General features: G+C 35.7%; 7 protein-coding genes across 7 annotated transcripts; 2 read left to right on the top strand and 5 right to left on the bottom strand.

Moving 5' to 3' along the window:
* Positions 1-8,774: 8,774 nt before the first annotated feature.
* On the bottom strand, positions 8,775-11,022 carry LOC123523951 (toll-like receptor 2 type-2). Its single transcript, XM_053539369.1, has one exon. The coding sequence runs from the start codon at positions 10,887-10,889 to the stop codon at positions 8,787-8,789; it is 2,103 nt and encodes a 700-aa protein (XP_053395344.1). The 5' UTR covers positions 10,890-11,022; the 3' UTR covers positions 8,775-8,786.
* Positions 11,023-38,607: 27,585 nt separating this feature from the next.
* Positions 38,608-41,133, bottom strand: LOC123523953 (toll-like receptor 2). Its single transcript, XM_045301751.2, has one exon. It carries the CDS (start codon positions 40,887-40,889, stop codon positions 38,811-38,813), a length of 2,079 nt encoding a protein of 692 aa, XP_045157686.2. The 5' UTR covers positions 40,890-41,133; the 3' UTR covers positions 38,608-38,810.
* A 6,387-nt stretch (positions 41,134-47,520) lies between these two features.
* On the bottom strand, positions 47,521-67,642 carry LOC123523954 (probable dimethyladenosine transferase). The gene is made up of 12 exons (XM_053539370.1): positions 67,487-67,642; positions 63,864-63,937; positions 63,450-63,536; positions 59,849-59,910; positions 59,468-59,561; positions 58,557-58,606; positions 57,853-57,976; positions 56,810-56,902; positions 56,403-56,467; positions 53,980-54,043; positions 50,903-51,009; positions 47,521-49,031 (listed from the first exon to the last, which is right to left on the bottom strand). The coding sequence occupies exons 1-12, from the start codon at positions 67,542-67,544 to the stop codon at positions 48,989-48,991; spliced, it is 921 nt and encodes a 306-aa protein (XP_053395345.1). The 5' UTR covers positions 67,545-67,642; the 3' UTR covers positions 47,521-48,988.
* A 23-nt stretch (positions 67,643-67,665) lies between these two features.
* On the top strand, positions 67,666-81,439 carry LOC123523957 (small integral membrane protein 7-like). The gene is made up of 5 exons (XM_045301755.2): positions 67,666-67,823; positions 70,762-70,803; positions 73,077-73,126; positions 75,660-75,750; positions 78,232-81,439. The coding sequence occupies exons 1-5, from the start codon at positions 67,798-67,800 to the stop codon at positions 78,245-78,247; spliced, it is 225 nt and encodes a 74-aa protein (XP_045157690.1). The 5' UTR covers positions 67,666-67,797; the 3' UTR covers positions 78,248-81,439.
* A 6,036-nt stretch (positions 81,440-87,475) lies between these two features.
* On the top strand, positions 87,476-92,973 carry LOC128555799 (A disintegrin and metalloproteinase with thrombospondin motifs 10-like). Its single transcript, XM_053539371.1, has 3 exons — positions 87,476-87,648; positions 87,848-88,001; positions 92,156-92,973. Exons 1-3 carry the CDS (start codon positions 87,499-87,501, stop codon positions 92,281-92,283), a joined length of 432 nt encoding a protein of 143 aa, XP_053395346.1. The 5' UTR covers positions 87,476-87,498; the 3' UTR covers positions 92,284-92,973.
* A 15,436-nt stretch (positions 92,974-108,409) lies between these two features.
* LOC128556074 (uncharacterized) lies at positions 108,410-128,773 on the bottom strand. Its single transcript, XM_053539991.1, has 4 exons — positions 128,381-128,773; positions 110,402-110,496; positions 109,599-109,785; positions 108,410-108,830 (listed from the first exon to the last, which is right to left on the bottom strand). The coding sequence occupies exons 1-4, from the start codon at positions 128,519-128,521 to the stop codon at positions 108,696-108,698; spliced, it is 558 nt and encodes a 185-aa protein (XP_053395966.1). The 5' UTR covers positions 128,522-128,773; the 3' UTR covers positions 108,410-108,695.
* Positions 128,774-153,540: 24,767 nt separating this feature from the next.
* On the bottom strand, positions 153,541-159,777 carry LOC123536824 (uncharacterized). The gene is made up of 2 exons (XM_045320288.2): positions 159,082-159,777; positions 153,541-154,696 (listed from the first exon to the last, which is right to left on the bottom strand). Exons 1-2 carry the CDS (start codon positions 159,711-159,713, stop codon positions 154,024-154,026), a joined length of 1,305 nt encoding a protein of 434 aa, XP_045176223.2. The 5' UTR covers positions 159,714-159,777; the 3' UTR covers positions 153,541-154,023.
* Between the last annotated feature and the right edge of the window lie 128,581 nt (positions 159,778-288,358).

Consider the following 288,358-nt stretch of genomic DNA (forward strand, 5'->3'; position numbering starts at 1 on the left):
ACTCCGGTGGCCGGTAGCGTCCATGGTTTTACTCTAAATATTATCCCTCGTCTGTCTATAAAAAGTCGAGGTTCAGAAGGAAATCCGCGACATTTTTTTGCAATTGTTGTAGAAATTCTACAAAAGTCGAGGGTAAAAATTAAAAGCCGCGACTTTTTGTTCCTCAACAACGGTCTCACAAAATGTCGCGGCGAATAATAGCGAGTTTTATAGCCGCGACATTTTATGCAGACGGAGTGAATACACCTGTTCTTTTTACATTAACAATTGATATGAAGTTGGCTGTAGCAGTAGCAGCAGTAGCAAAAACGTGAAATAGGCAGTAGCAGTAATAGCAGTGATAGCCGCAGGAGCAGTAGCAGCAGTAGCAGCAGTACCAGAAGCAGAAGTAGATGCAATAGCATTAGTAGCAGCAGTAGCAGCAGAAGCAGAAATAACAAGAACAGTAGCAGTAGCAGCAGTAGCAGTAGCAGCGGTTGCAGTAGTACCAATAGCAGCAGTAGCAATAGTAGAAGAAGAGCCGTAGGATAAACAGCATCAGCAGAAGCAGTAGTAGCAGAAGCAGCAGTAGAATTAGTAGTTGTAGCAGCAGCAGCAGTAGCAGTAGTACGAATAGCAGCAGTGACCATAGTAGCAGAAGCAGCAGTATCATAAGCAGTAGTAGCAGTAGTAGCAGAAGCAACGTAGGATTAGCAGGCGTAGCAGCAGTAGCAGCAGCAGTAGCAGTAGCAGCAGCTGCAGCAGTAGCAGTAACAAGAGTAGCAGTAAAAGCAGTAGTAATAAATGCAGTAATAGAAGTAGCTATATTATCATTAGCAGCAGTAGCAATAGCCGAAATGCAGTAACATAGAGACCGTACCATAGCTCTTCGCATACTTTGATTTTTCAAACTAAAGTGATTTTTACAAGTGCACCGGTTACGATAAAAATGTAAACAACGGACTCTCTCTATGAAACTTTGAAATGAATGAATGACAGTCGATCTCAGTCATAATACTGATTGACAGTGAATGCTAATGACTCCATGTGTTGCAGAAAGGTATTTAGTTTGTAACTGTAATTTCCCATCAATTGAAATCCTCTCAAAACTGGTAAAATAATTACTTATATTTGGACAAATCTCATCGTCTTTGCCGTTCGGCAGCTGCAAAAAGGGCAAATATAAAAGATTCAGTGTAAGTAATATTTCACTGGTACTGCCAGTTAGTAAGTTCATACTCTGAACAACACGTCAGAGAAATTTGGGCAGATTAGACCAATTATGACGTTGGCAGCATTAGATTATATTTTTTCTTTACACAAAAATTGCCGTTAGGTAGCAAAGCGAATACGCCGATAATCCGGAGCTAACCGATTATTGTTCCAGTTCACGCAATGTAATCCAGCAATTAAACTGCATAGCTATTAGCTACTGCTGTTATAGGGAAGTGGTAGAGTGTCTGCCTTAGGGGTGAGAGGTCCTGGGTTCGAGTCCCAGTTAGAGCTTAACTATTTAGATTCTGCTAAAGCATAGTTTTGCTGTTAATAGACTGTTCCAGATGTTCTAAATTTTTAGCACACAGTATCATGGATCAGTATTTAGCAATCCAGATCAAAGTTGAACGTTAAATCAAATGCACCCAATTAGAAAATATTGACTATATTATGTCCCTTTGATGTTTATGCTCTCCATGTTCAAGAAGAGTTACATTTCCTTGATCACAAAATTTTCGTTATCATGAAAATATTAAATGCTCATAACTCCGCACTTCTGGTTAAAATATTGTCTATATTTCTGTTTTTGAGAAATATGTGGACATTTCTCTTCATTTCAAAGCTTTTTAACTCTAAACCTATGATTTGAAAAACTTAGGTACTATCTCTAAGTAACAGGGTAGTAATAGCAGCAGTAAGTAGATAAGTACTTTAAGAGTGACAGTGCATCAAAATTTTAACCTGAAATTCTAAGTAAAAAGGGGGGATAATTCATGAAATATTGGTGTGAGAGTTATGGCCCTTGTGCCATATGATGTGGGTGATGATGAGGAATAACTATTTTAACTTTGAAACAAATCCATCAAGTAATTACAGAGATAAGAAGAAAGGAGAAAAAAGAGAAAGTGTAAAAAAACTAAGGTGGGGACGCGGAAGGACGCCGACGCCGGGTTGAGTAGGATAGCTCTCCATATACTTCGTATAGTCGAGCAAAAATGATTAACAAGGCGTACATCAATGTATAAATGTATCGGCTTTAACCAGTCGCATTGCTTTAATTAACAAGTATTGAAATTATATCAGCATTAACAGAAAATAACATCACAGTTCAAAATATTCTGAGATACTGTTACACTATTACAGTTTATATTTGTTTTATGTTCAGGCCAGAACAGATGACTTTAGGTTAACATTATTTAAAGGTAAGTATTTCCACTTGCCTTGCAGCCATTTGTACTGTAATAATCAGAGCGTCCGTTTCGAGTGCGGAAGGTCGTAGATTCAAATAATATGTCAACCTTTTCATTCATGTTTTAGTAGATTTATTTGCCTTTGAAGTACATATTTACTAATATATTTTACGATAAACGTGCCCATGAACTAATCAGCACATTCTATAAGACCATTTTTGCGTTGTACACAATGACATCACAGATATTTGCATATGTATTGATAGATCTGGCCAATGAAAGAAGAAATGGAAATAGTGTTTGTTTATTTATACCATTAAAGGGACTGGCCTCCAGATCGTTCGAATATAATTGTTTTAGATATCTGGAAATAAATGCTATATTTCTTAAGAAGGCTTTAAAACTTAATTACTGACACACTATATGTTACGGAAACACATGAGAATTTGCTGTTTTTACTACAACTTTTTACGATGAAAAGACGAAAAGCGTTTGTAACGCTTTTACTCCAGGTAGACTGTCTCCATTATAAATATCTATACTTTGAAGTCATAATTCACTACTTCCGTTATAGCGCTATTGGTTACGACGACTGGAAAATGTCTTTATTTTCTTGATTTGGAATTTTTAAAATATTTTAGAAACAAAAACTCATATTCTAATGTTCATAATATGACCAAACTTCATTTTGAAAGAAAGATTATTTTTAGCCAGATCTGGAGGTCAGTGCCTTTAAATCTAACAGACTATACACAATGGATGGTGGAACAACTCACTAATGGGGTTAAGAGAAGTCCACTGAGATATAAACAAACTGTACAAATATCAATCGGGGTTGATTTTATGACCAGACAATAAAAATGTCCACTTAACTGCACAAAGCAATGTATAATTTTATTTATAAATACAAATCTGTACAAAATAAATTGTGAAACATTTGCAACGAGACTTGCAAAATTTCCATTACAACAGAAAATAGACGTGATGGCCCTAAACGCTATGCAAGTTTGGCCATAGAAGCTCAAGCAAGAGTATAACATATGTCACTACTGTATCACTAAGTTATTACGGACATTAATAGAGCAAATAATATAACAAATCTATTTTTGTAGCTATCAAAATTAAATTTAAAATAATGCCTCTTTCAATTGCAAGGCATCAGATTGCTCGCTACGAATGTGTGACATAAATTTAGTGCCGAAAAGTCAATAACAATAACATTCTGACTAGCAAACGCTCGTTTTATTTATTAGATTCAACATATTTTTTTTTCAGTTTCAGACCCTCGAGAATGATTCGATAATCTGATACAAGGAAAAAAAATAATATGCATCATAAGACAGCCGGAATATATTGTATTGTGAATAAGATATACCTTCCGTTACAAAAATAATAATTTCCTTGTCGATTGTTTCTTAGGGTTTTTAACACCTACTTTGGTCATTTTTATTTAATAAAAACATTCTTGTAAAGTATATAAAAATACAACTGTTGTTTTATTTCCAAATGAATTAATATAAATAAGCCAATATTTAACAATAAATTGTCGCGAGGGTAACGGGTATACACTTCATTACCCATCAAGCTGGACAGTGCTATTATTTTGCGTGATTGTGTTCCATATCTCCAACGGGTCTCCTTATAGATAAAATCAGTATTTTCAAGGATTATGTACATGCACGTTAGTCATTTTTCACTGGATGATTAAGTCACTGTTGTTGTCGTTGTAACATGATAAAAATAATTTCAGTGAAAATCATACTTCAAACAATATCTCGACATATTCACAATGCTTGTATGAAGAAAAAGAAGAAGAAGAAGAAGTTTTATTCAGATTTCTACATATACAAATACATACTGAACTGTATTTGAACTAGGCCCTAATGGCCCATGGTCAAACGTTATATACACTATACCTAAATATCATTCAACATGACGGACAAAAGATTTAGACAAAATAACCTTTAGTTCAATATAAGCAAATGGAGAGACATGTGGTACTATGACAATTTGGAGATTTAATAATAAGTATTATATACTATGGGGTTAATTATCTAAATTAAACTATGATCATTCTGAGTAGAAGAAGAACACTATATCTCCAGTTACTTATATTAAATATATATATATATCAACTATATTAATCTATACACATACGCATAAGATATTATATACTGCACTTACTAAATGTATATACAAACCACATATTCATAAATACAAGCACATGATCTAAGTTTTTCTGTAGTTTTGATTGCATAAAGTATGTTTGTAGTCATAAACTTGCGTATGTCCTTACTCACACGTAAACAAGACAATTTCACGAAACCACGCATGTATTTATAAGCAAATATTACATTAGTGTTTAGTGGTGTATAAACATTTATATATACATGTACATATACTAGTTTCCATTTGCAGCTCAGGCGTTCCATACTGCTTAACATAAATAAAGCATCGACTCTATCAGTTTCTTATTGTATTATATTGGTGCCTTATCTCAAAGGGTTTAAAGATATACAAGGCAAGATTTCTAATAGTAGCAGTGTTTTTGTTATTCATCAGTTCGACATTCTTATACATATTAGGCCTAACGCGATAGTATTTCTGTATGTAGTTTTGCCTAATTTGGTTATACAGTTGACATTCGAAAAGGAAATGAAACTCGTCTTCTAGCATATTACATACAACGCATCGTTTCTGATTACGTTCAATATTCCTCCATCTGCCTGTTTCAACATTAAGCCTATGGGCAGACAATCGTAATTTCGATAACGCTATTCTATACTTTTGTATATTAAATTGCTTAATATATGAATGTAATTCGAAAGAACTAAAAGATGTGTAAAACACGGCTCTTGACGATTCATTAATTCTATTTTGCCAATCTTGTACAAACACATCTCTAACTCTCAATTTAAATAAACTTAGATACTGGTTGTTATCACCAACACATTGCGTCAACCAAACATGGTAAAATCCTAATTTACTTAACATTTCCTTAACTAGTGACGCCCAGTTTGTTTTTCCTGGATAAGTTTCAATGTCATTTAACACTGTCTGATATACCAAACATACATATTTACGATCATTACATCCTACAACTTTCAACCAAAATTTTACAATAGATACTAATCTCTGACTGTGAAGGTCAGTTCTTCCAACTTCACCATATATCAAGTCGTTTGGGTCGTTGTTCTTACACCAAGTACAGTAAACTTCGCTTATAACGAACAGCTTGGGACCTCTAAAAATTGTTCTTTATAACCGAGGTGCCTTGTATCCGTATAGCGAACTAGTTCCTTGTAACCGAGGTTTGTATTACGAACACAATTTGCATAGAGAACATTATTTGACTGACGTTTGAAAAGACCTATGTATTCACTTTATGTGCCGAAAATGAATCTTTATATGAGAAAGTTGCGAGATGGTAAGGTAAACACTGACTGCATGTATATGACTGAAATAGTGTTGAAACACGACGTTAAACCTCAAAGCCAAAATGTACGTCGGTGAGAATGACCGTAATTTGTGTTTATTTTTGACGGTTATTTCTATCTTCTTTTTAGAGAGGGTTACATTATGACATGTTGCAGTTACTCCCCTTACCTTGCTCGACTGCATGCCGTGTGAATGCATCAATACTAATATAAAATAAGTCTCCACTACCGTCCATGAACAGGCTCAAACAAACCAAGCCTGCAACGTTTTCGTTTTTGTCGTGTTGAGCGACCTGTGAAGTTTCCACTTTCCGCTATTTTCAAATTGCTAAATTAGACTACCCATTAAAATTTAAAATAAGGTGTTTATGACATACAGTGTATTACGACTAGACAATGGTACCATACATACGGTTAAAGTGTTAATCATATGAATAGCTTTGCTATTGTTCATTTTAGCACCTGCTACATTTTTTACAATAATTTAATTGAAAATTTGGTAAATTGGACTGTTTGCCATTGTTAATCACGCGTAATTTACACATTTATTTAGGATAAAATTATCATGACCGTGACCGAGACTGATTTTCGATCACTGTTGTTAACATGAAATACCTAATACATGTAGCTCTCGAACATAATCTTGAGTAAATATAAGTCTACTATCGTCTAGTAGGTAAATTTGGCAAATTTGGTTAATGCTGAAATTATATAGATCTATTTTCTTTTTATCGTGAATATCATAGCAGAGACTTTATGTGCACGAATGCGCGTAAAAGTGCCGACGTTACTCTGACGTCATCAGCGATTCTCCGGTTTATTTCCGATTTTCAATCATTTTCATTCTTTATGTCTGTCCGCTATAACCGAGGTGTTTTCAATAGTATTTTGTACTTTGGGACTGGAAAATGTGTTCCTTATAACCGAGTGTTCCTTATAACCGAGTTCCCTATAACCGAGGATTTTTACATTGAATAAAGAAGGAATTAGATCGGGGAATTGAAAACTGTTCCTTATAACCGAGTGTTCCTTATATCCGAGTTCCTTATAAGTGAGGTTTACTGTACAGATTTACAATACATAGTATGAGTTCTTTCAACTGATTTGGCATGTGCAAAACCTCAGACTTCTGATCCATAAAATAAAATTGGCTTAACCAGTTTATCAAATAAATCTAACCTATGTTCAACTGAAATGTGTACAAAACTATATAGACAACGCTTAAGCTTAAAAATTGCCTTTAGAGCTTGGCCTGACAATGTTTTATGTGCTTCAGCAAAGGATCCACCAGAGTAAACACAATTCCCAGATATGAATATTTTGATGCAATTTCTATTGGATTACCGTCATAGTAAAACTTTAGGTTATTAGGCAATCGTCCACATTTTCTAAAAATAACGACTTTGGTTTTTGTTCTATTTACACTTAATTTCCACCTGTTACAATAATCTCTTAAAACATTTAAGTTATTCTGTAATTCTTCAGCTGTATTAGCAAAAATCACAATATCATCAGCATACATGAGTAAAAATAGTTTAAGACTTCTAAGATCTATTCCATCTGCACCTTTAATATACTTCTTCTAAATCATTAAGGTACATTGCAAAGATAAAAGGACTGAGACATTCGCCTTGTCTCACGCCAAGAAAACTCTCAAAAATGTCACCAGTTTCATTGTTTAGCTTAACTCTAGAACAAACTTGACGATACATAGATTTGATTACCTCAAAAAGCTTTCCTCTTATACCTGGCTTATACAACTTGTACCAAATATTGGGTCGTACTAAATAATCAAACGCCTTAGAATAATCAACAAATAAGCAGAACAGTTGTTTATTTTGGTTAATTGCATGGTTTATAATACCATGTAAAACAAAAATATTATCAGTTGTGCTCATCTTGGCCCTGAATCCGGCTTGGGCTTCAACATATATGTAATAATGTTCAGCCCATTGTGTAAGCCTTGTATTAATAATTCTGGTAAATAGTTTACCTATAACACTTAACAAAGTAATTCCTCTAAAGTTAGAAACATCAGATATACTGCCATTTTTATTAATCGGGATTATGTACCCTTCACACCATTCAACCGGAAAGTAACCAGTTTGCAATAACTTATTAAACAACTTTAAAAGATAGGTTGCTAAAACATCCTTTCCATATACCAAAAACTCATTAGGCATGCAATCAGGTCCTGCGCTCCGGCCCATGTTGAGTTCCGAAATACCCCTTAATACATCTTTCATAGTGAAAGGCAATTCCAGTTCCTCAAACATTATTTTTAACTCAGAGTCTATTAAATTGGAGTTAAATTTAACAACATATTCATCAGCTTGAAAAAATCTGTCATCTGGATTATTTAATGCTTTAAAATAGCGTGTAAAACTATCTAAAGAAAACCCTTTTGGACTCTTTATACTACTGCTCTCCTTTAACATTTCCAATAAAGCTTTGCATTTTTGAAACGTGCAGAAATCAACTTTTCCGTTCGTATCTTATCTTTCTGAAAATTGAATGCTCGAACATTTTTCTTACATATGCTTCTAGCTTCTACCATTTTTCTTCTACTATCATCGCTCGGATTCTTTCTGAACTCATTCAAGTGTCTATAAAATTCTACCCTACTAGTCTCACACATATCATTAAACAGGATTGGCTCGGACTTAACTCTATGCTGCAGATCTGATTGTGCGCTATTTTGGGCAATTAATCTATTACCAAATATGTCAATGTCTACATAAGGATCGGACATACATACCGACTAAAGATCTGCAGGTTAACATTGTATTGTACAGGAATTGTTTAATGTGAATTATACCTACATAATACACTATAACATTATATGTATTGGTTCTAATATAACAGAATTTCATTTTGCCATTCTATGATCTTGACACTTCAATGGCCCTGACACTTCTTTGGCCTTGACACTTCCAAAAATAAATGGAAGTTTTCTCTCTAGTTTCTATATTGCCACTGCGTCTTTTAACTTGTTCCAGAAAAGATCTTGTCCAGCATGATTTTCAGTCCATTCGATATAGGTCGTTGTTTCTATGAGAACTTTAAGCGACTTACTCATGTTTCGGTTTTGTATTTTCTCTAGTATAATAACAATGACTTTTGTCCCGTCTTCAATATGTTTTGAGAGGGCAACTTTCAACTCAAACATACACCATCCGCTTGTGGCAAATGCATTAGACATGACCAATATAATCTTTTTACTTTCACCAATACAGTTTACAATGTTATCATTGATGAAAGCACCAATCTGGAAGTCTCTCTCATGTATACATAGTTTCAAATTGTGTCCTTCTTCCAAGGCTGGAATAAGATGTTCCCGAATCCACAATGAGTCGTCTTGGTTATATGCAACAAATGCGTCATACGCGTAAATATCTCCTTCCACTTGTATATAGTTCCGCCTTTTTCTCATAAGATATACGTAATGCTTTATATTCCATCTATTGCGATATATGACAACGGACGTAATTACTATTACAATAATAACTGGTCCACCTATCATACAGAACCATTCCACAGTACTAAATGGGTGACATTGTCTGTAGCTAAATTTGATATTTGCCACTCGCTTTCCTGCCAATTTTGATGGAGAAGAACATGTGTATTTGTTAGGGTGAGAAATCCTTGTATGATGATTACTCTGAAACCATGATATTAACCATTGCAACTCGCAGTCACACACAAAAGGATTCATTGAAAGATCTACAACCTCTAAACTATTTAAGAACTCTTTTGATTGCTTCATGTGTCCAATTTTGTTCTCATTTAAATATAATTGTTTTAAAGAAGGGTTATTTCTAAACGTGTCACCGCTAATTGTTTTAATCTCATTCATTTCTAGATTTATTTTGGTTAAATAGTGTTTGTTTTCAAGAAAGATTAATAGATCATGTTTAATCCGACACGTATAACATCTAAAGTATCTCAGATTTGTCAGAGGCGAAAGGAGTTTTGACAAAGATGTATCTGACAAATTAAACATATTGATATAACTAATATCTAATGTTGTTAGGTTAGGTAAATGCTTAAATGTTTCTGAAACAGAAATGAATATCGACTGTGCGGGACCGTCAAACCCGATTTCAAGAGTTTGTAACGTCTGTGATATAAATGCCCTAGGCTCAATGAGTGCTTTATGTCCATTGTTTTGGTTTGCATTGAAAACGATAATATTAGGCGTTCGTGACAGAACACCGTTTGGAATCAGCGACAGCAAATTTCCTTCTATACCAAAATGTGTAAGATTTCTTAAACACTGAAACGTATTGTTGGTGATACTTAAAATATTGTTATAATTGAGTTGTAAACGACCTAGATTAGGCACTAAAGACAAAGAGTCTGTGAGCGTCGAACAGAAATTTGGAACACGGAGAAGCCTATTATAGTTCATTCTAAGTTCATACAGATTCACCATTTCCGGAAATTCCCAATCCTTTATTAGATTCCTATTAAGGGAAAGTTTCCTGATATTAAGCATCCTTTGCAATATGCTCTTAGAAAAGTTTCTTATATTGTTGCCCATAAGATAGATAGCAGTAAGCTGGGTTTCATTCATCAATGAAAACGTATCCTCTTGAATTAACAAATTCATCATCGAGTTCAACTTTAAGGTTTTTAGATGTTTGTTTGAGGTGGTACTCCCGAGAAGTATCTTAATGTCATCGTTCTGTACTTTATTTCCAGATAAATCCAGGTATTCCAAATGGGTAAATCCAGCGAAGGCATATTCTGACAGAAAGGTGATGCCATTATGCCAAAGATGTAATTTCAACATGTTTTCAGGTTTACTCACGTTACTGAATGTTCCTTGCGTAACATTTGGTAATGTGTTGTTTTCAAATATCAGGCATTCTGTGTTTTCAGGTAGTTTCGGAATGTATGAAAGATTCCGGTCGCTACAGTTCATACATGTCCCAGACAAGCGGCAAACTTGATTACCTCGTATAGCTTTAACATTCGTTTCCTGTGACAGGAGGATAAAGACTAAAATCCGGCACTTTATCACAAATATGTTCACATCCATACTGCTCTTATATTTGTAACACATCACCTAAAACGATTTTAATATCATTGTTAAATGCAAACATCGCCTTCTGGTCACACAAAGAAGTTCAGCTACATAAATTGTAATGTATTACTTATTGTGAATCACATTTCTCATGACTAGACTTAAAAGTAAACTAAAACATACTTTCAAGTGTTAATCATTTAGTACACTCGGGCAGTTGATAGAGTCATACCCGGAAAAAATAGACTTAGCTGACATACCTAGTTATATCTTCTCAAATGAATCAATATGACGCAGAGCTTTACAACACTGGCTGAATTAAAGAAATGATTGACCAACATGTTAGTGTCCATAAAGCATAGATTGTTTTGATCACTGCAGTAGTATGTCGAAAGGAGACGATTCACTTTTTCGATCTGGTTTTACATTTGTATATTTTACTGTTATTGAAAAAATTCAATCATAGGATACGGTGAGACCTGAGCTTTTTACATGTTATTTTAACTTGTTTTAGTACTTTCCGTTGTTTAGGACAGGAAACATTAAAAATACGAAAACAAAGAGATAGATTTTTGGATCCCAGTGTCTGGTCATTTTCTCAATACATTCTCGCATTTCATGGTTTTATAGAACATTTTCAGTATGCAATATATCAATACACTTGTAAGATTACATATATTATATATAATTGATAAACGCATTATATCGAATCATGTCAATGTTCTTATCCTTGGTCATTCTTTCACGGGACGTTTGAGAGACTGGACAGCTAGAAATGGTAGATTAACATGAATTTAGATGAGAACAGACTGAAAATTTATATGCATGGCATTGGCGGAGCAACAGTTTGTTGGAAAAACAAACCTAATTTGCATCCATTATGGGAATAATTGTACTTGGTCTCACCCTTCGAATCAAGCATGGTATATATTGATATAGGCAGCAATGACTTTACACATTCTTTCAGTTACACCCGAGGGGCTCTCAAGAATTATTTTCAGATTTGCAGAAAAATGTATCACAGGGGCTGCTAAAATCGTTGTCATTTCAGCGATTCTACCTAGGCTTGGAATCGCAGAGTTCAACGAAAAACAAGCCAAAACGAATGAACTGTTATCCAGCTACTCATTTATAGCTGTTTATTTTTATAGTTTTGGTCTCACAAAAGGGGCAACTTTAATTTGCGTTTCCTTACAGAATTTGTATCCGGAGATGGCGCCCATATAAAACAGCAACGTGGATTGTATCATTATTTCAGTTATGTGCGAGGAGCTGTTCTGTTCGCAGAACAATTAATTGTATGCTTAATTAATATAATCACTAGGGTATTTAACACTGAAGTTTTGCATTTCAGTTCTGTTGCTGAACAACCCCTCCATTTGTCAAAAAAGGTTAGTAAACGGTACTAAACCAACTTCTCATTCCGTAATTATATTCAACATGATACCAGTTGAATGACATTTAAACATCAACTATCTTTGAGCTGGTGTATACTTGAGATAAATAAATAAATAAAATAAATATTATTATTAGAAATTATATTTCATGATACAAGAAGAGTAAATATTGACTGTGGACTGCAACAATTCCCTACTGAAATGTGTAAGTTACCATAATGCCCCTGTTGAGTATTTTACATACATGTAAGTACTTTCATGTATGATATACTTACTAATTGGTTGCAACACTTCTAAGGCAGATAATACAGTCATTTTAGACATATTTATTTGGCTTTCCAGATAGAGCTATACATGGGGCATATTCCTATGGTTTTGGTTATTCGGTCGAGATGTCTCATTTTTACCCAAAACATATCTGAAGCTGTGTCTGACAGAATTCTTGGCCTGTTGTCTTTGGGCCCCGGTCATTTGTATAGTGCATGGACTTTGGTCTATGTATTCATTGTGTCTTACATAATCCTTTGGTTCAGACACAATACGAATCGTACAGATAGTATATGTAGATTCATTGATATTATTACGGCTTTGCCAGAGTTTATATACACATTTTATTGTCTTCAGACAATGTATTTACACTTTTTGTAACTGTGATATCTCGCACCTTAATATTTCTGCTACATAAATAGCCAACAATGCTATGGCAGAATGTTATAACATGTGGTTATTGGTTTCTTTCTATATATTTGCTGTATCCATAGTCATCTTTATTGCCTTTGGCACTGACTTGCAATTCGGTTAAAACATAGATCTCAACCTGTAAATATTGCACATGCTGTACTGTCTGTTGTATACCACTGATTTGACATTCTTTTTGTCTATTTTCGTATTTAAACACTTTTGCCTATGGAGCCATTATTCTTTCATATTTGTGATTGTAATGTCAGATAAAACTAAATGACCACAAAACATTTTGTTTAGCAACCACATTTACCTGTTCTGTTGTCTTGATGATACAATTTCAGGTATAGGAATGTCTAGTTTTAAACATTATATACTTGTTGTTGCATTTTATTTTTCAGCATGGCTCATGAAACGCCAAAATCATCAACCAAGGATACCAAAATTAAACCACAAGACGAAACATTACAGCAACACAAACACACAAATAAAAGACTTTATTGCAGAAAAGGAGTGTGTGTAATTTTCTACCTCCAAACCATAACATTTATGTTAATTTCAGTGAAGTCATCTCAGTCTGGTGATGACTCAGAAGTTTCTAATTCTGATGACGGTTATTCTGGCAGTCGACCAATTACCAGCACACATGAGTCGTCAGAATTAAGAATTTTCTCACCACAAGCTGTATCCACTAAAATAAAGGAAAACTTCTGGTCAAGGAAGTACATTGACTTAGCAAAACTTTATTACGGGGAAGATATCAAAAATTTCCATAAAACAGTACAAACCTTTAAGTCAACTACGGTCACGTCAGGTCATAAGCCGACACAAAAACAAATTTCAAACATCCTTACATGGTCACGGGCTTTTCAACTATACGCCAGTATCTATACCTCAAATTAAACGAAAGAAGGGTCAGAAAAGATTGCGTATATGTTGCTGGTGCAAACAATGGCACAACACACTGATAACTGGGTCTTGTATGACACTAAGTTTAGGTCACTTAAAGCCTCAAAACAGGACTTGCCTTGGAGTACAGTCCATGTTGAAACATACCTTTTCTGCATGATGCAAACAACAAAACAGTCAGTTCGATCCCATGTTCCCAAAAGTGATACTGTTGGGACTACCAGCAATACAATAACTGCACAAGACCCACTTGCGCAACCTTTAACAAGTTGCCTGCGAAGGGCCACATTGGGCAAGCAGATGCAAAAAAAAAACCTGCCAAAAAGACATTCTAGTCAAAAGCAAAGTCCTACTGGCACTAGAACCCCTGACCTACACCAAAGAATAGGATCATCATTTGCTAAATCCCAAGTACAACCTCGTCCTACCAACACCAGTTAAGGTTAAAGCATTGTCCCATTTTTACAAGGTTATGACCAATCCAAGCGAATTATCTGTTACATGGTTTTACGGTAGGATTTTCGGTAGGAACAATGGGAACGGTTTTAGGTTCATTTTCTCAAAACAACAAGTCAGTTTCACAACATACAGAATTTGTGGCAACAAATATTTTAAAAGAGGTACAATGTGAAAGAGTTAAAGGACCGCACCAGAGACCTCCTCTCAAAGACTTTGTCTCCAGCCCTTTAGGAGAACTCCCGAAACAATCTCCAAATACTTACCGTATAATACATGATCTGTCATATAGTGCAAATGGCTTGTCTGTCAATAACCGTATTCCTAAGAAAACCTCAGCAGTTGTGTTAGAAACTTTTGATGGTGTTGCATTCCTAGTTTTAGATCTGGGTCCAGGATGTTACTTGGCTAAAGCAGATATAGAGGAATGTTTTCGAATAATCCCTATTAGTCCTCCCCATAGGTGCATCTAGCTCAGTTAGAATTTTTGAAGCCTTCACTAAAGCAATCCAGTGGATTCCGCAGATCAAATTTATAGAGAATATTAGATTACTGTCTTTCTTAACTTAAGTTTATCCGCCGAGTTGGAGAAAGGTTTATCCACCCCGAGGATTGCCGATATAGTAACCTAATGTTCTATTTATCCTGCTGTGTATAACATATACGGAAAGGAGAAAGAAACGCAAAACTAAATTCATTTAAGAATATTTCATGAAGAATAGTGTTTTAATTAAAACTGCTGACTTCATTTTATTCCAAATTCATTTTTAAAGAAATTCTCAAAATTTCAATATCACATAATGCAAAACCAGTGCACAATGCCTGTTTAATTGTTTCAGGGTATGATGTGTCGAAATCAAAATTACAGTTCAAAGTCAGTGTCGTGTATGCCCGCCGTTTGCGCGCGTTGCTTCAAGTATCCTGTTAGCCATAGAGTTGACGAGGGTTTTGATCTTTCTCAGAGGCATGTGGATCCACTCCTGCTGTAAAACAGCAGTCAGTTCCTGGACGTTATTGGGAATGTGACGTCCGTGACCGAACCCGTCTGTCAATTTCGTACCATAGGTGTTCTATGGGGGAAAGGTCAGGGCTGTAAGGTGGTCAATCAAGCGGAACCACGTTGTTCTGGGCTAAGAAGTCGCTGCAAACTCGGCATTATCTTGTTGAAATGTCAGATTGTGCTGCTGCACAAACGGAACCACGCACTGACGGCGAATTCTGTCTATGTACTGAATGGCGTTTAAGTTTCCGTTTACCACAATTAGAGGCGTTTTGAGTCAATGGGCAATGCCGCCCAACTACATTACCGAACCACCACCAAATCTGTCATTTTCCAGGACGACAGCGTCCGTGAATCGTTCGCCCCGACGTCGATAAACGCGTTTACGTCTGTCAGCACTTGTAAAGGGTGAACCGCGACTCGTCACTAAACAGGACTGCGCCCCACCCCCCTCATTGCTGATTAATTCTTATACTGTTATGAACTAAATTTCATGCTTAGTTTATCCACTGAGACACAATTGAAATTACTGAAGCTTTTAATGGAACCTCCAGGTATCTTGATGATATTTTAAATAAGAACAACTAATATTTTTCAGAAATGGTGTAATATATTTACCCTAAAGCGTTACAGCTTAACAAGGCTAATACTTCAGATTTAGAAGCGTTATTTCTGGATCTAAATTGAAGAATTGTGAATAATAATCCAGATACGAAAATATGTGATAAAAGGGATGATTTTAAATTTGAAATTGTCAACTATCCCCATCTTGATGGAGATGTCCCTCGAACAACATCATACGGTGTCTATATTTCACAGCTTATTCGTTTTGCAAGAGTTTGCTCAAAGATAGATGATTTTAATGACATAAATCATTATATCACTAAGAAATTGTTACAACAGGGTTACCGTTATTATAGTCTACGGAAAGTTTTTAGTAAATTTTACTACAGATCGCCTGAACTGTTAGAAAAATACAATACTACCCTTAAAACACTTTTAAAACGTGAACTTACACACCCGGAATACTAAAGAGATGTAGTTTATAAAATTCGGAAAATTAAACATACCCTTTATTTTAATCAAATTTTTGTAAAAGTGGTTAAAACGTTATCAAAAGATGTCACTATGCGAAAATCGTAGGCACAGTGCATGTTTAGTGATTGATCCCTACTATATAGTTAATTGCTACGCTTTCCTATTTAATGGTGCGATGATTAATAAAGTGTAGGACTCCATGATGCTTTTCTCCTAAATTCTTTATACAACGGACGGAGTTAATTTTTTGTCTTATAGTTTTCTTAGTCGTGCCCTTAAAAGTTAGGCTCTTGTTGCTCTGACTTCAGACAAGTTGTTGAGTACATTGGTGTAATTGTACCTTATATTTACCTTAATTTTATGTTTTGCTTTATTTATCTGTTACTTTTGCACTAATGTTAGAGCCCTTTCTCAGCGGGGATTTTATTTACATTGTGTTGTTTAACTTGTTGAAAACAGGGTGAGTGCGAGGTTGGCATGCCCTAAACGCGTTTAAACCCCCCCCCCCCACCCCCAGTTTCCTTTATTTAGGTTACTGACCGTTCCAAGGCGGTGTCCCTATTTTCAACAGGTTGTTTTGTCTGTCTTGCATTGTCTGTTGCATATGTTTTCTTGTTTGTTGTAAGCGTTTTTCCTCCGCCCCACTCCCCTTTTGCCCTTTCCTTTCTCTTGCATTTACGCTACTTTTGCATCCCCTCCCCCTTTACTTTTAGTAAGTTTTCGTGGCAGCCGAATCCCAGGACGGTACTTGATTGTTTTCTCCTACTTGTGTGGGTGCGTTTGTATGCTTGTGAGTCTATAACGGTGTCCTACTGTTTTCTTATGTGTTGCTTGTTAGTTTTCTATGTTATTCAGTTGATCTTCGTTGTGTGTTTATCTTTGGTACATGAGTGTCTGCGCTATTGTGGTTTACATTGTAGTGCGACTGTTTTAAAAGAAACCCTTGTATATTCGTCCTTGTTCAACTTTCCCCTTCGGATTCTTCCCCCCACCCCTGATCCCATTTCGCTCCTTACCATTTCCTTCCCCTTTATCAATATTTAGCTTATATTTACTTCCCGCAGGATATTGAAACACTTGAAATGTGGGTGTTCGGGGTTGATGTGGTGTGCATCTCACTATATCAAACCAGATGTAGAACCATGTAGCCGGCTAGACATATTCTTCTTCGAACTAAACAGTCAACATAGCTTCAGAAAACGTATCTGTTAGACGAAAATATCTATTTCGTACAACTCTCCAAGGTAACTTTTCCAGTTGAGAGGACAAATGAACTGAAATAATCGTTTCTTCAGATAAAACATATTTGTTTTTATTTCGCTCATTTCACTGAACTACAGGGATATATGTAAAACAAGCCAAATTACGATACACAGTATATTTGCTCAAATACAACAAAAGCAAACAACATCTCCAGTATAATTATACATATTATCAGGAAATAAAAGCTTTACTAGATTTGAATGGCTTTGTACAAACATTATTGAGATAGATGACTTTAAAACCAACACTATTGAAAATGAAAATGAAAAAATATCGGCGAAAACAACAACAACAAAGAACAATAACAATTCAAATGTTCTGACTAGTTCAATAAGTGTGATCACTCTTGCTTGACTGGTGCAATCTTGTCCATTATCAAAACAGATCTTGTAGCCATTATATTTCGTAAAGTTCATATAAATTGCACGAGGAAAGAATTTTTGTGACGAATAATTTGAATGTGAATGGTTGAACAAAAATTTTGCTCTATATTCAACAGATAAATTCATGATGCATGTTTTTATAATTCCACTTCAATCACACATGTATACTGAGAAAGTCACGTGCGATCAGATGCGTTATCAATCAGTATAGATGTTGCTATCAAGCAGATAAGACGAGAATTTGCTGCTTAGAGGTTTTACAGTAGATGATTTAATTTAGGGACTACGTGTAATATAAAAGTAGGAATTATTATAACTAATTTGGAGAATGGATACATTGATTAGTTAGACCTTAATTGTGATTTTGTTATCAAAACATTTTTGGATTATTTTATACTGTGATTAGACTTTGGTTTTCAAGGAGTGTTTATTACATGCAGTGCCAGTGTGATGAAGATTTAGTTATGGATGAAACATCAGAACAATCCTATTCAACAAATCTTGTAGTTATGGATGAAACATCAGAGCAATCCTGTTCAACAAAGCTTGTGGGCCATAGTATGCCCAATATTTCGGGTCAAAGTATACCCATTCATGCGGACCAAAGTATTCCAAATCTGCGGACCAAAGCATGTCTGCAAATGAACCAATGCAAGCAATGTTGCAACAGTAGGATTTACTTATGAATACGTTGAAAACTCTGCAGAGTTCAAGTTCAAATGACCAAGAAAAAGTGATTTTATCAGACTACGATAAAGTCTGGTTAGAAAGTGTGTGGTTAGAAAAAATGTAGGTACAATGTGAATGACACTATCCCTGCATGCTACGACCTTGAGGAAGTGCCATCAGAAAGTGAAAAGGATAGTGCAGATGAGTCTGAAGGGCTTGCTGACATGAAACAATTGTATGATGAAAGTGACACTGTTGGTGAAAAAATTCATGATAAAATTTCAATGTGAACTTGTCATTTAGAAAACGGTTGTCGAAAGAACAAACAAAGTCAAGGGAATCCATTTTATCAACTGTATAACTCCCTAGGTGGACCCCACAGTGCGAGGTTTACATAGCTAGGAGAAAGTCATGTTTTTGATTGTGCTAATACAATACTTCAACTTTTATTGAATCTGATACAAATGTTACTTTTTAGGGATACTGTTCCTATTACAAGGATAAGTTTTCTTTATTACATATATTTTGCAATAATTTCACAATGCATACATGTAGTACAATTAAAATCTATGGAAGAAGATTGTCTGAATGGCATTTCGTTCTATTTGAAAGAGGGGGAATATTAATAAGCCAAAATGGCATAGACCTGATAGGGTGGTGATGAGGCCGAAATAGACCCGATGGGTTGTGATGAGGCCGAAATGGCATATACCTGATAGGGTTGAAAAAAGGCCGAAATGGCATAGACCCGATAGGGTTGTGATGAGGCCGAAATTCCATAGAACCGATAGGGTTGTGATGAGGCGAAACGGCATAGACCGATAGGGTTGAGATGAAGCCGAAATGGCATAGAACCGAAAGGGTTGAGATAAAGCCAAAACGGCAATTAGGACCCGAAAGGGTCATATTTATCAAGCCAAAATAGTAGATTCCCACAGGGTATCATACCACGTATAAAAGATTAAAAATAAATACATGGTCAAGACACCTGTAAATAAAAACTTCAAGGGTTATTAGGGACATACAGTGCAACCTCTCCAGAGCGGCCCTCTCTATAGCAAAAACCTCCCCACAACAGCATCATCAAAATTTCCCACAGCTGAAATTTACTATCAATTTAACCTCTATGGAGCAACAACCTCTCAACAGAGATCAATATCTGCATCTCCCAAAGGGTGTTGCTCTGCAGAGGTTGCACTGTATGTCCATATTACATGCTTTTAGCTCACCATTTCATGAAAAGGTCATGGTTTTCAATGAGCTTCATTGTTTTAATTAAAAGCAATTTAAATACTAATATGGTAATCCAAAAATGGATGTTAAAAGTAACATTTTACAATAGTTATTTATTGATACTGACTCAATAGGATTACAGTTTGACCTTTTTTCTGAAAAAGAAACTGTCAGTTAGATCATAGTGATAAATATAATAGAGCAATACATCTTAGCTCTACACTGCTCTTTAGATGGGGTCTTAGATAAGATCTTAAGATAAAACTGGTTCAGCAATTTACTGCTCTGCTTTTCAGACATTTTCTCATGGATTCTGAGAGTGGAAGTGGGTCACTTAAATTCCTGCTTAAGTGACCACAGAGGCACTTGTAGGGCAAAACAGCATGTCAAGATTTATGGATAAAGGAGAGATTAACTATATAGTAGGGATCAATCACTAAACATGCACTGAATTTGACCGAAACAGCTGTATATGTAGACAGTCATCAAAGTGGTCAGAACTTCAAAATTCTATGAGAAAGTTGCAACAAGACGTTAATAACTTGAAAAGGAAAAACGAAACAGAGCCTTATGCAAAGTAAAGCAGAAAACTGTCTGAGGGGGGAGTACTAGTAAATCTTCAGACCAGACTGATATTGATGAAATAATTGATCAGTACCTGTAAGAAAATGAATTCTCCAATAATGGATTCGATGAGGATTTTCTCCAAGGACTTGAGGAGTTTTATTCAATCTTAAGCAGAAACAGGAGAGAAGGTATCTGATAGTCTTGCAACACTGGCAGATGACTGTTTGAAAGCACCCATAGATAAGGACAAGCTTCAAAAATTGCATTTAAAATATTTGAGACCAGAAAACATTGAATACCTTCAGACCCCTCTGGTGGACAATAATTTATGGAGACAGTTAGATGCGGAGGCAAAGTCCATCGATGCTCAATATAAAAAACCATTTCCCAGTTGTCAACAGTTCTTGTGCCAATAATTCATGCACTTGACTCCATAAAATCAAAAGATCCAGCAGCACAACAAAAGATAAAGAAATATGTTGGGGACGCCACTGTTATGAATAAGAAATCAATAGGTGGTCAGTGAGATATACAACCATATTAACTACCTACAGCTTAAGGCTGTTTTATTAGCACTGCAGTCTTTTTGTAAAGATTGCAGGATATTCACATCAGAATGGGATCAGATAATACAGTCACAGTTATTTGCATAAACAAACAAGGGTCAAGTAAATCAAAGCTTAATGACATAACCTGGGAAATATGGCTGTCTGCCATAGAGAGGAAGATATGGTTATCTGCGGAACATGTAAAGGGCTCTGACAATGTGCAGGCAGACCAGGAATCACGAAAGTTTAACTTAGACACAGAATGGAAGTTAAATGAACAAATCTATTTGTAATGTTTTCAGTACACAAAGATACTGATCTTTTTGCAAATAGACTGAATTGTCAAGTGTCTAGATATTATTCATGGAGGGCATACCCAAATGCTGTTGCAGTAGATGCATTTTTGCAGTCTTGGTCAAAATGAACTTAACTATCTTTTTCCTCCTTTCAACGTGATAGGGCAGGTATTACAAAAATACAACAAAACCAAGCGGAAGCAATAATTGTTGCACCAGCATGGCAAACACAAGTCTGGTTCCCGCAAATGATAAAAATGTGCATAACATGCCCGCTTCTGTTACCAGTCAGAGAAAACCTACTCATGTTACCGGACAAAATATGCAATCATCCATTAACGAAACTACATTTAGCAGTTTTTCGAGCCTTGTGGGAAGCTGAAAACTAAAGGCTTATCAAACAATCAATGTTACTGACATCATTTTGCAATCGTGGAAAAGTACCACAAAAACTCAGTATGGGGATTATTTTTGTTGTGAACGGAATACCATCCATTTTCACCACATGTGAACAATGTCTTAGAATTCCTAGCTTGTTTGAATCATTGTGGATTAAGTTATAGTGCCAATAATACTGCAAGATCAGCCATCAGTTCATTTGTCATGACAGATGGTCTAAATTACCCTGTGGGTCAACATAATTTGGGGAAAAGATTTATGAGTTTTCTTGTAACGACCTGCCTTGCCCAGGTATAATGTTACATGGGATGTAAATAGAGTTCTTAGTTACCTTGACAATGTAAATATTGAGAATAATTTGAAACAGCTTACAATGAATGTTGTTATGTTATTATGTTTATTGTCTGGACAAAGACTGCAATCTTTGTACTTAATTGATATTAGGAATAATGAAATTTCAGATTCATATGTAAAAATAAGGTACGGAGATCCTTTAAAACAATCCAGGCCAAATTATTATCATTACAAGCGAATTAATGTTTAAGGAATATCCAGTCAAAACATTGTGTATTCAACGGTTTTCTCTTCTTCGGCAGTATCTCAACAAGACAATATCGCTTAGAGGGAATAAAGAATAACTGTTAATAAGTTTTTTTTTTGCAAACTGCATAAAAAAGTATCTAAGGATACTTTTAAGGACGATGGGTGAAAGAAATTTTAAAACACGCATGGATAGACGGTTCTATATTCAGGCTGCACAGCTGTAGATTAGCATCAGTTTCTCAGGCGAATAGAACAAGATTGCTATTGGCAACAATATTGAGAACACAAGGGTGGTCAAGGGAGTGCATAATTAGGAAGTTTTATGACAGGCCAGTTACTAACGGCACTTCATTTGCTGAAGCTGTGTTATCTAGAACTCAGATCTGTTTACCTTCAACTTGATAAATTGCTTATCCAGGATTTATTACCAAGGTGGCAGTCAGTAACTGTGGGAAATTTTACAGATCTTCCTAATAGGTCACAGTACAGATATATGCATGTAAGAGGCATTATGCTTCACTGATAACAGTATAATGAGGTAATAAACTTGATTATTCCAAGTATATGTCAATTATTTCTAAGTTATAATTGTAGTCCCATAAATAGCAGATGTAGCTGGATGGTCTCTAAAATTCTCACGTGACTTTCTCAGTATACATGTGTGATTGAAGTGGAATTAATGAATTATACGAAATTTATTGAAGTATGATTATGATTCCATGAAATCACACATGATACTGTGATTTCATGGAATCATAATCATACTTCAATAAATTTCGTATAATTTATTAATTATGTTATAGCTATTAAAACAAAGTAAATGTTACGGACCATATCCGTATTATCGAAGATGATGATGATTATTATCACTTGATAGCAATTTATTGTAATAACCATTTCTTTTTCTACAACTCGAAATTCGAAATGAGTCATCTATTCAGACTTCCCTTATTGTTGTCGTCCAATTTAAATATTTACATCACTTTTGCAGTTTAAACGATTACTTTTGCTAGCACGTACTACTATTATCAATAGTTACAGCAGTTAACTGCTACTATTGCCAGCAGTTGCTACTTTTGTCAGCATTTATGAAAGTTTAATTCTATTACTAGTATTGCCACTATATGCTACAATTGACAGCAGATACAATATTTGAGTTATTATATTGCCATCAGTTGCAGCAGTTAACGGCTATTATTGCAGTTACAATAGTTCAATGCTTCTATTGCCAACAGTTATAGCAGTTAACGTCTACTATTGGTAGCTGTTGATACGATCGCTAGCAGTCATGCGACAGCAGTCCATTGCTACAATTGCCAGCAGTTGCAACAGTTCTATGCTTCTATTGCCAGAAGTTACAGCAGTTAGGTTCTACAATTACCATCTGTTACTTCTATTGCCAGTTTTTGCAGCAGTTAACCGCTACTATTGCCAACATTTTCTACTACTGCCTGTAGTTACAGCTGTTAGCAGCTACTTTTGTAGGCAGTTGGCACTATTGCTAGAAGTAACAATAGTTAAAGGCTACAACTGCCAGCAGTTACAGCAATTAACAACTACTGCTGCTAGTTACAACTGGTAATTACAACTGTTGGCAGTAGGAACAGCAGTTAACGGCTACTATTCCCAGCAGTTCCGTACCAGCAATTACCTGCTACCATTGCCAGTAGTTGACACTATTGCAAGAAGTAACAGCAGTTAACAGCTACAACTGCCAACAATTACAGCAATTAACGACTTAATGTGACCAAATGACGTTATTGAAAAGCAATCATAGTATACAATGTTTGCGGAAGGTTACTTTATCAATGTCTAAATTGAATTGCTACATTTTTTTATATTGAAATTACAATTCAGTAAAGCAGGAATAAGTGGAATAAGTGGAAATCGCACAACTTATTTTAATTTATGACAAGTAGATAATTGATTTGGAAGCTAGCTACCAACGCGAACACAATGTCAGTAAGTCAACGAATGTCGTGATGAATCGTATTGGAGATCTATCCACTCCATCCGGCCCAATGCTTAGATTAGGAGCAGAACTGGGGGGCGTCCAAATTGAAAAAAGGAATAATTAAAAAAACAGCTTCGAGCCAAATTTAAGTCCCTCTGTTTAGTAGATAAAAGATTTTAGGGGTAAACAGCATAGACCGTCACAGTCTTTATCGATCTCCTAATCCGGTCCGTATGGCCTGCCATCTACGGCTATAAGACTTGAAGAGCATCCCCGCTTCAGCCCTTAGATATTGTACAGATGCACAATGCATATTTAAAGCCTGTGATACATGGATCATTATGAAACTAAAAAGAAAATGAAGTTCGATATTTCGCAATATGAAACTGCAAACTCAAAAACATTCATCAAATTACTGACATTAATAACGGTATATAATTGTTTTTGTCCGTGGGCATTTGTTATAAAAACAAAAGGCTCTAAAATGTCTTTACCTTGTCTTGTTTCAACGTTCATAATTCTTGTTTCCACCAGTTTCTCACCAATAGCTTCATTCAAAGTTTTCGTGTTATGGTTCGATTCTTTATCCATTTTTTCTTCGAGCTTCTCTAAAAATAAACACGAAATTCATTTCACAATGGATTCAGTGTTGTTATATTTTCTGGTCCTTTGGGATCATGGAGTCCATTCAACATATGTGTAATAGAGTTCCGCTTAAGCCGGTGCTAGGGGGCGTGAGAGGTGTTGCACATTTCATTACCTGTCATGAACAGACTCAATCAAACCGAGTCTGCTATTACTTTTCTTGGTTGCATTCTTTGCTTCCAAAGGATCTTTTTACAGATTTTATTAACTATCACAACTGCAATCTTTAAGTGCCGTGTGGCGGCTGTAAAAAGTCTCCCAGTACTTGGATTCAGTGTTGTTATATTTTCTGGTCCTTTGGGATCATGTAGTCCATTCAACATATGTGTAATAGAGTTCGCTTAAGCCGGTGCTAGGGGGCGTGAGAGGTGTTGCACATTTCATTACCTCTCATGAACAGACTCAATCAAACCGAGTCTGCTATTACTTTTCTTGGTTGCACTCTTTGCTTCCAAAGGATCTTTTTACAGATTTTATTGATTATCTATTTAAAGAGAATTACACCGTTTGAAATGAAAGACAATAATGTTTAAGTATTAACATGCGGACGGGTATTTTGTGTATTTCATGGAATTATGCCCCTTGGTATATCTTCCTTTTAAAGTAAAGATCTCTTATTCAGACATATATTCATTTTACTGTCAAATCCCCGAATAGTGGAGCGCGCTGTCTTACGGACAGCTCTTGTTATGCAGGCTATTACTTACGATTCAAAACGTCAAATGTAGTAATTTCGTTTAAGTGGCTAAATCTATAAATGCGATATAAATTGTATTTGAACGCTTAGGTTTTTGATTTCTACTGCTAGAAAATTGTCTTGGCTGTACAAATATCTATACATATATAGGTTATTAGATTTGTATCGAGAAATATGCCGAGTTCTACAGCGGAAATATTGCGCGACTTTAGGAGCGCAATATTATTCCGCGAAAGAACGACAGTGCATATTTCTTGATGCAAATTTAATAATCTTTTTATTACAAACGCATCTACACTTAAAATTATTGTATAAATGATAAATTTGTTATCACGCTTGAGTAAAATTGAAAATATCATCCTTAAAGAACTTTTAAACGCGGCGACATACATGAAACTGGCGTCACAAATAGCGTTACACACCCGACATGAAATTTGTACATCAATATGGAAAAATATTGACGTTTCAGGTTCCATTGAAACTTAACGGAGTTATTTAATGAGTATGTAATAAACCCTATTATAGGGCATCAACTAGAGTCGGCTGCTTTCTTGGAATGCGGCATTTCATTTTGTTTATTAATCTAGGATCTAGGTTAAACATTAACGAATAGAGAAGCAGAGGACGGAGCTCTGTATAATTAATATATAAGGCTCCAAATCTCTATTGAACCTTAAGGAAAAACAACAACAAAAACGAACCAAAACAAAATAAAGAAAACGAAGAAAAAACAAGCACGCCCAACCAGACCTGAAAGCCACATTCAAAGAAAACAGCCAGCGATATGATTACATAAAATACTTCACGATACCATATGACCATATCTCGACTGTAGGACTAGATTATAATATTCTTTCACCTGTTGTATGTGCAGATGAAAATTTCCGGCCTTGAGAGTATTTTAAGAAAAATAAAATAAAAATTGCCATGGCAAAATCACGAATTTTCTTCCATGGCAAGACATTTTGCCATGGCAAAAGACCGATTTGCCATGGCAAAACCGCTTTTGCCATGGCAAATGTAATTTTCTCGTACTGATTAACAAAAAACTAGTAATGATATCATATCAAAACATACTAACTTTAAAATAGGTGGGTTAATGTAACAATTTAAGGCAATTTTCATTTTTGTAAAGCGCGTATAAATATGGGCTGAATTTGCCAAATACCGGCGTGGCAAAAAGAAACCGGCGGCTATTAACTGTTTAGTCTCTGCCGAGTTACCGCATAAACAGTTACAAGAGAGGCGGATATTCCCATCTGCAGATAGAATCTATTTCGTGCATACCATATTCAAAAAACAAAGCAATCGAACGGCTTTCTCTTAAAGCAGTGTATTAAAAAAAGCGCGGAAGATCAATGTCTGTAAACAGGAAAGACGTCATGACGTTTCAAAAACAAATAACAATGATTACTTCCGTTTTTGTTTTATCAGTTGCAGGGTAGAGTTATAAAGTTTTGATAATGTAACGTTTTCTGAATCGAGAAATATACTACCAACATAAAAGAGTAACTGTCAAGGAATTGGAGTTTTGTTCCATTTTTTGAAATAAAATGAAATACATTACTACATAAATGTTCTACATATATGTAGTTCGTATAACGTCATTCACAGCACGAGAGTCATCTTACAACCCGAGGTGTAAGATGGAGTTTTCAAGCATCGGTAGAAATACTGTAAATCCCCGTATAGATGGTTGTTAACATAGGGTAAAGTAGTTATTCAAAGAAGTATGTAATTGAATCTTGTTTTTTCAACGAATTTCTCTTATGCAACGGCGGCCCCTTAATTACCTTACCAACTTAATCAGTGTTAGTTACTAGTAATCGATTCCGACAAGTACAGACGGGCTCTCTGTTCCTTGATTGTGAACAAGTACCGACTTGCTCTCTGTTCCTGGGTTGTGAACAAGTACCGACTTGCTCTCTGTTCCTGGATTCAGAACCAGAACTGACTTGCTCTCTGTTCCTGGATTCTGAACAATTACCGACTTGCTCTCTGTTACTGGATTCAGAACCTGAACTGGCTTGTTCTCTGTTCCTGGATTCTGAACAAGTACTGACTTGCTCCCTGTTCCTGGACTTGCTCTATGTTCCCGACATAATTCTGAACGAGTGCCGACTTGCTCTCTGTTCCTGGGTTGATTCTGAACCAGAACTGATTTGCTCTCTGTTCCTGGACTCCGAACCAAAACTGACTTGCTCTATGTTTCTGGATTCTGACCAGAACTGACTTTTTCTATATTCTTGGATTCTGACAAGAACTGACTTTCTCTATGTTCCTGGATTCTGACCAGAACTGACTTTCTCTATACTTGAGTCTGGGTCAGTACTGATTCGCTCTCCACAAGTATCAGACAACTTCCCAACATGAATGAGAGGGCATCGCACTGATAAACTGTGAAAAACGAGCCAAAGCCGCGTCCGCTGGTCGGACGCGCGGCCTTTCGATTACCTCTCCTGAGAGATTTAAAACCACCGTTTGCAGTTTAAAATGGTCTGTTTTAAGAGAACTGGCTGAGGACACTTCCCTAATCTAGATAATTCTTTTCATTGTTGATAACAGGGACGGGTTCTAAACACATTTTATCAAAATCGCTACAGTTGTTGAACGAAGGAAAGCAAAGCTCACCATAGTCAGTATTTTTCAGCAATATCATAACGTTGATCATATGATGAAGGCTAATTGCTTATTTAGATATTTATAAGTGCTTTTTTGTAGCTCTGCTCAGGGGCGTAGAAGGAAAATTAGTATTGAAGTGATTCATTTGTGTATGTATTGGTTAAATGAACGATTTCGCATGCAGTTGTAAATAACTGAAATAAGAATATCCTAATGTATTTCATTATACATATTACTTCATCTTATAATATTTTCAGTCAGCCAATTAAATCGTATATAATATTATGACGAACACGGGATATTATAGGAAACTAAAGTTTTGAAATTAAATGGCCCAAATAGCCCACATATTGATATCACTGTGTTTAATCTGCAAATGACCTTCTTGCCATTTGACAGAGTCTGAACTAAAATTTGCCCACATCGTACCATATTCCGCACCGTATTCATACCATTAGCATCGCTAAGCAGTATACGTATTGTATTTGGGAATTGTTTACGTATTATTTGCAAGTATTTGGGAAAAAACTTTTTCCCAGACCTTATTTATATTTTCAACGGTATAAGAACAGAAAGATTTTTTGCCAAAATCCATTTAAGTCAATGCTGAAGATAATGTTAACGGTCAACCATTTGAAACTTTTGTCGTCTCCTCTTGGCCGTAAAGCGGGTCTATCAGGTAATGTGCCCAAACCACGTGATCACGGACAATATGCAATAAAACTAGAACCTAACTGCTTTAATTTCAAATAAAATTTAGATATACAACGTCTATACGGCATAAGAACAACTTTTATTATTATTACTATATTTATAGTCCTTCCCATTGGTCTAGTTGATTTACTGTTAGAGTTATCTAATTATGATTTGTTTAGGAGTGTTTGTTCTATAGAAGATGCTGCCCTACGATGGTAATTTTGTCTATGAAGCTTATCTAATAACGCCCCAGTTTATGAGTGTTTGATCTACCGAAGTGACTGCTTAGCAATGATTAATTATCTAAGTATGATTTGGGGCATTTGTTCTATAGAAGCTGCTGTTGTGCAAAGGTTTATTTTCTTTGGCGATTATCTTATAATGTGCACCTTTTTAAAAGTGTTTGCTCTACCGAATTTGATGTACTGCATCAGGTTATATGAACTATTCTTATCCACTTCACACACACTTGTAACTAAAGGCTTTTATATGAGGTTTTACGAACTTCTCTTATTCTAAGTATACATGAAATATTTAATTGTTACTAAGCCGGCTAATTGCTAAATTCATACATGCTGTGCTTAGCTTGAAGACGTGTTTCCTGTTTTGGGAATAAAGTAACAATTAAGAGGAAAATATATCGTGGGATAAAATGTATACTTAGAATGAATAATAAAAGAAGAGACTTTATTTCCTTTTCTAAGTTTGAACAATAGGCATTAAGAGTTTTGTATAAACATAATAGATTATTAATACCATACCGACAATATTGGCACAGTCTATTATAAAGACCCTTTTAGAATTATAACTTTATATCAAATAAGTATATTACTTATGGCTTTGGCCCATGTAACGCTAGAGTGATACGCACATGAATATTACCTGGAGAAATCCGATCAAGGCTGGAAGCGTGTTTCCCAGGTGAATAATGTTGCGTCTAAATACGTCTTTCTCCCGGATCTAGAAGAAGTATGATATTCAGTCAGGAGGATATTCTTGCACATGTAATTATGGAACGCCGCACCTGTCATATGTCGGAAAATTTCATGCTATCATGTCAAAACGCGATGATACCTTGTCAAAACAGTGTCTTGTTATGTTAAAAAGTTCAGTTATTATGTAAAACTGTGGTATTATCTTGTCGAAACTGTGTTTTATTTTGTTAGCTAGCCTTGTTATCTTGTTAGTGTGTGGTGATAATTTGTTGAAATAGCGCTTATTATGTTAAAAAGCTATGTTATCATGTAAAATGATGACCTTGTTTGCAGTGTGCATTATTTGGCTATGCTATCTTGTATCGCACTGTCTCGTCTACAGAGCGTGTATTTATTAAGTAAAAATAAGTAAGTTATCTTGTTAAAGTACTGTGTGATTTTGTCAATTGAGCGTGCTAATATGTTATAAAGCTATGTTTTCTTGTCAAAGTTCTGTTGTTAACTTGTCAAAATAGTGTCTTATTATATTAAATTGCTATATTATTATGTCAAAGTGCAATGTTATCATGGCGAAATGTAGTATTAACTTGTCGAAACGGTGTGTTATTATGTTTATTGCTATGTTATTACGTCAAAGTGCGGTGTAAACTTGTCAAAAAGAGTTTATCATGTTATATACGTTATTTTTTTATTTTATTTTATTGTGTTTTTTTTTTTTTGTGTGTGTGTGTGTGTGGTGGGTTGTGGGGGGGGGGGGGGGGAGTTAATGTCGCACCGACACAATTATAGGTCATATGGCGACTTTCCAGCTTTTGATGGTGGAGGAAGAACCCAGGTGCCCCTTCGTGCCTTATTTCATCACGAGCGGGCACCTGGGTAGAACCACCGACATTCCGTAAGCCAGCTTGATGGCTTCCACATGAAGAATTCAAAGCCCCGAGTCAGGCTCGAATCCACATCGATGAGGGGCAAGTGATTTGAAGTCAGCGACCTTAACCACTCGGCCCCTAAGGCGTTATATTATGTGAAAAAAAGTTATCTTGTCCAAATAGTGTCTTATAATGTAAACTAGGCATGATATCTTGTCAAAATGTCTTATTGTGTTAAATGATCTGATGTATTGTCAAACATTCCATGTGATATTAACTACCGAGCATGCTTTTATGTTAAAAGCTATGTTATCTTGTCAGTGTGGTGTTAAACTGTCAAAATGTTGTATTATGTTAAATGATCTGTTACATTGTCAAAATACCATGTGATCTTAACTACCGAACGTGCTATTATGTTAAAAGCTATGTTATCTTGTCAAAGTGTGGTGTTACATTGTCAAAACACTTGAAAACAGTGACAAATTATGTTAATATGATGTGTTATTTTGTCAAGGAGTAATGTTATAATGTTAACTAGTCATGTTAGCATGTACAAGTGTGCTGTTTACTTGTCAAGACAGTGTATTACCATATCATAAAGCCAAATTTTGCTAAAGTATCATTTGATCTTGTCTAGCTTTCTTAAGAAAACAACACGCTCTATAGACAAGATCACATTGTACTCTAACATATTAACATAGTCTTTAATATAATAGGACACTATTTGGACAAGTTGACACCTCACTTTGACATGATATCATAGCTTTATAACTATAGAATACTTTTTTGATATGTTAAGATCACACTCTAACATAAAAACATGTAATGTCCCGACATAAGACAGTTACGGCGTTCCATATGTAAATAATTCGGACAGAGGTGCAGACAGATTTAGTTAATTAACTGCGCACGATAAGAGTGATTCAGAGAAAGCACACTTTTATGAATATTATAAACAATATGCAATGATGTTGATTTGAAGTAGATTTATAAAAAATCATAACACGTTAATCATTTTTCATAATAAGGAAATGATAAACTGCAGCTATTATTTACAACTACAAATTAACAAAATTCAATGCAATCAAACGTTATACCATAGCTGGTATCAATATAATATTAAATGCCATACAACAATCAGAGTTTTTATTTGTTTTAAGTTCAGGCCAGAACAGATGATTTCAGGTTTACGTTATTTAAAGGTAAGTATTTTCACTTGCCTTGCAGCCATATGTACTTTAACAATCAGAGCGTCCGTTTCGAGTGCGGAAGGTCGTAGATTCAAATAATATGTCAATCTTTTCATTCATGTTTTAGTAGATTTGTTTGCCTTTGAAGTACATATTTACCTTTTATAACATGAAGGGTTGGGGTAGCGACTGACATGTTACCCACCCCTGAAGTTTGCAGTAGGAAATATTGGTAAACTGTTGATATTATCATACTTGAAAAACATTAACTGGTATGAAACAAACTAAAAAAGAAAACATTTAATTATATAGAAAAGACATTAACAACAACAAAAGAACTGAAACAAGAACATAGTTGCTAATACATGTAGGCGTTTATTGTGCACAGTGTGGACACAGGAAGGTGCTGTATCGTCTAACAACTCTGATGCTTGTGCAGAAAGCCAGATGCACACAGTGCATGCACTAGTCACATTGAGCCCAGTTTACGATTTTAAGTGTTGGGAGGTCGTGGATAGCTGGTGGGAAAATCTTCTTGCAGACACTGCAGACGTCACTTTCTGTGGTTTCTTCCTCATCTGTGTCAGGATCGAGATCGAGATCAGCATTAACTGGTGACAACTTCTTTAAGTTAACCCCACTTGTCGATGGCTTAGGACTTTTACTTGGTTGTTTCTTCTCTGCTACCTTGTTATTTCTGTTCTTCTCGTACTTTAGCTCTTGTACGAACTTTTCTCCAGTTATCTCTGTGCCTCCTGCATTTGGCTTCTGTATGGCTGTTTCTTTATACATTGTACATGTGCATGATGAGCATATTACCTGCTGCTGGTGTTCTTCTTTTACCCTCAGAAATTCAACCACGGCATCTTTTCCAGCTTTTAGTGCCTTCACTTTGTCTATTGGCTTTTCTTCTCTAAACCTCTCGCAAGGAATCAACTTTTCTGGAGAAACAGCCTCCTTATGCAAAGGGAAAATGCCTGTTTTCCGTAATCCTGACTTGATATTTAAAGGGGTCATAGCTTTCAAGTATGCCCTGCAAGCGATAGAACATAATTCATATTTGGTAATGGTTTGACCCAGGTGTTGATACAGGAATGAAGAGCACTCAGAGTAATAATAATTCTTAAATGGACCAAAGATAGATACGTCCAAAGGCTGCAACAAGTGGGATGAATGAGCTGGCAAAACAAATAACACAAGACCCTGCTCTTTTGCCCAGTTTATCAGCTGTGGTGTTTTGTGGGAGCTGTGACCATCGTATATCAAAAGTATAGGCTGGCGACTTGTTGATGTAGGTGTAACATATGGGATGAAGTGGTTCTTCAGATGTTCCTGGAAGATCTCACTATTTGACCAACCAGACTCTGACATCACGCCTTTGGCACCGGTTGTTGTCCCTTTCATAAGGTCAGGATTCCACCGTTTGCCCTTAAAAACGAAATATGGCGGTATAGAATTGCCCAATGCATTTGCACAAGCGTTGTGGTCGTGCTTCTTGGCGAAGTAATGATCTCAGGCTTCGACTTAGGGTTGGCAATAACGTTGGGTGGTCGGTGCTCTGGTTGCAGTCCGGTTTCATCAAGATTGTAAATGAACTGCGGCTTGTCTAGTAAGTCATGTTCTGTCAAAACCTCCTTCTAGTTACCGAAGTACTTCTCTAAAGCCTCGGGGGTTGCGCTCTTTGCTCGAGTACTTTCAAGTCTATGTGGGTTAAGAGAGGTCAAGCGATCATTCCAACGTCTAAGAAATCCTGCTAACCAATTGTTACTCATTGCCTTGTTTAGCTTTTTTTGTCCAATTCAAAGGCCAATTCCGCTGCAAGCTGCTGTAATCTTACATTGCTGTAAAAATAACCTAGCTCTGCTAAGGTCTCCATGTGCTCAACCAGCTGTTGTTCCTCTTCACGTGTAAACAATGTCTCGCCACAAATGCAATAACTTTCAGCATTAATGTGCCCTAATACACGATCCCTTAATATCTGCGACGGAACAACAAACATTCTAGCAGCTTTCTGAACTTTTACTCCCTTTTCTTTAACGAGATGATAGGCTTTTAATAGAGCCTCTGGGGTGTACCTACGATATTTTTTTCTCAACTCTTGGCGGATTATTCTGCAACGATACGTGTAAGGGCATCCATATGCACACTTATTCATAAAAAAATTACACCAATTCTTGATATTTTAACTTAGTTTTATTTATTGCAGTATTATTCACTCCAGTTAATTAAAATTATCAACTATGAAAAACAGTATAATATGATCCTTTTTAACTAGGCAGTGGCTACCCAGACCTTTAGTCCACGTAGCCGGTTCCGGCGGTTCTATACATATACATAGCATATATGAACACGGAAGTCAAGGTAGCCGGCTTTAATAAACTTTGTTATAAAGGATCATTATATAAGTTAAATAAATTGCATTTTTGTGACTTATTATTTACTAAAAATTTGTGATTTACCTGTTTATTTCGCCGTATTTAAACACTCATATCATATCGGCCGATATTATGTTATGTTATCAACAAATGATCAAAGTATCGTTATCGTCGTCGTTACTAATGTTTATAAATTAAAAGTAAAATTTTAATGAATTTTTGTAGTTTGTTATAAATTGGGGAAAACAACGCCTACCTAGCCACTTACCCTAATTAAAGCCACTTTTTAATAGGCAAAGTTTTATAAAAACGTAGATTCTAATTGAATGTTAATTGGATTTTCTGATGAAATAACCGAAAGTAAATTTAGGACGACCCTGTACATGTTCGTAAATCACCCCGATGATCAAGATTAAGGAGGCAGTAAACAGTTTTCTCGGCCTAGAGTCGCCTACCTAACTTTCAAACCTCACACAAAAGTCTGTAACCACACACCTGAAATAAAAATATTGCAACATTAACATCACTGTATGTCTATCGTTACAAACCATCTACAATACATCTCTAATATCTAGTTTTCTGTTTACAAGACCTGAATTTTGTGCTCTCCCAGTCGCGAAAACTGATGACGAAAAACCTAAATTTGCCAATTCCCACATCGCTGCAGAAAATTCCCTAAAAATGATAGCCCCAACTGCTACACTGTTCCATACTCCAGTAACACTGTAAAATCAAAGGGGTCCGACACGTGTGGGTCACCTTAATATGGCATAATAAATAGTCCTAAGGCACTTGAGACAAAAACATTGGTCAATAGATATATAACTGTGACCAGGGAAATTGCTCTCTATGGGCCCTTCAACTACCTCACTCTACAAAACCCCCAAAAATTTTAACACGCTTCGTTGCATCCATTGTTTCTCTCTGTGAATTACAGGGCTATGCATTGCCACTCATGAAAACACACAACTTTAATCCATGCCTTAAACGATGTTCATTTTGTCTAGCTTTGTATGTCACAATAACGAATAAATTTCGATCCATTTACACGTGTTTGACACACGGAATTCATCAGTAAAATGAATCTTAAATTCAAATTATCGGCGAGTAATTGCTACAGATCGATAAACAAACATATTTTACTAACACTCACCACTGTTGAAATGTTCCTGTTTCACTTAACATAGACAAAAATCGATTCCAAGTAAATTTCAAAACATTTTCGCCAACATACTCCATTTTCCATGTCGCGTGCTATTGACAGAACCGGTGATGTAACAAATGATTTGATTGGCTAAGCGCTTTAAAATCACTTGTTACATCACCCGTTCTGTCAAATAGCACGCGCCAGTAGGGATGGAGGATGGTGGGGGAAATATTATTAAAATTTAGATCTACTTGGAACTGATTTTCGTCTGTGTTAAGTGAAAAATAAATATAACATTAGTGGTGAGTGAGTGTTAGTAAATATGTTTGTTTATCGGACTGTAGCACTTTTTTACCGACAATTTGCGTTCAAGAGTCATTTTACTGATGCATTCCGTGTGTAGAACGCGTGTAAATGGATCCAAATTTATTCGTTGTTGTGACATACAAAGCTTGACAAAATGAACATCGTTTAAGGCATGGATTAAAGTTGTGTGTTTTCATGAGTGGCAATGCATAGCCCTGTAATTCACAGAGAGAAACAATGGATGCAACGAAGCGTGTTAAAACTTTTGGGGGTTTTGTAGAGTGAGGTAGTTGAAGGGTCCATAGAGAGCAATTTCCCTGGTCACAGTTATATATCTATTGACCAATGTTTTTGCCCCCAGTTCCTTAGGACTATTTATTATGCCATATTAAGGTGACCCACACGTGTCGGACTCCTTTGTGTAAAATCTGAAAATAAGCTCAAATATATGTGCCATCCGTACCGTTTTTTCACTGTTCCAGTTTTCCTGAGGCCCCTGCTAAAATGACAACCCCACTAGCTCAGAGGAAGCATGTATACGCTCCTGCAAGTCATTATGTCATACTATCAAGATCAAGGCTACTCAACTGATTTTCTTTAAATAAGTGAAACTCAATTCTAGCCGCTGAAACTTCAATTCTAGCAATTATTATTATTTAAAAGTTCAAATATGCACTTCATTCCCTAAATTGCCTCTTATTTGTAAATTTCACCCGGCCAATTCGACACTAACAACTCAAAACTGTTTACTGCCTCCTAAGGGCAGACAACTTGGGAAGGACGCTGCTGCAGAAAAATACACAAAATCTGGCAATAAAACAGAAAATTTTGGGGTAAAAGCACAGATTTATCAAATGTTTTGAAAATTTGCTACATATTAATTACAAATAGACCTTTCTAGCGTAAACGTAATTACGAAACGGAATACTGAATCCGCAAAATTTTAGGCTAATTTGTGGTCTGTGGGAGACAATTTCATCCAATAGTAATGCAATAGTGTCTCCCTTAGACCATTATTTGCAAATAACATTTACGGATTCAGTAATCAGTTTCCGACTTACGTTTACGTTAGAAATGTCTAATACTAACTGTTTACCTGCTTATTGCGCATTTTTGATAAATATATTGTTGAACTGAGTGTAGGCTATAAGTTGCGTAGTTTTCGGATGACGTACGTCGCGGCACGAGCGTCAATTCTTGACGTTTATTGACGTCACGAATCGATGGGAAATCACAAATCGATGGGATCAAGGAATAATACATTTTATGATAAACGTGCCCATCACAGATATTTGCATATGTATTGAAAGATCCGGCCAATGAAAGAAGAAATGGAAATAATGTTTATTTATATATACCATTAGAGGGACTGGCCTCCAGATCGTTCGAATACAATTTTTTTAGATATCTGGAAAAAAATGCTATATTTCATAAGAAGGTTTTAAAACTTAATAACTGACACACTATATGTTACAGAAACACATGAGAATTTGCTGTTTTACTACAACTTTTTACGATGAAAAAACGAAAAGTGTTTGTAACGCTTTTACTCCAGGTAGACGGTCTCCATTATAATTATCTATAATTTGAAGTCATAATTCTCTACTTCCGTTATAGCGCTATTGGTTACGATGACTGGAAAATGTCTTTATTTTCTTGATTTGGAATTTTTAAAATATTTTAGAAACAAAAACTCATATTGTGATGTTCATAATATGACCAAACTTCATTTTGAAAGAAAGATTATTTTTAGCCAGATCTGGAGGTCAGTGCCTTTAAATTTAACAGACGATACACAATGGATGGTGGAACAACTCACTAATGGGGATAAGAGAAGTCCACTGAGATATAAACAAACTGTACAAATATCAATCGGGGTAGATTTCATGACCAGACAATAAAAATGCCCACTTAAGTGCACAAAGCAATGTATAACTTTATTTATAAAGTCAAATCTATACAAAATAAATTGTGAAACCTTTGCAAACACAATGAGACTTTCCATAACAACAGAAAATAGACGTGATGGCCCTAAATGCTATGCAAGCTTGGCCATAGAAGCTCAAGCGAGAGTATAACATAGGTATCTACTGTATCTCTAAGTTATTACGGACATTATTTAATAGAGCAAATAATATAACAAATCTATTTTTGTAGCTATCAAAATTAAATTTAAAATAATGCATAGTATAAACCTCTTTCAATTGCAAGGCATCTGCAGATTGCCCGCTACGGTTGTGAAGCATAAATTTAGTGCCGGAAAGTCAATAACATTAATATTTCGACTAGAAAATATAGCAGTTTTATCAATAATATTCATCATATTTTTTCAGTTTCAGTACCAGAAAATGATTGGAACGCTGATACAAGGAAGAAAAAAAGAAAGCGTCATTTTTCATCGTAAGTCAGCCTGAAATATCTTACATTGTGCGTAAGATGCACGTTCCGTTACAAAAATAATAACTTCCTTATCGGTTTTGGTTTTTAAATCCCACTTTGGTCAGGTTTCATTTGATAAAAACGTACTTGTGAAGTATTTAAATATATAACTGCTGTTTTCATTTCGCAATGCATTGCTAAAGATACTCCAAAATTTCACAGTAAAAGAGATGAAAGTCTATGCTCGCGAGGGAAACAGGGGTATACTTAATAATTACTCGTCAAAATGGACTGTGCCATTATTTCGTCTGCTTCCAAGGATCTTCTTTTGGATAAAATCAGTATTTACAAGGATTATGTATTTGCATGATAGTCACTATTTAGTGGATGATGAAGTCACTGATATTGTGGTGGTTACATAATGTAAATAATATCAGTGAGATATCATACTTCAAACAATATCTCAACATATTAAAAATGCATGCATGTCAATATCTGTATAAGAGTGGGATATATATACCGAAAAGAGATATGCAGGTTAGCATTGTATTATACAGGAATTGTTAAGTTTAAAAAGTATTTTTATTCAAATATGCATAACATGATACAACATTTCTACAGATAAAATAAAGATTAGGAAAATTGTTGGAAAATCAGGATTTAAATCTATATAATACAATATAATATTATATATACATAATGGTTTAAATATAACATGAAATTTCATTTTGCTGTTATATGGCCCTGACACTTCCAGATGTTTCTAAATTCCTAAAGCGTCTTTTAACTTGTTCCAGAAAAGGTCTTGCCCAGCATGATCTTCAGTCCATTCAATATAGGTCGTTGTTTCCATGAGAATTTTCAACGACTTACTCATGTTTCGGTTTTGTATTTTCTCTAGTATAATAAGGATGACTTTTGTTCCGTCTTCAATATGTTTTGAGAGAGCAACTTTCAATTCAAACATACACCAACCGCTTGTGGCAAATGCATTAGACATAATCAGTATAATCTGTTTACTTTCACCAATACAGTTTACAATGTTATCATTGATAAAAGCGCCAACATGGAAGTCTCTCTCATGTACACATAGTTTCAAATTGTGTCCTTCTTCCAAGACTGGAATAAGATGTACCCGAATCCACAATGAGTCGTCTTGGTTATAAGCAACAAATGCGTCATACGCGTAAATATCTCCGCCCACTGGCATATAGTTCCGTCTTTTTCTCATAAGATATATGTAATGTTTTATATTCCATCTATTGCGATATATGACAACGGACGTAATTACTATTACAAGAAATATTGGTCCACCTATCATACCGAACCATTCCATAGTACTAAATGGATGACATTGCCTGTAGGTAAATTTGATATTTGCCATATGCGTCCCTGCCAGTTTTGATGGAGAAGAACATGTGTATCTGTTAGGGTGAGAAATCCTTGTATGGCGATTACTCTGAAACCATGATATCAACCATTGCAACTCGCAATCACACACAAAAGGATTCATTGAAAGATCTACAACCTCTAACTTATCTAAGAACTCCTTTGATTCTTTCATGTGACTAATTTTGTTCCGACTTAAGTATAACTTTTTTAAGAAAATGTTATTTCTAAATGTGTCACCGCTGACTGTTTTAATCTCATTCGATTTTAGATCTATCTTGGTTAAATAGTGCTTGTTTTCAAGGAAGACTATTGGATCATGTTTAATCTGACACATATAACATTTAAAGTATCTCAAATTTGTCAGAGGCAAAAGGAGTTTAGACAAAGATGTATCTGACAAATTAAACATATCGATATAATTAATTTCTAATGTTGTTAGGTTAGGTGAATGCTTAAACGTCTCTGAAATAGAAACGAATATCGATTGCGCAGCACCGTCAAAGCCAATTTCAAGAATTTGTAACGTTTGTGATATAAAAGCCCTAGGCTCAATATGTGCTTTATGTCCGGTGTTTTGGTCTGCATTGAAAAGAATAATATTAGGAGTTCGTGACAGAACACCGTTTGGAATCAGAGATAAAAAATTTCCTTCTATACCAAAATGCGTTAGATTTCTTAAACACTGAAACGTACTGTCGGTGATACTAGATATTTTGTTATAATTGAGTTGTAAATGGCCTAAATTAGGCACTAAAGACGAAGAATCTGTGTCTGTCGAACAAAAATTTGGAACACGGTAAAACCTATTACGGTTCAGTCTCAGTTCAAACAGATTAACCATTTCCGGAAATTGCAAATCCTGTAGTAAATTGATATCCAGAACAAGAGTCCTGATGTTAAGCAGCTTTTTCAATATGCTCTGAGAAAAATTTCTTATATTGTTGTCCATAAGATGAATAGCAGTAAGCTGGGTTTCATTCATCAGTGAAAACGTATCCTCTTGAATCAACAAATTCATCATCGAGTTTAACTTTAAGGTTTTTAGATGATTGTTTGAGGAAGTACTCCCAAGAAGTAGCTTAATTTCATCATTCTTAACTTTATTTCCAGATAAATCCAAGTATTTCAGATGGGTAAATCCAGCGAAGGCATATTTTGATAGAAAGGTGATGCCATTATGCCAAAGATGTAATTGCAACATGTTTTCAGGTTTACTCACGTTACTAAATGTTCCTTGCGTAACATTTGGTAATGTGTTATTTTCAAATATCAGGCATTCTGTGTTTTCAGGTAGTGTCGGAACGTACGAAAGATTCCGGTTGCTACAGTTCACACACGTCCCAGACTCGTGACAAACGTGATTATCTCGTATAGCTTTAACATAAGTTTCCTGTGACAAGATGATAAAGACTAAAACCCAACACATTATCACAATACCGTTCACATCCATACTAATTACATCACCTTAAATAATTTTAATGTCAGCGTTGAATGCAAACATCGCCTTCTGGTCACACAAAGAAATTAAGCTACATAAATCCTAATGTATCACTTATTTTGAATCACGTTTTTCATTACTAAAGCTAAAATAAAATGTACTTTCAAGTGTTCTCCATTTAGCATACTTAGACAGATGATAGAGTCATATCCGGAAAAAAAGACTTAGCTTACATAGCTAGATACATCTTTTATGTCGCGCCTCACACAACTACAGATGTCATTAAACGAATAATACACCCATACGCCACTTCGATATAGAGCAAGTAAAAATGACAATGAAATTTGACATTCAGAGTGTGATCGTGACCTCTGACCTATATTGTGTGCTGTAAGAGGTCAACATTGGCACGATTTTTATAAAATCCTTCCAGTGGTTAAGAGATATGCGTCTGACACAAATGTAAGCTGCTTGATCTCCGACCTGTAAAGATTACCTTGACCTTGGGAGTTAGTAATCCGGGTCATGTGTTCTCTAAGAAGTTATTATGCGGTAAGCAACTGATGCTTGTCTTGTGAGCATCTTCCAAGGGGTTACAGCGATATGAAGTAGGCAAGAAGATGTTTTAAAGAAGCCATTTAATGATCCAAAACTTTTGACCCAAAGTGAGATCTTAACCTTGGACCTACCTGTGTTCTGCAAGTTACCTTGCTAAAATGATGGATACTAATTCTATGTGTCTTTCCAGTAGTTTTGACGGTATGGAGCAGAAACAAATTTAAGCTGTTTGACCTTCGAGTTTGACTTTGACCTAGGCTTTAGTGATGTATCTGTATGTTGCCTTGATGAAATAAACGATTGACGCAAGTTTTATGATCAGCTTTAATGAGGTTATTAACTGTTGTGGTTAAGTGGATTATTGCGGGGGCACAATTTACGGACGTATTAACATACATAAGTTTACTCTTTATTTCATGGAGACAAACATTCTGCTAAATATTAATGATAATCAATTAGAAAAGGTTGCCTCTAGAGTGTTTTTGGATAATTTGACAGTGATCTAGTTCAAGACTTCAGGTAACCCAGTTTCAAAATATGACACAGATTCATAGATTAAAGACAAATATTCTGATAAAGCTCAAGTGAGTTAAAAAGCAGCAGACAGGACAAGACAATTTAACTAAAATATTTCACAGTCTAGACAGGAAATGTTTTGAAATCAAAGTGACCTTGACCTTTAAGTTAGGGCTCTGGATATTGCGGGTGACAAGTCGTATCATTATGATTATGGGAACATATGTGCTAAAAATAGACAGACAGAATAATTGAATGAACATGATTAGCATCGTCTCATTAGGCGTTAAATATGTACATGTACTTGATTCTGGTATATCGATCTATCCTTATTTTTTGCCAGACACTGAATGTTTTTATAGCCTAGGAGATTCTTTTTAACTTCTTGTAGCACAACACTTTATATGCTTTAAACATGGTCAGTGATGTTAGAAATCAACATATTGATGCTCTAAATGCATAATCCCCTTATCTTTATTCATTTTTTGATACTAAAATAATTTCCGAAAAAGTCCCACTTACTAAAACAAGAGGACCATGATGGGCCTGAATCGCTCACCTGTCCCCACATGACCCAGTTTTGAGTATGACATCGTTTTTTCTATTATTTGACATAGTGACCTTGTTTTTGAGCTCATGTGACCAAGTTTTGAACTTGAACTAGATATCATCAAAATAAAAACTATGACCAATTTTCATGAAGATCCATTGAAAAATATGGCCTCTAGAGAGGTCACAAGGTTTTTTATTATTTGACCTACTGACCTAGTTATTGATGGCACGTGACCCAGTTTCGAATTTGACCTAGATATCATCAAGGTGAACATTCTGACCGACTCTTGAAGATCCATTCATAATTATGGCCTCTAGAGAGGTCACAAGGTTTTTTCTATTTTTAGACATATTGACCTAGTTTATGACCGCAGTTGACCCAGTCTCGAATTTAACTTAGATATCATGAAGATGAATATTCAGACCAACTTTCATAAAGATCCTATGAAAAATATGGCCTCTAGAGAGGTCACAAGGTTTTTTTATTATTTGACCTACTTACCTAGTTATTAACGGCAAGTGACCCAGTTTCAAACCTGACCTAGATATCATCAAGGTGAACATTCTGACCAATTTTCATGAAGATCCATTCAAAAGTATGGCCTCTATAGAGGTCAAAATGTTTTTCTATTTTAGAGCTACTGACCTAGTTTTGACCGCAGTTGACCAAGTTTCAAACTTGACTTAGATATCATCAAGATGAACATTCAGACCAACTTTCATATAGATCCCATGAAAGATATGGCCTCTAGAGAGGTCACAATGTTTTTATATTATTTGACCTACTGACCTAGATTTTAACGGCATGCTACCCACTTTAGAATTTGACCTAGATATCATCAAGTTGAACATTCTGACCAACTTTTATGAAGATCCATTCACAAGTATGGCCTCTAGAGAGGTCACAAGATTTTTCTATTTTAGACCTACTGACCTAGTTTTTGATCACAGTTGACCCAGTTTCAAACTTGACCTAGATATCATCAAGATAAACATTCAGATCAACTTTCATACAGATCTCATGAAAAATATGGCCTCCAGAGAGGTCATAAGGTTTTTATATTATTTGACCTACTGACCTAGTTTTTAACGGCACGTGACCCATTTCCAAACTTGACCTAGATATCATTAAGGAGAAGATTCTGATCAATTTTCATAAAGGTCTTGTGAAAAATATGGCCTCTAGGGAGGTCACAAGGTTTTTCTTTTTTAGACCTACTGACCTAGTTTTTGACCGCACGTGACCCAGTTTCGAAGTTGACCTAGATATCATCAAGGTGAACATTCTGACCAATTTTCATAAAGACCCCATGACAAAATTTTACGCACGGACGGACGACGGACTCTGCGGGATCACAAAAGCTCACTTTGTGACAGGTGAGCTAAAAACACCCCCACCGACATACCTACCCTAATTATTTTAGCATGTTACCGGAAACGAGCCTTATAGGAAACATTTGTGCCAAGTCGAGTTGCAGACCAGGCAGGAAAAAAAACCTATTGACTTTTAACCTCCAGTTGTGACCTTGACCTATGAGCTATCTTGGTATTGCACAAGACAAGCGGTCTTTTTACGGGGAACGTTTTTTCCAGGTTGTATTAGAATTCTTTATGAACAACAGAGTTATGGACCGGAGACGAATGTGGACTGAAAGTCGGACGGATGGATGGAAAAGCACAATCCTGTTGCCCCTGGAATTGGTTTTCAACCAGTAGGGGACTAACAAGGAAGCTTGTATAGAAGGAAATTCTGTATTTCACCATTTTTTAAATTAAACCAAACTTGGTATAGTCTCCATGTATTTTAAATTAACTGGGCTGAGGTACGATCTGATAGGCATAAAGACAAAAGCAGGTTAATATACTGTTAGTTAACAGCAGTCAGATAGTAAATTAGGTTTCAGTTTATATTGTGTGAAAACTGCTACGGAAAATGTTTTTGTGCTTTTTATTACATCTTTTGTAGATCGTACAAAACCATTTAAAGTCATATACCAAATGGTCATTCCTTTAAAAGTTATGTAACACTGCTATCTAAACACAAAAATCTTAGGATTTGGTTGTTCCTATGTTTTTACGTGTAGTCTCTCATGTTTCTTCATGAAATGTTTGCACGAAGATGTAAATATATAATACTATGTCATGAAAAGTAAGACTTACTTTATTGTATTAGAATGCATTGGGTAGAAAGAAATACAGACATTACTGATTACCTAAGCTATGCCTGGTGGCTGCCTCAAGCTACAGAATTGCACACAACCAGCTAGGTTTTGAACCAACAGCGGTGAGGGGCAAGTGGTTGAAAGTCGGTGACATTGGCGTTAAAACATCTAATGAACACCGAGAATCATCGTTTGAAAATGAGGAGTCAAACCAACTCTACACTCATAGACATTTTATAATCTGTCACCTAGATTCTATAATTTTCAAATATGTTTTAAGAATTCGTTGAAAATAAAACAATACTGTATACCATCAATTCAATATCTTAATAACAATATTGGTGGTTTCATTTCATTAGAACATGTGAGATTTGGTAACAATAACAGTTTAAATAACAACACCCACACTTTCGACATGTCCGCTGTTCGCATTACTAACTGCCTGAAAACGGCTACGCATAGAAATGATATATCTCTGATTGACGCTTTGTGCGATATTCTGTCACTTGTTAATGGTGTCATTTTCAAGCACATGTAGACTAAATTGCTGTGGCAAATGCCAAATCCTTCTTCTGAGCAACTCTTAAATGATATTAATTTGACAAAGAGAAAGTGCGACTTTGAAGTGTGGATGTTTTGTTATTAAAACTGTTGTTCTTGCCAAATCTCATATGTTCTAATGAAATGAAACTGCTCATATTGTTAAGATTTTGAAACAAGAGGGTCATGATGAATCGCTCACATGAGTAAAATGAGCCATATGTTTCAAATGACAAACTGATGCTAAAATATTGAGAAAGTAGGTCATTAGGTCACATTCATGGTCACTGAAGTTCCGTTTTTAAGATCTGTATGCAAAACTGTACATATCATCCAAATTTCAAGGCTGTATCTTACAAAAACAAGAACGTAGGTCAGTAGGTCAAGGTCACAGTAAGGTGACCCGTAATCACTTTAGTACATCAAGTAAATATAATTAAACTGTCTTGAAACAGAAGTCATTGATGACCGTGAATCTTTCAAATGGCAAACTGATGCTAAAATATTAGAAAGTAGATCAGTAGGTCACATTTATGGTCTCTGAAAGACCGTTTAAAATTGGTGTGCAAAACTGTACATGTCATACAAATTTCAAGGCTGGATCTCAAACTACAGTGGTCACAAGCAAATGTTAACCGACAGACGACGTAGACCTACTGACCTAGCTTTTGACCGCAGTTGACCCCATTCGTTCTTGACCTAGATATCATCAAGATGAATATTCAGACCAACTTCCATACAGATCCCATGAAAAATATCGTCTCTAGAGAGGTCAAAGATTTTTCTATTATTTGACCTACCGACCTAGTTTTTAAAGGCACGTGACCCAGTTTCAAACTTGAACTAAATATCATCAAAGTGAACATTCTGACCAATTTTCATAAAGATCCATCGAAAAGTATGGACTCTAGTGGGGTCACAAGGTTTTTTCTATTTTAAGACCTACTGACCTAGTTTTTGACCGCAAGTGACCCAGTTTCAAACCTGACCTAGAATAAGATATCATCAAGTTAAACATTCTGACAATTTTCATGGAGATCTATTGAAAAATATGGCTTCTAGGGAGGTCACAATGTTATTCTATTTTTAGACCTACTAACCTAGTTTTTGACCGCAGTTGACCCAGTTTCGTTCCTGACATACACAACATCAAGATGAACATTCTGACCAACTTTCATACAGATCCCATGTTAAATATAGCCTCTAGAGAGGTCACAAAGTTTTTCTATTATTTGACCTAATGATCTAGTTTTTGATGGCAGGTGACCCATTTTCAAACCTGAACTAGATATCATTAAGGTGAACATTCTGAACAATTTACATGAAGATCCATTGAAAAGTATGATCTCTAGAGAGGTCACAAGGTTTCTGTATTTTTAGACCAGCTGACCTAATTTTTGACCGCACATAACCCAATTTCAAACCTGGTCTAGATAACACCAAGATGAACATTCTGACCAATTTTCATGCAGACCCATCGAAAAATATGGCCTCTAGGGAGTTCAAAATGATTTTCTATTTTTAGACCTACTGACCTAGTTTTGGACCGCACGTGACCCAGTTTCGAACTTGACCTAGATATTATCAAGGTAAACATTCTGACCAATTTTCATGAAGATCCATTGAAAAATATGGCCTCTAGGGAGGTCACAAGGATTTTCTATTTTTAGATCCACTGACATAGTTTTGGACCGCACATGACCCAGTTTCAAACTTGACCCAGATATCATCAAGATGAACATTCTGACCAATTTTCATAAAGATCCCCTGAAAACTGTGACCACACGCACAGACGGACTGACGCACGGATGACTGATGCTGCGATCACAAAAGCTCACCATGAGCCTTTGGCTCAGGTGAGCTAAAAATCGACTGTATACTTTATTGTTTTATTTTCAGCATATTCTCAAAGAAATAAATGAAATCATAGGTGACCAATTATAAATGTCTATGAGTGTATACGTATGTGTGACTTTTCATCACCGACCTTAGACCAGTAAAACCATTTGTGGTTACTACTTCAACACTGACCTACTAACTCCAAACTAATAAGGGTAAAGTAATTACCAAAGGAAATCATTCTATGAAGTTTGACTTCTATAGACTATAGGTCGAAACGTTCTTCAGCTATTTATCAGAAACAAATAGTGTACTGATGGACTGGCAGACTGGATTGATGAATGGATCAATATGAGCAAATCAACATACCTTCTTCTTCAAAGGGGACCATCATAATAGTCAAAGTGATAAAATCAAAGTGATAAAGACACAGAGTACTTTCAATTTACAGAGGGAAAATAGAAAGATGAAATATATTTGCATCTTTTACCTTTTATTCTTAATAATTTAAACTTATTAATTGGTGTTATTCATTTTAAGTTTTACTAAAATATATGCACTGCTATTCAATTTACTGAGCACAAGGACTTGAATGAAATGGGAAATCAAAGTTAAAGTGACACTGAACTTGACTGCGAAGTGTCCAAAAGGTCTGTCATTCCTAATTTCAGCCATGTGCACATGAACACTAATTTAACATAAATATCTAACATGTAACTGAAGTAATGGAACAGAAATTCAACTTCTAATTTTTAGAAACAGTGACCAAATTTTTACCACAAACAGTTCAAAATTAGTTTGAAAATTCATTTAAATGATTAAAATCTAAAATACTTCTACTGTAAGAGATGCTTTTGAATAAAACTTTAATAGTAGTAATAATAATCTTGATTGCAGAGACCAATAAATAGAAACATTCCTCTTATACATTGTTGTACAAGCTCTGTTAAATAGTCAAAACTGAACGTGAAACCAAAGTGTTCAAAACCAATAAAAGATGGAAAATTTTGGATTTTCATACACATTTTATTATATTAACTGTTTAAAATACTAATCAGCCTTCTGCACAGTAGTAATAAATCTAATAAAACTATCAAATTTATCAACATCAGTGATTTACGCCGAGAATTTTATTTCATTCCAGCAAAGTGAATACCTTTTGTTTCTGGTTAAGTGCCATTTTTCAACAGTACTTCAGTTATGTAAAGACTGGCAGTTAACCTAGCCAGTGTTCCAGGATATTATGTCTTGACATGAAAACTCAATATATTAATATGCCGTCAACAGAATTTCATTAATGTACAGAAACTGAAGGGCCTTAAAGACTTTAGAACAAATGACATCGTCAACATCTTATTAAGTGTATATTATTGTGCCTCTATAATGCACTCATTTCATTTTATTGAGGACTGTTTGTTTTTCGTTTTCGTTGGGTTAAATGTCACAAAAATGCAATTATATGTCATATGGTGACTTTACAGCTGTTTATGAGGGAGTAAGACACAATGAGCATAATTTCAGGCATATGTGCGCACCTGGGTAGCACTATTGAGCCAGCTGGACGGTTTCTGGATATGAAAGAATTCTACACTACAAGTATGGTATCGAACCCGCACCAGAGACGGGCAATTGATTTAAAGTCAGTGATCTTAGCCACTCAGTCATGGAGGTCCCATGGACAGATTTTCATCAATGAGATTTTGACTTGTGCAAGTAGAAAGTCCTTTAACTGATTGTGAGGCTGGCAAACTGTACATTTACACACAGTAAATGGTAATGTATATATCATATACTATCACTCAGGGTTGGTCTATGTAATCTTTGCTACACTAAGGCATGATTCCACTTCCAATTTCAAGAAAATTTAAGATGATATAATTTCCAGCCATTCATATCACAGTGTTTTTTTCTTTTTTCTCAGCAGAGATTGTCAATTTTGTCTTTTCACGAGAAGTGGAAGCCCTCCGAGTTGAAACAGTTTAACAACCTGTAAATAAATAGAATCACATCTTATCTAGAAATAGGAATGGAAACTGCCAGCATTTTTATTCTCTTTTTCAAGTTTAGAAAATATCTGAAGTAATATGTAATATCATATGTTATATGTAAAATCATATCATGTGACAAGTTTATTATTAACAAGAGTACCGCAATGTGGAGCAATATATGCCCAAAGATATGACTTTTGACTCGTAAGTGTGACCTTGACCTTGAAGCGAGCCATCCGAAACATATGCTCTGCACGTCGTCTTGATGTGGTGAACATTAGTGTCAAGTTTATTTAAAATCCTTCAAGCAGTTCGACAGTTACAGAGCGGACACAAAACAAAGTCATATGAACTTTGACCCTGTAACCTTGACCTTGAAGTGAGCCATCCAAAACATGCGCTCTGCATGTCAACTCAATTTGGTGAACATTTGTGTCAAGTTTCTTCAAAATCCTTTAAGGGGTTCAAGAGTTACAGAGCAGCCATGAAATAGCTTACGGGCTGAAGGATCGACAGACGGACAAATGGACACCAGCATCATAACTTAATACGTCTCTTCAGGCATATAACAAAAGCACTAATAATAAATTTGAAGTTGAATACATGTCATAATATGAACTGCAATGATAGTTATAATTTCCAGGGACAGACCTTAGGTATCAAGACTTTGGCAGAATTATGAATCATACAAGAAAGGCTAACCACTAAGTGTTGTAGTTTTGTTTTTCATTTCTCATCAGCATATTTCTTTTTTCAGCAGTATTTACACAAGTAACATGATTCAGTAAACGTAAATTATTCTCAAGCTGTAAAAAGAGGGTATTTTTTTGTTTTCCGCGAATTTGGAATATCTCTTACGAAGAAATTTGACAATTTTTTTATATTTTTACCAGCTTGTATCATGATCGGCAAAATTATATATCACTCACAATGTGACTGTTATGTTTTCAGTATCTCACCAAAAATCACAAAATACTCACTACTTCCCAACATAAATCAGAGGATAGAGATGAAGATTTATCTATTATGAAATTATGTAAAAATCCGTTGTGCAAAACCTGGACTTACAAATCCTGGGACCAAGCCTCAAAAATCTAATGCTCGGTTATTGTAAATGTATAAATGCACAAGGTGGCAATATTTCGCCGTTTTCTGATATTTTTACAGCTATTATTTATGGGTGGACGGATAGCTCAGTGGTTTGCACACTGGCCTTCCAATCCTGAGGTCGGGGGTTCGATCCCCGGCAGCTACTAGGGAATTTTCAGAAACGCTTTTCAGTGTTTCCCACCCAGCTAGAGGTGTACTGGTCAGGAACCCAGGCAATCCTTGCGTGTATCAGTGCTATACACTGGGCACGTTAAAGAACCAGGCTTTCTATTCGCAATGAGCTAGGCTAAGTTAGCCGGACAAGTCTGTATCTGATTTCTGATCTCTCTGTGGGGGTTTGTCTCACTCTGTCCCTCTGGTCAGATCGCTCTGTGTCTGTACTAGTAGAGGATGATTTCGCGCCCTGTGTGGCTGCAGTTGCTGTAAAGCGCCTCTGAACGTGTCTATCATGAAAAGGGCGCTATATAAATCTGGTATAATAATTATTGTTTGCGCCTTGAAGGTGATATTATAGCATTATATTTAGCTAGCAACAATCTAGCAAAACCACTGTTCTTGTGGATTTCGCTGATTTAAAAAGAACAACATTTTTAGCTTTACAGTGGTTGCTACTGAGTAAACTCTTAGCTAATGGTGAAAATGCATGCTAAAACTGGTCTCTAAAATCAGTTTAAAATTCTCTCACATTGTGGATTCTAGAACTATTCTGTTCATGTGCCTATACTGATTGGTCGAGTAGTCATGAACTTTATCCACTTACCCTAAAAAGTCATCTATATCCATTGTTCTAGCTCGTTTTAATTCATATCCACTTTTCTCTAACATTTCTGTAACTTTGGCTTTCACATCAAAATCAGGAGGAACAGGCTGAAAAACATTACAATAGAAAACTTAATTTGATTGTGTATTCCACTTCTAACTACCAAACGGTTTGGAAGTAGAAAAAATATTGTATTTGACACCAGTATTCTGCAATACTCTTTTGACTGTAAGCATTTGCCTTAGATAACTTGTAGAGATACTTTAAGAAAATACACTACTGTCTAAACTTTTTTTTTTTTTTTTTGGTTGGGTTTAACATCGCACCGACACATTTTAGGTCATATGGCGACTTTCCAGCTTTGATGGTGGAGGAAGACCCCAGGTGCCCCTCCGTGCATTATTTCATCACGAGCGGGCACCTGGGTAGAACCACCGACCTTCCGTAAGCCAGCTGGATGGCTTCCTCACATGAAGAATTCAACGCCCCGAGTGAGGCTCGAACCCACATCGATGAGGGGCAAGTGATTTGAAGTCAGCGACCTTAACCACTCGGCCACGGAGGCCCCCACTGTCTAAACTAATCAATAACAGAGTTTTTCATGAATTGTGGTAACATTCTTCAAGATCCTGATAAAACTGATTATTATTCGAAGATCACCTGTCTTTCTGATCTTTTAAAATATTGTTTATGGGGTCAAATATTTCTCCATTGTAAAAATCAAGCAGAATCACAAATTCGAACAATAACTTTTTTAATAAATTTTACAAATTTTTTGCATGGAAGTGATTTTTTCATGCTATAAATGAAGATACTTCTAATAATTTATAAAAATCCATCAGCAACTAATGTCAACACTTCAATTTTTTTGTGTGTCATAAATGGCCAAAATTTACAATAAATACCCCTACAAATTTTTTGTTGTTGATAGATTCAATATATCTAAGGATATTTTGCACATACAATTAAGTTCCTACAACAACCCTGGGAGTTCTTGAAATGATGTAATAATATCAATAATATTGGCTTACATTTAAAGAGAAATCAAGAACAACGAGCTGCGTTCAATAAACGCTTGATGCCCCCGGTGGCATCCTTGTCGATACGAAGCAACCCAAGTCCAAAATGAGGTAAAGGTCAAACTGAGGTCAGGTGATGTTTGAAGATGAGGAATGGTCACAGGTTACATCTGTATTAGTATCAATTCATTCTTTTAAGCGGTATTAATGCTAGACGAAACGGTCCCATTTGGTTAACCAAGAGATGGCCCATATAAAGCAACCTAAGTCCAAAATAAGGTCAAGGTCAAACTGAGGTCAGGTGATGTTTGAAGATGAGGAATGTTCACAGGTTACATCTGCATTAGTATCAATTCATTCTTTTAAGCGGTATTAATGCTAGACGAAACGGTCCCATTTGATTAACCTAGAGATGGCCCATATAAAGCAACCTAAGTCCAAAATGAGGTCAAGGTCAAACTGAGGTCAGGTGATGTTTGAAGATGAGGAATGTTCACAGATTACATCTGCATTAGTATCAAGTCATTCTAGCAAGGGGTATTGATGCTAGACGAAACGGTCCCATTTGGTTAACCAAGAGATGGCCCATATAAAGCAACCCAAGTCCAAAATGAGGTCAAGGTCAAGGTCAAACTGAGGTCAGGTGATGTCTGAAGATGAGGAATGTTCACAGGTTACATCTGCTAGTATCAAGTCATTCTAGCAAGGGGTATTGATGCTAGACGAAACGGTCCCATTTGGTTAACCTCGTACGGACTGACGGACGAACGGACAGGATGATCACTATATGCCTCCCGCATCAGTAGATGCCGGGGGCATAAAAAATTTTGAAAAGGTTTATCAAACAGTGTCCTTCAATTTTTAAAGACATTAGTTCCTCATAAAACAAGAATATTTGCAAGAGGAACCTTAAGTTTATCTATAACTGAATATAAACTAGAGCTATCACTAAAGGTGATGAATGTACCCCCCCGCATGCACTGACACAGTACATTGAATTTGACACACACAAGACTGCATAATTATGTGGACTGTATGTATACAGTATAGTAACAAAAAGCAAAGTCCCATAACTATGCAGAATATTTATCTAAAAGAATGTAACATGCACCATGCACAACTAGGGTTGGTACTGACCACTTGTGTGAAGTTTCATTAAATTGTGTGCAAGGGTTTGGTAGATTAGGCACGCACAAGATTGCATATGCAGGCTGTATGTACATAGTATGTTAACAAGAAACAAAGTCCCATAACTCTGCAATTTTTGTCGCTGAAAGAACCTAACATGCCCCATGCACAACTACTGTTGTTACTGATCAGTTGTGTGAAGTTTCATTAAATTGTGTCAAGGGGATGAGGAGAGATGGTGTGCACAAGATTGTGTCTATGTATATAGTAGAGTAACAAAAAAACAAAGTCCCATAACTCTGCAAATTTCTTTTCTGAAAGAACCTAACATGCCCATGCACAACTACTGTTGTTACTGATCAGTTGTGTGAAGTTTCATTAAATTGTGTCAAGGGGATGAGGAGAGATGGTGCGCACAAGATTGTGTCTATGTATATAGTAACAAAAAAACAAAGTCCCATCACTCTGCAATTTTTTTTTCTAAAAGAACCTAACATGCCCCATGCACAACTACTGTTGGTACTGATCACTTGTGTGAAGTTTCATTAAATTGTGTCAAGGGGATGAGGAGAGATGGTGCGCACAAGATTGTGTCTATGTATATAGTATAGTAACAAAAAACAAAGTCCCATAACTCTGCAAATTTTTTTTCTTAAAGAACCTAACATGCCCCATGCACAACTACTGTTGGTACTGATCACTTGTGTGAAGTTTCATTAAATTCTGTCAAGGGGATAAGGAGAGATGGTGTGCACAAGATTGCGTCTACGGACAAACGACCAGACGACCAGACGGACAGACAGACAGACAGACAACCTGAAACCAGTATACCCCCCTTACAACTTTGTTGTCGGGGGGTACAATAAATCATTTTGATAACACAGAGCACATATAAGAATGTAATCAACGACTAGTTCACTGTATACTTACAATACTTTTCAAGGAACAATGCACTTTGTAATTCTTCTCTAATAATTCTAATACTTTTGAAAATCTGAAATAAAATGATTATAAAACTGTTAGGTAAGATTCTGGGTAGAAATATATCAATTATCATAAACACACACTATACTTACTCCCTCATCTTTAATTAATATTTGATTTTGTGGAGTAAAAAATAACTTACTCCCTATTCATACTTGAAAAACTGTCAATCTTTGTGGCATATGCAATAAACTATTCTGTGGAGTACAAAAATAAGATTGTTTGATGTCACAGTCACATTGTCAATGATCTTAAGGGGACACATATTGCTACATTCACAGTTCATACAGAAATGTGGAAGGGGTGCATATTCAAGAAATCAATGGTGGGAAAATAAAAAACATATTCCTAAACTGATATAATACTGATGGACACCTGTAATATTCATTATTTTGTGGATAAGGATGTGGTACTATGAATGTAATAGGAAAACAGAGGTCTTTGTGAAAGTACATTCAACACAATATATTAAGCTTTTTTATAAGGAAAAAACAGGTTTTTTACAATAACAGTGTTCCAAATAATGTTGAAGGGATGAGATTTTCTTTCTAACATACCAGGTTTGCTTAAACATGTAAAAATTTAACGCCACGTCATTTCAGCTCGGGATGGACGCCATATTTCTCATTGATAAAAATGTAAACAAAAAATATCAGAGTGGGATTAGCATTGCAAGGGCATAACATGACATTCTACACAATGAATACCTTAGAACAGATATCTAAGATGCTACACAGGTCAGGCGGGTTAAATGCATAATGGCGATCACTTGAAATTCATCTTGAAAAGGTGGTTAATTTTAGTTTATTTACATGGTTTTTAATTTTCCCGCGACTTCTCGGCGATTCACTGCAAATGTATTACTGCGCCGGACGAAAGGTAACTCTAATAAACAACGGGAGACAACTTAGGTGTCAGCACGTGTACGATTTCTAAAAAAACATGTCGATGATTACAATTTCTTATCAAATAATGAATCCTATTCAGATATTCGTCTTTAATATTAGAAAATTATTAATTTCTGTGGACATTTGTCAAAACATATTACTTACATTGGACTACTTTGCGCATCAAACTGGTTTCCGCTTCAGTTGTGAGGCACTTCCGTTATACTTTTTGACAACAATAACAAAACACAAAATGAATCAATAAAGTCACTTATAAACCGACTGCTACTTAAATCAGTGTAAGTAAAGTTGTTGTTATAACATTATACATGTTCGTTACGTTATGAGATAAAGTTTATCTTGAACTGCATAATCCATTAATTACGTTTAGATGATATTGCATTTACAACTTATTTGACCCCATTTTTTACGTGAATGACAGCATTCTCGTGCAACTCGTGCAAACAGAGTTATGAAAAGTATGGTGGAGAATTCAAGGACAAATTATAAATGACATTAAAGTGAGGATAACTGTATATTCGTCCAGTTTTTATCATTGACATGCCTGCTGTGTATTAGTAACTTTTGTGAACAAGATTAGAATGTTACTTTTGCACATATACACATTGATTGGACCTCTCAACCAAATTTCATACCTTATTTTAGGGATTTTTAAGACAATACATTTTCAAAAGTTTGTTGAATGTGTTTTGATATTTAAGTGTAGTTCATGAATACCAAGTTAAAAATTAATAATGGCAACATTTCTAGGCCCTTGTTATAAGCTACTAGACTTCTGTAACCATAAATGTTTAATGTATTAAGGGGAATATACTCTTTTAGTTTTGGAATGTGGCATTCCTTGACCACCGTATCTTTTCTTATGCACTACTTTGTAAACAAACTAAATAATGTGTTTTAGCTTACATATGCGAAATGAAAAGCAAGACAGTGACCATATTTCACATTCTTTCTATAAATTAGAATCTGTAGGACATTGATAAATGTTTGGACAAGGTGAAGCACTATTATTTTCGCACCAAAAAGTCTTAATTGTTGACTTTGAATGTACACAAGAAGTCTTATGTAAAACAACAATAACTTTCTTGTTTCAGTTTTCTCATTTTTATTTTAGTGAGCAATCCTTTATGTACTTATAACAGTTGAAACAGTATCCATTTCATGTACCAAAACCTTGTACTTTTTTGCATGTAAATTTTATCATACCCCACCCACTTTTTTCTAATTTCAAAGTATGCGTCCCCTTAATGTACTAGATAAAATAAATCTGTACACAAGTAAAACAAAAAACCAAAATTGGTAGCATGAACAAAGTTTTATTATGCAGAACAGTCTGTGAAAATAATACCTTAAAGCTAACCTCTCCGGAATGAGATTAAACAATATTAAGTCAAAGAAAAATTTTATAATGTATGTAGCATCCAAATCCTGAATAATTATAATTCTATTCTAAAACTTTACCTGAAAGAAGCACCAATGGTTTTATTTTTTCTTGAAAAGCATATTCGTACCAGACCATCCCACTCCTACAAATATCAACAGTCTAAAGTCAAGCTACAGTATGAATACTCATAAATGAATTTCACACGGTGAATATTACACAGAAAGTACAATGTTGTGAGACTAAGTACAATGAAATGGGACAGAACAATTTATTGGGATTGTGTAAAAAATGTGGATTATTTAAATGATTCATATAACTATATCATTTAAACTGCATTTCACGGAACAAGTAAAAGTCAAAGTAAGTTTTTATAATGTTTAAAATTTGAATCCACTTTCCATGATATAAAAGCTTTAAAGTAACAAAAACTTTCTGATTTCTACTCTTTGAAAAAACCTTAATTAAACAAAAAGAGTTAAATTACCTGAAAGTTGATGGGAGGTGGAGGGTTTCTAGGTTCTATTCTAACAACACTTGACTCTACTTTAGGTGGTGGTCTGAAATTGTTCTTACCAACCTGTAATAAGATGTAAGTAACCTGTCTAGCAAATATCAGATTGTGACTTTGATTGTTCAATTCCTGCTCTATCTTATAATACAATAGAACATTCAATCTTTAAATTTACCACATATCTATTTTACATGAATAGTAATTAATAATGTGGTACACCTTGTCATCACAGTAGTTTCAAATTTGCTGACAGGTGTACATAGTACTTTGTTTACAATCTTGATGACTGAGTGGTTAAAGTTTCTGACTTCAAATCACTTACCCCTCTATGTAGCTGGTATAAAATCTATGAGAGCTAAGAGTTCTTTCAAGCATTTATTTATTTATTTATTTGGGTTTTACAGCACACCAACACAGTATAGGTTACATGGCGCCAAACAGGACTACAAATTTTGGTTCCACATCTCATTTACATCGAAAAAAAAAAAGGAAATAAGTTGTAAAGGTTGTGATTTAACCATGTTTTCAGCCCTGCCTGAATATATGCCTGATTGGCCTCTGGGAAAGCTTTCATTTGTCAGTGTGACTTCTTAACAAACAAATAAAATCATATGAGCCGTGCCATGAGAAAACCAACATAGTGGGTATGCGACCAGCATGGATCCAGACCAGCCTGCACATCCGCGCAGTCTGGTCAGGCTCCATGCTGTTCGCATTTAAAGCCTATTGGAATTGGAGAAACTGTTAGCGAACAGCATGGAGCCTGACCAGACTGCGCGGATGCGCAGGCTGGTCTGGATCCATGCTGGTCGCATACCCACTATGTTGGTTTTCCCATGGCATGGCTCAATTATTCAGTTGAACTCGATATCTCAAACTCACTTATCTCAACATTCCGGACATCTCGAAGACATTTTCAAGTCCCATCCCGATAACACGTACATAAAAAATTATTTTAAGTTGAATTTCAGTTATCTCGAACCCGTGAAATTCAAAATATTGAGTTTCAACTTTACCTTCATTAAATGATCCACTCTGGCTAGCAGCTGTGTGTTTACAGACAATCTACAGTACAGCTTGTCACCTGGTTTTGCTACAAGTCTCTGAGCAAACTCTCGCTGAAACATCAACACAGCGCACCTACAATAAATATAATAGCTTCTATTTTTAAAAATAACACAAAACTGTTTATGTAATAATTCTGTATGAAATATGACAGCTTTCAGGCATTTTAATTGCAGTTCTTCAAAGGAATTTGTGTTTTTGCTTCTTAATGATTGTCTGTTTCCATCCCTTATATTCTATAGATCAATATTAACATGTGACATCAAACTTAAGGTGCTTACTGCTTAAACACAGTTAGCATACCAAAAAATGCTTATTGATTATGATATACAGTTGAACCTGCCTTAATGGCCACATATATTAAGCAGCCACTAGCCTTTAGCAACCAGTTTGCTAACTTCAAAATTTACATTCTGTTACAATTCTAACTAGTCTTACGTAGTTATCTGCCAAAGAGCCAGACTGTGTCACTTTCTTGGCTAGTTTGACTGTTACCAAACTGATTATACATACTTTACATAAATCCTACAAAATTTAATTCCATCAGGCCTTCAGATGACCATGGAATTATGAAACTACCAGAACTTATGTTTCTACAACCTTTAAATGCAAAAACTAGGTCATCAGAGAAATCAATTTAAACTAGAAAACTCACCTAAAGAACGGCCTGTGAAGAAGTAATTTAAACACAAAAGGTGATGAAATCTGAAAAAGACAAGACTTAGTATACAATTATTATCTTTAAATAATTTTTTATAAATAAACATCACTGACAAATATTTGTATTTGAGTCACCTTCTGCTTGGTAAAAACATGATTTTACATGAACTGTTGTTGTCTAAAAAAACAAATTAAAACGAGTTAAATTCCTCCAAATATAGAAAATATAAAGAAAAGGGTCTGTAACTACATGAATTGTTCATGTCAACCCTGGTGCTTGAGTCATTGATTCTTGAATGAGTCATGCTTTGCTCCGCCCTCATGAAATTATTTAGCAACGACATATAAGTGATATAACCGCCCATCATGTATAAATAGTGTTAAAACATGATTTTGCTATAAATTATTTCTTAATCAAATTATTTTTTATAATTATGCCTAACATACAGCGGAAGAAAAGTGCAGAAAACAAGGCTAGTCTTAGTTATGCTTCTTTGAAAGATCTCTTGACTAATTGGCTATACTCAAATGTGATGAAAAGAATACAAATGCAGATCGAAGGAATTCCAATTCTAAGTTGTCCAAATTATATAGAAAAAAAATTTTCTTTACTGACATTCTCAGGATTTCCTTAGGAGCATGTAATAATTGACCATAATTCTAATCTGGATTTAGCAATAAGAACATCTTTAATATTTCTTGAATAGATTATTATTACTCTTTTATACCAGTAACTGGTCAGAGTCGGCATCATGTATATACCATTCATTTACTTAAAATTTTTGAAACAGAAAGAATGCTGATACATTCTTAAATATAAGTTAGGCAACTTTTTCTTATTTCGTGACCATACCACTGCTGTAACATATGGCAAGTTATGGATAACACTGTCTATACTGTGTATACCTGATACGGTAGATTAGCTACACAGACATCGAAGAATGGCAGATCTGTTTTCAGAACATCACCAACCAATACATGTAACTTGGTCTGATATGGCCTGAAAACAAATCATATATATAATAAATTGTTGTAAATAAGTAATGTATTACAAAAGCACAAAGTATAAACATCAAAATTCCAAACATAGCTACAGCATGGGAACTTCAAACAACCACATTTAAATCCCTTTTAAATGAGAATCTTCACATTATAAATTCAAGAATTCCTGTAGACTCTACTCCAAATACTAAGTTTTTTAGACTCTTTTTGGAGGATGGACCATTATCAATCTAAAACTCAAGAACAGTCCATCCAACAAATTGTTTGCAATCTGTATGAACTTACGTTCCCATTACTCTCTTCTGTAATTCAGCCACTAATCTTGGATCGATCTCACAGGCATTTACCTGAAATATAACTTTTATATAACAATGTTCTCCTTAATATGACAATATAATGCACATTATATTCTGTCATTTTACTCTAAGACTTGATGCTATATATTACTGAACTGGTAAGGCAGATGTGGTGATATAAATGAACACAAATTATTATAATTCAGTCATATAAAAGAATATTAGCTTAGCTGATTATGATAGATGGAAATTCCATAAAAACCAGGCTGTTCAAATTGTTCAAATATATTTTCTAACTTTAGTAACAGTGACCTTGACCTAACTGTGATCATGACCCTAGTGGCCACTAAAACAATCCCCCCACCTTTTCTGTGCTATTAAGCTACCTGCATACCAAGTTCCACCCCAAGATCTCATTCCAAATAATACTTCATTTGAGCCAAAATCATGTTTCTATCTTTAGTAACAGCAACCCTAAATACAATCCACAGCTATTTCTTCATACAAGCCTGCTAAAACCATGTCTGGCAACAGTATGTCAATCCTAACTAAAGTTTTATACATGAAATCACCTTTCTGATGATACCAGCAAAAACATCTACTATTAGTAACTGTGACCTTGACCTTATGACATCTAACTTGAACTTCACCCACTAACCCCAAACTAGTATGCAATCCTACCCCTGGTTTTGCTATAAGCTACCTATTGGTCAAGTGTAATTTCAATACATCCATCAACAAGAGGGTCATGATGGCCCTATATCGCTCACCTGAGTACCACTGCTTTCGCCAAAAACAAAAAGAAAAAATTCTTACAAGGTACAGATATGTCAAAATACACCTAAAAATTGGCGGTACCATCCATGTTGTACCACAGAAAAGTGGTCTCAGTTTTTCCCTACGGCCAATAATAAAAAAGTTACTAAATATGCTATTTATAGTAACATAAAAGGGAAGTAATAAAAAATATATTGTAAGCAAACAAAAGAAGGATCTGCCAAATAAAAACAACAGCACCGCAAGGCAACGCAAATGCAGAGCAATATTCACATAAAACAAAGTCATATGATCTTTGATCCCTAAGTGGGACCTTGACATTGAATTTAGCCATCCGAAACATGAGCTCTGCACATCCTTTCAATGTGTGAACATTTGTGTCAGGTTTCTCTGAAATCCATCAAGGGGTTCAAAAGGTAACAGAGCGGAATGGAAATTGCTAACCAACACACAGACAGACAGACGGACACCGCGGCGATAACAAAATACATCCCTGCAGGCGTATAAAAAAGAATCGAGATCTTATGGTGATACAAGTTGTGTGCAAGTTTGGTTAAAATCAAATTATAAATGAAGCTGCTGTTGTGCAGACAAGGTCAAAATAGCCAATTCTGGCCCTTTCAGGGGCCATAACTCTGGAACCCATTAAGGGATCTGGCCGGTTCAAGAATGTAAACAAGATCTTTTGGTGACACAAGTTTTGTGCAAGTCTGATTAAATTCAAATCATAAATGAAGCTGCTATTGTGCAGACAAGCTCAAAATAGCTAATTCCGGCCCTATCAGGGGCCATAACTCTGAAGGCCATTAAGGGATCTGGCGGGTTCAAGAAAGGAACCAAGATCTTATGGTGACACAAGTTTTGTGCAAGTTTGGTTAAAATCAAATCATAAATGAAGCTGCTATTGTGCAGACAAGGTCAAAATAGCTAATTTTGACCCCTTCAGGGGTCATAACTCTGGAACCCATAATGGAATCTGGCCAGTTCCAGAAAGCAGCCAAGATCTTATGGTGATACAAGTTGTGTGCAAGTTTGGTAAAAATCAAATCATAAATAAGGCTGCTATTGTGCAGACAAACTCAAAATAGCTAATTTTGGGCCTTTCAGGGGCCATAACTCTGGAACCCATAAGAATATGGCCAGTTCCAGAAAGGAACCAAAATCTTATGGTGATACAAGTTGTGTGCAAGTTTGGTAAAAATCAAATCATAAATAAAGCTGCTATTGTGCAGACAAGCTCAAAATAGCTAATTTTGTCCCTTTCAGGGGCCATAACTCTGGAACCCGTAATGGGATCTGGCCAGTTCAAGAAAGGAACCAAGATCTTATGGTGATACAAGTCGTGTGCAAGTTTGGTTAAAATAAAATCATAAATGAAACCACTATCGTGCAGACAAGAAATTGATGACGGATGCACACACGGACGGACGCACAGACTGACGACGGACGAAGGGTGATCACAAAAGCTCACCTTGTCACTATGTGACAGGTGAGCTAAAAATAAAGTTACCTAGTGAAAATAGGTTTTCCTATTTAAAGAGACAGTGATATTACTAAAAGCTAACTATAGGCCAATTTCATTTCACTACCTCATTCCAAACTTGTTACTGAATGGATATAAAAGATGTAGAGCTTCCCTATTTCATCCAATGTATTATTTTATATAAAATACATGTTAAAATCTTAAAATAATTTAACAGAACCATGTTTTAATATATTCAAACACTCCAAAACTGCTTATATCAGGGATCATCCTACAAGGCGATTTGAGCGATATCGTCGCTTTAAAGTCGGTCACTTCGCCTAATTATCGCCTCCAGGCGAAAATCCGAATCGCCGAGTTTTTCTGAGTGTTGTAATCTGTTTATTTAAAGTTGTAAAACTTGGTGCATATTCTAGATTAAATTACCGATAAATCCATTGTCTACCCCGCCTACTCGCCTGTCAAACTTCAGCCAATCGTATCGTTAATATCCCACAGTGTTAATTAATAATATTGTAAGCCGCCGCCATTTTGAAAATTTTCAATAGGCGTGTAAAAAGCCGATAAACTTAACGAGTGCATGATCTTATGCATCAATTGTATATTATTTATTGATTTTATTAAAACTTACTTCAAAAAATATTTCAAATACGGCCAATTTCTGTAAATGAATTGCCCGGGCGCTGTTGATAAAAAAAATACGATTCCGCTGACGTCTCAACTGCCGTACAAAATTATTGTAAAAAGATCGCCAATATCTGTGAGTTTGGTATTATTTTGATGAAGATTAATAAATATATCAATTAGATGTATAAATCTGAACAAGTTGATGCAAGAATCGGGCATTATTAAAGCATGAGAATCGAAACATGAATGAAAATTTTCATGGCGTTTCGATCGTGCTCCTGATAAACTTATGAGTTTCGGACGTGTGAATTTCGGATAAAATTTTTAAGGCGACTTTTTCATATCTAAGTTAATACTTTATTTAGAAATTCATGAAAATAATAATGCAATAATCAATTTCCTTAAATAATTACTGTTTATAAATTATAGCATGACCCACAGAAAGTGGAAATATATAATTATAGGCAGGAAACTGAATACTATGTCGATCTTCTCCTTAAATTCCTTGAGTCACTTCTCCCTAAAATTTTGACCTAGGATGATCTCTGTATATGCAATGAAGATTCATTCATCTGGACTTCATCCTCATGAAATTATTTTGCAGGTTTATTATCTCTTTCTCATAACTAAATATATCTGATAAAACATGGTTCTCTTATTTCTTAATTAAAACTAACAATGAATAATTTATTTTATGTTTTACCTTTTTCACTTTCTCAAGAAGTTTGATAGTCATATTTCCTGTACCAGGTCCAACCTCGAGAACAACATCTGTAGGTCGTAGTGCCGCCTGTAAAACATATTACACATACAATTTACTTTACCCTAAAACAGTTCTTTATGTTTACTCTACCAATTAAAATTGCCAGTTTTGGCCACATCTGGTCACAATGTTTTTCTGTATAAAGCCAGGCATTTTTCTATAATGACTTGCAGAAAGAGAATTGTACAATTTGCAGCAGAATGAGTGAAATTTCTAAGAAACTCATCCTGCTGGACAACTTCCTATCAAAATATTTTGTCCAGTGAGTGATCACAATAGCTAACAAAAGGTTACAAAGCATATATGTGTTATCTCTGCAGCTCCCTGCTCTATATATAAATTGTAACTACTTACCTTCTCCACCATACTATTAACCACAAGAGGATTTTTCAGAATATGTTGGCCAAATTCTTTGTTAAAATTGATTCCTGAAAAAGAAAAATAGCAGTAAGAAACACCATAATGACGTAAATGTAAAGAGCTTTTACTCTGATCTGAAAACAGCTCTAACCACAACTTCCGTTTGGAGAAAAGTTAGACTTAGGAGAATTGATGTTTTTTAATTTCATGTTTAATAATGCCATGTTAGAAATGAATTGATTCGTGAGTTCTTAAACTTTCAACTACCATGAAATACCTAATGCGGAGAGACTGTCTAATAGTCATAAATTTATTTATTTCAAACAATTTTTTTTGGTCCAAAAACTCATCATTTGATGCAGAAAAAAGGCATCGCTTCTCGAAAACTTTCTTGATGTCTCCATGACACAACCAACTAAAAAGCTGGGCACACCTCCTGACCAGGGTACATGTAGATTACCTCATTCTGGGTAAAGCAAAAGCAATACATTTAAGTAGTAACAATTTTTTTAATTCTTTTTTATTATAATTTGTGCTACATGTATCATTAATATTTTACTACAGTACAAACATATTTACAAGTCATCAGTTTTGCATAATTTTTATTTTTTATTTGTTATAAACTGAAATATAAACTGCAAATATTCTTTAAAACTCATCAGAGTTGTCCTGAAAATATCTGTATTAGTAATTTCTCCATAATTATGAAGTTGTCAAAAGTTTGTACATTTCTATTATTCTTGGTTTAAACAATATTTATTTCCAAATATACATTTCATACAAACATATATTAATGTAATAGGATTGAGGAGTAAGATAAAAGCTTGTAACACTCTTTCCATCATACTTTAATATAGATGTATACTCTACATACAAATTAGGGTCATGCTCTGTTAAGAGTCCAATTAATTTGATGTTCAGGACAGCCAATGCAGGCTTGGCATCCAGTAAAATACTGGGCGGCCGGACACTTAGGTGGGCAAGATTCATACACCACCTGATCAGTTAACCTTACTTGTTCAGCTTAATGGGATGGCTTATTTCATAGTTTCCCATATCTGTATTTTACTGTTAATAGTGTTAGGAAAACACAGAAAAAAGCTATAAATACTGTCCAGACTTACTTGCTCCAATAAATTAATCATATATGTCGAAACTTCAAATGAATAGAATACAATATATAATTTAAAATAAGAGACTTTAAATCTGCAAACAAGTGTGAGGGGATACAATGTATGTCTACACCAGTTTAAAATATACAGCTGACCACTGTTGAAACTAAATTGACACTAAATTGCAGAAACAAAAACACAAAATATACATTCAAAAAGGTCAGAAGGGCAATTCATGTTTTGATGTTAATAATTATTTTATGATACAAATTTATTATCAGAGATATAATAGTAACAAATAAATTAAAGTATTTGTAATGATTACATCTCTGATAATGAATTTATGTTGACATTAAAGCATAAACTTGCCTCACTCACATTTTATGACCGTATATTTTTTTATGAACGTGTTTTATATATATCATTCAGTGTCATATCAGCACTCTGCTGTTATTGAAACTGGTGTCAGGGTAGATATCTCCTCGCACATGTCACATAATATTTTGAAATTCGAAGATTTAAGCCTCTTATTTAAAACTATGGATTAAATTCAACCCATATGAAGTTTCTACATGAATATTAATTAATGTTTTATTTATTAAAGCAATTTAAAGTAAGTCTGCATGACCAGTATATATATTATGACTTTTTTGGAATTTTTTAAAGTCTTTGTTTTCCTAACTGTAAAATGCAGATACCGGTCACACTTAGAGGGATGACAACTACAAAATATCAGATCATAAAATTCATAACTTTATCATGACATCACCATACATTAGGGGTTCTAACTGACCAATCAGAGAGCTGCATTTTCGAGTACCTGCCAGTTTCCACTTGGGTATAACGAAGCACAGGCACAGGTCCAGTGTAGTATATTTTTTGTTTAATTTGAAAAATCCCTTTTTTCACACAAATATTCTTTTTATATGTTAGTCAAACGGAAAAAAATCGATGACCAAAAAGCCGGTCATTGTATCATATACATTGAAAAGGTGAACAATGCGAGCATAACGCTATGGGAAGCTACTAGGCAAACTTGTAGAATATTCCAAAATCGGAGTATATACACTTGCAGCCGCTACCTGCATGATCGCACCTTCAAAACATTTAAAGCCTTCCAAAAATACTAAACTGACCCCATAAATTGCTTTGAAATGTAGGGATAACGCATGTTTTTTCGTGTTATAACGTCTGCAGAATCCCGAGGGATTCTGCAGATGTTATAACACGAAATGAACATGCGCTAACGCTATTCTAGCATAAAACGCGAAATAAATACTAATAAATGAATTCATCCTACCTCAACGTCATTAAATTTGCATGAAATGCACGGGAATGTCTGAGCTGTTTTTTACGTTGACGTCATTTGGTTTTGAATTATCCGTTTTGGGGCCGAATGACGTTTACGCTTTGCCACGGAACTCGCATGTATAAAAAGGTGTTATAACAGCATGTGAGCGGGAGAATCTCTCTGTTAACACACGTTTTCTCTTCTGTTAAAACACCCCCGAAATGTGACAATAACAGCAGTTTTATGCTAGAATACACAGTTCAAGTCTCTACGGCCAAATATTTCAGTTATCCACGTCAATTTCATTCCGGACAGCAGACGTGTTCCTGGTTTTTATTACTTTGTTTGGCTGCTGAAATCGCCAGGGATAACTGAAATATTTCGCTCGTAGAGACTTGTACACTTCACATGCCCCAGATGATGCTACAAACAACAAAACTTTGAAGTTTCATTGAAATATTATATTGATTTATAACTTGCTTTTAGTTTAAAGTTTGAGAGTTTACAAAGGGAGTCTTTGATAAAGTCTGAGTAAAATGTAATCATTAGGCGTAAAAAAAAAAAATTGTTTGTTTCCGGTATCCCGACCTACCCTAAATTTTTGGCCCGACCCTAAATGTTTTTATGGCCTTGGAGAATATTTTTTTCAACTTTTTAACAAAAAATTGCAAAACTACACTTTTATGCTTTAAACATGCTCAGTGATATTAAAAATCAACCTACTGATGCTCTAAAGGCAGAACCCCCTTGTTTGTATTCATTTTTTGACACAAGAATATTTTCTGAAAAGTCTCCCTTAATAAAAAAAAATTCAAAAAAAAAAAATTTCGACCTACCTACCCTAATTTTTATGAGCATGTTACCGGAAACAAAGAATTTTTTTTTAGGCCTTACCCAAGTGAAATAAGTATTATTCCGCAATGTTTTGGACATGTTAAAATTATGAATAAGTGGCATCCCGATAAGCCATGCATGAGTAAGGCGGTGAAGGGTACTGCAAATTGCGTCGCCATTTGGCCATGTCCTGCATGTGTACCAAAATAATGCACATGGCCTGACTGAAACGCATGCAAATCAGGGAACACAAGCCCACCTAAATCCTACTTCCTTTTTGCTGCCTTTTTTTTTTTTTTTTTTTTTTTGGAGGTGGTGTGAAAATTATGTTCTAGCTATATTTCCTATTAATTAAGTATTCAAATTACATTCAGGCTTACCTTGTTTTTGCACTTCAGCATGTTGCCTTGACTTCTTTTTAAGTCTTTCTTTAGGCATTTCTATGATCTATCAAAATTTTCACGTGTTACCCAATTTCACAACAAAGTTTAGACGCTTGCTTTTTATTGTAAAGCCTGTGCAAGTCAATTTATCACTGAGACGCTTGGAAAATATATTTGAGCTACAAAACAGTCGTTTATTTACTCAGATCAAAAATCCACATAGCAAAAAATGAAATATTTTAAGTTTTCAACTTTATAGAACAAAGTAATAATTTATTCTCCTGGAGAGTTAAGAATATTTTCACAACATGTTTTCAGACTTGATATTATTTGGGTAAGTTTCGTTGTATTTTGAGAACTCGAAAATGTTCTGACAGTAGACAGGGCACTCAGTGGACAGATCTATACTTTCCCAAATGAGTTAACCAGGCTTTTCGGCAGTACCTTCTGGATGGCTATTCAAGCATCTTGAGCTTTTCTAGTCCAAATGATAGGACGTTTCGGGACACCGTGATAACTTTTGACTGTCGTCTCCATCATGTCCAAATATATTCTGCATATTTCTGTAAGGACATCCCCAATTGAAATCCATTGGGAACGTTTTCTGGTATATGTACAAAGTATTTATAATGATTATATCTCTGAAAATGAATTTATGTTGGCATAAAAGCATAAATTTGCCTCGCTGACATTTAATGAATGTGTACATGTTATTTGTGTTTTGTTTCAGCAGTTGAATGAAATCGGCAGTCTGTTGTTTATTGAAGGAAGTGTCTAGGGGTACGGATCTGTACCTCTAGAATCTGATTCTAGAGGTATGGATCTGTACCTCTAGACAAGCCTATTGGGGGTTTTCTAGGGGTACGGACCTCCTTTTTCTAGATATGTAGGGTTATATATATATCTTTTGTTGAAAATGAAATAAAAAATAAGACTTAACCAGTATTCACTTAAAACTTGGATCTAAATGGTTTACAGATACCAGCGTTCACCCAATGGTTTACCTTCTCTTTCAAAACCTAAATAACCGAGGAACTCCAAATGAATACACTGTTCCGTGCCGATAAGTTTGTTGTAAAATAAACTGTTGATAACAGATTTATGTGAATGAGTGCTCGTAACCCTTAAATGAATTCTATTTGAAATTCAGCAGAAAAGATAAATTAAGCATAATAATATGCACCTATTTATTTTGTAATTTAACAAGATAATGATAACTGGCACGGAACTGATTGTTTAATAATCAATTAACCAACATTAAGTAAAAGAAACTATTTGTGAAAACGTCCCTTGTATCTCGTAATGGCTACCAAATGTGTGGAAAACATAAATACCTTAAGGGTTAATTATCATTAAAAATAGTTTTTTCCCCAAGATATTTAACATTTTTTTTGTTTAATCTTTATATCTTTTTTTCTGCCAGTTCGAATCCTCATGATTTATACGGTGTTCCTCAGTTATTTACGTTTCGAAAGAAAATGTAACAAATCAGGTGAACGTTGTTATGTGTAAACCATTTAGATCCAAGTTTAAGGTGAATTCATCCATTGTTATTTCATTTTCAACAGAATTTGAAATATAAATGACCCTTAATCTGTAGAAAATCGGAGGTCCGTACCCCTAGAAAACCCCTAACAGGCTTGTCTAGAGGTACGGACCCGTACCTCTAGAATCAGATTCTAGAGGTACGGATCCATACCCCTAGACACTTGGACTTCCTTTATTGAAACCGGTGTCAGGGACAGGTTAGATATCTCCTTGCACCTGTCATATCATATTTTCCAAGATTTAAGTCTCTTATTTAAAATTATGAATTAAATTCAACCCATTTCTTCATGAATATCAATGTTTAATTCATTAAAGCAAGTAAGTCTGAACCAACATTCAAGTCTGACCAGTATGACTATGTTATGACTTTTTTGGATTTTTCAATGTCTTTGTTTGCTAAACAGTAAAATGGAGATACGGGTAAGGCTTAGAGGGATGACAACTTAACTAAAAAATATCAGATCATAAAATAAGTCATCCTGATAAGCCAAAATGAGTAAGGCTAACAATAGAATATATAGGGCACCCAGTGGGAAGTCAGGTAGTTTACCAAATGAGCTAACTGGTTTTTTTGACACTACCTAACAGATGGCTAACCTGGCCTCTACAGCTTTTCTAGGTGTGTGGTAATTAACAAAGTTAAGAATTAGGAAGTGTCTAGTCTGGTAACTGGACACTAAGCCTACATTCTAAACCAGACACTGTAATGTTCTAATTATGTGAACATTTCGACCGTTAAAGGATGACTGACCCGAGACTGGATTGTGTAATACTACATTTTATTCACTGCGGATGATACAGCTAGTGTGGTGCAGGAGGGAGGAGTTACATTTCATGAATGAGTGACCATTACATCCCTCCTATCTTCAGATTTAAAATCTAATAATATTTTCTAAGAACAAAATATATCGTGAAACTTAGTTGTAACACAAACAAAAGAAGATCATTAAACTTCAAAGAAAATATCAACATTGTTGGTTAAAAGATCTCCATCTACAGTGATGAAAACTAGATGAGGTTCAAAAGCTCTTCAGAGCTTATGTTGTAATGTTGCCTTCTAGCAGGCTTTAAATAAAACTTATCTATCTACAGTATCTGTTGTATGTGTTGCAAATTCCCACTACAGACATAACAGATATATTTGAAGTTTTAGGTGAAAATTTTAAAACTAATGCCTCATTCTTTGCTTGCAACAAAAAAGTGAAGACTTTAATTGAGTTTATTAATTCACAATATACCTAAAAAAGGAGGCCTGTATTCCTAGACAATCCCTTACAGTCTTGCCTAGAGGTACCAATACATACCTCTAGACACTCCCTGCTCAGAAGCTTCAAATCTAATCACCACAGATTTTTAAAAACAACATTATTTTTAAAGATTTGATTACAGACCTTTGATAAACCTTATTTGATAGGTTCCATTTTGGAAATGTTATAGTTTGCCACTAACACTTGTCATGAATGACATGATCATCCGAAAATATAAGCAAACACATATCAGCTGTTCATTTGGTGTTCGCTTTTCTCTTGCAAATTACATTTGCCATGAAATAGTTCCTGCAAACTTCCCTGATACAAGTTACTGTGAACATCCATCAAACATATTGCTGCAATCATATTAAATACTGTGGGGTTCTTTAAACATCTACTTAATTTATTGTATGTGTACAGTCATATATAAGTGATAAAAGTACAAAATTAATAAATATATATTTATTATTTCAGGACATTACTGGTGAATGCATGTGCTGTTGTTAACTTCAAGCTGTGAGTCATTTTTATTTGTTTTTTTCTGCTTTCCCCCACTTCCCCCACCCCACCCCCATTATTTTGTTATGCATATCTCAAATAGTATTTGATCTAGAGTCACTAAACATCATTGGAACATTACAAGACCAGTTTTAGGGACTATGTGCTTTTCCATCAGTCTGTCTGTCCATAACTCTTCCATCCGACTAGGGATTTAAATATTGCCTGGTGGTACAAATGTTCAGCTGAGTGAGACACTGTATCATGCACAAGTCAGAATACCCCCTCATAGGTCAAGGTCATACTTAAAGGTAAAAAGATTTTAGGTATTTTTTTCTTGTCTGGTCATTAGCTTTGCCCTGCATGAATTAATGTTCCTCCAATATCTGGATGCAGACATTCACCATAGCAAGACAATACACCATGTGCAAACCCCAGTGAGTTGCACATGGAGGTCAAAGGTTCACAGTGTCTATTTTGTGTCTGCTCCATAAACAAGATGAATTGTTGTAAACACTCATTCATCATCACTCTGCTCTGAGTGTGTTGACATTTTCTACAAATAACAATCTCCTTTGAAACCATTTGTTAGAAATCAATGAATCTTTGCCTAGTTATTCCTTTGGTAGTCCTCTTTCATAGATACTTATTAAATGGTTTTTACATAAGGGCCATCAGGGCAAAAATTGGAAAATCTTCAAACAACATCTCACAATCCAATGGTCTAATTCTTGAAATCATTCCATAACAATATTTCTTGGGTACAAAGAGTGATTTGTCAAAAAACATGGCCACAAGGGAGTTTAGTCACTATATTCCCTGTATGTACATAATGGGAACTTTAAAGATCTGGACCTGTATCTATACTGTGGAAACTCTTGTCAGATACTGCTGACCTAATTTTAAAATAATTTCACTCAAGTAATCCTTGACATTTTTAGCTCACCTGAGCACGAAGTGCTCAAGGTGAGCTTTTGTGATCGCCCTGTGTCCGTCGTCCGTCGTCAACAATTTGACTGTTAACACTCTAGAGATCACAATTTTGGCCTAACCTTAATATAACTTGGTCAAATCAAAGGAAAAGCTTGTTAACACTCTAGAGGTCACAATTTTGGCCCAATCTTAATGAAACTTAGTCAGAATGTTATCCTCAATAAAATCTTGGATGAGTTCGATATTGGGTCATCTGGGGTCAAAAACTAGGTCACCAGGTCAAATCAAAGGAAAAGCTTGTTAACACTCGAGAGGTCACAATTTTGGCCCAATCTTAATGAAACTTGGTCAGAATGTTACCCTCAATAAAATCTTGGACGAGTTTGATATTGGGTCATCTGGGGTCAAAAACTAGGTCACCAGGTCAAATCAAAGGAAAAACTTGTTAACACTGTGGAGGCCACATTTATGACCATATCTTCATGAAACTTGGTCAGAATGTTACTCATGATGATCTCAAAGTCCAGTTTGAATCTGGGTCATGTAGGGTCAAAAACTAGGTCACCAGGTCAAATGAAAGGAAAAGCTAGTTAACACTCTAGAGGCCACATTTATGACCATATCTTAATGAAACTTGGTCAGAATGTTAATCTTGATGATCTTAGGTCAAGTTCGAATCTGGGTCATGTGGGGTCAAAAACTAGGTCACCAGGTCAAATCAAAGGAAAAGCTTGTTAACACTCTAGAGACCACATTTATGACTGTATCTTCATGAAACTTAGTCAGAATGTTAATCTTGGTGATCTTACGGTCAAGTTCAAATCTGGGTCATATGGGGTCAAAACTAGGTCACCAGGTCAAATCAAAGGAAAAGCTTGTTAACACTCTAGAGGCCACATTTATGACCATATCTTAATGAAACTATCTTGATGATCTTTAGGTCAGTAGGTCAGGTGAGCGATACAGGGCCTTCATGGCCCTCTTGTTTCTTGATGATACTACTTTTAATTTTATTGAAATGTAAGTGTTTGATATTACCATGATATTACCAGTATGTAAAGTCCTTCAATACGGATAGACTATAGGCAGCTCTGTAAGAGAAAAAAATAATAATGCAATAAAGTCTTATTAAATTTTGCTAAATGAAGCTTTTCCTTTTTCTACTGAGATAAAAGTATTTGTTGTAATTGTAATATATAACCACTGTATTCAGAACAACACTTACTTAGGTGCTAATAGCCAAAATTTGCAAAAGCAGCATTATTCAAGACACTCTGTCTTTAGGCTCAGTCACTCAGGCATTTATGCATAGAACTGAGATGCATTGATAATTTAAATCTTGATTGTTTTCTTTGTAGTAAGCGAAAGAAAGACGAAGCATTTGAGGTAGCCGTAGAACCCAGTGTAGGTAGGTATCATATTAGTATAAACAGTGATTATCTGAGGTAACCTGGGATAGAGAGGTACCACTGGTCAAGGCTTACTTATCCAGCAAGAAGATTCAGGAATATTTACCTTAATGGCCTTTTTAGCTCACCTGTCACAAAGTGACAAGGTGAGCTTTTGTGATCGCGCGGTGTCCGTCGTCCGTGCGTGCGTGCGTCCGTAAACTTTTGCTTGTGACCACTCTAGAGGTCACATTTTTCATGGGATCTTTATGAAAGTTGGTCAGAATGTTCATCTTGATGATATCTAGGTCAAGTTCGAAACTAGGTCAGTAAGGAGAGAGTTTCAAATAAGCTTGGCTTTCTACTCAATCCTTCATGCTGTAACTATGTAACGTTTCATGTTGTAAATATATATGAATAAAATATTGTTTAAACCAACTAGGTCAGTATGTCTAAAAATAGAAAAACCTTGTGACCTCTCTAGAGGCCATATATTTCACAAGATCTTCATGAAACTTGGTCAGAATGTTCACCTTGATGATATCTAGGTCAAGTTTGAAACTGGGTCACGTGCCATCAAAAACTAGGTCAGTAGGTCTAAAAATAGAAAAACCTTGTGACCTCTCTAGAGGCCATATATTTCACAAGATCTTCATGAAAATTGGTCAGAATGTTCACCTTGAAAATATCTAGATCAAGTTCGAAACTGGGTCACGTGCCATCAAAAACTAGGTCAGTAGGTCAAATAATAGAAAAACCTTGTGACCTCTCTAGAGGCCATATTTTTCATGGATTCTGTATGAAAGTTGGTCTGAATGTTCATCTTGATGATATCTAGGTCAAGTTCGAAACTGGGTCATGTGCGGTCAAAAACTAGGTCTGTAGGTCTAAAAATAGAAAAACCTTGTGACCTCTCTAGAGGCCATATATTTCATGAGATCTTCATGAAAATTGGTCAGGATGTTCACCTTGATGATATTTAGGTCAAGTTCGAAAGTGGGTCATGTGCGGTCAAAAACTAGGTCAGTAGGTCAGATAATAGAAAAACCTTGTGACCTCTCTAGAGGCCATATTTTTCATGGGATCTGTATGAAAATTGGTCTGAATGTTCATCTTGATGATATCTAGATCAAGTTTGAAAGTGGGTCACGTGCCATCAAAAACTAGGTCAGTAGGTCAAATAATAGAAAAACCTTGTGACCTCTCTAGAGGCCATATTTTTCATGGTATCTGTATGAAAATTGGTCTGAATATTCATCTTGATGATATCTAGGTCAAGTTCGAAACAGGGTCATGTGCGGTCAAAAACTAGGTCATTAGGTCTAAAAATAGAAAAACCTTGTGACCTCTCTAGAGACCATAGTTGCAAATGGATCTCCATAAAAATTGGTCAGAATGTTCACCTTGATGATATCTAGGTCAAGTTCGAAACAGGGTCATGTGCGGTCAAAAACTAGGTCAGTAGGTCAAATAATAAAAAAACCTTGTGACCTCTCTAGAGGCCATACTTTTCATGGGATCTGTATGAAAGTTGGTCTGAATGTTCATCTTGATGATATCTAAGTCAAATTTGAAACTGGGTCAACTGCGGTCAAAAACTAGGTCAGTAGGTCTAAAATTATTAAAATCTTTTGACCTCTCTAGAGACCATATTTTTCAATGGATCTTCATGAAAATTGGTCAGAATTTTTATCTTGATAATATCTAGGTCAAGTTCAAAACTGGGTCACATGAGCTCAAAAACAAGGTCACTATGTCAAATAATAGAAAAAATGACGTCATACTCAAAACTGGGTCATGTGGGAAGAGGTGAGAGATTCAGGACCATCATTGTCCTCTTGTTAAGATGAAAGATATATCATCCTTGGTATGCTGGAAATTCTGGAATATAATTTATTTTGACCAATTTTGTAATTTTTTTAAGCCAAAATATTGATAAAGTACATTGTATTAGGTTAGTAGGTAACTTTAATTTTAAGACTTAGTATAAAATAAAGACTTTGGAGTCATTAAACAGTCCAGTAACAGCTTCTGCAGCTTCCTCAGATGTGCCCAATTTCACTATCCAGCATCAAAATAGTGTAGTGCACTCTCTTGTGACAGCTCTTGTTTCTTTAGAAGATGTAGAGGGAATTGTTGACTTTTTTCATCTCAAGTCACATAGGGGTTGATTTTGTGACACAAATAGACTTTGCTTTACACCTGAAACTCAGTGTCACACTGTATTTAGCCAGAATAGTGACTGTCTTTGTCTATGAATTTTTTGATAGGCAGTGAAAAATACAATACACATCATTTTGATGATGAATATTAGCTCACTTGATCAGCGTATCAGTCATGTTCAGTATTGGGACCTTCATCTTTGTAGAAACACACATTTATGCAAATAGGCATTTCATAATTATTTTGTAAAGTATGAAGTATGAGTTACATATTATGCGATATGATTAGAAAACAAATTGAATCAAATGCAATGAGTTACTTAGAGGTTATGTTAGTGTTGCATATGTTACAGTGGTTCAGTGTATTAAAAAATAACTGAATATTTTGCAGGAGACAAAGTTAGAGAATTTTTACTCAGCTTACGGTACTTCAGGATCTTCATTGCACTTTGGAATGTCTTCATCATGTTTTGTATGCTTGTGTAAGTATCATTATTAATACTAAATATTTTTCAGTGAAATATATCTGGTAATCTATCAAATAGTTCCAAGTTTAAACCGTTCAAAACTTGAAATAGATAGAAAATTTGTTTTGTTTGCGAGATAAAATATCTTTCACTGATGGACACCAGGTCTTGTGTTTTTAGCCCACCATCATAAGATGGTGGGCTATTCAAATCACTCTGCGTCCGTGGTTCGTCGTCCTTCCGTCCGTTAACAATTTCTCGTTATCGCATCTCCTCAGAAACTGCCAGGGGGATTTTGACCAAACTTTGTCAGAATGATGTATTGGTACCCTACTTCTGTCCCTCTGAAAATCAGACTGGTTCAACAATTTTTGAGTGAGTTATGGCCCTTTGTTTATTTTTATGATTTACATAGATTTATATAGGGAAAAAGTTTAAAAATCTTCTTGTCCAAAACAACAGGGCCTAGGGCTTTGATATTTGGTATGAAGCATCATCTAGTGGTCCTCTACCAAGTCTGTTCAGATTATTTCCCTGGGGTCAAGTATGGCCCCGTCCTGGGGGTCACATGATTTACATAGACTTATATAGGGAAAAGCTTTTAAAATCTTCTTGTCAATAACCTACAACATTCAAATTTGGACCACATGTATGGTTTTGAGTGGCAAGATGAACCTTGACATGAGTTGACCTTGATTTTGACCTAGTGACCTACTTTCACATTTCTGTAGCTACAGCCTTCAAAATTTGGACCACATGCATAGTTTTGTGCACCGAAAAAAACTTTGACCTTGACATTGACCTAGTGACCTACTTTCACATTTTTGAATGTACAGGCTTCAAATTTGGACCACATGCATAGTTTCCTGTTCCGAAATGATATTTGACCTTGATTTTGACCTAGTGACCTACTTCCACATTTCTCAAGCTACAGCCTTCAAATTTGGACCACATGCATAGTTTTGTGTTCCGAAATAAAATTTGACCTTGATTTTGACGTAGTGACCTACTTTCACATTTCTCAAGCTACAGCCTTCAAATTTGGACCACTTGCATAGTTTTGTGTACCTAAATGAACTTTGACCTTAAGATTGACCTAGTGACCTACTTTCACATTTCTGTAGCTACAGGCTTCAAATTTAGACCACATGCATAGGATTGTTTACCGAAACAAACTTTGACCTTGACATTGACCTAGTGACCTACTTTCACATTTTTGAAGGTATAGGCTTCAACTTTGGACCACATGCATAGATTTGTGTTCTGAAGTGAAATTTGACCTTGATTTTGACCTAGTGACCTACTTCCACATTTCTCGAGTTACAGCCTTCAAATTTGGACCACTTGCATAGTTTTGTGTACTTAAATAAACTTTGACCTTAGGATTGACCTAGTGACCTACTTTCAAATTTCTCAAACTACAGCCTTCAAACTTGATGCACATGCATAGTTTTGTGTACAATGAACTTTGTCCTTGAAATTGATCTTGTGACCTACTTTCAAATTTCTCAAGCTACAGCTTTCAAATTTGGTCCACATGCACAGTGTTGTGTACGGAAATGAAATTTGACCTTGAGCTAGTCAATAAGTCTTGAAATTTGGAACACTCAAAAATGGCACATTGGTGGGTGCCAAGATCACTCTGTGATCTCTTGTTTCTTGGGGCTGTGCCAATAGTGAAATACTGCATCTGTGAAAAATATTTCGAGCATACACTGAAACAAACAATAATCCTCTATATAATAGTGCTGAATAGAGGGCAGCTGTTTCATAAAAAATACAAGAAACAAGTAGTTTGTAGCTTACCTGAGCTATTATATTCACTCTCCACCGGTCCGTCCACACTTTTCTTCAAATGACATCTCTGAAAATACTGGTTAGAATTACACCAAGTTTAGTCAGTGGCATTCTGGCATGGTCCACTATTAAGGTTTTTCAAATGTTTCAGCTAAAAATAGGAAAACCTTTTAAATTACTTCTTTTCATGACTCGCAGGATGGATCTTCATGAAACTTGGTCTGTCTGCTCCCAAATTTGTTCAAATGGGGGTGCTTGATTCCACTACTAAATTCCCTCAGATCATTCTGTTTTGTTAAAAGAAAAAGGATTGCTAGGGGGCAGGGCTAGTTTTCCCTATATGACTGGAAAACTTGCAAAATCGTTTCTGCTGAAACCACTGGCTCGATTTTGAAATTATTTCATAGCATTGTTCCTTGTTTTAAAGATATCCGATCCAGCTAGGAATATCAGGCTAGGGCCATCTTGGCTCTCTTATTTTTTATTTTTAAATAAATGTAGTAATAATTTAATAAATTTAAATCAATAGCCTGCTAAAGTTGCAAGTTATTCTGTTATTTGTTCAGAATGAGTACAGAAAGAGGTAGTGAGATTGTGTAATTTATGTAAAAAATGCTCAGATTGTTTAAAATCTTATTTAAGAACACTTCTGTTTACTGTTGTTGTTAGAATACATTGTAAATGCTTTTCTTATTTCAGGTTTTTTGGTCATTGAAAGTGGATAAAGAGTGAAGATGATTTTATCAGTAGAGAGTTGATATCTTGAAATTTGACATATAGCAGGCCTTGTGATCCTTGTGTCTAGAATTATTTACAAAAACATACTTAAAAAGTTCTGATGTGAATAATTTATGCTATAACGTTGATAAACATATGTATTTATAATGGTCCTGTAATATATCCAGGGTCTGTCATATTAACCCAAGGTCACAGGCCAAGGGTTGATACAACAGATCCAGGATGTATTACAGCCTCTTGTTTATTGTCAGTTTTATAACTTATTTAATACAGGATCACAGTAAAATGTTTTTACTTAAATGTATGACATTCTAACACGATCCGCAGCAATTGCTATATAAACATATAGCGAAATCGCCTATACATGAATTTACGATAAAATATGGTTGGCAGTTACATTTCACCCCCCTATGATTTTAACATAAGAGATTCTACTTCAGTTCCATTACATACGAATTATTTCAGGGCCAAACGGTTGAAAACAACATTTCAAAAACATAAATATAATAAAAAGTCATACTGACTTATGTGTAGGTCCGTAAAACACGTTCTGATCTCTACGAGCGATTCAGTTAGCTCAATTATGATTCAGCGGTGACGTCATAAATGTATGACATAAAGTATGACGTCATAATGATGTGACGTCATATAAAAGTTAAGCTCGTCACTCGTAACACAGGTTCAACTCGCCTAATTTGATGATTCTGTTCATAATTAGTTTGCGGGCTGTTAGATTACTAATTTATGAATACTTCTCAAAATTCTAATAAAAAAGAAGCAAATATCTATACGTTCCATTGGCTATGCAACACTTTCTAACCATAGGGGGTAAATTGTAACAGCATATGACCCGAATGACGTATTACGCTGAAAATGTAGTACTGTAAAATGCGAATTATTTGCGTTGTTAGAATTGAAATAATAAATATGTTCCAATGATTTTATCAATTAATAAAACATAGGCAGTCGTTTGGATGCGAATAATTAAAACACTCATGCTAAGCACTCGTGGTTTAATTATTACGCATCCAAACTCCTGCCCATATTTTATTAACTGATAAAATATAGGAACAGATTTATTATTTCTTAAATAAAGTATTTGTATAAAAACATTTCTTCAGCAATTACATTTTGATTGACATGTGTGGCTGTTCCATAGAAATCACACAGTAACAAATGAAAGACTGTCTTAGGCTGGGCAATACAAGTAACATTTGCGTGCCCCATCACTACCAAACTGTCAGTGCTTAAAATGGTATAATCATGTAATTAATTGTGTGTTCTATGCATCATTATTTTTATGGATGCTGGAGCATGGCAAGACTCAGCCGTGGCAAGTTGCCAGGTGAAACACCCAGATAGTCATACATAGCATTTTAGTGCTTACTGCCATACTGTAACTTAACTTTAAGTGTGATATAAGGCCCTTGATGAAAAACTTTGTGTTTTAGTTATTATTAAGTTAAATGTGCTTTTTATATAGTAGTATATTTTTGTACATGAAATAATGATTATATTACACGTTTTTGTTTAGGTATTTGTTTTACTGTAATTGTTTGGAATGCAAGATTAAAGCTGCAAAAAATGGAAACTTTATTTTGTTTAATTTATTTAAGTTGTTCATAGAATTTATTCCTAAGATATGTTTGCATGTGTCTAGTGTGAACTTTGAGAAAAAGTGGGAAAATGTTACAGAATTGTAAAAAAAAAAAACAAACAACTTTAATTTATTGTATGTGAGGCATTATGGGTTACGAAGACTTATAAAGTATTAAACCCTTGATATCAGGTCAGAATTATATTTCCCTGAAACATTTGCTCAGTTATAATTATTGTATCCATTTAAATTGGATTCTGCTGTTCTGGGAGTAAAATAAGAAAGACTTTGGGAAAAAGGGAAAATTAAATTTAATTTATTTGCTCTTGATTACATTTCTAAAGGTATTAACTATAAGTACATGTGAAATACAAGTAATATTTTCTTAAAACTGTGAATGTGAGTAAGGTGAACCACAAATGATATACATTTGTAATTCATTTAAGTATAAAGGACAGAGTTGTGTAGACTTGGACCTTTGATATATGTGATAAGTTAATGTGTATTATTTTCACTCATAGAATCATTAGACATTTTTATGGCTGAATGATATAGAGAATATTAGGTTACTTTCCATCTGAATTTATGTTTATCCAACAAATTGGAGAAAGTTTTATCAACCCGAAGGATAAACTGGAGTTCAGATATTGTTCCATGTTCATTTTTCATAAATATTGAATGTGATATATCACTGGAAAGTTTATTTCATCGTCTTTTTTCTCAATTTCTTTATTTCTGTTAGATTTAGTAATATTGCCTATTCATTTTTTGTTCTATCTTCATAAAGGTCATTTTTCTAAATTGGCTTGAAGTGAACCGCTCCTGTAGAAACTGGTTCATTACTTATCATTTGCTTCATCCATGTAGATTGTACCATTATTTTTCTCATTTTAAACAATTACTGTTAAAATACATGAATAATAATGTATACACAGTCATACAAGAGGGCCATTACATGACAAAACGTGCATTAGTGACAAAAGATCGAAATACTGTAATAAAATATTCATAAGTAACAGTTTTTTTACCTTTCTGAAAATTTGAAGAAATTATATTCACTATTTCAAGATTTTCAATGCTTTTAAGTTACTGAAGGCATTTAGATAAGTGACCTCAAGAACGACGATGTATATCTCATGTCAAAGTATGTATATCTTTAGCTTAACATCATACATTTGAATATTTAAGAGACAGTTTAAATTGATTTCACTGAAAAATAACTTGACCATGTATTTTTTGTTTCATCATTGATCTTTTATCTATTAGCCTCTGTATTCTCATGATGTTTTAGAATTTAGGTTGCCATGACAACACAAATAAGGTATATTTGTAAAATATGCTAGAGTAGGATTTGCCTTAGATAACTGAACTACAATACACTAGTTTTTGCGTGAACACAAATAAAGCAATGATTTTTCAGTATTTTAAACTACTTATTATGCAATCACCACAGGTTTTCTCATGGAATGGCCAAAGTATTTATATGTATATTATTGGGGGGCTTAAAGTATAAAGTATATTGTGAAATGTTTTTTTATAAAGAAGGGTATGGAAATTAAACTAAAAAACAAGTTATATCTTGGTGTATCTTTCAGCCAATTAACCCTTATCATGCCTTTGCGCATTCTGATGAAGATCTGCACTGTCTGCCATTCAGTTAAGCACCCCTTTAACAGTTAATGGCACTGTCAAAATTGAAAGATGAACAAGTTCATTATAGAAATTTAGCAGAGTAAGGGTTAGTGTTGTGTTGGTGTTAGCCTGTTATTAGCTCATCTGATTTTTAGCTCACCTGAGCACAAGTGCTCAAGGTGAGCTTTTGTGATCGCCCTGTGTCTGTTGTCCGTCCATTGTCAATAATTTGACTGTTAACACTCTAGAGGTCACAATTTTGGCCCAATCTTAATGAAACTTGGTCAGAATGTTACCCTCAATAAAATCTTGGACGAGTTCGATATTGGATTATCTGGGGTCAAAAACTAGGTCACCAGGTCAAATCAAAGAAAAAGCTTGTTAACATTCTAGAGGTCACAATTTTGGCCCAATCTTAATGAAACTTGGCCAGAATGTTACCCTCAATAAAATCTTGGACTAGTTTGATATTGGGTCATCTGGGTTCAAAAACTAGGTCACCAGATCAAACCAAAGGAAAAGCTTTTTAACACTCTAGAGGTCACAGTTTTGGCCCAATCTTAATGAAACTTGATCAGAATGTTACCCTTAATAAAATCTTGGACGAGTTCGATATTTGGTTATCTGGGATCAAAAACTAGGTCACCAGGTCAAATCAAAGGAAAAGCTTGTTATCATTGTAGAAGTCACATTTATGACTGTATCTTCACGAAACTTGGTCGGAATGTTAGTCTTGATGATCTTTAGATCCAGAATGAATCTGGGTCATGTAGGTTCAAAAACTAGGTCACCAGGTCAAATCAAAGGAAAAGCTTGTTAACACTCTAGAGGCCACATTTATGACTGTAACTTTATAAAACTTGGGCAGAATGTTAACCTTGATAACCTTTAGGTCAAGTTCGAATCTGGGTCATGTCGGGTCAAAAACTAGGTCACCAGGTCAAATCAAAGGAAAAGTTAGTTAACACTCTAGAGGCCACATTTGTGACCATATCTTAATGAAACTTGGTCAGAATTTTAATCTTGATGATCTTTATGTCAATAGGTCAGGTGAGCGATACAGGGCCTTCATGGCCCTCGTGTTTGAAAAAAAAAGATGAGCTATTGTCATCACTTGCCTGGTTAAGTTTTATGTTTACGTCAGCTTTTTAGCTCACCTGTCACATAAGTGACAAGGTGAGCTTTTGTGATCACCCTTCGTCCGTCGTCTGTGCGTCCGTGCGTGCGTCAACAATTTCTTGTCTGCACGATAGTGGTTTCATTTATGATTTTATTTTAACCAAACTTGCACACAACTTGTATCACCATAAGATCTCGGCCCCTTTCTTGAACTGGCCAGATCCCATTATGGGTTTCAGAGTTATGGCCCCTGAAAGGGCCAAAATTAGCTATTTTGACCTTGTCTGCGCAATAGCAGCTTTATTTATGATTTGATTTTTACCAAACTGGCACACAACTTGTATCACCATATGATCTTGGTTGCTTTCTTGAACTGGCCAGATTCCATTATGGGTTCCAGAGTTATGGCCGCTGAAAGAGCCAGAACTAGCTAGTTTGACCTTGTCTGCACAATAGCAGCTTCATTTATGATTTGATTTTAACCAAACTTGCACACAACTTGTATCACCATAAGATCTTGGTTCCTTTCTTGAACTGGCGAGATTCCTTTATGGGTTCTAGAGTTATGGCCCCTGAAAGAACCAAAATTAGCTATTTTGACCTTGTCTGCACAATAGCAGCTTCATTTATGATTTGAATTTAATCAAACTTGCACAAAACTTGGGTCACCATAAGATCTCAGTTCCTTTCTTGAACCGGCTAGATCCCATAATGGGTTCCAGAGTTATGGCCCCTGAAAGGGCCAAAATTAGCTATTTTGACCTTGTCTGCACAATAGCAGTTTCATTTATGATTTGATTTTAACCAAACTTGCACACAACTTGTATCACCACAAGATCTTGATTCCTTTCTTGAACTGGCCAAATTCCATCATGGGTTCCAGAGTTATGGCCCCTTAAAGGTCCAAAATTGGCTATTTTGGCTTTTGCAGCCATATAGAGACTTCATTTATGGTTTTATTTGATACAAACTTCCAAAATATCTTCAACAACAATAAATCTTAGATTCCATGACAAATCAGATCCAATCGTAGCTTCCAGAGTTATTTTATATCTGATTACCTCCCCTGATTGTAATCAAAATGGATTTATATCAGTAAGTACTTATAGGACTTATTTGAAATTTCATTATTGTCATTAGTTGGACTGAGACAATCAGGGTAGATAACTATGGACTGATTTTATGTCAAATTACCTCCCTTTATTTCAAATTAAAATGGGTATATCTCTGTAACTAATGAAGATACTGATCTGAAATTTCATTAATGTCAACAGATTTATTTGGCAGAGCCTTCTTTTGTTCACTTACAATATTATTTTTTAGCTCGACTATTCGAAGAATAGTCTAGCTATTCTACTCACCCTGGCGTCGGCGTCGGCGTCGGCGTCACACCTTGGTTAAGTTTTTGCATGCAAGTACATACAGCCATCAGTTAAAGGCATATAGCTTTGAAACTTATTTTTTCTTTTTCTAGGTCAATTACCAACCTCTCTGGGTCAAGTCCCATAACTCTGACATGTATTTTGAGCAAATTATGCCCCCTTTTGGACTTAGAAAATTTTGGTTAAAGTTTTACATGCAAGTTACTATCTCCAACACTAATGCAGATATTGATTTGAAACTACACATGTGTCTTCGGGGTTATACAACTAGTTGATAGCAGTAAGTCCCATAACTCTGACTTTCATTTTAACCAAATTATGCCCCCTTTTGGACTTAGAAAATTCTGGTTAAAGTTTTGCGTGCAAGTACATACAGCTATTTCTAAAAGGCATATAGATTTGAAACTTATTTTTTCTTTTTCTAGATCAATAACCAACCTCACTGGGTCAAGACCCATAACTCTGACATGTATTTTGAGCAAATTATGCCCCCTTTTAGACTTAGAAAATTTTGGTTAAAGTTTTACATGCAAGTTACTATCTCCAAAACTAATGCAGATATTGATTTGAAACTTCACATGTGTCTTCGGGGTTATAAATCTAGTTAATTGCAGCAAGTCCCATAACTCTGACCTTCATTTTGGCTAAATTATGCCCCCTTTTGGACTTAGAAAATTCTGGTTTAAGTTTTGCGTGCAAGTACATACAGCTATTTCTAAAAGGCATATAGATTTGAAACTTATTTTTTCTTTTTCTAGATCAATTACCAACCTCTCTGGGTCAAGTCCCATTACTCTGACATGTTTTTTGAGCAAATTATGCCCCCTTTTAGACTTAGAAAATTTTGGTTAAAGTTTTACATGCAAGTTATTATCTCCAGAACTAATGCAGATATTGAATTGAAACTTCACATGTGCCTTCGGGGTTATAAAACTAGTTGATAGCAGCAAGTCCCATAACTGATATGCATTTTGGTCAAATTATTCCCCCTTTTGAACTTAAAACTCTTTTGATATTTAACCTTTTTGGGTAATATTTTCCTGCTTCTGGGACAATATTTCGAATAGTCGAGCTTGGCTGTCTTACGGACAGCTCTTGTTTAATTACTTCCCTTTTACATTACTATAAATAGCTTATTTTTAGTAACTTTTTTATTATTGGCCGTAGGGAAAAACCGAGACCACCTTTCTGTGGTACAACATGGATGGTACCTCCAATTTTTAGGTGCATTTTGACATATCTGTACCTTGTAAGAATTGTTTTTTCTTTTTGGTTAAATTTCTTCCCTTTGTTGTTCCTGTCCTTTGGACTTAAATATTTTTACTGAGGACCTTCTTGTCCTCAAGTGCAATGATAACAGGTGAGCGATATAGGGCCAACATGGCCCTCTTTTCTCCTAAACTATCAAAGGTATTGCTTTGAAACTTGCAACACTTGTTCACCATCAATAGTTGACCCTGTACAGCAAGAAACATAACTCTATCCTGCTTTTTGCAAGAATTATGGCCCCTTTTGGACTTAGAAAATATTAGATTTCTTGGTTAAGTTTTATGTTTAGGTTAACTTTTCTCCTAAACTTTCAAAGGTATTGCTTTGAAACTTGCGGCACTTGTTCACCATCATAAGCTGACACTGTACATCAAGAATCATAACTCCATCCATCTTTTTTCAAGAATTATGGCCCCTTTTGGACTTAGAAAATCAGATTTCTTGGTTAAGTTTTGTGTTTAGATCAGCTTTTTCTTCTAAACTATCAAAGCTATTGCTTTAAAACTTGCAACACTTGTTCACCATCATAAGCTGGCCCTGCACAGCAAGAAACATAACTTTGTCCTGTATTTTAGAATTATGGCCCCGTTTGGACTTAGAACTAAGCTTTGAAACTTGCAACAGTAATTTACCATCTGACAAGCTGACTCTGTACAGCAAGAAACATAACTCCATCCTGGTTTTTGCAAGAATTATGGCCCTTTTTGGACTTAGAAAATCATGGGTAGGACAATATTTCTATTATACAGAGACAAAATAAAATCAGATGAGCGTCTGTTTTTTATGCCCCCAGGCATATAGCGATTGAACTGTCTGTCCGTTCGCCAATACAAACCACATTGCCTACAGCCTACATAAATGACACAGTTCAGGTTATACACGCTCAGCAAACCTTATGGCAAGACCTACAAGTTGACCTATATATAGATGACCTTGACCTTCATATGATCTTCACCGTTAAAATTCCCAAAATCATCTTTGGTCATACACCCAAGACATGATTTTGCGATTAGAAAATGCAGCTCCTTGTTTCCCTATCATGTCTGTTCAAAGTCAAGATATAGTCCTTGAAGCATGTAGTAAGTTCGTTTTAGCCATTGATTGTGGCCTGTCATGATGACCCTAGATTGCTCACTAGTTGTTAACAGCTCAGACAGGTATAAAAAAATTGTGGGAACTAGCCACTAGCATCCATGTTTTTGTGCCCTCCTCCCTCCCGTGTACTAGTAGAGGATGAATTTCGCGCCTTGTGTGGTTGCGTTTGCTATAGGTAAAGCGCCTTTGAACGTGTTTATCATGAAAAGAGCGCTATATAGATCTGGTGTAATAATAGTAATGATAAAAGGTCTCTCTCCACCATCAAAAACTGAAAAGATGACACGTGACGTGATCATAAGCTCAACATAAGCAAAAACGAAAATGATTTTTTTTTTAAAGTTAATAGTAGCATAGAGAAACAAACATTATTTTCAGTAATTTTTGTAATTTAAAAAAAATGTTAATGCTTCAGGTGTTCTGCACGTTTGATACACCGGAAAAGATGGCGTAACGCCATTTATCCGGAAAACTTAGAACAAAGCCTGGATTCGGCTAAAACATCCGATACGTTAAATAATTCAAGATAATGAGGTCAAAATGTTTCAAACAAGTCTAGCAAAAAATCAAGCACAAGGTCCTATCTTTTTTTATTTGCTGAATTGCCAACGTATATTCTAAAGCTTTGAAAAATCATGGTTTAAACACAGGCACGGGTCCAGTGTTTATTTTTTTATTATTATTATTTTATTTTTTTGTTTAATATAAAAAATCCCTTTTTTCACACAATTAACCTTTTATATGTTAGTCAAATGAAAAAAAAAATCGATGAACAAAAATCCGGTCACACTATCATATACATTCCATATATATGATACTCTGACCGGATTTTTTGTCACCGATTTTTTTTTTTCATTTGACTAACATATATAAAGTATATTTGTTTGAAAAAAAACATATTTTTATATCAAACAAAAAAATATACACTGGACCCGTGCCTGTGGGTTTAAACAAATTCTACATTGTGGAAAATATTTCGATCCGAACGTAAAGAACTACCCCAAATTAAGAAATCGACGTAAAGAAATTACAGGGCATAATAAAAGGTTTGAAGTGAGAAATAAGTAGTGGATATTTATGTTTCACTTTGACTAAACCTTTTTCCAGTGTTCTAAGCGATGTGGGCGTGGAGAGATGGTCCGCCATGTTTATTGCATGACAAGTGACAAGGGAATGTATCTTGATGACAGCGAATGCGAGACCAGCCGGAAACCAGCAACGATCGCCACGTGCGTCAAGATGGCGTGTCCTCAGCCACAGTGGTTCGTCCATGAATGGACAGAAGTAAGTAGATTTTATAAAACATGTAATAAGTGTAGGAATTGAACTTGAACCAAGCTCTGGATGGATGAAATATATCACAAAAGAAACTAGTTTAAATTGGATGATCAATTTTGTACATAATCTCTTATCTACAAATACGTATACATAATGAAAGGTATGAACATCAGTTCAACAGTTTGTCCTTTATCTTTACCTGTAGTGTGCAGGTCGATGCGAGGAAGGTTGGCAGCGACGTCAGGTCGAGTGTAAGACCCACGATGGTGAGATCAGTGATCAATGTGATCTCAACAGCCGTCCTATAGATGCGAGGAGGTGTGAAATGTCTTGCGAGGAAGAACTGGCTACACAGGATGGTAGGTGCTGTTGTTATATGTTACTTATAAGCTTATGACGACAAACAATGTTAGCAGTAGAAGGTCCTGACTGGAGTATGAAGTGGATATACAGAAACAAATATATTTTGACAATACGTTTTCAGAAAGAATTTGTGTCTGAGATGACAGGTTTAAATATATTTGCACTTAACAGTCTATAGACTACACCAAAAAGATTATTTTGGACAGATTTTTAAGGTAGTATGCGCCCTTTGTCGAGATTTTTAAAAAGTCGTCGGATTCCTTTCAAATTTGGATTAAATAAACGTGATACAACTGCCCTTGGTTTTATGAAGTTTTGTTTTATTCTGACGTCGGTACCATAGCAACATAATGACCTCAAAGCGCCATCTGCCGGCTCTAACTGAAATCGGGGTGTTTCTGTCTTTTTTCGTTGTATCTTTTTTATTAGTGCATCAAAGTTTAAAATTCAAAGTACACTGAAATCACGAAGAAAATATCTATGAAAACATTACTATATATTTGTCGTTAATTCTCCGAGTGGGTGTACATCAGTAAAAATGCAACGTCAAAACGTTATAAACGTACCTGTTTTTAACACACTGTTGCATCTTTGACTGCGTACAAAGAAAAAACGGCGCGGTAATTTTTTTTTTTAGAAATTTGCTGTGAATTCCTCTATCATTTCTGCACAAAATGGACTAATAAAAAATATACCTTCTTGATTTAGATTTTGCATAATTCAACTCAATTTGAAACGCGGCGCATTGAGCGTGTGACGTTATTATTGAGGATTTGTTCTGATCTCCGTGTCTTACCCGTTTGATGAGCTCATAAAATAAGGCTGTTAAATACGGGAAAAGTACATACACATTAAAGTGCACATAAAGGTATTCCTGAGAGGGCGATATGCAAAATGTTCACCGCGAGATATATGAATATCGACCGAGGCGCCATAATGATTCACACATGCACTTGCATGGACAGTCGCCGGTGTATATGAGAGACTTACTGGAGGTGTACGTGCCAACTAGAAATCTGAGGTCAGCAAATGCAGCAACAACCCTTGTGCCACAAAAAAGTCGACTGGTTACCTACGGGGATAGAAGTTTCAGGGTTGCAGCCGCAAAACTATGGAACTCTCTCCCTGACAATCTCAGAAAAGATTCATCACTTAATTCATTCAAAAGAGCTCTCAAAACACACCTTTTCAAAATTTTCTACAACACATAGATACCAACTGTGACTGTTTCTACTCATAATAAATATGCCATTGTTATTTTTGTAATACAGAACTACAGCAAGTCATTCGTCGCTGACGAAGATCTCTTAACTGTACAATTCATCATGTAATTAACTAAATTGACAATCCATCTTTTATTTCATCATGTCACATTTTAAGGGTTATGACGTTCTATGTGTGTGTTTTTCGCAAGACTTGAGTTTCACTTGAAATGTGTGGTATTTCTATCTAAAACAGTACATGATGGCACCATTTACCGGGAGGTTGAACCACTATATGCAGCCCGTCTGGGCGTACCAGATGTTTAAAGCACTGGTATTGGCAATAGGGGTAAAACGACCTCAGGGGTGGGGTGCGCGGTCATGGCTGTTTGTTACAATAAGGCTGTAAATATTATCATTGTTCATTTATGATATTGTTGTTATTTTTTATTATTATGTACAACGCCATTGAAAATATCATTTATAAAAAAGGCGTTTAATCAAATTGTTCAGTTTCAGTTTTGTGATTGCATATGTCATGTTTTGTTATTTTCCTACATATCTGCGATGTGTCACATGTTTAATTGTAAAGCGCCTTTGAACGTATATTACATATGAAAAGGGCGCTCAACAAATCTGGTATAATAATAATAATAATAATGCACAAACACCAGAAAAGTTCATTTAATCTTAAAGTATCTATAAACGCTTCGTATGAAAATGTATTATCTCAGTCTTTTTATCAATGCGAAAGTATAGATATCTCAATGGGAGATATGAAAAAATAATATCACATGCATAGAAAACCAAAATAGCGTAGTTGCGTATGTGATATGAAATTAATGCATCATATCACTTGCAAATAAATTGAAAATAACGGCTTTGCGCAGGAGTTATAAAATCACTGGTGGGTATGATATATCATTCGAGTTAAACTAATGGAAAATTTGCATTGGATATTTACGTGAGATAAAATAATATGTAAATCTTGCTCTCACGAGAGGGTGATATAAAAAAGCCGATCGTCGATGAAATGACAAAAAAAAAAAAGACAAAATAAAAACGCACAGGTATATTGAATGATTTTCAAGAAAATTTCATTTTTCCCCCTTTATTTCTCATAAAAGTGAAATAAAGGCTTGATATTCTTGTTCAGAGTGGTGAACGATTTTCATGTCACACTCTCGAGTGCAATATTTTATTATACAGACAAAAATCGTCATAAAATAATTATGGGACGAACAAAAACCCATATGGTATATAGTAGTAACTGGGTGAAAAATGTGCTTCCGTGATTCAGTCGAAAGAAGTCTCTAATAGATTAATCAGAGAATAATTCTTTAAGACTATGTGACTTTCATTCTTATCTTTTCCTACTTACCTTGTTCAAACTATGATGTATGTATTAAATTTGTACATGTATTACTGTGAATGAAATATAAACTAACAAATTGATCATAATTTTCCCATTTTTCGTGCATTTCCGCGTCAACCGGGGGCAAAATGCGCATTATTTAACTCATGAAATGAATTTTACATGAAATAAGAAACTTTTCATGCATGTTTTCGAGTTGTTTGCTTAAAAATGAAAGCAGGGTAATTATTTTACAGTTCGCGATCTTAAATGCGGCAATATGAGGGTACCATGATTTCAGTTGACTTGTATTTCATTGCAAACTATTCAACACCCCTTTTTCTTTTCGTTTTCTTGTGTGGATATCTTCTGGAAAAAATAGATCTACGACGGGGTGAAAATCTAGAAATTGTATTAAATTTGTTGAATTTTATACGAAACAAAGAAAAAATTCTTTTATTGTTATGTACCCTTTGGGCATGTTCTGTTATCAGCCAGCGCTCAATGCAAGCGACCGCTAGGATTCAGATTACTTTCATCAGTGAGTCGTAGCGCATAAAATTCGTGCATGTGATATTTAAATGTTACCCTCAAAATTGATATCACTGCGCATCGTTATACGCATGTTTGAATAAATATACGAAACTTATCCCTCTAAACTGGTTATCCTTGTGTCCCCGATACCGGGTGATTTTTTTTTTGAAAAATATTTCCTATGCCTTGTATCATCATTTTTTTTCAGTAAATCAGTTACGTACTAACTAGCATTTTATTTTTACAATAGGACGCCTAATTTAGAGGCGTTCTACTGTTCTTGCACTGTTCTACTCTCTACCGCGATGACAAATAGAAATAGCTTGTAATATTGGAATAAAGTTCTTTATTCACTTCTTAAATATGTTTGTTACCATCACAGTATTGACAATGGTCTGTTGTCTTCCTTAGATAAATCATATTACGTAAACTGACGGACAAGACCGAAGATAGCCGATATTCGTAGTATGATACATTTGAGGAAGACAACAGACCGTTGTCGAAATTGTCATGGTAACAAACATATTTTAGTAGTGAAAAAAATTATTCCAATGGATTACAACTACTAAATGAACAGCTTCAAGAATAGCTGGTTGTGGTAGATAATTACTGTTTTTTGGGTGTTTTTTTTTTCTTTCTAAATATTATAACGACAATACTGTTTTTTTGTTTGCTTGTTGTTTTTTTTTTTAAATATTATAACGACAATGAAATGTCCGTAAATTGAAGTGTATGTGTGTTGTTTTCATTGGTTTATATCCAACATAATTGAACAGTTTTCGTAAGTTTTCATTTTAAACATTTGTGTTAGTGTTTGGATATCGAAATTTTAAGAAATTAAACTGATATGAATCACTGCAAAGTGAATTGATAAATATTTGAAGTTACACAAATTCATATCGAGCTGAATTCTGAAAAATCTAAATCGAGAAGGTATGTTTTTTATTAATCCATTTAGTGCAGAAATGATAGAAGATTTCACAGCAAATTTTATAAAGTTCTCTTACAAATGTTTAGAGATGCGAACAATATGTATATGTCAAAATTTATTTTATTTCAGAGTGCATTGACAACTACAACTTTGCATATTGTCCACTGGTGCTAAAGTTTCGATTCTGTGACAGGGAGTATTTCTTGAAGATGTGCTGTAAAACCTGTCAAATTTCTGGCGCTGCAGGGTACAGCTAATGAAAACCACACTGTTAGTACAGCTAGAAAATTAATACGCAAACCCGTTAGCGATTTTACTTATATTAGTTGAGTGGTTGGAGATGAGTGTGCTTTTCTTGTATGTTTTTGGCGCAAACAAACATTATGTAAACATGTGCTACGCTTTAACTGTCATAATTATAAAACTGACATGTTACATTATTTTATATACCATTTCATAATTGTCGTCTCTTTACAAATACTTCGAGTAAAACACCTTTTTGAATTGAAGCTTTACTTGTGTTTTAAAGACTTCCAGGTATGAGGTATCAACAATGAACATGTGCTGTATTTTAGGATATTTGTGGCAGTGGCCAGTTTTGTAATATGGCCCAGGTACGTCTTTTAATAAGATTGGTATATGTAGTTAAAATGGTTATTTATGATGTTTATAGAACAATGATAATGACGATAATGATAATGTATAAGGATTCCTGCGGACTAATACTGGTGTGTAAAATGAATAAATGCCTGAATCGAGTTTTACCAGCTCCGTGTAGACGGCCGGGTCTAACATTTTATCTGAGGAAACTGAAGTCAGACGAAATTGAGACGGTCATCCATCCATCCGTCTAGATTCAGCTCAAGTTCGCAGAAAAAGTAGGCCTAAACGGTTCTGTGACACTATTTTGCCTCATAATTTAGTGTCCTGAAACGGGAGTTTTACTCGTTTTTGGTGGCTGCTGCCACCAGTGTTAAAAAGAATACTCTGTTTGAGAAATCTTGTCAGTTCTTAAGACCATCCTAACAACACAACCAAAAATAGTTCCAGGCTTTCCAGGGAAATAATTATCTACACAACGTGCAGAATATGCAATGCTACAATATATGCCTTATTACCATTTTTAATGTAAATTCGGCAACTAAAATCAATACAAACTGAAGCTAACGTTTTAATTAAAACAACCACGTGTATGAATACAAATATGCAAATTTATGATCACGTGAATAAACATTGACCTTATGTAACCTGAACTGAGCGATGATATTGATTAGCTATTGCATAGTACTGCCCTAGAGGTCACGTAGCTTATAACGTAGAAAAGGTAGAAATCTAGCCGGGAATCCAGACTGACAATTCAAACATGTTTCCTAACCGCATTGTCACATGTATAACTCTCGAAATATAAGACTGTATTTGATAAAGAACGATGACTTCTAATAGCAATATCTACAGATTATATACATCGGCTAAAAATAGAAACGGAATTTCAACGGAAAAGTTTCCGAACATTTCCGGTCCATAGACAATACCAGTTTGTACCTACTAGAGCTTTTCCAGCAAGTTGTAACAATTTTCAAGTTTGTCAGAATAAACTTATATGTTCGTCAATCATAGCTATCAAATTATAAGATATCATATTAATGCAACCCTAATGATCTAAGAATGTTACCGAATTTTAGACAGTATTGTCTCGTTGTCGTTTGAAACACTCAAAAATATGACCACATGTTAATTAGGCTATTTATAGAAAATCGATAATCAGCAGTGATACGGATTTTCTCAGGCGTTGCTACTGCCAATTAACACTAATTAGCGCTCTAATTTAGTAAGATGATTTATGAACAGAACAGAACAGAACAGGACAGTAATTTATTGATATAACTTGAACATGTACAGTTCATCGTTATATTAAAAACAAAATATAATTAAACATGCTTTGCAATACGAGAGTGAACAAAACAAAAGAATATTCAGATAAAATTCATTCAATATTTTTTGCAATGTGACCTGCCATGAGAATCAAAGACATGTATGTTTTCTAAATAATATTCCCTCACGGATAATCTTCCTTCAGCAAATGTACAACATAAGATACTATATTAATGCATAGATACACATGTATTCAGTACAATTTCGTCTAACAAAACACGAATTATCAACGGGCGCAGCGATGATATTAATACTCGCCTTTATGAAACGACAATATGTCGGACTGTATCAAGCCATCGGATAACAGATTTGACCAACTTAAAAATTGAATTGTTTTAAGACAGATTCTGCTCACTTCAGTCGCACCAAGAGTAAACCAACATAGTGCATTTGTGACCAGCTTGGACCTTCGGATCCGCACAGTCTGGTCAGAATCCATGCTGTTCGCTAACGGTTTCTCTAGTTGCAATAGGCTTTGAAAGCGAACAGCATGGATCCTGACCAGACTGCACGGATGCACAGGCTGGTCTGGACCCATGCTGGTCGCAAACGCACTATGTTGGATTTCTCATGGTGCGGCTCAAAATATCTGGATTGATACAAATATGTATAAAAACTAAAACGGTTTCGTTTCGCCAGTTACATATTTTATTTTTCGATTTTTTTCACGGTCTGACTAAAGTTGTAAGTTTGTCTAACTTAAATGTCCAACATTTTTGCGAAGCCTGCTGTTATGTCTAGCGGGCTTTTGAGTACGGTATAACAGATGGAGTAATAATTAATGCGCCTCTTAAATACACTGGCTGCAGAACTGAAATTCTGAGGGGCATTTGTGGTGCATGTTTTGTGCTGTTTTCTTCCACAAAAAATTTTCATGAAAACCAAAGTTATTCGATAAGGACTAAATCAGTGTGTATATAATTAATGACAGGCACTGTCCAAAGGCTTTAGAAAGAAATCTTAAAAGCTGAAGTTCTTCTGGTTGATATTAAGAATTCCTCAAAGGTCACTTTCTTTGTAATATTTTACACATTGATTAGCAGCCACCATCAGCGCTTTGAGCGCTTTGATTATTATAGAAACAACGGAATCGGCAGGTTGAAAATGTCACATGATGAAGTGCTAAGTATACGCAATACATCCGCTCTACACTTTCCTGGCATTTCTCAAAACTGGATTTTTTCACGTTTTTAGCGCACTGGTATCAATGCAAATGTGTGGAATTTTCTGTATCTTGCCCCCCATAAAGCCAAAAAACGAAATGAATTATGATTTAGCTAATAGACCCGTAATGACAATCGGCAATTTATGCGATATTACGTAATCTCCCGATGCTGCTTCGGCATTCATCGGCTGCTAATGTAGCTCAGTAGATCGGGCAAACAGACGGATAATGCCGAAGTCCGTTACGGAGATTACGTAAATAGCCGATCTTACCACGTTAAAAATGACTGCAATTGCGGGTTATCCATGAATTTGTTTGAATATAAAGGATACAAAGAAACACAGTTATACTTTTATAGTTCTATGCCAGAGTGAAACATGATTATTATTTTGCTGGTATTTAATGTAAAAGTATTGTTTCCTAGGGATATATCGTAAGATGCCATTTGCAAGAAACTATTCAGCATTGGTCATCCGTGATTTCAAAATTCTAATACATGTATATTATACTACCGATTATAAATAAATCCACTGTAATAAAGTCAAAATAGTATATTATGCCTATTTCTCCAGTATAGAATGAAATGGTAGCATTGAAATAATACTCTTATGACCAGACACTGTCGAAACGAGTCTGCAATTATTTTGCTTGATTGCTATCTATGCTACCAACAAACCTTAATACATATTTTGTTAACTATCACAATTGCAGTGGTGACGTACGGCGGTTGTGAAAGGTCTACCCGTCCTTTGATTCAGTGTTCTTTTACGCTAGGGAGCGTGAGGGGTGTTGCACTTTCCATTATCTCTCACGAACATTCTCATTCAAATCGAGACTGCTATTGCTTTGCTTGGTTGAATTCTATGCTTCCAAGGTATCTTCTATGTAGCTGCATCTGATCTCTGGCAACTCATGTAAATACTCGGTATATTGTATAGTTCATGTGGGTCGGTTGGTCTGTCCGCCGGGAGACCATTAAGCTCATTAAGCAAAGAAGACACTATATATATTTGTTAAAGTAGGTCATAGCATTTAGCTAAAGGTCGATGTCACATTGACCTCGAAACTGAAAAAATGCCTGCCCACTCAGCTCAGTATGGAGAGTGCAGATCTATCAATTACGGGGTCGTGAGTTCAGTCCCGGGCTAGCAATATTTTTCATCACGGTTTGATGAAAAACATAGTGTCTGAAATAATTCATCCTCCACCTCTAATTCATGCGGAGAAGTTGGCAATACATTGTGAAGAACAGGTTTGTACTAGTACAGAATCCAGTGACATTGGTTAGGTTAACAGCCCGCAGTTACATAACTAAAATACTGTTGAAAAGTGGGGATAAACCCAAAACAAACAAAGGAGACGTCATCACTGGGCTAAAATCTTTATATTTATTTAGCTTGCCTGTAGCCAGTATCCTGCTGTTTTGAGTTTTAAGGTCAAGACCACTGAAAAGTATTTACAGTCGATAGACAAACATGCATCAACGCTTGGCGATATTCTGTGGTCCTATTGTTCTTCTTGGTAAGGATATAAAACATTAGTATCAAAGTGAAGTTGAGACTAACAAGAGCTGTCGGATGACAGTGCGCTCGATTTTTCGAAGAATTGATTGAAGAATGGGGTCAAAATATTAAAACAGATTTTCAAACAAAAGAAAAAAATAGATTAGACAAACCATGTTCCTGTATTTTTGGAATTCGAGAAGTCTTGCATTAAATGGCAATGCGCGACCATGATGGTAATGAAGTGATTTAAGTTTCAAAGACAAACAGTTTAATCAAAATATGGAATGGTACAAAAAATTTAACTGAAAGGGACATAATTCAACAAAATAGTTGTCCGAATTATGTACTCTTGCCTACAAATGAAAATCATGATGATGAACAAGTGTTCAAAGTTTAAAAGCCATATGTCAAATAATTTTGACAAAACATAGGCTTGTTCGAAAACAGAACCAATTTCCAAGTCCAAAAAGGGCCATAATTCAGCCAAAGTAGATGTATTCTTGCCTACAGATAGAGACTATAATACTGAACAAGTGATAAAAGTTTCAAAGCCATATGTCAAAGACTGACAAAATATGAACTTGTAAAAACTTAACCAAGATTTCTAAATCAAAAGGGGCCGTAATTCACCCTAAATCCTTGATGGAGTTATGATATCTTGCCTAAAACAAGTGTTGAAAGTTTCAAAGCTTTATTTCAAAAGACTTTGTCGAAATATGAACTGGTACGAAAAACTTAACCAAAATTTCTAAGTCAAAAGGGGTCATAATTCAGCCAAAATCCTTGATGGACTTATGTACTCTTGTCTATAATTGGACATGGTGATAGTACACAAGTGTTGAAAGTTTCAAAGCTTTATCTCAAAAGACTTTGTCAAAATTTGAACTGGAACGAAAAACGTAACCAAGTCGACGCCGACGCCGACACCGTGGTGAGTAGGATAGCTCTAATTATTCTTCAAATAGTCGAGCTAAAATGGTGTCCTATTAATAACTTCTGGGAAGGACCCTCGATACTGTTGTAATAACTTTTGGCCCAACCCATTTGAATATATGACATGTTTGATGTATGTGATTGTTGTTTGTGTTTCTGTATATATGTACAATAAAATGTGATTAAACTAAATAACTTAAGAACACTTTGGCGTACGGCCTTCAGACACATTTGACATTGAACCTAATTGCTTTTTAGGTGGGTAGTTCAAATGATAAGGGCACACTGCGTTTGTACATAAAAACATACGCTTAAAAATGTTTTAGTCTACAGGATAATTACCAGCTAGCAAAATATCAAAATCACAGAAACCAGGGTTTCGATTAATAACTGTAAAACGCATTGCCTTCACTTTCCCCAAAACATTACACAGAACGATTTTCTTTGGCCAGTTGATATAATTATGTCGTAGGTCAAGGTTATAGTGGCCTTGGTAAACGGTTATCCAATCATAGATAGCAATTTACTCCGTTTGCTCTTAGCTCTGCAGTTTTACAAAAAACAGGATCTCTCCGTATGTATGAATTTTGATATTATGTATTGTTACATTTGTATTGTGATTCATATGCTTGTGGTTAATTTAAGTATGTTCTATGTAGTATTCTATGGGTGATAAACATATTCTTCCGACATGAGAATTGCTAATTAGTTATCTCTTTCAATTGCCTAAATACTTTTTTTTATACATTCATCAGACTTTGGGTTAGATTATACTGAAATCGGACCTTACTGACAGAAAAGGTAACTAAATTGATGGTCATACAATCTGAAGAGTTTGCCTTTAGAAGACAACTACAACAAACAACAAAAACAACACTGACTTTATTAAGCTCAAAGCACAGAAAGTTACATAAGAATATTTAGTACAAAGTACATTTCAAATTTCAGATATACTATTGAATAGTACTATAGTGTTATTAAACATTAAACTAAAAACAGAGAAAAGAGTATTAATTTCATCTGAAAAAAATATAAAGACTCGTTCAAAATCGAAAACTCATTGCCTGTTGATTCATTTAAATCAAAGATGCGTACTTTATAATTAAAACAGTCTGAGGTTAGTAGCTTCTCAAATTACACTCAGTTAAATTGTTCTGTCTTCCATTCCATGAAGCCAACACATTAGAAGTCTAATAAGTTTTAACCAATCAAAATTATAATACTTTTTAACATAAGTCAAACTCAGTCGGTGTTAAATAGTGCCAACCAAGTTAGACTAGCCTGGGAAGCCGTTGAGAATATTTGTGCTTAATTTGCTAATTAGTATTCATCGAGTTTCTGATATTATCAACACCTGGGGAAATCTGAAGGAGTTTCCATGTCAGTGCTGATTAACGATTTTCTATAATTAGCCTAATTTGTATATGATCATATCTGCGCTTGTTTAGAAACGATTTGCAGGTAGAAAAAAAGTTAGAAATTGTCAGACTTGATTCCCAGGCTAAAGTTAGACCATCAGATAGAGGAAAAGACTATCATTCAATAGCTCATAAATATTGCCAACCAAGTTAGACCAACAGATAGAGCAAAAAACTATCATTCAACAGCTCATAAATATTGCCAACCAAGTTAGACCATCAGATAGAGCAAAAGACTATCATTCAACAGCTCATAAATATTGCCAACCAAGTAAGACCAGCAGATAAATATTACCAACCAAGTTAGACTAACAGATAGAGCAAAAGACTATCATTCAACAGCTCATAAATATTACCAACGAAGTTAGACTAACAGATAGAGCTAAATACCTGTACTGAGGAATCGTGTAATTTATCTAGTCGCATTGATAAAATGAATAGTGAACATCCTGCTACCCCATGCCAAATATTGATTTACCTTCGTATTTCCATAAAAGCATTTCGGAAATAGTACTACCGGGCAACCTAGAGATAGTAATTTCAAAAAGATTCCTGTTTTACAGAAATATTTGTCGGTCATGGAATTTGGTTTTATGAAGTTTGATTTGGGTAGGTAGGAATAACTTATTTGAGACATGACTGAGCAAATCATTTTCAACGGAAAGAACTAAAAAATCTTTAGAATTGTTTTTATATCTATTGATAAAAAACTAATTCTATGGCTAAGGCTTACTGTAGGGGAACATGCTTTTCTTTTATTGAAAATGTCGAATTTTAAGGTTCCTAAACGTAGGCATGCTGACAATTCTAACTTTCGACTGGAGAAAGTTGCATCTTTAGTCCTGTCTCCAAGCTCTCTAAATCTACTAGTAGTATTTTTTTTATTTTTCCTGAATGGAGTGAAAGTCATTACCAGACGTATGCTACATGGAATTGAATTTTATATTACCTTACTTTGATATATTCGCCTGTGCTTTATATTCGAGGTAAATCACATCACGTAATAAAACATTGAATATATTGTAAAAAGCGTTTGACGAAGCCCTAAGGTATAAAATAAAAAAAACTGTTTAAATAATAAAGCACTGTACGTGTTTCAGAAATATGCTAATGCATAAAATACGACTCAAGTTCTATTCTTCCTGATAACATATACAATTCTCATAATGAATAGAATTTATAAAGCATGTACACAATGCAACACAACTCTACCTTTGGGGTTTCGTGAATGTTGGTGAAAAAACATTGCTTTTGTAGTGTAAGCAGGATTTTTTATTGTTGTATTAAGTGACCTAATTATTGACTGATCATGACCCGTTTGCAAAACCGACCACTAAGTTTCGGTATATCGAATGCAATGTATTGCATACACAAGGTTGTGCTTAAATTCAGACTTAAATTAGTTGTTCATCCGAATTAACAGAGTTTCAAACTTAGCTCAGATGTTATCAAGACCATTATCCTGATAAATGTCAGGAATATGGGCTCTATATGATTCTTTCAAGTTAAATGATGAGGAAGGACTAAGATGTACAATGAATGAAACACAACAAACATAATTTTTTCCCGCCTAGGGGCGTGAACCTCACAGTTTTAAAGAAACAAGAAAATTATAACGCAAGTGTTATATGTTGACGATTATGTTAGTGTATTTACTTAGATGGTATTGCTGTTGTTGTTTTCTTCACCTCCTCCTTAGGAGAACAACTTCTGAACACGCAGCAATGAATATTGACTAAACAGTTCACTACTATAAACACCTTTACCACTATATAGTCATATACTGTTCAACTGGTATTTTGGAAGGACAAACAGTCACTGTTGTGCAATCAGCCACCTCTCAAGAAAGACCACTGTTCTGATACTGCTAAAGGTCAGTCTGTAAGAAACCTACTTTGAGATAATTACTAGAGCACAAGGATACCTTAAAATGTAAGTCACCTTGGTTCAAAGGCCAATTTTGCCTTATTGTTAGGTGACATTTGTAAAAAGTTTGACTATAATTATGCATATCAAAACATTAAACACATAAATACTTAACTTAAAAAATCAAAGTATAAAACTAAAAATATAAGACACAGTTGGAGGTTTCTTCCAGACGTACGTACTGTGTGATAAATTTGGTGTTGATTACCGAAAGAGGAATGGGCATAGCCATGTCATTAAGATAATAGAGCCTTGTACCTTTAAGGAGTTGCAGAGTGAGTTACAAATTTAATACATAGTAACAACACGATACACAACATACAACGATCCTTAACAAATGCACACAATCTTTAACAAATGGTTATACAGAAATAGTATTATAAAACTTACTTATATACAATCCAATAAAAGTAACACAATAAAATGTGTTTAAAAATTAGCATAAATTAACTTTACAAAGCAGTATCCGGAATTTTGGTTGGAATAAAAGGCCCATACCCCCTATCATATGAAATAAATATGGCAAATAACAATGCCTACAATATAATAAATCAATATTCAAAATAAAATAAAAAAAACAAAATTATTACACACGAAGAAGGTAACCTTCTTTCTGGCACATTCATCAAACTGAAAACGAAAGGAATTTTCCACGTGACGTCCGACATAAATTGCTTCCTTTTCTGCTGTTTGATTTCTTTCCTGCTTCTTTCTTCTAGTGAATTTTATTTTTCTCGTTTGTGTTGTTAAATTGGATGCCATTATTATGGGCCAGATCAGACATTAAAAATAAAAATTAGAAATTTTGCAAATCGAAAGGAAAAATCGTCATTTACGACATTCACTGCACTCACAAAAAGCCATCACAAATAGAATAAGACATGAACGTAATGCAAAACAAATTCCTACCTTTTCAACTAACATCTATACAACTGTTATCAAAATGATGATAAAACATGCATATAATGCAACACAAATACCTAAGTATGTTTTGTAATCAGTTTATAACAAAGAAACATTTTATTCTTTTAAACTACACACTTTTTACGACATATATTCCAGACAAAGTACTAGAGATCATTCAATGACACAAATATTAATCCTATCCTGCATTTACCTTTACACCTGCATGACACAAGTTAATAGGAATAATGAAGTAAATGTATGGTTAAAAACTCAATGACAAGAGGGCCATGAAGGCCCTGTATCGCGCACCTGACCTATTGATCTAAAGATCATCAAGATTAACATTCTGACCAAGTTTCATTAAGATATGGTCATAAATGTGGCCTCTAAAGTGTTAACTAGCTATTCCTTTGATTTGACCCCGTGACCTAGTTTTTGACCCGACATGACCCAGATTCGAACTTGACCTAAAGATCATCAAGCTTAACATTCTGACTAAGTTTCATGAAGATAAGTCTTAAATGTGGCCTCGAGAGTGTTAACAAGCCTTTTCTTTGATTTGACCTATTGACCTAGTTTTTGACCCCACCTGACCCAGATTTGAACTTGACGTATAGATCATCAAGATTAACATTTTTGTCAAGTTTCATGAAGATATGGTCATAAATGTGGCCTCTACAGTGTAAACTAGCTTTTCATTTGATTTGACTGGGTGACCTAGTTTTTGACCCGACATGATCCAGATTCAAACTGGACCTTAAAATCATCAATATTAACATTCTGACCAAGCTTCATGAAGATACAGTCATCAATGCGGCCTCTACAGTGTTAACAAACTTTTCCTTTGATTTGACCTGGTGACCTAGTTTTTGACCCCAGATGACCCATTATCAAACTCTTCTAAGACTTCATTGAGGATAACATTCTGACCAAGTTTCGTCACGATTGAGCCAAAATTGTGACTCTAGAGTGTTAACAAGCTTTTCCTATGATTTGACCTGGTGACCTAGTTTTTGACCCCAGATGACCCAATATCGAACTCTTCCAAGATTTTATTAAGGGTAATATTCTGACCAAGTTTCATTAAGATTGGGCCAAAATTGTAACCTCTAGAGTGTTAACAAGCTTTTCCTTTGATTTGATCTGGTGACCTAGGTTTTGACTCCAGATAACCCAATATCGAACTCGTCCAAGATTTTATTAAGGGTAATATTCTGACTAAGTTTCATAAAGATTGGGCCAAAAATGTGACCTCTAGAGTGTTAACAGTCAAATTGTTGACGACGGACGGACGGACGGACGGACGACGACGGACACAGGGCGATCACAAAAGCTCACCTTTGAGCACTTCGTGCTCAGGTGAGCTAATAAGTCATTTAATTGTAATGTCAATTTTCATGGTAAATATTGAAGAGTTTTTTCTTGTTTTTTTATATGATGTGTGATATGGTACAAGTAACATTATATCTACATTTCAACTTAAATAGTGGATCTGAGTTTATTTTATTAGACTTAAAACATTTTCTGACGTCACACAATAATCGTGTATTTGACAACATTTTTGCATTGAGATAAGTTCTTCACGCAATAATCCAGGTATAATTGGGGATTAAATATTTATCAATAACTTGATAGGTAGGACTATCTGCAAGAGCAGCTACATGGAAATTAAATAAGAAGTTTCAGAAAATCTTAAATAATATGCTTCAAAATGATCAAATCAAGACTCGCGTATTATATTCAGTCTTAAATGTTACATGTTTTTCATAATCCAAAATTTAGGTACTAGCTCTATATCCTTAGGACGGCCAGCACATATTTATGCAATCTCGCCAGGCATATGTATGTTTTTGACAACACAGAAAATGACGTCACTCGACCTTCAGCTATTTCCGGAAGTAAATAAAATGAAAGTAGAAATGCTAAATTTAAAAACGAAAGCCGCAGTTTGATTCGTAGATAGTCAGGGGCCACGCGCAGGGGTCACCCCGTCTAAATGTATGCGCGTGGACTTTTTTTTTTTTTTTTTTGCTATTGGGGAGCCAATTTTCAGCACTTAATTACGATTTGAAATTACCTGGGCTTTAGTACAACATATCTGCTTTTAATCTACGAAAAAATATTTTAGCTCTGGATAAACAGAAATCCCACAGGGCTCCGTAACGGATCAAGGTTACATTGATAATTTTGGAACTTCATCAAATCGCTCAAAATGTCATTTTTGATGTTGTCTGAGAGTGTCAGTATATGCCTCAGATGTAAGATATAACCGTATTTGAGAGCTGCAGACCTAGACATTTCAGAAATGTTTTCAAAATAAGTTTCGTGTAATAAATGTTGTTTCTACGGAAGCGTGAAAAGGCCATCAGACGCTAATACGTTTTAGTACGTTAAGGCTGCGGAAAGGATATACAGATTTCCTAAAATGCATTTTAGTTCAAGCAATTTTTGTCTCAAACATCAATTTTCGTACAGACGTGTTAAAAAATGTCGAAAAAGCACTGATTTTTAGATAAAAAATGATTTCTCTAATATATTCATCTGACACATACAATGATTGGTGTGCCAGGAAGAAGATGTACACAAAACAACACAATTTACTATCTTTCTTCTAAATTACTGGTATACATACACAATGTTTTTTAATATAAAATTGAAAAATGTTCATAGTCCAACACAAATTCCTATCTTCTTTCTATATACATGTACTTAACATACCCACAACTGTTATAAATCTTAAATCATGTGCGAAATGCAATACAAACTGGTATCTTTACGGACATGCCACGGTTTATTTATTTTAAAGCATTTTGTAATACTCAACAGGTTTGAAAATTGTATTACAAGTATATGTTCTCATTACATAAATTCTCATTATGTAGGTAAAATAAGGGACCTATGGCTCTAATTAGTGTCAGGTGATTAAAACAATAGGAATTCTTACACGACTTAGATAGAGAAAACGACAGTAAGTTCACAGTCATTTCTTTTATTGTTTTAATGTATAAAATCTTCAGTAAAGAAGAGCACTTAACAAAATCGAGTTAGAAGTTGCAAATTTTTAATTAGGTCATGAGTCATCTGCGGCCAGTCAAATTGTTTCATTGGTTTTCGCGATCTGTTAAATCATTTTATATGTCCATTCTTTATTTTATTATAATATAATTCCTCTTAAGCTGGTCCTAGAGGGCGGGAGGGATTGCACATTTCATTACCTCTCTTGAACAAACTCAAACCGAGTCTGTTATTGTTCTGCTTGGTTGTGTTCCATACTTAGGATCATCTTAAAGATTTTATTTATATGCATTTTATCTTGTTAAGACGTTGTAGTGTGTAACATTACAATAAATCTATATCAATAATTGTGATGAGATTGATTGATGAGCTCAGAGGCAGGTGGCAAGTCACGCGCACCTGCTGCATGGATCATGTTTATATCGGTCTCACACCGCTTCAAACTCTTGTAAGTCGTATTAAAGTTATAAAGACCTTCTTCTATGAAACAGCCAAGTACACAAGAGCTTAGAAGGAATGTTTCTGACGTTTGGTTCGCCCTAAATTACGTGCACGTTTTGAAATTACCTCAGCACATTGAAATTTTCTTTGAAAAATACAGTTTACATCTAACACGATCGGTGCAGACGGTGGGCTTGACGTACGTACGTTGTCGTTGAAGTCAGGTAAGAATTTTTGTCGTTTTAATCTATTTTTGCTTATAAGGGTGCCAAATTTCTAACTTAAAGCATAAGAACGGTTCCTTTCTGAATCTTTTGAAACAACAATTTTTTTTTGTTTTCTTGTAATTCACAGGAAATTCAAAACGTGGTTTAAGGAGATGTCACGGCTGAGATAGTTTAGCATTATTACAATACACAGTCGGTATTGAAATTATGTTTCCAATACATGTGCTCATTAGATAAATCCTCAATATCTATGTGAAAATAAGGGATGTGTTTTGTATGACTGCAACACTGTGAGTTGCTCTAATTACTGACAAATGACTGAAACAATAGGAATTCGTACGAGAGACGGATAGACAAAACGACAGTGAGGTAACAATATATTCTTTTATTGTTTTAATGTACGAGTTGTAAACTACAATAAAGAATACCCATTTTATGAAAATCAAACTGGAAGTTAGAAATAACAGAAAAAAATTAATTAGGTCACGAGTCATCATATACCTGTCAAAATTTGTCACTAGTTTTCACGAGCTGTCAAAATTACTTTTATCTCTCTATTCTGCAAATGCATTGTTTTTGAAAGTATCTTGGACGGATATTGTAGTGTGTAACTTACTTTACATTCCACATTAATATTTGTGCTTGAAATTGCTTTGTTGAGCTCACCGACGTCACATATGAATGTCTATTGTTTTAGTTTACTGTCTGTTATAAAGGTATCAAATCTTAATATTAAGATATAAGAATTGTTCCTTTCTGGTAGACAATGGAAACTATTTGGTTGAATCGTAATATAACAGTTTTTGGAAAGAACTGAATATTCTTTGGTTTTTTGTTATTCGCCGGAAATTCAAAAAGTGACATCACCTTAACCCTAATCTACTAACACAGACACAATTGTTGTAATAATAAAAACATGTATACAAAGCAATATAGATATATGTCCACATTGGAATCAATGACTTTAATTATGTTGAATCAAAAGATTCAATGACTTACATGTTCAATCAGACAAAACGTCGAAACTGTAAAAAGGAAAACGTAAAACAGCAGAAAATAAATGACGACTAAGCTGGTCTCGTATTCACAGCGTAACATGAGCATGTAAGATTATCAGAACTGATGAACACGTGTAAATACCGCATAAAGAAAGTACATCTGATTCCTTATTTCTTTCCCAAAAGTCGATAAAAGAACTGAGCAGTCAGAAAAAGAAAATAATTACGTCATAAAAACCTCTTTAAAAGTCGCCTGAAGCATACAAATTTATTTAGAGCCCACTGAATTGATCTATATTAGATAGCCCAGAAAAAGATATTTTATTTAACATATGACATTGATAATAACTAGAAAGATGCAATAGTTGTATGACGCTCTTTTTTGAAGATACTTAAGTGCATTCCATGAAATATAAAAAATAAGTCACATGAACAACGAATAGATTTTATGCACTAATTTTTACAGCTATTTCTACTTTAATATATTTATTGCCGGTCTATAGCTGTGACGCACACACACACACACACACACACACACACGCACACGCGCACATATGTGTTGCAGTTTCTTAGTAGGATTTTGTACTCATATATTTAAAGGCAACAATTTCTGTATCGTATCTTGAAATATGTTCCCTCAGTCTTGCAATAGTTTTCTTACTGTTTTAACCGAGTTTTACATGACATGTAATCGGTTTAATTTTTGCTTCCATCGGTGTTGTAATCTGACTAACTTACTTAGTTACGTATCACATTTTCCTGTATTATATCTAACATACATCACCATTATTTCGTTTAATAAAAGGAAATGGAGTGTACCATACTGATATTAAATCCTGTTCACAAGGTTCTGACACAGTTACCCGTAGAACAGCGGAATAGCGCCTCGGTGTGACCCCGCTGTTCGATTTGTCGCTTCTCCCTGTGAAACTATCCACAGCACGTCCTTCCTTGTTAGGGGAAGCCGGCGAGCTGCACCGAGAATGACCGCACAAGAACAGTGTTAACACTGTCTTACTATTAAGTTACGGACTACGATGAGTTCGACCCTCCGCTTAACTAATTTCGGGATAAGAGTCTTGTGTATGCTTACTTTACTCCTGGTACGCTAAAGAACCACCAGAGATACCTAAATAATTTGAGTGTCCCCTGTATCTTGCACTATCATTCATCAAAAATATTTAACGGTCCTGTGAAGCATTTGCCCATTTAAATACGTTTCAGTATGAACAAAAAGCTTTGTAGAATGAGACCAGTCTTTCCTCTCTACACATACCTGTTCGTCTGCAACAAGCTCCGAACACCGTTCCCCGTAATACAGTGGGATAGCGCCTCGGATCATCGCCGATGTTTATTTTTTCCATCTGCCGGCAAAGTTATCGTTAGGCCATCATTTGTTAATGTTTGACCAGTCAGTTGCATCGAATGTGACCGGTCTTAGCTGAATGTTCCTAATATTGACCTGGTTCTTATCCGAACATACCGTCACCATATGACGTGCAATCTCAGCACTGTGTATTTCCTCTTACCTGCTTAAAACCTTTGCCAATAATCTTTGACAAAATTTTCTTGAAGTTTAGTTTTTCCTATTTTCAGCGTTTCCAGTTCCTTACTCCTTGTTTGAAATTTGTGTCATTCACATTCATGTTATGCTCATACATGTTCATGTTATGCATGGAACAATTTTGAATTGGAAATAAGGAGGATCATTTTAACAATGGCTTTACAAAGTATTCTACAAATTTCTTTTAAATCATTTTCACAATGGCTTTACAAAGTATTCTACAAATTTCTTTAAAAAAAGGAAATACGGAAACGGCCTACACTTTATACCTAATGATTTTTAATTCTCTCTAAGCATTTTCAGATTTGTAAAAATACTATTCTTGCCTCATTATTTGGAGACCAGTGTCCATTTATATGATACATAACTGTACATGTATTTCATTTTACATTTTTACGATGAAATTAAGATGCAGTCAACTTTAATTATTTAGTTTCCTCCGAAATTAAAGACCATTCTTTGTGTCATAAAATACCATACATATATAGACTAAATAGCAGATAATTCTTATAAACATGTTAATTTCTTATTTATTCAGAGTGTAATGTTTTTGAAAAGTCATTAAGACAAAAAGTAAAATAATAAAAAGGTAAAGGTAGTTCTCAACGCATGTCTCAATTACTTGTTCAGTGGTGACTGTTACTCTGGCAGTCTTGGATCGAATGCCTTTGTAAGATAGGTGACTGCATGTCCAATCATGACTTTAATCTTTCTTATCTGAGTGAAAGGATAGCGATGGGTAAATGTTGTGAATGCAACGTCGTCGATGATAATCTGTAAGTATAACGTATCATTTATAATAAGTGCAACTAACACCATTTCAGTTAGAACTGACTGATATGAAGAACATACAACTATTTCTAATAATACTAAATTTTAACTTCTTTCTTAAATAAGAAGCTTCATCAATCCGTTATTACACCATTTAGCAGTCAAATCCCGCTTTCACAAGACTCGAGCTCGTAACCCAAAGACATGAAGAAATGAGCCGCGCCACGAGAAAACCAACATAATGCGTTTGCGACCAGCATGGATCCAGACCAGTCCGCGCATCCCCGCAGTCTGGTCAGGATCCATGCTGTCCGCTTTCAAAGCCTATTGCAATTAGAGAAACCGTTAGCGAACAGATGGATCCTGTCTAGATCCATGCTGTTCGCAAACGCACTATGTTAGTTTCTCATGGCGCGGCTCAAATGATTTTACTAGATAAAGCTAAACTAACATTTGGTTATTAGTCATTACAAGGTTTCACACATTTTCCTATCTACACCATTTCATTACCAGCACAATTTTATGTTACTGTTAACATTTTGTCGCCGCAGACCATTAACATTCACAAATTATTTCGTTTTAAATTAGTACCTGCCTAAGAAATACATGTCCGAGATTGTTCCATCTGGACAGAAAGTTTTGATATGACTTTTACTTCAAAGATGCTACAATTTTCAGAAACATCCGATTTGTAGATTTTTAGAATTGTATCAAAACTATTATATACAGAATGCAATTTATAATATCGAAACGTTTCATTAAAAATATTACCTGCCAGTGTAACTCTAGTACCTGGAATACGATCTTGTATTCCTTGAAGTCGGCGAACGGATATGATTGTGCTATTTTCATCTCACCAATGGTACCATTGTACACATCTTTCAATATTACTTGGTTGGACCGATCTTGAAAAGATAGCATGGTGGTCTTTGTCGCGTCATTGAACACAATGCCAAATCTGTAAAAGAGCATACAAGCAAATTGCTATTCTTTTGACGATTCAGCTAAACTATGATACATCTGGTAACATATGTATTTTAAATCTGAATAAAATCTATGCTGTCGTCTAGAAATAAATTATTCTGCCTTGTAAACCATTCGAAAATGAAGCCTTGTGAACGAAAGATTATGTAGAACTACTTGAATATACAACTTGAGGGAAATACACAACATATAGCCTTTCTAAAGTCCACTCTGATTCACGTAGCACCTTTATGCTAGGTCAAGGTACAGTCTGATATTTTAGTTTTATGTGTATAACGATTTAATGCCACGATTTGATATAATTATATTTGTATTGAGATAAACAAATTGTGTCATGCGTGAGATGCAAAAAAGTTCAAGGTCGAAAATAGGAAGCAGAAATGTACTATTACGGAAACTAAAATAATGCAAAATAGTCAGGTATATAAATATATTGCTCTTATATTAATGTTTCAAATAATTGATCAAATAACATCCTCATTATTTGTGCAACATGCTGATCAATTGTATTCACTTCATTTATAACCTGTGTGTAAACTTGAATAATATAAACCAATAACAAGAAATATAAATATCACTAAGTATATTACTTGTCTGTGTTCGACTTTTGAATCACAAACTGAAACTTGTCTCCAACCTTTACTTCAGAGAAAAGTATATGTTGTACAGTCTCCTTGAAGGTCGCCTGAAATGAAATTATATAATGATAAAATAAGACAAAAGTCCAACAGGAAAATTTAATTTAAGGCAGTTTCTGGTAAGTAAAATTTAATTTAAAACAGAAAAGTTGAAACTCAACAGGCCGCCCAACACGCCAAAATGAAATTTAGCCGCGTCATGAGAAAACCAACATAGTGCATTTGTGACCAGCATGGATCCAGACCAGCCTGCGCATCCGCGCAGTCTGGTCAGGATCCGTACTCCTCTTTCAAACCATATTGCAATTAGAGAAACCGTTAGCGAACAGTATGGATCCCGACCAGACTGCGGGATGCGCAGGCTGGTCTGGATCCATGCTGTGCACTATGTTAGTTTTCTCATTGTGCGGCTCAAATGTTGTTGACTCAATTTGATTGAGCCTGTTCATTGAGGGTAATAGAAATGCATGCAACCGTCAATGCATTCTAGTCCCACAAAATTCGGCACAAAAATTTCATATATCGCCGAAAAGAAACCGCATTGAAAACGTAAACTGTAAAGATCTCCAAAAACATTTACGTAAAAATGTATATACATGCAGAGGGTTAAAATATCAGTGGCAAACAATAAAATTGCAAAATAAAAATATATGATGTTCAAATTCCTTCTTCAAAAAGGACAAAGCATTGCCGATTGAAACTTTTTCAAACGAGTTTTTAAATATTGAACGTCGTAGTATGTACTGCACTGCGGAGCGAAGTCCGGACAGTCGATTAAAGCATGTTTAACAGAAAGCGGTATTTGATACACATATTCAGTTTGATCTTCTTTATTCAGAAGATAAGAAAGAGTCAAACGGGTTTGACTTAATCGACAACAGATCTGTTCCCTTGGTGCCATTCACCTAAAATAGGTTTTATATCATGAAATCTATTGAACGAAGCATTGTCCCATGACGATTGCCATTTAGATAAAATGCATTCGTTTATATTTGGTTTAAAATCAATATATGGTATTTTCAAATTAGACTTTGCTGCTAATGAAAGGGATTTCTTGGCTGCAGCATCAGTATCCTCGTTTCTATTAATACCAAAATGGCTTGGAATCCAACAAAACATGATTGACTTTTTGAAAGATAGTGTATGAACCCTGAGAAGAATATTTTGAAGGAAAGGATTTTCTAAATTTCGGTTACGAATTGACTGTAAAACAGAAAGTCGGAAAATATAAAGAACCTTTCTTCATTGTATTTTGATACAAAATTAAGAGCTAAATCAATAGCCTTTGCCTCGTCTGAAAATATTGTGGCGTCATTTGGTATACGTAATTTTGAGCGATGAAGGTGGCTGACAACAGCACAGCCACCTTGAACAGTTTGTGTAAATTTTTGCAATTGAAGAATAGTTTGATATGAACGATGGAGATATGAATTACCATTGGCAATTTGTCTAGCTTCTTGAAAACCAATGCCCTGATAGAGAACCTCCTTTTCGAGCTTCCATGTCTTGCAGTCACTAGACTTGGCTGAATGTGGCTCGCTGCAATCCACAAGACGCAATAGACGACTGCTCATCAGAATAGCTCTTTTGGCCGCACTTTGTTCAGATGTAATAATCTTTAAAGTACTTTTCGTAGTGTCCAAACTTAAAACAATTGTACCACTAAGGAGGAGTACTGACGTTTGTACGAAGATAGCCAACATTTACGAAAGAACCTAGAAATGGAATGCCAAATATAAGAATGATAGTATTTGAGTTGATTTCTTTGCCTTGTCGGTTGACTTTAATGCGTCTTGCAGCAGAGACATGTTGTGCAGTGAATTCTTGCACAGTTTCCGTCTCCGATATTCTGGGAAGATCAGGACAACGAATAGCCCCACTGAGGAATTCAGAGTACGGCGTGCTATAAACTTGCATGAGTGATTGAAAAATGGATGTCATGCTAAGTGGAGATTCTGTGCATGAGCTGCTCTTTCGACCTCCACGAGCAGGTCCCCTGTTCATAATTTCATGACTGATTTTTGAACCGGGTGTTTTCGCAATCACAAAAGGAGAGGTGTTTCATTTTGAATGTTTCGTCAGTGGACTGAATCAGCAGAAATCTAGAAGCAATATTGAAAATGAATGGTCGGTGAGAAGAATTCTCAACCTCCGAGCCATTTTCCATATTGAATGGTTTAGATTCGTCTATCGCAGCACCCACCCGCCGCGGAGTCTAACAAGGGAGCATGTAAACAGAGCGTATATCTAGCTCATACATATTAGGGATACTGTAGTGATATACTCGGCCAGGTATTTTGCAATCTTGTTTATATCACCAGCTGTTTTGCAAAAAACGCAACAAGGGGATTCAAAGGATTGCTACTTTACCCAACCAATTGACAGTAAGTCACCGTATTCTAGAAAATAGAAATACATACTGCAATGAAGTGTTCAATAATTTTGTGTGAACGTACCATATAGTTTGCTGAATGCAGAAAGATATGACAATAGGTAGAAAGTACATTTAATTTTGTGTAACGTTAATTTGCCTCCCTCGCGCCCCCCCACCCCCCCCCACCCCCCCCCCCCAAAAAAAAAAAACTAAAAAAAACTCGTGTAATGTAAAAATGTAAACATAGATGCAATTTTAAAACGAAGAATAAAATGCAAACGTAATTAAAGTGAGATTTCCTAGGGTTTGGCATGACTAGCAGATTGATCGTATCGGGCCAATACGACCGCCAAAAACGTGTAGACCGAATTAGTGACTAAAGATGTGTATTGGCACCAACACCCCGAAAAGAGGATGCACCCACGTAAACAAGCATGCATCACCTCAACATCCAGGACCTTCCTCTTCGGCTTACGGGCCGCCAGCCACGGCAATGGGCGGCTCCACTTTCGGGGGGAGTCGTGTAATGTAGCAACATGATGCGTAATGTATAAATAAATTTAATACTAGAGCTAAAATACCTGCGCAATGACGCATAAACGCATAAATGGCATTTGACTAAATACTTAATAAAATTGATATTTTAATTGATCTGAAATGTCTTTGTATTTGTTTTATAATATAATTATTACAGATAAAAATAAAGTGGAAGAATTTTCATTAATATAAGAAAAACAAACGTCTAAATATAAGAAAAACATTGACGTTCCTTTTATTGAATTGATGCAAAATATTTGATGCATAAAAGAAAGAAATTGAGCTAAAAAGGGTAATAACGGGCCTAACATATAAAGAGTGCAGTCAGAAATAGGTAAGAATATCTATGCCTGATTTTTAGTCTAAAATTGTATAATTTAGTGCTATACAATCTTTTTACTTCCATTATAAATATCAATATTTAAGATTGCGCCTCATTACGCCACATTTTGCCATGCTCAGTTTGGTTCGCTGCCTACGTGATGATAGAGTCTAAAATACTGTCGCGGGTCGTTCTACATTTATCAATGTTTACATTTATAAAGAGTTGCAACAGTTAATAAAAGTGCAGGAGAAAAACTTCGAAAGCTCGAATGTTTGCGTAATTCTGAAAACAAGACTCTTATCAACCATTTACTTTCACGTAAATATCTATAAATATAGGTTAACTTTGGTTGGTAGGTGGGATAATGTAGTTTTGTGTTCATAAGACGTTTTTTGAGATAAAATATGTATATTTGAACATAAATATAATGTTTTTACAAATTAAGTGGTCATTACTTGTTTTCAACCTCCTTCCTGGTTTCTAATACCTCTTTCCACCTTCATGTGCTTTGTGCAATGCACATGATTACTGAAATTTACTCTTGGGTTTAAACCTTAATACGATGTAAATTTCACAGAATCTTCATTTCGTTTGTTTATAATTGCAGTTTCAAATATTCAATATCAATTACTCAGTGTTGCACGCAGTTTGCGTCGCGATAAATAATTAATGACACATAAGCGCCGGTGAATAAGCTTCGGGTCGTAAGCAGGAACATTGGATGAGTAATTGCATGTGTTGTTGTTGGCGGCAGACGAGACGACAATTGAGCAAATACAAGCTAGACTATTTACTTACTTACTTACTTACTTACAAGCGTGTGCAGCTTTTTGCACCTGCGTTTCGCAGACGATTAATGTCTACTCGAGATAACCGATGTCAAAATAGAGTTACTTTCAAAAAAAACAAAGAAAAATATCAAACAGGGAATGCCACGCACCAAAAACGTAGCCTCCTCAAAACGAAACCCCCAGCACGCAGACGCGTACACCACACACACACACACACACACACACACAAAGCCAACACATAAGGACAAAACGAACAACACACACGCACACAAAGCCAACACATAAGACGAAACGAACAAACAAAGGAACACAGTGGGCCACCGCCTTGGAACGGTCAGTGGCAAAAACACCACTGGGGAGCTTAAACCGGTTTATGGTGCACCTAACCTCACTCTTACCCCCACCATGTTCCAAAGACATGGGACAGTGTAAATAAAAGTAATCCCCTCCAGGTGAATCTCTTACACACGTAATGGAAACAAAAAGGCATGGCATGTAAAACACAAAAATGCTCGTGTATAAATATATAAAAAACAAACCTTAAGAACCAAACACGAAGTCGGGCATTGAAAATATATTCGAGATACCGAAAAAATCGACATATCCCAATCGAGATATCTGTAATTGATTTATATGAAATAAGAAGGTAAAAAATCGGGACCGGGAAAATCTGCTCGAGATATCGAAATAACCGAAGTCGAGATTTTGGACTGTTTATGGCTTTATGGAAAACTTTGAACATTTTCTCTAAAACCGCAAACTCTTTCCAAAATAATCTTAAAGCAATGTTCTTTATGTGACCCTCTACATTTCCTTCTGATCATTGTGTTTCTCTTTAAAGCATGGCATACAGGGGGCGTGACTAGATTTCCTTATATAGTTTTATAGAAAAATTTGAAAATCTTCTCAGGTTTTTAAAACCGCTCACTTGATTGTAAAAATGATTTTATACAGATGTTTCTGGGGTAACTTTCTACCGGATTCCTTCAAAATCCCAACCACATCAACCTAACTCCACCTCCTCCATCCCCATCCCACCTCCAAAGTTTTTAGTTAAGTTTCATGTGTTTCTTGATATTGTCTCTGAAGTGTCACATTATCATCTTTCTGCCAACCACATTATCTCTCTCACTCTTCTATCCTCCTTCTGTATCCCCACTCCCATTTTTTACAATTTCTTTTTAACGTGTCTTATATTTCTGTGTCATCATTCAACCTAATATCAACCCTACAAACACAATGTCATGACCAAGCCGTGTTTATTTAGTGGAAACCTTAAACATCTTCCCGTTTGAAAAAATATCCCCATTTTTTTTTTTGCTTCACAACTGAAAAAATCCATTTTAAAATGTGAACGAAAGAACCTGCTCGGAAATTATATTAATCTCAATGCTAGGTCTAGGTTATCAACAAGGTTTCAACCTAAACGCAACTGCAGCACATTGCACACGCACATTCACATAATTTGTTGATCCATTATACCTTCTTCCAGATTAGTTATAGTAGAGTTGCGATTAAATAGCATGGTATTTAATGGATCTGTTCAGTGTTGTAATAATTATAACTTGGTTGAAGAATTATTGGTAAAAATTGATCATTGACTACCAAGAGTCTGATTGGAAAATGAAATAAGGTAGGATTTTTGTTGTATTAGGTTTTAACAGATATATCTCTAACACAAATAATGGCAACAGAAGGCATGTTATGTAAAACACAAAAATGCTCATGTCAATCTATATAACAAGCAAACCTTAAGAACCAAATTTGCACATGATAAATGCCTTTGCAGAAGACAAACAACATGGGAAAAACCCTAACGGGACCGACGACTATCTGTAAGCCAGTGGGATGACTAACATGAAAAATTCTACACACCGAGTCAAGCTTTAAGGAGGTAGGCTACCTTGTTACCGGGGTAAATTCAAATTAGTTGAACCGCAGTAATTTTTATATTTCGTTTAATATGATGTTTTAACTGCTATAATCTCAATTTCGTTAATCTCTGTCCCTTCAAGTTTTATCCAGGTTTGAAGAACATGACACTCCACAGGTATTTTATATTAAAGAAGAAGGAAAATACGGATATTTAACACTTTTCAGATATCAGTTAAGTTGGTCTGCAGTTCGCAGTTCGCGTTTCGAATTGCGAACTGCAAACTGGTCTGCAGTTCGCAGTTCGCGATTCGAATTGCGAACTGCAAACTGGTCTGCACTTTACGATTCAAATGTCAACGGGCAGTCTGATCTACACTGTCCTGCGCATTGCAGACAAGAATGCATTTCAGGTTGGTCTGCAGTTCGCGTTTCGAATTGCGAACTGCAAATGGTCTGCAGTTCGCGATTCGTGTGCGAACTGCAAACTAGTCTGCAGTTTACGATTCAAATTTCAACGTGCAGTCTGACCAACACTGTCCTGCGCATTGCAGACAAGAATGCATTTCACAGTTGGTCTGCAGTTCGCGTTTCGAATTGCGAACTGCAACGGGTCTGCAGTTCGCGATTCGTGTTGCGAACTGCAAACTAATCTGCAGTTTACGATTCAAATTTCAAAGTGCAGTTGATCAGCACTGTCCAGCCATTGGCGGACCAAAATGCATTTAATAATTAGTCTGCAGTTCTCATTTGGGGTTCCAACTGCGAACTGGTCCGCGGTTCGCGTTCCAAATTGCAAACTGCAATCTTGTCTGCTGATTACAATAAATATTTCAAAGTGCAGTCAGATCAGCACTTTCTAGCGCATTGCAGACAAGAATGCATTTCCCAGTTGGTCTATAGTTCGCAGTTTGTGTTTCCAATTGTGAACTGCAAACTGGTCTGCAGTTCGCAGTTCGCGATCTGAATTGCGAACTGCAAACTGGTCTGCAGTTCGCGATTCGAATTGCGAACTGCAAACTGGTCTGCAGTTCGCGATTCGAATTCGAACTGAAAACTGGTCTGCAGTTCGGGATTCGTATTGCAAACTGTAAACTGGGCTACAATTTACGATTCAAATTTCAAAGTGCAGTCTGGTCAGCACTGTCCAGCTCATTGCGGACAAGAATGCTTTTCATAATTAGTCTGCAGTTCGCATTTCGCGTTTCAAACTGCGATCTGCAAACTGGTCCGCAGTTCGCGTTCCTAATTGCAAGCTGCAATCTTGTCTGCTGATTACAATAAAAATTTCAAAGTGCAGTCTGATCAGCACTTTCTTGCGCATTGCAGACAAGAATGCATTTCACAGTTGGTCTGCAGTTCGCAGTTCGCGTTTCGAATTGCGAACTGCAAACTGGTCTGCAGTTCGCAGTTCGCAGTTCGTGATTCGAATTGCGAACTGCAAAACTGGTCTGCAGTTCGCGATTCAAATTCGAACTGAAATGGTCTGCAGTTCAAGATTCAAAATGAAAGTGAATTTGAAGGTTACTCTTATATTTTAAATAATAGGTCAGTGTTTGCTAAATAAAAAAATTTTGAGCCGTGCCATGAAAAATTCAACATAGTGGGTTTGGGGACAGCAGGGATCCAGACCAGTTTGCGCATCCGCGCAATCAGGTCAGGATCCATGCTGTTCGCTAATGGTTTCTTAATTGCAGTAGGCTTTAAAAGCGAACAGCATGGATCCTGACCAGACTGCGCGGATGCGCAAGCTGGTCTGGATCCATGCTGGTGCACACCCACTATGTTGGTTTTTCATGGCACGGCTCTTTAAATGTTAATGGTCTGCACTTCCTCCCTCTTCATTAGAACTGCAAAGTGCGGCAAGTCCTAGTTTTCGATTCAAACTACGAACTGCAAACTGGTCTGCAGTTCTCAGTTCGCAGTTCGAAATTTTCCCGTAGTTCATAATTCAAATTGCGAACTGCAAACTGGTCTGCAGTTCGCAGTTCACGATTCGAATTGCGAACTGCAAAACTGGTCTGCAGTTCAATATTTAAAATGAAAGTTTTATTGGAACATTACTCTTAGGCCTAAAAATTTCATACTTAGTAAGTTTTTGCTTAAAAAGGGGTTATGGCCCCTCAGCTGCAGTCACTTTATCCAAATCGAAATTGTAAACTGTAAGCTGGTCTGACTAAGCGACCTGTACCGGTTCTTCTCCTAAAAGAAGGCCTTCTAAAGTGTCATTGCTATGCACAAGGTATATCAAAGCACCAGTCTGTCTTTCCACAAAGAGTCTGTATCTAAATACAACGTTTTTCTCTCCATCTGCTTTGAGGGATTCTCCTCTTCATCTGGTGAGATCGTTCGGTGTCAGATTACTTTCGCGACCAGAGCGGCTGCGTTTGTGCTGTGTAAAACGCCTTTAAACCGGCTTATCATGAGCTTAAAAGGACTATATATAAACATGGTATAATAATAATAATTTCAAATTATTCTAATCAGGTCATATACATTATATTTTTTTGTCCTTTCGGAATGGGTCATTTAAATTGGTAAAAAAAAATGTTCGTGGTATATTCGAAATCAGTCCATAATGAATGGTACCTAATTTACCCATTTTTATTTGGGCACATTTGTGTAGAACGAGTGCTTTAATAAATCACACTTTTGCACTACTGGAATACATTCTACATGGAATGAGACAGTTTACATTTTCATACACCCCACATGGCAAGTTTTGCAGATCGAAACTGGAAGTAAATGTTTTATTGTGTGGACTAGAGCAAAATATGCGCTATTTAAGGGTAGCAGACCACAACTGGCAGGCATTTTAATAGGAATATCCAACCCCATTTTCTTGTTATTATCATTTGTAACAGACCCTTTTCTGAAAAGTAGTTGTAGGAAAAATTGATGTTCTCTAAAGATACGTAAAGGGAGGGCCTGAAGTTAGCGGTTTTTAATACAATACAAAAAAGGTTTTAATCACTGGACTTTAAACATTCTCTCTGTCATAATGTATATGCAGTTTACAATTAAAATTGTGAATAATGCATTGAACTTTGATTAGCGATCATTTGGAATGGTAAAAAATGACATTAAACAAATTAAAGGAGACAACTAAATTATTTGACATTTATTGTTTAATGTCCAAAATTATTTTTTAAGAAATTGCGAGACATATATTCAATTCAATTTAGCCCCATTGGATCATCTAAACACTTTGATTGGTTACATTTTGCACAGACAAACAACACAACTCTCTTCTTATGCCCATTTAAGGCATGTTGACCAATCATGCAGGTCTTAGTGCCGAGTGCATAATTGCGACTGCGACAAAAATGTCGTCGTTCCAATTAGTTTGGACAATTTAATTAAATTATTATCAATGGCAAAAATAGATAAAATCTCTAAAAGTATTAGACACCTGCACATATCAAAGCCCCACTTACTTTAAAACCCAAACAAGATTTTTTAAAGTAATGTTTCTAACCCAAAGATCAAAGCCCAGGCTCTAGTACTGACCTTGCAGACTTTGCAGATTTCTTATGTCATATTTCATTATAATACCAAGACAATAAAACCAGGTTTTCGATGACCCATTCCAGTGCTACCTTTGGACATATCCGAAGGCGGCGGCAAGAATGGTGTTAAATGTTGGTATTTTATTAGCAGATGTATGTAATATGCTGGTTTTGCCAGGGACGAGATTATACGGACTTTCTTCTTTATATTTACACTATCTATGAATTTTTTTGTACAATAAGTCCAGTATATTTTCGCTTTAAACACTGTCAAAATACGACTGCGTACTTTGCTTGGTGTGGACTAATTTCGTTAATATTCGTTACTATTTATCAAATTGTTCTGTTTCAGAAAATTAGAAATAGGTAAAGTTCATGGCCAAAATATGCCGTCTCAGGTGCAGTTCATCGCAAAAATTAGCCTCTCTCTCTGACGGGACAATCAATACAGGCTTCGACGCAGATATGTCAAGCTTGCATTGACCTGTAGGTTACAGTCTGATATTTTATATTCAGAAATAATCCAAAGTCAGGTGAGCTATAGTCAGACGTGAGATGAGCATTCTTTTTGGGGTGACAGTGACTTGAACATTCGGCTAGGGTTACTTCAATATCCGGGCAAATTCCGTCAAATTGAAAACAGTTTTTTTGATTAATCTTACAATTATTCTTTCGTTGATTGTTATTTACAAATGGCAATTAATTTTTGTTTAAAATTTAAATGATTATACACACATGTACTGTAATAGAAATCACACAATGTAAAGCTGAATTATTTTCAGAACAACGCACCACTGCAAAAAGCTGCCACAAAATTTTTTAATTTTATTTTTTAGATGTCATTTCATGTGTTTTTATTGACCTTTTAATTTAAATCCTAAATTACAATAGAAATGTATTTGAGTTAAACATTCCATAAAAAATGTTATAAACATTCATGACAGTAAAAGGGGTGGGCTTTAAGCCATTAAGAGTTACATTAGGCCATACTTGGCTGTAGACGATCCTTATAATGGGTTTTAAATGTCTTTACATTGAAAACATGTCACAATATTTATCAAATGATAAAATAAAGATAAAATAATACAAAGTTTTCACACACAAAAAAAAAAAATTCACGCGCTCTGTAAAGAAATAAAAACTACAATATTAAAGATATTTTAAAATATTCCTTGCCACACCGACTGGTGAATTAATTGAAGTAATCATAAGAATTCTAAATGATTTTAATTCAGTTTTCTATGAATTTTACTTATTGCTCGTAAGAGTACATTTTAAATACTCTGAGCGTAGAAGGAATTTTGGGAGTAAAGGTACCAAGAGAACACCCGTGAATTTGTTTCTCTCATTCTAGCTCTCCTTTTTTACTCATAAAACAAACCAAGAAGATTGGTCATACAGGACGGATTACACCAAACCGGAAGTGGCTACTCAGTGTGAAGTGTCCAAACTGTAGTTCCATGCTATGGATGAAGTCTGGTATAATGGTGACATGAGAGGTGACAGTTAAATATTTGGCTTATATGTTTATTGCTTATGTATTGAGAATAGATCTAGACCCTTTTCATTGTAAATTTCCTGGAATAAGTTTTATTCTTTGCGAAAATGTCTACCCACGCGTAATTGCTAAACGGCTGTTTTCATGGGGGCATTTTTGAGGGTGATGTTTCTCAGAACAGATTTTTTTTTTTATATACAAATAACATGTCAGTATTTTTCTATTTTTGATAAGAAGGGCATGTTATACTAAATGACCCTATATGGTTTTCATATCATTGGAATGCTCTAAAGTGCTGAAATGAGGTCTGAATGTTTTGTTATTAATTTTGAAATAAATAAGGAATGAATTGGTAGAATGTAACCTACATGACAAGGGTTCACAAAGACTGTAGGGCAAGGATGAAGTGCCTCGGACATCTCCGTTAATATTCGTAAAAAACACGTTCATTGCCGAGGATATCCAATTTTAAATTAAAAAGCAGACGATACCGCCAGGGAAAAATATTAGTTTCCCCGCTTGCGCGGCGCACGTCACTATTAAGTTTAAAGAACATGAAATGTTACATCCCCTGACAAACATGCCATAAAATTCTACATGTTTTCATTGTTTATATTTAGCTTATCTATTTTTCGTCACCGGTAATTGATTGGGCGGCTCCTCCCTAAAAATGTTACTAAATCATTGGAAAAAATCTGCAAGATAGAGAAGCTCCATTTCAAGATTTTTCATTTCTTCTTTACTTTTCCAGTTTGCAGATCGCATTTGAAAACGTGAACTGAGATGCAACTGCAGACCAACTGTGAAATGCATTCTTGTCTACATTTGCTGGACAGTGCTGATCAGACTGCACTTTGAAATTTGAATCGTAAAATGCAGCACAGTGTTTCAGTTCTCAGTTCGAATCTCGAACTGCAGACAGTTTCAGTTCGAATTTGAATCGCGAACTGCAGACCATTTTGCAGTTCGCAATTCGAATCGCGAACTGCGAACTGCGAACTGCAGGCCAGTTTGCCGTTCGCAATTCGAAAGGCGAACTGCGAACAGCGGCCAGTTTGCAGTTCGCAATTCGAATCGCGAACTGCGAACTGCAGGCCCTTTTCAGTTCGCAATTCGAAAGGCGAACTGCGAACTGCAGACCCGTTTGCAGTTCACAATTCGAAACGCAAACTGCGAACTGTAGACCAACTGTGAAATGCATTCTTGTCTGCAGTTCTAATGGAGAGGGAGGAAGTGCAGACTTTTCACATTTCTGTTTAGCCAACACTTGCCTATTACTTTAAAGTATAAGAGTAACCTTCAAATTCATTTTCATTTTGAATCTTGAACTGCAGACCAGTTTGCAGTTCGCAGTTCGAATTGTGAACTGCGAACTGCAGACCAGTTTGCAGTTCGCAATTCGAATTATGAATACGAATTGCGAACTGCGAACTGAGAAAATGCAGACCAGTTTGCAGTTCGTTTCGAATCGAAAACTAGGAGCCCAGATTGCCGGTGTAATGAAGTATTTCGACCCCCATAAAATAATGACCCCCGGTCATTATTTTATAGAAAAAGTGACCCCCGGTCATAGTATTATGACCTCCAGATCATAGTACTAGACTCCCCCCCGTGAAGTAAACTGAACCTCACGAAGAATATTGACTCCCATAAAAAAAAAGACCCCCCGGTCATTTGGTCAATTAGTGATAACCATGATCTAAGGCCTAATTGCTGCATTTTATGCCCCCACTCGGGGGAGGGGGGCATATAGATTTGCCCCTTTTCCCTCCGTCCGTCCTTCCGTTTGACCATTAGCCCCAGATACCATTAGTTGACACAGAAATCAGAGCATTCCGCAACGGGGGGGAAAAAGGGGTTCTATTTCTAGACGCTGTATCTTGGTGTATACATTTTTTCAGGAAAATAAAAAATTCACAATACGTTCAATAATCCCTGCAAACTTCGGTATGAAGTAATTCTTCAGAAGAAAACTGCACAAGAAACTGCTAGCATAGAATTGTATTAATAGAAGTTTGCAATACTTAGCAGTTGCAGTGAAGTACGGTAGCGTGTGTGTGTGTTCGGGTTTAACGTCTTTTTCAACAATTTTTCAGTCATATAAACGACGGTGTCTACTTGTGCAGTGAGCACAATGTCCAACTTTATAGTGCTGCCTCACTGGAATATCACGCCGTAGACCGTGACGTGATACTCCACCCAGTCACATTATATGACAAAGGGGCTGACAGTCCTTGCACTACCCTCTTAATGCTGAGCGCCAAACGAGGAAGCTACTAGTACCATTTTTTACGTCTTGGTATGACGCGGCCGGGGATCGAACCCACAATCTCCGCACTCGAAGCGGACGCTCTACCACTAGGCTACCGAGGCGGTTAGTACGGTAGCGGCAACAATAGAAAGTAGCAGTAGCAGCAGCAGCAGCAAACAAACAGAGGAATAAGTGACAGAACAACAGCAGCCCGGAGAAGAAGAGGAGATGTACAAGACGTATTAGTGGAAGCAGGTATATTATTATTATTATTATTATTATTATTATACCAGATTTATATAGCGCCCTTTTCATGATCAATTTCACGTTCAAAGGCGCTTTACATAGTTCAAATGCAGCCACACAGGGCGCATAATTCATCCTCTGCTAGTACAGACACAGAGCAATCTGACCAGAGGGACAGAGTGAGACAAAGCCCCCATGACAGAGAGATCAGAAATCAGATACAGGCTTGTCCGGCTAACTTAGCCTAGCTCGTTGCGAATAGACAGCCTGGTTCTTTAACGTGCCCGGTGTATGGCACTGATACACGCAAGGATTGCCAGGGTTCCTGACCAGTACACCTCTAGTTGGGTAGGAAACACTGAAAAGCGTTTCTGAAAATTCCCGAGTAGCTGCCAGTGATCGAACCCCCGACCTCAGGATTGGAAGGCCAGTGTGCAAACCACTGAGCTATCCGTCCACCCATCCGCATAGTAGTATCAGTAGTAGCAGTTGTAGTAGAAGTAGTAGTAGTAGTAGAAGAAAAAGAAGAAGTACATTTAGTAATAGCAATAGAAGTAGCGGCACCAGTAGTAGTAGTACAATCAAAATGTTAACTATTGGCAATGGAGGGTATTAGAGTTGTAGATCTAGTAAAATTGTCCGTTAAGTTTGGTGGGGATCACTTTTTAATAGATATTATCGTCGAAAGTCTTTTAGGAGCCGGTGTTTTACACGGAAAGAGTAACTTTTTTAAATAGAATAATGCCCGGGAATCGATATTGTATGAGAGTTCGAATGTAGTAATTTCGGCAGTGAGTATTTTACATGGAAGGAGTCACTTTTTCTATATAATAATAACCGGGGTCGTTATTCTATGAGATTCGAAGGGAGTCATCTTTAAGGAGTCAGTATTTTACTTGGAGGGGTCAGTTTTTCTATAGAATAATGACCGGGGGTCGTTATTCTATAGAGTTTTCAAAGGGAGTCAGTTTTTTATAAGGGGAGTCAATATTTTACAGGAAAGGAGTCACATTTTCTATAGAATAATGACCGGGGGTCGTTATTCTATGGGGGTCGAAATACTTCATTACACCGGCACTTTGCAGTTCTACTGAAGAGGGAGGAAGTGCAGACCATTAACATTAATGAGCCGTGCCATGAGAAAATCAACATAGTGGGTTTGCGACCAGCATGGATCCAGACCAGCTTGCGCATCCGCGCAGTCTGGTCAGGATCCATGCTGTTCACTTTTAAAGCCTACTGCAGTTAGAGAAACCATTAGCGAACAGCATGGATCCTGACCAGACTGAGCGGATGCGCAAGCTGGTCTGGATCCATGCTGGTCGCAAACCCACTATGTTGATTTTCTCATGGCACGGCTCAAAATTTTATATTTAGCAAATACTGACCTATTACTTAAAAGTATAAGAGTAACGTTCAAATATATTTTTATTTTGAATCTTGAACCGCAGACCGGATTGCAGTTCGCAATTCGAATCACGAACTGCGAACTGCGAACTGCAGACCAGTTTGCAGTTCGCAATTCGAAACGCGAACTGCAGACCAGTTTGCAGTTCGCAATTTGAAACACAAACTGCGAACTATAGACCAACTGTGAAATGCATTCTTGTCTGCAATGCGCAAGAAAGTGCTGATCAGACTGCACTTTGAAATTTTTATTGTAATCAGCAGACAAGATTGCAGTTTGCAATTTGGAACGCGAACTGCGGACCAGTTTGCAGATCGCAGTTTGAAACGCGAAATGCGAACTGCAGACTAATTATGAAAAGTATTCTTGTCCGCAATGCGCTGGACAGTGCTGATCAGACTGCACTTGAAATTTGAATCGTAAATTGTAGCCTAGTTTACAGTTTGCAATACGAATCCCGAACTGCAGACCAGTTTGCAGTTCGAATTCGAATCGCGAACTGCAGACCAGTTTGCAGTTCGCAATTCGAATCGCGAACTGCGAACTGCGAACTGCAGACCAGTTTGCAGTTCGCAATTCGAAACGCGAACTGCAGACCAGTTTGCAGTGTGCAATTTGAAACACAAACGGCGAACTATAGACCAACTGTGAAATGCATTCTTGTCTGCAATGCGCAAGAAAGTGCTGATCAGACTGCACTTTGAAATTTTTATTGTAATCAGCCGACAAGATTGCAGTTTGCAATTCGGAACGTGAACTGCGAACCAGTTTGCAGTTCGCAGTTGGAAACGCGAAATGCGAACTGCAGACTAATTATGAAATGCATTCTTGTCCGCAATGCGCTGGACAGTCAAGTCAAGTCAAGTCAAAAGTTTATGAAATGTAACAAAGGCCTCCGGCCCAAAATACACTACATAATATATAGTAAGTAAATATATAAACAGTCGTGGTCCCACAAAATGTAAACATATACAATCGGATAAGTTGAAATACATATTCATAGACTGCAGACCAGTTTGCAGTTCGCAATTCGAAACGCGAACTGCAGACCAACTGTGAAATGCATTCTTGTCTGCAATGCGCAGGACAGTGTTGATCAGACTGCACGTTGACATTTGAATCGTAAAGGGCAGACCAGTTTACAGTTTGCAATTCGAATCGCGAACTGCAGACCAGTTTGCAGTTCACAATTCGAAACGCGAACTGCTAACTTCAGACCAAATGTGAAATGCATTCTTGTCTACAATTTGCCGGGCAGTGCTAATCAGACTGCACACTTTGAAATTTGAATCGTCAACTGCAGACTAGTTTGCAGTTCGCAACACGAATCGCAAACTGCAGACCAGTTTGCAGTTCGCAATTCGAAACGAGAACTGCAGACCAACTGTGAAATGCATTCTTGTCTGCAATGTGCAGGACATTGTTGATCAGACTGCACGTTGACATTTGAATCGTAAAGTGCAGACCAGTTTACAGTTCACAATTCGAATCGCGAACTGCAGACCAGTTTGCAGTTTGCAATTCGAATCGCGAACTGCGAACTGCAGACCAACTTAACTAAAATACTTTTCAGTGTATTTTAGTTTCATTGATGTCCGTTATTTTAAAGTCTGCATAATTGATAATTTTACTAGTATGCGCGTTAGCTTTCTAATATAAGCTTAAAATGTATATGTTGCGGGGCTCGTGTTTCCATGGTAACGCATTTTCTCTCATTTTAAACAACTATGTATAAAAACGGGGTTTTCTACGGCTTCAGTGCCATTCTGTTAATGACCAACATGGAATATTTGGGTAATATTATTAGCAAAATACCAAGCACTTTATTTGGTACCCTATTTTTCTTAAAGTTTAGAGTAACCGTGGCAACAGAGATGTTTAAAATAGCTTATATCTTGCTTTTTGTCGTAATTTCTTATAAAAAATATTGAATAAAATTATCTTTCTTGTTAATGTAGCTTTAAAACATATTATTTCTAACGTAAGTTATATTTTCGTGTTAATTGCATTTATTCAAACAAATTTCACAGCTTAAAATACTTACAGCAGTACCCTTCGTCTGGCATTTTTCATGGAAAAATCGTTCGGCATGCTGCTATTATTCTCATGGATATATTTGAAATGAAAATAAAAAGCCGAAGCTGTGTTCCTTAAATAGACTAGTGTCAACGCTTTTGCATTTTATGTTTAGATATAAAGGTCACGGGCTTCGTTTCCATGGTAACATCAATTCATTTCAAGAAACCACAATTTTCTACTGAAATTTAAACAATTTTAGAGCTTAGTTTTAGTATATAAGTAACAAATTATCAACGGAAACTGAAAAATAGGTATTACAAATTAAACTGCCAGTTGTTTTATTTGAAAATGGCCGTAACAAGTAACCTTTCACCCAACTATATTCCAAATAACATTGGTTACCATCATCCATTTTCTTACATTCCGCATAACATTTCAATATAACTACATAAAAGAAGCAAAATATTGATTAGTATTCAGAACAAAAGACTCATAAAAATATTTCAGCAAATACATTTGTTTGAAAATAGTTCAAATAAAGAAAATGCACAAAATTACGTACTTTCAAAATAAAAGCTATAAATTTTGCGCGGTAACTGACACGTAACGTCATGACGTCAATGCCGTCCTTTTAAGGCAACATTGTTTTGAAGTCTTTCTGTGGCAATTTATTCATTATTTCTGCATTATTCAACCATAAAGCATCAGATCGGAGACAGGTTCATGATTAGTTTTCAGAAGAATGTATATACAAACACAGTTTGTCGTAAACGTCGTCGTAAATCGTCACGTTAGCTTCCGGTTGGACATGCGCACGTACAAAAATTAAGGTAACCTACCTCCTTAAGCCATTTCTGCGAGGGGCGAGTGATTCGAAGTTGGCAACCTTACACTCTAAACTTCAGAATACGGTAGGAATAAAAATAAGAAATTCGCCGATTGTTCTTCTTCATTCATTGTTTCATTTTTAGAATTTTGAATAAAAGCAAGGCACATACAGTGATAGTGAAAGCGGGACCTAGACTTTGTAAAACTGAATTTTATATAGGTGCTAAAAATATAAAATTCATTTATATTGGTGTTATAAGAAAATAAAATTACCGGTGAAGTGTAGTAATCAAACTTTGTAGTCTTTTCGAGGTACTCATTCCCTGGCTCAAAACCTGTTAACTGGGAGAAATAAAGTAGTTTACAGCTGTCTGTACCTCCAAGAATCTTTGCTGCGACGTGATTTGCCTTCATCAATTTAAAAGCGCATTCAATACTTTTCTCCGGCGACGAGCCACTTGGAACAGCCTGTACTTGTTTTATAAGTGCCGAAGTGTGTTTCAAAGCCCAAATTGAAAATTCAGTACTGATACAAAAATAACCAAAGAATTCATTTTGTCTTTCACTAAATATTCTCAGTTAATCAATCCAAGTTCATATGTCAAAAATATTTTACAGACTGATTAATATTACATTTTAGTCCAAATCAAGATATGTCTTACAAACTTCACCATCTACAGCTGTCACATCTTTACTCTGATTAGTAAGAAAGTGTTACTGTAACCAATCTGCAAAATGACAAGGCTGAATCAACGCAGCAATTCTGTATCCAAGCGTGCATATGCTCACACTGAAAATACTGATGAAATATTGATAGAGTTCAATAAATGAAGGAACTGTATCTACAAGTCATTTCGCATTTCTTTTTGTTAAATATAACCAGATCACACCACATACATTGTGTGAGTTAAATTGTTAGATCTTACGTCGAATCTTCATAAAAGGTCAAGTATCATCGTATAAAGTGATATTGGAAACAAACAACGAAACAATTCTAGAACAGTATTGTTAAAATATACATGTGTCAAAATATTAGTTGTTAACTATATCGTAACAAGTGTGAATAAAAATATTCATATTCAGATTTGATGTTAGGTGCCTGTCTGTTTTAAATGATTAAAATATTGTGTCCACAAAATTGATTTATGTATATAATAATAGTAAGCGATGCTTGCAAGGTACACATCCAGTTTGATCTTCCTCAATGAATCAAACAGGTATGACTTATTTGACAACGAGAAAAAACAACTTGCTCCATGCGAACAGATCTATTCTTTTGATGCCAATCACCTTAAGTAGATTTTATATCATGAAGTCTGTTGAATTTTTCCTATCACGATTTCACTTTAGATAATATATATATGGTTTAAAATCACTGTATGACATTTTCTAATTACATGTAGATTTTTTTGCAATGAAGGGGATTTCTTTGCGTTAGTCAGCAGCTTCGTTTCCGTTAATACCTAATACCAAAGATTAAAGGTAAGGGTAGATTTCCCGGAAGCACTGAACACCCCAAACCACTCTAATACAAACATGACGCAACAAAATATGACGGACATTTGAAAGAAAATGCACGAAGCCTGAGTGAAAGGATTTTCAAGTCTGGAAATTTAAATGAATAAAATGTCCAACAGACAGTGAATTGGAAAATATTATATATATGTCCACTGTATTTTGATGCTTAGACAACAACTTTCGCCTCGGCTGAAAACCTATTGCGTTATTTGGCATAAAGGAGGCTGACGGCAGCCTACGTCTTTCGATTCTTTAGTATAGATTGGGAAATAATACATGTAAGTTGATTTTATTTCATTATACTTGGATTTATATTTTTCAGACTTCGTTTCAGACTTTTTAAGGGTAGTTTTATTATCAAAAAGAACTGTACGGGAGGTAAGGGTCCATGGTTTTGTACCTGGAATAGAATTATCTTTCATATCTGCTAATGCAATGTCAATGTTGTTCATTGAAGACTGAATGCGCAACCAAAACAGTTTGATTTGTTTTGTTTTGGAGGATTTAAAATGACTTTTAGAACGATTAGAAGTGTTTCCATCTACCCTCATTGCAGTGGAAGTGTGAAAGGTGCTATGGTTCACTTTAACATCCAGGACCCTGCTCTCCAGTTTACTGGACGCTATCTACTTCAAACGAGGGGCACCTTTTTTGGGAGGCTAACTCCTCTGCATGGCGGTACAACCCGCAGTTTGATCCCACTGACGACAAGAAAAAGGAAGAAAGAAATGTTAAAAGAAAAGATGGGTGCTTTATAAAACAATGGAAACATAAAACAATGAAGTAAGTTTTAAAAGGCAATACAAGAATACAGTGATAAAAAATTAAGGTAAGCAATGGTAAATGATCAGAAGTGGGTCACAGGGAAAAAGAATATTTAATAAAAGGATAGTTTATGCCAACAAATATGGTATAAACAGTGTGATGAAAAGAAAAAAATATATGCTAAAATAGTTTTACAAACAATATGAGAAGCATTATCTAACGCATTCAAAACCTCTGAACCTTGGACTAGCAATATATGTTCTTAGAACTACAGAAAAAGAAAAAAGAACCCCTTCCCCGCTCAAAAAAGTATAATAAAATAGAGTGCATTGAAAGACTTCAACTGCTTGCTTTTGAAGTAAATTTAGGAAAACAGTTCTAGGAAGCTGTTAGTATCATTTTTGCACGTCTTTCATACGACATGGCCAGGGCACGTACCCTGCGGCTGGACGAATGGCCGCCATGTTGACTACCCGATATTTATCTTACTGAAATTGTTTACATAAATTATGTTGTCACCAAATAACCCAAATTTTCGATTGTTATGCTTTTTCAAAAATATTCCTAATTCGCCGATGGTTATAAAAAGGACAAGGTAGATCTGAAGCTATGTTTTCAAAGGAAGTGGAATTCCCAGAATCCGTTTCGTCAAGAAGCCCGGCGTCTCAATTAAAACGTACGCACACGCCGGGAACCTCGCTCTTTCTATGCGCCCTTTCAACGGTCTTTTGACAGCGATCTGACAGCTCCGATTGTTTTTCTGGAAATCAGCATGGCATTTCCAATAAATTTAAATAAATGTCAAGAAATATTTCCATGGAACATAATGTGTATAGTTCCATTAATATATACCAGCAAATAAACAAATTGACAATAAACAAGACTCATATTAAGTGCTGAGCATAGCAGCATACTCGTTATGTAGTCCAACTTATTGTACGCGAATAGCGATATTGTGATAATTTTTGCATAGGTCACTATCTCTCCTCTACAGGTAGACATACGGTTAACGTCAGTCTGTGAAATTAGTGTCCGTTATGGACCTATATAATTATGTAGCTTCTGTGACCAAAACAATTAGTATGGAGTGATACATGTACATGCCAGGCCCGGATCCAGAAAAAAATTATATGGTGCTATTTGGGGTCTTAATTTTGAGGTAAGGGAGAGGATACCCCTCCTGTTAGGGGAGAGAGAGGTCAGGAGAGTCTTGCCCTAGACATGTTTTAAATAAAGGTATCAAAAGGCACCTGGGGTATAAAATCTGATGTGCAGGATAGGATTACTCCCATTTGTTAGAGGGTCTGGGGTTCCCCCTGGAAATTGTTGAAATATAGGTATGACATGGTGGCCTCTGGTGCATTTTTGGGTCTTACTTTTGAGAAAAATATCCTTTGCCAAACTCACTCTGATGAGTATATTTTTATCTCAGTTCTAAGCCGACTTGGGGTGGGGGCACGGATAATTAAAGTAACTCTCCCCAAACCACCCTAACACTAATAACAAGATGATTCGGACCAACAATCACACTCTTCCACAGTAAATAATTTATTACTTGCATTTGCCACTTTGATACTATTGAGCATAGGTATGATTACCATGTAAATTGGCCATTTCAGGAAAAAAGAGGTGTTTGTGTAAATATGCTTTAATATCAGGGAGAATAGCTAAAGGGATTAGCAGTCACACATGCCAAGAAACTGTTTGCTGGCAGGTAAACACAGGCAAATTTTTAGTCTTTTTTTATGCCTGAGAGACAGCTTCAATATACAATTCTAAACCCTTCAGCTAGACTCCCTGATAATAGATATGGATTTTTCAAACAGTATGTGCATGCATATATATTGTATATCACTTGTATGGGAGCTTAAAATTATATAGCAGGTCTTAACATACAGCATAGTCTTTCTAACTGACATGGACTTTGAAAGATGCATGTTCTAATTCGTTATAGCAATAAATGAACTAAAGCTTTGTCTTTGTCTAAAATATCAATGAATTCAACTGCGAAATACATGTTAATATTAGTCAAAATACATGAACGAATTAATCACTTGTGATTTTTACTAATGCATGCACAGAAAGATATATTTAAAATATATGATGCACATATCCCACAAAGTTAAATGGTTTTTAGAATGTGCCTCTTTAAAGAGCTAATATAGTAATGATACCCTGAGTAGATAGTATGCACTCTGACTGGTTATGGTAATATATATTGCAAGACATTCTGTAATTTGGGCACCACTGCCCACAATTTAACAAAACAATTTTATTCCATATTTCATCAATTCTTTTACTTTACGTTTACTGTACATTTATGATTATGAACAATGAATACCAAAATAAATTTCAACATACATTGATATAAAGAAGTAATTATGCAGTGATGCACAGAGTAATGATAAGTAATGATATGCTGTTTTTCATGCCTGATTCCTTCCTCAGGCTTTAAAGTTATTGATTTCTTGGTTTATGTCTGATATACATAGTATTTAACCGCTATAGATTACTCACAATTTAACAATTCTTCATTCCTTTGTGATGACAGTAATTAACTGTTATACAACAAATTCAAACTTCATATTTTTGAAATAACATAAGTATGAAAATACATATACATTTTTGTAGCTGTTATATATTACATATGCATGACTTAACAGTGTCACAGTCTATTTCTGTTCATCTGTTTCAAGAATGACATTGTTTGAAACACTAAAATTCTAGACAAATGTATTCTTGTGATGCCCTTATGATACTGTCTCATAAACCGCTCATCATCACATTTAAGGTATGACACATGTAATAGTGTACCTCCTTTTGAAGAGTATTCAATTCCTTAAAAGTTCTTGACAAATGTATTCTTGTGATACCCTTATGCTACTGTCTCATAAACCTCTAAATATCTTCAGCTCATCACAAATTAAAGTATGACCCATGTAATAGTATACCTCCTGTTGAAGAGTATTCAATTCCTACAATAAACCTACTTTGACTTAAATGTTTCAGGGGGCATAGGTTCAAGCTGTTTAAATTGAATTTACCTCTGAAACAGAAGGGGGTAGAGTTAGACATCTTTAAATATTTTGCCTTTACTCTTTAAGATTACATATTGTGGAAGAAATGTAGGTAGGTTTTACTTCTAAAACAGTCCCACAGGAATGGACCTTAATTTTTCGATGTTGGGAGTTAGAATTCTGTCTCATTAAATCCTTTTACTTGAGGCATCTTAGAAAAAAATATAGCCACAGTTTTATTTTGTATTTTATAATTGTATACCAATAGTTTGATGTTTCTTTAATCAAAATTAATGATATAATGAATTATCGGCAAACGTTTAGGACCATGGCCATCACTTTGAAATTTGTCTCTACTTGAGCTTGAGGAAATATCATGAGTTATACAAAATTGATAAAAAACGGCACGGTAAAAGTGTTTAAATTTTGCATACAGGTCTCTCACTGGATACAATATATTGCTGTAACATTGTTTTGAACATTTGAAATATTCACCATTAGGTGGGTTATACCTTAACTACATATTCATATATAAAATAGTCTTTACTTATCTTTATCTTATTGTATTAAATGTTCAGCTATTTTTTTTTCTGCGAGAAAGTTAACATTTCACTTCAGCTTTCCTTAGTACAATGATGTTGTGATAAACATGCTTTTAGCTTTAGTTTCTTTATTGTTAGATGGTGCAGTGAGCCGGTTTTAATTAAAAACATGAATTGCCATAAATTTTAATTTTCCTCTGCTATTTTTGACTTCTAAATGTAATTGGGTAGTTTTCAAAACAGACTGATATCTACTTTAACCACAGATATATGAAATACTACAGTCTGTTATACATTTTTTTAAAAAAAAAAAACAGGGAATGCATCTCAACTTCCTAAATATTAATGCAAAATTAAAATAAGCCATAAAATGACTAATTTGTCTTAAGTGCTATGGAAAAATCCACTGTTTATCATCACATAAAGCATTCGTTAAACTTCAAACACAGAGTACTCTTATACCTGTATCAGTTTTATTACAAGCATGAATGTCCCAAGTGAAGTAATATAACTGTTTTCCATTATTATTCATACCTGCTGTATATATACATACTATTAAAGGCATAAACAGTATCTTTGTGTTGATGACTGTGGAAAAAAGATGAAAAAAGAATGTGTTTCACTTGGGATAGAAAAAAAACATGATTATCACCCGCTGAAGGAAAACAGATATTGTTTTTGCATTGTCCGTCCATGTGTGCGTCCGTCCGTTCGAAATTAAAAATGCTCAGATACTGTATCTCCCATGACTTAGTAAATGCAGAGTTTTTCCCCTTAATCTGGTAAAAAGAAATAAATGCTGATAATTCTAACAGAATCACAAAACCTTAAATAATAATTTATTGGGACATGACCTTTGCTCACATATAGTAGTAACCCTCTTAACCCAGTAAAACCAGTGTTTCCCCTTGATTTGGTAAAAACTGGGTTTGTTTTACTGTATCTAAGTAACTTATGGATGGATCTTCATGACACTTTAAACAAATGTAGATCACCAAAGGGAGGTAATGCAAGCTCAGTTCCACCAGGATCACTTCATTAACTTTAGACTTATTGCCCTTTAATTATTTTACAACACATAAATGCACACATTACTAAGTCATCCGTTACTGGATCTTCATGAAATGTAACGCAAATATAGATCACTATAGTGTGATGGTGTGTGCACATCTTTAATCAGGATCTCTTCGGTAACTTCAGAGTTATTACCCTCAAATTGTTCTAAATTCATGTTTCAGCATGTTTTTAGCTGTTTGCTTTGGAAATACTGGGCAGAAATGATCAAAGTTAGTTTTTTCTGGTGCATATTTTGGCAGGCTCTCAGTATTGCATATGTTCATTTTAATGTACAGGAAACAGTACTACCGGTATAGCAATATTTCACACTTCTGTTACATGTTTTTGAAAACTACCCAGCTGAGAGCGGGAATATTCTAAATTAAAACATTTTGATGTATTTTTACAGGTTAAGAAACAATATTTCATCATCCGAAAATGGAAAAAAAACCCTAACAGATAATGAAAAGAAACTTCATGGGCAGTTCGGTTCATGAGCTATTGCTTTAGCTATGAAAAGTGAATTCATGGGTCTGCTAGTCAAAACAGCTCGTAATAAAGAGTGCTGGGCAAAACTCACTCGTCTCTATATGAGGGTTGAGTGGAAACAAATGTCCTGTAATCCAGCTGTACAGCCCAGTAATATTCCTCCACTAATGTCTGAAAGTAAAATTAAAAAATGACTGAAAATGCAGATCATATATCATACATACATTAAGGCAATTGAATCAGATCATGACGACCTCACACGTGTATTACAAGATGTGACCACTTCTAACATACTTGGTGAATTTAAAATAAGTGGTAAAATGAAGACATTGTTTGATTTTCAATTGAATATGAACCAAACTGCTCCAAAAGGCCGCAGTTGGAACCCAGAAATAATTAGACTTTGTTTATCACTGATTTGCAGATCCCCGAAAAACGATGAATGTTTGTCCAACTACCTAGTACTCGTCTTCAACCCAAATAAAAAGGTACAAAAATGTAGTAGATCAACAAGCAGGCCTTAATGCTACTGTTTTAGAATGGATGAAAAATGTGCCAACATTTTAAAAAGTGCCACCAGAAGGTTATGAAGGGGGACTGCTCATAGATGAAATGTCTATAGAAGAGGACCTACAACTGAAAAAATGGAGATGAATACAAATTAATAGCGTTTGTTGAGTGCTGCTAAGAGTCTAAATAATTTGATAAACTTTCTGGAAAAAATGACTAAAAACTTGCTTCACATGTATTAAAACTACTGTTTATAGGCCACAGTGGATTTAGATTTCCAGTAGCTCGTTTTCCTACAATACAAACCAGTCCACATGAGCTATATTTAATTGTCTGGAAATGTATTAAGATGTTAGCTTTATATGGTTTCACATAACAAACTAGATGGAGCACAGGCTAATCGGGTATTAAGGAAAACGTTTCTACCAGAAGATAATAGAACATCTGTCACAATAACCACTGTAAGAAACAAAGACAAATATCAAACAGGGAATGCCACGTATAAAAAACGCAGTCTCCCCAAAACGAAACCCACAGCACGCAGACGTGCACACCACAAACACACACTCGCACACAAAACCAACACACGAGGACAAAACGAACAAAGGAACACAGTGGGGCACCGCCTTGGAACGATCAGTGGCAAAAACACCACTGGGGAGCTTAAACCGGTTAATGGTGCGCACCCAACCTCACTCTTATCCTCACTATGTTCCAAAGACAAGCGACAGTGTAAATAAAAGTAATCCCCTCCAGGTGAATCGCTAACACACGTAATGGAAACAAAAAAGGCATGGCATGTAAAACACAAAACACGAAACACAAAAGTTTTCAAAATGTTTCTGATCCAAGCATGCCAAAGTTGATGTGATCATGGATTATTCACACTTGATGAAAAAAATAGGAACAACATTTCAAAAGGTGTAAAAATGGGACAACTAAGTAACTTTTGGTATTCCATAGGAAATCCATCATTTGGGAACACTGGTTCAAGGCCTACCAATGGAACAGTTCGTCAAATACTCTCAAAACGTTCACCAGAAACTTGCACAAGATAATTTTTTTCCTTAATTCACAACTTAAGATGAGGTATAAACTTGTAGAGGATGTGCTTGATGAAATGTGCTTCACTTAATGAAAGTTTATCAGGACAGTAAAAAAGTGCAAATGATGGCAGTGAACTTAACAGCAGTATTAAAATTCTACAGAATACCTCTAAGCTAGTAAAGATTTTCCGCGATGGCAGATCATTTAAGCATTATGAAGACAGTAGGTTGAAAGAACTTAGAGATGTTTTGGATTGGTTCAGGAACTGGAAAAAAGAAAATAAAGGAAAACAAGACTTGACAAACACTGAGAAAGAAAGAAGTTTAATTTCATATCAGACCAGAGAAGACATTGTATCACGCTTACTAGGTTTTGATGAAATGTGGAGGGGCAGGTTTAAACATTCATTCGGCTCTGTTGTGCCATCCAGGATCAACAGCGATGCAATAGAAAACATTTTCACAACAGCGTGGCATTCATAATAGGGCCAATACAAACCCTGACTACCTTACCTACTGCAGAGCAACTAATGCTATTATCCTTGGTCAAACGTCAATATCACGTAAAACCAATGCATGCGCTAGTGCTGGAGCAAACTGCTTATCCTTAAGGGCGAGAAAAAGAACACCACTTCAAGAAATCCACATCAATAAATAGGTATGTATACTAATGCCTAAAACAATTGTTTCCGGTATCCCGACCTACCCTAAATTTTTGGCCCGACCCTAAATGTTAATGATCTTGGAGAATTTGTTTTCAACTTTTTAACAAAAAATTGCAAAACTGCACTTTTTATGCTATAAACATGGTCAGTGATGTTAGAAATCAACTTACTGATGCTCTAAAGGCATAACTCCCTTATTCGTATTCATGTTTTGACTTAAAAATAATTTCCAAAAAGTCCCACTTAATAACAAGAGGGCCATGGTGGCCCTTATATCGCTCACCTGAGTTTAATTGCTTGCTCTGTTAAACAATTATACAAATTTCTTTGCTGAAGTTTTAAAAACAAGAAAGTAGGTTAGTAGGTCAGGGCTAAGAACATTAAAGATGAGTATTGAAATCTTTATCGAAAGTAACTGACGTGGTCCAAATTTCTATGATGTTATAATCGGTGTGCAAAACTGTACATGTCCTCCAAATTTCAAGGCTGTATCTTAAAAAATAAAAAAGTAGGTCAGTAGGTCAAGGTCACACTCAAGTGACCCTAATTACTTGGGGTCATCAGGTAATTATAATTAAACAATCTAGGAAATAAAATCAGATAATTTTTGAAGTATTTTTTCCTATATAATTCATATACAAGTGACCCCCGGAGCGGGGCCTCTTTTTACCCTAGGGGCATAATTTGAGCAGTCTTGTTAGAGAACCTCTAGGCAATGCTACATACCAAATAACAAAGGCTTAAGCCTTGAACTTTCAGACAAGAAGATTTTTAAATATTTTCCTATTTGTCTATGTAAAACTTGGGGCCCCCGGGGCAGGGCCTCTTTTCAACCCAGGAGAAAAATTTGAACAATTATGGTAGAGGACCATTAGGTTATGCAACATACCATTGTTTCAAGTTCAGTCTTCATATCTGTTCTGTGCAGCTGTTCACCCGGGTCATCAAAAACACCAGCTTTTACCATGCTGACACATGCATCATTAATCAAAACACTGTGCAGTTTTTCACCCAAGTCTTTCTTTGTACTTCTGCAGGGCATTTCCTCACCTTAAGCCTGCAGCAATAACTTAAGTTCTGCTTTTTTTTTTATAATTTGAAAAGAAGTTGGAAACTGACATGTCTTTCTTCATAAACAATATTGAAACACTTTCTACATTTTTCTTTTTAGCTTTCTGAACTACTTGTTTCCCCGAGTGCTATCCCTTTTTCCCTTTCAATAACCCGCAGATAATATTTTCTTAACTGAGCAATAATAACAGTAAAAAAAAGTCTGACAATCATTTCAAATAAAGACAGTATAGTAACTGCATGCTGAGGACAGACCTTCCACACAAGACTATAGATTCAGATTCTGCACTTGCCTTCAAAGACATATTCCATTTCTCAATGAAAGATTGTAAAAGGTCAGTGCACATCAGAATATTCCTTACCATCTTTCTTTTCAGTGTGAAGAGCTTCATGCTGCTATTGCTTCCAATTTTTCAGAACTCAAGTGCACTGTCTGTGATGTTAGTCAAACCTCTTCTTTCGAAAAGAAGTTAGCATGGAAATAATAGTCACCATTGTCCCCATATAATTCATCTTTAATTATTGACAGTTGAAACAAATCACCACTCACTACAACCTGTATTCCACCAAAAAACTTTACTGCAGTCTTTAATTTGCCTACAAACATATTCAACAGTCTTGTGATCGTTTGCTTACCATCGACACTTCGTCAGTAATATGAACATCCGTTTGTTTTATAGGAGATAAAGTCCCAGTGAAATGCTCATCAGTTTGAATAAGATGCGCAAGATTTTCTTTAGAGTGACGCCCGTCCTCCATGCCAGCAAATCTGTAGTTATTGGACCTAAACTCTTGTACTGCAAGCTTGCAATACCCGTGTAGCATGTGAGAGAAACGGTCTTCGTGCTCATAAGTTTTCCCACAAACATTCTTACTGTAAAAAATTTGCCAGTGCCAGTCTGGCCGAAAGTTGCTATGTTGTGTCCTTTCACAACTAACTCGTAACACAACTGTTGCTTTAAATCCATATTTACTTGAAACGCAACTGGCATAAACACAGCGAGTTTGACATATTCGAAATATGCAGTAAGAGCGAGGTTCCAGGCGTGCGCGTACGTTTTCATTGAGAAGCCGGGCTCCTTGACGAAACGGATTTCCGTTGGTTGAAAATATGGCTTCAGATCTATCTTTTTTTATAATCTTGGCGAATTATGAATATCTTAATAAAGCATTACAATCGAAAATTTTAAGTTATTTAGTGACAACATATAAAAACAATTTCAATAAGATAAATATCGGTCAAATCACGGCGGGCAGTAAACACGGCGGCCATTCGTCCAGCCGCAGGGCACCTGTGGCCCAGGGAGCGAATCAACGACTTCCCGCACCCGTATCAGTCAAACAAGTAGTGACGTGCGTGTATAATTTAAACGTTTATTTGTGGAAATAAACAGGATTTAGAAGGTTACGAAATAAACAATGATTTTACTTTAGATACTTAATATCGAACTTGGTTATTATGCAATTAAGAATTCATTTCCAATAGTATTTAATGGAACTGTTTCTTCATAATATCAGTTGCATAAACACGAATATTAGCTGCTTCGGTGGAACATTTAAATAAACTGTTAATGTCAATTTCCATATTGCTAAATAACAAGTTTATCAATTATTGAAACTGCAATTTTGATTAATGCAATTTGATCTGCCTCCGTACAACTATAATCATTCGCAAGCGTATTGATTTTAAAGTTTTCTACAAAATAACCATTAAATCAACAAAAGCAAACTTCTATCATTAATTATAAAGTGAAAACCACTTTTCTATTGCTTAACATTATTTCCCAAGACAGATATTAAATCTGTATTTAACTGAATATGCGTTTATTCTATCTTTCACAATGTATCATTTTTTTTTTATCTCAACACGTATTTTTATGAATTTGCTGGGTGTGCGGAACCGCGTACAGTGCGAAACCGGGTACAATGACTCTATGAACATCTATATTAAAAAAATCACTTTCAATAAATAAGCCTATTTTGTCATGCATCGGTGCAATGGAGCTATTGCATAATGTTTTTTTTTTACCTTCTTCTATTTGCTTTTCATTATCATTCAATATCTTTTGAAGAGCTCTTGTATTTCGTCCAGGTGATATTTCCAACAACGGCGGTTTCGTAATTCTAGAAAATTGTTTGTTTAACAGAAAATGTTGTTCTTTTTAATTTCTATTCCTTCAGTAATTGGTCTATCAATTTTTACTATACATTTCCAGGCTGGAACCTCTTTTTATTTTATCATCTTTTATTTCATTACGGTCAACCTTTATTATGTCTCCTCCCTTCTGGGGGAGACATATTGTTATGCCCTGTCTGTTCAGCCACCCGTGCTTACATTTGCTTACTTAGGTGGCTATAGGAACAATAGGTAACTGTACTTTTTCTTTGATGCCATTCATTCCGTAAGCTTTTATGTGGCTAAAGGAACGATAGAGAGAACAAAAGAGTACCCACATAAATACCCACCCCACCCCCGCCCCCGTCTGTCACCCTTCATTTCCGATCAATAATTGGAGAACCATTTGATTCAGTCTTCTTAGTGCGGTAGAGCGTACGGAATAGACAGCCTCTATTGTTTTTGGGGTAAATTCACCAAAAGTCAAGGTCGCAGGGGCCTGAACATGAAACCCATTTCCGATTAATAACTCGAGAACAACTTGACCCAGATTGTTGAAATATTGTAGGATGATTGGACATGCAGAGTAAATGACCCCTATTGTTTTTGGGGTCATTCCATCAAATGTCAAGGTCACAGGGGCCAGAATCTTTCACCAATAACTGGAGAACCATTTGACCTTGAACCTCGAAACTTCATGGGGTGATAAGGCTTGTAGAGTTGACGACTGCTATTGTTTTTAGTTTTTTTTCCGTCAAAGGTCACATGTGCCTGAACATTGCAAACTGTTTCCAATCAATAACTTAAAAACCACTTGACACAGAATGTTGAAACTTCATAGGATGGTTGGCTATGCAAAGCAAATGACCCCTATTGATTTTGGGGTGACTCCATTAAAGATCAAGTTCACATGGACCTGGATATGGAAATCTGTTTCCGATAAATAACTCGAGAACCATTTGACACAGAATAATGAAACTTCATAGCATGATTGAAGATTCAGAGCAAATGACCCTTATTGAATTTGGGGTCACTCTTTTTTGTTAAGTTTTACCTAACAAACCAACCTAAAAACGGCAAACATATATTTTGTAGAGCCTGCAATTTCACAACTAAAACAAATGTTCTGCTTCCTATGCTCGCAAACCTGGTATCAGTGGTTTTATATGAAGCTGAAGTCCAGGAGACCCACTGTCTCGTAATTATACAAGGTATTTTGCTTCTTCTCCTTTTCTCTACCCTCAAGACTGACTGTACCTTGCATTTCTTTTATTTCTAAATAGTTATGACTTTTGTTTTACCTAAAAGCAAAAATGAACTTTATCAGACATTTTTCCTGGGATTCATATCAAATAAACCACATAGGTGTGTATATGGCAGCTACTACCATAATTACTATTAAGGTCCATAGGCCTTGGCCTGCACATGATTTCCATAGGCATAATAATTTTATCAATAATTCCAAAAGTGGAGATTATATTTCCAAATATTCTTCAAAATGCACCAGAGCTACATGAACAATTCATAATTTTTCCGGGTGACCATATCCCCTAATTTATCCCTCTGCATACATTTTTGGCTGGCTCATTTATGGTTAAGGTATCAGTTATTTAGTGTATATATATATGTACATAAATAGCAGATTTTTTTAACCATTTTGCTTATAGAAGTATATGACTGTGCTCAAAAATAGGAACTATAATTTGAAACAACCCGCTTCTATAATTGCAAAAGACTCGCATTTAGCTATTTTATGTGAACTCATTAAAGCAAATTACTCGATACAGAACGTATTTCTTTAACATGCTTATCAGATTTTGAATAACAAAAAATATTTAAAAAAAAAAAAAAGAAATCATCTTTGGTTTACTCTGAAAAAAAATCTGACCTTAAGTTCTTAAAAAATAGTCTGCCTTTCATAGAAAGCGACAAAATATTTCTTCTCTCCAAGTAAAATCCCAGCTCCCCTCCCCCCTAAGAAGTTCAAATGGTAGGTCCCTTACTTGCGGAGAACAGGTTTGCACTGATACAGAATCCAGGAACACTTGTTAGGTTAACTGCCCGCCGTTACGTAACTGAAATACTGTTGAAAATTGAAAACCGGCGTTACAAACAAACGAAATTAAAAATATTTTCCGACAACAAGCACTGAGCACTCGGGCTAGAACCGTCATATTTAGTTAGCTTGCCTTCAGCCAGGGTCCTGCTGTTTTGGATATCAGTGGTTTAAAGCCCAGACCACTGTGAAGCATTTACAGTCACTAAGTACGGAATGCTTGTACATACATACATCAAAACGTTTGATGATATTCTGTGGCCCTATTGTTCTTTTAATAAGGAGGTAAAATGTCAATATCACAGTGAGGTTGAGACTGAAAATGGTTTCCTATAATTTTATTTGATGCTCCCACAATATGAAGTTTTTCCTTTAGAACGTTCCGTTTTTCGTTTAAGACAACAACAACAAAAACAACACTGACTTTATTAAGCTCAAAACACAAAACTTTACACAAGAATATATAGTATAAAGTACATTTCAAATTTCAGATATATTATAGAATAAAACAGACGATTATTTAGCATTAAACTAAAAAGAGAGACAAGAATGTTCTTTTCATCTTTTAAAACAAAAAGAAAAATATCTGTAAAGACCCGTTAAAATGAATATAAACTCAATGCCTGTTGATCAATTAAAATCAAAAATGCTTATTTTATGGCTAAAGCAATCTAAGGATAAAAGCTTCTCAAATAACACTTAGTTGTCTGTATTCGGAACATTTGACGTCTGACTAAGTTTTAACAAATCAAAATTAAGTTTATCTGAATTGACATATTATGACAAAAGTCAAAATAAATAAATGTTAAGGTCAGCAGATACAGCAAAAAACTATCACTCAAGAGTTCGATTCCATGTGGAGAAAACCTTCGTTAGAGAAAATGTTCTGAGAGTTGAAGACATTCTTCCTCCCTCTCATGTGGAGAAGTTATCGTTTATTTGTGGATAGAAGTAAATACATGTAGTGCGGAATGTTTTAATTTATCAAGTCGCAGTGATAAAATGGATTGTGAATATAATCTGCTATTCCATGCCAAAATTTTTTTTAGACCTTTTATTTCCACAAAAACATTTCGGCGTGGGGGGTGGGGGAGCTCCGCGGCCGAGTGGTTAAGGTCGTTGACTTCTAATCGCTTGCCCCTCACCGATGTGAGTTCAAGCCTCACTCAGGGCGATGAATTCTTTATGTGTGGAAGCCATTCATCTGGCTAACGGAAGGTCGGTGGTTCTACCCAGGTACCCGCCTGTGATGAAATAATGCACGGAGGGGCACCTGGGGTCTTCCTTTACCATTAAAGCTGGAAAGTCGCCATATGACCTATAATGGGTCATTGCAACGTTGAACCCAACAAAAACAAACAAACAAAATTAAACATTTCGGAAATAGTACTACCAGTCAACTCTATGATGCTCATTTTATAATGATAACTGTTTTACAGAAATATTTCTTGGTCATGGAATTTGGTTTAAGAAGCTTGAATGGTGTAGGTAGTTTAAAATAATTTGAGACACGACTATGCAATCATGTTCACAGCACAGAAATATGAATTTTATAGAAATTTGTTTACATCTCTGGATAAAAAAACTAAATCTGTGGCAAAGGTTAACCGTAGATAATGAACACGATCATGCTTTATTTTCAAGGTGTACTAACAATTCTAATTGCATCTTTGATGCTAGCAGCAGTATTATGAAATATTTTAGATTTTCAAAATGGAGTATAAGTTATTATAAGAAGCATGCTACATGCAACTGAATGTTATATTAGCTTACTTAGTATTTAATATATAGCATTTAATTACCTCCCTTTTAAACTTTTAATATTCAATAAATATTGTGTCAATGCTTTTTAACCCTTTAAAACATTTTCAATCTGCCCATCTGATATTGCGATTAATGAATAATCTAAAATACTGGAGACAATGTCCGTTATTTGCAACTGTTACACCATTTCATCTGATAAAACAATATCACTTATTAAGCAACTCATATTTGGCTCATTTCAGTCGAATATCTATATAGAGGATTTTACATGAGTGTGTTTTCAAACTGAATTTTATTCAACGAGTTTAATAAACTCTATGTGGAAAGCCACAAAAGAAATATTCTTTTTATCACATGTTAGCCTTTCTTGTCGAAACATCAAAAAATCGACTTTCTTTTACTATATAAACAAGTTAGACAATTTGACCGACTACACTATAAATGACGTCGACGTCAAAGCTTTATTACACTAGTGTATTATCATTTTTATTTAATGGCTTTATTACACTCCCGCGACGTCAGACATGTGATAAAACTATTTATTGATAAAGTGATCAATTCAATGTGTTCTGCTAAGTTATCCGCATTAAAAAAAATTATAACAGTTTTTTGTAGCATGGAAGTGAATGCGAATAAAGATGCGTAGTGGTTACTCCCGGATACGTCTTAAAATAATAAATTATTATTTTTTTAGAAATATGCTAACTAACTATACAATACAGCACAACTTTCATTATTCTCTCTACTTACATACATATAACTGTTATAATGTGAATAATAAAGCATGTATGCAATGCAAAACAATCTCCTGTCTTTAACATTTCTTCTTCTGACAGCCACGCACACAGTTACAAAAGCGATAATAACTATGCACATAATGCTAAACAGATACCTATCTATCTTTAACATTGTGTTTCATTAACATAATTATACACATTTTACAACATATATTCATATACATTAAGTGATTGCTATGCAGACAAAAATACACATGAACAACAAAACCTCATACCTTTCGTCTACTTACAAACGCGCAAATACAATACGTAAGTTTAGAATTGAAACCGGCAGACATAAGAATATCCCTCGAGATGCAAGGATCTGTCAGTATTGTGTAGAAGATATTCATATCAAATTGTAGAATGTGAATTTCATGTATTTTTCCAATGTCCAAGATTTGATGAATTCGTAATCAATATTTATACAACTGGTACACATTGGGTACTACAGTAAACTACTTTTATGAATTGTTAAAAATTGATAGTTCTGAAAAAAAAATCAAGAGAGTAGCAGTGTTTGTTCAACATTTACTGGTCAGACACTGCTATTAATTTTTCCAGGTTAGGCTTACATTGTATGAAATGACTCTGTAGGACCCCCTCAAAACTTTTGTTGACACATGAGGTGCCATTTACCGTGTCAAATAGCCTTCCAGACACCAAACAATAACATTTTTACATGGGCATGCAGGATCCATTTTTTTCTATTTACATTCTAAGACAACCACCCTCAACTGTGCATGGATTTTAGTGGTGAATTCCAACAAGTACTTACTTCACTAAATTGCTAATTTCAGAGTTAAATATATAGACAGGCAGCTATAAAATACACAGAAAACATTACATTTCCAGATTTTAAGGATATTTTCATGATTCAAAGCAACACATTTTTAACCAGTCAGCTGAAGTCTCATTGAATGCTACGGGTTTCCCTACACTTTTTTCAACCTGCTGAATAAATAGATTACAGATGTAAATGTTAAAGGGAGAATACTCACTTTGTCTAATATGCATTACCTAAAAGAGGCGTCTTTCTTTGAAATGCTGGGTACACAACTACATGTCTTGTATGTATATGTATTATTAATTACAAATGAAACAGGCAGATACTGATATACCCCTAAATGCAAGTACGTGTCAGAAATTTGCAGAAAACATTGAATTTCATATTGATGTTGCAGAATGTGAATTTCTCATGTACTTTTTCAAAGTCCAAGATTTGATGCAATTAGTAATCAATATTTATACACCTGGTACACATTTGGCACTACAGTAATTTGTTAAAAAATTTTAGTTCTGAAAAATTATAAGAGAATAGTAGCGTTTGTTTAACATTTACTGAATACATGGATTACTGATGTGAATGCTAGAGGGAGAATACTCTGTTTATCCAATATGCATTACCTAAAGGAATTGTCTTTCTTTGAAATACTGGTACACAGCTAAATGTCTTTACTTGTATGGTCATGTATTGTGGGCCGGTGGCTTTTAATTACAAAATCAAATTGAGTTGAGTTGAGTTAATAAACATACATACACTTGTTATAATAATAAAAGATGTAAATGATGCAACTCAAATACCTTAATATGTTTTGTAATCAGAGTATAACAATGAAACATTCTGTTCCATTGTCACAACTACACACATTTTACAACATATATTCATATACATAAAGTGATTGCTATGCAGACAAAAAATACACACAGACAACAAAAACTCATACCTTCCGTCTACTTACAAACTCGCAAATACAATGCAAAGATAAAATTTTAAACATGCACTAAATGCAGCACAAATTCCCGTCTTTCACAAAGTATTGATATAATCAAAAATATGTTCACAATGCAATACGTATTCCATTTATTCTCTACTAACAAACACATAATTGTTACTATAATAGATATACAATGCAAATTTATTTTAAAGCTAACATGTACACATTTGTTATTGAAAGTCATGTACACAATGCAACTCAAATTCCGATCTTTCTTCTACTAGCATACAAACATAACTGTGATAGTAATTCCGCAAAAGCCTGTGCTAGGGTCGCCTGTCAAATTGTGTCTTTAGTTTTTACTATCTGTTAAATAATTTTTGATAAGTCCATTTTTCATATACATTGTTTTTGTATGTATTCTGATTAAGCATTGTAGTTTGTACAATAAATCTATATCAATATTTGTGCTAAATTGTTTGTTGATCATATTTAATGGTAGATTAGTACTTCACGCTCATCTGCTGCAAGGATTACGTATAGATCGATTTCACACCGCTTCAAACTCAGGTTATACGTTTTTCAGTTATTTTGACCGCTTAGAAGTATGAAACAACTTAGCCCACCGTAAACTAGAGTAAACAAGGAATGTCTCTGACATTCGGTTCGAGCTGAATTACGTTACAGTTTCAAAATAACACCTGAACAGTGAGTTCTCCTGTATAGGTATACAGTGTATACACCCAACACGATGAATGCAGCTGGTGCGCGTGACGTACGTACCTACCCTTTGTCAGAATAATTTGTATATTTGATGTATTGCTAACGTAACACATAAGCACAGATAGTGCTCGACTCCATTTTCATGCTATCTTTGTTATAATTATTGTTGAATTGCTGTAAATAATAGACTTTGGGTCATTTCTGACTAATTTGGGTTAATTATGTTGATAGCTGGGTCCCAGCTTCGCACATTATATCATTTACAAAAGTTAAAGGGAACCAGATATTTGACAGAGCAAGTACTCGTTGTAAAACGTTATGTTTAAATATGGACCAATCAGAAACAAGTTCTAAAAATAGCACGTCTGCTGGGGTATAAATAGGTAGATGGATGACAGAGAGCTCATTCGGTATCCAGCGGTAGAAGAAGACGCATCGAGGATTCAACTAATAATTTATCCCAGTACCTTGAGAAGGAGACTATTGCAGTTACCCTGTCAGGGCGGATAAATTATTAAAAAGAAGACTTTGGAAGTTCTTAGACTAAAGAAGAGTAGCAGAATTTCGATAAGGTTTCGAGCTATAGGGCCAGCGCATAGGAGTTTTACCTTAAGGGTAGTTGAATGCTATAGACTATAGCATATACTACCCGTTAAGAACATCTTTCCCGTTTGACTCTTTGCCTGCATTTCTCTTTGTACAAGTTCAAACGAAAAACCGATAGTTTGATATCGCCGCATATTACGACATGCACCTGTCCTTAACCAGTTATCCAAAGCTGTCATTTTATTTCACTTACAATGACAAGCGTGTAAGCCAATCAAAACTAAGTAGGGCGTTTCCTTACGTCTAGTACATGACCAAGCGCATTTTTTTTTTGTATAAAATATGGCTACTTCAAGTAAGCATAGAGGTGGGAGGCCGCTGAGCTCCGATTTTAGAAATCTGATTATCAAAAAGATGATTAACTTTGGTGCTGATGAAAACTTAAACATCAAACCTCGCGGTGCATATACATCCGTAGCCAGACAGCTAGAAATAGACAGGGGCACTGTGAGAAATATATGGAATAAGTACTGTGCAACAAAAAATTGTGCTCCATCTCCGTATATTCGACATGCAAGTGGGAAATTGACGGATGAACACAAACAGTATATCATTTTTCTTGTGCAGCAGACACCATCATTGTCCCTTGGGAGTATCAAAGATAAATTGAGCGCTATGTGTAATGTTGACATTTCAAAACCGGCTATTTGCGGCTTTTTGAAGAAGGAAATGACCCGGAAAATACTTACAAAACCTGCAGCTGAAAGGTTCAACGATGAAAATATGATGTACACTAGAGCTTTTCTTGCCGTAATGTACAGAACAGATCCAAAGAAAATGAAATTTTTGGACGAAAGCGGTTTTCACAAACCTGATGTGTGTAACCGTCGCTATGGTAGATCAACGAAAGGGGAAAGGGCAATAGAAATTCAGACCAGGACTCGAACAAAAAATGTGACGCTAAATTTACTAATAGGAATTGATGGAGTGTGTCATGCAAATATTCTTGATGGTGCTAGCAATGCAGATACATTTATGGAATTTGTTTTCAATGCATTAAATTCTACAACTAATTTCGGAGATCTAGCTTTACGACCAGGAGATTTCTTGATTTTAGATAACTGTCCAATTCATCGCTTCCGAGCCGAAGATGTATTATCACGAATGTTGGACAGATTTGGGATAGAGTACATTTTGTTACCAACTTACTCTCCACATCTGAATCCAGTGGAACTGTGTTTTAATCACATTGAAACTTTAATGAAAACTGAGGATATTCGCTCTGTGGCAAAAGATAATTTGGAATATGTGATCATGTGTTGTGTTAACAGTATCACTGCTGATGACTGCATGGGATATTACAGTCATGTAGGTTATTTACGCATGTGAAATGAATCGTGAAATATAGTTAATGTTAAATATTTTAGAAGTACTGTTGCTATATCTTCGTTTCTTTTGACAACAGAGCCGTTGAGAAACTGAACTGAAGAATTCCACGTATGAATTCAGATAGCAGACCTATTCGAAAATATTTGGAAATTGAGATATAAATAATTTTACAGTAATTGTTATTTTGTTGTGAACAATTATAGACATAAGATTTACCATTTATACAAGTTCATAAATAAATCATCCGGATGTTCATTAATATGATTATTTTAAAACCAATACTTTCATTCTGTTTCAGCTTGTAAAGAACTTTATTTTAAAGTTGAATTAAAATATATTTGCTTTGTATTTCCCAAACCTAGTGCTTATTATGCATCTTTGAGGAATGCAGTTGATTGCTGATAGTAAATATGAAAAAATATTAACAAGCTAGTTCTTCTCTTGCTCCCAGAGCTATGAAAATTGTTAAATTAGAATGTTTGGCATCCAGTTGATTGTTTCTTGTCAAAGTCCCCCACCCCACTCCAACGAAGTCGCTAGACATTATTCTTTTTCCGTTTGTCCGTCTACCTGTCTGGAATATAGTTCGTCCCTTTTGTTTGGTTTTGCCTTTGCACTAAATTTAAAGTTAGCATTTCTGAAAGTAAAGTTTTCGCCCGAAACGTCATTTTTAAGAAAGTTATTATTTTCATTTACGAATATTGATGTTAGAATTAATTGAAAAGTACGGCTATTTCATCAGCAGACTGTTGTTGTTTGTAATCACGGTACAGAATATTTGTTGCTGTAATCCGTTGTGGGAATTATTTTTTTTTATATTTAATAAATATGGGCGCCTTACACTTCTATTGTCTCGTATTGAAGATAATAAAATTTCCGAATGACCCCTCTTTGTAAAGATATATCTGCGCCTCTATGATGTAATTATGCAAATAAATACTTGCATACATGGCTTCATCAATTATGCACTGATAATTTCCTAAAGACCCTATAAAGTGTCCAGTTTTAAGTAGAAAACAGACGGGCTACTAATGATAAATGAGTACTTGAAACAGGTTATGTAAATTTAGACATAGTTTATGTATCCCTAAGTACTGGATGTTAAAGATAATGTGTTGCTTAAGGCCATAAGCACATTTATGTTAAGGCTCATTCAGCTGACATGCTTCATGCGTTCTTGCTTTATTAACTTGACTGTACTGTGTAACTAAGTTCAATCTTTTAGATATAAAAAACACCCAACAAGACTGCCGCTGAATGACATAACCAGTTTATTTGCAAGATAATTTAAGAATCTTTTACTGGTGAATTTAAATAGCTGACTTTGGTTTACATACTACCTTCAAATATTAAAATACATAAAACAAGAGGGCGGAGATGGTCCAATATCACTCACTAGTTTCACAGCTCAGGAAGGTTTTACTGGGAACTTTTCTGCCAAATTACTTGGAAAACTGGCAGTCTAATTTATCATAGATTTCAAAGTTTTCAGTGGAGCCACGCTTCTTTTGACAAATCAAGATGTATTTTAACAATTTTAGTTGACGGTCATCTACGGAATGCTGGTAGGGACATGCCAGTTGCCACTTGTCCGTTGCTAGTTACTAACTGCGAATTGGGTCAAATTTATGTGTTCACCCTATGTTTGCGTTTGTCTCGTCACTGTCGGGATGAGGCAAGCGTATAAAGAATGCAGGACTCTTATTCGATCCTCGGACAAATTTTTCTTCAATACAAAGGTCTTGTGAATGCTACTTGCCTGTTGCTACTTGCCAGTCGTTACTTGCAAGTTGTTACTTGCTACTTGCCAACTTAATTGATGGCCATGGGAATCTGAATTTTGCAGCTTTCGACAGGCATCTGTCAGATATGAGCCGCGCCATGAGAAAACCAACATAGTGGGTTTGGGACCAGCATGGATCGAGACCAGCCTGCGCATCCGCGCAGTCTGGTCAGGATCCATGCTGTTCACTTTCAAAGCCTATTGGAAATGGAGAAACTCAGTTAGCGAACAGCATGGATCGTGACCATGGATCATGGATCCGCGCAGTCTGGTCCGGATCCATGTTGGTCCCAAACCCACTATGTTGGTTTTCTCATGGCACGGCTCAATTATGTTTTGTATCCTTTTGATTATATACAATGCGGAGTATAGTTAGGGGGTGGGGGGATTAACATGACAAGACAGTAAATATTTTACGTCTATTTCACGGCAATTAGCAACTGACAACTAGCTATTAGCAGGTGGCATGTTAAGACTTACAAAGTCTGTTGAGATCAAGTTATCTGTAATAAAGTTTATTCTTTCTTCATACTGACACTAATATTTTTCAAGAAAAACATTTTCTCTCTAGGCTCATCTCAACAGTCAGAGGTCAGAGATATTGTAAATTTCTTTTAGAAAGTGCTATCAAAGAGGACTGATTTTATGGCCAAGTGCTTTACATTTAATGACTCTACCGACTGATGCCAGTCTAGTGGCATTTGACCCTACCCACATTCCAGTCACCAAAGGAACGTTCATGTTTAGGAAATGACATTTAAAGATTTTTATTCTATTGTTCTCTGGTGGCTATGAAGCGTGACAAACATGCTAGTGAGGAGTACTGAAGGCACATTCTGTGATCATGAGAAGGGCTTACAGAGATGAACTACATTTGGCATAAATTAATGTACTTGTAAGATTTTGAACAACCCGTCTGTAATGTTTTTCCATTACAGCATCTTTTTGTTGTCGCTTTGCAAATGCATGGCTTCCAAGAAATTTACCCTTAACTATTATCTTTTGGAAATTTTTTTTATTTTAAGCTCTGGTGGCCATGGTATTTTGTATATATTTTTTGGTAAATCGAAGTATTTTGAGTAATACGTTGCACAAGGAACAAAGTATTTTAAAATCACACATATGATTTTTAAGTTCTCCTTATAAATTATATACATACAGAGAAATTATTCACCATCAGCTTGTGGCCAAGTTTATTTTGTGTGAATCAGTATTATTTGAACAAATTAGTAAATGGTAGCCAAAGGATGATTCATGTGAAATGACTATAAAAATCGGGCCGGCAGATTCTGGCGGGAAGATCTTTAAAGTTACCCTTCCCCGCCAGTTGTCAAAAGGACCAACAGCTCAAAGTTTTAACCTTTGGCCTCTAAGTATGGCCTTGACCTTGAGTTAGGGGATTGGGGTTGCACCAACAGTCATACTGAGGCAAACATTTATGCCAAATAAAAAGATTGCTTTATGCATGGCGAAGTTACAGCCCAAACAAGCTCTAAAATGACCTATGACCCCGAAGTTTGACCATTACCTTTGGGATAGGGATGCTGCGTACAATAGTCCGTCTCATATAGGTGAACATTAACACCAAAGAAAGAAGATTGCTTCATACTTATCAAAGTTATGGGCTGGAAAGCTCTATGACATTTGACCCCTAACTGTGAGCTTTGAGATAGGAACCTGGGATTTGCATAAGACACTTTGTCTTATCGAGTTAAAAATTTCTGCAAAATTTGAACAAGAATCCTCAATGCATGTCAAAGTTATGGGCCGGACAAGATCTGACATGACCTGTGACCTCCAACTGTGACTCTGACCTTTAAGATGGGAACCTGGTGTTGAAAACTGTATGTACCTGTAAGCAAAGGTGTGACGCCGACGCCAACGCCAGGGTGAGTAGAATAGCTAGACTATTCTTCGAATAGTCGAGCTAGAAACTAAGGATCATTTCTTTGTCAACATTAATATGTCAACATGTGTCCCCTCAAACTTTGTAGAAAATTCGATACATAACTACAGTTTAATCAATGTTGTTTATTTACAATATCAAAACAAACTGAACAAATAAGAAAGAACTTGTGCATTCTTATATTTTCAAAATCTAATGCCGGGTAATGTCTATATTTTATATATATTTCAAATATATTCAAGTCACATATCTGCATGAACTCCTTGTTCTTAAAGCTAGGTAGATCTAGTAAAACAATGGTAAACTGACATGATACATATTAAGTTTGATAAAAGACAAAACTTTAGTGACCCTGTGCATTTTATGCAACAATTAATAGTCTATATACTTTTAAAAAAGAACACAAAACAAACAAGAAACAGATTTGTTTTCAGTCACATGTACATTATCACAAATAAAATCAGCCCTCTTGTGGTGGTGGTGGTGGCGGCGTCTCCACTGGTGCTTGTGGTGATGCTTGGACTGTATCAAACGGTCTGAAGTTTGACCCAAATATTTGCGATGTACTCTGTCCAGGTGAACCAAAATTCGGCACAAAACTTTGACCGTAATTCCAGACATATGGATAGGGATATGGGTAAAGCATAGAAGAACCCTGTAAATTTTCCCCAACAGCAGAACATGTATTTGTATTCAACTGAATATCTAACTGTTTAGCTACACTATTTTTTGGTTTGTTACTCCGTTTGTTCACTTTCTCTTCATATGAGCGAACAACAGTTTGAAATATATCACTGTCTCGTTCAAGGTCGTCCTTTGAAGGGTTCTTGCTACCATAGTATTGTTTTAAAATATATGAATCTGCTAGAATAACTCCTTCTTTTGGCCTTCTATTGTTTGTTAGATACTTGGCAGGATTTGTACGGATTAATATGTCATGAATTTTAGCTTCAAAGGAACTAGTTGCTTCAGCAGATATTTTTTCCTTCATTTTTAGCTCACATTTTAGTGCTTTCAGTTCACCCTCAATCTTCTGTTTCTTTTTTGACAGTTCTTGCACTTCCTTTTTTTCAGCTGGGTGGCGCTCTATCAATCCACATACTGATGATGAAATGCATTCATCCATGTGACAACTGCAAATAATAAAATTGTATGCAGTGTAAATATTAAAATGGTGGAAGAAACATTCTAATTTATTACATTTGCAAATATTTGACATGTTTAACAATTGTACAAAATACAATGATTTCTAGGAAATACTCATATTCAAGTAAGTAGTGAGCATTGTTCTGAGTGTATCATTCACATAGCTTATTTTAAGGTTGAATACTTATTACCAGCCTAGAAAGATTCAGGTATTAAATGGTTTGATAGGTATATCCTTAAGTATGAAACTATGGGTTTTGTTTTTTGAACTGGGCACTATAGCATTATCATCTATTACTATTTAAAGGTACACTCCCATTATCAAAACTTTTTGTTGCGTAATTTTTACAAGGGGAACAGACTGACGAATGGACTGACAGACAGACAGATGAACCTTGCATCTGCTCAAAAAAAAAAAACCCATCAAAAACGGCTGCATGATTTGCCCAATATTATCCACTTATTCACCAATTTTAAGGTTTTTAAGGAGTCGAAATTAAGGTAGTTCTGCATGTTTGATAAACCGGGAGTGATGGCGTAACATCATTTATCCGGAAAACGTAGAATAAAGCTTAGATTCCACGTACGGAAATGAAAAATTTTATGAATTAATCGCAACCTCTGGGTAAATTTATTGCAATGGCTCTGTTTCTGTATTTCTAAATACAAAATTTGGTATTAAAACATATGACACCTTAAATAATTCGAAATAATGTCTTAAAATCAGCGTGAAATGTGCGGTTCACTTTAATCATGGTCAAATATCTTGAAAATAAGCACACGGACCCATACATTTTATTTCATCAACTCATAGGCCATGTCTTTATTTACAAGTGTGAGAAGTTTCATCAAAATCTACAATGTAGAAAAATTTCTCTTTGTGAAAATATTATGAAAATTATGATTTTCCAATAGACTCCCATTATGAAATATTGCATGAGGCCCATATTTTTCAAACCAGTCTAGCAAAAAATCTAGCACAGGACCCTATCTTTTTTATTTGCTGATATTTCTAGGTATAAAATTCTACATTCAGCATTTTAGAAAAAATTTCGATCTGAAAGTGCAGAACTACCTTAAAAATCTCAAATTTTGGCAAAGATTCCGCTTGAAAACATTTCCACCAAACCAGTGAGTATGTAGAATCTATATAAACATTAACATTTCAAACACAATGTGCCTTTAATATGATTTTCTTTTCTAATAAAAAACATGATTTCCCCATGTTTAGTAAGAACACAATTATCCCCTCTAAAAGACCCGTTACAATTCCACCAAAACTCAAATAAACCCTGCAGCTATGAGTGCAGGAATTCGATGTTTTTTTCTTTTCTAGTTTTATAAAAATTATATTTAAAATAGTACTTCGCTATTCTTTTCGAGTTTTCAAAGATTTTCATTAATACTTTACTGGTACTGATGATAAACCGGGAAAGATGATAAAGTCGACCACCTTGGAAATATTCAATTGCAATCGGTCAATACTCGAACACACCATCTTATAGTTTCCACTTAAACACCAACTGGGGTAAACAAAAACAAAATTGGTAAACATTCTGTATAAATAAATGACTTAATTATTTGTATAAAAAAATATTTATCCAGAATTACTGGGGAAGAGGGTGTTTTTTGTGCATGCTCACTGCTGAAACATGAAGGCCTGACATTGGGTCACTTTTCATTACTTTATCAGGAATGACTGTTGCAGCATTTTGAGAACGTTACAATATAATAATACAAGAAAATTTTCTAAATGACAAAGTGGTCGAATTTATCATCAGTCAACATTCATTTAGTCCCAATTTTACAATCCCCTTTCAGGGTCTCACTTCGTGTGAGTTTGCTTACTAAATATAAATTTGAATTATGTGAAGTTTTTAGCAAATGTTAAGCTTTATTTTGATACCGACCATTGATTACAATTTGCAAAAATAAAAAAATTACATGTAAAAAAACTCATTTTCTGTTCGGGTTTATCATCAGTACCAGTATGCTTGACCAAACTAGCCAAACATCAGTAACTGTTGAGAGATTTGCTTCTTTTTATACTTTTGAAGAATTATTTTATTACATGGTATGTCTGATTTCAGTACACATAATCTACAAGTATTAGAGAATCAAGTAACAACAACATAAAACATGACATGGCCCATACCATCTTCCAATCTAAAATAACCAGAAATTAACAGTCATCTTTTTGTGATAAATTGTATTTTTGTTTTTTTTTATGAAAGATACAAATGTATAAATTAACATGCTTTCTTTCTGTTGTACAAGAGTACAATAATATATCGGTTTTGTGATAAAATGTAACTTAGAACTGCATGTTTTAGCTTTTTTTAAATAAAATAAAATAAACAAATTTTATTTAAATATCAGCACCGACTATGTGTGGTTATATTTCAATAAAACTATACTGACTTTAAAAGCATACATTTCGCGTCGGTATTTAAAAAAAAAAAAAAGACATGTTTGAACTTATTACGTCGGTATTTCATTACAGACTTCAAACCAAGAAGTCGGTTTTTAAAATATGAAAAATAACTTGTTTTCCGAGGAATCTACGGGCATTTATTGAAAAATGCAAACTACAACATTTATTGCAAACGAGATGTCAATTAATTTGCAAATAATTTTACCGGTTGTTAACATGGTTATTCATAGATACAGTTTATCATTTACCTAAAAAAATCATGTGACGGGTATCAAAAATCGTTCAAAATAAACCCGAACAAACCAGATGTCTGATGATGATCATAAATAAATGAAACATAAGATCCATAAGATAGTAAAGTTATAATCTCTTTACAGAAATAACTTGATAAAATTCTGTCAAATATTCATTTATGTTAAATCTTATTGCGCATAAAAAATGTTTATATAAGAGTCAAAAGAGAAGTTTAGGTGGGTCAATGAAATTCATTCACGAATGTGCTAATTTCCCGTGCGCTCACCCAAAAACGTCTTGCGCGAACGTATTTTATTTACCTTTTGTTAATTAATTATTATATATTATATACGAGTTAATTCCACCATAAATCCTACAAAAATACCATTTATTGAAAATATATGGGCGCAGTTTGTTTATAGAAATTTCCCGTGCCCTTGCCAAATTTCAATCTCGTATAAAATCGTTTTGCGCGAACGTATTTCATTTTCCTTTCTTAAATTTATTATTTATGTTATATACGGAATGAATTCTGCTAAAAACCCTATAAAAGTACGACTTACTAAAGAAATACGGGTGCATTTCTGCTATGGATATTTCCCGTGCGCTCGCCGTATTTCAATCTCGTATAAAATCGTTTTGCGGAATTTATTTCATTTTCCTTTCGTATGTTAGTTATTTATGTTATATATTATGATTGAATATTGTTAAACACCCAACAAAAATACCTTTAATTAAAAAAAATACAGGAGTTTTCCTTTTTAGTTGTATTCCGGATTAATGTGTGGCCGTCTCACATTATCAAGTACCAAATACCATTTTTTTATGGTGTGCGAGATGGACAAAGTTTTGTCCAACAAATTTACCATTTAATTAGGTGGTTTTAGTAACACTTTCTTCTAACGCTGCGATGACAAGAAAATTCTTACTTCGAAAGTAATTAAACATTTCACAAAATCAGACCTGGACATCAGCATAATGTATTTTCAAAGAAAACGCAGTAGAAATACATTCCCTTAATATTTTGTATGAATATATAACATAGCTGTGTAATTATTGTGTGCTTGTTATGAAGCTTTCATCTAAATCTAATCGGACAATAAATTTTCAATAAAAATGTCTCATAAATGTCAAATAATGCGTTCAGTACAAATAGATATTATTTTTCCAATACTTAAGCGGCTTCGGATTCGTAAGACAAAAAAAATGAATGAAATAAATTAAAATAAAAATAAATGATTTTACGCTTGTGGCATTTGTAGCAGTCCAAATATTTTCAATACCGCATGGAAAATATAATTTGAAATGAAACACCTGTAAATAATTAAGATTTAAGACTAACATGTCGGAAAATGGCATGAAATCGAACCCGCTTTACTTTTGACTTTTTCATTGTACATGTATTATTTATTTGGAGATGTTACAAATGTATTAACGGGACATGCTTCCAAATGGACATCAAAATGTTTTTTTGTTTTTTTTTTTAAAAATGCAAATCGTTTATTTGTGTATGTGAAATAACGTACAAATAAATCATTTTATATCAAATTTCAATAGCGTGATTAATGCTTTTGCTAGCGTATCAAATTTCGTGAAATTTACAATGAAATCGGTAACGAAAAATCAACTAAAATTTCAGATTTTTTATAATAATCTGGCGATGCAGCTTTTACAACAACAGTCATATAAATATTAAAAACATACCGATTTTTCGTGTGTCCGAGTCGCAGATGGCATCTGGTACATAAACCTTTCGAATTATCCGTGAAAACAGCAGGAACGGGATTGTATTCCTGCCAAACTTTATCGTATTGTTTCGTAATTTCACTTAATTCGTTATTCTTTAACATGCCTTCGCGTTGTTTTAAGTCTATTTCCAATTCAATGGGACTTCTGTATTTACTAGTAAAATCTAGTCTATATTCGTTGTCATCTGGAAAGTTCAGAGATCGCTTGGATGTAGAAGTTCCATCCGTGTTAAAAGATCCTAGACTCGACAGTCCTTTGACCGCTGGAGAACTACCCTCCTGTACTTTCACACTGATTTTCGGAGTTCCACTTTTGAACGCGTGCGTTGCTAATTTCAAAAATCTGTGGTAATTTCGCTCCGTTAGGTCCACGTAGGTATTCTCATCATCAAGAAAACTTATTTTCAGTACGAAAAGTCTCTGTAAAAATGGTATCTCCGATTTCAGGAAATGTTCGAATTCAGTATATCCCATTCCAAACAAATCAGCATAGTTGCAATCTATCAGAGCACATCTTTGGGTCCCGTGATATTCGTAATGCACTTTAATATCAACAGGATCACTTCCTACAAATTTTGAAGAAGCCATACTGCTGATTTTCTCGCATAAATGGTGCAACTGCGACGTTACAACTGACGCATTTTTTTTATCAAGTGACCCCCGCCCTTTACTGAAATATCAAAATTTTACTCCTTATCTGATTGGACCGGCAAAATTCACAGGTACAGCTCTCAATGACATGTTGGCAGATACCGAGATCATAAAGGGAAAACGGTTGTTTGAAGTGTTCCGAAAGTAAACGAGTGCAAATTTACAAACGGGAAACATCTTCTTAACGGGTAGTATAGGCTCAGCATCGGGAAGCTGAGACAGAGACCCAGAGTTTGGTAATCTACTGTGATAGTAGGAGAGTTCCAGCTTATAAACGGTTCAGCGTTATTGGCGAAGTACAGCCAAGGCATCGGGGATATACCTATATGGTAGTTGAATGCTACATATAATAACACATAGGCGCTGAGCATCCAGGAGTCGGGGCAATCATATAGAGTTTGAGAGGACATAGGCCGAGCATCTATGCGATAGGACTCGTATGTTGTTGATTCAAAGACATTGTCTAACGGGAACTTCAACAAAAAGACCAGTCAAGTATAGAGTCTCCAGCCTATAGGAGTTTGAGCTAATCATTTTTAATTGAAAATTGTTAGTTTGAAACATTTAGTGATTTGCCTGATCCATGAAATTGTCTAGCTGATAATAGAAATCATTTACGGATCATTGGTACACGAATCATTTAGGCAAGGTAGCCAGAGGAAAATTCTATATATGAGATATTTGGTCTCACCAGCTCTACGTTTTAACAAAGGACATTCTACATTCGTTTGTCAGCTAGTCTAAAACATAGTCACCTTAGCGATTGGACCAAAACCATTGTTCAAGATACTAAAGGCGTAGGCACTTCCCTGGGTCATATAACCAGTATCCTGATACCGTTGTCACTGAAATCAGGTGCGAAATGTCTATTGTTTTTGTTAACTGCTGCTGAGGGTACCAAAACTCAATGTTAAGGCGTAAAAATGTTCCAAGGAAAACATAACGGATTACCTCGGATCTATGGACACAACTGAATCTTTTTTTGTTTATTTTCTTTACTTCACTGGAAATTCTAAACGTTGTATCACCTTATTCTACTAGCATGTAATAAAAGGATGTACACAAAACAATATGTATAGTATATGTCCACAGAGGTTCAACGACATGCATTGAATCAGCCAAAACGTTGAAATTGTGGAAAAGCGATGGAAACCGCTGGAAACTAACTGCACATTTTAAATGCCGCGGAGGTTGGTCCCTTATTCACAACATAACATGAACATGTAAGATCACTGATACGAGTTCCGTGTATGCATGCATTACACCTGACCGGCTATAGAACCAGGAAAAAGAATTGGAGCGTCTCCCGTATTTTCTTAACTCAAAATACTAACCAGTCTTCCGAAACAATGTGGACTACCGGTGACGACTTTAAACACACAGAGTTGTGTCGAATGAGACAAGTATCAGCTTGCTACACCTATCTGTTCGTCGGCTACAAGCTCAGAACAGTTGTCCCGTAATACAACAGGACAGCCCTTCTATTTAGTTTTTTACATCTGGTGGAGAAACTGTACGAATCTTGACCTGTTTCTTATCCCAACTTTGTCACTGTATGAGATACCGTCTCAGAACTTTATGTATTACCTCTTACATCCTTAGAACTTTTAAACAGTAATTCTTGGCAATCATTTTCGACGATGTTTTCTGTTTGCTTTAAAAAAATAAGTTATTCAGATTTTAGAATGTTCAGTTTTTTATTCCTTATTCGGTATTTCTATCTTTCATGTTCACGTCATGATGATATATGTTCATGTTATGTGTTGAACAATTTAGAATCGGAAATGAGGAGGATCGAATAGGGAATAAGGAATTAGTTACTTATTCCTTATTTGAAAAAAGGAATAAAGAAACGGCCTACACTTCATACTTTATTATACTGATTTGTATATGGAGACCAGTCCATTTATAACACGTAACTGATTCAATTTTAAAATTTACCATGAAATTAAGATGCATACAACTTTAATTGTTCATCTTTCCTTCGAAATTAAAGATCATTCTTCGTATGAAACACTATATTATGTATTTGAACTACTTACTAAAAATTATTTCAATACATTTTAATTTCTTATTTATTTGGATTGTAAAATGTTTGAAAAGTAATTAAGAAAATAAGCGATAGTATCAGAAAGGAAAACGTAGTTCTGGACGCATGTCTCAATTTCTTGTAGTTCAGATAGCCAGTTGAGACAGTGTTACAGTACGTTTGAAGAGTGGAGACATTGAGTGTTACTCTGGCAGCCATGGATCAGATGTCTTTGTAAGATAGGTGACTGCATGTCCAACCTTGACTCGATTTTTTTTTGATCTGACTGAAAGGATGACGATGATCAAATTTTGTGAAGGCAACATCGTCTATGTAAATCTGCAATTATAACTTATAAATTTAAAATAAGTGTAACTAAGAATATTATGTTTCTAACTGACTGATATGAATAACATTCATCTACTTTTATTACTGACTTTTACCTACTTTCTACAATAATATCTTCATTAATTCGTTACTTACATCAGACAACAGTTTAATCGCGCTTTCACCAGATTTCGAGCCCATAACCCCAAGATATGCGCCATAACTCGAACAGAAATGATTTTTCTAGATAAAGCTAAGGCCATACCAAATTGATTAAAAGTTCTTCGGAAAATTTTCAAAAATAAATTGGAGCGGGCGAGCGAAATTTTTATTTTATTTTTTTTTTCTCAATTTTGATTTTTTCAGAGGCGGGTAGATTTTACATGGAGCGAGCGGGCTTTTTTTATTTTTTTCCCAGCTTGGACCCTTGAGGAGGCGGTTATGATTATACATGAAGTTAACATTTCTTTAGAAATAACACAGAAATCAAACATTTACAGTATGGGTAACACAGTATATAGCTTTTCTATTATGTTTTAAAGACTACATGAATGATTTTGCAAATAAATTCTTGCCAAACCTCACTGAATCACTTTGGTTTTTTTAGTTATAATTTCTAAGGGATGAGTGTCTTATTTTTAATTTTGATTTTTCTACATTAATCTGAAGGCCTGCCTATTTAACGGCACAGCATGAGGAATATTTAAGACAAAACAGGCACATGTGTGGAATAACATTTCTTCTGAAGCACAGTTAGATGGCTTCGGCACATGAACAACTTTGTGCCCCTAGTGGAACTCCAACCCATAGAGGTGAAGGGAAGTAACAAACCACTTGACCAGTGAGACCAAACAGAGTTGGTCATACAGATGCTTCGACATTGCTCGAATCCCTTTGGAATAATTTCTTAACAGATCAGGTTAGCTTATGATTTTGTGGTGGAGATTCATTTCAGGCAAAAATGATAACAAGACTGACAAAGAATGATCCCAATATGGCCACCCTTAAAGTGTTGTTTGTTTTGCTTTGACTGAACTAGAAATTTAGAGTTGGGGAGGTCTGTTTTTTTCCAGTTTTTTTTTTCGTTCTATCAATTCACAGCCAAGTAATAGACAAACAGGCAAAATTGGGGTTACAAAAGGACAGATTTTATATCTACACTACTTATTTGAAAAGCTAAACAATTTTTAAATTGACTAAATGCATTTCGATAGAATATCTGACTGCTGTACTAAAGAAGTTACGTTCAAAAAGATTTGGCCTAGACAATGTGATAGGTCGGTCAGGATCTGTGAACAAACATTTTTTTAAGATAGTAGTCGGCCTCAGCTTTGGGCTCTAGATATAACATACTGAACTAAACAACTGATAACAAATGGTTTGAAAACTATATCTGAACAATATTTCAAAATATTTTTAACTGCATCCCCGTGCACGTCTTACAAGTCGTGCTTTGTTCCTTTCACTGTATTGAACAAAAGTAGAACGTGCCTACTTCATTACCTACCGACACATCGAAGGCCATGTGTGGCACTAGCACAGACACTCCAGATTTAAAACAAATGATGAACAACACCATAATTCCTGACTTTTTGAGTTTTGGTCATCAGTAACATGTATTACGGATGCATGAAATCCGATCAATATTACTTTGACGCATTAAAACAGCGATAAAACCTGCTTTGCCGTTATTATTCCGGACCGCATAATCGGGAAAAAAATTTTTTTTCGGAGATTTTTATGTACGTGCGGGCGGGTGATTTTTATTTTTTTTTCTCGGGAATGAAATTATTGATGCGGTAGTTCCGACGAACGACATATCAATTTGGTATGGCCTAAGCTTAAATTTAGTTTTTGGTCATTTAAATGTTATACATAATAATTATATTCTTATAAATGTCGTTTCATTAGCAGCACAATTGTATGTTTATTTTCTTTGTCTCCGCACTATTAACTTACTTCTAGTCATTTGCTGCGTAAATTGTTAAATGTCAGTCACTGCTTAAATTGTTAACGTCAATGTTTTTGTAGATGTTTCCGTTTCTTGTATTGATCTAGGTTTGCAATATTAAGTAATATGTTGTGTATTGTTTGCGTGTCCGTATGCACTGTCGTTACTATTTATGACGACAAACGATGGATGTTTTTATAAACACCAGTCTGAAAACATTGTTGTTAATGTAACATATATCAGAGCTATGTCACGGATATTAAACCACTTGAATAACAGTCATAGATAAACCTCCTGCAATGTTTTAGTCAATCTTTTTTATTACGGTTTTAAAAACATAGGTAAATAAATCTTACAATGTAGAAAGAAAGTGTGATCAAAACTCAATACATCAAACACGGTGCATACTACTGCATTAACTCAAGAACATGTCCAGACATTTAATATATTGCTTTGCCTAGTAATTGTCACTGAAATACCTCAGCTTTTATCGAATAATGTAAGTTACCCTGAAATGTTTTGAAACGTAGGTATAAGGTGCTGGGGGGAGGGGGGGGGGGGTGTAGGGGCTCTCCCCTTGGAACATTTTGAAATATAAATATGAAGTAGTGGACTCTAGTGCATTTCTTGATAAAAAATTTAAGTTACGGGAGGGGGTACTCCTATTATTTTATGGGGGTAAGAGGGGATCTCCCTTGGAAAACTTAGGTATAAAATGGTAGCCTTTGGTCATTTTTTTTCTAAATTTTGAGGTACGGGAGGGGTACTCCCATTATGTTAGGGGATGGGAGTCTCCCTCTACAATATTTTTTAAATATACGTATGGAAGTTTGGCTTCTGGTGCATTTTTTTGTCAAAATGTTTAGGTACGGAAGAGGGTAACTCACATTATTTTAGGGGATGGGGTTTCCCCAAGAATGTTCTGAAATATATGCATGAATTGGTGGCCTCTGATACATTTTTGCCTGTATTATGGGGTAGGGGAGGAATTTCTCATTTTAGAGGGAGGTGGGTAAAGGGGTCTCCCCCTGGAAAATTTTGAGAAATAGGTATGAAATGGTAGCCTCTTGAGTCTTAACCAATTGTTTGGTCAGAATTTTGAGAAAATATTGTTCCTTTGCCTATATAGTTGGGTCCACCTTTGATCAATATAGGTAAGGTGGTGGATGTGTGTGTGTGTGGGGGGGGGGGGGGGGGGGGGGGCGAAGGGGGGGGTCCACGGGTTTGTTTCAAAATTTATTTTCAACTATTCCCAGTTTGCATATAATATAAATACAAAACCTTTTATAATTTGAATAAAACAATATATCGATATTAAGTATAGACTTACCCTAAGCCCTCTTTACACAAGGGGAAACAGTCTGCTTATAGAGTGAAAGTATTGAGTGAACACCGTTTGTCAATCTTAATGCTGTCTATATTATACCAGTGCAATGGAAAAGTAAATTGAATGCTATAAATGATAACATACTCATACATCAAACAGTCCTGAAATTGGTTTCTTTGACTTTCTCATATTTCTATATATTTTCCCCATACTTTGACGTATATATATGTGTAGCTGAGATGGTTATCTTGTCAGCCGTTGCTATTTTAACATATTTTACCTCGTGAAATTCTGTGGGTTTTGATTTCTTTTCAAGAAAATCGTCTGTTTCTTGACAAATTCACTACAAAAAATGTCAGGTCAATAGTTACGCAAAATTGCAATAAAATCTTAGCAGAGTTTTAATTTTTTACCTAATAACTTACCCAGGATCATTATTCTTTTTGCAGCTGAAATAACTCTTTCAGGAATTAATATTTTAATACTGTGTTATTTTGCCGCAGTAAGCTACACATACATCTGAAATAGGTTGTGCCTACTTGAAGTTTGTATTTTCAGTTCCATTGCCTATATAAAGCTCCAAAGATCTTTTCAAAGGTTATTTTCATCTGTTCCCAGTTTGCATAAGTTTACTTCAAAGATACTTCTATTTTAGAAGCATCTTACTTCTCGATTTTTAAGGTTGTCAAAAGTTTTATAACAAATACGGGTTAATAACATCGAAACCTTTCGTTAAAAATATTACCTGCCAGTGTGACTCTAGTACCTGGAACACGATCTTGTATTCTTTGAAGTCGGAGAACGGATATGATTGTGCTATTTTCTTCTCACCAATGGTACCATTGTGCACGTCTTTCATTATTACTTGTTTGGACTGATCTTGAAAAGACAACATGACCAGCGTCTCCTTGTCTTTGAACGCAACTGAAAATCTGTAAAAAAAACAAAAACAAGTAATTTGCTCAGCTAAACTATGTTACTTCTGGTAACATATGCAACTTAAAACATTCCTCAGCGCTATCATTTAAACATGAAGCCCTGTGAACGAAAGAAGATGTAGAATTACTTAAATATGCAAATTAAAGGGGAAAAAAGAGAGCAGAGCATTCTGGTTTACGTAGCTATTTGATGCACATTGATATTTTAGCTTGATGAGCAAAACGATTTTATGCCATGCTTTAATATCATTTTACTTCGATCCAAATAAATAAATTTTGTCATGTATGACGTGCGGACAGCAGAAATGTACTACAGACACTGAAATAACGCAAAAAGTTAAGTTCATATAGATATATTGTTTTCATATTAATGTTTCAAATAATTGATCAATAAATCATAAATATTTGTGTTATGCTAATCAGATATTCATTTAAGTTATAACCTATGAGTCAACTTTACCCCAGCCCCCCCACCCCCGCAAAAAAGAAAAGAAAAGAAAAAGAAAATGAAAAAAAAAAATACTTGTCTGTGTTCGACTTTTGAATCACAAACTGAAACTTGTCTCCAACCTTTACTTCTGAGAAAAGCCAATGTACTACATACTCCTTAAACGTCTTCTGAAATGAAATTATGTAACGATAAGAAAGGACAAAAGGTCAACAGAAGAAGTCATATAGTTTTCTCTTGAAAGTAAATAGAGAAGTGGAAACTTCACAGGTCGCTCAACACGACAAAAACGAAAATGTTGCAGGCTCGGTTTGATTGAGCCTGTCCATGGACGGTAGTGAAAAGGCATGCTACCGTCCACGCCCTCTAGCCCCGGGTTGAGCAGAACTCAACATTTACACATGCTAAAGGTACAAAAAGCAATTTAGAGACATCCGCAGATGTATTCAAACGGCAGTGAACATGGAACCTTCAATGATACACGTGTTGGGGCGAGTAATTCCATCAAGAGTAAAGCTTGATTAGGGATCCAATCGCCGTTCTGCATGAGTAACATTTATCCTTCAGTATAATTTATTTTAACAGAAACATATACGGATTTGTGTGTATAACTATGATTGCTGTTGGACAATATTTAAGGTTGGTTATTTTCGATGTCTCTAACTAACTTACCTACTACTTATTGTTAATATTTCAGATGGTTACAGGAAGAATGGAATTCTTGCAATTAAGCAAGTGGGGCATTTTATATTTTGATAACAGTTTAATATAATTCACTTGTTTTTCTATTCCAAATGCACACTTTAAACAAATTTGTCATCTATTGTTTTCTTTCATTCCCTCATTTTCGAATCATTCCTGAGGCAGCACATAAAGTGATTGAATAATTTAATGGTATTTTCTCATCACTGTAACAGTTTTGTTTATTATTTATGCGTATAACGCAGTGAAACACACCTATCATGTTCTTGTTACGGTATAAAGGTTATGAACTTTGCGAATGGAATTGCCGTGACACATTTTTAAGCATGTCATTTTTTTTCTGTCAAGAGAATATTTAGCAAGAAGACGTACAAATGAAATTGTCCAATTCAAAGTCATATAGCTTACCATTAATGTTGTCATAAATTTCTCAGTTTCTGCTCTTGAATTGACATATAAATTTCAGAGTATACCACATCATTGATTCGGTTTGCATTTCGCTCACTGGAGCATAAAACTGAGCTTTTATAAGAACTAAAACTAACATTTTATTACATCAGCAAATATTTGTTTCTATTGCACATGCTCACTTGTTTCAGTTTTAGGAAATAATCTTATACTTCTTTGTGAACATCTTCAAAAAGCATATGTGATCCCAAGTGCGAAACACACTTAATGTTTAGCTTGAATGTCTATATATTTCTAGTAATCGACATGTTATGTTAAAGAGTAATATTTATTATAACAATATATAGGAAATGTACATATGGTAACATAATTTTGCTCTAGTTAGTTTAAACAATGAAATGTTGCAATAAAATATACAACGAAAACTGAACGTTACTAATTATTAGGTATTTTAAGGATATCTAAATTGGAAATATAAGTATTCAGAATCATGACCGGCAGCCACCTCTCTATACAATAGTAAAAGCTCAGTAAACATATTTCAGTAATGTGTGATTTAACACATTTTAAGTAAATTTTGTTTCTGGAGAAAGACTCGTGACTATGGCTTGTAGAAAGACTCGTGACTATGGCAAAATAATTTGGTCACTGATCAAATCACTGAAGTTTCTAATTTAAAAGTTCGTATAGACGATCAACAAATTAAACTATCAACCATGTAATGGATTCCTAAATTGCATAAACAACCATATAAAGCTCGCTTCATCGCTAATTCAAGCTCCTGTACAACTACAAATATTTCAAAACTATTAACATCATGTCTAACTGCTGTGAAAGCCCACGTGGAAAGATACTGCGATAAAGTATACGAAAACTCTGGTAAACACTTATTTTGATCGATTAAAAATTCTGGCGAAATCCTGGATAAGTTTAAAATTAATAATTACAAGGTATCTACAGTCAGTACATACGGTTTTTCTACTTTGTATACCACTTTACCACATATAACTTAATAAATGACAAACTAACTGCCCTAATTCAAAAGACTTTTGCCAGAGAGAATGCTACATTTCTCGCTTGCAATTTTGATAAAGCTTTTTTTACTAGCAATATTATTAAACATTATACAATGTGGACCTGTGACGAAGTTTGTAAAGCCCTTTCCTTTTTATTGAACAACATTTACATCGGGTTTGGGAATGCAGTTTTTAGACAAGTAGTTGGTATTCCCATGGGAACAAATTGTGCACCCCTTGTTGCAGATTTGTTTTTATATTGTTATGAAAGAGACTTTGTTGAGCCTTTCTCGTGATACGCAGGCAGATACTAGAACTGCATTTAATAATACATCACGCTATCTGGATGATATTCTTAATATGGATAATCCGCCTTTTGGTCAAATGGTGGGTACTATTTATCCTAGGGAGCTTCAGTTAATTAAAACTAACAATTCGGATACTGATGCTTCATTTTTAGATTTACATCTCTCTATTTATGACAATATTATACATACCAAAATTTATGACAAGAGGGATGATTTTAATTTTAGTATTGTAAATTTTCCCCATTTGGATGGGGATGTACCTCAGGCTACATCTTATGGGGTATATATTTCTCAATTAATTCGGTTTGCCAGAGTGTGTAGTCATGCCAAGCATTTCAATGAACGTGATCAATATATTACAAGTAAACCTCTTCAGCAAGACTACCGTTATTACAAATTGCGTAAATATTTTGCTAAATTTTACTATCGTAATTCTGATTTAGTTTTAAAATTCAATAGTAATTTAAAGACACTTCTGCGAGAAGATATTTCTAAACCCGTTTTTTATGGGGATGTGGTTTACAAACTTCGTAAGATCTTGGGTCATGGTAATTTTCCAAATGTATTTGGTAAAATTATAAAACGTTTTATTAAAAGAAGTTACGACCCAACTGTTTTGAGACATACTGCATGTTTAGTGTTCATACCGTTTACAGTTGGACACTACGCTTCCCTCTTTGATTGTGTCTGACGGAAGAGGGGGAGGACTCTATGATAAGCAGTTTTTAAATCCTACGAGGACTGAACTGTTTTGATATCTGTCTTCTGGCCTGTTTCGTCGGGCCCTTAAGGGTGTTTCTCTTGTTGCTCTGTCTTCTGAAAAGGCATTGAGTACACACGTTTTTGGTTCTAAAGGTTTGCTTTCTATATATTTATACACGAGCATTTTTGTGTTTTACATGCCATGCCTTTTTGTTTCCATTACGTGTGTTAGAGATTCACCTGGAGGAGATTACTTTTATTTACACTGTCCCGTGTCTTTGGAACATGGTGGGGGTAAGAGTGATTTTGGGTGCGCACCATAAACCGGTTTAAGCTCCCCAGTGGTGTTTTTGCCACTGACCGTTCCAAGGCGGTGCCCCACTGTGTTCCTTTGTTTGTTCGTTTTGTCCTCATGTGTTTGCTTTGTGTGTGTGTGTGTGTTTCGGTGTGCACGTCTGCGTGCTGTGGGTTTCGTTTTGGGGAGGCTGCGTTTTTGGTACGTGGCATTCCCTGTTTGATATTTGTCTTTGTTTTTGTGTTAGACATGACTGGGAAATTTGGTAATGTCAACAACATTTCGGAAGACGGCTGAATGACTCCCTCATATGAACAATTACACAACCAAAGCGAGCTTTCAAGTCGTTTCGGTGTTGGGCGAATGGCTCGAAGTCGGTGACATTAACCATTCGGCCTCGTAAAAAAGGTAGGAATGAACATTTAAAAGTTTCATCTTTAGAACTTGAGTAAAGGTAGTGACAGGATGTGAAAGGGAGGCATTGACTTTGTAAAACATAATTGTTCATAGTTGTTTAAAAATCTGTAAAACAAAATAATTACCGGCGGCTTGTAGTAATCAAACTCTGTAGTCTTTTCGAGATACTCATTCCCTGGTTCAAAACCTGTTAACTTGGAGAAATAAAGTAGTTCACAGCTGTCTCTACCTCCAGGTATCTTTGCTGCGACTTGACCTGCCTTCATTAATTTAAAAGCGCATTCAATACTTTTCTCCGGCGACGAGCCACTTGGCACAGCCTGTACTTGCTTTATAAGTGCCGAAGTGTGTTTCGAGCCCATTCCAAACTGTAAATTCAATGCCGATACCAAAATAACCATTGAATACATTCCTACTTTCATAAAATATTGTCTTTAAATCAATATGTAACATGTAATCAAAGATTTAAAAAAATACAGACTAGTTAATGTTACTTTTCAGTCGAAAGCAAGAAATGTTATTCAAACTTTACATCAATTGAAAATGTCAAAACTCTACTCCTGTAAATAATGACAGTTGTACTGTAATTGATCCGCGGAATGTCACGGCTTATTTACTCTTCACAAAAACAAAACCCTCAACAATGGAAACGCTTATTAAATATTGATAGGAACTCGTGTTTTGCTTGGTTGCATTTGATGCTTCCAAAGGATCTTCTTGCAGATTTTATTAACTATTACAACAGCAATCTTTAAATGCCGTGTGGCGGCTGTAAAATGTATCCCCGCACTTGTATAAATCTCTTTACGTGCATTAATAACGTTAAATCACGGGTTTTCTTTACATTATTTCTTAAATAATGGTCCCTTGGATTAAAACAATACTTTGGGTCTTGGACACAACTGAATCTTTTTTGTTTATTTTCTTTCATTCACTGGAAATTCAAAACTGTATATCACCTAAATCTACTAGCATATAATAAAATCATGTACACAAAATAATATATATATATGTCCACAGAGGATACAATCAGCCAAACCGTTGAAATTGTGGAATAGCTATGGAAACCGGTGGAAGTTAACTGCACCTTTTAAATGACAAGGAGGCCGGTTTCTTATTCACAACATAATATGAACATGAAAGACTACTAGATATCTGATAAAGAATAACAGTTGGTTTCTATTTTTTCCTTAAGTCGATTAAGGAATCGGACAGTCCGAAAAGAAAACAATTATATGTGATGAAAATCTTTTTAATAACTTGCTCGAAGCAGGTCTATATAGTGAATGAGTGAGTATGCTGGAGTTTACGGCGGATAGGTACACAAAGGAGCAGATCTATGTAAGACACTAATCTATGTTAGATAGCAATCAATTTCAAACCGCAAAAAATAAATTAGTTTACATGTAACATTCATGATAACTAAAACACATGCGGGCATTGTAGGACGCTTTCTTGTGAAGATGCTAAAAGTTTATGCTTTGAAATATGTACACAATAATCGAAAAAATCATAAATAAAATCTGGAAAGTAGATCCCTCGGAAGTACCGAGAACAAGGCAAATAGTGAAAATTGCAGACTCGGTTTGATTGTGTCTGTTCATGGGCAGTAATGGAAAAAGCAACACTGCCCACGTCCCCTAGCACCGGCTTAAGCAATATTCAATCTTCAAGTCTAAATAAATTGAAATCAATGATCGCGAAGGACCAGAAAATATAACAACACTGAGATGAAGTCGGGGCGACTTTTTACGGCCGCCACACAGCACTTAACACCCGCAGTTGTGAAGTAAATAAAATCTGGAAAGTAGATCCCTCGGAAGCACCGAGAACAAGGCAAATAGTGAAAATTGCAGACTCGGTTTGATTGATAATATCTGTAAAAAGATCCTTTGGAAGCAAGAAATGCAACCAAGAAGAATAATAGCAGACTCGGTTTGATACAGTCTGTTCATGAGTCTGTTCATGGGCAGTAATGGAAAAAGCAACACTGCCCATGCCCCCTAGCACCGGCTTAAGCAGTATTCAATCTTCAAATCTAAATGAGTTGAAATCAATGATCCCGAACAACACTGAGATGAAGTCGGGGCGACTTTTTACGGCCGCCACACAGCACTTAACACCCGCTGTTGTGAAGTAAATAAAATCTGGAAAGTCGCAGGGGATCGGCGAAAAGGTATATAACAGCCATTAAAACATATTTATTGCCGATATGTGGATGTTCCTCATATATCCAATGTGTAGTTCCTTAATTTTCAATCTGTTTTTATATCTAATGTGTCGTATCTTTAATAAAGCGCCCGGTCTCGTAACTTTTTGAGAAGGTTAACATGGCATCTAACTTTCGTATTGGATTTTCCTTGTATGTAGCGAGACGATCGGCAGCACGTTCTCTAAGTCTTCACTTGTTAGAGGATGCCGACGAACCGTGCCGAAAATGAACGCAGCAATCTTCCAACTTAAAATGATTAACATTTTGATGGAGTCCCGCTTATGCGTGCATTTTACCTGGTACGCTAAAGAACGAATGTCGAACCAGAAACAGTAATATGAGCGTGTTCTGTATCTTGCACTATATTTCAACACAAATACTTGACAGGCTTCTGAAGCAATGTGGGTTACCGGTGACGACTTTAAATGAGTTACGTACTAACAGCTGTGTTGAATGAGATCAATTTTAGTTTTCGAAACCTACTTGTTCGTCGGCTACAAGCTCAGGATATAGTTCCCCGTAATACAACGGGACAGCACATCGAAGCATCTTCGCTATTTGTTTTTTTGTTTGTTTGTTTTTCTTTCATCTGGTTGAAAAGCTATCCGAATCTTGACATGATTATTATCCAATTTTTGTCACTGTATGAGGCGCCGTCTCAGCCGTGTGTATTACCTCTTACATGCTTAATTTTTTTTCACGGTAATATTTTGCCAATCATGTTCGACAATGTTTCCGTGAATTTTAGTTATTTCGCTTTTTTAGTTTGTTCAGTTTCTTATTCCTTATTCGTTCTGACTTTTATGTTCACGTTATGATCATATATGTTCATGTTATTGATTGAATATAGTTTGAGTCGGAAATGGGGAGGACCATTTTCACATTGCTTTCACAAATACGAATAGTTACTTATTCCTTATTTGAAAAAGAAAACACCATACTGGTCATACATAACAATACTAATTGATTTTTTTATTAACCTGTAAGCATTTTCAGACGTGAAATAATACTATTCTGCCTAATCATATAGAGGTCTGTCCGTTCATATCACATAACTGTATTAAATGTTACATTTTTGCATGAAATTAAGATGCATACAAATATGTTTCCTCCGATTCATATGAGAAAACAAAAAACAAACCAAACCGTTTGGATTTCGCATAAAATCTTCTATGAAAGAAAATGAATTTGAATGCGATAGTGTTAAAGAAAATTCAATTCCAGATACACCACCGTGGACCATTTATGTCCCTACGGTTCTTGTCGATTTGAAAACTGCCTTTAGAAAGTCTGAAACAAACCCTGAAGTATTCAAGTCCAAATATCATGAAATCATGTCAACTTACAAGGACTATTTTGCAATTTACACAGACGGTTCAAAAGATAAATCAAAGGTTGGCTGTGCTGCTGTCAGCGTCCTTCATCAGTCAAATTTACGTTTGCCAAATATTGCAACATTATTTTCAGCCGAAGCCAAAGCTATTGATTTAGCTCTAAATTCTATATAAAAAATGGTGAAGAAAAAATTATTGTCTTTTCCGACTGGCTTTCTGTTTTACAGTCAATTTAAAACCGAAATATGGAAAATCCATTCATTCAAAATATTCTTCTCAGGGTTCATGAACTATCTTTAAAAAAAGTCTATCATATTTTGTTGGATTCCAAGTCATGTTGGTATTCATGGAAACCGATTTTAGGCCTAATATAAACAAATACATTTTATCTAAATGGCAGTCGTCATGGAACCATGCTTCATTTAATAAACTTCATAATATCAATCGGCGATATATGACCATTTTGTGTCGATTCGCCGTAAAACCCAACTCACTCACTCATGATATCAAACCTACTCTAGGGGAATGGCACCAAGGGAACATATCTGTTCGCAGGGAAGAAGTTGTTCTTTCTCGCTGTCGAATAGGTCATACCCGTTTGACTCATTCTTATCTTTTGAATAAAGAAGATCAACCAGAATGTGTACCATGTCAAACACCTCTAACTATTAAACATATTTTAATCGACTGTGTGGACTTTGCCACACAACGCAGTATATATTATGGCGTTCAATCTTTGAAAGAGTTATTTGAAAACGTTTCAGTCGGAAATATTTTATCGTTTTAAAAGCAGAGAGGAATTTATCAAAAAATCTAACATTTAATATTTTTCGGCGACGCCGTCTTAATTCGTTTTCGTTACCTATGCCACGTGACTTCAGTTTGCAAATCAAACTACTTGATAACGCATTATAGATAATTTATCAAAATGGAAGATTTATGCAACACCCTGCCTGATTGGACGAGAGTATTAGGGACCACTATAGCTAAAAGTAGATATGCCTTTCTTCGCATTAACCACTAAAATGTAATGGATTTTTATCAAACTCGATGTGTAACAATATCGTAAGGTCTCCTGCTATTTTGTTACAAATGGGGATAGGGACCAATTTAGCTAAAAATATAAACACGTTTAATCACCTCTTCTCATGAACCGCTTCATGAATCTTCATCAAACTACTGCTGTAAGGATATACGAAACAAAATCGAAACCTTTGCGAAAAATTAAAAGAGAACCATTTAAATTGTTAAAGTGCGGTGTTTAGTTTTGCAATTTGAAAAATGTTAGATGAAAGATGAATGTTAGATGAAAAATTCATAAATTTCTTTCCTTATTACAATTCGCCGACCATCATTTTTAAAGATATTTCTTGTTATTTACATCTTTTGCAATATTATTATGTTTGCAGCTGATATTTTTAACACATACGTACATATAATTTTTTACATAACTGATTTTAGATATGTTTTACATTTTTACATGGATGATTTTAGATATGTTTTACATTATGCAGTGTGCTTTACATTTTTACATGGATATTTTTAGGTATGTTTTACATTTTTACACGAATGTTTATGCTTTACAGTTGGTGTTTGCAATGTGGCTTCTTCTCGGCGATATATGATCATTTTGTGTCGATTCGCCGTAAAACCCAACTCACTCACTCACGCTATATTCTTGAAACTATGCTGAAAAGAGATTGACTGAATAAGTTTGCAGACGAACTTGTCAAAACACATTTATTCAGGAAAGGCCTAAATTGTCCACCTGAAAATTTGTAGTATAGCTGTATATTACCTTATTTTAAGAATGACTTTCATGAAGTTTTTGTGGGTGAACAAAGTAGGTCACTAGGTCGTGGTGGGTCTTTTTAAACTTTTTTCAGTATATTTTCAAAAACATCAATAAATAACTCTCTTAACCTGTAGAAACGAAGTTATTCAGAATTATTCATCAGTTTCCATCGTTCGACATTACTCGAATCGATATAAAGCCTCAAAGATCTTTTCAAAGTTTATTTTCATTTATTCCCTGTTGACATATATAAATACAAAACCTTTTATACTTTGTACCTAGTAATAGATCAAATGCCAATCTAACATATTTAATTCATGTACTAGAAAAGGTTGTAATAAATAACATGGATTTGAGGATAAACCCCGAGAAAGATTTATAATGCCAGTACCATTAATACCCTTATATGAATGTGATATTTATTAGCTTAGAAGAACAAGAGATCCTAAGTCCGTCGTCAGTCAATAGCATGGATTTGAGGATAAACCCGAGAAAGATTTATAATGGCAGTACCATTAATACCATTATATGAATGTGATATGTATTAGCTTAGAAGAACAAGAGATCCTAAGTCCGTCGTCAATCAACAATTTACTGTTAACTTGTTGTAAAAGTAAGACCTGATTGGAAAAGTGGGCCTTCGTGACCAAGTGGGTAAGGTCTCAGACTTCGAATCAATTAAACCTTACCGATGTGGGTTTGAGTCTCACTCGGGGCATTGAATTCTTCATCTAAGGTAGTCATTTAGCTGGCTTACGGAAGGTCTGTAGTCCTACCCAGGTGCCGACTCGTGATGAAATAATGAACGTAGGGACGTCTTGGTCTTTCTTCCAGCATCAAAGCTGGAAAGCGTCATATGACGTATAACTGTCGGTATAATGCTAAACCCAACAAAACTAACAATCAAACAAACTGATTAGAATATTAGTCGCCTCCAGCTGGCTTATGGGCAATCAGTGGTTCTACCCAAGTGCCGACCAGCACCAGGCATACCCTTTCACCGTTAGCACCAACTCGTCATATGATTTATGATTATGTCGTTGTGACGTTAAACCCAAGAAAAACAAGCATAAAACAACAAAAACTCTTAACTATTAAATTCAGACACATTAATAAGATATTGAAACTGCATCGCAACAAATATTATTTTTCTATCAGTGAATTTAATTGAATACTTGTAATTCATCAGTTGCAAATAAACCAAAATAATTCACAGAAAACATAATTGATGGTTATCATACCTTAATGCCGTGGTATTACTTTTCATATCATGTATTAATAATTCAATAAATCGTGCATACGTGATTCAATAATGCTGGTAAGTGCATGCCAAAACTGTCACATAACCGGTACTTTATGGAGATCCGATAAGCAGGGAAAACTTCTATGCAGAGAAAGATCAATTTCTGCTCAACCCTGGGCTACAGGGCGTGGACGGTAGCATGCATTTCCACTACCGTTCATGAACAGGCTCAATCAAACCGAGCCTCAACATTTTCGTTTTTGTCGTGTTGAGCGACCTATGGAGTTTCCACTTTTTCTATTTTAAAATTGTATATAGTATTTTTAGTCGTATCAATAACAAAACTAATCGACATGGTCGTCCTGTAAGGTCTCAATGCTTTAAATAATCTTAGCAAAAATAACACATACCCTACCTTTTAAAAAACTAAAATTTTCACAATAAAACATGAAAGTAGACAGATTGTGATTCGTACATGACAACTGGCATGCTTCATAAAATTGCTTGTGGTGTGTAACTTATTTCAGAATATTACTGGGTATATAAGAGGTTAACCGAGTTGTATGTACAGTTAAAATTGTACCATATAAGCTATCGCATGCTAGGTTTACACGTAGTATTTTTATGGTGTATTGTAATTTTGATACTTCGTGTGCGGCTTTCACAAGTAGTTCGTTTTAGATATGGACCTGCATAGTAAATACATGTCCGGGATTGTTCCATCTACACAGAATTTTGATATTTCATGTGCAGCTTTCACAAGTAGTTCGTTTTAGATATGGACCTGCATAGTAAATACATGTCCGGGATTGTTCCATCTACACAGAATTTTGATATTTCATGTGCAGCTTTCACAAGTAGTTCGTTTTAGATATGGACCTGCATAGTAAATACATGTCCGGGATTGTTCCATCTACACAGAATTTTGATATTTCATGTGCAGCTTTCACAAGTAGTTCGTTTTAGATATGGACCTGCATAGTAAATACATGTCCGGGATTGTTCCATCTACACAGAATTTTGATATTTCATGTGCAGCTTTCACAAGTAGTTCGTTTTAGATATGGACCTGCATAGTAAATACATGTCCGGGATTGTTCCATCTACACAGAATTTTGATATTTCATGTGCAGCTTTCACAAGTAGTTCGTTTTAGATATGGACCTGCATAGTAAATACATGTCCGAGATTGTTCCATCTACACAGAATTTTTGATATAGCATTTACTTTAAAGATGCTTCGATTTTAGAAGCACCATATTACTCGCTTGATTGAATAATTATATAAAAGATACAATTATAAAATATCAAAACATTTCGTTAAAATATTACCTGCCAGTGTAACTATAGGTCGTGGAACACGATCTTGTATTCTTTGAAGTCGGAGAACGGATATGGTTGTGCTATTTCCTCCTCATTCAGCGTAAGCCGGATTGACCGATCTCGAAAAGAAAGCATTCTTGTCTTTCCCATCTCTTTGAAAATAATTAAAAACCTGCAAAAGAGCATACAAGTAATTTGCTCAGCTTAACTTTTTACATCTGTACGAAAGAACATGTCGAACAAGTTGAATATACAAACTGAAGAACTCTGATTTACGTCGCTGTTTGGCGCTAGGTAAAGGTTTCACATGGCTATTTTAGCTTAATGAGCATAAGGATTTAATGCCACATTTTGATTATCATTATATTTGAACTGTGTCATGTATGACGTGCAAAATTGTTCACTGATGTCTAAAATGGAAGGCAGAAATGTGCTTACACGGAGGCTAATAGATGTATAAATACACTGTTCTTACATTAATATCAAATTCAGTTATAATCTACGAGTAAACTTTACCCCAAACCCTCGCCCTCCGCAATACCTTCAAAAAAGCAAGAAAAATGCCTCCGAAGCGTGCCCAAGAATGCTACAGTTGTCTGCGCATAATATGCCAGAATATATATATATGGTATGAATCTTTTTGTAACGAGAGACCTGGGTCATAGCGCAACACACCTTCTCAATATGGTTAACATTTGTGTCACATTATTTTCAAATCTCTTGATACATGGCAGGGTTATGGACCAGACAAGAAACAAACCAATTTAACAATTGACTTTTAAGCGTAACCTTAACCTTGAAGCTAGGGGTCTGGGTCTTGCGCATAACACGTCATCTCATTATAGGGAACATTTTAAAATTCCTTCATCGATGGCAGAGTTATGGACCAGACAAGAAATAGACCATGTTAAACTTTAACCGCAAAGTGTGACCTTGACCTAAGAGCTTGGGGTCTTGATCTTGCGCATGACACATTGTCTCGTTATGTCAAGTTATTTTAAAATTCCTTCATGGATGGCAGAGTTATGGATCGGACAACAAACAGACCCCTCTAAGTGTGACATTGACCTTGGAGCTAGGCGTCTGGGTCTTACGCAAGACACGTTGTCTTACTATGGTGAACATTTATGCAAAGTTATTTCAAAATACCTTTATGGAAGGCAGAGTTACAGCCCGGACAAGAATTTACTTCTGAGAAAAGTAAAAGTCTTACAGTCTCCTTGAAGGTCTCCTGAAATGAAATCATATAATTATTAAAAAGAACAAAATTCTAATAGATAAAGAAACATGGACCGTTCTGTATGAGTAAAATTTATCCTTCAGAATAATTCATTTTAGCAGAAACTTTTACGGATTGTTTTATGTAAGTTAAAGGTCTAAATTAACTGACCTACTATTTATTTTTAAAATTTCAGAATGATATAAGAAGTATGTAGTAAGGTGAAAAATTCTTTAGTTTGATAATAGTGTCATATAATTCACATTCTGAATGCACGTTTTAAACGAACTTATAGGCAGCATATAAAGTGGTTACATAAGCTTTAGAAAACCATTCATTGTATCATCTCATCACTTAAAGAAAATTTTGTTTTATTATTTTTGCCGGCAATTTGGCACGTATAACGTAGTTAAACACAACTATCATTTTGTTTAGTTTTGACGGTTAACGGAATAAACTGGATGAACTGTTATTGTCTCCGGCGGTGTGCGTATAGAAATGCTGTTACACGTTGCTTGAGAATGTCATCTCATTAATACGCTTCTACGATCGCTTACATATATAATAAGTGGTTTTGTCATTCAACATTTAAACGAAAACGTGTAAATGTAATTGTTTAATAATTCAAACACATTTAGTCTTCCGAAATTTCTCAGTCTGTGATCTCGGTTGGACATTTGAATTTCAGAGTAAATCAGATCATTGGTTTGGTTTGCGTTTTTGCAGTTTTGGAAGATTTTTATACCTGTTTTTGAAAATCTGCGAAAAGCATGTATGATCCCAAGTGCAAGACACACTAGTGTCCCATATATTAATCGACATAAATTATGTTAAAAGAGTCATACAGTCCAAAACCAATATTTTAACATACACAAGAGTATACACTGAAAAACAAAGCATTTCATGCGAATTACTTAAAACTTTACAAACCGGAAAAAGGCCTTATTACGTCAATTTTGATTTTTGCCCTTTTCTAAAATTTCTCTACCGATTCAAAAACCTAACACATTGATTTCAATAACTATAACTTTTATTCAAAAATATTTTCAAACCAAATAAACGGTGTATGAGTAATTGAACGACCCATGCAATACTTTGACCCTTGACATTACATGAGCTTGTTAAATGTTGCAAACTTGGATCAAAAAGATTTCACCGAGATATAGCTGGAGTTGGTAGTTTTAAAAATACATCTAGGCAACTGTGGTCATATGGTTTTGTTTGTGGAGAAAGACTCGAGACTACGGGCATTGTTTTAGGCATGGCTAGGAAATTGGGTAAAGACGACAACATTCTGTAAGTCAGCAGAACAACTTCCTCACATGAAAAAGTCTACAACCCTAGCGAGGTTTACAGCCATTTCGGTGAAGAGTCGGTGAGGAACCGGTGAGGAATCGATGAGGAGCAGGTGAGGAGTCGGTGAGGAGCCAGTGAGGAGTCGGTGAGGAGCCGGTGAGGAGCGAGTAGCTCAATGTCGGTGACCTTAACCACTCTGCCTGGGAAATAAGACAGGAATGAAATTAACTAAAATTCAAAATCCGTGTACAGTTTCATCTTTAGAATTTAAGTAAATGCAAAGACAGAATACAGAATGTGACAGCCAGATATTGTCTTTGTAGAACTGTAGTGTTTCAAGAAATACCGGCTATGTGTAGTAAGTAAACTTTGTAGTCATTTCGAGGTACTCATTCTCTGGCTCAAAATCTGTTAACTGGGAGAAATTAAGTAGTTTACAGCTGTCTGTACCTCCAGGAATCTTTGCTGCGACGTGAATTGCCTTGTATAATTTAAAAGCGCATTCAATACTTTTCTCCGGCGACGAGCCACTTGGCACCATCTGTACTTGTTTTATAAGTGCCGAAGTCTGTTCAAAAGCCATTGTAAATAGAAAATTCAATGTAGATACCAAAATAACTAAATAATTCACCCCGACTGTCACAATATATTATCTTTAAATCAATATGTAACACGTTATCCAAGCGCTCAAAAAATTCAAATACAGACCTTATGAATAAGGCACTTGTACTGTAGCCTATAAAATGACAAGGTTTATTCATTATTAAGGCTTTTAAGGTCGTGTTGAGCGCGACCTATGATTTTCCGCTTTTTCTATTTTATTACCTCAGCACAAAAACGCAATGCTCAACAATGAAAATACGTATGAAATATTGATAGAAAAAAACTCGATGAACGGATTGTGTTTTGTAACAAAAGCAAACAATGCAAGTGATTAACCTACGTGTCATTTTACATACAATTTCATGTCAAATAAAACAAAAGTACGTCACAAATAAGCAATAAGCAAAATAAATGCCGAGTCTTTAAGTTTTAGTTCGTTTTTTTATCCTTGTGGTGTTTAGTAAATAAGGAATCGTGAAACACGATATCATTTCCACATTTTATTTATATTTTCGCCACCAACGATACAAAATGCAGCGTCATGGGTTGGGATGGGTGGCGGGGGAGTAGCAAGTTCGAAAATTTCACAAAGTCGCTTTGATATCAGTGCGAAAAAAAAAATCATAAAATAAATGTTGAATGAATGCACTGCATATACTTAACACTTCATCATGTAACATTTTCAACCTGCCGATTCCTTATTTGACGGGATGGTGGTGTACAGACGATTAAAACTCCAGTTTCAGGACACTGTTATTTGGCAAAATACTAGTAGTCCAAAATACACACCTTGCGCGACCTGTCCCGTACTACATGCAAATGACTGTCTCATAGGTTTTCGCAAATTTGATCTGAATCTAGATGGATGGATGACCTTTCTGCTTCTCCCGACTTCATTTACCTTGGCTAAGAGTTTAGATCTGACCGTCCACAAGGTGCCTGGAAAATCGATTAAAGCATTCATCATTTATTTTACCACAACAATTACTCGCCAGCAGGAATCTTTTGTTCTATAAACAATAAATAACCGCCTTTCAAATACATTTACCTGTTTTATTGAAAACAGAAACGTACTCTGGCACCGGGCCACATACGAAACTGTCCCCTGTCAATTAAAGAAAAAAATCTGATGTGATATTTAAAAGCTTGCGGCGTTTCCCGGGTCTATAACGAAAAAATCAAAATGATTATTTCTTTAAATAACTTGCACACCGCATTTTCGCTTATAATAAAGAAATAACTATTCATAATTTAAGGCATACTTTATGCAACAGAAACTATAGCTTGAAAAAGGCCCAAGGAACTTAATAGTTTATAAATAACATATAATGAGACGCCATGTTATCTCAGTATAGGACAATTTCGGAGCTTTTCCACACCGAACTGAACTTAGAAATATAGGTAACCAATGCAGATAATTTAAAAAGAAAAAAAGAACAATCAAAGTGCTAATAGTTTCCTTGATAAGCAATTGTGCGTAAAGTAGAATCAAGTATAAAACATTTTCGCCAATAATAAAACCAAGTCCGCACCCTCATCTATTAAATCTACATGTAAGCGAATTATAGGTCATATGACGTTTTCCAGCTTTGATGTTGGAGGAAGATCCCCCTCCGTGCATTATGTCATCACGGGCAGGCACCAGACTAGAACCACCGACCTTAAGTAGGCCAGCTGGAGTCATCATCAAAGTCTGAAAACACATCAAATCCTAGTTTAAGTGAGGTGAGTGAAACACCGATTTAAAACTGATGATCAGATGATCTTATGCAAACTCATAACGGTTTCCTCTTGATTTAAACCGGTTGACGATCCGTCGTTATCTCCTCAGCCCAGTTAAACTAGTACAAAGGAGACGAGGAACAAAAGGGTCCAACCCCACGACTCAATACAGCACTAAATGAATTTTAATTTCCAGTCGTCCAAGTTTTGTCTATAATTTTAAACAAACATCAAATGTGAAGTAAGATTATTGAATGGAATTGCATTGGACTTAAGGCCGATCATGATACCCTTCTCATCTTAATAATCACCCCTTAAAGCAAAAATGTATAATAACCTTCTTTGCCCCTTTAAAGCAAAAAGATACCATGACCTTTAATTATCAGCACTTGGTACCTTTCTGCGTTATCAAAATATAGTCGCTCACTTATGTGCCTTAATGAAACATGTTTAATTGGAACCGACCCAATATCACGGATTTTATAACTTTATTAATTCGAATACAGAAAGAGCATCTGATGGGACATATATTTATATTAATGGTGCATGTCCGAACAGACTACCTGTTCTAACGTTACATTGCGTCGCCAAATTCCTGTCTGCTCGATTTATATACGGCCTAAATTTAAAGTTTATTTTGAAGATCTTGACAATCTTTTTAAAACAGCTTCCACAACCATATTTTCTCATGATAGATTTTATCCTAACTTCATGCGAAATAAGGGGCAAAATGTCGTAGGGGTAGATTGAATGTTGCTTTATAAGGTCAGTGACTAAAATAAACTTTTGCCGGACTTCGTATTTGATTTCTTTTTTGTTCAAAACGACGCCATCTTGTTTTTGAGAATAACTACTAAAACATATTTATGCATTCTGTTATAAATTATGTACTTGAGACCAGGTCACTATGTATAGCGTATGCATACCGTATTTGCAATTACCACAAAAAGTTTTTATAACGGAGAAACGGAAAATGATCTATCTGGTAAAAAGGTACAGTTACCTGCCCTTCGTTACCCAACTAAAGCAAATGTATCCGAGAGTAAAGAGGTCCCTCATTTCATGATGGATTTGACTGAAAATAGATATCCTGGGCTTCTGAAAGTAAACAGACATTATCTGATGTAAATGAAGAGAAAGATGTAAAAAATGCTGGAATATCATGGTTTCTTTTGCAAATGACTGTCTGCGGATTTGTACAAAAAGTAGGCTGGACCGCTTCACTTTGTAAAAATGCATGTCACTATTCATTCTGACAGATGTGAGGAGAAAAGTAGCAGGTCAACAGGCCACTTAAAAGGGAAGTTCGTATTCCTCTCAGATAGTTTTCTAAAGAGAAGGTATTTGCTTTTGTCTTCAGAATATTTTGTCAAAGCCTTGGATTGATATATTTGTATGTATAAACTCTATGGGAAATTAATTGTACTTTTGGTTCATCTGTAGCGTTTTGTTTCAACGAATATTGCATCTGGAATGGAATGTTATTGAATAAAATAATCGAGAAACCGCTTGCCTATTTTTTACTGTCAAGCGGCGTTATAGCGTGTGTAAATTTGAGTCACGTCTAACGTTTACTTGGTGAGAATAGGTATCCAACTTGCAACTGAACTTCATTTATGTTAAGCAAACAGGGAAGAATGCACTTTAGCGGTCCCCGGAAGTTTACAATGCGCATGCCCTCACTTTTGGGCGTCGGGTAAAGCGGGAGTTGGGTCAGCAATCCCCAAACATTCATTTAAAAATAAAGTTACCCTGTGGATCTATAACTTATATTTTGTATGATATTTTGAAACTGATATTATTGTAGGGACCGCTAAAGTACAAGTGCTCCTTTTAAAGACCTATTTCAATGCAGTATGTATGTAATTTGGAGAGTTTATTAACGTTTTTAATGCTGGGCAGACACAGATCTAGCTGGTAGTAAACTTTGAATTTTAATGAAAAATGATTTTAGATCAGAAGGTAGGATAAAAAGAACATTAGGTTACTGTCTTAAAAATTTAAATTTATAAGGAAGTAACCTAATATTCTCTATATAATGGTCATCATGACTTTTGGGTCTGTTCAGATAGAAACACTAGACGTCATATTATTGAAACATTTATTGAAAAAAAAAATCAAAAACATATTCATACTGCCACAGGTAACTTATCTCGAGTTGTCAATTGGTCAATTATTGTCTCAAATACTTCTCATCTGCGATCATGTTTTGAATAGCGGATTAGATGCAATTTCAATCGTTATGTAAAATTCTAATATGCTTGTATCTGTTAAAACATGCTTACGCTAGAATGACGTCACGTTAACGTGCGATTATGTCAATGTTTCTTTGCGACCAAGAAAAACCGCTACTATATTTTATCTAAAGTTTTACATTAAGAGCATATTAGAATCGAAATAATGTGTAGCAAAAGAGTGTCTTTACACTTTTTATACACTCTGACGGTAAGACGTCGTACAAATAATTTCACGAGGGCGCCCATTGTGCATAAATAGTGTTAAAACACTCTTTTACTATAAATTATTTCTTAAACAATTTGACTTTAGAGAGTTTCACAAAATTTTATGATCCTGTTGATCGATTTAATTTCTGTTACTTTATCCAATATTGCAGACAAGTCCATTCGAAAATCTTCAAGAAATGGTAAAAAAAATTAAATAAATCGCGGTAGCTACAATTATTGTATGACCGCTGTTCGAAAACGTAGAACAGTCATTAAAAAGAAAATTAACAATCAGTTAACACATTGAGTACAAAACAAAAAGAACATTTAAACAAGCACAGAAAAGTCTTGGCATTCATACGTTTCTAAATTAAATTCCAGATAACCGATTCTAACATGCTTGTCTCTGTTAAAACACGCTTACGTTAGAATGACGTCACGATAACGTGCGATGACGTCAACGTTTTTTTTTTGCGACCAAGCAAGAGCGCTACTATATTTTATCTACTGTTTTAGATTAAAGGCATATTAGAATTGAAATTATTTAGAGCAAAACACTATTTATACACTCAGGCGGTAATACGTCGTACAAATCATTTCACTCGGGCTGCGCCCTCGTGAAATTATTACGCCCGATGTATAACCACCCATCGTGCATAAATAGTTTTAAAGCACTTTTCTGCTATAAATAATTTCTTAATTAAAACAACTTCGACCTCCCAGTTGTGTCAATGGTATTCAGATTTTTGATAAATACCCGGAAAAGTGCTCTCATTTCTGCACATATCACCAAAATGGCAAAAACAAAATAGATAAAGTAATATTTAATTAATATGTCAAAAGCGTTTTTCCTGAAACAAGAATTACGTTAATGCTTGTCCTCATGGCAATGTGAAATGATGCCTTCCTAACCTACTTCACTCTCTGATTTTCAAGTCTACGGTTTCCTAAATCGAATGAACATTTTGGTGAAATGTAAGCGTTATACTATATGTGTGTCGTGAACACCATAATTTACATGTTTCACTCGTGAAAATATTGCATTTCATATAGTGTTCACTCGGTGAAGTATATTTCGATCTAACATTCAAACAAACATATATCCTCTATTTATTTTGTGCTCTTCAGTGAAATACTGGAATTGACCAATGTAATAAGAATGTTTCAAACAGTGAAAATATCTTTTTTATTTTTCACTGGTACTTGAATGCGAAATAATATGAATTTGCAAATATTCTTCAGTAAAGATATAAATGTATATACATTATAACAGGATCATAAATATTTACACTCTATTACTAATAAATGTAAAAGAAATAAAGAAACATAATAGAACTATTTACATTTTTTACAAATATATTCTTACGTCAAGATATTATGACGTCATGACGCGATGCACGTGACTTGGCGAGGACACACGCGATATAATTTGGTTAAAACCAATAAAAATGCATAAAATAAATACAATATTTGATTGTTTCAGTGCAAGAGGGAGTCGTACCCCTCTGCATGGAGATACAGCCGGCATTTTCTATTCCCCCCGCCGGCAAGGGGCACCTAAACCCCTTGAAGGATTTTCATCAAACTTGGGTCAAAGATCACCACATCAAGGCAATGTGCATAACTTATGAGTCAGCCCTGTTGGCTCAAGGTCAAGGTCACAACTCCGGGTCAAATGTTTGAGCCTTCTATTTTGTGTCCACTGTGTATCTCCTAATCCCCTTGAAGGATTCATATGAAATCTTGGTCAAATGATCACCTATCCAAGACGATGTGCAGAACGCAGGAGTCAGCCATGCCGGCTCAATGTCAAGGTCACAACTTGAGGTCAAAGGTTCGAGCCTTCCATTTTGTGTCTACTCTGTATCTCCTAAACCCCTTGAAGGAATTTCATCAAACATAGGTCAAATGATCACCTCATCAAAAACTCATGAGTCAGCCATGTCACTCAAGTTCAAGGTCACAACTCAAGGTCAAAGTTTTGAGCTCTGTATCTCCTAAATCCCTTAAAGGATTTTCTTGAAACGTGGGTCAAATGATCACCTCATCAAGACAATGTGCAGAATTCATGGGTCAGCCTTGTCAGTTCAAGGTCAAAGTCACAGTTCAAGGTCAAAGGTTTACCCTTTCACTATCCATAACAGTGGCGGGGGATTTAGCTGTCTTTCAGACAGCCTTGTTTTCTTATATTTGTTCTAACTGTGTAGAAACATTGCAATGAACAACTGACAAAATAACAAATACACAAGTATTTGAGAAAATATTTGCACTGTCTGCCAGGCAGAAAGTACTTACAAGTAAACCATTTTTGCAGTAACCTATGGTAATATCACAAAAAAAATAATGAGAAACTACCAATTTGATTGGGTGTTATTTTACTACTTTATCACTATCTACAGCAAAAAGGTATTATGTGGTGTAAATTCACAACTTTTTCAAAATCTCTTCATTATAAAATACGGCTATTGTCACGCTTGTGACATAAACATGCCTTTTAATAGCAGCTGAAATATTATATTTAATTTGTAACCAAGATTCTTTTTTGAAGTAGTACTAAAATATATATATGGTTTTCTTTAATTTTTACCTGGAAACTGTCACAGAAAACAAACCTTTGAATATTATAAAAGAAATAAAAAACACCAGTATATTTGAATAAACTCTTATTAGCAAAGTAAAGTATTCACTAGTAATGCTTCTGTCGGTTTAACTGCAAACATTTAAACTTTAAGTTAAGTTGCCCCTATGATAATGTAAAAAGAAACTGGAATGAAATATGCTTATTAGCAAAAACACTGAAAATAGTGAAATGACAAATTCAAAGTAAAAACAAGTAAGTAGAACATTACCGGTGTTCGCACTTGTGACTAAAATACAACTTGAGAAGTGTTTAAGATACATGTATGAGAAGACCTTTTTTTCAAGCTGCATTATGGTTAATCATTTAAACCCCTTTTTTGTTACTTGATTTCTGTACTTTAAATTTTGGTTCTTCCTTTTGTGTTTAAGTTGTGATATTTGTTTGAGGTCAAATTTTAGTTTTTCCCTATATTTCTATGTTCTTTCTTTTGTTAAAAAAAACTATCAGTGAAATGAAATTGGCTGCACTGATGGCTGTTACTGCTACAAAGTGGTTTGTATTCAGTTGTTGTTATATAAGCACATTTCATGTGCCATCAGTAATAACATGCTTCACAGAAAACTCCTCCGTGGTTCTTGGCGACAGGTTTATAACATCCTCCGCACGGATATCACTCAGGTCCTGGATTTGTTGATATGTCTACAGAGAGCAGAATAATGTAAATTGCTATGCAATATTTTATAGATACTGGTTTTGATTTGACTCTTCGTGAGTGAACTAAGTGATAATAAATTGAAAAAAAAAATGATTTGGAAGATGGTTGTTTCCAATACTAAAATAATTTTCAACTGTTTGCAGTGGTTTGTTCATTGTCTCATGTAAGATCTTGAGATCATGGTAGAAATTTTCAACTGTTTGCAGTGGTTTGTTCGTTTCCTCATGCAATATCTTGAGATCATTGTTATATAAATTTTCAGATGGGTCCAACTGATTTTTATCATCACCTTTGTACAATAGTATAACATTCGATACTAATAGGATGCTGAAGATTTCCACAAAAGTAAGATATTTTGCCATACTTCCGTGTTTTGGTTTGGATCAAGGTTATCGGTAGATCTAGGTTCGTTCGAAGCTTGTATGCTTCTATTTCTAATAAGCGTTTCCTATCTGCGCGCCGCTTAGCGGCTATTTTAAAATGTCAAGCGCCCAGTAGATCCAGACGTGCAAAAGTTTTCTAAAAGTCAGCTAAAACCGTCATTTAAGATTTGATGATGAATGGATAAATCTCCAAAATGTTCTTGTTTGATAAAAATCTGTGGTTAAAATATTCTTCAATATCCAGATTATTTGATTTTCGATGTTTTTGTTTGTTTTTTTATCACAAGAATTTTGCGCTGTTGACGCATGCGCACCATAACTTCTGTATAACAAATCTGATTTGATGAGGTTTCTAAAAACGCGTTAGTGTTCTTTTTCAGTTCAGTGTTTTAACCTTTATTTGCTTTTAACTAGCTTTTAGGCCTAGGCCAAGATTAACAGATGTATTTCAGGTTTAACCAATTTGTATGTATAACTCCTGTACTATTTATAAACGTTGATTTGCTAATGTTGCCACTCTTTTAATAGGTACACCTTTATCATGTTATTAAATATACTTTTGTTATTTATGTCGGTCAATAGCTATACATAGCTAATGTTGTCTATATTAACATCGACTTTAAATAAAATTTGTATCCTGATGTACATGTAGTAATGTTGGAGGAAACTGCTTTTAGCCCCTTAATATTGTTGATTTTCTTTTGAAGGGTATCTCAACTACATTTTTCCAATGTTTAACTTTGCCCTGCTTCTATTACTATATGAAAATAACATCTTCTCATACATAATTTACATAGATATTTTGAGTCGCAAGTGTGACATTTATAATTACAGAAATAAAACCAATAAATTTTATTATATGTGCATTAAATAAAGATTTTATACTTTTTGCTCTACTAACTTGGGATATGATTTTTTTTTAAATCAGAAATGTTTCCATCTTTTCTCTTTACAAATATGTTGAAATTCCTGTCAAACATAACATTCTCTTTAAAAATACCTTTTTCGGTAGACAGCAAACAATATTCCTTCCAACCTCTTGCAAAAGTCACAGTTACAGATCTAGTATTTCAAATGTTAATAACACTGACAGTGGAAAAAATACATTTACTTTGAAATTTGTGTCATGTGAAATTTACATGAAAAAATATGTCACACTTGTGACATCACTTATCATCACGCATTACCGTATCTGGTAAACTGCATGAGTGAAACTGCACAGATGAAATCATACTGACTTGCTTTCCTGAAAATAATACAGAACTGCCAAAAAACATCTTTTAATACTTATGCAGCCTGAAAATCAAAATGTCACGCTTGTGACAACAACATATCGCCAGAAACAAGATCCCCTTTTGATTCTAAAAAACATGTTGACAATCATTGTAATATTATTAGGTGAAGTAATAAATTATGTTTCAAATAACATTTAATGTTATTGCAAAAGTTTTGTCATAAAAAATGTAGGTGTTTTCTTAAATTTCTTTTATATCTTTTGATATTTTTTTCAACATACTGTTTCAAATTCGACATGAGAATGGTCTATTTTACTTTAAATGGTTCAAATGAATCATTATTTCTTAACTAGACATGCTTGAAAATTATGTGGAAAAGACCTTTCTTTTACAACTGGTCTAAGTCATTTATAAATTGAAGGAGAATCTGGCTGATTTTTCAAAATGTCACGCAAAAATTTCACACTTGTAACAATTTTGGCTACATTTTCAGTCATATTTTCAAAATGAATTGAGGGACACATTTGAAATTTTGACTACTTGTTCAGGACATAGAGGGCAATTACTCAGTGTACATCTCACCAATTTATAGAGAATGAAAGTAAGTATAGTATTAAGAGGAATGCCTTGCGCTTGTCCATATAAAATGTTACAAAAGTATTTAACATGTGCTAAACTGATGTTAAAATCTTATTCATACATGTACGCACAAGTGGTGCTTCGACAGCATCAAACGCTGAGTGTGTGTCCGATCGTTGTTTGAAACGCCAAGGCAGATGGAAATGTGACGTAGCTAAGGACGGTTACATTAAAGATTCTTTAGAAAAGAAGTTGCTCATAACAAGGCAGTTATAGTTTTAAGTTTGGGGTTGCACAAAGATATAGACACATCGAAACAATATTCGACCATTACGATAAGTTCGCAAACATTCATTTAACGTTTTTATGTAATTTTTAACATATTTTTTTATCGTTTACGAATTTGAATAGCAAAGGTTTATACTAACATTTGTGTCACTTCTATCAGTCTTTCCTACTGCACACCGGTGAGTAGTATAGGGGCCACTTTGGGGGTAAACAAACGGGCGCCATCTTGGATGACCTAGTTACTATAATTAGAAAACTCTTTTGCATATAAAATTCATAATAATGGGGCGTGGCGGCGGCCATTTTGAATTCTAATGACGTATTTATGAAATGAGAATGCCCTTGTATACTTATCTAGGCGTGTTCGCGCACATCGAGGGTCTGCCCTACGGGTCACAATAGCCAAAATAGTTTTCCCTATATTTTCTATATAAAACTGACTTTTTTCAAAGAGCTAGAAAAACATAGCTAGACCCATTTCAGAGAAAAAATCCTTTCCCTCATTTTAAGAGTTATGATAAAACTGATATAAAATAAAGAGAAAATTAGGGTCATGTATCTTCTAAGAGAGATTTCTCTGGTCACATTACTGTAAACTGACATAAAAATCACACTTCTGTGACCCGGAAGTAAAACTCATACAAATTGAGCTTGACTTACCGAATACAACCTGCTCTCCCACTTTTACTACCAAAAATGTCAACAATACATCCACAGTGAAATTTAAACAAAAACTAGCCTCAGTTTAAAACCTCTGTTAAGTGAAAATTAGTATTCAATACTTGACAGCCATTACGGGGACTAGACCAGATGGCTCACACGCTGGTTCCTTTTAGTTTAGTTAGGCCGGAGATAACACGAAAACAAAGCTATACGTATGCGTTATAAAAAACCTCTAGTATAAAAAATCATTCGAAAGAAAATGTATAATATAATACGTACTGCTGACCAGTCATTAAATATACGGAATACCTATTTAAAAAATGAAAATTAAAAGACAAACTATTACGCACTCAACAGATGTAAACCGCGATATCCCACGCAAAAAATGAACCAACACTCTTTTTTCCTTTTAGAATACAGATTAATACCGTCGTTTCTAAACATAAAAAGCCAATCAGAAGGCAGGGAAACGAACCAATAAAACATCTCCAATAAAGTCGTTTTGACCGATGAAAACGTCGAAATTTTAACCAATCAACGCTCAATATTATTAACGAAGACATCGCGAATTCAGAAAAGCAAATCGTATTAAGAGAGTGCACAGCCGTCATCCACTGGAATTCATAGGGGTGACATGGAAAACTTTACCTTTTTAAAACACTTTCACCGGCGCAGACGAATTTTGGGGGGATCAGGCGTTCTCTTCTGCAAATGACAACGGTAAGTCGAATACTGATCAGGAAAAAAGTATTTTGACAGGCTTAAACCGTTCTAAACGTACAAATACGATGATTTTACATAGCGCGATTATGAGCGCATTAATAAAAAGATTACAATTTCTTTAATAAACCCGATACGAAATACAAAGAAATAATTAACTAAATTAAATTCATACAACCTACCAGCCCGGGATAAATTCGCCTAATGAATCAATGGTTGATAGAAAATTCGTTTCACTACCAACAGCCAATCGGAATGCATTATTTTACAAGGGGAAAACGTTTTTCCAATACAGGTTGAGACACGTATCGCTTACGTCTACTTCACGCTATAGTGACAATATATTGATTTTAAACAGCGCAGTTAACGCTTTATAAAAAATTATAGAAATGATTATAGCAAAATGTCATGAATTTACCCGATACGAAAATGAAACAGAAATACCTAATTTAATCGTTCAAACAACTTACCTGCCCGTAAAATTCGCCTAATGAATCAATCTTAGAGGGTTGAATAGAAAAAATCGTTTCACTACCAACAGCAATCGGAATGCAGTATTTTGACAAGCGGTAACGTTTTTTTCCAATACACCTGACAGGTTAAGACCGTATCGCTTTAGTCTACTCCACGCTATATATATATTGATTTTAAAGAGCGCCGTTAACGTTTTCATACATAAGTATAGAAATGATTAAAAGCAAAATGTCTTTAATAAACCCGATACGAAATGAAATACAAGACACCTAATTTAATCGTTAATACAGCATAAACCGTGATGTGCGCTTTACCTGGGATCCTTTACCGAATGATATTTACCTGTAGAACTGGAGTATATAACACTTCGCTCCCTTTACAACCAATCAGGAAGCAAAAATTTGCAAGCGATAGCGCGTAGTTTAACTTTTGGGCCACATTTTTGAGCGCGTTTTATAATTTCAGTTGTATAGCTTTATAAATACTAAGGAATTAAAAAGCTAGGTTATTGAGTTTATTATTTCCTCTTACGGTTTTTAATGTGATAATAGAAAGGAATTTTACGTTCTTAATACATGATGAATAACTATTGACACGGCAGTCAATTAAGCACGATGGCTGTCTTCCCTTTACCTATCTGTTAAAAAACGTAAAGTTCAACATTTCTCTATTATGCTTGGAACGGCTTTAGCAGTGTTTGGTATCAAATGAAAGGTTTTGACGAGTACTATTGAAAAAATGATTTTTTTATCACATACCCAAAAATTGGCAGCGAATGAATTTAGGGGCAAAGTATAATAAATAGAGCCAAAGCAACGTTCTGATTTGTTAATATAACTTATAGCATTGCTTTGATTTGCTAGCATACGGCGCATTTTGATTGGTCGCACAGGGATCACACGCTATAAGTAAAAAGGGTAAATTAAACCCATGACTAAAGGGGTTTACGAGTTACTGTATTACCTACACCACCTCCTCTCCTCCTTCCTCCCCCTCCACACCTCCTTCTTCCTCCTCCTCCTCCTCCACTCCTCCTCCCCCTTTTCCACTCCTCCTCCTCCTCCACTCCTCCTCCTCCATTCCTTTTTCCACCCTCCTCCTCATCATCCTCCAAACTCCTTCCTCCTCCATTTCCTCCTCCTCTCGTCCTCCTCCTCCATTTCCCTCCTCTCCTCCACTTCTTCCTCGTCCACTCCTTCTCCTCCTCCTCCTCTTCTTTCCCCTCTGCCCCAAGAAAGCGTAAGAATGGCAAACAGAATTAAAGCAGTGTTTTTTTGATAAAAGAAAAAAATTACATCGATTTCACAAATGCATCAGTGTCCTGTTTGCCATCAGTCTTTCTCTAGGATCGAAAACATGCGGAGACATCAACTTTTATGTCCCACGGAAATGACGAAGCCACTGACAGTTTTTCACCGCCATTACAAGCATGGCCACATCTCAAGAGAGATCACGTTTCAACATCCATCCCATTTTCTATGGTCGTTTCAGGACCCAAGTGGTAGTGGAAACTGAATGGAAAAGAAAACTGTTATCATCAAATCTTGTAAGACCTCAGCCTCAGCATATCATATGGTGTTTTGGACAAGGGGCAACCGTTGTTATGATGAACTTCGGCGTTAAAAATTCCCGGGTCGAATTTTGTAAACGGTATTCCAGATACCTAAACGATTCCCAATATATAAATTTTAATGAAGGAACCTTTGACGACTGATGACTGAAGCTAAATGCGATCAAAGAATTGCTGATCTCTTTACCAAGGGCAGTCACCACAGGAAAAATATCTGTCGTATAATCTCACCCAAAATTTGTTCCCTCAAGGTAAAGTTGTAGAGATATCGTTTGAATACGCAGTATCTGGTGATATTTAATAATCCTATTGACAGACACAAGTTGCTAAAATTGGCCAAAGAATTTACCCTCGTCTAGTAACATCTTTATAAACGGTTTGCACGAGCGACATCAAGACCGCACGGTTATTTGGTAATAGACTTAAAATCGAGCACCCCAGAAAACACCGTTACGCGAAAACATTTTCGAGGCGATCAATCAAGAAAAAAAGAAAACGAACGAATGATGAATAAACAAAAAGACTATTTCAATGGAGAAGGATACTTATCTGACAAAAATTATGACAAGGATAAAGAGAGGAGGAGGATTAAAAGATGACCATGATGATGATGATGATGATGTGTGATGATGATGAAACAGAAAATAGAAATAAAAAGTCACAAGCTTGTAAAAAAAACGATCTTTTATCAAGGGGCCTCCAGGAAACGTAGAAAAGTTGCGATTATAGAAGAGCGATCACGCCGTTGAGATTGGGATAACGTTTTCAGTATCCTCTCCAGACAATCTATAAAAAACAATTCAGCGCTAAAGTTAACAACTATACGGAACAAGGGCTCTCTTTTGAAGACGCGTACCGCACAAAAAAACCCCTAATGACGTGCTGCCTGAACCCAAAGAAAGAGACTGAGACAAATTATGCCCGATTTCTAATCGACTTTTATGAGCTAACAAAACGACCCTACACAGCAGCAGATTATACAGTCGGCTAAGAAAATTAAAAATCAGCACGGGATGACGTCAAAGAATCTATTCGGCAAGCCATTGCCCTTAGAAAAAAATCTTTTTGTTGAGTTGTGGCCCGATCATAAAACCAAGGAGACTATTCAAAGGAGGATAATATAAAGAAAATGATGACGATCAAGAATCGGATGATTGATGAAGAACGTTGTAAGAAGGATTGGCGTGCTTAACTTTCACCGTGTCAAAATGGGTTTTCCCTAAAGTGTACGAATTAAACAAAACAATGGGTTTCCCCCGGGTAAACCGGACCCTGAAAAATGGATACAACATTTTAAAGACCTGAGGGAAAGGATACGTACGGCCTGATCATATGGGCCGTTACTTTGTAGGAAACGGTGCTATCGAAGAAAAATGGCCGGATTAAAAGAGGAATGAGAAAGGGAAAAACAATGAAAAAAGACCAAAAAGGGGAAGATCTCCCGTAGTAAAACTTGTGGAAAACCCCGTAGCCCAAGCGGTTGAAAATGCTAGGTCGGAAATAAAACAGTCACGAAAGCATAGTGATCTGAAGCGACATAGGTATAAAAATGGAACAACCTTTGAGTCGTGATTTAGACAGCCCAAGACGTAAGAAATATCGCGGAAAGCATGACCCAAGATACTATAGATTGGAACACCTATACATTTAAAATGAAAAAACTACGAACTAGAGGAAATGTTTAAAAGAGTACCCTTTTGACAATATGCGCCGCGGACCAGTTTCAAATACGTAGAGGACAATACGTCATTTCGAATACAGACCCCGAGCCATGGATCGGAAAACATTGGGTGGTCTTTTACTTTCCAAAAAGGGGCCCGACGAATTTTCGATTCACAGGTAATAGACCGGAGCCATACAAAGTTCATTTGAGCAAGCGTTAAAAAAACGTTTTGGATGAACTTCAGTCAAATTACAGGATACGGATTCAAAAAATATGCGGGCTGTATTGCGTATATTACATTACGAACCGATGTCCGGACGAAAAATGAAGGACATTTTAAAACCGTTTGATGCGTTTTCGCAAGAAGTCGAATGATGAAATTATTTTTGTCTTATTTAGTTTGAAAAATGTATATGTGTTACAAATTTGGCAATAAAGATTGAAAGTACAATATGTCTTTGTTATTTATAACCTATACATTCGAATTTGATTTAACGGAAAAGATGAAGGTCGGAGGGGTGGTGGTGGCACACAAATAAAACAACATATTCCTTTATTGTATTTTATTTCTTCAACATCGTTTCTAATTGATAAAAAACATACCAGTTCGAACAGCTTTGAACCAAAATATCGCAAAAATGACAAATTTTTAACACGTAAGCTAGCCTTCCCTTGAAATTAAACCAATCAAAATGCGCCGTATCGCTAGCAAATCAAAACAACAATGCATAAGTTATATTAACTAATCAGAACGTTGCTTTGGCTCTATTTTTATACTTCGCCCCCTAAATTCTTCGCTGCCATTTGCATATGTGATAAAACTAATCATTTTGTCAATAGTACTCGTCAAAACCTTTTATTTGATACCAAACACTGCTAAAGCCGTTCCCAGCATAATAGAGAAATGTTGTACTTTACGTTTTTAAACCGATAGGTAAGGTAAGACAGCCATCGTGCTTAATTTGACTGCCGTGTCAATAGTTATTCATCTATGTATTAAAGAACAGTAAACATTCCTTTCTATTATTACATTAAAAAACCGTTAGAGGAAATAAATAAACTCAATAACCTAGCTTTTTAATTCCGTTAGTATTTATAAAGCTATACACTGAAATTAATAAACGCGCTCAAAAAATGCGGCCAAATGTTAAACTACGCGCTAGCTCGCTTTTCAAATTCTGCTTCCTGTTGGTTTTTAGGTAGCGAAGTGTTATATACTCCGTTCTACAGGTAAATATATTCGGTTAAAGGACCTCAGGTAAAGCGCACATCACGGTTTTGCTGTATGAACGATTAAATTAGGTGCTTGTATTTCATTTTCGTATCGGGTTTATTAAAGACATTTTGCCTTTAATCATTTCTATCTTATGTATGAACGTTAACGGCGCTCTTTAAAATCAATATATATATAGCGTGGAGTAGACGTAAAGCGATACGGTCTTAACCTGTCAGGTGTATTGGGAAAAAAGTTACCGCTTGTCAAAATACTGCATTCCGATTGGCTGTTGGTAGTGAAACGATATTTCTATTCAAAACCCTCTAAAGATTTGATTCATTAGGCGAATTTATCCGGACAGGTAAGTTGTATGAACGATTAAATTAGGTATTTCTGTTTCATTTTCGTACGGGGAATCATGACATTTTGCTAAATCATTTCTATAATTAGTATAAAGCGTTAACGGCGCGTTTAAAATCAATATATATGTACACTATAGCGTGAAGTAGACGTAAAGCGATACGTGTCTCAACCTGTATTGGAAAAACGTTACCGCTTGTCAAAAAAAATGCATTCCGGTTGGCTGTTGGTTTGTTGAAACGATATTTCTATTCAACCATTGATTCATTAGGCGAATTTATCCGGACTGGTAGTTGTATGAATAATTTAGTTAATTATTTCTATTGTATTTCGTATTTGGGTTTTTTTAAAAAATTGTAAACATTATATTAATGCGCTCATCAATCGCGCTATGTAAAATTTATCGTATTTGTACGTTATAGAACGGGTTTCAGCCTGTCAAAATACTTTTCTCTGATCAGTATTCCCGACTTACCGTTGTCATTTGCAGAAGAGAACGCCTGATCCCCGCAAAATTCGTCTGCGCCCGGTGGGAAAGTGTTAACGGTAAGTTTTCCGTGTCACCCGTATGAATTCCAGTTTGGGTGAGGCTGTGGCACTCTCTTATATACGATTCGCTTTCTGAAATTTGCGATGTCATTCGTTAATAAATTGAGCGTTGATTGGTTAAAATTTCGACGTTTTCATCGGTCAAACGATTTATTGGAGATGTTTTATTGGTTCGTTTCCTGCCTTCTGATTGGGTATTTTAGTTAGAAACGACGGATTAAAACTGTATTCTAAACGGATAAAGAGTGTTGGTTCATTTTAGCGTGGGATATCGACGGGTTTACATCTGTTGAGTGCGTAATAGTTTGTCTTTTAATTTCATTTTATAAATAGGTATTCTCGTATAGTTTTAATGACTGGTCAGCAGTACGTAATTATATTATACATTTTCTTTCGAATGATTTTTATACTAGAGGTTTTTTATAACGCATACGTATAGCTTTGTTTTCGTGTTATCTCCCGGCCTAACTAAACTAAAAGGAACCAGCGTGTGAGCCATTTGGTCTAGTCGCGTAATGGCTGTCAAGTATTTGAATACTAATTTTTCACTTAACAGAGGTCTAAATTGAGGCTAGTTTTTGTTTAAATTTCACTGTGGATGTATTGTTGACATTTTGGTAGGACACGTGGGAGAGCAGGTTGTATTCGGTGAAGTCAAGCTCAATTTTAGTATAAGTAGTACTTCCGGGTCACAGAAGTGTGATTTTAATGTCAGTTTACAGTAATGTGACCAGAGAAATCTCTCTTAGAAGATACATGACCCCTACCTTTCTCTTCATTTTATATCAGTTTTATCATAACTCTTTAAAATGAGGAAAGGATTTGTTCTCTGAAATGGGTCTAGCTATGTTTGCTAGCTCTTTGAAAACAGTCAGTTTTATATAGAATATATAGGGAAAACTATTTTGGCTATTGTGACCTGTAGGGCTGACCCTCGATGTGCGCGAACACGCCCTAGATAAGTATACAAGACATTCTCATTTTCATAAATACGTCATTAGAATTCAAAATGGCCGCTGCACACGCGCACTTATTATGAATTCTTATATGCAAATGAGTTACTAATTATAGTAACTAGGTCATCCAAGATGGCGCCCGTTTGTTTACCCCCAAAGTGGCCCCTATACTACTCCGGTGTTTGTTTTTGTTTTGTTCGGAGTGATGTTAAGACTTGACGGTTCTGCGCGTTTCGCAGTATAGCGCAGAACGAATGTCTCAAGTAGCGCAAATATTTACAGGAAGTTTTTTTCAAATTCTGCCCATTGTTTTCTCGTTTAGGGCAAATCCATTATTTTAACTGGGGACCATACGCCGCTTTTCATGGAATTACACGCTAGTGTATCATTGAAGGTTCCATGTGCACCGCCGTAAGAACACATCTGCGGATGTCTTGAAATTGTTTTTGTACTTCTAGCATGTGTAAATGTTGAGTTCTGCTCAACCCGAGGCTAGAGGGCGTTGACGGTAGCATGCATTTCCACTACTGTCCATGAACAGGCTCAATCAAACCGAGCCTGCAACATTTTCGTTTTTGTCGTGTTGAGCGACCTGTGGAGTTTCCACTTTTTCTATTTCGTATGTAGCTAATATGTATAAATTGTATTAATTGATTATTAACATTTGCATGCCTAGGTTATATCAGTTATCCAATTTCCGGATAAACTGAGAACTCATTTTGATTTCGTGACATACCACACTGGTTATTCGGGTACCTACTCGTGTGAGCGATACCGCCCTCGTGTGATTAATGTACATGTTGGTGAACAGGAATTCACACCTATAACAGGTAATTATTCGGTATTTTATTGAAGATTTGAAAAGTTTTAGTATCAAATGTATAAGATCATACCTTAACTATATCCATGTCAAATATCTATCTCATATGATCTGAATAACTGTGAAAAAAATACGTTTTTTGTCGCGGAAATGAGGATATTTTAAGGCGATGGTATATATTTTCACGATTAATGGTATTATTTCGGATTATACTAGGAATTTTTTGTTAGGAAAATGAAAAGCAGTCATTCTGTGTATTAGTCATTGCTTTCATTTCACAAAACCTTGAAGCACAGTAAAATTAGATCGATTTTTTCGAAGACAGTGTCTAGAAAATAAGATACCTCTGACGATGTACCATGGTACCATCCTCGTTGTTTCTGTCAATCCAGCGGATACCGTCCTCGTTATCGAAATGAACATTACATTGACGCAGATCCCTTTTCTAAAATTTAGCGGTAAAATGCAATGACCAGCTAGGATGAAGATAAAGCTTTGGTCTTTTATACCCTCCAGCTACTGGAAGCAGCCTATCCGAAGAAAAACTTCTCATATAATTTCTTCAAGTTCGCTTTCAAGATCCATCTAAATAGACATATTCTTAGGTATATTTTCAATTGAATATTGCGGCTTCCGTACGTTTTGTCTTGTTATTTAGGTTGGTATGGGGTACAAAATGTTTGCAACAAAAACAAAATTAAATTTGTTCAGAAATGATATGATTTTGTCAAATATTTTATTGCGATCGACCCGTGTTGAGCTTCGTTTTGAGGAATAAAGCCAGTAATTCGGTCGAAAACGTGCTTCGTTTGAGTAGTCGAAAGAAGTAAGTAGTAAACAGATCCTTGTTTCGCCATTTTTTTTGTGTGCGAAAATTCGTGTAGAACAAGTGCATTAATCACACCTTTTTACTGCTTGAATACATAATGCATGGAATGAGATCAGATATGTTTATACACTTCACATACACGTTTTGCAGATCGAAACCTAGCCTGGGAAGCCGTTGATAATATTTTTGCTTTGTCAGAAGAAATCATACCTAATACCTATGCATTAAAGATCACTTAATTTGCACTAATTAGAGTTAATTGGCATACATCGAGTTTCTGATATTGTCAATTTGCAGGTATTAAAAAAGTTAGAAATTGTCAGACTGGATTCCCAGGCTAATCGAAACCGAAAGTAGAGGGTTTATTGTGCGGACAGGAGCATATACACGCCATTTTAGGGTAGCAGACCACAACTGATTGGCATTTTACTAGGAACTATTCAGCTCCCTCTTTATTTTTATTGTTACTTTAACTGATGATAGATCTTTCATGAAAAATAGGTGTTGGAAAAAGTGATGTTCTATTAAGGTTGGTAAAGAGGGCATGAAATTTAGTAGGTTTGCAGGTTTGTCGAACAATTCAAGCCCCGAGCAATTTGCTTATCATCCAACTGTTGAAAGCAGAGCTAAAATGGTGGGAAATGAAAAGAAAAAAAGAAAGCGACGAGAAATTTTACTTGTTCTTGGTAACCATTTGTACATTATTTCAGTTATTACAGCTCGTCTGATACTTAAACTTTAGCAAAATATCATCTTACCTGTCTTATAGTCTGTTGCTAATTCTGTATTGTAAATGGTGATTATGAATCTAAAGGCAGTAAGTTAAAGTATAAAAAAACCAATCTGCTCATATACTGTGCCATTGTAGATTACAAGAAAGCGTTTGATCTGTCGATCATATATGTGTTTATGGAATAAATTATTACAGCATAGCATCGATGGGAAAGTCTTTAATTAAGGCTGTATATTATGCAATATATGATAAAGCCAAATATTGTGTAAAGAGTAGCAAAAGTCTGTAAAATTTCTTTATTAACTCAACTGGTGTATGACAAGGTGAAAATTTATCACCAATATTATTTTCTGTTTTCTAGAATGATTTAGTCTCATATATGTCTAATTATTGTCCAGGACTAGTGGAATTATCAAACAATGTATAGGACCTGCTAAGTGATGATATTTCAGAAATGTTATTCAAGCTATTTTTGCCACTTTATGCAGATGATACAATGTTATTTGCAGAATCTTAAAATGATTTACAATCTGCATTAAATGTATGTCAGAATATTATATTTGGAAACTTATAGTTAATTCAAATAAAACTAAGATTGTTCTTTTTTAACGTGGAAAAGTACAAAATAAGTCTACCTTTTATCATAATAATGCGGCACTTGAAGTAGTAGATGACTTCAGTTATCTAGGAATTAAATTTAACTACAATGGTAACTTCAATAAAACTAAAATATATTTGGTTGACCAAGCTAGATGTATGCTCTGTTGAAAAAAATAATATAGGAAGTTGCAGCTTCGTATTGATTCACAGTTACATTTATTTAAGTCTGTGGTTCAACCAATATTATTGTATGGATCAGAGGTATGGGGATGTGGTGATGTTAGCATTGTTAAAAATTTTCAGCTTAAATTTTTAAAAACGTTACTGAAGATTAAAAAGTCAACACCTTATGTCATGGTTTTTGGTGAGCTTGGGGTTTACCAATAGATATTGTAATTAGAAATAGAATATTGAACTACTGGTGTACAATTTATTAAATGGTAAACAAGAAAAGATAAACTGTATACTTTACAGGTTCATGTATAGACACCATCAGCAAAATGTAAATTATTGTTCTTGGATTTCGTATGTAAAAGAATCTTTAGAACAACTTGGATCTGCTGCATTCTGGTTGAGTCAGTCAGTACTTTCACCAGTGTATTTCCGCAATATTCTTATTTTAGAATGTCCTTACATTGATTTGCACAGAGTAAAATATTTACCAAATGACTTTCAACTGTTAAATGTAATGTCATTTCAACGTTTATTTCAAAGTAATGCTAGTACTCTTCTTTTTAAGTTAGCATTGTTTGTATTCAGAAAATACTTCAAATTTTTAGGTAGGGATAGGTTTTTGTCACTGGCAATTATTTGCTGGCCAGTTAAAACAATGTTTTGAACCTGGTTAATTCTAAATGTACACCATCTTCTATTTTTTAGCTTACAACATATTTGTATCAGATCTATTATGACAGTAAAACTACTGTTTTATTTTATGTTTTAGTGTTTGTTTTGTTAAATTTGTTGTTATTATAATGCTGATGCCGTATGGGCCTAGTTATAAATAAAATCTTGAAATCTTGAATCTCACAGATTTCCTCCTAGACGTACATTTAACGTTTACAACGTATTACAACGATTAGATCCAACGTGTTCAGTAGTACCGTAAGTACAGATATAGCTTGTAACAAGTCCTATCATACGATTAAAGCGACAGAATGAGTTTATGAGCCGAAGCATCTCCCTAAACGAATACATGCCCAGAGAGAGGGTCCACTTTCCCTTCCAGGAAGAAAAAAAGGTCTTAACATAAGCACTTTTGCTCGGTTTGCGGCAAATTAAGTCGTTTTCATAATGAGACTGAAGGAGAAAAAGAAGGACTTCAAGAAGGCAAGATGATAGAATGCGTAGAATAGAGGGTGGGTGTGAAGGAAAATATAATATTGGTGAAATACTGCTAACACGATCCACTCCCATTCTTTACATCTTTAAAGTTAAAATTCTAATCAAATAGATCTACTAAAGGTCGGGTTTCACAATTCTAGTTCTTATTTCCAGATCCTCAAAGCAATTACCTTCAATTGCGTTTATTTAGTGTACCGTATGCGGAAGCAATCGCTGCGGGGAGTTTTATAAATGTTCATTGACATAACGAGGACGATATCCATGTGCAAACGGGTAGGTATCTTTGTTTATTTTCATCCATCGTCAGAGGTACCATCAAAAACAGCAACAGGATGCATATAATTGAAATTTTATCAACAAGAAGAACTTGCAGGTACATGATCCAAACGTTTTATAGTTGAGTATGTATAGTTCCACCAAGGTGAGTGGCAAATTCAGTTATCTCAACTTTGAACAAAGTAAAATACGTCTCAAGACGTCAAAATACGTGAATTTCGCTACATTCCTTCAAATTTTATAGTCATATCAATATTATTGAGGACTGATATTTTCATCAGTGCGAATTAATGCATTGCCTCGGACGAATCTGTCGTTAAAATGTTCAACATTCGTAAATATGTGTTATACGTTGGCATTGTTTTTATATTACCCTAAACAACCTACATGTACATAAATCACACGAGGGCGGTATCGCTCACACGAGTAGGTACCCGAATAACCAGTGTGATACTGTAGTCGCCGTTGTAATCTGTCGTATACTTTCCCGCCGATATATTGTCGTTTGCATGGGTGTTTACGGATATACCAGATTTCCACTTGAAATATTCCGGTCGGGTCTCCGTGGTTACGCACCTAACAAGTATGGATAAAATTAACCAATTTTCGTGCATTGGCCCGCATGGTAATAAAAGGGAAAGAAAAGCCTTGTTCGCGGCGGATAATTGAGAGTAATCGCCCGCGAAAATTACATAAATTTCATCTAAATATTAATTTCGTCAGTTTTCATTAATATACAGTCCACTATACAATCTCGGGGCATTGCATGGACGGGATTCGAACTAAATACCAGAGTTGGTAAAGCCTAAACCCCGCCAAACACATTGGTGCCTGCCTAGAACGTTGTATATTTTCCTTATTATTTATTAATCTGTGTTTTGATTTGCCCTTTGGTAATCTACAGTCACACAGTGCAACGTGCAGTTAAGTGACACTATATACCAACAACTTCCTCAAAGGCGTAGTCACATAGTACTCACAGAACATACTTCTCTAGCCCAGACATACTCCTTACCTCGTTATACCTACGAACAACAGCCACCATGTCCACAGTCCAACAAAAAGGTACAGGTACTGCTCAAAAGTTGTTACGAGGTTTACCCTCGGTCCAACTGACTGAATACGTAACACCCTTTCAAATACTTACACAAAGGTTCAACCCACCTGAAAGAGAGATAGCTTTTAGATGTGAATTAAGAAATAGGCATCGTTTACGAAACGAACGTCGCAGATTTTGGCTATATTTTAAGGCGCTTAGGTCAAAAAGTACAAAGAAAAACAAGAGCTGTCGGAGGACAGCAACGCTCGACTATTCAACAGCCTTGTCAATTGAATGATAACATAAGTCGAAAAAGGGGCATAAGTTAGTAAAAATGCAAAACAGGGTTATGGAACCTGCATAGTGCTTACCAGCTCATGACAGTGGACAAGTGTGTGAAGTTTCTATCCATTCCCATTAGTGGGTACTGAGATAACAGCTTACATATAAGAATTTAACCAAAAATTTCTAAGTCGAAAAAGGGGTATAATTTTGAAAAAAATAAGAGTTATGGGACCTGCTTGGTGCATGTCAGATCATGACAGTGAACAAGTGTGTGAAGTTTCAATCCATTCCCATTAGTGAATACTGAGATACCAGCTTACATACAAAACCTTAACCAAAAATTTCTAAGTCGAAAAAAGGGCATAATTTTGTAAAAAAGCAAAATAGAGTTATGGAACATGTGCAATGTAAGTTAATTTATCTTAGTGAATAAGTGTGTGAAGTTTCAATCCATTCCCACAAGTGGTAACTGAGATACCAGCTTACATACAAAACCTTAACCAAATCGGGACGCCGAGGCCGACGCACGGGCGAGTCCAATAGCTCCACTATTCTATGAATAGTCGAGCTAAAAACCGACAGGAGAAAGAAGGGAGGTAACTTTCGAAAACACATCTCGACAAGACGATATGATTAAGTCCCTTAGACCTTTAACTTTATAGGCGATCAGTAGTAAATTGGACGAAATTACTTTGAAAATATAAAAGAAAACAAAACAGACAAAATTTATTAATAACGAACCTTCCAGCTCCTACAACTTTTCCCACAACACAGACACACGATAGAAGAACGTCCCCCAAGTTTTCGAGGCGCTTCGCCAGATGGGCATCCCCGGCCTCTTCACCAAGGTCAAGGTCAACACATTCACATATAGTATTCGGCTATTGTCATAGGGATGGTCACGTGGAAACGAGATGCTTTAAGAAAGCAAGCAATGGCCAGAACCAGGAAAAACTAGTTTCGACTCGTTGATGGCCCAGTCACGAATAAAAATAAGAACAGAAGGCCAGATGAAAACTCAAACTTTAAAAGCTAGATTCCCACATCAACACAACAGAACCGCAGCGCAACTAGACAAAGGAAGAAAACCAGTCTCCACAAACTTTGGAGAGCAGCACACAATATGACACATCAGCACTACCAGCTGATTCGACAGAATCTCAGAATATTGGTCTATATATGTAGTGGATTAAATTAAAATACACAACAAATGATTATTTTAGAAGGGACGATTGTTCATTCCAGAATGTGCAGGATGATTATTCATCCATTTAATTAGTTCTTTTTTCTTTTCAGCAATATTTTCTGACCGTGTGAGGGTATGGTATGTCCAGTAACGACATGTACCACTAGGGTATTTCCCAGGAACACTGGGAAAAATATATTTGAGAAAAGGCGGCCGTATACTATTGTCGCTTCTGCCAATTTAATCGTTGACAAAGCATAAACTCCAAATCCATGCCAAATTAAATAGGCATACAGTATGTACAGGAAAACAAATGGAAACAAACAAAATGTTTGTAAAGCCAGGCGTGCCGAAACCAGAAGAAATCTAGGAGGAACTTAAACTGAAACATGTTGAAAGTCGCAACGCAATAATAGTGCCTATATCACGTCTTGTAAGACCACACTCAATCAGGTATGCCGGAACAAGGAGGTCTGCATGAAAGGTGGCAAAATCACGAAGAAAATTAAAACGTCCTGGTACCCCTGTTACACCAAGAGAAGGAAGAGCTGGATTACATGAACGATCTGGATCTTTGAAAATACGTACTGTGTTGATAAACTGTGACAGAGACTGTTTCTTTTTTGCATATTTTTATATTGATTTGCCTCTTCCTACTCTCGAAGAAAAGCAAAGTAGAAGTAGAAGTGTAAACATGTATTTTTTTAAAGCCTTTTAGCTAGTCTTAACCACTGGTTTAGATTGGACTGTGTCCGTCGTCTGTCATTGGCATTTCACCCTAAACAACACCTAATGAACCGCTGGAGAGATCATCAAACTTGTTTTGTTTTATTGTTTGGGGGAGTTGAGGGGTGGAGGGGGGGGGGAGGGGGTGGGGGAGGTTTGAGAGGTACTTGGAGATTCCCTTGTCCTTCCGTCCTGCCATCCGAAATTGAGTTGTTCCTTAGTCAAAAATACGTATAAACAGGGCCTAAGTTTGTATCGCATGTATCTCAAAAAGTATTTAGCCCTTTATTATGAAACCATATAGGAATTTTATTCAGCACGTGAAGTTATGCGTCTGGGGTTTAATTAGATATATAAATCAGTTTAGTAATGGCTCTTGACTTAGTAAAAATATATGTATAACATGGTATAAAATTGTGTCAGGTATATCTGAAGAGTGCCAGAATGTCAAAATAATCGCCCGCCCATCACAACAAATTTCTTTTCACTAGCACCTGTATTTGCAAATGGAATTTTAATTCTGTGGTTGTGATGTGGATTTTACGGTGAATCGACACAGAAGTCGGCCTAAACATCATTCCGCACAAAAACAAGCATCAATTTTCAGTGGGCAAGACTTCGGGCGTATAAAAAGTTAAAACAATTTCGCTGTTAATGCTAAAATATTTCTAATTTACTTTCGACAGCAATGTCAAATGAGGGTGGTGAACATTCCGCCAACAAACCTCAAGCAAAAATGTCTTCAAAATGTGTAAACAAACACATTATCTAATAAGAAATCCATGTTTCCAATTTGCAGAGAAATGTTATTACTGTGTTTTCTCTTTGTTTCTGCAATAAGCGAATTAGCCAGTCCAAAGTTTACTTTGTTTACGGGACATACTGCTTCTGTATGAGAACAGTTTTTCCAACAAGCTTAGAATTGATTACAAGTTCTCTGTTTCGCTACATTTTAAGAATCATGATGCTGGTGTGCTCACATGAAATAGGGAAAAGTGGAAACTTCACAGGTCGCTCAACACGACAAAAACGAAAATGTTGCAGGCTCGGTTTGATTGAGCCTGTTCATGGAAACCAATGAAACCATTCTTGCACACCGGGCTGACGTTTACGGTGATTTTACCCATGCCCTCAATCTCTCTGTCACATGTCAGGGGACTTTCGAGCAGTTGATGCCACTAACCGTTCGTGCATTAATTACATTTTTGTCAAGTAAAAACACACGCACGCACGCACGCACGCACGCACGCACACACACACACACACAGACAGAGCAAACACACATGGACAAAACAAACAAATAAAGGAATACATTGGGGCATCGGCTTGGAACGGTCAGTGGCAGAACCTCCACTGGGGAGCTTAAAACGGTTTATGGTGCACCTAACCTCACTCTTACCCCCACCATGTTCCAGTCACAGTACTTGATTTTCCGATTGTAAGTTTTGTGCAAAGGAAACAACATAACGTGACGCTACAAATGATAAAATTTAAGCGGAAAATGTTATTGTGCGTCTTTAAAGGTCCAATACTAAGGAAAGTGAACGTTTTAATTTCTTTTAAAAAGCACAGAAACTATTTCATTTTATTGGAAAATGAAAGTTGGTATGTAGAAATTCGAAATAAATCGCAGTATATGTACAATTATTTTTCTATGAAGTATGAAGAAAGTTAAAAAGACCTGGGGGGTCATTCTGTCGATTCATTGAAATTTCAACATAATACACATACATTTCTTTGAGTTCCAAAGACCTTCTGTAAATTTTGACCTGCCAATCTTCTTTATTTAGTGTCTTGCAGAAGTCTATGCACTGGCTATGAAAAAAATTGCCAACTCACTTTCCCTTAGTAATGGACCTTTAAAACGTCATGGCATTTTTTTCGGACGTAAATTTTCCGCGATTTAGTTCTACCCACTCGTTGAGGTCTGAAAGTTCCAAAAGTGTCATATCTCATAAGATGTAATTATTTCAAGTGGAACTCATCATTCGCCAAAACTACTTTTCTATATGTGAATAATTGTGTAAAATATCTTTCAAGCTAGAATTCCAGAAGTTTTCAAATTCATAATCAGTGACACACATTTGCGTTTTGATAGATCTATTTCAATTATTACTTACTTTTGAAACCTTTTTCACCTACATGTGCACAATAAAACATTCAGTGTGTTACTAGACAGAATTGTCATTATTATTAAGGTGCATAATATCGCGAGTTGGCATTTAAAGCTTATCGGCACAGGTGCTAAATGTAATGAAATTTGCATCTTCTAGCAAAGTTGCCAGCTGTGCATATCAATTTCGACATTTGTTATTGGCTCCCGGAAATTAAACAGCCATGCTGTCTTTGGCGAGATATGTATAGTGAGTTATCAGGAGGTTTCTTGAAACAAGATACCTACTACTTTCAACCACTGCCTGTGAAAGAATATTTAAACGTGTTTCAGTTGACAAAAGAGATAGTTATCGTGTGGCGGCCCTAAAAGGTCTTCCCGTACATTCAATCAGGGCTGTTATATTTCGATCTTCTCAGATCGTTCAGCACGACTTCTATGTCATGTTACTGGTACTGTTTAGTTTCTCAGCATGAATATTTTGGCATGGGTGGTTCCAATACTCCCGCTTTCATAGCTTTGGATATGGTGCCTTCTTTTTAATTTTGTCGTATGGCAGTTCCTGTGATATGCAGGCTCCATAACCTCAGACCAGTTTGTTTAGTTCTGCCCATTGTTTTCATGTTTAGGGCAAACCCATTAATTTAACTATACGCCACTTTTCATGAAATTACTACGGTGGCACAGAGGTGACAATCGCAACACTGTACTTAAATTATGGCCACAACTTAGTAAACTGTGGCCACAATTTAGTAAATTGCGGTCACAACTTAATAACTTGTGGCCACAATTTACTAAGTTGTGGCCATAAGTTACTAAATTGTGGCCACAAGTTACTAAATTGTGGCCACGACTAAGTTTAGCCAATCAATACGACCGTTTCATCGCTGTATAGTAATTATAGTCAGCACCCCTGATACCAAAACGCCATTTGTACCCAACATGGATCAAGACAGGGACAGCCTTATAACAGCTTACTTTCAGGAAGGCCTTTCTTATGCTGATATTATCACCTTTTTGAGGGAAAATCATGGAATTCAATTAAGTTTACGTCATTTGCATAGAGTGCTGAGACGAAGAGCATACAGTGACGCTCGTTCTGTTGTTGATGACTCCATCAACCGTTCTGGATGCAATCATGGTTACAGACTCATGCGACAGCGATGCTTGGCCAATGGATTGAGCGTACGGACACAAGATGTTGCCACCATCCTCTGTATATGCGACCATATAGGTATGTTTGGATAAATCAGAGAATCAGTGATTCTGTCTGAATATTATATCTACCTGTACCTGTACCTGTATCACTCTTGATTAGCCTTACGTATTTGGCTTATATGGATGACTTATTTTATGATCTGATATTTTACGGAGTTGTCATCCCTCTAATCTCTCTGTGACGGTTTTGTCTTGATTATCTTTAGGTTAAATTCGAAACTGGGTCATTTGGGGTCAAAACCTAGGCCAGTAGGCCAGATCAACTCTGGTGAGCGATGCCTTCTTGTGTATTGTTTTAATTACAAATTCTACTGAAACAGAAGGTGAAAGTAAATATTTATACTGAATTCTATCTATGGTAGAATATTTATACTGAGTCCTTTATGTAGCATAATTAATAATATTTATACTGTATCTACATCTTTCACATCTAGATCTTTCACCCAACTGTCGATTTCTGACTATCACTGTTCTGTACATAGCACCATTCTCTATTTGTTAATTTTATTGCACATAAAATAATTTATTAGATTTAATGCATTACATGCTATTATTTCCGGTCTGTTACCGTAGTGCAAAGTCATGTTAACTTTGGTGCAGGTATGCAGGTCACAAATGTGTTACCTTTGGTTTGTTTGTATGTTTTGCGTTAACACAATTTGTTCACGCCCAAGGGACGTATTATGTTATACCCCCGTGTCCATTCATTCGTCTGTTTGTCTATCCGTTAACTCTTGAACTGCTTGAAGGATTTCAAAGAATCTTGGCACAATTGTTTACAATACCTAGACAACGTGCAGAGCGCATGTTTCGGATGACTTGCTTCACGGTCAAGGTCACACTTAGGGGTCGAAGGTCATATATGACTCTGCTTTGTGTATATTGTTCTACATTGCAGTGGTCTTGTTTTTAGTTTGCAGATCCCTTTTTTGTTCACTTACAATAAAAAGTTTTTGAATTAATTCCTTTTTAAGTTATTATAAATAGCTTATTTTGATAAAATCCGTTATTAAAACCTATGGAAGCAAAGAATGCAGTCAAGAAGAATAATTATAGCAGACTCGGTTTGATTGAGTCTGTTCATGAGAATTAATGAAATGTGCAACGGCTGTCACGGCACCTAGCATCGACTTAATCGGTACTCTATTACACATCATGTTGAATGGACTTCATGATCCCAAAGGAACAGAAAATATAACAACACTGAAACTGTTTTTTTTTAATTATTGGCTGCTGAGAAAAAACCGAGAGAACCGAGAGATCCTTTTCTGTGTAACAACATGGATTATATCTCAAATGTTCAGGTGTATTCTTACATACCTATACCTGATTCTTTGTGGACTTTGATTTTTTTTAATTTCTTCCATTTGTTTTTCCTGACCTTTGGATATCAACAGTCAAGATCTTTAAATATTGCTCCAATCCCCTGATGTAACCCTTCGGGCGTATATTGCCCCACTTGGCGGAGCTCTTGTTCTACAATATTTGAGTTCTATAACGGCTGGTGGATAACTTGGCCAGTGTTCCTGGACCCTTCACAAGTACAAACTTGTTCCCTGCAAGTAACAACAACTTCCTCACTTGAAACCGAGGTGAATGGACACAATATCTTTTATCCAATCATCAATAGTCCGGCTTATAAATCCTAAAATATGGCCGAACCTTGAACATTTTAGAAGAGACTTAAGATAATACATGTCTTAAAACACAATGCCAGAAGATACATTCTGGATATGGAACACTCGAATCAGTCAACCATGAAAGCCTGGGCAAACTGTTTTAAGACGTCTTTATTAGGACAAGTGAATTCTTAAAAAATAATTTGATCATGTTCAGCAAGGTATGAAATTTCTAAATTTCTAATAACCTGGTGATAAAACAATAAGGCTATGTAGAGCTCCTCAAAGTTACATTATTTTAAGAAATATCAAAGACGATTACTTTGGGAATAATTTGTATGAACAGGGATAAATACTCTAAAACGACCTATCACAAATCGTAAAGCTTACATCCTGTTTTTTAAACAAAAACAAACTTTTTATGAAAAAATGTTATAAAAAAGAGGAAGCATGCCTTCTTAATTAGATGATATCTCTTTAGAATTCTTCCGACTACATATGCCTTTTCGGGTAATTTTAAACTTGTACACACATAAAGAGAGAAGCCTCATATTTTGCTCATTCTAACTGTTGTATATTTCTTTCTTGTGAATACGAATTAAACCTTGTATTTATGTAATTATCAATTCATACGTAGATCTCAATTCAAATTAAGTACTTTCCTATACTTTTGCAGCGATATATTACTTGATATAACATAATGAAGGACAATGTAGAGAGGTTATTTTCATGACTATTTCGCAATAGCTAGGCTAAGGGATAGCATATAAAATACAAAAAAAAGCAGATCCTTTGTAATTGTTAAAATGCAAGGAACGTATACAAAAGTGAAAGAAGAAATATTCCCTTAAAGAATAGTTTAAGGGATATGTCAGAGAGATTTTACTTGTACCGCAATGTTGCATACAGCTGTATGACAATATGCACTTACCAAATCTTCTAGCGTAAAACTAAGACTTTTTTCAAATACCTTTCAAATTACTGCATGCACATAATTTTACCCATTTAGAAAAGTATATTGTTAATAAAATGTCAAAATTACAGCTAATTGAAACATGTAATATCATATACTTTTGCCAACAAGGCTGGTCTCTTTAAGTTCGTACCGCTGGTCTGTCTCTATGGGACTGGCCTTACCAGACTTGAAGGCTAGCATCGTTGGACCAGCCCAAAGAGGTCAGTCTGAAGAACAGTCAAGCTGTGGTGTATGGGACAGGCCCCATGGCTTATATTGTGGACTTTTTAACTTGTGATGACTATATTGATAGCAATTATCCTTTGCAAGCTTGTTGATAAAATATATGTTGTATATCTTATACTCTACAGGTGTTCAGAATCGGACTGCAAGACGCTTTGCCGGACGGACTTACTTTTCATCTGGGCCAAATTTTTTATGGCATATTGATGGATATGATAAACTCAAACCATACGGACTGTGCATACATGGCTGTATATGTGGTTTCAGCAGGAAAATAATGTGGTTAAATGTTTACAAGACAAACAACAATCCGCGAGTAATTGCTGGCTATTTCATCGAAACCGTTGAGAAATATGGCGTATATGCATATATGGTCAGAGGTGATTTCGGGACTGAAAATGTGTTGATTCGAGAAATGCAACAAAATTTCAGAAGGAATGACATGAATACGACTTACATTTCTGGAGCAAGCACACAAAATCAACGGATTGAATCCTGGTGGGGGTATCTGCGAAGGCAGCACATACAATATTGGATGGATTTATTTAAGGGTCTACAGGAAGACCAAGTCTTTTCTGGGAATGAATTGGACAAGAACCTCGTGAGGTTTTGCTTTACCGCAATGATACAAGTAAGTGTAATCGGAGGTATTTCATTCATGAGAAGTTTTGTAAGTATATGTACACATATAGTCCAGTGCACACAGAAATTTTAGGTTAGATAAGGCATTGTGTAGTGCAATCAAATAGGTGAAATTGTGCACGGGTATGGACATTCCTGAAAATAAAGTATGCAGTTTTACATTTGAAAGTTCAACTAGTAACATAGACTGAAAAATAGTAACGGAACTACTTGACTGGAGCGTAAAATACGCTATGTAAGCATTTTTACAAATCGCTTATTTGTAACCGCTTCATGAAGTTCTTATTACTGTTTGCAATTTGGCGTAGTGTTTTTTTCTACATCGAAGTGTCATAATTTCGAGCCCCAATTTCAGTTTCTTTAAACGGTCATGTTATTGCATGGTCGATGTGCATAAGACTGGAAATCACCTTTTTACAGTTTGATGTCTACATTGTGCCAGAATCGATGAATTTGCTTTATGTGTACCAAGCTCAGCGGCATGTACATATACAATCTTTATTTGCGATTATCATGTTTTCTATTTTTAGGCAGAACTAAATTTAGCAGTATCAATGTGGGACAATCCTACAATCAGACCATCATCAAACAGCAACGCCCCGTCTGGCCAGCCTAGACGAATGTTCGACCATCCAAGTTTGTGGAATACAAGAAATTATTTGTGTCTAGTTTCTCGAGGGGACATCGATGCCTGTCGTGCCGAAGTGGAATTTCGGTCCTTGGTATGTTGTGATGCTAATGTGTATGACATATGTATCAACATTATGCGTGAAAATAATCTTGTTCCTCCATTCAACGCAGATGAAGCTGTTATATTATACAGACGCTTGAGAGCAAACATTGACACTGATCTGAATATCTGAGTTTTATAAACAAAGACAAACATGTTTTGTCTGCGATACTGAGACGATCATTACTAAGGAGATAACGTAACTAAACATACCTGGTAGACAGTTTGCTTAATGTTGACGTACACGGTACAATCTATGATCGCATCTCTTCAGTTTTACGGCTTTCGGGACCTATATTATTCCACCTTGAAACAGTAGATACAAGCTGAGCGTGCTGACCATTTCACTATGCTTCTTTTTGTATCAATATTTTTATTCTTTGTATACTTAAAAGGCAACACCAAAAAAAGTCTTCTTTTTTTCAGTCAATTTTACTTCAGAATATCACGTCGAAATCTGTATCAGAATAACTGAAAATATATTTTGCAACATGTTGCTTTCCATTATCTTGAATCGATTAAAATGAAATACGACACTTGAAATGTGTCCATAGAACACAATCGCCCACACTTCCCACCTTGTCACAAATCCATCAAATGGTGTAAAAATTATTGCATAAACCACAAAGATAAAACATCATTACGGAGGCCATTCGAAAAGGTCTGATAATGACTTGACTGCTAAAATATTTGTGAAGAAAGTTTCCTGCAAAGATCTTTAAAAATCATTTAGAAATTAAAAGCCACTCCATAAGTGTAGTTGCCATATTATCAAGCTTTCAATTGAACTTCGTTGCTTGTTTGTTGCTCAAATTAATTTATAAACATTTTAAACCAATTTTACGCTTAGTACTGCTGTTCTATCAAACATTACATTTCTCATGTGAAAATAAAAAGAAGTTGGGTTATTAATGTGTTTATATTCATTTGTGTTTCCTAGAACATAACAGTCATTTTTTCCAAGAAACACAATTGATTTGGTGTTTATATTGCAACTACTCAAACTTGAAAATATACAAAGAAGGTATAATATTTTGAAGCATGTGCATTACATTGTGTATAAAGCTACTTCTTTTCTTATTTCGTCGTATGTGATTTTAAAAGGTAGGACGCAGACTGGCAAAAAAATGTAGTCAAAATACTGAATAAGAGCTATCCACTCGTAACGGTCTGTTAGACAGCGCCTAACTATTCTCATTACTTGATAGTGTTCAGCAGATGCTACAGAAGTCATATTCGAGAGAAGTTTCAAGTCAGAAAATATTGCATCGTGAGTTATAGACCTTCGCATACAGTCAGGGTTGGTGTCAAATGATATGCATGCCAAGCTATAGTTGATAATATGTAATAGTATTCAAACTAGCAGACTTTCAGATAGATGTGAGAACACTGAATATGTATTTCAAGTTTTAGCTTGATATCAATTTATTAAAGTTATATGACTATGACTATGAAAAAAAGATTAATTTTCATTAACCCTTCTATGCTGAAGATGGGACAAAAATTCATAAAAATGACAATTAGGATTACTTCACCTTTTTATCTCATTCGTTCAAGTAATGAAAAAGTATTTCGGGTTTCAAATTGATAGCTTTGATTGTTTCTTAGGTATTTGATGGTAAGTAAAAGTTGAAATAAAAAAGTGGCACAACTTTGCAAAACTGAATTTTAGGGTTACCTGTCCTTAATAATTGGTTTCCCTGTTGAGAGAGAACAAGTAATTGTAGTTTCAAGTGAATATCTTCGAAAAGATAGTTTTCGATAAATTTACACCAACAAAACCTTTCAGCAATGCAAGCGAACATGCAATCGAAGGCGAAGGGTCTATTAGAGTAGCTCTATTTTTTGTGTGAAAAGTCATGGTAACAAGAACAAGAGCTGTCGCATAAGACATGGCGCTGGACTATTTAGATTCTGTTCAGTGAGACTGTGTCAAAAGTATTATAATATATTAAGTATAATATGTTATGTTGTTGACTAAGTATTTTAAGTGTATGAATCAAATCCATACTGAGATAGTGTGAAAATGAACCAAAACGTCTTCCTGAAATTCTAAGTAAAGTGGGGGGATAATTTTTGAAGTATATGAGAGATCGTGTTTGTATACAAATCCGTTGTTTAGAACTGATAAGACAAAGATCGGGTGTGCAGACGCCGAGTGTGTATGTTTTAACTCACCTGAGCAATGCTTAGGTGAGTTTTTGTGATCGCTCGATGTCCGGCGTCTGTCTGTCTGTCAACATTCAGCTTGTGTATGCGATAGAGGCTGTATTTTTCAACTGATCTTCATGAAATTTGGCCAGAATGATTGCCTTGATGAAATATAGGTTGATGTCGAAAATGGGTAATCTTGGGTCAAAAACTAGGTCATATCAAAGAAAATACTTGTTTAAACTCAAGAGATCACATTTTTGGTCCAATCCTAATGAAAATTGGCCAGAATATTTGTTTCCATGAAATCAGTAGGTCAAACATGTTTACACTGTTATGGTATGTTTCTCAGGTGAGCGACCTAGGGCCATCTTGGCCTTCTTGGTTTTGTTAACAGTGACGTTTTTTTCTAACGGTTTAAACCTTATTAAAACATAAATGATATCAATAATGTTTTGAACCATGGAAAGGATATAAAACAAGCAATTTATTGATGACTTTTAACTGTTATTTCAAAATAAAATGGATTGATTACGAACGCTTAACTTTCAGTGTTTTTTTCCAAAAGTGTGGAGCATCGCTACGCCGCTATTAAAATCAGATGTCATTTAAAACATTTATTCATTTTCAAAAGATATTTGAAAAACAAAATACATGTATGAAAATCGTAAAAAAATCAAAACTTTTAGAATTTTTAAAATCCATAAATGAATGAAAAAGTTATTAAAAAATCATAACCCATACACAAACGATGTAAAAATTTTGTTTTGCCCACCACCAGATAAACAGGTATTGACGTATGACGTCAGGGTGATCTCTCCTATTGGTACCAGAGTTATTGACATTGAGTCATATGATGCGGCTGATGAGGCTGAACAACTTGTTTAAGTTTGATTCAAATCAATTTAGCAATAATTAAGATAGAGTGAAAGTGCATCACACCTCTAACTGGAAATTCCTAGTAAAAAGGGGATATTTCATGAAATATTGCTGCAATAGCTGTGGCCGTTGTAAAACATGATCTGAATGATGAAGTTGAAGAAATACTATTAGTGTGAATCAAATCCATTTAGAAATAAATGTAACAGTTTGAAAAAGCGTAAAAACTTTAATCTGAAATTCTCAGTCATAATGGGAATAATTAATAAAATATTGGTCCTTGTGCCATATCATGACGGTGATGATGAAGAATAACTATCTTAAGTTGAAACAAAGTCTTTCAGTAGTTACAGAGATAAAGTGAAAGTGCATCAAAGGGTTTAACAAAATGTGGACGCGTTATGACGCCATCGGTGGGGTCGAGCTGGACAGATATCAATTCTTTATACAGTCGAGCTAAAAATGGAAAATATTTCGCAATTTTTTCAGTTTTGTGCTAACAATGCAAAGTTTGGGGCAAGTAGCTATGGTAACTGATATAAATGAACTAGCTTCATCTGCAAAATTTTGGTTGTTGTCAGAATTAATGTTTACCCGTTAAAAATAGAAGAGAAATGTGTGAAACAATTTATTGTCAGGGCAATAGTAAAAATACGGATGACTGTTGCTATTTACAATATGTTCAAGTAAGTTCAAGTATTGACAAGCAATGAAATATGCATCACACGCTTAGAAAACTTCATATGCTTTTTACACTTTCGAAAAATTTATCCACAGGAAATATATCAATAATTATCAATTATCAGGGCAGTGTCAAAACTATTTGAATGCCCATCATAAATTTTGCTTCTGGCAAAGTCCTAGTTCCATTATCAGACAACAAAGGCAGTTGAACATTTTTTCAAATAAAGTGTAAGTGTAAAGTGGCAACATATATCACAAACTTAGATAATTTTACTCATAACTGTAATAACTAGATAAAGCGACCATAATTGTAATGAAATAACAAGCAAATTCAATGAATTTGTATACCCCGGGTTTGTGTTGAGGAATGGCAAAAAAATATACCCGGCAACAATTTAAGGATAATACTAAGAAGCAAATAATTTCATTAGTCAAAATCATTTTAACAGGAAATGAATGCATTTTTCCCTGGGGGTGGGGGGTCAGCGGGGGTGACCGGTTGAGGGCACAAAACTTCATATGTTGATTATAAATATTGATGGAAAAATAAAAAGAAATTGGGTGGTGGGGGAGGGATGCATGATCGGGTTGGTGGGCATGACCAAGTCGAAAGTGAGGTGGGGAAAAGGTACAACTTTGCATGCTAATAAAATAATCATGGAAGGTTTCAAAAAATAGAATACAAAGAAATGACTTTTTTTGGAAAGGGGTGGGGGTGGGGCTGGGGAGGTTTGTGTGACCAAGGCAAGGTGGTGACTAGGTGTGGGTACACAACTTCACATGTTTATAAAAAATGTTCATGGAAAAGAATGAAAGACGTTTTATGAAATGCTACCAATTGGTTGGTTTGTTATGTACAAATCTGTAGATTTAAAAAGAATAAAGGGCAATAACTGTAAGGGAAATTAACCAACCCCCCAAAAAACTTCACGGGCATCATTGCAGTATGTTGGTTCATGTTTATTTCAAGTTTCATGAACAAATGAAAATTAGATGGCATAAATGTTACTGACATTAACCTATATTTACGTGCATGAACGTAGGTTTACGGGCGTGAACCTAGGTTTACGAGCGTGAAACTAAATTTCTCGAACAAAACTATGATTTTCGGTCGTAAACCTAGGTTCAGGTTCTTAAACTATGGTTCACGAGGTTCACGCCCGTAAACCTCGGTTCACGCTCGTAAACTTAGGATAACGACCGACATTTATTGTTCAATCGATAAACCTAGTTTATCGAACGTAAATATGGGTTCAAGAACGTAAACTATGGTTTACGACCGTTATCCTGTGTTTTCGCTCGTAAATATAGGATTATATTTGATAATCATAGTTTTTCGACGAAGAACGTAATTATTGGATAATTGGCTTGCCGTGAACCGTAGTTTACGGACGTGGATCTATGTTTACGTGCGAGAGCCTATGTTTACGACCGTGAACTTGGGTTTACGAGCATGAACCGCAGTTTACGAACGTGAACCCAGGTTAACGTTCGATAAACTAGGTTTTTCTATTGAACTATGGGTTTCGGTCGTTATCCTATTTTCACGAGCGTGAACTTATATTTACGGTCGTAAACCCATGTTCACAGTCATAAACCCAAGTTTACGGTCTTTAACATAGGTTCACGTTCGAAAATCATGGTTCACGCAGGTGAACCAAGGTTTACGCTCGTAAATATAGGTTCACGGTCGTTAACTTACTAGGATAACGACCGAAATTCATAGTTCAATCTAGAAACCTAGTTTATCCAACGTAAACCTGCGTTCACGAACATAAACTATGGTTTACGCCCGGTATCTTATGTTTTCGCTCGAAAATATAGGTTAATATTTGAAAACCTAGTTCATTGATCGTTAATCCTAGTTATTCGACCGTGAACCGGGCTTCAGGTAATTACTGGACAACTGGCTTGCCATAGGCACAAAATAATCTTTAACAGTCACTGTTATGTCAAATAATTTATGCACTGTAGGGAAATACAATAATCGTTAACAATTATTGTATGTCAAATAATTTATGCACAGTAGGGCCATATAATTTTAAAAGTGCACCACACCGTGACAAGCATGCAAATATGAACCGGTCACACACGCGACAAGACCTCGTCGAACAAAAATTGCCCCCCGCCCCTTGATGCATTCAGTAATTGCACAAGGAACAGAAATTATATGCTCACTGTAAACAGAAGTTCCACCGTTCTGGTTCAATCTGACATTGACAAATTTCAAGACTAGCCAAATTTGAAAGCTGTGGCTTAAATAATGTGAAAGAAGTCACTAGATCAATTTCAAGGTCAAAATTCATTTCGGTAGACAGAACTATGCATATGCTTCAAATTTGGAGGCTGCAGCTTGAGAAATGTGAAAAGTAGGTAATAAGTAAAAATCAATGTCAATTTTCAATTCAGAACACAAAAATATGCATGTAGTCCAAATTTGAAGCCCGTAGCTTCAGAAATGTGGAAGTAAGTCACTAGGTCACTCTCAAGATCAAAGTTCATTTTGGTACACAAATCTACGCATGTGGTTCATATTTGAAGGCTGTAGCTTGAGAAATGTGAAAGTAGGTCACTAGGTCGAAATCCAGGTCAAATTTTATTTCAGAACACAAAACTATGCATGTGGTCCAAATTTGAAGCCTGTACCTTCAGAAATGTGAAAGTAGTTAACTAGGTCAATCTCAAGATCAAAGTTCATTTCGGTACACAAAACTATCTTTGTGGTTCAAATTTGAAGGCTGTATCTTTAGAAATGTGAAAGTAGGTCACCAAGTCAAAATCAAGGTCAAATTTTTATTTCGGAACAAAAAACTATGCATGTGGTCCAAATTTGAAGTTGATGCCATGCAGTCAAATGTGAAGACGTTTAACGGCAGTGGAAAATGAAAGGATTCATTAAAGCTTGGAGCCATCTAATACATACTAAAACGGTGTTGTGTGATTTGGAGCGGCGTATCAAAATTTGATGCCATGCAACCAAATGTGAAGCCGTTTAATGAAACATGAAATGAGTACGTGCAGTGTAAAAGGTTAATAAGACTGTCAGTTCATAAGTTTTCCATGTTATAAATATAGATTCTGGATCAGTTTTACATATGAATATCTTTAAATTTGTCCTAAAACCAACCTTGTGGTAATGTTCTAACATTTAATTTTACATTGTTCATGCAATTTATCTGAATATTAAAAGGGACTTTATTTTCGTGAAAAATCTTTCTTCTTAGTATAAGCTTTGTTAGAAGTATACTTCGTGAAACACTCAGTAATAGAAATAATAATGACAAAATTAACAAACACTAAAAATCTCCCAAGTTTGTTATAAATGATATAAAATAACTGTTAACATGTTTATGTTTTTAGACACTATGTAAAAATTACATGTACTTCATTGTACAGTACACTGTTTGTTTGTTGTTTTTTTCGGCGGTGGGGGTAAATCTTATGCCATTTTTAAACAGTATTTCATTTAAGTTGGACAGTCAGTTTCCTGGATTTCATACGACCTGTTAACGGGACTTGTGAACCCAGCGAGCGTAGCAGATAATTGTAGAGAACAAGTTAATACTTGTATGAAATCCAAGAATCTGAGTGTCCAACTTAATTGAAATACTGTTTAGAAACGGCATAAGATCTTCCGCCCCCACCCATCTCTGATAAAAAAAAATAAAAAAACAAAACATTACAAAACATTGCACAGTGAATTACATGTAATTTAGACACACTTACGATATGTTTGTGGACAGATTAATTGCTGCTCACTCGCTTAGTCGGAGTAAACGTACCCACTGACATAGCAGCAGTAAATCTGTCCACAAACATAGTAAGTTTCCAGAATTGGCAGCCGCAACTCAAAGCTGCATGTACTGATGAGTGGGAATTCTAAAGTGGCGTCGTCAGCAGCCAAATCTTCACTGTGACGAAACGTGATTGACCCACCACAGTCGAAACCTAGGGTTGGTATCTCATCCAGCTCTGTCAAAAAGGCGAGCAGTGATGGTAGATTTTCCGCACCTGGAAAAAAGATAAACAAAATTACCAGCATTAAAATGTGTCTTTTCCCTTGCAAGAATTTCTTCAGTGCCTAGAAGCTTAGCCTGTGATAACAATATGCAGATCCATTGTGGTGTGTGTGTTGGGTGTGGAGGTAGGTGGCCTATTCCCCAACCCGTGTTTTCGAAAAATGGTCCTAATATATTTATAATATGAAATTAAACAAGACGAATGGAATTAAATGAAACTAGTTCCATGCTAACTGAAATATTTTTCTTTAGCAGAAGTATCTCACTATACCCAATTGATCATCAACTTCAGGTCATATAGCTCATATTGTTGTTTGTTTGTTTGGGTTAACGCCGTTTTTCACAGTATTTCAGTCATGTAAAGGCGGCAGTAACCTAACCATCTTCCTGATCTTACCAGTACAAACCTGTTCTCCGCAAGTAACTGCCAACTTCCCACATAATCGAGTGGAGAATGATTTCAGACCAATCGTTTATCAATAGTCACGGAACTACACCCGCCCGAGATCGAACTCACGACCGCGATCCGTAGACCAACGCTCTTACCTACTGAGCTAAGCGGGCGGTTAATAGCTCATTATAGTTATAAGTCGACGATTCAATTTATAGTAACAAAGATCTTGACAGAAAAGGGTTGACAGAAATTACCTATTGGCTAAATGCAGTTGTAATATTTCATAACTGATGTGCACCATGGCATATAAGATTCCTTCACTTGTTGTAGGTGCAGATTGGAATCTCCGGTCTCGAGGGTAGCTGTTTAAGCGGTAACGAGGCTCCAGCCGATTTACCGCCTAAACAGTAACTTATATATTCCCATCTGCACATATAACCAGTGACAGAATCTTTTGCTTGCATACCGATATCAAAGTAATAATGAAAATAAAATCAATCAAACCTTTTCTTTTTACAAGTATTTCTTATAGCAGCGTATTTAAAAAGGCACAGGAAAGCAATGTCCGTAAACAGGAAAGTCGTCATGACGTTTCAAAGTTTACTTCCGGTTGTGTTTTATCAGTTGCAGCGTACCGTTATGAGTTTTTGATAAAATAACGTGTTTTGAATCAAGAAATTTGAATCAAGAAATATACTATCACAAACAAAGAGGAACTGTCAAGGTATTGGAATCTCATTTCGTTTTTTTTTTAAATAAAATATAAATAACTACATAAATCTTTTAAATATATGTAGTTCGTTGTACGTCATTTAAAGCACGAGAGCCATCTTGCACCCCGAGGTGTAAGATGGTTTTTTCCAGCACCGCAAAAATATAGGAAATCCCCGTATGGTATGCAAGAAAAATGTTTCTTAGCTATGTTTTTCAACTTATCTCCTGAACAAAATGTCTTATCATGTAAGATGGATTTTTCCAGTACCGTACAAATACAGGAAATCCCCGTCTGGTATGCAAGTAAAATGTTTCTTAGCTATGTTTTTCAACTTATCTCCTGAACAAAAGGTCTTATCATGTCATATCATAAATACCAAATCAAAGAACATTTTCTTAGATGCTCAAAATTTTTGACATATACTGTTCAGATGAAATTCCAACTCTTCCATTTACATTTCAAACTAGAGCTATCTAGTTTGCACGGACACAGAATATATTGCAATTTGATGCACAGTAGATTGAAAAATTATATAGACAGTATGTATATACATGTAGTTTAGGAACAAAACACAAAGTCACATAACTCTGCATTTTTTTTCTAACATGCCCCATGCACAACTCCTGTTGTTACTAATCACTTGTGTGAAGTTTCATTAAACTGTATCAACAGGATAAGGAGCGATGGTGCGCACAATATTGTGTCTACGGACAGAGGGGCAGACAGACAACCTGAAACCAGTAAACCCCACTTACACAACTTTTTTTTTATACCAGAGATAAAAAGAAATAAAATAAAAGTGAACTAATTTGCATAACTTTTGCAAACATATGACAACCAGATTGAAGGTTCCATGTGCATCGCCGTATGAACACATCTGCGGATGTCTATAAAAAATTTTTTTGTACTTTTAGCATGTGTAAATGTTGAGTTTCAATGAACGTAATCAATATACTACGAGTAAACTTCTTCAGCAACGCCATTTTGTCCTTGAATATCAAAGATGATGTAAAAATACTAATTATACAACATTTTTCTTGCAGTTCCTTCACGTTTTTTATGACTTTCAAATGGGCCGAACATTTCCATTTCCCACGGACTTCGTGTGCAGCACGCATTTCTCCATTTCTATGCTTGCTCTATGCTTGCTATCTTTCCACGAGGGGATGAGGGGGATGAGTTAGATTTTACGGCAAACCGACACAAAAAGGCCATATATCGCCGAAAACAAGCACTTTGAAAACGTAAATTGTAAAGCACAAGGAACACGTAACTTAAATTCGGGTACATACGAATTTCGGACAGCGGACTTTGGTAAATTCGGCGATTGGAACGAATGTTTTTGAAATCGAATATATGTAAAGATCAAGTGTGATATTATGTAACCCTGATATTATTCAAGTATCAAAAGTGCACTTAAAAATTCACTGTTAAAATCAAAGATTTTTATCACAATTTAAGCCCGGGGCTAGAGGGCGTGGACGGTTCCACTACCGTCCATGAACAGGCTCAATCTAACCGAGCCTGCAACATTTTCGTTTTTGTCGTGTTGAGCGACTTGTGAAGAAGTTTCCACTTTTCTCTATTTTATTATCACAGCAGCGTTTTTTGTGCCGTGTGGCGGCCGTAAAATGTCTACCTGTACATTCAATCAGGGCTGTTATATTTCGATCTTCTCAGATCGTTCAGCACGACTTTTATGTCGTGTTATTGGTACTGTTTAGTTTCTCAACATGACCATTTCGGCCTGGGTGGTTCCAATACTCTCGCTTTCATAGCCTTGAGTATTGTTTAATCACCCCTTGGATATGGTGCCTGCTTTTGAATTTCTTCTTTTGACAGTTCCTGTGATACGCAGGCTCCATAACCTCAGATCCCTTCCTAAATTCCAGTTTGTTTAATTCTGCCCATTGTTTTCTCGTTTGGGGCAAACCCTTTACTTTATCTGGGGACCAAACGCCGCTCTTCATGGAATTACACGCCTCAACAGTCTATCATTGAAGGTTCCATGTTCACCGCCTTTTGAATACATCTGCGGATGTCTCTAAATTGTTTTTTGTACTTTTAGCATGTGTACATGTTCTGCTTAACCCGGCACTTTTCTCTATTTTAGTTATAAAGTTCAGTGACAAGTCTTACTGGCTTGGTTCGATGCGGAATTCGAACAATTAAAGATTTGTCACTAAAATAGAAAAAGTCGAAACTTCACAGGTCGCTCAACACCACAAAAACGAAAATGTTGCAGGTTCGATTTGATAGAGCCTGTTCATGGACAGTAGTGGAAATGCGCTACCGTCCACGCCCTCTAGCCCCGGGTTGAGCAGAACTCAACATTTACACATGCTAAAAGTACAAAAAGCAATTACATCCGCTGATGTATTCATACGGCGGTGCCCACGGAACCTTCAATACTACACTAGTGTTTAATTTCATGACAAGCGGCGTATGGTCCCCAGGTAAATTGATGTGTTTGCCCTAAACGAGAAAACAATGGGCGGAACTAAACAAACTGGAATTTAGAAGGGGGTCTGAGGTTATGGAGCCTGCATATCACAGAAACTGTTAAATGACAAAATTAAAAAGCAGTCACCATATCCAAGGGGTGATTATACAATACCCAAGGCTATAAAAGCGGGGATATTGGAACCACCCAGGCCGAAATGGTCATGCTGAGAAATTAAACAGTACCAATTACATGACATAAAAGTCATGCTGAACGACCTGAGAAGATTGAAATATAACAGACTTGACTGAATGTACGGGGAGACTTTTTACGGCCGCCACACGGCACAAACAACGCTGCTGTGATAATAAGATAGAATAAGTAGAAACTTCCTGTACCACCACAAATATTTCCAAGTTATTAACATCATGCCTTATCGCTGTTAAAGCCCACGTGAAAAGATATTGTGACAAAGTATACGAAAACTCTGGTAAAACTTATTTTGGTCGGTAAAAAATTCTGACGAAATTCTGGATAAATTTAGAATTAAAAATTACAAGGTGTCAGTACTTACGATTTTTCCACACATTATACGACTTTACCTCATAACTTTATAAACGAAAAACTTACTGCTCTAATTCAAAAGACTTTTGCCAGGGAAAATGCTACTTTTCTCGCTTGCAATTTCGATAAAGCATATTTTACTAGTTGCATTATAAAGAATTTTACTATGTGGACCTGTGACGAAGTTTGTAAAGCCCTTTCCTTTTTATTGAACAATATTTACGTCAGGTTTGGGAATGAAGTTTTCAGACAAGTAATTGGTATTCCCATGGGAACAAATTGTGCACCCTAGTTGCAGATTTGTTCTTATATTGTTACAAAAGAGATTTTATGTTGAGTTTTTCTCAAGATACACAGACAGACATTATAACTGCATTTAATAATACATCACGCTATCTGGATGATATACTTAATATAGATAATCCGTTTTTTGATCAGTAAGTGGAAAATATATATCCCAGGGAGCTGCAGTTAAATAAAACTAACAACTCGGATAATACTACATTTCTAGATTTACATCTCCCTATTTACGACAATTTCATACATACCAAAATTTATGACAAGAGGGACGATTTTAATTTCAGTATTGTAAATTTCCCCTATTTGGATGGAGATGTACCCCAGGCTACATCTTATGGGGTATATATTTCTCAGTTAATTCGGTTTGCAAGAGCGTGTAGTCATGTTGACGATTTCAATGAACGTAACTTTATTTATTACAAATAAGCTTCTTCAACAGGGCTACCGTTATTATAAATTACGTAAATACTTTTCCAAATTTTACTATCGTAATTCAGATTTGATTTTAAAATACAATAGCAATTTAAAATCACTTCTGTGAGAAGGCAGATCAAAACCCGCTTTTTATGGGGATGTGGTTTACAAACTTCGTAAGATTTTGGGTCATGGCAGTTTTCCAATTGTATTTAGTAAAGTAATTAAACGTTTTATGAAAAGAGGCTATGGCCCAACTGTTTTGAGACACACCGCATATTTGGTGTTCGACCCTTTTACAGTTGGACGCTACGCTTTCCTCTTTGATTGTGTCTGACGGATCAGGTGGAGGACTATAATTAATAGTTCTTAAGTCCCACCAGGACTGAGCTATTTTAATTTCCGTCTTCTGGCCTGTTCCGTCGGGCCCTGAAGGGTGTTTCCCTTGTTGCTCTGTCTTCTGCAAAAGCACTGAGTACATGCGTTTTAGGTTAAGGATTGCATTTTTATATTATATCTACAAGGGCGTCTTTGTTTTTTACATTACGTACCTTCTGTTGCCTTTACGTATGTTAGGGTTTCACCTGGCAGGGACTACTTTTATTTAGTCTTGTGACTTTGGAACATGGTGGGGGTAAGGGTGAGGTTAGGTATACCATAAACCGGTTTAAACTCCCCAGTGGTGGTTTTGCCACTGACCGTTTCAAGGCGGTGCCCCACTTTATTTGTTTTGTCCATTTGTGTGTGTGGTGTGCGAGAGTTGTTCGTGCGTGTCTTTGGAGAGGCTGTGTTTTTTGAACGTGGCTCCTGGGAGTTTCGTTTTGAAGAGGCTGCGTTTTTGGTGCGTGGCATTCCCTGTTTGATATTTTTCTTTGTTTGTTTCCCTGTTGGATATTCTTCCTTGTTTTTTTCACAGGTCGCTCAAGACTAAACCTTGATATTCACAGTGGACTTCAAGTGCATTTTTATATAATATTATATTCAATTAAAGCCTATGTATATGGTAAACTGTAATGAAGATGATCGTTTCTTCTATTATAATTCTAAGTATCGTACTTTGACTTAAGTATTGGGCTTTGAATGGCATGAACTTATCTTCTGTCCTGTTCTGCCCAGTCAATGTTAAAAAGGGAGATTTTATTGACTTATTTTCTGGTCCTTCGGGATCATTGATTTCAACTCATTTAGATTTGAAGATTGAATACTGCTTAAGCCGGTGCTAGGGGGCGTGGGCAGTGTTGCATTTTCCATTACGGCTCATGAACAGAATCAATTAAACCGAGTCTGCAATTTTTACTGTTTGTATTGTTTTCGGTGCCTCCTGGGCATCTACTTTCCACTTTTTATTAAATTGTACACTTTCTCGTCATAAATGTATATACATTTTTTTGTCCCCATGAGTTGTGGGGGCATATAGATTTGGACTTATCCGTGCGTCCGTCCGAAGTTCGTGATGCGCCTAGTTCAGAAAGTATTTGATATAAATTAAGTAGAAAAAGTGGAAACTCCACAGGTCACTCAACACAACAAAAACGAAAATGTTGCAGGCTCGGTTTGATTGAGCCTGTTCATGGACGGTAGTTAAAATGCATGCTACCGTCCACGCCCTCTAGCCCCGGGTTGAGCAGAACTCAATATTTACACATGCTAAAAGTACAAAAAAACAATTTAGAGACATCCGCAGATGTGTTCATACGGCGGTGCACGTGGAACCTTCAATGCTACACTAGCGTGTAATTCCACGAAGAACGGCGTATGGTCCCCAGTTAAAATAATGGGTTTGCCCTAAACGAGAAAACAATGAGCAGAACTAAACAAACTGAAATTTAGAAAGGGAATCTGAGGTTATGGAGCCTGCATATCACAGGAACTGCCAAAAGACAAAATTAAACAGCAGCCTCAATATCCAAGAGGTTAGGGTTAAAAACAAAGAAAAATATCAAACAGGGAATGCCACGCACCAAAAACGTAGCCTCCTCAAAACGAAACCCCTAGCACGCAGACGCGTGCACCACACACGTCTTGCATGAGTCTTTATCGTGACATGAACTTGCACACCTCCTTTTTTTCGTCTGGCTTTGCCCCCCCCCCCCCCCCCCCCCCCCCCCCCCCCCCCCCCCCCCCCCTATTTCCAGAGTTATGGCCCCTGAAATAGTCACAAATGCACATTTTCACCTCGTGACACGCCTAGCTCAAGAAGTATTTGATATAGATTCTTGAAACCTTGCACGAGTCTTAAGGTATTGGGGCCCTAATAGTAATGTTTAAAAAATGGCATTTGCTGGGTATATTCTTACAGTTGACCGTGCTTCGCACTTGGTTGCAAATTTTTAAAAACTTTCACCGTGCCGCATTTTATAAATTTTGTGTAATTTATGGTATTTCCTCAAGCTCAAGTAGAGACAAATTTCAAAGTGGTGGCCTTTATCCAAAACGTTTTCAGAGAATTGATTATACCATCATTTTTTTATGAAAGAAACATCAAACTATTGGTAAACAGTTATGAAACTTAAAATAAAACTGTCAATATAATTTTTGCTAGGTTGCCTCGAGTAAACGGATTTAAGGACACGGAATTCTAAAAAAAAAAAAATAAAATCTGGAAAGTAGATCCCTCGGAAGCACCGAACTCCAACATTGAAAAATTAAGGTCGAATCCTGCGGGTCTGTTTTGATTTTTGCTCATATCATTCAAAAATAACCATGGGGCAGAAGTAAAACCTACCTACATTTCTGCCACAATATGTAATCTAAAGAATGAAGGCAAAATTAAGAACTTTTACCATATGCAACTCAGTATTTTTAAAGATGTCTAACTCTACCTACTCTGTTTCAGAAGTAAATTCACTTTGAACAGCAAGAAATCGCTTATCAAATCATTTAAAAAAAAATTGTACAATAAATCAATAACAAGTCTTGAAAGAAGTAAAAACTTACTAGAAAAAAGGAAAATAAGGAAACAAATTGGTCCTAGTGGGGCTTGAACCTAACCCCCCCCCCCCTCCTTACCTGAAAACTGCAGTCAAAGTAGGTTTATGGTTGGGATTGAATACTCTTCAAAAAGGAGGTACACTATTATGGGCCAAATACCTTAATCATGATATGAACTTGCGCACCTCCTGTTTTTCATCTAAGACTGCCCCCTATTTCTAGAGTTATGGCCCCTGATAGTCAAAAATGCACATTTTCACCTTGTGATGTGCCTAGCTCAAGAAGTATTACACATAAATTGATTAAACCTTGCATGAGTCTTTATCATGATATGAAATAGAGAAAAGTGGAAACTTCACAGGTCGCTCAACACGACAAAAACGAAAATGTTGCAGGCTCGGTTTGATTGAGCCTGTTCATGGACGGTAGTGGAAATGCATGCTACCAACTTGCGCACATATTTTTCATCTGGCTCCGCCACCTATATCCAGAGTTACGGCTCCTGAAATAGTCAAAAATGGACATTTTCACTTTGTGACGCGCATAACTCAAAAATTATAACATATTAATTGATTAAACCATACTACTTCATTTCTAGATTTACATCTCTCTATTTACGACAATTTCATACATACCAAAATTTATGACAAGAGGGATGATTTTAATTTCAGTATTGTAGATTTCCCACATTTGGATGGAGATGTACCCCAGGCTACATCTTATGGGGTATATATTTCCAGTTAATTCGGTTTGCAAGAGCGTGTAGTCATGTTGAAGATTTCAATGATTGTAACTTATTTATTACAAATAAGCTTTTTCAACAGGGCTACCATTATTATAAATTACGAAAATGCTTTTCTAAATTTTACTATCGTAATTCAGATTTGGTTTTAAAATACAATAGCAATTTAAAATCACTTCTGCGGGAAGGTATATCAAAACCCGCTTTTTATGGGGATGTGGTTTACAAACTTCGTAAGATTTTGGGTCATGGCAGCTTTCCAATTGTTTTTAGTAAAGTAATTAAACGTTTTATGAAAAGAGGTTATGACCCAACTGTTTTGAAACACACCGCATGTTTGGTGTTCAACCCTTTTACAGTTGGACGCTACGCTTTCCTCTTTGATTGCGTCTGACGGATCAGGTGGAGGACTCTATGATTAGTAGTTCTTAAATCCCACCAGGACTGATGAGCTATTTTGATTTCCGTCTTCTGGCCTGTTCCGTCGGGCCCTGAAGGGTGTTTCCCTTGTTGCTCTGTCTTCTGCAAAGGCATTGAGTACATGCGTTTTAGGTTCTTAAGGATTGCATTTTTATATTATATCTACAAGGGCATCTTTGTGTTTTACATTACGTACCTTCTGTTGCCTTTACGTATGTTAGGGTTTCACCTGGCGGGGATTACTTTTATTTACACTGTCTTGTGACTTTGGAACATGGTGGGGGTTAGAGTGAGGTTAGGTGCACCATAAACCGGTTTAAGCTTCCAAGGCGGTGCCCCACTGTGTTCCTGTATTTGTTTGTTTTGTCCTTTTGTGTTCATGTTTGTGTATGGTGTGCAAGAGTTGTTCGTGTGTGTCTTTGGGGAGGCTGCGTTTTTTGAACGTGGCTTTCCCTGTTGGATATTCTTCTTTGTTTTTAATTACGATATGAACGTGTGCACCACCTATTTTATGTCTGCTTCCACCCCATATTTTGACCCCTAAAAATAGTCGAAAATGCATATTTTCACCCGTGACGCGCCTAGCTCAAAAAGTATATGATATAAATGAATGATAACTTGCATGACTCTTGTTGTTATATTTTCAGGTCCTTCGGGATCATTGATTTCAGCTCATTATACCCCCCACCAAACATGTTTGAGGGGGGTATATAGGAGTCAGTTTTGTCGCGTCCCGTCCCGTCCCGTCGCGTCCCGAAATCTATTATCTCAGTTATTACCAAATGGATTTGATTCAAACTTAAAATACATGTTCCACCTTATCACCCACATCATGTGACACAAGGTGCATAACTCTTGACACCAAGTTTTCATGAATTAAGTCCCCTTTTACTTAGAATTTAAGGTTAATTTTGTTGTATTTTCACTATATCTCAGTTATTACTAAATGGTTTTGATTCAAACTTAAAATAGATGTTCCACCTCATCACCCACATCATGTGACATAAGGTGCATAACTCTGACACCATTTTTTTTATGAATTATGCCCCTTTTTACTTAGAATTTAAGGTTGATTTTGATGTATTTTCACTTTATCTCAGTTACTACTGAATGGATTTGATTCAAACTTAAAATAGATGTTCCACCTCATCACCCACATCATGTGCCCACATCATGTGACACAAGGTGCATAACTCTGACACCAAGTTTTCATGAATTATGTCCCCTTTTACTTAGAATTTAAGGTTAATTTTGTTGTATTTTCATTATATCTCAGTTATTACTAAATGGATTTGATTCAAACTTAAAATAGTTGTTCCACCTCATCACCCAGATGATGTGACATAAGGTGCTTAACTCTGAAATTTATTTTTTATGAATTATGTCCCCTTTTACTTTAAATTTAAGGTTGATTTTGATGTATTTTCACTATTTTTCACCGTTTGTGTTTTGGCTGGGTCCATCCCCTTTTTTAGCTCACCTGAGCAATGCTCAGGTGAGTTTTTCTGATCGCTCGATGTCCGGCGTCCGTCGTCCGTCGTCTGTCGTCTGTCGTCCGTCGTCTGTCAACATTTAGCTTGTGTATGCGATAGAGGCTGTATTTTTCAATTAATCTTCATGAATATTGGTCAGAATGATAACCTTGATGAAATCTAGGCCGAGTTCGAAAATGGGTCATCTCGGGTCAAAAACTAGGTCACTAGGTCAAATCAAAGAAAAACCTTGTGTATGCGATAGAGGCTGTATTTTTCATTTAATCTTCATGAATATTGGTCAGAATGGTAACTTTGATGAAATCTAGGCCGAGTTCGAAAATGGGTCATCTCGGGTCAAAAACTAGGTCACTAGGTCAAATCAAAGAAAAACCTTGTGTATGCGATAGAGGCGGTATTTTTCAATTAATCTTCATGAATATTGGTCAGAATGATAACCTTGATGAAATCTAAGCCGAGTTCGAAAATGGGTCATCTCGGGTCAAAAACTAGGTCACTAGGTCAAATCAAAGAAAAACCTTGTGTATGCGATAGAGGCTGTATTTTTCAATTCTTCTTCATGAATATTGGTCAGAATGATAACCTTGATGAAATCTAGGCCGAGTTCGAAAATGGGTCATCTCGGATCAAAAACTAGGTCACTAGGTCAAATCAAAGAAAAACCTTGTGTATGCGATAGAGGCTGTATTTTTCAATTGATCTTCATGAATTTTGGTCAGAATGATTGCCTTGATGAAATCTAGGCCAAGTTCGAAAATGGGTCATCTCGGGTCAAAAACTAGGTCACTAGGTCAAATCAAAGAAAAACCTTGTGTATGCGATAGAGGCGGTATTTTTCAATTGATCTTCATGAATTTTGGTCAGAATGATTACCTTGATGAAATCTAGGCCGAGTTCGAAAATAGGTCATCTGGGGTCAAAAACTAGGTCACTAGGTCATATCACGTAAAAACCTTGTGTATGCGATAGAGGCTGTATTTTTCAATTGATCTTCATGAATTTTGGTCAGAATGATTACCTTGATGAAATTTAGACCAATTTCGAAAATAGGTCATCTGGGGTCAAAAACTAGGTCACTAGGTCAAATCAAAGAAAAACCTTGTGTATGCAGTAGAGGCTGTATTTTTCAACTGATCTTCATGAAATTTAGCCAGAATGATTACCTTGATAAAATCTAGGCTGTGTTCGAAAATGGGTCATCTCGGATCAAAAACTAGGTCACTAGGTCAAATCGAAGAAAAACATTGTGTATGCAATAGAGGATGTATTTTTCAATTGATCTGTATGAAATTTGGTCAGAATGATTGTCTTGATGAAATCTAGGTCGATTTTGAATATGGGTTATCTGAGGTCAAAAACTAGGTCACTAGGTCAAATTAAAGAAAAATCTTGTGTATGCGATAGAGACTGTTTTTTTTCAATTGATTTTTATGAAATTTGGTCAGGTTGATTGCCTTAATGAAATCTAGGTCGAATTTGAATATGGTCATCTGAGGTCAAAAACTAGGTCACTTGGTCAAATCAAAGAAAAAACTTCTGTATGTGATAGAGGCTGTATTTTTCAGTTGATCTTCATGAATTTTGGTCAGAATGATTGCCTTGATAAAATCTAGGTCGAGTTTGAACATGGGTCATCTAGGGTCAAAAACTAGGTCATATCTAAGAAAATGCTTGTTTTATCGCAAGAGACCAATTTTTTGGTCCAATCTTAATGAAAATTGGTCAGAATATTTGTTTCCTTGAAATCACTAGGTCAAACATGTTTTACACTGTTATGGAGTGTTTCTTAGGTGAGCGACCTAGGGCCATCTTGGCCCTCTTGTTTAAAGTTACGGTCCCTGAAATAGTAAAAAAAAATGCACATTTTCACCTAATTATGTGCCTAGCTCAAAAAGTATTTGATGTAAATTCATGAAACCTTCCTTGAATCTTTATCATAATGTGACCTTGCACACTTTGCATTCTTCTTGAGAATCTCAGCAGCGCTTATTACAGAGTTATGGCTCTTGAAATAGCCAAAATAATGGATTTTTTGTTTGTGATGCTCATAGCTCAAAAAGTATATGACCCAGAATAACGAATCCTTTTCATAAAATGTTAGTTGAGGCTATACCCCATTAAGACTGCAAACAGTGGGGGCACACCCTGTGTCCTACAGACACATTCTAGTAATTGTAATGTCTAATAGTAATACATCTTCTTAAAAAAGGGGTTTGCTGTAATGTTTCCTTAATTGGTATGAGCGAGAAAGTTCATTGTTAATAGTTGTTAGTTATGTTAATTCAAACAGTAAAGTTAGGTGTCTAATTTGTTTGCAAAATTGCAGAAGTCAATGCATACCAAAGAACTTTTATTCTTCCTCTTCGATTGAATTTTAATTCTTTTAACATATTATCTTTGTCACCTTTAAACATGGTGGCGGTGCAAACTGAAAGTATTAAAGAATTTGAAATTTGTATGCGAGCATATCTACAACAGTATTGTATTCTATATATTGTTAATTTCTGTTGTTTTCCTATTCTGAAAATTTCTGAAAATAACTTCAGGTTAAAATAAATGCACCACCGACCAACTTGTCAGAGGAAGATGTATAATATATGAAGACAAACGTGTTAATTATACATGAAATATCGGAAGTCCTACACCTTACACAGGTTTAACGTAACATACCAACTAGCACTTCATTGAATCTCTTTCATTTCGAAGTATTGAGAAATCGAATAACTAATCATATGTCTAAGCTCATTTAATAATTAATCCCCGATGGGTTTATGACTAGCCAAAACAAACTATTCCATTTCCATCTCTATACGATCTTTTACCTTATACAACATTACGTAACAAAACAACAGTTGCATTTAATTTAATGCCAGATAATGACAAGGTAACCACATGACTCATTTTTAAACCAAATAAATGTGGGAATAAAATCATATGGGAACATTAATATAAATATAAATTAATATAAATTAATTTAATATGTTATGGCAGAAGTGTAGATTTGTTTCTTTCGGTTTTACGTCCGTTTTCAGGTGCGCAACACGCCTACTCTTCATTGTGAACAGGCGCACAAACATACATCAAACTGCCATTGTGACACTAAATGGAGATTCCACAAGAAGGCTATGGTGCAATTAATATCTGTTTGTTTGTTTTTGGTCTAACGCCGTTTTCAAAAGTATTTCAGTTATGTTACGGCGGGCAATTAACCTAACCAGTGTTCATGGATTCTGTATCAGCAATTAATATTTAGTCATTCCATTTAGTATTTCTAATTCTTCCTCTATGTTGGGATTTGTGGACGGTACAGATCGCGCGAGTTGTACTTCCGAATAACATATGGTAATGCTTCTATTTGTTTTAAGTTCTGGATACAGTCATTTTTAGTTTTATCTTTATCTTGCTCATTGTATATTGTATTTTGTAATATGTATGCACACATCCCGGATAAGTGTCATGTTCTTACATTAAACCTGAAACTTGAAAACTTGTTTTCGCATAAAGTGAACAGTTTTTTCTCTTTGTTTTGGTCATAAGCTGCTTTACATGCAGTTTGATACAGTTCTTAGATTGCATATTCCTTTTAAAAAGAAACTTTATTTTAACTTCTCTTATTAGATGTTTTGTTCTTCCTTGGAATTAAATGTTATATCCTATTTGAGGAAAATAACACACCGCTTGTTTACAAACAAGACGTAATTAAGCTGTAGGAAGTTAAAATGGACAAAAGTGGAAACTCCACAGGCTGCCCGAGACTGATTAAGTGATGTCGTGATTTCATTAATGTTGACAGCTCTTAAAATAAACATACTATCAGAAATGTTTGTCATTTCGAATCAGTTAGTAAATACCGCACCTGAAATGACTATTTTTGAACATTATAGAAGTAACATCATTAATCCTACAATTATTACCAGAAACACAGAAGCCGTACGTGTGAATATTTCCGTGGAAATTCCAGGTCACGCAAAAGCTTTATGTGCCTGTATTTTATTGTTTAGGGACAGTTGCGAATGCAATTTTAGCCTCAATATTTTCAGGGTTTTTTTGCGACCGGTTTAGTACAAAGTCAGATGTTCTCCATTATATATATAATACCCTACTACCGTACCGTTTGCTACAAGAATGTTCTGTGAGAATTACTCAGCTTAGTGTACATAGACATCGAAGTACAGCTGGATGGTCATCAGCTCGAAATAAAGATCAACAACGAATTGAACCAAAGTACCTATACAGTACAAACGAGCGCGCACATTCAACAATTAGTCCAGCACAGTAAGAATAGTTTCGATGCTGCTTTATACACACATACGAATTGTACTTAACGTTTGAACTGGTTGAACTTTTGAAATTGTAAAATTTCTGTTATCATGTCTCATAAATCAGCAGTGAAATTATAGCATTTAAACTGATTGGGACCAGAGAAGCTACACTTATTATCTCTTTGAAAGCCATGTGGATCTCAAGGATAAATGACTGTATCGCTCACCTGAAGAAATAGGTCAGTAGGTCACATTTATAGTCACTGAAGTCAGTTTTAAGATCGCAAAACTGTACATGTCATCCAAATTTCAAGGCTGTATCTTAAAAAACAAAAAAGTAGGTCAGCAGGTCACATTCCACATGACACAGATTCGAACTTGACCTAAAGATCACCAGGGTTAACATTCTGACCAAGTTTCATGAGGATAAGTCATAAATGTGGCCTCTAGAGTGTTAACTAGTTTTTCCTTTGATTTGACCTGGTAGTATGAGAGTACCCTGTTTCGCACTGTACACGGATCACACATCAGGCATATTCATGTTCTACGTGAAAATGTAGCAGAAAATAAATTACATTTTTTTTTTGATATTTCACACAACTGAATTATTTCCTACATAATTTCTCCAGGAGTCGTTCCCTACTGGTGGATCGCTCTGGTAAGTGCAGAGGAAAACAACTGCACGTGTGGAGGCCCAGTAGGTCCGATTAAAAATATTCAATTTCATGAAAATAACAACAATGTGCATATAAAATTGGAAACAAATCACTATTCCACCATATACTTGAGTATTTACCTATTACTTTACTTAAATGTGAAAATATTGCAACAGTTGTTGAAATTCTCCCGATCTGCAAATGTTCAACTGACTTCAACTCTTGATTTTTCCTTTTATACTGAGAACTTAATCTAGTACATGGAGTTAGAACTGTGTGGGTCACTAGTGATTCAAAAGCTTCTAGGGCTTTATTTTTTATTTCTGGTCTAACTAATTGTATGCGGGTCGAGATATTGTGATAGTGGGTTACTTACGGGAGATTCTAGCCCAGAATGAAAATATTTCAGAATCAGCACAGGACGTCAAATTATTTTGAAATTCTATCACTAAAAGGATACCTATTAAACATATTTAAATTTGCTGCTTAGTTGACATATTTGCATGTGATTCATGTATTCATAGATGCATATATCCAAATCTTTTCTGTCTGTACATCCTGTTTAATTCTGATTTTATGCTCCAGACATTATAACCTCTACGCCGTTTATCTTTTTTGAAGACATTTTGTATTTCTGTTAAGTTTCATAGCTATCTCTTAGTTGTACGAGGTTGACGACCTTATCACATTTCCAGACTTTTAAAAGCATTATTGACAGCGAAATGTCGCAAACTACGGGCATATAATATCTCTCTGATATCAGAATGGTTTCAGATGTCAAGGAATTTTTCATAACCGTCCAACTAAAATACACCGGAGAGATTATACTTTCTAATAGCTCTACGAGTTATAGATTTCACTTTGATTAATAAAAATCTACTTTAATTTATTCCTTGCTTCTGATCTTGTCGGATTTTATTATGTTCAATGCCGAAATATTACCAGAGATTCTGGTTTCTAAGAGTTTTAGATTTCGCTTTGATGAATAAAAAGTAACTTCAATTTATTCCTGGTTCTATTCCTAATGAATTCGATTTCTTTCAATCCCGAATCATCAGTAGAGAGATTCAAGCATGAGTGAGCGTTCAAAACCGAATCAAGGCCTAATTGTTTTTCGTAGATAAAATAACTGCTAAAGTAAGATTCTTGACACACGCTAAAATAATATCTAACAACACCAAAAATCCTCGTGAAAGACTTGGAAATTTTATTGCCTGTTAGTTGGATGATTTATTTAGAATAAACAGACCAAGTTGTTCAAAATTTTAACCAGCTGTTAATCTAACCGCCAGTTAAATTTTGGTTCATGGCAAATACTAGTATGATGTTTTAATTTAACTGTTGAGTCATTTAAGTGTTCGTAATCCTTAACCGATAATCTGTATTTCTAAGTCAAGTTGGGCGACCTGTAGTTTTTAGCTCAAGGTGAGCTATTGTGACCGGTCATTGTCCGGCGTCCGTCGGCGTGCGTCGTCTGTCAACATTTACTTTGTGAACACTCTAGAGGCCACATTTGTGACCCAGTCTTTATGAAACTTGGTCAGAATGTTAGTCTTGATGATCTATAGGCCAAGTTTGAAACTGGGTTATGTTGGGTCAAAAACTACGTCAGTAGGCCAGATCAAAGGAAAAGCTTGTGAACACTTTAGAGGCCACATTTGTGACCCAATCGTTATGAAACTTGGGCGGAATGTTTTTCTTGATGATTTCTAGGTCAAGTTTGAATCTGGGTTATGTGGGGTCAAAAACTAGGTCACCCGATCAACCATGAGGCAGCCTTGTTTTTAGAATTACCTCCCTCTGTTTTACTATAAATAGATTATATTGTAATATATTATCACTGGCCGTAGGGAACAATTTAGACCACTTTTCTGTGGTGCAGCAAGCATGTTACAACCAATTTCAGGTGTATTTTGACCTATCTCTATCTGTTTATGTTTCTTGTGGACTTACATAGATTTGCTTATCTTTTTTTTTTGTTTTAGGATTAATTTCCTTTTGTTACTACTATTAATTACTTATATGATAACTTTTTTTTCGGCCAAAAAAATCCACATGAAAACAACTGTAAGTTTTTATATATTGCAAATCTTAATCCAATAAATCATTGTTTTGATATAACATATTGTATATATAGTCAAATATGGTCTATACATCATTGACAGATATTAGTTCATTATGTAATACATCAGTAGAGAATATCAGGTGCCTTCCAGCAGGTGATTTTGTATTGCATGGCAATACTTCATTCACTTGTTTTATTTGATAAAGGATTTTTTTGTGTGTCTGAAACCATTCACCCTCCACCTCTGATTCACGTGGGCAAGTTGTCAGTTACTTGCAGAGAACAGGTTTATACTGGTAAAAAAACAGTAGTCTAAATAAAAGGACATTTCATCAGTCAAAATTACGTTTACCAAATAACGCAACAATATTTTCAGCCGAGGCAAAAGCTATTGATTTGGCCCTAAATTTTATATCAAAAAGTGAAGAAAGGTTTATTTTTTTTCCGACTCGCTTTCTGTTTTACAGTCAATTTACAACCGAAACATGGAAAATCCTTTCATTCAAAATATTCTTCTCAGGGTTCATGCACTATCTTTCAAAAAGTCCATCATATTCTGTTGGACTCCTAGTCATGTTGGTATTGATGGAAACGAGGATGCTGATACTGTAGCAAAGAAATCCCTTTTATTATCACAATCTAATATGAAATTACTATGTATTTATTTTAGGCCAAATGTCAAGAAATACATTTTATCTAAATGGCAATCGCCATGGAACAATGCTTCGTTCAATAAACTTCATGATGTTAAACCTACTTTAGCAGAATGGCACCGAGGGAACAGATCTGTTCGCAGGGAGGAAGTTGTTCTTTCTCGTTGTCGAATAGGTCATACCCGTTTGACTCATTCTTATCTTCTGAAAAGAAGAACAACCTGAATGTGTACCATGTCAGACACAGCTTACTATTAAACATATTTTGGTCGACTGTGTGGACTTCGTTCCACAGCGCAGTACATACTATGACATGCAATCTTTGAAAGAGTTGTTTGAAAACATTTCGTTTAGCAATATCTTGTCCTTTTTAAAGCAGATAGGCATTTATCACAAAATATGAAATCATATATTTTTCTTTACACATTTTGCAATATTGTTGTTTGTCACTAATATTTTAACCCTTTATATACGTTTTTGCATCAATGTTTTAGACGTGCTTTACAATTTACTTTACATTTTATATGTTTATACATTTTTACATAATTGTTTTTCAAAGCGCTTGTTTTCGGCGATTTATGGCCTTTTTGTGTCGGTTCGCCGTAAAATCTAACTCACTCACTCACCCATAGTTCGTAAAGAGGGCCTTTAATACACCGCCAAAGGAAAGCAAGCTGTTGTGGAAGAGTTGATTCATTTTAAGTTTTTGTTTTAGTTGCATGTCTTGCATTTCAGCTAGTTTGGAGCTTTGTTTTGGTGATTTCTAAATGAACTTGTATATAGCATTAACATTTTTTTAAAAATTAGACCATGTTTATACATTTTTACATAATTATTTTTTAGGGATGCTTTACAATTTACGTTTTCAAAGCGCTTGTTTTCGGCGATATATGGCCTTTTTGTGTCGGTTCGCCGTAAAATCTAACTCACTCACTCACTTCGGGACAGCGTGTCACTGTACCGTCAGAACTGCACCCGTTAAATAACTGAAATACTGTTGAAAAACGGCGTTAAAGTCAAACAAACAACTATTTGACTTTCTACTTCATTTAACACGTCTGTGCGTAATGATAAACCTGTTTATCTCTTCTTGATATCCTAAAGTATTGCAATGATAAATCTATCTTTATCTACTTATTACAAAGAAATGTTACAAATTTAAAATTGACACGCCGCTAAACAGAAATATAGGGTGTAGGCGTTAGCACAATTTCAGTCCTTAGTAACATGGTTCTGTGCCACATTACACATTGTCCAAATAATATAACGTTTCTCTCTGTCCCGTCACGTCCAAACTTATTCCGAAATCCCCAATGAAATCCGTTGGGAACATGTTCTGGTATATGTTCTTAGTATTTGTAATGATTAATCTCTGATAATGAATTTATGTTGAGATAAAAGCATAATCTGTTCCTGCTGACATTTTATGAATGCATATTCTGTGTTTTGTTTCTGCAGTTTAGTGTCATCGGCAGTCTGCCGTGTCAGTGTAGATATTGCCATGCACCTGTCACATCGTATTTTCGAAGATTTAAGTCTTATTTAAAATCATAAGTTATATTCAACCCATTTGAGTTTATACATGAATATTAATGTCTTATTTATAACAGCAAGTAAGTCTTTTTTTGTTGGATTTAACGTCGCACCGACACATGATAGGTCATATGGCGACTTTCCAGCCTTAATGGTGGAGGAAGACCCCAGGTGCCCCTCCGTGCATTATTTCATCACGAGCGGGCACCTTGGTAGAACCACCGACCTTGCGTAAGCCAGCCGGATGGCTTCCTCACATGAAGAATTCAACGCCCCGAGTGAGGCTCGAACCCACATCGATGCGGGGCAAGTGATTTGAAGTCAGCGACCTTTACCACTCGGCCACGGAAGCCCCCGCAAGTAAGTCTAACCAGTATATTATGATATTTTTGGATTTTCGTTTTCCTAACATTATACAATGCAGATACGGGTAAGGCTTAGAGGGATGACAAATATAAAATATCAGATAAGTCATCCCGATTAGCCAAACTTGTAAAGCTATATTACACAGAAGAAAACAGGCATGATTTGTATCTTAAGGTATTAGATCACTAATAGAGAACCTCCTTTTTGAAGAGTATTCAGTTCCTACTATAAACCTACTTTTACTGCAATTCTTATGGGGGCGTAGGTTCAAGCCCTACTGGGACCAATTTTTTTTCCCCTTATTTTCCTTTTTGTCTTGTAAGTTTTTATTTCTTTCAAGACTTTTTATTGATTTCTTGTACAAAAATGGAAAAATATGAATCTTATAAGCAATTTCTTGATGTTCAAAGTGAATGTACTACTTAAACAGAAGGGGTAGAGTAACACATCTTTAAAAATATTGAGTTACACGCGGTGAAAGTTCTCTATTTTGCTTTCACTCTTAGAGTATATATTGTGGAAGAAATTTAGGTAGGTTTTACAAGTAAACTTCTTCAGTAAGGCTACCGTTATTACAAATTGCGTAAATATTTTACTAAATTTTATTATCGTAATTCTGATTTAGTTTTAAAATTCAATAGTAATTTAAAGACACTTCTGCGAGAAGGTATTTCTAAACCCGTTTTTTATGGGGATGTGGTTTACAAACTTCGTAAGATCTTGGGTCATGGTAATTTTCCAAATGTATTTGAAAAGATTATCAAACGTTTTATTAAAAGAGGTTACGACCCAACTGTTTTGAGACATACCGCATGTTTAGTGTTCAACCCGTTTACAGTTGGACACTACGCTTCCCTCTTTGATTGCGTCTGACGGAAGAGGGGGAGGACTCTATGATGAGCAGTTTTTAAATCCTACCAGGACTGAACTGTTTTGATATTTGTCTTCTGGCCTGTTTCGCCGGGCCCTTAAGGGTGTTTCTCTTATTGCTCTGTCTTCTGAAAAGGCATTGAATACATACGTTTTTGGTTCTTAAGGTTTGCTTTTTATATATTTATACACGAGCATTTGTGTGTTTTACATGCCATGCCTTTTTGTGTTAGAGATTCACCTGGAGGGGATTACTTTTATTTACACTGTCCCATGTCTTTGGAACATGGTGGGGGTAAGAGTGAGGTTGGGTGCGCACCATAAACCGGTTTAAGCTCCCCAGTGGTGTTTTTGCCACTGACCGTTCCAAGGCGGTGCCCCACTGTGTTCCTTTGTTTGTTCATTTTGTCCTTGTGTGTTGACTTTGTGTGCGCGCGTGTGTGTATGCTTATTGTTCGTCTTGTCCTTATGTGTTGGCTTTGAGTGTGTGTGTGTGTGTGTGTTGTTCGTTTTGTCCTGATGTGTAAGCTTTGAGTGTGTGTGTGGTGCACGCGTTTGCGTGCTGGGGGGGGGGGGGGTTCGTTTTGAGGAGGCTGCGCTTTTGGTGCGTGGCACTCCCTGTTTGATATTTTTCTTTGTTTTTTTCTACGTCTGCTCTAAGGTTATTTTTAAATTATGGAGTAAGCAAAATTCAAAACAGAAACACAGCATTCGACCTTATTTTTTCAGTGTTGAAGTATGAATTCTGTCTCATTAAATCCGTTTTCTTGAAGCACCATAGAAAAAATGATATTGACATTTTTATTTTGTGTTTTATAATTGTTTACCAATAGTTTGATGTTTGTTTTTTGTTTGTTTTGGGTTTAACGCCGTTTTTCAACAGTATTTCAGTCATGTAACGGCGGGCAGTTAACCTAACCAGTGTTCCTGGATTCTGAACCAGTACAAACCTGTTCTCCGCAAGTAACTGCCAACTTCCCCACATGAATCAGAGGTGGAGGACTAATGATTTCAGACACAATGTCGTTTATCAAATAGTCGCGGAGAACATACGCCCCGCCCGAGGATCGAACTCACGACCCTGCGATCCGTAGACCAACGCTCTTACCTACTGAGCTAAGCGGGCGGGCTTGATGTTTGTTTTATTAAAATAAATGGTAAAATGAGTTCTTGGCAAACATTTTGGATAGTGGCTATCACTTTGAAATTTGACTCTACTTGAGCTTGAGGAGATACCATAAGTTATACAAAATTTATAAAAAACGGCACGGTAAAAGTTGTTTAAAAATTGCAAAATAGTGCAAAACATGGTTACCTTTCAGAATATACCAAGCAAAGGCCATTTTATAAACTTTACTATTAGTGATCTAATACCTTAATACACTTTCGGCGATATATGTCCATTTTGTGTCGATTCGCTGTAAAACCCAACTCACTTAATACAAGGAGTGTAGACACCGCCATGGAGATAAATTATACGTGCAGCTGATGCATACATATTCAAATGAGTCTTGTATGAAAATGAACCATTTTACTTTTCATGAGAAATGTATCGCTCTTGAATGCACGAAGTAAGCAAGGCAGTAATATATGTGAAAATTGTTTTAGTAAAAAAGTCAACAATGCTTTGTCATTGAATAGCGGAAACAAATGACTATGATAAGTAACATTATTCAAAAGGCTTCACAGCAATGACGTCGATATTTCATTGTTTCAGTCTTAAGTTGCATTAGAAGCCAAACATCTTTACATCCGATTCAAACTGACAACAAACAGAATACTGCAAAACGTGCAAAATAAACACAGATAAACAACTTTTTGTTGACATTTTGATACATATTCTGCCCAGAACTTAAACTGCTTACAGTTTCGATTATTGTTAGGTAGCAGATGCCAGTTTTTGGATTTGAGGCAAGCCTTCCTTTGATTTAACAGAAGTAAACCAAACAAAGAGATTTGGAAGAAATAAAGCATATAGTTATCTTTCTTAATATCCATTAGAAATGTTTGCCATTTGTAAGACTCGGTAGTTCATACGTAGCTAATAGTGAAACAGTTCGCAAAAATATGGACCGACTTCACAAAATACTAACCGTATTAGGCCTGGTGGCAAATAGTTGGGGGAAAAGCAGAAGTCCAACAATGCACAGTGCATTGTACACAAAACTCCCCCTTAATTATTTTGCATAACACAACTTTTTGGCAACCGATTACTTTTTATACGCCCGTCTCGGCGTATTATGTGAACATCTGTAGCGGCGGCTGCGGGCGGCCGGTCGGTCGGCGTCCAAAGCATGTCCGCTCTCAAGTCGAAACAGTTTTCATCATATCTTCACCAAACTTGACAATGTTTGTGGGCATAATATCTCGGCCAAGTACGATAACCACTCTTGGATTAGGCCAAGTTCAAAGACGGGCGTATTTTGTGACAGTCTGGCACTCTTGTTTCAGTAGTCACAACTAAATTAGGCCTCTGTTGTTTTGGCATTTGCATATACAGTAAGCAATCAACATTCGTAGTTCAACATGACCAGCTTTAGCACACTAATTCCGTTAAGATCAGCTGAATGCTTGTCAGAAGTTTTTTTTTAATGTTCATTCCACAGCACTTAAGCACTCAGTGGCCGAGTGGTTTAGGTCGCCGACTTCAAATCACTTGCCCCTCATCGATGTGGGTTCGAGCCTCACTCGGGGCGTTGAATTCTTTACGTGAGGAAGCCATCCGGCTGGCTTACGGAAGGTCGGTGGTTCTACCCAGGTGCCCGCTCGTGATGAAATAATGCACGGAGGGGCACCTGGGGTCTTCCACCACCATTAAAAAGCTGGAATGTCGCCATATGACCTATCATGTGTCGGTGCGACGTTAAATCCAAAAAAGAAAAAAAAAACATCCCGCATTGAATATCATTTTGAATGAAAACAAGGCCTTAAGTTTTGACACTTCCCATTATCATAAGATTTTGACCAATTCGCATCTAGAATCTAAGGCTGGAAACTACCATTTGCTGTGCTATAACAGTTGTTGAAATGAGTGGAAAAATAGTCAACAGCTTTTCTTGTATATTATTTTTCATTATGGCAAATATTTACAAAGTTAATCCTCTTTTCTAATCAGTGATTACGGTTCACATAATGTTAGATTGAAAACTTAATGAAATTGTGTCTCTGTGTGGCCGGGCGTTTACGCTTATTTGCCCCTCATTGATGCGGGTTTGAAACCTAGCTTGCGTTTAAGAATACTTCATGTGAGGTATAAAATCTGGAAAGTAGATCCCTCGGATGCACCGAGAACAAGGCAAATAATGAAAATTGCAGACTCGGTTTGATCGAGTCTGTTCATGGGCAGTAATGGAAAAAGCAACACTGCCCACGCCCCCTAGCACCGGCTTAAGCAGTATACAATCTTCAAATCTAAATGAGTTGAAATCAATGATCCCTTAAGCTGGCTTAAGAAATGTCAGTGGTTCTACACATATGCCAATACTTCAAACAATGCCCGCAAGGGCGCCTGCAAAACAGCATTATAAAATGATATAATATCAATTATGCTGGCGGTTTTCTATAAATAGCATAAATGTACAACTCAATTACAACAAATACTCTTACAATTTTAAAAGAAGAAGGCGGTAGTAAAAGATTCATCATGAAGTCTTGCTCAAGGGATAGTACAACAAATTAGAATAGTAGTATCTGTCACGATTTGGCCGATCTATATATTAAGGAAATAAATCTTACTGTCTGTAAAGTACCTTCAGTGAATTTATTTTGCGATTCCACTTTATCAAATGTAAAGAGCTTAAACTTAGGTTTTTATTGATGAGCATTAAACAGCATTGCGGGTTTCCCGCTGTTTCATTGGGACAGAGATAAATTCTAAACTTCCTAAGCTAGTTGTAATACTTTTTTTATATTCTCAACATAACAGAAAAAGTACAATAACATAGAGTAGAAAAAGTGGAAACTCCACAGGTCGCTCAAAACGACAAAAACCAAAATGTTGCAGGCTCATTAAGGAGACGAATATTTAATGCATTTAAGTGTCAATAAATAATTATATAATAATTACGTAGCTACGGCACCATGTTAAATAGTACGTCATACTTCTTACATCATATTGTGAGTATTAACTTCTGTTTGTTCTTCTGTTTTAAAACGCACAACCATTATGATTCCGCGTAATGTTTTCATTTAATAATTCGTCTCGTTATTGTGAAATAATAACAAAATCAATTAAACTGCAAACTAAAATAGAGAAAAGTGGAAACTTCACAGGTCGCTCAACACGACAAAAACGAAAATGTTGCAGGCTCGGTTTGACTGAGCCTGTTCATGGACGGTAGTGGAAATGCATGCTACCGTCCACGCCCTCTAGCCCCGAGTTGAGCAGAACTCAACATCTACACATGCTAAAAGTACAAAAAAGCAATTTAGAGACATCCGCAGATGTATTCAAACGGCGGTGAACATGGACAAAAAATAGTTTGTTTTTGTTTATTTTGGGTTTAACGCCGTTTTTCAACAGTATTTCAGTCATGTAACGGCGGGTAGTTAACCTAACCAGTGTTCCTGGATTCTGTACCAGTACAAACCTGTTTTCCGCAAGTAACTGCCAACTTCCCCACATGAATCAGAGGTGGAGGACTAATGATTTCAGACACAATGTCGTTTATCAAATAGTCACGGAGAACATACGCCCCGCCCGAGGATCGAACTCACGACCCCGCGATCCGTAGACCGACGCTCTACCTACTGAGCTAAGCGGGCGGGTCGGACAAAAAATAGGGAAAAGTTGAAACTTCACAGGTCTCTCAACACGATAAAAACGAAATTTGGCTCGTGAAGAAGTTTGGGCGAAGTGTTTGAGAAATATATCAAGAATGTTTGGAAGACCCTTTGTGGTTAGGAAAGCATCTAGGTTATTCTGTGTTCGGCACATTTCATTTTATTAAAATCTGTCAAAAAACAAGAAAACTATTGTGTGACTCTTAAAATACTGCCAATAAAGTAATGCCACTTCTCATACTACTATACAAGGTGAGTATAAGCAAGTATACAAACTTTCAACCGAATATCTTAAATAATGAACAAGATATTGTGTGACTTGCCACAGGTGTGCATTCAGTCATCATAATTAAGTATGCCAAGTTTGAAGTGAAATCGTTTTGATAGTATATACGACACTAGCACAGGGGTGAGTATCATAGCTCTCTTCAAATAGTCGAGCTAAAACCCTATAAAGATGCGCCACTTAAATTGGGCATCAGTGATCAACTCGAACTGTTTCTTTGTTTGCTTTTCTACTGAACCATGTTCAAATGTAATTTACCATACCATCGACAGAAGTATCCTTTAATTTCTTGCTCTTCAAAAAAGAAGTCAGAAACTGCCTGTCGCACAGAGATTTTGTACAAAATTAAGGCAGTTGTGTAATATAAATATAAAAAACTGATTCTGTGCATGTTCCAGAAATTCTAAAAGAAAAGCCGAATATTGCTGCAAAACCAACGCAAACACCTGTAGTTAAAAATGCAGCTGCTAAACCAGCACTGCCACCAGCTAAGGTGTAAAATGTACCAAGGTATTCAAACACGCCGTCGTCACAGCAAAAAGTTACGTCAAATGCTAATTCACGTGGGGTGAGTCAAACACCCAAACAAAAAACTGATGGGTTTGGAAAGGGATCAAATGATCCCATAAAAACCCATAATCGGTTTCCTCTCGATTTGAACCGGTTGACAGGGGAGGATGACGATGATCCACCGTTGTCCCCTCCGCCCAGTTTAACTAGCACAAAGGAGGGGAAAATCAAAAGGGTCCAACCTCCTGAGTCAACGCAGCACTAATCTATTGTTCAAATTTCCAGTCGTTCAGGTTTTGTTTACCATTTTAAACAATTATTAAATGTCCAGTAAAATTATTCAATGGAATTGTCGTGGACTTAAAGCTTATTTTAATGAAATTCTGCTCATCTTGTCAAAATATAACAGAGAAAAGTACGAACTTCACAGGTCGCTCAACACGAAATAAAAAAAAACAAAAATGTTGCAGGCTCGGTTTTTGGGGAGGCTGCGATTTTGGTACGTGGCATTCCCTGTTTGATATTTGTCTTTGTTTTGATTGAGCCTGTTCATGGACGGTAGTGGAAATGCATGCAACCGTCCACGCCCTCTAGCCCCGGGTTGAGCAGAACTCAACATTTACACATGCTAAAAGTACAAAAAGCAATTTAGAGACATCCGCAGATGTATTCAAACGGCGGTGAACATGGAACCTTCAATGATACACGTGTTGCGGCGTGTAATTCCATGAAGAGTTGCGTTTGGTCCCCAGATAAATCCTTCACTTATTTGCCTTAGTGAAACATTTTTAAAGGAAACCGACAAAATCTTTAAAAAACCACTCAGTGTATAACTTTATTAATTCCAATGCAGAAAGAGCTTCTGGTGGGACATCTATTATTGTAAATAATGCATGTCCACATAGAACAATTGTTCTAAATACTAATATTCAGTCTGTTGCATTAAGTGTTACATTGCATCGACCGATTACTTTTTGCTCGATATATATACCTCCTAAGTTCGAACTTGATCTTGAATGTCTGACCATCTTATAAAACAATTACCACAGCCCTTTTTCCTTATGGGGGATTTTAATGGTCATCATGAGTTTTGGGGTTAAAAATAAACCGCGGTATTGATGACGATTATAAGACTGCTGTTAGAAAACGTAGAGCTGCGATTAAAAAATTCAATATAAGGCCAACTAAGGAAAATCTACAATCAGTTAAAATTTTGAGAGCAAAAGCGCGTAGAACAATTAAACAAGCAAAGAGAAAGTCCTGGCAATCAAACGTTTCTAAACTAAATTCCAGATCATCAGTTAAAACAGTTTGGGATATGATTCGCAAAATTAGTGGTAAAAGATAATCCTCAAACTTTGGTCATTTAACCAAATCGGATCAGTCGATAGCATCCACAAAAGAAGATATTGCAAACACTCTTGGTGATAATTTTTCAAAACACTCTTCGTCAAACAATTATGATCAACTTTTCCAAAACGTTAAATCAGCTGAAGAAAATAACCTTTTACATTTTAGTTCAAGTAATGATGAAGATTAAACACTCTTGGTGATAATTTTTCAAAACACTCTTCGTCAAACAATTATGATCAACTTTTCCAAAACGTTAAATCAACTGAAGAAAATAACCTTTTACATTTTAGTTCAAGTAATGATGAAGATTATAATAAACCTTTTTCACTTACAGAATTACTTGACTCCCTTGAGAAATGCCACGATACTGCAGCTGGTCCTTACCAAATCCACTATTAACTTTTAAACCATTTACCACCAGAATCATTGCAGCTCCTCCTCGAAATTTACAACATCACGTGGAAAACTGGAATTTTTCCAGATTCTTGGACCGACCCCAGTAATTATAGACCGATCTCTTTAACTAGTTGCTTATGTAAAACATTAGAACGTATGATTAATTCTAGATTAGTTTGGTATTTAGAATCTTAAGGCCACTACCGTCCATGAACAGGCTCAAGCAAACCGAGCCTGCAACATTTTCGTTTTTGTCGTGCTGGGCGACCTGTGAAGTTTTTCTGTCTTACAACAAACTTTCAAAGTGGTTTTCGCAAACAGCGTAGCACAACTGATCACCTTGTTCGACTGTAAAGTTTTATTCGTGATGCATTTGTCAAGAAAGAACATCTTGTATCTGTCTTTTTCGATTTAGAAAAAGCTTATGATACCACATGCAAATATGGTATTATGAAGGACCTTGACGACTTGGGTTTAAAAGGTCGTCTTTCAATATTTATCTCCGAGTTCTTATCAGATCGCACTTTTAAAGTTCGTGTTGGTTCTACCCTTTTTGACTCTTTTGAGCAGGAACAGGGAGTTCCGCAAGTTTGTATTTTATCTGTTACACTTTTTAGCATTAAAATCAATAATATTGTGAAATGTTTGTTACCAGGGACAGATTGCTGATTATATGTCGATGATTTTAGCTCCCCAGAGCACAAAGTGCTCATGGTGAGCTATTGTGACTGGTCATTGTCCGGCGTCCGTCGACGTGCGTCGTCAGTCGTGCGTCGTCCGTCAACATTTGCCTTGTGAACACTCTAGAGACCACATTTTTGACCCAATCTTTATGTAACGTGGTCAGAATGTTTGTCTTGATGATCTCTAGGTCAATTTCGAAACTGGGTCATGTGGGGTCAAAAACTAGGTCAGTAGGTAAAATCACAGGAAAAGCTTGTGAACACTCTAGAGACCACATTTTTGACCCGATCTTTATGAAACGTAGTCAGAGTGTATCGCCAGGTTTTATTAAGACTGTATAGAGCTTTGATTAGATCCAAGTTAGATTACGGTTGTGTTGTTTATGGTTCAGCAAGAAAATCTTATTTACAAATGTTAGATACCATCCATAATCAAGGTCTTCGTATTGCTCACGGTGTATTTAGAACATCGCCTGTTGAAAGCTTGTATGTTGAGGCAAACGAATCCTCTCTTTACACACGCCGAGAAAAACTTTCATTACGATATGCTTTAAGGGTGGCTGCCAACAAATCCAACCCTGCTCATAAAATCATTTTTAAGCCCAATTACTTTGATTTATATGAGAATAAACCAAAACAAATCAAACCGTTTGGATTTCGCATAAAATCTTCTATGAAAGAAACTGTCTGAATTCGAAGATATCAAAGATAATTCAATTCCGGATACGCCACCATGGACCCTTGCTTCCCCTACAGTTCTTTTTGATTTGAAAACAGCCTTTAAAAAGTCAGAAAAGGCTACGTTTTTGGTGCGTGGCATTCCCTGTTTGATATTTTTCTTTGTTTTTTAAAAAGTCAGAAACAAATCCTGAAATATTTAAATCCAAATATAATGAGATCAAATCACTTTACAAGGATTATTTTCCAATTTACACTGATGGTTCGAAAGATGATTCGGGGGTTGGCTGTGCGGCCATCAGCCACCTTCATCAGTCAAAATTACGTTTACCAAATAACGCAACAATATTTTCAGCCGAGGCAAAAGCTATTGATTTGGCCCTAAATTTTATATCAAAATGTAGTGAAGAAAAGTTTATTATTTTTTCCGACTCGCTTTCTGTTTTACAGTCAATTCACAACCGAAACATGGAACATCCTTTCACTCAAAATATTCTTCTCAGGGTTCATGCACTATCTTTCAAAAAGTCTATCATATTCTGTGGGATTCCTAGTCATGTTGGTATTGATGGAAACGAGGATGCTGATACTGCAGCAAAGAAATCCCTTTTATTATCACAATCTAATATGAAATTACCATATACTGATTTTAGGCCAAATGTCAAGAAATACATATTATCTAAATGGCAATCGTCATGGAACAATGCTTCGTTCAATAAACTTATGATGTTAAACCTACTTTAGGTGAATGGCACCAAGGGAACAGATCTGTTCGCAGGGAGGAAGTTGTTCTTCCTCGTTGTCGAATAGGTCATACCCGTTTGACTTATTCTTATCTTCTGAACAAAGAAGAACAACCTGAATGTGTACCATGTCAGACACCGCTTACTGTTGAACATATTTTGGTCGACTGTGTGGACTTCGTTCCATAGCGCAGTACATACTATGACGTGCAATCTTTGAAAGAGTTGTTTTAAAACATTTCAGTCAGCAATATCTTGTCCTTTTTAAAGCAGGTAGGCATTTATCACAAAATATGAAATCATATATTTTTCTTTACACATTTTGCAATATTGTTGTTTGTCACTAATATTTTAACCCTTTATATACGTTTTTGCATCAATGTTTTAGACGTGCTTTACAATTTACTTTACATTTTATATGTTTATACATTTTTACATAATTGTTTTTCAAAGCGCTTGTTTTCGGCGATATATGGCCTTTTTGTGTCGGTTCGCCGTAAAATCTAACTCACTCACTCACCCATAGTTCGTAAAGAGGACCTTTAATACACCGTCTAAGGAAAGCAAGCTGTTGTGGAATAGTTGATTCATTTTAAGTTTTTGTTTTAGTTGCATGTCTTGCATTTCAGCTAGTTTGGAGCTTTGTTTTGGTGATTTCTAAATGAACTTGTATATAGCATTAACATTTTTTTTTAAAAATTAGACCAAATACATTATGCTATCTGCTGCTCCCCCAGAGCTAAGAGCCAGACGGTGTACAATGCAGTGAACAGACAAGATATCCGTGTATTCATTTTTTAGCTCGACTATTCACTGTGCCACTCCACACAACTTGGACATGTCAAGTCCCTTCTCTGTGAGAACATCAGTTAGCTACTCATGTATTCTGTCAGCAGTAGCACCATTTTTTAATGTTATCAAGCCTAAAATGTAATATCGGGTACCATTTCACCCTTCTCTTTCACAAGATACAACATATACACAGTCAAGTTCTGTTTGTTACTTATGTCTGTTGACTCGTCAAGTGACACTGAAGTATGGTGACTTGTTAATCGGAGCAACTACATCGTCTGTAATGACCTCCGCGATAGCGTTTTGGAACTTGTCAACGGAAGAGTGGTGCTCGTATGTCGTATGATCATCAATTTTCGGAGCGTCCAAGTGAGTTACACCCTAAAATCACAAAAAATGCCTGTCACATTTCACTCATTTATTCATCAGATCGCATTCATTCTGTCAAATTCCTTCACCAATTTCTCTCGACATTTTTTATTTTTTTCCCGACATTTTCGTAAAATAATCACCATTAGGCGAGAATGTCGGGTGTCAGCGCGAGCCTTGCAATGAACATTTAAAATGAATCTGTTCATGAGAGATAATGAAATGTACTACAGAAGTCCTCACGCCCCTAGCACTGGCTTAAAGTGGAATTATGGATATTTTTTCAAGTAAAAATCCAGCTAAAATAGATGTGTGTGTAAAAAGAGTGGATGAAATTATAGCTTTTAACCCAATATACCAATCTCTTTCTGTTATCAGTACGAAATAATAGCTTTCCAAGTATGACTTTTCTCATTTTGACTGGGGCAGTCTTTTTAAGAAAAGTCAATTGCTTCCCTTTAACTTCAGAAATCTCTACCTATAGGTAAGGGAGATCACTGTGTAAAGATTGAAGAAAAGAACTATTATTTCATTAGTCCGATTTCTTTATTTTTAAAGCATCAACTTCAAATACTTATGAGGCATTATCGTTAATTAAACACATTGAAATGCACAGCAACCGAAAATTACTTTTATAAAACATCCACCAAAAACACACTATGTGCAGTAAGATGCACATAATGCCACTTTAAAAATTCTTTTTGAAAAAACATTGAATGGATTCCATGATCACTAAAGACCAGAAACTTTAACAAAACTGAAGCCATATTATATTTTTGGTATTTCACTCGGGTAATGACATGTGGCCTTCAAAGTGAAAAATAGTACCTTTTTCTGTGGTAAGGATTCACCTAATGGATAAAATTTGGTTGGAAAGTATAAAGGGCATGACATAGAATTAAAATGTATTTGTGTTACATGTTAAGTCAATTTTAAAATATTGTTTCAGTCGTGAAACCGGATCGTACGTTTTCCCTCATGGTCAACCTACTGGTGAAACTATTACACGGGGCTGTTCGCTTGATGAAAGAAATTTCAGTTTACACAGAAACAAACAAACATTCCCTTTGTACATGCGCCGTTTAAAATGAAAGTAAAATTCATGCTCGTACAAATTCAGAGTTATGCATATTCCTGTGTTTAATGTTAGAAGGCGGGCATGAACATGTTATCTTACCTACATGAACTACGGTTGCATTGACGACGTTTTAGAAAAAAACATTTGAAATTCCACATCTGCTAATATCTTTAATTTCTGAAAAAGGAAGTATTCAAATAAGTGTAAAATGGCATTATTTAAACTGCAGTTAACCAAGTATTTTCTTATTTTACTGCTCGTATGGAACAATATGATATTCATTTTGCACTAATAAATCTTACAATGCATGAAAATCAATTACCTTGAATGTGTATTACGTTTACGAAAGGAAACATAAAACGAAGGAGAAGGAATAAATATGAAATAAAGTATGAGATATAACACTACACTGTGAAATATATTAAGGAGAGAGTAATAAGCATAAATTGTTTTTTATGACATATTGCAGTCATTTCAACAATAAAAGGACCATGTTCCTTGGCATACTCTCCTTATACGTAGGCAATCTGTAAACGAAATCACATTACTGCTGCCGATATTAAAGTGGATTCAGACAGTAGACTGAAAAAAAATGGCAAAAAAGTTATTCAAACGATTCCATTTTTATCTGTAAAAGGCACTTTCCGTTTGAAGTCGATTGAATTGGATGTACGTTTATATAAAGTACGAGTGAATAGGTGAATACATATTTATCAAAGTAAACCTGCAACATTTTCGTTTATCTCGTGTTGGGCTACTTTTTCTATTTTACTGTAACGGTGACTTGCCACATCTTCGTAAACCATGGCTCACGGAAACTGACTATATCCTGACGGTAATTATGGACTGGTCTTTCTTGTAGGAACTGTCGGTAATTAGTTACATTCGCCATCTTTAATGATATAAAACAACGAACGCACACGACCATGTTTCTCCTAAGTTGAACAACATCTGATCATCCTTTTATACGAGGTTTCGTTCTTAACGAAATCAGCAGGCATTTTATAAACCATTGGAAGCTTGGTGCGTTCTTGTGCATCTTTTTGGGATTTATTGAAATGATAAAGGCCGTTCTAATAATCATGAGCTTGACCATTGAAAGTTTTGAAAGACAGGGGTAATATAAACCTTCGTATTGACAGGTAGGGATATTTTAAGTTATGTCAAGCATATACTTGGTTTATTTATTGATTTGATACCTGCATATTTTGGCTATATCTTTCGTATTTTTAACAAAAATGTCTCACACGGTCAGAAAACAATCATGTTGTTGAAAGCATAAAACAGAAAGCGTCGGCAGAATAAAATTACGCAATTAAATCATTTTATTAATTTTATGACCCTTTCACGTGTTAAAAAAGTCACAACAATACACGAAACAGTTTTTCTAAAACGTGCAAATCTCATTTGTATGATACAAATGTGGATATTAAAATGCTAAAATATCAACTAATCTTAATACAGCAAAAGTAATAAACCACTTTCTTCTTTTTATAACTTTCCTGCCTTATTTTGATTAATTCAAAATTAATTATAGATATGTATTTGCGTATTGCATTTTAGGAAGGCAATAATGGTATACCATCATTTGAATGGAAATTTTGATATGCTACTATAAACACAGGCTTTTAAGTTAATGTCATAACAATTGTAATATAACATATACTAAAATATTGCCAAAGTATCGTGGGTTATAGACTACAATTATTGGCATATAAAGTAATAATTCTCGTACTTTTAGCTTGACTATTCGAAGAATAGTCCGAGCTGTTCTACTCACCCTGGCGTCGGCGTCGTCACACGTTGGCTAAAGTTTTGCGTACAAGTACGTATAGCTATCATTTAAAGGCATATAGCTTTGAAACTTTTTTTTCGTTTTCTACGTGAATTACCAACCTCACTGAGTCAATCGCCATACCTCTGACATGAATTTTGGCCAAATTATGCCCCCTTATGGATTTAGAAAATTCTGGTTAAAATTTTACATGCAAGTTACTGTCTCAAAAACTAATGCAGATATTGAATTTAAACTTAACATGCTTCTTCGGGTTTATAAAACTAGATCATAGCATCAAGTCCCAAAACTAATGCGGATACTGTATTGAAACTCTATAGAATTGTTATAACATTTAGGGCAATATTCATTCATTGTATATTGTTCATACTCTTCTCATGTTTCTTTGTCGCCGCGTATGAATGCATAGGCGAAGAACTGTATATATGTTCATATGCCTAATAAAACATTGAATTGAAAATTGAAATTCTTGCTAGTCGAGCAAAGTTCGAATCATTACAACGAACCTGCATTTGCCGATAAGATAGAAATATATTTAGAGTTTTTTTAAATTCATTTTAATGTCTCTTAAACGAACCCAGCTTATGACATTGTGTAGTGATAACGCAGAATGTTTCATGTTTTAACATCTGCAAAATACGTTTAAACGTTTATATCGCAACCTCTCTCGGGTCAATAATTTATTCAATAAGTAATCTTGCCGGATTTGAGTATTCTTAGACTTTAAACTGAACGAATTATTATAAGTAGGTCACTCATAGGTTTCTTTCCTGCGTAGATGACGAAAACTAACTTTTCTGTATGAAAAGCAGATTATTCGTTTTCTTTCTAATACTTAGGCGGGTTACGGTTCGCACTATCTAGATAAAAGAAACAACGGTATATAAAATGACACGTTCGCATTATCTAGATAAAAGAAACAACCATATATAAAATGACGTTTTTAAGTACAAGGGAATTAGAGATATCAAGAGTACCAAATCGCGGGTCTGTTTAGATTTAACAAAAATGCGTTGGGCCGATCTATCTTAAAAAACGATTTGTGGATCGGATATTCTTGATTTCTTGTGGATAATATTTAATACAACCTGCTTCTTTGGAGGCACGGAACACCACCAAGTAAAATTATAGATACTATTGGATTGAGACTGTTCAACTTTATGTGAGAATATTAAAGACACTCGCGACAGTTTCGTGATTTCTTTCGCAATAGTAGATTTTGATCAAATGCTCTGTATATGATGTATTGAAAAATGAAATAAAAATACTAGGTCACCAGCACTGTTTATTTGCCCCCAGATATGATGCTATTTTGAACATTTTTCAAAATTTCCATACTCCTACCATGTATATCCGTAAAGTACAATAACTTGCATGAATTTGAAATCCAAGCATTTTTATCACAGAAAACAACATTTCTTCTGGAAACATGTTCAAAGAAATCAAAAGAAAATGACTTTATGTAAAAAAATCAATAGTTGTTCTGTCGATGTTTTTTTCTTCATATTTTTGTCGATCTTAAGTTGGTATTTCTGCTATTTTATCGAGTTTCACATAATAGAACTTAATCAAACTCTGCACATGTATTTGCTTATGTTTACCTAATCTAGAACAAAAAGAAAATGTGTAGGTCAACATATTAGATTTAGCCTACATGATCTTACAACGAGTTGGGGTGTGGTGGGCATTTACAGAACGGAGGCTGGTACAAAATACGTAATCAATTTTAATTTTAAAAAAAAGGACATATATTCAGCCAAACTGTTGACGGTATTCTGTTTTTGTCCACAGATTAAGGCAAAAACAAGAGGACCAAATGGTCCTAGGTCGCTCACCTGAGGAACATATGGAATAAACTGGCTTAAGGTGTGACTGAAGAAACTGTTTTTCCTGTATTCTTAAAGGAAGAAACAAAGAGGAATCATTCCGGCTGCTGCATCCTTAACTTTTAACCTATTGATCTTAAAAAAGCAATAGGGGTTATCTACTCCATTTTGCCGATCATCCTACCAAGTTTGAAGGGTGTAGGTAACAAATGCTACGGAAACTGTTTTCAGTGTTTATCGATATTTGGGAACAATCTGTTTTATACGAGAATGGCGGAAATGTACGGGAGCTGGTCAATTAGAAATAAATTTCGCGGTTGTTTATATTTTTATATATTATTATACATAAAGTAAATAAATGTTGACACAATACTAATTTAATATTTTTAATAAAACATTAAATTTAGGTATATCAAATTATCAAACGTCAGATTTCTTAATAAGCGGATTTCTACGTGTTTCTGAAGTGTAATGATGTTATAGATGTAGGTTTCCGCTATTCTCCAAACACAACCGATAGTTCCCAAAAACGGATGTACGGTGCGGGGATTAGGAACAACCAATTCAAACGGTGTTTGGGTAAATATCGACCTTTCCGGACATAACATTGCGACGTTTTAAGACATTTCAAACCTGTCGTTGTAATAGTTAATTCAATTTATAAGCAATCGAGATGAATGAAAGCAGACGTGTGGAAACATAATGTAGTCAGACAATCATTGTTATTTGATAGAATCTTGAGTCTTGCTGTAAACACTGAACAGACAAAATAGCTTAATGTATTTTGCAGATGTGTAAATACACAAAAAAATGCATTTTAGATTTTATCTTTACTTCAGATTTCCAGAGTAGATTTAACTCTGGCACACTTTGAAAGGTTGGCAAGTGAGTGAGTGAGTGAGTTGGGTTTTACGGCGAATCGACACAAAATGGTTATATATCGCCGAGAAGAAGTCATATTGCAAACGCCAACTGTAAAAAAAAAACAAAGAAAAATATCAAACTGGGAGTGCCACGCACCAAAAGCGCAGCCTCCCCAAAACGAACCCCCCAGCCTAAACATTGATGTAAAAATGTAAAGCATACCTAAAAACATCCATGTAAAAATGTAATGAACACTATGAATAATGTAAAACATATCTAAAAGAATCCATGTAAAAATGTAAAGCATATCTAAAAGCAGTAATGTAAAAATGTATGTATGTGTGTGTTAAAATATCAGCTGCAAACATAATAATATTGCAAGATGTAAATAAAAATAAGAAGTGTTAGATCTTTTGATATATTCCTATCTGCTTTAAAAACGATAAAATATTTCCGACTGAAACGTTGTCAAATAATTGTCTCAAAGATTGAACGTCATAATATGTACTGAGTTGTGTAGCAAAGTCCACACAGTCGATTAAAATGTGTTTAATAGTTAGCGGTGTTTGACATGGTACATATTCGGGTTGATCTTCTTTATTCAAAAGGTAAGAGTGAGTCAAACGGGTATGACCTATTCGACAGCGAGAAAGAACAACTTTCTCCCTGCGAACAGATCTGTTCCCTTGGTGCCATTCCCCTAGAGTAGGTTTGATATCATGAAGTTTATTGAATGAAGCACTGTTCCATGACGATTGCCATTTAGATAAAATGCATTTCTTTATAATGGGCCTAAAATCGGTATGTGGTAATTTCAAATTGGATTGTGATAATAAAAGGGATTTCTTTGCTGCAATATCAGCATCCTCGTTTCCATGAATACAAACATGACTAGGAATCAAATAAAATATGATAAACTTTTTTAAAGATAGTTCATGAAGCCTGAGAAGAATATTTTGAATGAATGGATTTTCCATATTTCGGTTATGAATTGACTGTAAAACAGAAAGCGAGTCGGAAAAGATAATAAATTTGTCTGCACTATTTCTTGATATAAAATTTAGCGCTAAATCAATAGCTTTGGCCTCGGCTGAAAATATTGTTGCATTATTTGGCAAACGTAATTTTGATTGATGAAGGAGGCTGACAGCAGCACAGTCAACCTTTGAGTCATCTTTTGAACCGTCTGTGTAAATTGCAAAATAGTCCTTGTAAGTTGATTTGATTTCATGATATTTGGACTTGAATATTTCAGGGTTTGTTTCAGATTTTCTAAAGGCAGTTTTCAAATCGAAAAGAACTGTAGGGATATGAAAGGTCCATGGTGGTGTATCTGGAATTGAATTTTCTTTAATTCCATCGAATTCAAAGTCAGTTTCATTCATAGAAGATTGTATGCGAAATCCAAACGGTTTGGTTTGTTTTGGTTTTTCCTTATATGAATTGGAGTACTTTGGTTTAAAAATAATTTCATGAGCAGGATTGGATTTGTTGGCAGCCACTCTTAAAGCATATTGCAGTAAAAGTTTTTCTCGGCGTGTGTAAAGAGATGGTTCGTTTGCTTCAGCATATAAACTTTCAACTGGCGATGTTCGGAATGCACCAAGAACAATACGAAGACCTTGATTATGTATGGTATCTAACATTTGTAAATAAGATTTTCTTGCGGAACCATAAACAATACAACCGTAATCTAGCTTAGATCTAATTGAAGCCCTATAAAGTCTTAATAAAACCGTGCGATCGGCTCCCCAATCAGTATTTGAAATTACCTTTAAAAGATTTAATGGCTTCAGACATTTGGCTTTCAAGTATTTTATATGCGGTACAAACGAAAGCTTTTTATCAAAGATAACACCAAGAAATTTTGCTTCGTCAACAACGAGTATTTTTGCACCATTTAGAAAAAGCTCAGGGTCACAATGATGTTTCCGTAATTGGCAAAAGTGGACACATTGAGTTTTCGATTGGGAAAATTTAAACCCATTTTCCATGGCCCAAGTTTGGACTTTATTCAAACACTGTTGTTATTGGCGTTCAATCGTACGCATATTCTTTGAACGATAACATATCAAAAAATCGTCAACATATAATGAACAGTCTGTTCCTGGTAACAAACATTTCACAATATTATTAATTTTGATGCTAAAAAGTGTGACAGATAAAATTGAACCTTGTGGAACTCCCTGTTCTTGCTCAAAAGAGTCAGAAAGTGTATCACCAACACGTACTTTTAAACTTCGATCAGATAAATATTGTGATATAAATGTTGGCAGACGACCTTTTAAACCTATGTCGTTGAGATCATTCATAATACCATACTTCCATGTAGTGTCATAAGCTTTTTCTAAATCGAAAAAGACAGACACTAGATACTCTTTTTTAATAAATGCATCACGAATAAAATTTTCCAGTCGAACAAGATGATCGGTTGTGCTGCGTTGTTTGCGAAAGCCGCTTTGAAAGTTTGTAATTAAACCTTGCGATTCGAGGTAACAAACTAGTCTAGAATTAATCATACGTTCCAGAGTTTTACATAAACAACTAGTAAGAGCTATCGGTCTATAATTACTTGGATTCGTGCTATCTTTTCCGGGTTTTTGTATGGGAATAACAATAGCTTCTCTCCAGGAGTCTGGAAAAAATACCAGTTTTCCTTGTAATATTGTAGATTTCAAGGAGAAGGTCTAAAGATTCTTGTGGTAAGTGTTTTAAAAGTTGATAATGTATTTGGTCTGGACCAGCTGCAGTATCATGACATTTGTCTAAAGAGTCAATTAACTCTGTCATCGAAAAAGGTTTATATAAGGTTTGTTTTTTATATATTTATACACGAGCATTTTTGTGTTTTACATGTCATGCCTTTTTGTTTCCATTACGTGTGTAAGAGATTCACCTGGAGGGGATTACTTTTATTTACACTGTCGCATGTCTTTGGAATATGGTGGGGGTAAGAGTGAGGTTAGGTGCACCATAAACCGGTTTAAGCTCCCCAGTGGTGTTTTTGCCACTGACCGTTCCAAGGCGGTGCCCCACTGTGTTCCTTTGTTTGTTCGTTTCGTCTTATGTGTTGGCTTTGTGTGCGTTAGTGTTGTTCGTTTTGTCCTTACGTGTTGGCTTTGGGTGTGTGTATGTGTGTGTGGTGCACGCGTCTGCGTGCTGGGGGTTTCGTTTTGAGGAGGCTACGTTTTTGGTGCGTGGCATTCCCTGTTTGATGTTTTTCTTTGTTTTTTATTATAATCTTTCTCATTATTTGAATCAATATTCAAAGGTTTGCTTTCTTTAGTTAATTTAATGTTTTGAAATCTTTATTCATAATTATGTGAAGAAGAGTTTTTTGAAAAAGCTTCACCAAGAGTATTAGCAATGTCTTCTTTGGTAGATGCAGTAGTCTGGTCAGATTGTTTAAGATGAGAAACATTTGAAGTTTTTCCTTTTCCACTTATTTTACGAATCATTTCCCACACTTTTTTAACCGATGACCTAGAATTAAGTTTAGAAACGTATGAATGCCAAGAGTTTTTCTTTGCTTGTTTTATAGTTCTGCGAGCTTTTGCTCTGAGAATCTTAACTGATTGCAGATTGTCTTTTGTCGGTCGAATATTAAATTTTTTAACGGCCGCTCTACGTTTTCGAATAGCGGTCTTACAATCATCGTTATACCATGGTTTATTTTTTGATTTACCATTTCTTGAAGTTTTTGGGATAGACTTGTCTGCAATATCTAATAAAATAACAGAAAACCGATCAATAGGATAAAAAAAATTGGCGAAATTCTCCAAAGACAAATCATTTTTGCATAAAGACTGATATTGCTGCCAGTCAGCTTTATTAAATTTAAAATAAGAGGAATCAGCTGACGTTTGCCGAACAATACTTGATAAGATAATCGGGAAATGATCACTCCCATGTAATTCATCTAGCACACTCCATTCGAAGTCAAGAAAAAGGCTTGGTTGACAAATTGACAAATCAAGAGAAGAGTAGTGTCCTGTAGCAGGATGTAGGTATGTTTTGGATTTATCATTCAGTAAGCAGAGAGAATTTCTTTTAATAAAGGTTTCAATAATTTGACCTCTAGCATTGCTATCAGAACAACCCCAAAACTCGTGGTGACCATTGAAATCTCCCATCAGAATAAACGGTTGCGGTAGTTGATTGATCAGGTTGTCAAAATCTTCAAGATTAAGTTTAAATTTAGGAGGTATATATATTGAACAAAATGTTATAGGTCGGTCCATAGTTACATGCAGTGCAACTGACTAATTGGTAGTATTCAAAACAATTTGTCTATGCGGATGTGCATTATTTATTAAAATTGATGCGCCACCAGATCCCCTTTTCTGAACTTTTATTGATAAAGTTATACGTTGAATAATTTGTAAAGGATATGTTGTCACTTTCTTTCAAAAAGGTTTCACTTAAACACATCAAAGAGGGATTATATTTTGATAGAAGAAGGAGAATTTCATTATAATTAGCTTTAAGTCCACGGCAGTTCCACTGGATTATTTTATTCGAAATAAATATGTTCTATCTGGAAACATGGTATTCACACTATTCAGTCTTCTCAGGAGAAGACATCCTAGTAATCTTTTTCTCCGTTAAAGGTTTAGGAGGTATGGCAGGAGGCTTAGACGAACGTCCACCCTCCCCGTCCTCCATATCTACATCTACTGCTAGATGTTCAGACCGGTTGTAGTGGTTAATGGGATCATTAGGTCCCTTCCCCACTCCACCGGTATTTAGTTCAATTCTTTGTCTAGGTGTTTTATTCACCTTTACCGATGATGAAGTACTTGTTGAATTGTTAGATACATTGCTTGTTCGTTGTTGTTGTGGCTTGTAATTAGGGATGTTTTGTATTGCAGCTGGAGCTTTACCTTGAGGATTTTTCTGTACAATTGATTGCTGTTTGCTAGGTTCCGAAGTTGGGCCTGGATTTTAAGAAACGGTGACTGAATCTGTTTGAGTAAAAGCATCAATACAGTGTTGTTTTGTTAGCGACAGATTTAGTGATTGATGAATAAGTTTGTGCGAGTGATGGAGATGTAAATCTAGCATTGGCAATTTGCCTGGCTTCGGGAAATCCAATGCCTTGTTATACTTGACATGAAGAACTTCCTTCTCGAGTTTCCACGTCTTGCAGTCGCGAGACCTGGCTGAATGTGGCTCGCCGCAATTCACACAAAGCACTGTATAATTGCACTTGTCCTCGTCATGGGAATGGCCATCTCGACAGCACATTGGGCAAATGTGATCACTTTTGCAGTTTCTCTCGTTGTGTCCGAACTTAAAGCAGCAGTAGCATTGAAGTGGATTAGGGATATAGGTTGTAACTTTTGTCATGAGGTATCCAACGTTTATGACTGAAGGAAGGAAAGGTATGCCGAAAGTAAGAATAATAGTGTTTGTATTTATTTCTTTTCCTAATCGTTTGATTTTGATTCGTCTAGCAGCCCCTTGCCGGCGGGGGGATAGAAAATGCTGGCTGTATCTCCATGCAGAGGGGTACGACTCCCCCGAAAATGGAGCCACCTGTTTGCCGTGGGTGGCGGCCCGTAAGCCGGAGAGGAGGGTCCTGGATGTTGAGGTGCCCCATGGCATCCCGGGGAGATGATGCGTACTTGTTTGCATGTGCGCATCTTCTTCCCGGGATGTGGGTGCCAATACACATCTTTGGATTCTAATTCGGTGTAGACGTTCTGGCGGTCGTATTGGCCCGATACGATCAATCAGCTAGTCATGCCAAGCCCTAGGAAATCTCACCTTTACGTTTACATTTTCTATTGCTTATTTCAAACTGCATCTTTATGTGATAATTTTAATATTTTCACAAACACAACTTTGGAACAAAATACGTTACTCAAACCTGTCTTTACTCTGCTGTATTGTCACATTTTACTGCGCTCAATAAACTTCATATTACGTTCACACAAATGTATTTAACAATATATTTTCATATGTACTTCAATCTATGTTTCCTAGAAGGCGGTGGCTTAGGGCTAATCGGTTGGGTAGAGTAACAATCCCTTGAATCCCATGTTTGCTTTTCTGCATTACAACTGGTGATATGAACAGGATTGAAAAATACCTGACCGAGTATATCACTACAGTATCCCTAACATGTATGAGCTGGATATCCGCTCTGTTTTCATGTTCCCTTGTTGGACTCCGCGGCGGGTGGGGGCTGCGAGTGACGAATTATAAACATTTAATATGGAAAACCAAAATAAAAAACGACCGCATACCGAAACAGATTCTGACGGCATGGAAGGTGAGAATCCTCAGCGGCCATACACTTCCAACATGGCATTTCCACGATTCCTTTTAATCCAGTCAACAGACGAAACATTCAAAATGTCAAGCCTCTCGCCATTTATAATTGAAAAAACCATCAAAGGTTTTGCTGGTGTACCGAAATCAGTCAAAAAACTGCGAACTGGTGATCTGCTTGTTGAAGTTGAGAAGCCTCACATTCACGAACTTTACTTTCCTTAACTTCATTTTACAACCGGCCATGTAAGTGCATTGCACACCGTACTTTGAACACCTCAAGGGGGGGGGGGGGGTCATTCGTTGTCCTGACCTTGCAGGGGTTTCGGAGACGGAGATTGTGCAAGGCCTTTCAGATCAACATGTCACTGCTGCTAGACGTATAAAAATCAAGCGATTAGGAAAAGAAATTCACACAAATACTATTATTCTTACATTTGGCACTCCGTTTTTTCCTTCAGTCGTAAAAGTGGGATACCTCATCACAAAAGTTACAACATATATTCCTAATCCTCTTCAATGTTATTATTGCTTTAGGTTTGGGCACAATGAGAAAAACTGCAAAGGCGATTACACTTGCCCAAAATGCGGACAGGATGGACATTCTCATGACCACGACACTTGTAGTCGTCCATTGCGTTGTGTGAACTGCAACGAGCCATATTCAGCCAAGTCTCGTGATTGCAAGACATGGAAAATCGAAAAGGAGGTTCTTCATGTCAAATTCACACAGGGCACTGGATTTCCAGAAGCAAGACAAATTGCCAATGCCAAATTTACATCTCCAACACTCGCACAAACTTATTCATCAAGAACTAAATCTGTCTCTAGCAAATCAACACAGTGCATTGATGCCTGTACTCAAACAGATTCAGTGACTGCTCAACAAAATCCAACTCAAACTTCTGTACCAAATGAAAAGCCTAAAGTACAAGCAAAACCTTCAGAGGCATCTCAACTTCAAAGGGCAGCTGCTAAACCAACACTGCCACCAGCTATACAAAATGTTCCTAAGTATTCAGGTACGCCGTCGTCACGACAAAACGTTTCATCAAACACTAATCAACGTGGGGTGAGTCAAACACCCAAACGAAAAATTGACTTGAGAACTGATGGGTTTGGAAAGGGATCAAATGATCCCATACAAACCCATAACCGGTTCCCTCATGATATGAACCGGTTAACAGGGGAGGATGATGACGATCCGCCATTATCTGCCCCGCCCAGTTTAACCAGCACAAAGGAGGGGAAAATCAAAAGGTTCCCTCCTGAGTCAATGCAACACTAATAATTTAATTTTCCAGTCGTTTAATTTTTCTTTGCCATTGTAAATGGAAAGTAAAATTATCCAGTGGAATTGCCGTGGACTTAAAGCAAATTATAATGAAATTCTCCTTCTCTTATCAAAATATAATCCTTCACTTACGTGCTTTAGTGAAACATTTTTAAAGGAAACGGACAAAATAGCTTTCAAAAATTATTCAGTGTATAACTTCATAAACACTAACACTGATAGAGCGCCTGGTGGAAAATCTATTATTATTAATAATGCATGTCCGCACAGACAAATTGTTCTAAATACAAGTGTCCAATCAGTTGCAATAAACGTAACATTACATCGACCGATTACTATCTGTTCGATTTACATACCTCCCAAATTTAAACTAAATCTTGAAGATCTTGATGATCTTATAAAACAATTACCACAACCATTTTTGCTTATGGGAGATTTTAATGGTCATCATGAATTCTGGGGCTGTTCTGACAGCAACACTAGAGGTCAAATTATTGAAACTTTTATTGAAAGAAATGCCCTCTGTTTATTAAATGATAAATCCAAAACTTATCTTCATCCAGCAACAGGTAACTTTTCTTCGCTTGATTTGACAATTTGTCAACCGAACATCTTTCTTGATTTTGAATGGAAAGTACTGGATGATTTCCATGGTAGTGACCATTTTCCAATTATTATTTCAAATACTTCTAATCTGCCATCAGACCACCCTTCATATTTCAAATTTAATAAAGCTGATTGGAAGCAATTTGAAACGCTATGTAAAAATGATTTGACTTTGGAGAATTTTAGTAATTTTTATGATCCTATTGATCGGTTTTCAGTTCTTCTGTCCGATATTGCTGACAAGTCCATTCCTAAAACTTCAAGAAATGGTAAACATAAAAATAAGCCTTGGTATAATGATGATTGTAAGACTGCTGTTCGAAAACGTAGAGCGGCCATTAAAAAGTTCAATATACGGCCGACGAAAGATAACCTACAATCAGTTAAGATTCTGAGAGCAAAAGCTCGCAGAACTATAAAACAAGCAAAGAAAAAATCATGGCATTCATACGTTTCAAAACTTAATTCTAGGTCATCGGTTAAAAAAGTGTGGGAAATGATTCGAAAAATAAGTGGGAAAGGAAAATCTTCAAATGTTTCCCATCTTACAAAGTCAGACCAGTCTATTGCATCTAGGAAGGAGGACATTGCCAATACACTTGGTAAAACTTTTTCAAAAAACTCTTCATCAAACAATTATGATAAAAGGTTTCAAAACATAAAATCGACTAAAGAAAGTAAACCTTTAAATTTTGATTCAAATAATGATGAAGATTATAATAAATCTTTTTCACTCACAGCATTGCTTGACGCTTTAGAGCTGGTCCGGACCAAATTCATTATCAACTTTTAAAACATTTACCACAAGAATCATTAGACCTCCTACTTTAAATTTATAATATTACATGGAAAACTGGCATTTTTCCAGATTCCTGGAGAGAAGCTATAGTTATTCCAATACTAAAACCCGGGAAAGATAGCACTAACCCCAGTAATTATAGACCGATTGCACTTACCAGTTGTTTATGTAAAACGCTAGAACGTATGATCAATTCTAGACTAGTTTGGTATCTTGAATCTCAAGGCCTAATTACAAACTTTCAAAGCGGTTTTCGCAAGCAGCGCAGCACAACTGATCATCTTGTTCGACTGGAAAATTTTATTCGTGATGCATTTGTTAAAAAAGGGCATTTAGTGTCTGTCTTTTTCGATTTAGAAAAACCCTATGACACTACATGGAAATATGGTATTATGAATGATCTTAACGACTTAGGTTTAAAAGGTCGTCTTCCAACATTTATATCGCAATTTTTATCAGATCGCAATTTTAAAGTACGTGTTGGTTCTACCCTTTCTGACTCTTTTGAGCAAGAACAGGGAGTTCCACAAGGTTCTATTTTATCTGTCACACTTTTTAGCATCAAAATTAATAATATTGTGAAATGTTTGTCACCAGGGATAGATTGTTCATTATATGTTGATGACTTTCTAATATGTTATCGTTCAAAAAATATGCGTACGATTGAACGCCAATTACAGCAGTGTTTGAACAAAGTTCAAACTTGGGCCACGGAAAATGGTTTTAAATTTTCCCAATCAAAAACTCAGTGTGTTCACTTTTGTCAATTACGGAAACAACATTGTGACCCTGAGCTTTTTCTAAATGGTACAAAAATACCCGTTGTTGACGAAGCAAAATTTCTTGGTGTTATTTTTGATAAAAAGCTTTCTTTTATACCACACATAAAATACCTGAAAGGCAAGTGTTTGAAATCGTTGAATCTTTTAAAGGTAATTTCAAATACTGATTGGGGAGCAGATCGCACGGTTTTGTTAAGACTGTATAGAGCTTTGATTCGATCAAAGCTAGATTACGGTTGTGTTGTTTATGGTTCAGCCAGAAAATCGTATTTACAGATGCTGGATACTATTCATAATCAAGGTCTTCGTATTGCTCTTTGCGCATTTAGAACATCGCCTGTTGAAAGCTTATATGTTGAAGCAAACGAACCCTCCCTTTACACGAGACGTGAAAAACTGTCATTGCAATATGCTCTGAGGGTAGCTGCCAACAAATCCAACCCTGCTCATAAAATCATATTTAAACCCAAATACCACGATTCGTATGACAGAAAACCAAAACAAATTAAACCTTTTGGATTTCGCATTGATAATTCTATGAAGGAAACAGATTTTGAATTTGATGATGTAAAAGATAATTTAGTTCTGAATACACCACCATGGATTCTTAATTCTTCAACAGTTCTTTTTAATATGAAAACCGCATTGAGAAAGGCTGAAACAAACCCTGAAATATTCAAGTCCAAATATAATGAAATCAAGTCGGCTTACAAAGATCATTTTCCTATTTATACAGATGGTTCAAAAGATGATTCAAAGGTTGGATGTGTCGCCGTTAGCCATCTGCATCAATCAAAATTACGTTTACCAAATAACGCTACAATTTTTTCAGCAGAAGCAAAAGCAACTGATTTGGCCCTTAATTTTATTTCAGAATATAATCAAGAAAAGTTTATCATCTTTTCCGACTCACTTTCTGTATTACAATCAACACACAACCGTAATACAGAAAATCCTCTCATTCAAAACATTCTTCTCAGGGTTCATGAACTATCTTTTAAAAAGTCCATCATATTCTGTTGGATTCCTAGTCATGTTGGTATTTATGGAAATGAAGATGCTGATACTGCAGCAAAGAAATCACTTTCATTAAATCAATCTAAATTGAAATTATCATATACTGATTTTAGGTCAAATATCAACAAATACATTTAACTAAATGGCAGTCCTCATGGAACAATGCTTCGTTCAATAAACTTCGTGAAATTAAACCTACTTTAGGTGAATGGCACCAATGAAATAGATCTGTTCGCAGGGAGGAAGTTGTTCTTTCTCGTTGTCGAATAGGTCATACTCGGTTGACTCATTCGTATTTGCTGAACAATGAAGATCAACCTGAATGTATACCATGTCAAACACCACTTACAATTAAACATATTTTAATCGACTGTATAGACTTCGATCCACAGCGCAACTCATACTATAATGTTGAATCTCTAAAAGAGCTGTACGAGCAAATTTCAGCCGACAAAATTTTGCAGTTTTTGAAAGAAATAGGTATATATATCATAAAATCTGAACCTTATTTGATTTTTATTAACCACTTTTATACTTTTAATGTTTGCATTTGATTTTTTACACTATTTATGTATTTACGCTTTTACTTTAATAGTTTTATTTATGCTTTGCAATTAACGTAATCAATTTAACATTTTTTCGGCGATATATGATCTTTTTGTGTCGATTCGCCGTAAAACCCAACTCATTCATTCATTTTTTTGATTCGTCTAGCAGCCGTGACATGTTGATCAGCAAGACCGTGCACAATTTCCGACTCCGAAACTCCAGCAAGATCAGGACAGCGGATGACCCCCCTTGAGGAATTCAGAGTGCGGTGTGCAATGCACTTACATGGCCGGTTGAAGAAGGATGTTAGTTTAAGTAAATTTTGAGCATGTGCTGCTTTTTCTACTTCAACGAGCAGATCCCCTGTGCGTAATTTTTAACGGACTTCGGAACACCAGCTACACTTTGACGTGTTTTTTTTCAATTACGAATGGAGAAAGAATTGTCATTTTAAAAGTTTCATCAGTTGACTGAATTAACAGAAATCTTGGAAATGCCATGTTGGATGTGTATGGTCGGTGAGAGGGATTCTCACCTTCCGTGCCATCTGTGTCTGTTTCGGTATGCGGTCGTTTGTTTTTACTTTGATTTTCCATGATGAATTTGTTAGCATTCGTCACTCGCAGCCCCCACCCGCCGCGGAGTCCAACAAAAGAACATGTAAGCAGAGCGGATATCCAGCTCAAATATGTTAGGGATACTGTAGTGATATACTCGGCCAGGTATTTTGCAATCTTGTTTATATCACCAGCTGTATTGCAAAAATGCAATAAGAGGATTCAAGGGATTGCTACTTTACTCAACCAATTGACCCTTAGCCACCGCCTTCTAGGAAATAGAAATTGTAATACATATTGCCATGACGTGTTCAATACTTTTGTGTGAACGTACTATGAAAGTTGCTGAAAGCAGTAAAATGTGACAAGAGAAGGAAAGTACATTTGATTTTGTGTTTAATTTGCCAAAAGAAGGTAATTGTGCATTGTCAAAAGGAAAAAAAAAAAAAAAAAAAAAAAAAAAAAGATGCAATTTGATATGACGAATTAGAAGATGTAAGAGTAATTAAAGTGCAATTTCCTAGGGCTTGGCATGACCAGCCGATCGTATCGGGCCAATACGACCGCCAAAAACGTCTAGACCGAATTAGAGGCCAAAAATGTGTGTTGGCGCCAAAGTGTGTTGGGGCTGAAAGGTTGGCAAGAAAGCAAAACCTTTTAATACTACTCGTTAGATGGCTCTGGGTTCACCCTTACACATTTTGTTTTGCTTTTAATCCCATAGTTTGTTCCTCTTGTTTTTGCCTTCATGAAACAAATCACACCGAAGAGGGAGACATGATATAATAAGACAAGACAACTTGATAAGTAATTGAAGTCAACGCTTTCGGCCGTGCTTCAGTAGTGTACATGTATAAATCGAAGACAGCAAACATGTCCCTTGAAACGCTAAAATCTGGAAAATGTCATAGCGTTACATATCTCATTTTGGCGTACGGCTGTTCCCGACTCGCACACGAAAAAAAAAAAAAACACGTACGATTTAAGATAATCATTATTCCACTCAGTACTAAGGTAGAGGAGAGCTATTTTTTTCTGCTTGCTTTAGCTAATTAACCTAGTTTTCAATTAATGATATAACCATCGATGACATTTTCAGCATCATTTCCTTGCAAAAAGGAAATTAAAGCCCGACTTCTTTTTTTTATGAATCATTTGTTAATGGGATAATGGAGAGTGTTTTAGAAATCAGTGAGTTGACCATAGGAGAAAAATATTTAGATAGAATCAGGCCATGAATGAAAATTAGTAAATGTTCAATTTAGAATTCACAATATGTTATTGAGTTTGAAACTGTTAAAATGCTTCTTTAAAATAATTAATTTTGAAATTTGATGTACAATAATCAGAAAATTAATTATATATTAAATATTTCTGTGTTGCGTTTAACGTCGCACCGACACAATTATAGGTCATATGGCGACGTTCCAACTTTGATGGCGGAGGAGTGAGTGAGTGAGTTGGGTATGACGGCGACTCGACACAAAATGGTCATATACCGCCGAGAAGAAGTCATATTGCAAACGCCAACTGTAAAGCCTAAACACCGATGTAAAAATGTAAAGCATACCTAAACACATCCATGTAAAAATGTAAAGAACACTATGAATAATGTAAAACATATCTAAAAGCATCCATGTAAAAATGTAAAGCATATCTAAAAACAGTAATGTAAAAATGTATGTACGTGTGTGTTGAAATATCAGCTGCAAACATAATAATATTGCAAGATGTAAATAAAAATAAGAAGTGTTAGATCTTTTGATATATTCCTATCTGCTTTAAAAACGATAAAATATTTCCGACTGAAACGTTGTCAAATAATTCTCTCAAAGATTGAACGTCATAATATGTACTGCGTTGTGTAGCTAAGTCCACACAGTCGATTAAAATGTGTTTAATATTTAGCGGTGTTTGACATGGTACACATTCGGGTTGATCTTCTTTATTCAAAAGGTAAGAGACCCAGGTGCCCCTCCGTGCATTATTTCAACATGGCCGCCCCCCTGGGTAGAACCACCGACCTTCCGTAAGCCAGCTGGACGGCTTCCTCACATAAAGAATTCAACGCTCGGACCCGCATCGATGAGGGGCAATTGATTTTGAAGTCAGCGACCTTAACCACTCGGCCCATATATTTGAAAAGATAATGGATAAAAGAAGTTCGTCTCTAAACTTGTTGCTGAAATCCAAATTAAGATTCATTTTCCTTACATTCTCAAAATCGGGTAATAAAATCTGTTTTAGGATCCTTTGAATACCTAGAATGCAACCAAGCAAAATATCAGCAGACTCGGATTGTTTGAGTCTGTTCATGAGAGGTAATGGAAAGTGCAACACCCCTCACGCTCTCTAGCAACGGCTTCGGCACTAAATCCAAGTAAGCGGGGACTTTACTTACGGGACTTAAAGATGATAGTTAATAAAATCTGTTAAAGGATCCTTTGGAAGCATAGAATGCAACCAAACAAAACAGTAGCAGACTCGGTTTGAGTGAGTGTCAATAAGAGGTAATGGAAAGTGTAACACCACTCACGCTTCCTGTATTACTTATTCGATAAAGAAAATGAAGCGAATGGAAGGCAAACTTTCAATCTACGAACAATTACGGGCTCTTGTAGTTATGAAGTAAAGGATTCAATATACAAAATGATTCACTTAATGAATTATCGTACCAGATATTGTGTCACATACCGTTGTTTACAATTATTGATGTTCATATTTTGAAATTGTCTGGATTCTAATTAAATGTTTATGATGAGAAGCAGAAAAAACTGCAAAGATGACTATAATATGTAACAAATGTGTATTTTATCCACCTGCAACTTTAAACTTTTATTTACTTAATACTAATGCTAACTTTGATTTCATTACGTAACTATGCATACAGCCATAACATGTAATTTTAATACCATGAAAGATTGACATGGGCGAAATCTCTGAGAATTCTAAGACATTTAGAGGAGGAACCTATAAATCAGTAGCAGAATCGGTTTGATCGAGTCTGTTTATGAGAGGTATAGACATGTTCAGCACTCCTCACGCCCGGGCATAAGTAGCACACTGTTATACAGATACATTGAATGGAGAGATCCCAAACGACCAGAAAATATAACAAAACTAAGTTGAAATATGTTCACCGTTTACGGCCGTCATACTGAACTTAAAGACTGCTATTGCGCTGTTAGAAATCAGCAACACTGATTTATATGAGATATGCATTTTCTTGATATTGCTATCATTCCGCGCTTTTCCCATAAAAGACAATCCGATGGCGGTTTTTACCCCCAGATCTTTAATACATAACGTGCGGCATTTGCTAAAAACATGTATCTGTGAAGAACAATGCTTTATCATATAAAATACCATAATAATTAAAATCTCAGCTCAATATTCAGCCTTAAAAATCACCGATCGGGATCTAGATTGCGGTTACTTCTTCCTAATGGGTACGCTCAACATAAGGATAAAGATCCAATGGGGGAAAAAAACAAGTCGAGGATAACATGGTGTAATAGGCCTCAATTCCACCAAAAGCGTACATGCAACTTGATAATGTAAGCTTTAAAAATGTCAAACGATAGAAATAAGGTGCATATTGACAAGTTATATAGTGACAGAAGTTCTCAAAAATTTCCTTTAGATTACCTCCCCTGATAATTTTAGTTTTCATGAGTTATTTCCCCTGAAAACTAGGGGGAAAAAAAGGATTTTCTCCTTTTCCCTACTGGGAATTTTAGATTTCTTTTTGATATTTGTATCAGAATCATATAATGCAGCTTTCTACTGCAAAATTTTCACTAAACTCAAGTTCAGATTCTCATAACAAAGAAATTATATATTTCCCATAGGCATCAATGTTAACTTCAATACCGATTATCTCCCCCAAAAAATGATAAAATTTAAAAAAAATCTCTCGGTGAAAAATTTTTAATTTTGAATGTCTTTAAAAGTGACCAAATTTCATATAAATATTACCATCCAGTTACAAGATATGAAATACGGCTATTACACCATGTTATAAAACGTTTTATTAAAAGAGGTTACGACCCAACTGTTTTGAGACATACCGCATGTTTAGTGTTCAACTCGTTTACAGTTGGACACTACGCTTCCCTCTTTGATTGTGTCTGACGGAAGAGGGGGAGGACTCTATGATATTAAGCAGTTTATAAATCCTACCAGGACTGAACTGTTTTGATATTTGTCTTCTGGCCTGTTTCGTCGGGCCCTTAAGGGTGTTTCTCTTGTTGCTCTGTCTTCTGTTCTGAAAAGGCATTGAGTACATAGGTTTTTGGTTCTTAAGGTTTGCTTTTTATATATTTATACACTAGCATTTTTGTGTTTTATATGCAATGCCTTTTTGTTTCCATTACGTGTGTAAGAGATTCACCTGGAGAGGATTACTTTTATTTACACTGTCCCGTGTCTTTGGAACATAGTGGGGGTAAGAGTGAGGTTGGGTGCGTACCATAAACCGGTTTAAGCTCCCCACTGGTGTTTTTGCCACTGACCATTCCAAGGCGGTGCCCCACTGTGTTCCTTTGTTCGTTTTGTCCTGATGTGTTGGCTTTTTGTGTGTGTGTATGTGTGTGTGTTCCTTTGTTTGTTCGTTTTGTCCTATTGTGTTGGCTGTATGTGTGTGTGTGTGTGTGTGTGTGTGTGTGGTGCACGCGTCTGCGTGCTGTGGGTTTCGTTTTGAGGAGGCTGCGTTTTTGGTGCGTGGCATTCCCTGTTTGATATTTGTCTTTGTTTTTTAAAGGTCAGTATGTGTGTGTGTGTGTGTGTGTGTGTGTGTGTGTGTGTGCGTGTTGGTGTGGGTGTGTGTGTGTGTTAAACGTCTATTTTCAACAATTTTTTAGTCATATAAACGACGGTGTCTACTTGTAGCATTGAGTGCAATGCCCAACTTTATAGTGCTGCCTCATTGGAATATCACGCCGTAGACACGTGGCATGATACCCCACCCAGTAACATTATACTGACACCGGGCTGACCAGTCCTAGCACTATCCCCTTAATACTGAGCGCCAATCGAGGAAACTGCTAGTACCATTTTTTACGTCTTTAGTATGACGCGGCCGGGGATCGAACCCACGACCTCCCGCACTCGAAGCGGACGATCTACCACTAGGCTACCCAGGCGTAAAAGTCAGTGTGTGACCCACAAACCGTACGAACGTCTTGGATTGTACCAGTTTAAAGAGTAAGTGTAGATGTGGTTTATATGCATATCAAAATTAACGAGAATATTATACCTGGGTATACTTGTGTGCCATATAAATTGATTTCTGGAGTACTTATACGAGAGAAAGCTGGACGTGATCTGACTCGCCTCGTATGTCTTTGTTAGACGAGATTACCACAGGGCTCTGTTCCCCTCTGTCTAAGCACCACGTGCATGTCATACAGGCAGCTTCGAGTTGCATGTTATAAAATCTACATAAAGACAGTTATAGAAAGCATCAAAGAAAGTTTTGCACTGCAATGAGAACTAAAGCATATAATATTAACTTTTTATCATTTAGTAAGGCCGAAACTCTCTTGAAACTATCTGTCTGTCTGTCTCTAATTAGACTAAAATCACCCACCCCTCACCCACACTCTTATCTGAATAGCCGGAAGTGGTAGGGGACTAAAATTCCATTGTGTTGAGATTGCAAACCCCTATTATGATTTCTTCAACTGTCTCTTATATTAAAGGCATATCAAATAGCTATACCTTTTACCAGTGTTATATTAAGTATACACCCCAATTATAATCAGAATAAATAAATTTCTGTACGTACATTTTATCTACATATTCCACGATAGCTAAAAAACTAAAACTTAACTCTGGCAACAGTTTCGTACCCTATGTTCTGCAGTAGTTTTGCTCTACTCTAGCTGGGTAAATGCAGAAATTGCAGGCATAACATGTACAAATATGTGTATATAATAAAATTAATAAATTAATAATGTATTTCCTTACCGTATTCGACATGCTTATTAATGTAAGCTTCTTACTTCTTCCTTTATTCTGCTACTTGTAACATAACATGTTAGTAATGCATTGCTGATAGAATACTGTTTAAACAAAACCGGATAAAATGAGTAACAATAAAGGATCATGGTACGATCATCTACTTTGCACAATGTTCTGTCGACATTTATTTTGATGACGCATACGAAAGCTAGCATGCCTTATCGAGCGCATCTACTGTCTGATGTTGTTTGGTATGTGATGGACGCACACATTCTCCTAATACTTAAGTGTAGATTAATGTTTCGTTCATTTACTCCGTCTGTGTTCATGCCATTTTCTGTAGAATGTATTCTGTCAGCATTAGTCTAAACGTCAATGTTATGCATTATTAAAAGCATATACAAACGGTACATGATAACACAACTTCAGAGGGGATAAGTGATTTTCAGTTATACGTATCTTTTTCGAAACGTAAAAATATGTACATAGCTAAATTGTTAACAGTCCAATGGTTTTAAAACTAAAACAGTTCTTCAAACTGAAGTACAGCCGGCGTTTTCAAATAATATTTCTTCATACTGCGTATGCGTATTATAAACAATTTTCTGTGGTTTATGCCACCTGCCAGCCTCATCCGTTAAATGGTGTGCATAGACTCTTAATCGTGTATAGGCTACAATAACACCAGTTTGAGTACAATATGAAAAGATCATAAGTACACACAATTCCTTTTTAACTAATTTTAAAAGAAATATTGATGTTTCCCGAGTAAATATCAATTTGCAGTAAGATGTACTATTTATTTCACATTATACAACTTACAGTCCTCGTTATTTCGATTAAATTAAGAAGATATTATGTCATAAATAGAAGTTCTAAACATTCAAATTAAAACTAGTTTAGATTGGTTTCAAATAGTAAAACCAAGATAGAATCTCCAAACATGGCAATCATAAACGTTCAAGTGAAAAAAAAAATTATGTTTAATTTGGGAAAATATTTTAATACCAGATCAAATATGCACTTAAACTGAAAGTGTACTTTATTCTTAAGTCCCATACGACATTTGCAGCGTTCAATAACTTCTGCCTACCGAGCGCATCTTTACTCAAGAAATTCATTTGAGCCATGCCATGGGAAAACCAACATAGTGGGTATGCGACCAGCATGGATCCAGACCAGCCTGCGCATCCGCGCAGTCTGGTCAGGATCCATGCTGTTCGCTAACTAGTTTTCTCCAATTCAGTAGGCTTTAAAGCGAACAGCATGGAGCCTGACCAGAGACTTGCGCGGATGCGCGGCTGGTCTGGATCCATGCTGGTCGCAAACCCACTATGTTGGTTTTCTCATGGCACGGCTCATTTGATGATGAATGGGCATTATGTGTGTGTTGTCAATATTCATTTTTATTTGCATAGTTATCACGCTATAAGTCATTGTTTCAAAAAGTGCCTAATGTAAACATGTCATAAATGGTGTGAAATAATGCAGTTAATTCAGGCTGATAGGTTGTTTTGTATGCTTATCTAAAACAAATTATGATTTTTTTTTTGTTCTGTGCAAAATATGGTTAATTCAGGACGAAATATTACGAAAAGATTTGAAACGAAAATGCGTCAATTTGCCCGACAACGAGAGCGTACTTGGCCTAGTGTTGTTATTTGGGATCAAAGACTACATTCAGTTTTACTGTAATAGACTACCGCTTAAACCTGTGCTTAGGGCGTTAAGGATGTTGCATATTTAATTTCCTCTCATGTACAGACTCAACCAAACTGAATCTCCTATTATGCTTCCATGGGATTTTTTCAAAGACTTTATTTACAAATAGAATAGAACAGATGTATAATCTATATTTCAAAAAAAAAAAAAAAAAAAAAAAAAAAAAAGTAATAAAATGACAAAATCCAGACCTCAATTTATATGTTGATACTTTAAGAGCATGATATCAATTGATTAACGTCACCAACATAGCCCGAGGGATTCTGCAGATGTTTGTACTATCACTTTTCTTGCATAAAACATAAGTAGGTGCTGGAAATATCGAAAAAACAAAACAAGAATATTCAGCCGACATTAGGCGATCGAAGCCGGTGTAATGAAGTATTTCGACCCCCATAGAATAACGACCCCCCGGTCATTATTCTATAGAAAATGTGACTCCTTTCCTATAAAATATTGACTCCCCTTATAAAAAACTGACTCCCTTTGAAAACTCTATAGAATAACGACCCCCGGTCTTTATTCTATAGAAAAACTGACCCCTCCAAGTAAAATACTGACTCCCTAAAGATGACTCGCTTCAAATCTCATAGAATAACGGCCCCGGTTATTATTCTATAGAAAAAGTGACTCCTTCCATGTAAAATACTCACTGCCGAAATTACTACATTCGAACTCTCATACAATATTCCCGGACATTATTCTATTTAAAAAAAGTTACTCTTTCCGTGTAAAACATCCGCTCCTAAAAAGACTTCCGACGATAATATCTATTAAAAAGTGATCCCCACCACTAACGGACAATTTTACTAGATCTACAACTCTAATACCCTCCATTGCCAACAGTTAACATTTTGATTGTACTATTACTACTGGTGCCGCTACTTCTATTGCTATTACTACATGTACTTCTTCTTCTTCTTCTACTACTACTACTACTTCTACTACTACTACTACTACAACTGCTACTACTGCTACTACTGATACTACTATACCTGCTTCCACTAATATGTCTTGACATCTACCTCTTCTTCTCCTGCTGCTGTTGTTGCTGTCACTTATTCCTCTCCTCTGCTGCTGCTGCTGCTGCTACTGCAACTGCCACTACCACTGCCACTACTACTACTACTACTACTACTACTACTTTCTATTGTTGCGCTACCGTACTTTACTGCCACTGCTAAGTATTGCAACTTCTATTAATACTAAGTTCTATGCTAGCAGTTTCTTGTGCAGTTTTCTTCTGAAGAATTACTTCATTCCGAAGTTTGCAGGGATTATTGACACTGGTGTGTTTTGTGAACGTATTGTGAATTGTTATTTTCCTGAAAAAAATGTATACACCAAGATACAGCGTCTAGAAATAGAATCTCTTTTCCAGTTGCGGAATGCTCTGATTTCTGTGTCAAGTGATGGTATCTGGGGCTAATGGTCAAACGGAAGGACGGACGGACGGACGGACGGACAAGGGCAAATCTATATGCCCCCCTCCCCCGAGTGGGGGCATAAAATGCAGCAATTAGGCCTTAGATACATGAGTTATCACTAAATTTGACCAAATGACCGGGGGTCGTTTTTTTTTATGGGAGTCAATATTCTTCGTGAGGTTCAGTTTACTTCACGTGGGGGAGTCATAGTACTATGATCTGGAGGTCATAATACTATGACCGGGGGGTCACTTTTTCTATAGAATAATGACCGGGGGGTCATTATTCTATGGGGGTCGAAATACTTCATTACACCGGCCGTTAAATGTTGTTAACACGCGTTTTATTTATGCATTTCCGGTGCCAACAAGTAAAAGTACATATTTTATACATGTCGAGCGGATGTTAACAGCTGTAACATTTCTTATGATAATGTCTTTAATATTTAACAGGAGCGCCGCCAAGCGCAATATACGCCCGAAGGGTTACACCAGAGGATAGGAGCAAAATTTAAAGAACTTGACTGTTTAAGCCCAAAGGACAGGAACAACAAAAATCCACAAAAAAATCTTACTAGGTAAAGTTATGTCAAAATACATCTAAACTTTGGATGTACTATCCATGTTGTACCATAAAAAAGTGGTCTCGGCTTTTCCCTACGGCCATTTCAAAAATAAGCTATTTATAGTAACAAAAAAGGGAAGTAATACAAAAAATATTGTAAGAGAACAAAAAAGGGATCTGCCAAATAAAAACAAGAGTACTGCAATGCAGAGCAATATACACAAAGCAAAGTCATATATGACCTTTGACCCCTAAGTGTGACCTTGACCTTGAAGCGAGTCATCCAAATCATGCGCTCTGCACGTCGCCTCAGTGTGGTGAACATTTGTTCCAAGTTTCTTTGAAATCCTTCAAGCACAACGAGGTGTTGAAAGAACACGATTCTTCCTATTCGATCATTCTGTTCCTTAGCTTTTATAAACGTAAACATTATTGTGTATTAGAAATCGATACCGTCATATCCTTGAAAATGAAATACTTTGTTACTCAAGGTACAAAATATTGCTCTGCATCACGCCATACCGCAATAAAAGTTTGACAGACACAAATACTTGAATTTTTCCAACATCGATATAAACAATTATTATAAACTCAAACATGGTTGGGGAGAACTGAAATAAATGTACAGTATAAAATAAATACCTTCTTTTAATCAAATGTTCATTAACTATGGAAGCCCGCCCACTTAGCACAATATGGAGAGAGCAGATCTACGGATCACGGGGTCATGAGTTCGATCCACGGGCGGGGCGTGTTCACAATGACGACTTGATAAAATATAAATTGTGCCTCAAATCATTCGTTCTCCACCTCTGACTGATTCATGCGGGGAAGTTGGCAATTAACTTGCAGACTCGTATAGAATCCAGGATCAATTGATAAGTTACCTGCCCGCCGTTAACTGACATACTGTTGAAAAACGGCGTTAAACCCCTCCCCCACCCAACCCAAAAAAACACAAACAAATCAATAACTGAAAAAAATCCTTCAGACAAAGTTTGCAGCTCATAGGCCTATATGTACCCTTTCATCTTCGTCCTGTTTGTGCTTTACATTACACAGTATCAGTAGGCTGCATAGATGTTTAAAGTAGAAAAAAGTTTTAAAGGAAGAAAGTCGGCTTTTCTCGATTCAAAATAATTGAAACGGGATTGTAGTCTGTCATTCATGGATTAAATCGCGACTTTGAGTCGCGTAATAATACAATCATGAAAACGGTACGTCAGTGCAGTCGCTAATCAAGAGAGGAAGCACTTATTGGAAATTGAAAATTAAATAATTTAAAGTTGAAAAAGATATTTAATGAAATGGAAGATGAAAAGTCTCGGACCTTTCAGCTCCGTCTTAAACTGATTCGGTGTCCGTTTTTTTTTTGTCTACGTTGGACCCGGAACATCATATCCAAAATGTTTACCAACAGCTCTTACCCACGAGAATCTCCTTGCTAGTACACATTTTCCACTGTTTTTGCATGCCTTAAATCGACAAAAAGTTTTAATGCACGAATGCACATTTATTTAAAACACAAAAATGAAAATTTGTCCTTGAATAAAATCATTGTTTGGAGTTTATATCTATGTGCAGGAATTATATCACGAGGCGCAAAAAAGCTCGAATGGTATGATAATACGCAAATGGTATGATAATACGCACCTAAACGACAAACCATGATTTTATCCTGAGCAAATCACTGTTTGAGATATATTATTTCGATTCTAACAAGTTATCAGTGGCCGAGTGGTTAAGGTCGCTGACATTAAATAACTTGCCCCGCATCGATGTTGGTTCAAGCCTCACTCGGGGCGTTGAATTCTTCATGTGAGGAAGCCATCCAGCTGGCTCACGGAAGGTCGGTGGTTCTACCCAGGTGCCCGCTCGTGATGAAATAATGCACGGAGGGACACCTTGGGGCTTTCTCCACCATCAAAGCTGGGAAGTAGTCATATGACCTATAATTGTCTCGATGCGACATTTAATCCAACAAAATAAATAAATAAATCAAGGATGTTTTTCTTTTTTTTTCTTTTCCAGCGCGCCACTAGCTATGTCGTGTAACGCTATGATGGAATAATTGCGACGTCAGAAAAGTGAATTGTTGAATAATAACAGTTTTCAGCCTTTGTTTGATTTAAGATAACAGTACAGGCAATTTCTAGGTGAAAACATTCTATTGCTCTTAGTATACAAACATTTCTATATATTTTTTAACAATAAAGATTTAAGATATATTTTGTTATGTATTCGAAATGCATGAAAGAAATTTTACAAGTGTTTATGAAATTTATGTTGTTTGGTAATATAGATCTATTGATCTTTATTGTTGTTCCTCTCACTGCAAAATATTAGTAATGTGAATTTTTTAAAAGTTAAACTGAATGACTTCTATTTATATGTGATCATAGAAATGTGCAGCCTCACAATTCAATTTATAAAATGTGATAAACACACACTCACAACTAACTTAATCATCTACAACTTTATTCTTCCTTGTTTTATTTACGTGTCGTCTGTCTAGAACTTGACAACCTTTCTATATGCAATAATTCAATATTGACCAAATATCGTCTATGTTTAATATCAATTCTTATTGAATAAAAGAATGGTTGATCTAATACGAAAAGTAGATAGTTGAGTTTGTTTCTTATGCAGCTGGCGTTATCAATAATTTTCTTGGATAAACTTGTTACTGTTATTGAATTTCTCTTAAGGTGGCAAATCTTATTTTAAGCAACTGTACATTTTTGACATTTTCACATTTCTTCTGTCAGAATGACCTATATTTAAGAAACTTAAACGTACATTAAATATTCAAAAACAAAATTCAAACTTATTTTTGTCATTGGACAACAAAAATGTACTTAAATATTGCTTTGTTTTAAAAAATCGCCATACTTCATATGACAATAATAATTAGATTTTTAAACTGATGTTTATATTTCATGGGAAAAACACTTAAAACAGTAACATTGTCATCATTTTAGCATTGTTTCTTAAAAAAAAAATAAAGTCACAACTTAAAACCTCAGAAGGGTATCAAGGAGTTTTGAAATAAATTGCAACATTAAATCATGTTTTCACTGTCGAGGGGTAATATTTCAGAAAAAGTATGTAAATACATTTATGAACAATAGACGCGAGTCTAGAGCGACATGAAAACAAATTAAATGAGGCAGCCTGCATGGAAGAAGTTATACTCAATTGTGTCGGCTTTGACAGATATACAAAATGGCACACTGAATTTTGCTACTTGACTGGTCCGCAAAAACCACAACTGAGTCAGTCATTTTTACGCCGAAGGCTTTTAATTACACATAACAATTAAGCAAACAGAGTTATGGCAAGAAGTGATTTAGGAATCGCTGCATTGACGGCTGCCTAACTGAAATCGAATCTCTGGTCATACTGACGCTCAATGCCGATACGACTGGAATACATCAAAGTATAGTTCCTGGCACGTTGATGACTTTTTTGAACGCCGGTGACTGTTCAAAGAAACTGTGTGAGAAATCATGTGACAGTGTTAGACTCCAATATGGGTATGGAATAAAATGACTTATGTGTGTTGAATATGCACACCTATGCAAGGTCACATCAAACGGTATCTTACCAGCAATGCAACAAAATCCCATGTTAATTGCCAGGTTCCTTCACGATTAGACTATACTATCGCCTTGTTGAGTGATATGTCATAACATTGGACAAAGTGCAACATATGCAGACCACAGGAACTTGCAGTATCAACTGCCAGTATCAAATTTCATCCGTGCAGAAAAAGAAGCTGACATGCTGGCTGCCATAAAAAAAGAAACAAGAAATGTGTCCTACATAACAAATGACACAATTTATTTCCTAGGTCAGGGGCCATAACTCCTACAATACTGAATGATCCGAACGCGAAACCCCAGGTGCACAACTGCACATGCTGAACAACATTCCTGTAAACTTTGGTGACTCTAGGTCAAATACTTCTGGAGCTACGCGCGACACAACATTAAAATGACCAATTTTAAACTAAGTCAGGGGCCATAACTCCTACACGACTGAATGAATCCGTACGCGAAACCCCAGGTGCACAACTGCGCATGCTGACTAACATTCCTGTAAACTTTGGTGACTCTAGGTCAAATACTTTTGAAGCTACGCACGACACAACAATAAAATGACCATTTTTTACTAAGTCTGGGGCCATAACTCCTACACGACTGAATGAATCCGGACGAGAAACCCCAAGTCCACAACTACACATGCTGACAAACATTCCTGTAAAGTTTTGTGACTCTATCAAATACTTTTGGAGATAAGCCCGACACAACACTCAAATGACCAATTTTTACAAAGTCAGGGGCCATAACTCCTACACGACTGAATGAATCCGGACGCGAAAACCCAGGTGCACAACTACACATGCTGACCAACATTCCTGTAAAGTTTTGTGACTCTACGTCAAATACTTTTGGAGCTAACAACATTCTCGGACGGACGGACAAGGGCAAATCTATATCCCCTCTTCCCCCCCCCCCCCCGTGGGGGCATAAAAATTTAAAACCATATGTCACCCAACACGAAATAAATGAAAATGTTAAAGACCCGATTTTAGTGAACCTGTTCATGGACTTTACTGGCAATGCAAGGTCCCATCAAGCCATCTAGCCCTGCGGTAAGCAGACCTCAACATTTATACACAGGTACAAAAAGCAATTTAGAGACATCTGTAGATGTAGTCATACGTTGCTGAACATGTAACCTTCAATCATACACCGAGTGCAATGCTATGAAAAGTGCATATACTCATTTTTAACAACACTCCGCCAACTGGTCTAATAATCTGTTTATGTGGAAAGCAAAGAAAAGTCCTGTAGTAAATTCAAATTCAAAGAACGCAGCCGCTCACAGAGCCTTCCGCATCGAAATATGGATATTTGAATCTTTAGGCTGAGCACAGTACACAGTCTAAAACGATATTAAATTGTCAACATAACATAACTTGTCAGTTGGTACATTTTCGATTTTTTTTTCTGCGGTTAATGATCTGTAATGGTACTAAGTTGATGACGTCAAAATGCTGTATTTCTAGGTTATTATGTCTCCCACCACGCATACTGATTTACTCCTGTCTGTGTGTCTGTCACAAAGCTTGTCCGCACTCTAAGTCGAACATTTCTCATCCGATCTTCACCAAACTTAAACAAAATGTATTTGACCATAAGAATTCGGCCAGATTCGATAACTAGCCAAATCGGTCAAGGCACTTCGGAATTATGGCCCTTGAACATAACTACCAACACTATCGATACAACATTGTAGACCGGTTACTCCAACACTACCGAAACAGCATTGTAGACCGGATACTCCAACATGTGAATATTAATAAACCACAAACAATATACAATAACAGACTTACTATTTAGATGATTAGGTAGTTGTGGGAGTGATGCGCTTTTCTCAAAAGCACCTTTAGTTTTCAACAGTTTTTAGCACACAATAATCTTAAGCAATCTTACATTCATTGCACTTATATGCCGTGACTAAGAAAACTTACGATGTTAAACAAAATCTTAACTGCATGTCTGAAAATGTTATCTATTTAATCACATGCAAAAAGTGTAAGTTACAATATGTGGGACAAACACATCAGAAATGTTCACAGAGAATGAACAGCCATAAATTTGATATCAGACATTTTCCTGATACTCCTACAAATGTATCTGAACATTTCAATTCTGAAAATCACTCTGTTAGTGATTTTTCATTCATGCCAATCGACTTGGTAAAAAATGACTGGTTTAGGCTCTTGAAAGAGACTCGTTGGATTCATACATTGAATACAGCCTGGTCTTATGGCATGAATGCTAAAAAGTTATTTTAGTCTTTCATTTTTTCACACAGATTCTTCCTAATGTAATTTTGCATATTAGTTAGTTTTCCTTGCTTATATTAATATTAAATATTTTTAGGAATTCAATTTCGCGAACGAAGCTGGAACGTTCGCTCGTCTTTTGTAGCACAATTAAATGAATATGTCTGCCCGAAACAGGTGCTACCGCCAGCTAGAAAAACTCTTTAGCGAATCTGATAGCATTAACTCGTCGAACAAACAAATGACGCAGTTTCGTAGACGATGTTGCATTTAGTATGCAAGGCTTTTCCCTACGGATTCAGCAAAATTTACGAGTAACTTTGAGGACTTTGTTTATAATTTCACTGAATTTCCAGCCAAACAGAAGCTATAAACTACAGTTAAGTACAATCCATAATTTACAAACATGGATATTTCATTCTGTAAGTTGTTAGGTTGCACAATATCTTTAGACAAGCTTGAAAAATGTGTATAATCACAACGGATTAATTTCCGCAAAATTTGTTTTCTAGTACTGATATTGTAACGCAATATATCTTGTAAATCATGGAAGATTATTCCGTTTTTTGTTGCACTTAGAAGAAATACGAGTTCATTATACCACTATAATGCAATTTCTTGTAAATTATAAACAATATGTATAACATTTCATGATTATGCCCTAAGATATGGCGGCATATATAATAAGTTATAAGCAAGTTAAGTACATACAAATAATGAATACCCTTTCGATATATCTGGTATCGTTTGCAAAAACAAACAAGAGGGTCATGATGACCCTGGATCGCTCACCTGAGTAATATGAGCTACATGTTTCAAATGTTAAAATGATGATACAATATTAAGAAAGTCAGTAGGTCACATTCATGGTCAATGAAATTCAGTTTTAGCTTTGTGAGCAAAACTGTGTATGTCATCAAAATTTCAAGGCTGTATCTTAAAAAACAAGAAAGTAGGTCAGTTGGACAAGGTCAGTCAAGTGACATCATATTACTTGGGGTCATCAGGTAATCATAATTAAACAGTCTTGGAAATAGGATCAGATGATATGTTAAGTATTTTTCCTATATAACTCACATAATAACTAAGGG

This window comes from Mercenaria mercenaria, chromosome 3 (assembly GCF_021730395.1).
Source record: "Mercenaria mercenaria strain notata chromosome 3, MADL_Memer_1, whole genome shotgun sequence".
NCBI lineage: Eukaryota > Metazoa > Mollusca > Bivalvia > Venerida > Veneridae > Mercenaria > Mercenaria mercenaria.

Excerpts from the sequence above, each read along its gene's own strand:
- LOC123523951 (XM_053539369.1), bottom strand. The coding sequence starts at position 10,889 with ATGTGTTACAAATATAAGAGCAGTATGGATGTGAACATATTTGTGATA.
- LOC123523957 (XM_045301755.2), top strand. The coding sequence starts at position 67,798 with ATGTTTTCAGACTTGATATTATTTGG. Across the intron at positions 67,824-70,761 it reads TCAGACTTGATATTATTTGG|GACATTACTGGTGAATGCAT; the intron begins GTAAGTTTCGTT and ends TTATTATTTCAG. Across the intron at positions 73,127-75,659 it reads AGCCGTAGAACCCAGTGTAG|GAGACAAAGTTAGAGAATTT; the intron begins GTAGGTATCATA and ends AATATTTTGCAG.
- LOC128556074 (XM_053539991.1), bottom strand. The coding sequence starts at position 128,521 with ATGAAGGCAAATCACGTCGCAGCAAAGATTCTTGGAGGTACAGACAGC. Across the intron at positions 109,786-110,401 it reads CAAAAGTCGAACACAGACAA|ATTTGGCATTGTGTTCAATG; the intron begins GTAATATACTTA and ends GCTCTTTTACAG. Across the intron at positions 108,831-109,598 it reads TACTAGAGTTACACTGGCAG|ATTATCATCGACGACGTTGC; the intron begins GTAATATTTTTA and ends TTATACTTACAG.
- LOC128555799 (XM_053539371.1), top strand. The coding sequence starts at position 87,499 with ATGGTCCGCCATGTTTATTGCATGACAAGTGACAAGGGAATGTATCTT. Across the intron at positions 87,649-87,847 it reads TCGTCCATGAATGGACAGAA|TGTGCAGGTCGATGCGAGGA; the intron begins GTAAGTAGATTT and ends CTTTACCTGTAG. Across the intron at positions 88,002-92,155 it reads AGAACTGGCTACACAGGATG|AGTGCATTGACAACTACAAC; the intron begins GTAGGTGCTGTT and ends ATTTTATTTCAG.
- LOC123523954 (XM_053539370.1), bottom strand. The coding sequence starts at position 67,544 with ATGCCTAAAGAAAGACTTAAAAAGAAGTCAAGGCAACATGCTGAAGTG. Across the intron at positions 63,938-67,486 it reads TGCTGAAGTGCAAAAACAAG|GAATCAATTTTAACAAAGAA; the intron begins GTAAGCCTGAAT and ends TTTCTTTTTCAG. Across the intron at positions 58,607-59,467 it reads TAGCTAATCTACCGTATCAG|ATTTCATCACCTTTTGTGTT; the intron begins GTATACACAGTA and ends TGTCTTTTTCAG.
- LOC123536824 (XM_045320288.2), bottom strand. The coding sequence starts at position 159,713 with ATGGCTTCTTCAAAATTTGTAGGAAGTGATCCTGTTGATATTAAAGTG. Across the intron at positions 154,697-159,081 it reads CTCGGACACACGAAAAATCG|TTGTCACATGGATGAATGCA; the intron begins GTATGTTTTTAA and ends TATTATTTGCAG.
- LOC123523953 (XM_045301751.2), bottom strand. The coding sequence starts at position 40,889 with ATGGATGTGAACGGTATTGTGATAATGTGTTGGGTTTTAGTCTTTATC.